At 46.6% G+C, this 288,358-nt stretch overlaps 3 protein-coding genes and 1 pseudogene across 6 annotated transcripts in view; 2 read left to right on the top strand and 2 right to left on the bottom strand.

The window, feature by feature from the left end:
- The first annotated feature begins 45,942 nt into the window (after nt 1-45,942).
- On the top strand, nt 45,943-270,520 carry LOC119455859 (protein draper-like). 4 transcript variants are annotated; one of them, XM_049669377.1, is made up of 27 exons: nt 45,943-46,139; nt 112,730-112,826; nt 229,129-229,299; nt 232,712-232,795; nt 232,917-233,012; nt 233,166-233,272; nt 234,004-234,096; nt 235,683-235,784; nt 237,045-237,189; nt 237,763-237,883; nt 239,902-240,087; nt 242,548-242,641; nt 242,977-243,046; nt 245,272-245,454; nt 246,394-246,506; nt 248,304-248,467; nt 251,816-251,924; nt 253,228-253,374; nt 254,674-254,811; nt 257,876-258,004; nt 261,704-261,832; nt 262,289-262,414; nt 262,540-262,708; nt 264,446-264,474; nt 264,643-264,831; nt 265,313-265,516; nt 268,288-270,520. In XM_049669377.1, exons 3-27 carry the CDS (start codon nt 229,262-229,264, stop codon nt 268,386-268,388), a joined length of 3,066 nt encoding a protein of 1,021 aa, XP_049525334.1. In that variant the 5' UTR covers nt 45,943-46,139; nt 112,730-112,826; nt 229,129-229,261; the 3' UTR covers nt 268,389-270,520. The 4 variants fall into 4 exon arrangements, with proteins under 4 accessions (XP_049525334.1, XP_037573301.1, XP_037573302.1 ...); XM_037717373.2 differs by lacking the exons at nt 45,943-46,139; nt 112,730-112,826 and adding an exon at nt 185,192-185,533 and having other exon boundaries at nt 264,682-264,831; XM_037717371.2 differs by lacking the exons at nt 45,943-46,139; nt 112,730-112,826 and adding an exon at nt 185,193-185,533.
- Nucleotides 90,803-90,894, top strand: LOC119457140 (U2 spliceosomal RNA; annotated as a pseudogene).
- Nucleotides 152,748-154,972, bottom strand: LOC125946389 (uncharacterized). The gene is made up of 4 exons (XM_049669380.1): nt 154,623-154,972; nt 154,194-154,337; nt 154,022-154,108; nt 152,748-153,827 (listed from the first exon to the last, which is right to left on the bottom strand). The coding sequence occupies exons 1-4, from the start codon at nt 154,855-154,857 to the stop codon at nt 152,812-152,814; spliced, it is 1,482 nt and encodes a 493-aa protein (XP_049525337.1). The 5' UTR covers nt 154,858-154,972; the 3' UTR covers nt 152,748-152,811.
- Nucleotides 270,521-276,943: 6,423 nt separating the features above from the next.
- The window catches only part of LOC119455858 (thioredoxin-like protein 1), a 37,571-nt gene continuing 26,156 nt past the window's right edge, over nt 276,944-288,358 (bottom strand). Inside the window, exons 7-8 of the mRNA XM_037717370.2 lie at nt 283,796-283,900; nt 276,944-277,175 (exon numbers count right to left, since the gene is read on the bottom strand). Coding sequence (XP_037573298.1) covers nt 277,146-277,175; nt 283,796-283,900 — 135 coding nt within the window. The 3' untranslated portion in view covers nt 276,944-277,145. The remainder of the gene's footprint in view (nt 277,176-283,795; nt 283,901-288,358) is intronic.

Below are 288,358 nucleotides of genomic sequence, written 5' to 3'. Positions count from 1 at the left end.
ATGGCTGTTCTGTTATCACGCTAAGGTTGCTATTGCTCATTGTATACACGATGATAAAGTAGTGCAAGAAAATGAAGGAAAGAAGAACGGCTACAGGACGGAGTGCGTCTTATTCAGCCCTTCCTTTTCCTTCGTCATGTTCTGCGCTCCTTTTCATCATGTCTGCACACCAACTAGCCCTTTCTCATTGCATAGTTGGCCCTGAAATGTGCACTTGCGGTGTACAACGGTGTCATTTAGAATGCTAGCCTATGTTTTTTATTGCGATAGCAACTATATGGGCACTTAAAGCGGATTTCTGCCGTCGCCGTTGCCGTTGCCGTCGCCATGAGGTTCAGTATGACGTCAAAGGCGATGGAATCGTCGCCTTTGACGTCATGCGGAACCTCACGGCGACGGAAACGGCAGAAATCCGCTTTGAGCATCGTCGCCTTTGACGTCATACGGTACCTCACGGCGACGGCAACGGCAACGGCGACGGCAGAAACCCGCTTTGAGTGTCCGAATCGTCGCCGCGCGCCGTATGCTGTATGTACGAGTGAAAGCGCGCCAGCGACGCGCGCTTTCACGGGGAGCGAACGCACGGCGGAGAGCAAACGCGCGTTCTGCGCCGTGGTCCCTGAAGGGCTGCAGAATTAGGCGTCTCTTTCCTCTTTTACAATCGCCATTTAGATATAGAGCAAACGCGACTCCTTCCGCCGCGCGAAAGGCCGTGGGGGGACGGGAGGTAGGGGAGGTGACGTTCAGCTGCTACACCAAATGCGTAATTATATAAAAAAGTTGTCGCAGTTTCACCTGAAAGGCGAAGCATAAATTGCGATAGCAAATTTGTAGAGAGCTATACGGAGTAATGATATTAGCTTTATCAGCTGTATAAACTTGGATATGCAGCAGCACCGGCAGCACGCAGAACTATTGTCGACGCCGTCGGCGTTTTGCCCGCGTTCGCTCAAAATGCGTGCGGCGTTGGTGACTGTTGCCGGAGCCTCTGATATAAATAGGCACTTGGTGCCGCAGCTAAACGTCGCCTCCCTTCCCTCCCCCTCCCCCCTCCCCCACGGCCTCTCGCGCGTCGGAAGAAGGCGCGTTTGCTCTACATATATGGTGATTGTAAAGGAGGAAAGAGACGCCTACTTTGCAGCCCTTAAGCGAGCACGGCGCAGAACGCGCGTTTGTTCTCCGCCGTGCGTTCACTCCCCGTGAAAGCGCGCGCCCCTCGCGCCCTTTCACTCGCACATACAGCGTTCGGCGCGCGGCGACGATTTCATCTCCATTGACGTCATACGGAACCTCACGGCGACGGCGACGCCGACGGCAGAAATCTCCTTTTGAGTGTCCATATAATTGCTATCGCAATAAAACCTCGCGATGCGAGAAGGTGGTAAAGACTTCCGACGCTGCTCGACGAGTGTCCCGTTCTGATCTCGCCGAAAACCTCCGAGCCACCCCCAGAGGCAGCGGCAACAAGTCACCAACGCCGCGCGCGTTCGGTGCGAACGGCTGGCATAATACGCGTATATATATATATATATATATATATATATATATATATAAGAGATGGGCAACCGAGGCACTCGATTTTTGCCTATCATGACTATATAAAGCCAACAGACAATGAAGCCAAGGAAAGCATCGAGGAAATTAGTTGTAGTTTAAATTAAAATGAAGCAAATAATGAAAAGGGAAATGCAAATGGACGAACAGATATCTTGCCGCCGGTGGCAGCCGAACCCACTGGTGGTGCAACGCACGCGTAATGCGGAGGTTGCTGGTTTGGCTCCCCCAGGAGTCAAGCTGTTTTTTTTTGTCCATTTTCACCCCCTTTCTTCATTATTACAGCGAAGCTGTCCATGGTTAGGATCCAGAGTTCTTGCGCGTCCGTCACTTCGGCAGAAAACCCAGGTGGGCCAATCCCGGCGGCAGTGCAGGGCCAGGAGGAATGGCTCATCTCCCGTATGGCAGAGGCGTGAAGCGAACATGCGCGCGGACTTTTCATCTTATTACTCATGTTGATGATAATTTCTTTTCGCGCGTCTCGGACTTACGGCCGTCACTGCGCGTTGCATAGCGCAGCTTGCAACACCGACACCGCGTTCCAGTGCCGACACCGCGTTGCGGGAGATGATAAGTGGTTCTTGAGGGAAAGGGAAAGGTTGGCGCTATCTTCTGCAGCCCTTGAGGGAGCACGGCTCAGCGCCAACGGGGAGGGGTAAGTGGGAGCGACCCGCTCCGTGAATGCGTCTCTCTCTCTCGCTCTCATAGCGCGCAGAACTTCACCTCGCAGAGCACGAGCGTACGAACGCGCCAGCTGTGAAAGAAGACGACACTCGAACGCAATCATATGGTTCTCATAAATGCATGTTGTGCAAGCGTGGCTGTATAGCCTAGTGGTTACGACGCTCGCTTTGTGACCCGGGGGTATACGTGGGTGTGAATCCCGCCGCGGCAAGAAAGTTTACTTTCTTTTCTTTCTTGGTAGTTGCTTGGTACGCACCACAAATTACGGCTGGCTTAAACAGCTTCGCTGTTAAAAAAGCCGTCAAACCACATTATTTATGACGAGGCGCGTGCACTTCTGCGTCGATCAACGTACGTTGCCACCAATCCCTCAAGCTGGTGGTCGTTGTCGGAGTTTTTAATGTAGACATCTCAAAACCGAAAACAAAGCTGTGGTTCACCCACTTCGTGGAAGAGTTTGGCCTCGGTTAGTTCAACGATCCTAGTCAACCAATTACCTTACACGGGTCATGCATCGATTTTACTTTGGCCTAAAACATTTCTCAAATAATAAAGGAAAACATCAATGTGCACCACAAAGCAGTTAAAGCAGTAATTTCAAAGTAATAAATAAAGAAAGGTTGTCGCAGTTTCACCTGAAAGGCGAAGCATCAATTGCGATAGCAAATTTGTAGAGCTATACGGAGTAATGATAGTAGCTTTATCAGCTGTATAAACTTAGACATGCAGCAGCACCGGCAACACGCAGAACTGTTGTCGACGACGTCGGCGTTTTGCCCGCGTTCGCACAAAATGCGTGCGGCGTTGGTGACTGTTGCCGGAGCCTCTGATATAAATAGGCACTTGGCGCCACAGCTAAACGTCGCCTCCCCCCCCCCCCCCCCCCCCCCCCCCCACGGCCTTAAGCGCGTCGGAAGAAGGCGCGTTTGCTCTACATATATGGTGATTGTAAAGGAGGACAGACACAGACAAAGAACTTTTATTTTGGTCCTGAGAAGACGATGAGTGTCCCTCTTAGGGGACATCGTCTGCGGGCCGCACCCACGATGGAGCCGGGAGGTTGAGTCTCTCGGCGATCTCGCGGGCTCTCTGGACAGCCCTGAGCTGCTCTTCCTTGGCGGAGCTGGTGACGAGCCGGAGCCAGTCTTCCTCCGAAGAGGGAGACCCTGAGCCCCCGCGCAAATCTAGGCACTGCCAGAGCATGTGTTTAAGAGTGCAGCTGGGATGTCCGCAGCGCGGACAGCCCGGATTGATGCCTTCTACAAATTTTGAATAAATAAATGGAGACGGATAAGTCCCCGTCTGCAGCATTCGCAGGGTGATTGCCTGTGGTCTGTTTAGGTGTGGGTTGGGAAGCGGAAACTTCCGACGCCCCAGTTGATAGTGCTTGCAGACCTCATTAAAAGTGAGAAGAGTGTCCCTTTGCCACTGCCCTCCCCCGGCCTCCGATTGCCCACTTCCGGCGCGGCGAGTGAGACCTCGCGCCTGGAAGTGTGCAAGTTCGTTGGCGTTGGGAACGGCTTCATGAGCATCGCTGCCCATGTGACCGGGGAACCAGATTAAGTGCTTTTTGCCTGTCCAAGATGCAGCAGAGAGAACGCGAGCGGCTTCCTTGCATACCGAGCCTTTCATGAATGCTCTGGTGGCAGCTCGCGAATCTGTGAAAATAGTGGAACGATTCGTGGTGGCCATGGCGATGGCTACGGCCACCTGTTCGGCTTTGTCGGCGTTCGTATATTTAAGCGTCAGCGACGTCAGCAGCTCCCCCCGCAGCGAGGTAGCCACCGAAACAAAGTGATTGGAAGATGCGTATTGCGCAGCGTCAACGAAGGCGACGTTGTCCTCAATCTTAGCCGCTAGGTTAAGAAGGGCCCTGGCTCTCGCTTTGCGTCTGCCGTAATTGTGTTCAGGGTGCATGTTTCTAGGTATCTGGGATACCGAATACATTTCCCTGACTTTAACGGGGAGCGCGCACTCCCTCTGTCTGGTGATGCTGGAACCTTTACCGATATACGCTAGTAGCTGTCTGCCGGCTTCCGTGGAAGCCAGTCTTGCAACTAGTGATACCTGTTGTGCCTCAACTATCTCATCAAAGGTGTTGTGGACGCCTAGCTCCAATAGTCTTTCGGTACTGGTGTTCTGTGGGAGACCCAGTGCCTTTTTTATGCTCTTGCGAATGATTGATTCTAGTCTAGCCTTGTCCCTTCTACTCCACTTGTGGGCCAGGGCTATGTAGTTAATGTGGCTTATGAGGAAGGCATGGAAGAGTCGCCGAAGATTCTCCTCCGATAACCCCCCTCGTTTGTTGGCCACCCTCGTGATTAACTTTGTCATGGAATCAGCTTTGGTTGCAATACGATCTAAGGTGTAATCATTACTGCCGTCCTCCTCCAGGAACATGCCGAGGATTCTGACTCTTTGTACGACCGGGATAACGGATCCGTTCTCGGTGGTGATAGAGATATCGGGAGGTTTCCCTTTCTTTGCACCGATTGTAGGTCGGTATAGTAGCAGTTCCGATTTCTTAGCCGACAGGGAGAGTCCTGCCTTGTTGAGAAAATCCTGAACGACTCTGATCGCTGTTTGTAATTTCTCTTCGATCTGCCCGTCACTACCTCTATCGCACCAGACTGTAATGTCGTCGGCGTAGAAGGCATGACCGAGACCTTCAATTTCGGCCAGGTTGCGGGAGAGAGCTCTCATCGATAAGTTGAATAAGAACGGGGAGAGGACTGCCCCTTGCGGGGTGCCTCTGGATCCGAGATCAAATGTTTTCGAGCCCAGAGTTCCTAGGCGAATGGTGGCTTTTCTGTTTTTTTAGAAAGGAGCTGACGTACTTGTAGAACTTTTCGCCCAGACCCGCTTCTTTAATGGAATCGAGTATGTGAGCATGTGTTACCTTGTCGAAGGCCTTTTCCAGGTCCAGTGCCAGAACGGCTCTGGTGTCTCTGGAGGCCTTGTCAATGATCTTGTGCTTTATAAGTATCATTACGTCCTGTGTGGACATGGATGGTCTGAATCCAATTTGATTAAACGGAAGGAGATTCCTTTCCTCAGTGAATTTAATCGCCCTATTGAGAATGACGTGCTCGGCAACCTTCCCCACACACGAAGTGAGTGAAATCGGCCGGAGCGAGCCAATCTCTAAAGGTTTCCCCGGTTTCGGGATGAGGATTACAGTCGCGACGCGCCACTCCAGCGGTACCTTCGCCCGTCTCCCAAACCTCGTTGATGCTATTCGTGAGGAGCTCGATGGCCCCGTCATCCAAATTCCTTAAAAGTTTATTTGTGATCCCATCGGGACCCGGTGCTGATCTGCAATTGAGTTCGTATAGTACCTCTCTCACCTCCGCGCACGTGAAGGGGGAGCCCAGAGGGTCCGTTCCGTTCTCGTGCGTCGCAGGCGGGTAGGCACTGTTTGAACCGGGTTCAATACAGAGGTATCTCGAAGCCAGATCATCTGTAATTTGGTTCTCGGTCATGCCAGAGTTCTTTAAGTTGTGAATGAGTCTATCGATAGTGAGCCGCTGATTGGCTTTGGATTGTTTGTCCCCAAGCAGATGCTTGAGGATGTTCCACTTCGCTCCGCTCCTCATTTGCCCGTCGACGGCATTGCATACTTCGTCCCATTTCTGCCGAGCGAGCGTTTGGCTATGCTCATCTATTTTCCTATTAAGCTCTGCAATCCTTTTGCGTAGGCGTCTATTTAACTTTTGTGTTTTCCATTTTGCCTGTAGCGTGTTTTTGGCTTCTAGCAGGTGTGCTAATCTACTGTCCATGCGCTCTACCTCTTTGTCCGTCTGTACTTCCTTTGTGGAAGCAGCAACGTCTTCTTTGAGGCGAGCGAATAATTCTTCTAACGAGCTGTAATCAGTCTCGTCCTGCTTTCTGATATTTCTAAAAAGGTCCCAGTCCGTTACTCTGAATTTTCTGAGCGGCGGTGATGAGACCCTTATCGCGAGGCTGCTGATGTAGTGATCACTGCTGAGGTTCTCTTCTAAATTAGTCCACACGGGTTCCTCCGCATTCCTAACCATAGTCAGGTCAGGCGTGGTATCTCGGCTGACCGAGTTGCCAATTCTGGTGGGGTATCTTGGATCGGTGACCAAGGTGAGACCGCAAGCTGCGATCTGTGCCACGAGGGCCTTTCCCTTGGCCGTGTCCTTCAAGTATCCCCAATCCTGGTGTTGTGCGTTAAAGTCCCCTGCTATGATGAGTGGATGATTGCCTGCAATTTTACATGCTTTCTGGAAGAGAGCGTTAAACGTCTCCTTTCTGTCGGCTGGTGAGCTGTACACGTTCAGAATGAAAACGGATTGTTTGAGTCTATCGTTTGGGATAAGCTCGATCATGATGTGTTCAACTTTCAAGTCTGGCCTAACGTCGTGACGTAAATAGGCGAGATTCTTTGAGACGAATGCCGCTACTCCCCTTTTGCCCTCCGAAAAGTGTGCTTCTGCACGATAGTCGCGAAGAGCGATCACGTCGGTGAGCGTTTCCTGGAGGAGGATAACTGACGGCCTTTCGTTAGCAGAGCTAAGTAGTTGTTGCAAGACTGCCTTCCTTTTGCGGAAGCTGGCGCAATTCCATTGCCAGATGACTAGATTGCTTGCGTTAGCCATTTTACTTACGCGGTGTGGGCGTACCGGGCAGCGCGCGCTGCCTGTCGGATTCTAAAATTTGGAGCCTCGCGGTGTGCTCGGTCAGTTGGAGCTTGATAGGGCTAATTTCGGTAACTATGTCCGATCTTAGCTGGTCAAGCAGTTGTTTGACGGCCGAGACGTTAAGCGTCTCCTCGTCCATGGGCTCGGGGCCCGCCCTGCGTTTAGCGCCTCTGTTGAGAGAGGTGGCGGCTGCTGCAGCTTGGCCGCCGATCGCGCGTTCTCTCTGCTGCATTTCTTGCAATAGTGATCTAATCTCAGATAATTCCTTTCTAAGAGACGCGTTTTCGCGCTCTAGTGATTGAATTTTGGCTAGCGTTTTCTCTTGGAGTTGCCCTTGTTGCGCAGGGGCATGGGTCTCACCTGTTTTGGTTGCCTTGTCCGCCCAGGTGGGTTGTGAGTTGTTCCGGACCTGGGATCCGCTCCTGGATCTCGATCTAGAGCGTTCCGCGGTGGCGTTCCTGGGAGCCTGGGTGGTGGCGTTCCTGGGTGCCTCCGCAGGTGGCGTTCCGGCTGGAGCGGGGATTCCCCGACCCCCAGCGTTGCTCGTTGCGTTCTTCTTCTTGTTGCCGCCTTTCCTCCTTCTTGTACGTCGTCTCCTGACGACATAAGGAACTTGATACCTGTTTTTGCAGGTTCGGTCGCCGGTGAGGTGAGCGTCTCCGCAGAGCGCGCACTTCGGTTGCACGCATTCGTGTCCGTTGGTGGTTTGCAAAGTTCCACACTTTTCACACACTTTTTCGGTTGGTCTGGGGCAGACGTCGTGCCTGTGACCGACTCGGCCGCAGTTGCGGCAAATGTCTATTTGCCTCTTGTACAGCGTGCAGCGTACCATGTTGGGGCCGCAGCGGACGTAGTTAGGCACTTTCATGCCATTGAACAGTATGATCACGGTAGTCGACTCCTTTATGCGCCTTACTCCGAGCACCATCGGGTTTCTGGGTGTGACAAAAAGACTTTGCAGCGCAGCTTCAGCAAGATCGGCATCAATGCCTCTGACCACGCCTCTACAGGTATTACCCGGAGGCGTAATGTAAGCCGCGATAGGGTGCCGTTTATCCGCCAGGATTATCGCCCGGACCTTCGAGTATGCATTGGCGTTCTCTTCGGAGGGTGTGCTTATAACGAAGATATTCTGCATGGCATTCGCACACACGATATCCTCCTCGACGGCCGCCGGGGGCAGCCTGGCCGCCATTAAAATGGCGTGAGTGACTTTGATTTGACTGCATTTTCGCACGTCCAGCCCTCCCCCTGGGCGGACGACAACTCGAAAGTGGGATTTGGGCAGGCGCGGTAGCCTGGAGGCTGCGGCAACCTTTCTTAGCTGGCCGGCTTGTTTGGCGCCAACGCGGGCGTCGTTTTGCCTTGCATTGTGCGTCTCATTCTCGACGCGGGTTTTGTCCGCGTTCCGCTTTCTGTGAGCGGTAATCCAGCCGTTGGACTCGGCTTCCTCTTTGGAGATTTGCTCTCCCACTACCATTTCCTCGTGAGGCATGGCGGAATTTTCTAGAACGTTCTTGGGGTCGGCCGAGCGAGCCGCCGCGCCTTCCCGCGCTGCGGCCGAGCCGATGTCGCACTAAGCCCAGATAGACTTAACCCTCGGTGTCGGAGAAAGGACCCACAAAAAAGGTTTTAGTGGACCTACCGTGATAACTGCGGTATCCAACTGTTCCTTGCAACTTCCCGGAAAGGTTCCAGTAGAAATTTGGAGGGAAAAACACATTGGACCAAGTAGATCAACGTCGGTTGGCGGAGTCGATGCGGACACGTCCGAACGCCACACCGCCATGAGCGTCTCTCCTGTAAAGGAGGAAAGAGACGCCTACTTCTGCAGCCAGGGAACACGGCGCAGAACGCGCTTGTTCTGCCGCCGTGCGTTCACTCCCCGTGACAGCGCGCGTCCCTCGGTCCCTTTCACTCGCACATACAGCGTTCGGTGAGCGGAGACGATTTCATCTCCATTGACGTCATACGGAACCTCACGGCGACGACGACGACGACGGCAGAAATCTGCTTTGGAGTGTCCATATAATTGCTATCGCAATAGTAAAGGTTTCGTAAACTGTATTGAAACGTATGTTTGTATCGTATATTACTTTGAAGAGCAATGTGCGTTGGGCGCACATCATGGGGTCGGTGTTTGACAAGGTGCACTACATTCTATAGGTACAACATATCTACAGCTTCGCTGACCAACTACCTTCACAGGAGGGGATTGGCGGTAATCTTATTTTCTGCATTTCGATTTCAGCCACAGCTAATTTCCCCGGTATTTTCTTTGGTTTCATTGTCGGTTAGCTTTATATATATATATATATATATATATATATATAATGAAGAGTCTGGCATGGCACTCTTCGGCCATATACCTGGCCCTTGCGCCACTAAACAACATTCATTCATTCAGTTTCGGCTGGTGGACCGATCGTGCGCTCTTTTCTTCATTCTACTACCGGTACCAGCGTGATTTCCTTAGCTCACAACTATATATATATATATATATATATATATATATAGCCTCTAATGGTCCTCGCGCGGATTGAGCCAGTTATACCAAGCCACTTTTCTGGCGATGTTTGTTGACTAAAGCAATTAACTATGGCATTTAACCAAAATTTAACTCTGGGATTAAGTTAGAGAAACAGTCGTTTTCCTCGTTCCTGACAGGTTTCCGGCTCTATGCGGCGCTATCCTGTCTTTTCCTCCACAAGTTAACGCGTAACAACTATACCCGCCGAGGATTTGACGTAAAGGAGGATCTCCGTGCGTAAAAGTATACGCTGCCTGCACCGTGGAAAGAGAAAACGCCGGCGTAGAAACAAATCTTTCAGTAATGGGCGGTAAAGCGAGCTCTCGTTCAGTTCAACGACTTCGAAATGGCTTTCCTTACGAGCCGTCGGAGGTTCTTATCTGCTCTATGGGGAAATATGCATCGTCCTTCGCGCACTTCTTCGAGCCCCGATGTTCCACGAACTTAAGTTTCCATGCAACCGTGTCGGCCCCGTAACTCACCAACTCACCGCACCGCATTGAAGTGCCGTTAAAGGAGCACGGTATATCGGTATATCGGGACGGTTGCTAGTGAAAACTCAAATGGCCGTGATGATACTTATTTATTTATTTACTATCAATACCTAAAGGCCCTGTACACAGGGTTTTGCGTGAGGGGTTGGGGAAAAAAAGTTGTCGCAGTTTCACCTGAAAGGCGAAGCATCAATTGCGATAGCAAATTTGTAGAGAGCTATACGGAGTAATGATATTAGCTTTATCAGCTGTATAAACTTGGACATGCAGCAGCACCGGCAACACGCAGAACTATTGTCGACGCCGTCGGCGTTTTGCCCGCGTTCGCTCAAAATGCGTGCGGCGTTGGTGACTGTTGCCGGAGCCTCTGATATAAATAGGCACTTGGTGCCGCAGCTAAACGTCGCCTCCCTTCCCTGCCCCTCCCCCCCTCCCCCACATCCTTTCGCGCGTCGGAAGAAGGTGCGTTTACTCTACATATATGGTGATTGTAAAGGAGGAAAGAGACGCTTACTTCTGCAGCCCTTAAGCCGGAGACGATCGAACATCTCCTGCTGGCCTGCCCGGCGTACCTCCAGCAGCGTAGCCCACTCCTGCAGGAGTTCCGCCGCCTGGGCCTCCCCTCTGGCAAGGAGGAAGATCTCCTCTTCCCCGGCCGACACCACCTTTCTGCACTTCGAGGCGTCGTGGAGTTCCTTGACTCGTCAGGGCTCTCCGCACGCCTCTAAGGACATTTCTACAAGCGGGAAGGCCTCACGGCCTCCCACCCCACCCCGGGCCTGACCGGCCTGGCACAACACCCCTGCAGACTCTGCAGCACACCAAGGCCTTCCATCTCGGCCTGATACGTGCCGCCTATGCCTGCCGGTTTTGCTTCGCCCAGCCATGGCGACTCCACTCTATCCCTTCTTTCGCTCCCACTTACCCCTCCCCGTTGGCGCTGAGCCGTGCTCCCTCAAGGGCTGCAGAAGATAGCGCCACCTTTCCCTTTCCCTCAAGAACCACTTATCATCATCAGCCCTTAATCGAGCACGGCGCAGAACGCGCGTTTGTTCGCCGTGCGTTCACACCCCGTGAAAGCGCGCGCCCCTCGCGCCCTTTCACTCGCACATACAGCGTTCGGCGCGCGGCGACAATTTCAACTCCATTGACGTCATACGGAACCTCACGGCGACGGCGACGGCGACGCCGACGGCAGAAATCTGCTTTTGAGTGTCCATATAATTGCTATCGCAATAAAACAATTTAGTTGATGCTGACAAAAAGTAACTCGATAACACGCTCGCAGAAGGACTATATTGCCGCCAGCATACTGAGAACGAAAAGACGCCCGCCGCATCATAGCTGTGTCTCAAAAGAACCGCCACAACATAAGCGTCAGGCAGGGCACCGCAAGGCAACGCTGCGCCGCACGTACCCACAACACGTGCTGACCGACCGGTGGCTCGTGCTCGAGGTTCGGATGAATGGCACGCGACAGGAGGTAAAAAAGAAAAGAACAACGTTCGAAGGAGTGAAGAACAAGGGACGCTTTTGTTTTGAGTCTACAACCTTTAGTTGACGGGCACAAGTTCGCCCAGAATAAATTAGTTTTTGTAGAAACGGCTGTCGTAACTGTTGGTTACATATCTGGTGGAGGTGCGGGGTATGATTCCAAGCCCCACACGCGCCAGGGAAGGTAACCCGGATCCCCGAAGTTTGGAGCCAGCGGAATTAACGCCTGTCCACCAACGGACAAGTCGCCGCATACGAGGTGAGGCCCCCGAGTTTGGTCCTCTCGTCGATTCAGCAAGGGCAGCGGCAGCAGTCAGCCTAGGAGCCAGTGCGATGGCTACTCAAGAGAACCCTCCTCACATCGTCGTTGACTCACCCCTGACGCCAGAATCCTTTCACGGAGACACATTCGAGGATGCCGAGGACTGGCTCGAAAAGTTTGAGCGTGTCGCCAGATGTAACGGTTGGGACGAAACAAAGAAACTCCGGTATGTGTACTTCGCGCTGGAGGAATCTGCACGCACATGGTTTCAAAACCATGAAGCGTCGTTATCATCGTGGAACGACTTCCGACGAGAGCTGCTTGCAACGTACCCGAGCACGGACCGCAGAGAGAGGGCAGAAGCCGCTCTTCAGGCGAGGAACCAGCGGAACAATGAAAGTGTGACCATGTACATTGAAGACATGTCCCACCTCTTCCGCCGAGCCGACCCAAACATGGCTGAGGACAAGAAATTACGGCACCTAATGCGCGGTGTTAAACAGGAGCTGTTTGCAGGCCTGGTACGTAATCCGCCCCGCACTGTAGCCGAATTCCGATCAGAAGCGACGACGATGGAGAAGACGCTGCAGCAGCGTGCAAGACAGTACAATAGAGACGCAAGCGTCGCATTATTTGAAGTTGGGACAGGAGCCCTCCCCAGCAACATCGACGCCCTACGTGAAATGGTGAGGTCTATCGTAAGGGAAGAGCTGCAGAAATTGAAGCTGGTTCAAAGCCCTCCTACGGTGTCATCACTCGCTGATGTCGTACGTGAAGAAGTACGACAAGTAATTTGTGAACCAGAGCCTCAGGTACGGCCCCTAGCACAACCGGAGCGTCAGCCGCGGATATCATACGCCCAAGCTTTACGGCAGGACATTGGACGCGCTGACTCTACCCGAACTACCGCGACACCCCAGATGCTTCCTCGCAGTATGCCGCCCATGCCGGAAGGAAGACCACGTAAAAGCGATGTATGGCGTACTCCAGACCGGCGTCCCCTCTGCTACCACTGTGGCGAGGCTGGTCACCTGTATCGGGAATGCCAGTATCGCCGAGTGGGACTTCGTGGCTTCTCCGTGAATGCGCCTTGCCCTCGAAACGGTGAGCGCCCTTACGAGATAGAAGCATTTTTATCTACACGCCGAAACATTCCGTACCCCCAGCAACATGAGCCTCGATCGGCAGCGCCTATGCGTTATCGGTCGCCGAGTCCGCGTCCATCCTCCATGTCACCGAGGCGTCGCTCACTAAGTCCTCGACGGGAAAACTAGAGCCAGCGACCTGTGGAGGCAAGGCCGCTGACGCCCAGGAAACCGAAGGCCCTCCATCGCTAACCCGACGAGACGACGGCAGTGACACCGCGACGAACAAATGCAGTGATGGCGACGCAACTTCTGAGTTGCGTGTCATCATCGACGACTTCGAAGTGACTGCGTTGATAGACACTGGTGCTGACTATTCAGTCATTAGTAGTGTACTCGCCAGAAAATTGAAAAAGGTATTGACCCATTGGACCGGATCTCCTATACGTACAGCCGGGGGACACTTAGTCGAGCCTGTAGGAATGTGCACAGCAAGGATCGGAATTAGTGGCTTTATGTACGTCAGCAGCTTTATTGTTCTACCCGAGTGTTCCCGTGATCTGATCCTGGGCATGGACTTTTTGCAAGCAAACGGCGCAATAATCGACTTGCAAGAATCTCGTGTGTTGTTTACTACGGAAAATGCTGTCACCTTTTCTGATGTGGAACAGCCACATGTTGCCTCTCTGCGTATTGTGGATGAACACGTGACGGTGCCGGCAAGGTGTAGTGTGACTGTCATTGTAAGGAGCGACGCATTTCGAGACTATGAGGGACTTGTAGACGGAAATATTGGGCTGCTACTGGAAAAGCAAATATGTGTGGCAAGGGGCCTTGTTCACCTGCGTAACGGATGTGCGGCTGTCCTCTTGACTAACTTTGGCAATGAGGCACAACACGTGGCGAAGGGAACAGCCATAGCATCTCTTCATGGCTATGAACAAGTTACGGATATATCGACTCTCGATACAGCATCACCAGCATCTGGGACTTTAGACAGTGTACTCGCATCTATCGATATTGACCAAGAGCTGTCATCACCACAAAGACATACGATTGTGAGCTTGGTCAAAGAGTTCGCCGAATGCTTCTCTACTTCATCGAAAGTCCATCGCACTCCCGTTGCAAAGCACCGCATTATAGTCGAAGAACCCGTAAGACCAGTGCACCAACACCCGTACCGAGTGGCTCCAAAAGAAAGGGAAGCGATAAGAAGTCAAGTACAGGAAATGCTCAAGGACGACGTCATACAGCCATCCAATAGCCCGTGGGCATCTCCGGTAGTTCTCGTCAAAAAGAAGGATAACACCCTACGTTTTTGTGTAGACTACAGGAAACTCAACCTCGTCACGAAGCGGGATGTTTATCCACTCCCACGCATCGACGACACCTTGGACAAACTACGCGATGCTCACTTCTTCTCTTCTTTGGATCTTAAAAGCGGGTACTGGCAAATAGAAGTGGACGAGCGAGATCGCGAAAAAACGGCATTTGTGACACCGGATGGTTTATATGAATTTAAGGTGCTTCCATTTGGTCTGTGTTCTGCGCCCGCCACTTTCCAGCGGATGATGGACACTGTTCTTTCCGGACTGAAATGGCAGTCCTGCCTCGTTTACCTTGATGATGTGGTGGTCTTCTCCACTACATTCGAGCAGCACGTGCAGCGGCTGAGGGCAGTTCTGGATGCCATTCGCACGGCGGGATTGACCATAAAACCCGAAAAATGTCACTTCGGTTTTCGCGAACTCCGCTTTCTCGGACACATTGTCAGTGCTCAAGGCGTCCGCCCAGATCCTGAGAAGATCACGGCAGTAGAAAAGTTTCCGAAGCCAAGAGATAAGAAAGCTATCAGGCGTTTCCTGGGACTGTGTGCCTACTACAGGCGTTTCGTAGAAAACTTTTCTAAAATTGCCGAACCACTCACGCGGCTTACAAAAGAAGATGTCCCTTTCATGTGGCAGAAAGAACAAGAAGACGCCTTCTCTGAGCTACGACGACGTCTGCAGAGTCCTCCCATACTTGCCCATTTTGATGAAGATGCCGAAACAGACATCCACACCGACGCGAGTAACGTTGGTCTCGGCGCCATACTTATTCAGTGGCAGAATGGAGAAGAAAAAGTCATTGCGTACGCAAGCCGTACTCTATCGAAAGCTGAAACAAATTACTCAGCTACAGAAAAGGAATGCCTGGCGGTTATATGGGCCATCAGCAAGTTCCGGCCATACTTGTACGGCAGACCGTTCCGAGCCATCAGCGACCACCATTCATTGTGCTGGCTGGCGAACCTCAAGGACCCTTCTGGAAGACTCGCTAGGTGGAGCTTGCGTTTACAGGAATATGACATCACGGTTGTTTACAAGTCCGGTCTCAAGCACAATGATGCTGATTGCTTATCACGTGCACCGATCGAATCTACTGCTGCTGAATACGAGCAAGATTTCCCGTTTCTTGGGGCTGTGAACACGTCGGAAATGGCTCATCATCAGCGTTCTGACCCGGAATTACTCCTGCTCATCCAGCATCTGGAGGGTCGGCAAGTAAATGTTCCACGAGTTTTTGTCCGCGGATTGTGTTCGTATGTCCTCAAGAACAACGTCCTCTACAAAAGAAACTTCGAGCCCAGTGGCGAGACGTTTCTACTTCTCGTACCATCATCGCTACGACCTGAGATCTTAGAAGCTTGCCATGATGACCCTTCAGCTGGTCACTTGGGCGTTAGTAGGACTGTGGCAAGAATCCGCCAAAAATATTACTGGCCGAAGTTGATGAATTCAGTGCAGCACTATGTAAAATCGTGCCGAGATTGTCAAAGGCGCAAAACACCGCCACTCAAACCAGCAGGCCTTCTGCAACCAATACAGCCACCAGCAGTACCATTTGAACAGATCGGAGTAGATTTACTTGGGCCATTTCCCGTTTCGTCCTCAGGAAAGCGATGGATTGTGGTAGCGACCGATTACCTCACCCGGTATGCCGAGACTTCTTCTATCACAACAGCAACCGCCATTGAAGTGGCTCAGTTTTTCGTCACACACATCGTATTGCGACACGGCGCGCCTAAGGTTGTCATAACAGACAAGGGAACAGCTTTTATGGCCCGTTTGATGCAGTCTGTTATGAAACTAACGCATACTGATCATAGGAAAACCACAGCATACCATCCGCAAACAAATGGCCTGACTGAACGGCTCAATAGAACGCTCGCTGACATGATCTCGATGTACGTGGACATAGAGCATCGAACATGGGACAGTATTCTACCATACGCTACCTTTGCGTATAATACTGCAGTACAAGAGACGACACAGTTTACGCCATTTGAACTTGTTTACGGCCGGACCGTAACAACGACACTGGACGCGATGTTACCTGTGAATAACAGCAGCGAAGACGACCCTGACGTTAGTCAATACATAGAAAGGGCTGAAGAGGCACGACAGTTGGCGAGGCACCGCATCGTCCAACAGCAGCACGTCGACGCAAACCGATACAACCTAAGGCGAAGAGAGGTGCAGTACTACCCTGGAGACAAAGTGTGGGTATGGACGCCTATACGTACACCCGGTCTTTCGGAAAAGTTACTGCGCCGTTATTTTGGCCCCTATAAAGTACTTCGCCGGCTAAGTCCCTTAAACTACGAGGTAACTCCCGAAGGTCAAGTGCGCTCCACACGACGCAGGACTCGTCCAGAGGTCGTACACGTAGTACGAATGAAGCCTTACTACGAAAGGCATTGAATAACAGAATTTGCAGATGTGCCCAAGAATACCACCGGCCGTCCCTCAGCTTTGTTCTTTTAAAACTGTCGGCCTGTCTAGGCCTTTTCTACGCATCGGGACGATGCTTCTTCGGAGGGGGGCTAATGCCGCCAGCATACTGAGAACGAAAAGACGCCCGCCGCATCATAGCTGTGTCTCAAAAGAACCGCCACAACATAAGCGTCAGGCAGGGCACCGCAAGGCAACGCTGCGCCGCACGTACCCACAACACGTGCTGACCGACCGGTGGCTCGTGCTCGAGGTTCGGATGAATGGCACGCGACAGGAGGTAAAAAAGAAAAGAACAACGTTCGAAGGAGTGAAGAACAAGGGACGCTTTTGTTTTGAGTCTACAACCTTTAGTTGACGGGCACAAGTTCGCCCAGAATAAATTAGTTTTTGTAGAAACGGCTGTCGTAACTGTTGGTTACAATATGTATGCTTTTTATTGCGATAGCAATTATATGGACACTACAAAGCGGATTTCTGCCGTCGGCGTCGCCGTCGCCGTGAGGTTCCGTATGACGTCAGCGGCGATGAAAACGTCGCCGTGCGCCGTATGCTGTATGTGCGAGTGCAAGCGCGCGAGGGACGCGCGCTTTCACGGGGAGCCAACGCACGGCGGAGAGGAAACGCGCGTTCTCCGCCGTGCTCCCTGAAGGGCTGCAGAAGTAAACGTATCTTTCTTCCTTTACAATCACCATATACATATATATATATATATATATATATATATATATATAGAGAGAGAGAGAGAGAGAGAAAGAGAGAGAGAGCAAACGCAACTTCTTCCGTAGGGCGAAAGGCCGTGGGGGGACAGGAGGGAGGGAGGGGAGGCGACGTTTAGCTGCGGTACCAAATTCGTATTTATATAAAAACCTTGCGAGGCGAGAAGGTGGTAAAGACTTCCGGCGCTGCTCTACGATTGCCCCGTTCTGATCTTGTCGAAAACCACCGAGCCGCCCCCAGAGGCAGCGGCAACCGTCACCAACGCCGCGCGCGTTCGGTGCGAACGCGGGCGGCGCCGACGGCAGAACTGTTGTCGACGCCGACGGCGTTAAAAACAGTTCTGCTCGTTGCTGGTGCTGCTGCATGTCCAAGTTTATATAGCTAATAAAACTACTATCCTTACTCTGTATAGCTCTCTGCTAATTTGCTATCGCAATTGATGCTGCGCCTTTCGGGTGAAACTGCGACAATTTCTGTATTATTATTGATAGTGGGATGTTGTGTGATTGTGATATTATGAACAAATAAGGAGATGTTGGCACCGAAATATAGTGCCGGCTACTCCTTTTCACATGGGTGACATGCATCACATTTGATCACGTAATATCACAAATTTCACATGACATTAGATATAGCAAGAGTTAAAAACCAAGTACATCCCAAAATGACACACCATAATCTACTCAAGTTAAGTGTCAGAAAAACCACAGATACAATGCGAATATACAAATTGCTTTTGCAGCGAAGCTGTTAAAGCCTCGCTAGGTTGGTCTCGTTGTCGTGCGCAGCATCACCGGGCTGGGAGAGAGTGAAAGCAGAGCATAGGAGGAGAGGAGGTGCCGAGAGAGAACCGAAGAGAGACAGACAGAGCGCGAGAGAAAAAAAAGTTGTCGCAGTTTCTCCTGAAAGGCGAAGCATCAATTGCGATAGCAAACTTGCACAGAGCTATACGGAGTAATGATAGTAGCTTTATCAGCTGTGTAGACTTGGACATGCAGCAGCACCGGCCACACGCAGAACTGTTTTCGACGCCGTCGGCGTTTTGCCCGCGTTCGCACAAAATGCGTGAGCGTTGGTGACTGTTGCCGGAGCCTCTGATATAAATAGGCACTTGCTGCCGCAGCTAAACGTCGCCTCCCTTCCCTCCCTCTCCCCCCCACGGCCTTTCGCGCGTGGGAAGAAGGCGTGTTTGCTCTACATATATGGTGAATGTAAAGGGGGAGACGCCTACTTCTGTAGCCCTTCAGGGAGCACGGCGCAGAACGCGTGTTTGTTCTCGGCCGTGGGTTTACTCGCCGCGAAAGCGCGCATCCCTCGCGCCCTTTCACTCGCACATACAGCGTTCGGCGGCGCGCGGCGACGATTTCATCTCCACTGACGTCATACGGAACCTCACGGCGACGGCGACGGCAACGACGGCGACGCCGACGGCAGAAATCTGCTTTGGAGTGTCCATATAATTGCTATCGCAATAATAAACAAAACGAAATGAACATTTTTGGCGAGGCGGGATTCGAGCCCAGGTACTCACGGTCCGAAATCGAACGTCATAACCGCTGCGCTATACACAGTTTTCTTTTTATTGCGATAGCAATTATATGGACACTCCAAAGCGGATTTCTGCCATCGGCGTCGTCGTCGCCGTCGCCGTGAGGTTCCGTATGACGTCAACGGCGATGAAATCGTCGCCGCGCTCCGGACGCTTTATGTGGGAGTGAAAGAGCGCGAGGGACGCGCGCTATCACGGGGAGCGAACGCCGTAGAGCAAACGCGCGTTCTGCGCCGTGCTACCTGATAAGTGGTTCTTGAGGGAAAGGGAAAGGTTGGCGCTATCTTCTGCAGCCCTTGGGGGAGCACGGCTCAGCGCCAAAAGGACTGCAGAATTAAGCGTCTCTTTCCTCCTTTACAATCCCCATATATTGACCCTTTTCGCGGAGCTGTTTGTTTTAGAGAAATGAGATGGCGCTCACGGCGGCGCGCCATACCTCTCCTCAGCGACCGCGCACGAATACGAAACCATTACCGCTTCTATACCTTGTTTCTGTGCCATCAGCTGTCGGAAATGAAACTGTGTTTTTATTAACACACTGTGCTCCAATCATTCTAGATTTAATCATGTGGACTGAAGAGGTGTGTAATAGTTGGCTGCAAAAATAGTGACTGCATGTTAAGGAATAGAATGAATCTGCATGGCCAAGTTCGCGGACCGCTGCTGCATCTGTCCGAACGTGTTACCGGCACTTCGTGATGTTCGTACGGCTTTCCTTGAGGATACAGAAATTTGCTCATCCGCCAGCCTTGTATCGCTAACCTTCAAAGAAAGGGCTTCATCCCCAGGACGTCGGCAAGAGTGAGTACCTACCACTCGTTAAACAATGACAAAGGGAGTAGCGCCGCTTCCTGTCATAGTAAGTTTCGTGCACGTTATCTATACACATCTGTCCCAAATAGCAGGAAAACTTACGCCCACTCTATCACCGACGTATCAAGAATAAGTGAATGGGCGCACACTTGAATATATGCGCAATGTATACGCACAATAAATGACGGACTACACCGATGGCACACGAATGGTCGAATCTGAATGTTTCGTGATGGTCCACACGAGTAAGCGAGTTACTAGCAGAATATATATTTGCTACAAGGTATTACAATGTACAAAACAGCTACCTTTCAAGCCTTGTGCGCAGCGAGAACAAATCTATCGGAACTGAGCTCACCCGCGAGTGATTATATAGGCAGAAAATAATCAGATAGTGGCCGCACCGAGCAACTTCACTGAGTCAGAAACTGAAAAGCCACTGCTTCAAAATGTTTGCCGAATAAAGAACAAAAAGCTAAACACACTAATCCTGACTGAATTCATAATCGGAAAGCTTGGATAGCTTGGAATACATATTTAGCCCCGCTTTTAGAACAAGCACCATATATGCTGTTTGCGCCGTTTGCACATAGCTTAATCAGCTCCGAAAGCGCTTTTGCGTGTTCTCTGAAGCTGTGATCAAAACTTCGTGTCGTCCATCTAATCACCGCCTACGATATCTCCAAAAACAGAATTTTTCTAAGCCGCGCTGGCGTCATACACTTCCATTGTAAACAAGGAGGCAACGGAGGCAGTTGAGGCAAGCAATGGACGCGTCACCACGTGATCAAACATGGCAGCACCCACGGGATCGTCGTGAAAAGGGTCAATAGAGAGCAAACGCGACTTTATCCGTCGTCCGAAAGGCCGCGGGGCATAGAGTTTCACACCATAAAACCTAGAGGGAAATGTGGCGCTGCTGCTCTGTGGTATGCAAGGGAATGCCGGTATATTGTGGATTCGGATTGGCATCGTTCTTGGAGAGCCAGAACGCCTTGAAGACGCGCCTGGCTAGCACCATTCCGTCTGTCACAATAATTCATTTCCTGCTAAAAGAGGACGTAAAAAAACTGCTTTAGCTTTATTATTACACAAAAACATGTTTTGTTTAATTTTGAGGATGCACAATTCTATGAAACGTAAAAAGTGTCAGCTGGCCCCTAAAGTTACAGGGCAGACGACGAGATTCTCGCTCGCTTTGGAACAACTTGTCGTCTGTTCTTGCTTTTCTTCGCTTGATGCTGCATTGTAGGTGAGTAAACGTTATTGAGAGATGTAATATGGGTGAGTTAAAGCCTTTTATGTAGATTTTATTTTAAGAACGCGTTATTTGTGTACCCATATCCACGTTTTAGACGAAGCCTTGTACAACACCAGCCAACAGAAGCCTCGCAGACACATATCCCGTCATTCCCCATGAGGGCACGGCAGCCCTTTAAGAAACTCGCATAGACGGTGGCGCCAGTTTACCCTCTAGGTGTTATAGTTAGAAACTCTATGCCCTGGGGGGATGGGAGGGAGGGAGGGGAGGCGACGTTTAGCTGCGGCACCAAATGCGTATTTATATAAAAACGCTGCGAGGCGAGAAGGTGGGTAAGATTTCTGACGCTGCTCGACGAGTGTCCCATTCTGATCTCGTCGAAAACCTCAGAGCCGCCCCCAGAGGCACCGGCAACAGTCACCAACGCCGCGCGCGTTCGGTGCGAACGCGGGCAAAACGCCGACGGCGTCGACAACAGTTCTGCGCGTTGCTGGTGCTGCTGCATGTCCAAATTTATACAGCTGATAAAACTACTATCCTTACTCCGCATAGCTCTCTACTAATTTGCTATCGCAATTGATGCTTCGCCTTTCGGGTGAAACTGCGACAATTTTTAAAATAATTTTTATTGCAACGACCAGTAGAAAGGGGTAGTTAAAAAAAAAACGTCACGCCTACTTTGGTTGTCATAATGCGCCAATTTTTTTTTTTCATTTGTGACAGTTCATCAAGTACATTGATCCAATGAGGAGGTTCAGCTTGTGATCGATGCACATTACGTATGTAACGCACATTTTCTACAAAATTTTTCCTTGCCGAACGAGTGTTAACGTCAGCGTGTCTGACAACCATTCGTGTTCTCCACAAACCATGGAGGCACAGAAGCATGATCATATCGCAGGGTAGGCCACTTTCATTTTCCACGGGTAAATATCTTATGCCAACAGGAGTTATGGGTAGTTCTTTTTTCAGGGTTCTTTGCATCACATCCCCAAAAGATATCGCGTCCCAACAATCTATGAATGCATGCTCGAGTGTTTCTGGTTTTTTGCACTGTAGACAGTTTGTTGCCCATGACACAAATATGCCATTTTCCGCAAGCCACTTTTTAACTGGGATAGTATTACTGTACGACTTAAACAAGAATGACTTTGTACCTCGTTTTGCAGGCATCTGCTTAGCTGTTTTTATAACATCATTTCCCGGGCCTCCATAGTTTTGTAGACCTATACATGGGAACTGGCAACATGACATCAATCAAATATTTGTAGAGAATCATTTTGGTTACAACACTTAGATGCTCCAACGAGAATCAAGCCGTTCTTCTTCTTTCTGGGGTTTTACGTGCCAAAACCAGTTCTGATTATGAGGCACGCCGTAGTGGAGGGCTCCGGATTAATTTTGACCACCTGGGGTTCTTTAACGTGCACTACAACGCAAGCACACGGGCGTTTTTGCATTTCGCCTCCATCGAAATGCGGCCGCCGGGGCCAGGATTCGATCCCGCGACCTCGTGCTTAGCAGCGCAACGCCTTAGCTGACTGAGCCACCCCGGCGGGCCGTTAAGAACTGATATGAGGCTACCACCTCCTTTGACTCTTCCTTTCAGTTCGCTCGCGCTAAATATAATAAAATCTGGTAGCACACTTCTTAGTCGTACTTGCATCATTGAGCGTAAGAAAGCGTTCTCCTGATCCCTCAAGAACATGAAACGGAAAACGAGTTGACGAATAAACAAGTGCGAATAAACAAGTTGACGAATAAACCGAGGACCCCCCCTGTCACCCACGCTTGCAGAACATGCATTTATGGGAACCATGCATATAGTTGCATTGTACCGACGATTGTAACACAACTTGCGATGAGCGAGAGAATGAGGAACTGAGAGTGAGAGCGAGAGAGAAAGAAAGAGAAAGAAAGACGCAGAGAGAGAGAGAGAACGAAAGAAAGAGAAAGAAAGACGCAGAGAGAGAGAGAGAGAGAGAGAGAGATAGAGATAGAAAGACTTGCGAACAAGCATACAGTTACAAGCATAGAGCATAGAGGCAAGCACAGAGCATAGAGGCGTGACTTGCTAGCAAGCGTAGAGTAACTAAGCCTATACAGTAATTCTAAGCAAGCATAACATACAGCACTGCAAAGCTCCTGACGGCGTCAGCTTGCCGCAGTCGACTTGTCCTGGAAACGCAGCGCGTTAAACTAACTTCGCCCGCCGTGCAAAGGTACTTATTTACGCATTAGTCCTGCTCCAGCTACATTTTATGGAATGATTTATTCGCTCTCGGTGCAGGTACCATACTGCTTAACGCTAAGCTTTTTCTTTCAATCGCTTGTTGCGTGGGCCTTAGCTTACTGTCAGGTTTCTTTGCGGGCTCAGAGCACAACCTCTCTCTCGCTGTTGTTATTAGCCTGCAACTCTCGCTCGATGCTCCAACTTCTAGTAGAATAGAGTAGAATAAACAGGGTGTCCCACGTAAGTTGTGCAAAAATTAAAAAAAAAAAACGCGAGTGCCACGTAGCTGGACAGAACCAAGGTAATGTTCGTTGCCGTCGCTTGCAACAAGTCAGACTATCTCTTTATTTCTCCTAATTACATAATTAGTTATCATTAAATATCTTCTCAAATATTCTAATCGGAGCAATGATCAGTGCGACGCTCTTACCAATTGAGTTACCGCGGCGCCGTTTTCCCATCCACTTCTGGGGTACTTATGAATGTACGTATGGTAGAACTAATACTTATAGAGCCTTAGGCAGCGCCACCACTCACGGCCATGCAAGTGGATTATATTTTTTATCCACTTTCATTTACATTCATTTATCAATGAAATTTTATTCACTTCAATGAAAAACTATGTATAAACACGCTTTTGTGGGCTCTCCCATCCTATCTCTACCTCTACCACGTGACCAGTTTCCCGCACTTCACACACATACACATTGTTCCGCTTTGTCACTCCTAATGCTAATGCATTTAAAAATTGTGGATAGCTATTAGCGGTGTTGTCGGTAGTTGAAAGTCGGGAACAAAAAAAAAATTAATATATTGAGCACGAGTGGATGCGTAACGTGCCTCTTCAGAAAAAAGGTGCGAAAACTATGACACACATATGCATCGAAGCACACAAAGCGTCACTTCCAACAACTTTATAATAGTTGAAGATAATTTGTGGATTTATATTAATTTTTATTGCAGTATCTGAATGGCGAGTGCGCACCCAGGCGCTGTTACAGCAACTTTCGCACAAATAGGCTCCGTTTTTCTCAATAAATTTGTTTGAAGGGACGTTTTGCGTTGTGCCGTCGTATTCGCGCCTTCTGCCTGAAGATGCAAAACCAAGATGCCCAAATTTTCATCCTATAGCGTATGACGTGCAGTCTTTGCATGCCATTAACGCTTCGTACGTTTCTCTCACGTAGATGGAGCTTCAGCATACGCGTAGGAAACTAACGTAGTTTCTGTTTACCCAGCAAACAAAAGGTCGACGGCACGGGGCACTTAAGGAAACCACGAGCGCAAAACTCTTTCCTCAACTGTACCGTGAACGCGCTGCGGAAGCGAAAGTGCCGGAAGAAGACGTATCCAGCCACCGCGTCGCTCCTATACCGGAAGTAAGCACGGTGCTGCCCTGAGCTCTTAGCAGCGCGCGGAAAGCGCGTATAAAGGAGGTGACATCGGAAGATGGTGGCGGGGTTCTGCGACGGGGCGGAAACTAGTTCCTTGCAGCGCCAGACTATCGGAAAAGGTTAAGAAGTTACACGTCTACGAGATATAGCATGTTCTATATGGTGTGCATGCAACTTTCGTATTCTCCGAAGTACGTGTCACCGTTCAGCTGCTCGAGGTCCTCACAGAGTTTTGACCGCTCTCACCGAGTAAGTTGGAGATTCGGCATATGCATGGAATCCAAGAAAATTGAAAATAATAAATAAATACACCACCTATTTTTCGTAGAGGCAAGTTTATAAATAGTTATAGCATCGCTCCTCGTCCAATCAGCATATTTTTTTTCGTTATTACTTTTTTTTCTTTCTAGACGTAAACTAAACCTACACTAGCCTCGACATAGTACGCATTCTCTTGTTTCTGAACCTATATAGCGCTCCGCGTTTGCACTAGGTTTGCATTAGGTGAGTGTGCGTCGGTGCATCCAGCGGTTACAGGCACTCTCTCCGCCTAAGCTGCATTCTGCGTGCTTAAAGATGCTTGCTCTTCATGAAGGCGCCATTTCGCAGACCCCGCCGCACGCCTCCGCGCTATTTCCTTTCGCGTTATATTTTCCGTTGAAAAGTGGGCGAGAGGCGAAGCGACTGGAAAAAAAAAAACAGTCCATTCTATGAACCATTAGACAGTTTGCTAATGACTTCGCGAACCGCTCCGAAGTTATCCTACAAGTTTAGGAGCTTTGGTTAGGAGAGAGGCACTCGTCTGGGCGTTACATCGCTACTTTCAGTGAACAGGGAGCGTTCACACGCTGTTCTATGCTGCGTCTAACTACAAACGCACCTACCGGGCGGCGCACATAGTGCAAGCGCTGCGAAGGAGATTCCTGGTTATCGCCTCGCTCATTCCGTTTAGTGCCCGACGCGCGCCTTTGCCGCGTTGACGGGTTTACAGCAACAGCCGGCAACGGCTTGTCGGCTGCCTTGTGTCGTTGTTCGCTGGCTGCCTCGCAGAGGCCGTAAAAGGCCCTTTTCCAACCAACACCACGGCTGCATGCGATCGCTCGCTTCCCATACGCCTCCATGGTTTCTTCCAGGCTCCCGCCGCTGTGCGAGAATGGAGAAATGATTGCGGAGTCACCTCCGAGCTGTTCTCGGGCGTCTGGCGGCACGGCTATTGAAAGACGGGTGAAGAATGGCGCTTTCTCTCCGGTGACAGATTGGCTTTTTTTTAACGCCCCAAATGCAAGCTGACACTTGGGCAGCGAACGACGCTTTGCAGGTGCGGGGTCGAGAATAATTTTGAGTAGACGCTCAGCATTCAAGCGACCCTTGTTCATTATTCTTTTTATTTTTGAGGGGGAAGGGCAGTGAGTGTCGGCCTCTCGCTTACTTAGTGTCAAGAGTCAAATTATTAAGGTTCTTAACTCAATGCTTAATTGCCTGCCCTTTTAGAATGCTAGACTGCAGGTACCTCGAATATGCCTTGAAGTATGTATACAGGGTGTTCAAAATTAAGCTTTAGGGAATTTTTAAAAAATCGTCTGTGGCAGGTGGCATAATTCTTATCGTTGAGCTGGGTTATTCGAAGAGGCGGACATTAGTGGCATAAGAAATCGAAACACATATTCAACTGACCAACAGAAATTCACTAATGAACTTCGTAGTTAATTACTTTACGACACATTGCAATTTACGAATTGTAGCTGATGAGTTTGCAAAACGCATCCACTTGAAATGAATTTCCAGGATGACACCAGTATGGATATTTAATTGCATCTGAAAAGATTAGCACGGTGACAGGCTACTCTGGGTGTATGAAACTTTATCCTTCTCTCTAATCTGACCTCATCACCCCTTCAATTAATCCTATTTCAAGCGTTTAAGTTACGTCGAATCTGGCTCTCGCAATTAGCAGTGCATCAGGATTGTGAACCAAAAATACGGGGAGGGAAAATTTTATTGTATCTGAAGAGATTAGCTAGCACGGCGACAGGCTACTCCAGGTGTATCAAACTTTATCCTTCTCTCTAATCTGACCTCATCACCCCTTAGGTTAATCCTATTTCGCCTGTGCATAATAGCAGGCTGGAGCACGTGGCCTCAGGTCGACCCTGCTCTCCACCCTTTCGAATACATTCTCTCTCTGTCGAACGTTTAATGGCATCTGGAGAGGTTAGGTCAGTGACAGACATGGCGTGCCGTTCCCAGAGAAACATAGAAAGGACACACACACACACACACACACACACACACACACACACACACACACACACACACACACACACACACACACACGCACACGCACACGCACACGCACACGCACACACACGCACACGCACGCACGCACGCACGCACGCACACGCACGCACACGCACACGCACACGCACACGCACACGCAGTAGCATACACGCGTGCAAAATTTCACTAACACAAAAGTTACTTGCAGAGTTTCGTTTGGAGGCATGTATGCCACAGGAATGCTATAGGTACTTTAATGGGGCGCGCTTCAAATCCAGGACGTCCGGCAGCCGAAATGGCGTGTCGTGTAGTATGTTTTAGAAAGCTTTCCTCGAGGGTGTCTTCCAGGTTGTAACGCGTTCAGAAATACAAATAAAATTGTGTAAGTCCTCGGAAACACCACAGCAAGCCGTTGTGTCCCACCTGAGCTCTTTAATGTAGAGTGTTTGGCGATTGAAACGCGATACTTGGAGCGCGTGGCTGCCGACTCTTCTTGCGCCACCAGGGGACGCCGGATACACCGAACTGGTGCATTTTTGTATCACATGAGAGCGAAAGCATCTTGTGGTGCATTGTGACTGCATTCGGCCACTGAGCGACCACCCAGCGCTCAGCAGTTGCGCGAAAAGTACAGGCTACCACGCGGTCGGAATATCGCCTTTTCAAGTCGCTGATCACGTACTCTACGTTCAAGATGAACATACCAAGCGACAACCTGAGCACGAACCAATCAGGGGGACTTCTATCTCTTCCCCCCAACTTCTGCTTCCTTTTCCAATCTTCTACTCTTCTCTCGTTACCTTCTCCAGTTTGCCTCCTCGCCATTTAATCGTGCAAGAACGCGTTCCGTCCAACCGTCCAAAGTGCATGAAGTAGACAAAAATTAAGCTATCGCTCTATGAACATAGCTTAATGTTCTCATCTGTTCATGTCTTCCCGGAATATCGCAAGCCGTTTTTATTCTTCCGTATCCTCCTTTTCGTTCATCGCTCCACCGATTGTCATTGTTCAGCTGTAGTACAAATGCCCTGCACACTTTTTATCCCTCTACTCCTTCCCCTCATGTAGCGTAGCCAACCGGAACTACCTCTGGTTAACCTCCCTACCTGTCTATGCATCTCTCTCTCTGAATCTCAGTTGTCTACATGTCACCTCCGCTTCAAACTTAACCCCCCCCCAGAACGTATGTATGTACCCATTGAGTGTGTCTTCGTCTCCACCATTTCCTCTTCATCATCTATCCCTAAACAAACAATTTTGGCATTCCTCTTGATATATAAACCTATCCCTTTCTTCTTCGCGAATTCGCGCTTTTCTTTTTAGCTAGGTTTTTGTTAGTTTCCTGACCCTGTTCAGGGGGTTCAACGTCGCGACATGGAATTACATAGCGGGCACAAATCCGTGCGCGCCTCACCGCACGACTCCCTTGAGTGCTTGCAGGTGAGGAGGCCAAAGCTGAAAGCGCGCACGACGTGAACGTGGTGAACGCATGTCGTGCGCTGCTTCCCCACGTCGCTGATATATATCGACGCGTTTCCAATGGAGACGTGACTTCTCCGCGGTACTTTGCGTGACAGCAAGCGCTGCGCTCTCTCTAGCTCCGATGCTCTGCGAAAGGCGTCTCATATGGGGTATTTTATTCTTTCTTTGTTGCTCGCCTGCTTTCCCATGGCCCCCCTCTTTATAGGACGTGCCACGACGACACGTTCGACCCCGTTTCACGTGTCCAATGGATGCTGTCGAATTTGCAGCGTCGAAGCATTGTTTCCGGCGGTCGAGCCGCCCGCTAGCTTGTTTGGCGTAGCATCGCGGTGGCAAACGAGCCGACCTTTTCCCGCGGGGCTCTAAAGCAACGAGGTTGCTTCGATCGCCGTCGACGATGGGACAAGCAGAGAGACATGTGTTCGTGTGTAGACGCTGACTGCAGGAGGCAACGATGGAATAAGTTGTGTTTCAGCTGGTGATATGAGGTGAAGTGGGTGAGTGAGTGGGTGAGTGAGTGAGTGAGTGAGTGAGTGAGTGAGTGAGTGAGTGAGTGAGTGAGTGAGTGAGTGAGTGAGTGAGTGAGTGAGTGAGTGAGTGAGTGAGTGAGTGAGTGAGTGAGTGAGTGAGTGAGTGAGTGAGTGAGTGAGTGAGTGGAGGACATTAAGGGGGAATGAGCTATAAGAGGAAAACATTGTTCTTGTACTATCTCCGTTCGTACGAGCGAGATCGTCTTTAAATATACTTTCGGCAATACGTATATACCTTGGAAGTCACCCTACTCCTTCCAAGGCGTTTTTGAGGCTTTAAAGAAAGGTCTTTCAGAGACCCTTTATTGAATGATGTTGGCAGGGGAGAGGAGGGGGGGGGGGGGTGATGCAGAGCTATAACGGTGTTGCCCGCTACCGAGTCTTCCTAACCAACCATTCAAGTACGATTTTTCGCTGCGACACTATCGAGTAGGGAGGTCATTAGAAGTGAATTGTGTAAGTAGCTGAATATTTGATTGATTGATCTATTTATTGATTGATTGAAAGTGAACTGAAGCTGTGCAGTGTAACCAACATAAGCGAGAGTACGTGCATAAAACATCTTGAGCGCGGCGTTCAAATCATTAAGAACATTTGCCATATGATACTTCTCAGACTCTTCGCATAGGAAAGTTAACGCTGCAGCCACTAGAAAGAGCACACAGTATTTATCAGCGATTTCAATAATCTTCTTGTTCCTATAACTTGACCTCTGTTGACTTGCCTCTTTGGCGGCCGTTGCGACGAGGTCACCATTCGCAATTCTCGCGAGGCATAACTGTTTCGTCACGGCGCACTTAGTCAAGACTAACAAATATTCAAAATTTCGTGACATCTGCAAGTGAGCTTTATCGTTTGACTTCGAACGTGCACCGTTTAACGTCATCTGGTAGGCGCTGTATGCTTAACGTCATATCGTCTGTATATTTGATAACACTAGAATTTGACTCTGGGTAAATGTCTCACACAAACTTCGTCACTTTCCACATCAATATCATCAGCCTAACCTTTGGTTAGGTTGATAGTTGTGCTCATCATTGGCGCCGAAAGCAACGACGGCGCTGTTACAGTATATTTGATGTGGACAGTAGAGCTCTGCACGGGCCAATTGTTTCAGCCCGGGTCCGGCCCGGGACCGTTTTTACGTTGGGCTACCCGCCCGAGCCCGGCCGAAAGTTTTATCGCGAGACCCAGGCCCCCCCTCCCCCCCCCCCCCCCCCGGGCCCGGAAATAATCTGCGTTACCCGCCGGGCCAGGCCCGCCACCCCTTTACCTTAGGCCCGAGCCCGGCCCGGCCCGACTCGAAACCGGCCCGACCTCGGCCCGAGACTGAAGAAGACCACCGAGCGGCATTAAAAAAATAAAATAAAGAAGAGAATGAAATGAATTTATTCTTAACGCATAAATGCATGTCATATGCAATTATGAACACCATTTGAGCTGTCTGAACGCAAATACCAGCGCGCAAAGTAGTACGAATGACCCTGCCGAGCAATATCGCCAGCAGTTTCCAACGACACGTCCTTGATGCGGCCCAATACACTTCTATCGCAGTGCCACCACAGTATTCTTACGCGTCGGGTGCCTCACTGCAAAGCATGCGCCGCCCCAGCCACTCGTCCCACCTCAACCGTACACTCTAGCCCAAGCGCAGCCACGACCGGTCGTGAGCGCAGCGCATGGATGGAGTAAATTGAGAAAGAAAGCTTCTCATTCCTCCATGGTACAGCGTAATGTGCTTAATTAAAGAGAAACTGAGACGTCCACCCAAATGTAGCAATTCGCTACTATGGAACCCGGTTGGGTTTCCATAGTAGCGAATTGCTACATTTGGGTGGACGTCTCAGTTTCTCTTTAATTACTTATCTCCAGCTAGCGGATTTCCGCTGAACTATTACACCATATACTTGCCTTTGCTTCGAGTTGTCGACAAAATTCGACTTCGCCCTGCCATCTGCTAGCCGCCTGGTTAGCTCAGATGGTAGAGCGGCTGCCCCGGAAAGGCGGTGGTCCCGGGTTCGAGTCCCGGACCAGGACGAATTTTTCTTCAACTGCGAGGCTTTCTTTCGAGGAACCCGGTTGGGTTTCCATAGTAGCGAATTGCTACATTTGGGTGGACGTCTCAGTTTCTCTTTAATTACTTATCTCCACCTAGCGGATTTCCGCTGAACTATTACACCATATACTTGCCTTTGCTTCGAGTTGTCGACAAAATTCGACTTCGCCCTGCCATCTGCTAGCCGCCTGGTTAGCTCAGATGGTAGAGCGGCTGCCCCGGAAAGGCGGTGGTCCCGGGTTCGAGTCCCGGACCAGGACGAATTTTTCTTCAACTGCGAGGCTTTCTTTCGAGGAACCCGGTTGGGTTTCCATAGTAGCGAATTGCTACATTTGGGTGGACGTCTCAGTTTCTCTTTAATTACTTATCTCCACCTAGCGGATTTCCGCTGAACTATTACACCATATACCAGCGTAATGTGCTGCTGTAAGGCGGCCGGTAGAGAACATGCGTGCAATCATGGATGGACGCAGTGCCATATTTCAGCCGCGTGACGAATTATCTTACCAGTCATCGTTTTACCAATTCGCCTTTGAAGAATCTGGAAGTGGCGAACGCGCTTGCAGCGCGCTGAAACCATTAATTACACTGATTTAGGTAAGGAATACAAGGGCATCCTTTGGTTTGAGGCGGCTTCGGTCTTTCTGGAATTTTACATTCTGATCAAACAGCGAAAAATACGACGGAAGAAGAAAAGGGAAATACACAGGAGTAGCACTGCTAGCTTCCAGCTGCGCCGGGGTAACAGATTTTTCAGATTCGAGACGCGCGAGGATAACTCGCTGCACGTTACATGCACTCCACTAGAAAGTCCGAGCCCGGCCCGGGCCCCAGTCAAAAACCACATGCCGTGCCCGAACCCAGCCCGAGCCCGTGAAAAAACTTCCCTACCCGGCCCGACGTGGCCCATGGGCCGGGCCAGGCTTGGGCTTTCGGGTAAGCCCTAGCCCATGCAGTGCTCTTGTGGACAGGTCTCTGCGACCGTTTGTAGACTTGGTGTGCTTCAAGTATGCGCCCGACTGGTGCTGTCTCTCTCTCTCTCTCTCCCCTTCTTCCTCTTCTTTCACCCATTTACCCCTCTTTCCCAGTGCGGGGTAGTAAACCGGACGTGCGTTTAGTTAACTGTCCTACCTTTCCTTGTCCCACCTCTCTCTTTCTCTGAGCATGGCACCGGTTTCGGGCTATGCGCCGTTATACTCGCGGCAAAAATGCGCTATTGTTCCACTTACTTTTGCATCAAAACGCCGCTTTATGCATTCAACCACAAAAGTTGCTGGAACGTCAATGTGTTTCGTCGCACACTCTGGGAGTGAATTTCTCGAAACTGGTGTCATCCCCAGAATTCGTTCCTCGTGGATATTCCTCGCGAACTAACCGTCTACAATTCCTAAATTGCAACATGTGCCTTAGAGTGGTTAGTTGAGAACTCAATTAGTAAAATTTTGTTTATAAGTCGATTGTGCGTTTTGATTTATCACGCAAGTAATGTCCGCTCCTTCGAGTAATCCCGCTCCATCAAGGAATAGAATGGTGCCATCTGTGGCAGGCGACATTTATTTATTTATTTATTTATTTATTTATTTATTTATTTATTTATTTATTTATTTATTTATTTATTTATTTATTTATTTATTTATTTATTTATTTATTTATTTATTTATTTATTTATTTATTTATCAATACTGTAAGCCTGAAAGGCTCATACAGGAGTGGACATACAAACAGTACAGGCATAGCGTTTTGTCATACTGTGGTTTGCAGCAAGCTCAAAACAGAAAGGCAATGGTTACAATCACCGTGCCATGTAAGCAAGAAATAAATACAAGGAAACAAAATCAAACTATACAGTGCTTACGCCTTTAAAGGTGTAAGAAGCAGTTAATACAGAAAAAATTGCACATAGGGTGTGCCGTGTAGTGTACAAACAGTATCAAGTGTAATGTGTATTAACATACCATCCAATGGACAAACGTGCGCAAGAACCGAGTGCAGAAAAGTACGAAAGAACGTACGGACACCGGCGCGTGTGCAAGAAGTTGGGGGCAATACGTAATTGATAAATTTTTGAGGAACGCTCAGCCAAGACGACCACAATGCGTTAATCATTCCGATAATGACTCGAGGTGCAATTCTAGTGCCGACATGAACGAGTGCACAGATTGTGAGCAAATAATGTCACTTGGGAGGGAATTCCACAGATCTATTGTTGAAGGAAAAAAAGAGTATTTTGGTGTGCTACAACGCGAAAAGAATGGTCTAATACATTTATCATGGTTAGTTCGACTAGAGTGACGTCCGGGGGGCACCAAGTAGTCGGATTTTGTTATGTTTATCAGGTCATGGTAAAGAAGATAAAGGAACTTCAAACAGGCCAACCTCCTCCGATCAGCAAGTGTTGGTATGCCTGCTTGTGTGCGAAGCGCCGTTACGCTGTCATACCTTGAATACCTTGCGTATATGAAGCGGAGCGCCCTGCTTTGAATCTTTTCTAATGCTAAGTTTAAATATTTTTGATGCGGGTTACATACTATGCTGCCGTATTCTAATATCGGTCTAACCAGGGTTTTATAAGCAGTTAATTTCACCGAGGTGGGGGCTGTCGCTAGCTTTCTTCGTAAAAATCCGAATTGTTTGAACGCGCGTGCGCAAACGTTATTGATATGTATGTCCCATTTCAACGATCTTGATCTTGTTATTGTAAAGTTCAACGAACTTTTGACTTCTTTATTGCCAACTAACAAGTTATCCCAATCAATGCCTCCCAAGTTAAAGTCTCCAGCTAGAATTAATTTGGTTCTTTGGTTGATGTGGTTGTATAAGAAGTCGTATAGTTCTACAAGGTAACTGTCCGGAGCACCTGGTCGTCTGTAGACACCGCCTATTAGTAAAGTAACATCGTTGACCTTTATTGTACACCATGCGCTTTCGTGATCAGCGATACCGGTTTCTCGGTGAAAAAACAAGTGCCGCTTAACAGCAATGGCAACGCCTCCACCCCGACCGTGCCGATCTGTGCGTATAAATGTATAGGAGGGAGGAACCACCTCAGAATCATGAATATCTGAGTTCAACCATGTCTCTGTAATTATGATTACATCTGGGCCGTACAACAGCAGTAGTTCCTCAAATTTTTCAAGTTTATTGACAATGCTTCTCGCATTAAAGCACAGTAACGTCAGACCTGCAGTACTTTGTATTTGTCATTCATTGGAAGTGCTAGCATTCGCTGTCACGTGGGGTTTCGAGCCGTGTAATGGCTCCATTTTGTTCTGATCGTTATTCCAGACGTACAGGTTTTCATTAATCCTTAATTTGTCAAAGTGTAGACTGACTTTATCGCCGTTATCCCGACTACCTGCCGCGGCTTTCCATAGCTTCTTGCGTATTTCACGAATGTCAGCGGAAAAATCTTCAGAAATTGAAATGTTCTTTCCTTTCAGTTTGAAACAATTTCGAAGAACTGTCATTTTTTCTATAAAGTCATAAAAACGTAATATGACTGGCCGATCACGACCTGGCTTTTTTAAGCCAATTCGGTGCACACGTTCTACAGTTCTGACCTGAACGTCTAGAATATTATGCAGTATATCTTTAGTTACAAGCGATTCCAAGGCTGCAGGATTTTCTTTATCGTGCTCTTTGATGCCATATATGACGAGGTTATTGCGTCGGCTCCTATTTTCTAGGTCATCAATTTTTCTACTCATCTGAGAAACTTCACTGCGCATAGCGTGCACAGTGGCTTCACACTTGTCAACTTTCTCGTGATATTGCTTGAGTGACGAAAGGGTCGCTTCAATTTGTGAAAGCCTCTGCTGCACATTTTACAGACCAGTTTCTAAGGTCGAGTGCGAAGTCCGGATTTCAGTTACAGCCCGCAATATTTCATCTAGTTTATCGGGGCCCGGATTTTGCTCTACGTCACCACTCAGTTGCAATAGCATGAGAATGACGCGAAATGATTCCAAACTACAAAGCAGTGCGCACTGTGGGCTCGGCAGCGCTACCAGACAGACATCATTGCTCTTAACGCAGGCACAAAAACACCATTTGTTACCAACCTGTACGAAGAACAGTACGAAGTAAGTCATAGTGCTCCGGGTGGTGCCACCAAGCCCACTGAGTCGCGCGTGGCTGCTCGGCTTCCTTTTAAGCTGGTCCACCGATGTTCCAGGGGTCGCTGGTGAGCCAAATGAACGATCCAGGTGTGACTCAGCCGGTACGAAATCCATGTGACGTGAGCGCATCGGTATCAATGCTGGCGATAAACCCAGTGCAGCAGAAATGGGTTGTGGGATCGACGCCGTTGACGCCATCGCCTTTGCCGGAACAGAGAAGGAACCAGCGCTGCATCCACGTAACCCCAGCTGGATCTATACGAAGAACAGTACGAAGTAAGTCATAGTGCTCCGGGTGGTGCCACCAAGCCCACTCATTTAAAGATTCTGTGCTATAAACAAATTTTAAAAAGACACCCTGTATATCTAATTGCTGCTGCTGTGCATCATACAAGCTGCCGCAAAACTATAAGCTACCTGACGGGGCCAGCCGTTCGTGGAGCGTCCGTTCTAAATTAACATTAACTTCTGAAATCTTAAAGTGGCAAAACCACTACATGACTAGCAAGCATGCCGTAGTGGGTGGACTACATACTAATTCCGACCAGCTGGGGTTCCTTAAGGTGCACCTATATCTAAGCACACGAGCGTTTTTGAATTTTCGCCCCTATCGAAATGCGGCCGACGCGACCGGGAATCAAACCCGCGACATCGAGCTCAGCGGAGCGACGCCATAGCCATTGGCGGGTCCGAGCCTCCGTTCTTCTGGACATGGCTGCGCCATGATCGCTGACTGCGTCGGCGTGCACGGAATGGCGAAACGATTCGCGCGATCCACTCGGTTGCTGCCTCGGGGCTGAAATTGCTCCCGGGGACAGGAAACAACACGCTATGGTTGCGGATAGGGGGAGCACGTTTTGACTGTATACCATGTGTATACCTTCGCGCCTTCGTCATCTCACACGCTATGTGGCTTTCGTCTATGTCCCAATGCATGCTGTAGTTTGGCGCGTAGTGTTTGTTTTCTTTTCTTCGTATAGTCCGGCTGTGTCGACGTTATTGCATTGGCTGCTCTTGTACTACAATCCGTGAATTCGGAACCATTAAGGGGAAAATGATCGTTTCACTTTTCCGGCGCCATACATTTCGCTGCCCTTGTTATGCGTGTGTAGATTTCCAGTTATTTTGAAGTCCTGCACACCCTGGATTTCTTTTCTTTCGCGTGTGTTTTTTGTAACTGGAAGGTATGGGATTGATCTCTCGAGAAATATTTTTTCAACTGAAGAGTTGCCCTAATTTATATATATATATATATATATATATATATATATATATATATATATATATATTAATGACAGCCGATATTCTATTTGACATTAAGCGAAGGAAATCGAACTGGGCAGACCATGTTGTGCGTAGGGCAGATAACCGGTGGACCATTATAGAGTTACAGAATGGGTGCCACGCGCAGTGATGCTAGATGGCACCGAGTGACATAGCCAAAACAGACGGATATTGTAACCCAAAAGTAGCCAACCATGCAGTTGGGCCTCGGTAGCTCGTAGCCAAAATGTAGCCATCATTTCTGCTAGCGTAAAATGGCAAAAAAAGTGAGTCATGGAAACAAAGTAGTAACGTGTTTTTTTTTTTCCTTTTTTTTTCTTTTTTAAAGTAAAAGGTGACTAGTTGTATATTTCGCTCACTTCCTCATGGCACACACGTGAAATCTGACTTGCAGCGAGCAGCTGGCCGGCGTCGGCAAAAAAACCGCACGCAGTGTTTCTAGTCAACATGACGATGATAGTCTGCTGTTCTTCCCTTTGTAACGGGCGGACATAGAAATTAGGTCCTGGCACAAAATCCGGTGCATCGCGCCACGCCATGAATGCAGATATGGAAACAAACAGCAAAAGGTTGCACCAACAGTAGATCGAACGTACCACGGATCTTGAAGCAAGCTTTTTTACGATTCCAGATCCACATGAAAACGTAGCACATACATAGCCACATAGCAAACTCATCTAAAACACAGACAAACAAAAATTTAAGTAGCCTGATTTGGCTAAAAATAGCCCGATCTGGCAACACTGGCCACGCGGGAAGGGAAGCACAATGGATAACGGCGCGGAACTAGGTGGGGTAATTAAGGTATTTGCAACCACAAGTAGGAATCAGGTATAGTGCTAGGGCAAGACAGGAATAATTGTCACAATCGGGTTTGTCTTTAGCGAAGTACGAAACATAGAGGAAGGGTTGTTCAATTCCCACGTAGCAGGTTGACTTGAAAGGCGTCATCCATTTTCTTTTTCTCATTTCTTTGTTTTGGAGCTGTTTTTGACGCGTCCATGTTGCATATTGTGCAGCGCACTAGGCAATGCGTGCGTGTTTGGGTGAGTATTGAAGTATCGTATGTTGACGGGGAATGTTGCTCGTATTTTATACGGTGACTGTGAAATGACGCAAATAACTCATGATGGCTCTCGGATCTTCTGTTTCGAACTGAATATTGAGAGCGAAGCTTTCTTAATTTAACGCGGGACTCATGCATTGCCAATAACGTCGCAGTTCCGCACGAAAGTCGAAGCATTCATATCGATAGTAAAGTGTTAAAAATCAAATTTAGGGGTTTTTAAGTGCCAAAACCACGACATGATTATCAGGCACGCAGTATAGTGTGGGACTCCGGATTAGTTTTGACTAACTGTGCTTCTTTAACATGCACCCAATACATGGTACACGGTCGTTGTTGCATTTCGCTCCCATCGAAATGCAATCGCCGAAGCCGAGATCTGTTCGCGCGCTCTCGGGCTTACCGGCGGCACACCAAAGCCACTGCGCCACCACGGCGGGTGATAGTGAAATATTACACGACTGTACAATGTAAGGTTCGTAGTTTTACCTGCCGTGTAAAAGCAGTGAGGATTCGCTTATCATTTAGCAAGCATGGTCACGCGCGCACAACCAACCATGAACTGTTCACATGCTACCGCAACGCTGGCGGGCGCTTCTGCTTCTTCACCTTTCAACGCGTCTCCGAAGCTTGAGATTAGGCGACCTCTAGCACTAGGTGCTCGCGAGGACGGCGCACATGCAGCCATCAGCCATCTCGGCTCGCGCAACCTTGCCCCTTCCGGAGGTTACCTCCACGATAGGGTGCGGTGGCGCACGGCTGGGCTAGAGGAGGAGACGCGCGTGCTCTCCTGCCACCCGTCCACTTCCCTTGGCACGCGAGAAGACGGTGCGCATCAACCACCATCCCTCTCGGTTCATTCATTCATTCATTCATTCATTCATTCATTCATTCATTCATTCATTCATTCATTCATTCATTCATTCATCTTATTTCGGCATTATGGTACATTATATCATGTACAAAATGCTGGGGACACAGACTGTAAAAGCCAAACAAGGCTTGACGGGGTCTGCACCCGATAATTGCACTTTGACAGGCGCAACAGGAAATGTTCGTATGCGACAAAATTAAGCTTACAATTACAAAACTATACACGTGAAATATAAAACTAAAAGTCTTGAAATTAACATTAAAAAGGAAACACTTTATCACGCTTTATCAAAATGAAATTTTTATCACCCTTGCACGCTTCCCCTCGCACCCACAGCATAGGGCGAGCGGGGCACGATATGATCTTATCACACTTTGACTTCATACGAAACAACACGGAGTCGCCGACGGCAAAAATTCGCCTGGAGTGTCCATATATTTGTTATCGTAAGAAAAAAAGAAGAAAGCGCACACACAACTTTGCACCGACTTCCTTCTTTTAGATGATAACGTGTAAGTAATTCAGTTTTGAAGTAAATGAGTGAACGATAAATGAGGCACGAAAACATGCACGAAGTGCTATCATTATACCCTATGTAATTTAGCACCGTGTAGCCTCGTGAATAAGTCGATGAAGAAAGTCGGCCGCATATTCCCAAAGATGAAATGTCTTCAAACCCACGCCACGCCTATGTATACTTCATTGTATTGTGGCATGTTTTTTTTTTTTTCGGAAAAAATATCCTCCTCTGCCAACGCAAGGGAATAAACTTTTGCAAAAATGCAAAACCTTTTGGAGAATATTCCGTGGTTTGCACAAAACTAAGACGGTGACTTTCATCAATAAATAAATGTGAGCGCAATTTTTTTAATTAAGTCAGTGTAGGCATATACTGTAGGTATGTTAGAAGCGCCTGTTACTCCTCTACTTCCACGTGTGACAAGAAGAAAGCACATAGAACGACTCAACAAACAATAAAGTGATGGCGGCATAAAATTGCAACTGAGGAAGAGTGCATGCGTTCAGTTCACAACCCTCAGGTTCATAAAACGAGTCGGAACGCAGTTCCCAGACTGGTACACAAATTTAGTTCAGCCAATGCGAAACCCAAAAAACGAAATCGTAAATAAGAAAGCTTACGAAGAAGCCAGACTAGCAGCGGCGCCAGCACGCCGTACGATCATGTTGCACGTTTCCTTGCTGTCATAGGAAAGTATTTTCCAACATACGAATAACGTGTGAGCGCAACACGCCAATTGTATCGACACGTAGACACATAAATGGGGCAACTGGGTAGCGTATTGCGAGAATCTATACGATGTCAATGGCATTGTCTACTTCTTCCGTGCTAAAGAATTAGCTTGGCAACCTCTACGGGTCAGTTTTGCTCAGGCTATGAAGTCGCCATACTATAGCTACACGACAATGCTCTTACGCGAGACCACGGCATTCATTCATTCGGGGCACGGGCCGTGCCGAGTCGTGTTGGCCGTCATCGGTTGTGTCATGGAGTCTTGCAATGGACTTATCGAAAACGCTGTCCTGGACAACGCTAACTTATCCCGAATTAGACTTTCACTCATTCTGCATGCCATATCAGTTGCTGCGTGTTCCGAGACGGGATATATATATATATATATATATATATATATATATATATTGAGGAGCCGGTTAGTCTCGTGATTGGGAATTGTCCTAAACTTACACACATGTACTCTATATGTTTTCAGGATTCCATGGAAAACCTAAGGCCAGATTCCCGAGGCTTTTCTTTCGTAAGTGCTCTTTGCCTTTGGCCGGCCGCCTTAGATGATAATATGGCTTGCATCCGGATTGGATGAAATCTTTCTGTATTTCGCAAAATTTTAGCGTAAGTAGTTTCTGTGCATTCGGGCCTTGGTGTGTGGCAGTGCAATAATTCCTAGTATGGGAAGCAAGTGTCGACAGACTTCTCTTTCTTTTTTCTTCGTTGTTTACCGCATACTTTCTTTCGCATATTGCGATGTTGCTTGCTAAGTTGCAGTTTTCTGGGCCAATTTCTAGCTCCCTCCTTGCGTCGATAGGTAGAAGACAGCTTATTTATAGAACGAAGTGAATATACGTGTCCTGTACGTGATCAACAACCCAGCGCTGGTTATAATAAAAAGGCAGAAAAAGATTATGCCAATCCAACGTGCACTTTGGATTATATGTGAAACGAAGCGATATCGATTATTGATCTATCTGCGACCTTAACTTCTCTTGCCCACAGCCGGCGTGAGACCAAACTGTATGTCCCAATATGTCAGCTCCTATATTATGTTTTTTTTTTTCTTACGTCGCACTGTAAACTGCGTTGATCACGCGACCATATAAAGCCAGCAGGCAATGAAGCCAAGGAAGCCATAGGGGTAAATTAGCTGTGCTTGAATTTGAAATGTAGCAAACAATGAAGGAAAGGGTAAATGAAGGTGGACGAAAAAATAAATTGTCGCCCGTGGGTACCGAACCCACAACCTTCGCATTACGCGTGCGATGCACTACCAATTGGGCTGCAGTGACGGTCATCAATCCGTCCACTATCTTCGGCGTTTATGTGTACTAGGTCTAGCCCTGGGAGCGTTAGCTAACGTCACTCAGAGTCATGGTGGTCGGATGTGGAACATCCACTTTTGCCCGATGGCGTCGCACGACACGTGAACTTAGGAGAGGAGGCACGTGGCTAATACACCCTCGAATGCTACCTAACTGCATCAAGGCTGCCAGATCCAGTAGGCATTGAAGCCAAGGAAAGCAGAGAGGTTAATTAACTGTGGTTTAAACTGAAATATAGGCAACAATGAAGAAAAGCTGCCTATTGTGCCAACTGCAACCAATTGTGCTGAATCACAATTGGCAGTGCGTCGCACGCGTAATGCGAAGGTTGTGGGTTCGGTCCCCACCGGCGACAATGACCTTTTCGTCTACTTTCATTTCCCCTTTTCTTCGTTAGTATCTACATATAAATTTCTACCACAGCTAATTGCCCCCTATGCTTTCCCTGGGTTCATTGCCTCCTGGCTTTATATGGTCGTGGTTAACAAAATTGGAGCCCCTCTGTTTGCCTCTCATAAACTGTGTGCCCCTCATGGGCTCGCATCACCGGAATTCGGTGCGTGTATGTTAACTCTTAGAACGTTGCCTCCGGTCTTATTCATTTGGACTATTTTGATGCGTTGGAGATTTTTCTCGTTTATACATTCAATATATGACGAAGAGTAGACGGCGCCATATCACCAGCGCTAACATCTCTTAACAGTAACGTATTGTGAAACATTACTCGAAAGTTTTAGACAGACGATTGTCTGTCTCAAATAATTTGCAGAGGATTGCTGTTGGTTACATTCCGGCAATTTCCTATCAGGTGGGTGTTCCTGCCAAGCGTGGAGCTGCCGCCATTCGCCAGCACCGAGCCGGGAGCCCGCTTGTACATGTTTTGATTGGTATAGGTATTCCCTGAAGCAGCAATCACCTGCCTCCCACAGCAGCGACGGATGCTCGAATACTTCCCCATTGATGTGGTATATGGGACAAGTGGGGGCCCAGAGACCTTTCAAATATCTCGATAGGACCCCCTTTCGCAATGAGAACGCCTATACAAACATTTAAGCGCCAGGCCGGCCAGTGCTTCCGTCCGTTTGTATATACGCACCCACTCCTCCACCCACCCGCTCGGCCGCTCGTGTTTAAAAGACCACTACTAATAGAGAATCGGATTACGCAAGAAAAAGCTCTCGTTTCACTCGGCACGTCGCTGACAGGCGCTTTGTTGCTCATCGGAAGCTCGCCGAGAAGAAATTCAGAGACAGACAGAGAGCGATGGGCCCATTCTTTCGCCATGATCCATGTGTTTTTCGCATTCCTCGAACGGGAGAGGTCCCGGCTGGCGCGTGCTACGGCCGAGCTTCGACGCGCTCGACGCCTGCGTAAAGTATATGCAACGCAACGCGTATGTACTCCTGGGCACGCGCTGTAAGAGTGCGTGCTCTGAAACCGTGGCGCACCTGGTTGTTTACAACAACACGCGGGTCAATCGGGGCACGGATTTTCGCGCGCATTCTCTCCTTAGCGCGTATTCTTTTACCTGCGACTGTCCTCCTACCAACCACCCTCGCCATCCATAATTTCAATTACGCGTCCAATTAACCCGCAAAATAACTCGTTCGGTCATCAGGCGGCTACAGCATCGATTTGAAGGAAAGTTTTATTTGAAATGGACACTAAGAGAATTTAATCAATTTTGAATGGCAAAGCTCGATTTTCAAAACGCTACTATTTATTTATTTCGTGAAGCATTGCCGTGTCACTCAGGCGTATGCCATCCTTACGTCTCATGTTCGCCAGCCTAATTGATTCAATCGCTCCGCTACATCCAGATAGCCGTGGCGACATCGAACACCACGCTGTGATTGTAATTATAGCCACCTCGATAGACTATACCGTGCAAAGCTTGAAAGTGTACATAAAGAGAGAGTGAGAGAGAGATAAAGAAGGGAGGCAGGGAGGTTAACCATGATCGATCATAGTAGGCTACCCTGCACGTGGGAGGGGTAAGTAAAGGTAAGATATAAGGATAGTCAACGAACACGCACCCGCGTATTAATGGTCACTCACGTACAGTCACAAGCGCCCGCACAGTCCATTTGCCTTCAAAAAGCATATCAGTGCTTTGGTGGCCTCGTGCATATCACAGAGTTCTTCGGCCAAGGTCCCAGGATCTTTGCTTGCGAATGTGGTCTATCGTCTGAACAGATAGATACTGAATACTCATATCAATGAGAGTCGAATAATGCACAGTGACGTATGGACTGTGCTCTATAATCATCTCTGCAGGAATAGCACGTGAACGTGTAGCGTTTTGCAAACGCCAGAAGTGTCAGCTTGCACGATTGTCTGTCAGTGCATATTATCACACCCAATACGCGATTGCTACGAATCTGGAGAGGTGTGTGAGCGCATTCTTTGCCGCTTCACCCCGCGTCGACTTCACCCGGAATGCTCTCCGGACTGCGCTGATCGGACTGGCCACAAGCTTTCTACTCCTTTTTTTCTTCTCTCAACACGAAGGCACTAAAGCTGTCGCATCACCCTTCGTAGGTTCTTAAACATACGAGTGCGTTAATGAGATATTTTAGGTCATCGGGTTTTAGAGGCCGCTGACAGGCACCTCCTGCCTTCCCATGTGCGCAAGACTATAGCTTGTTTAGTCGGCCACAAAAGATTACGGGCCACGGGATTTGTCACATATCCCCTAATTCGAAGTTTCAACCAGTATAGTAACTTTTGCGACCTATAGAGTGACCAGTTAAACTAGAAACGTCGTGCCTTCACATAACAGTAGAAGTAGTAGTAGTAGTAGTGTAAGACATTTATTCGGCCATAAATTACAGGCCGAGCATATCAACCGCCTGGGCGGCAAGTCTACGCTGCACTTCTTCCCCTTCAGTGCCAGAACAGAAAGTCACATTTGCTGTGGAACCCACGTCCCGTAAACTTTTCTCGCTCACGGTACGATCGTTCCACTTCTTTTTCGCCTTTTTCCACACGCTGAGTGTAGTTAAATGGGCGGGTGAGCCTGGTCAACCTCATTTCCCTTAAGTTTTTTTCCCAGACTCTCTCATATAGGTTTTTTTTAGGTTGCTCAGTGGCTATGGTGTTGGGCTGCTGAGCACGAGGTCGCGGGATCGAATCCCGGCCACGGCGGCCACATTTCGATGGAGGCGAAATGCGAAAACACCCGTGTACTTAGATTTAGGTGCACGTTAAAGAACCCCAGGTGGTCCAAATTTCCGCAGTCCCCCACTACGGCGTGCCTCATAATCAGATCGTGGTTTTGGCACGTAAAACCCCATAATTTAATCTTTTTAGGTTTATTTTTTTACAAGTTAGGACTGAAACCGAAACGTGTTTTATTGAGAACAGCGTAATCGGGGCATGCTTCCGACTGATTTCACAAAATTTGTCATTTTCAGTGCGCACGCCGATAATATAGCACGTCGGCGTTTCTGGGCCCCCGAGAGAAACTGGCGCAACCAGCTATCGATCATGCTATCTCCTGTGCACCAGCAGAACGCCTTAATTAACCGCTAAGCCGCTGCAGCAGTGGGTTGCACACTTTCCTGCACTGCTTTTACCCCCCCCCCCCCCCCCATTAAAAAAAATAATAATAATGATAATCAGCGCGCACCGTCTATGCTCAGCTCCTACGTACAAGCGCGTCACAAACGAAAAGTTCCAGTGACATCCGAGGCGGCATCGAGCGCTAAATATTAAATATTCAGATTTATTGCAGGCTATTTGCATGTACCTGGTTCGACCTATCCGAGTACCGCTGCGGCGCGGATCGCTTGCACCCCACCGACGCCTAATTCGTCAATCAATACGGCCGTCAAGCCTGGTCGGTGTAGTATATAGAAGCATAAATGTGGGAGCTTCTGAAGTCGCGGGGCAACGTATTGATCAGCACAGCAGTTTCCTCCGATAAGCGGTCAACGTGCCCGCAGGAAGGCGGAAAATAATAAAAATTGAGGACGAAAAAGTGAGCGTATAGCTTAAGCTATAAACACGACGAGAAGGTAAGGAGTCGCCCTTATGTATCGGAAGGAGTTCGCCTAACAGAAAGAAAAGGGGGCAGTGGGCGTTTGACACCGGGATAACATGTGTGTATTTTATTATATAGGCCTGAAGGTGGAGGGAATAAAAGAGCCAGCGATCGAGCACCGTCTCTTGTATGTTCTTAGCTGGGATTTTCCGCCGGGGCAGGTTGATTGCGTGTATCGATATCTAATAGACGCCGGCGCTCTCACTGAGCCTTCTTTCTTCGCGTCTTCGGCATCGTGTGATCGACGGCTGTTCCACATTCATATATGGGCTGCTGAATGCAATATAAGTCTTTTTTTTTCGCGAGAGGGGGGGGGGGGGGGGGAGGGGCGGGGCTCTAAATTTGTCCTGCTGCGATGGCCTTGCATATGTAGCCTTTGATTTGCATGTGTCAAGCACAGAATACTTAGCTGTCAAAAACTAAATTATCTATATGTGTTGCGCTGTGTTGTAATAATTGAATTATTTATTGGTATTATTCTTTATTTGTTATTTTTTTGCAGCGGTGACTGGCGCGAATTTCCGCATGATTCCAGGTTCCGTTAATAATTCATCAAGCAGTTTAATCACTGAAGGATGACAATGAAACTGTATGTCTGTCTCTCTCTCTCTCTCTCTCTCTCTGTGTGTGTGTGTGGGGGGGGGGGGGGGCGCTTGCATGTGAGAACGAAAACATTCTTGCGCTTACACTGGTCGTAATAGCAGATGCCACTCAACACCATAATAGCAAAGGCGGCAGACGATGGCAAGCAGCACTTGCGAACATTAAGCGCTCTGAATTCGGCCACACGAACACAACGGCCACGTTGTGTGCGCTGCCGAATGATACCCACAATGACTTCAATTTGCCTATACCGATGCATCCACGGTGGGGCTACAGATTTCGAACACCTCCCACGGTAGCGGAAACGTCTGCCGCATAAATTCCGCTCGCACGGCAGTCACGTACCGCACACACGGAATCCGCAATCGCGTAGGCGCGTGATGCGCACAAGCAACCTGTCGCCAACGGCGCACTGTGTCTCTCTCTTCCTCCTTCCCCTTCTCTCCCTCTTTGATGGATGCGTTCGAGTCAGGAAAGCGTCGCAACATTCGTCTCCGTCTCTCATCCGCGGAAGACGCGCTGTAGGGAACCTCGAGTGGAAAAGCGCAACGCCAGCAAATAGCAGTGTCCGCATAAAACAGTTCGCATCATGGCGCCTCCCGACAAAGTTACCAAGTGCGCTCGTTCGTCGGCTGGAAGGCATTGCTGTTTCCACTTCCGGCACTCGCATCGACCTCGTGGTGTTCAACACATTGGTTCCTACCTCCAGGTCAGAGTAAGGTACGTTGCTCTCACAAGTCAGCCTCTGGCGTTTTGAAAAGCACACGTGGTTGACAGCAAACGCCAGGCATGCACTGGAGCGAGCCATGCGCTCCGCGGTTTCTTCGGCAAATGAACAACGCGCTCGAGCTTGTTACTCGGCGAATAACTTGTGTGTGATGCAGGATGTGTCGCGCCCGCGCTTATCTAAAGGACGCTAGATTAACCTATCAGTGACCTTATGACGTATAGGAAGATGTTTCATGACTAGCAGGCCGCGCTCAAGGGGGCCAACTGCCGGCTACAAGCAAGGAGGGATGCAGCAAACAACGCACTCATTCACAAACGCTTGTTTTCTCGCTCATTAATTCATTTCTCGCTATCGAGGCGCCGCCTTGAGGCCCCTGAGCGAACCGTCACTCGAGTAGTCGTCCAAGCTGATGAGCACGGTCCAGCGGCCTGTCATCGGTAAGGATAGGATGTACCAGCCTCGATGACTTGCACATCTCGACGTCAACATTGGGGGCCACGGCTGAGACCGGCGACCCTCGCCTGCACAGATTTTTCAACAGTTGAGTATAACTGATAGTATAACTGGCATGGAAGTTATAACTGTAAGTTTAAGTTTGGAAGGTGTAACTGTAAGTTATAACTGGAAGTTAGGAAATCTGCAGGTGCAAGTTGGAATCGGCTGGCGCCAGACAGTTAGGGGTAATTGGAAATCGCAGAGAGAGGCCTTCGTCCTGCAGTGTATATAAATATAGATTGATGATGATGATAACTGACCTGCTTTCCTCCAAACCACGGTCCAACACATATCAGTGTGCATCATTCGGATTATTACTATGTTTGCATAAATAAAAACAATCACAGAGGGGAGAAAGAGGGAGAGCTAGCCGCTAACTGCCACCAGGAGGGGCACAACACCGGCCAACTTTACCCTCGTCGAAAAAAGGTATAGTGGCATACTCCAGCGCTATAACCGATTTACATACACCATACGGTACGTTCTTGTTCATATGAGTGTTTGATTGTCACCCTACGCTTCGTATGTTAAGTGGCAGCGCATATTTTTCAGTTTCGCGCTGCTATAGAGGGAGTTTATCCGCAAGATGTTGTTCATGGTTATTTACAAGAGTGCATGTTATGCACAGCATATATATATATGAGAAGCACACTTCGCGGTTATCTTCGGTTTATTTACCCAACGGTTTCGGTCGGTGGACCGACCTTTTTCGAGGCATACAGGAAATTCTCGCAACAGTCTTTATCTTCAGGTGGAGAAAGAAGACGCAAAAGAGAGAGAGAGAGAGAGGAGAAAAACAAAAAAAGAACATACGGTCCCTGTTACACGCGCTTTTACCTGATCGACGACGATGCACAGCGCATGCCCGTCAACAGTGGCAGTGGACATGTCATTTACACGGTCGCACTTACGCGTGCATTGACAGACTTGATTGACGAGCACGCCTGCCATTTGGAGCTGAGCATTTGGAGAAAAATAAATAAATACATAGATAAATAAATAGATAAAAAATATAAAAGAATATATATATATATATATATATATATATATATATATATATACAAAGGAGAGAGCCGATGGCCAGGGAAATTACTTCTTGGTAACGGGGTTCTTCACGATGCGTACCTGTCATCATTGGCAGTGGACAGGTGCTTGATACGATCCCCATTATGCGTGCTTTTACATGATCGACGACGATATGTATATAACACACACATACGCACACGCACACACACACATATATATATATATATGTGTGTGTGTGTGTGTGTGTGTGTGTGTGTGTGTGTGTGTGTGTGTGTGTGTGTGTGTGTGTGTGTGTGTGTGTGTGTGTGTGTGTGTGTGTGTGTGTGTGTGTTTGTGTGTGTGTGTGTGTGTGTGTGTGTGAGTTTGTGTGTGTGTGTGTTATGAGAATGCATCGATATGCAGTGCATTTTGTGTATATGAAACATGCGCAAGTGTATCAAAGGGTATAGCATGGAATGTGAAAGACTAAATATTCATTGAGACACGGAGTAGCCTCATTCGTGCGCCAACAGCTCCTTTTTATCATGCGAATAAAATAAAGTACACAAAAAAAGATAGTGGGCGAGGAATAGGTGAGAGGTTAAGAGAGTGGGGGGTAATGATTGTAGAGGAAGAGAGTAAATAAAAGAAAAAGGGTGGATATGAACAAGAAAGTCTAATGGGCGCACTGGAGAACAACGATAGAACGAGACATGCATCTGGCGTAACGCACTAAGCGCACGCCCCTCAACGTACGGCAGCTGGTCCACAATTCAGAACAAAGACCACATCAGGGATCAGGATGTTCTACAGGAAATATATAACGTATTTAACATTGCTGCGTACGCTTTTCTTCATTCGATGTTCGTTTACTGAAAGAACGCACGCCGTGCAACCATTTGTTTTAATTTTTAAATCACTTGCCGGCACTGCTTCCGGCCCTTGTGACCGATACAGACTGTATGCGGCCATATGCCTGAAACGAATCGTTGCTCTCCGCCGTTCAAGAAGTCTCTGTCACTTTATCAGAATCACTCGAACATATCATTCGTTACATATGCGCGATTAATCAGTTGAAGTGCTCGGGGGAACATCGCCGCAATGACAGGTGCAAGCGAGCCAACACGGATGCTGCCTCAGCAACAGCCCTAGGAGCTAGCTGTGCCACTGATCTGGAACTTGGGAAGAAGGTTGCGCTAGTTCAAGGGTGGTTGTAACTGTGTGTGAGGGGAGGGGGGGGGGGGGGGCGCTCGGTCAGCGGTGCGCGTTTGAGCGCGCGTCGTGGGGCGTGAGCCCGGCAAGCTCGCCGATTAAAATAACGCCGAGGCCGCGTCGTTAATTAATTACAACTTGGCTCGCCACGTGGCGTGTGCATTGGTACGCTGCGTGCCGCGTCGAAGGACGCCGGTGGTGGAACCAGCTTGACGACCTCCCTGCAGTACTTCACAAATTTCGTCGGAGCTTGGCGGAAGCAGAACGGTCGCGTGTTCGAAGTCCTGGTCAGTGCAACTCGTGCCCCAGTGTCGGTTTTTGTGACCTTGATGTCGGAAAAGCACGGGATGAATCGGAAACGCACGGGATGAATGCTAACACACGCGTATACACAGCACGGACAGTCTTCCATGCCCTACCGTTTCCTTTACGCTTTAACGGACTAGATTTAACTTATTGATGTAGGAAAGGGAGATAGGTCGACCTGAGCTTTAGTGCGCTGTAGTCGGCTACTCTGCACTGAAGTATAGGGAAGGGGAGTGAAATTACTGGGCTGGATGATGATGATGATGATGATAAAAGAAGTGGTGAGTGCTAATGTTGCATTACATATAGTAGGGCTTGGAAGAGGGTGGGTTGGCGATGGTCCAAGGTTAAGAACACGATGAATAAAAACGCAGTGGCAGCTCGCCTCCTCTTCAGAAGGGCGGAATGATAGGGTGAGTGGGTGGTGTTGGCTGGCGTGTCTAATTGTTTTTGCAGCAGGTGAAAGGTGGGGCCGATTTTTCACTCACGCGGAGTCGACCATATTTAGGTAAAATGGGAGCTGCACAACATGAGCCATTTACGCTTCCACCACCTTCCACCGCACACAGAGGCACCCACTGAAGTGTCTATTCTTGGTTTAATAACTTCTTCTTACTTTATTATTATCATTATTTTGCATATGTTGACGAAAGGGGTTAGTATGTGTGTAACCGCATCGACAACAAAGAAATCGCGATCACTGATCAAGTCAAGCAGAAGAAAGTTGATGTTTGGAACATTTATTGATTCATTTATTCATTTTTTTAGAAAACACATGGCATTGCCTTATCCAACAAACGGACAAACATGTAACAATTTTCCTGAACCCACTGGTTACTTTTGAACATTTGACTACTACTAACTACATAGAATAGCTGGAGAAGGAAATAATAACATTTCCAGATTCCCTGGCACACCTTTTGTAGCATTAGATGAAGACCAGATGGGTATGAAAAACCTCGGGTAATGATATCGTGCAGTCCGAATGGACAATGAACAGAACTGTCCAAGGTTCTTTAGTGGCCGCCCAAGATTAATTCCTAAATCAAGCTTTCAAATGTATCACAGTGCGAAGTTCTCAAACATGCATGGGCCCACTGAACGCCTGGAGCGATGTTGGAGACATGTCGTTGAGGGTTGCGTGTTCGAGGCGCCGTAAGAAGAAAAGAAGTTGGACTGATCTTTTCGAGAGAAAGAGAGAGAGACGTCATAAGAGAAAGGCGCGGAGGTTAACCAGGCTGATCCCGGTAGGCTACCCTGCACTAGGGAAGGGGGAAATGGTATGGAAAGAGAAGTTGTCCATGCAGAGTTTGTACAAGACGACGTGCAGTCTTCGTCACATACTTGGCGCTCTTATGGGTGAGGTGGCAACATTTAAAGGGGTTTGCTGAGCTCAAGGCAGTTGAAGAATGCGAGGAGAAATGTTAAGCACGTAACTATAGCGTAGAAGCTTGAACGAAGCCTGAGCAGGCTACTAGCTGGATCTATGGATATGCGACAAGAACTGGGCGCCTGCTCTCGCCTTGTTCAGTTGTCAGTCTATATACTCTGAGCGATTTAGTAGTAATTCCATCATGTCACCGCTGTACAGTGCGACATTGTAAACACTGCTCCTCTGTTTTCACTTCCTAGCCCCTAACGACGCCTTCGAAAAAAAAAAAAAGAAAGAAAGAAAACAGGGATTATTTGGTTTTCTTTCTTTCTCTCTCTCTCTTTCTTTCTTTCTTTTTACAGAGGACTGCTACTTTCATCTGACACTTCCTATGCTCCTAACATCGCGCTCACCTTGACGGCAGAAGCTTTATCTAATGTGAAAAAATAAACTAATAAGCGCTGACTAAAGGACGGCCTAACAATCAGCTCGCCACGTGCGTAATAACTAGGGCGAGGGCCCCCTCTTGTCGTTTCACGCTAACTCGTCCAACTATTTCTCACGCACGAACAGCCCCAGATTGAATATATGGCGTGACGGATGTGCATTCGCCGTACGAGATATGTAATTTATATACAACACGTACAACGCCATTGAGCGCACGACGAGCCCACATCTCTACACTTTTCTCGACATCGCAGAGCATTCCATATAATCACTTATTTCTTTTCCGGGTAGCAAAAGAAACAATAGTAACAATAAAAGTGGTCACCTATATGACTGACGTCAAGCGTGAAATACAGCATTGACGAGAGGGAAGAACACGCGATGTGGTCGTGAAGCGGCAAAAGTTCCGTTCGGTCACGCACACACGGAAAGAGAGAGGGAGATAAAGGAAAAGCAGGGAGGTTCACCAGAGGCGACCTTTCGGTTTACTACCCCGCACCGGGATGGGGGATATAGTAGTTGGAAAGAGGACAAATGGATAGACTGGAATCCTGTAAGGAGTCTTTTTTGATTCCACAGATATACGGCACGCAGGGTTAACTCTCGGCCTCTACTCAATATTCAAGTCTCATCTAATGCGGGAACAAAGTATTACGCTCAGACACCCCCTAGAGAACTCGCTGCTTTCAGAGACCGCAACGTCGTTATAGCGCTTACTTTCGCCATCCCCAGCCGAACGCACTGTCTAATACGCATGGAGAGAACAAACGCATCACGCGCAAGCGAATCTCTTGACAGCCGCTAACGCATTCATCATTCTCTCTCGGAAACGTGGTTCTGCTAACAAGATCAGCTCGACGGCTTCGTTTATGAGGGATTCGCTGGCGAAATTGTCGCTCCGCGGAACGTCCGCGGAACAAAACCCTTTCCGTTGCATGCCTTCGGACCAGCGATCGTGGAAGCAGTTTGCGGTGCATGGCGAGACAGTTTCCCATGGCGTGAACTGGGGCGTGGCTCGACAACTCTCTAATGTGTTTTCTATTGCTCGCACGCCGGCGGCCTCCGTTCAAAACGCCTTCCGTTGATGAGTCGCCTCTGGGGAAATGGCCGGAAAGGGTGACGGGAGTTCGCTCAATACTGATGGGGAGGTGGGCTGGGGGGTTGGAGACCACGCGCGCATGCAGCGCTATGCGTATACGAGATGAGCGCGTGATGCTCTGGCATGAATACATAATGACACCCCTCGCTTACCGGTCCCGTGATTTCCGAATTTGCGGTGGACGCGCGAGATGCCATGCGCAGATATGCCTCGGTATATGTATATATACACTCTGCAGTAAGGAAATAAACTGACAGCGGTGACTGAGTGAGTGAGTGAGGCGTTGGGGAGGGAAAGCACTCCATTAATCTTTCACGCACCAGTCGGTAATCGCGGTGCAAAGAAAAGAGAATTGTCTGCTCCGAGGCCGCGCCCCGCTAGCTGCCGTCGCCGTTGTATAATAGCGCGAGTCGGCGATTTGCGTTCGAAGCGACGAACCGCGTGCTGCGTGCTCTTTTCGGCAGAAATGTGTCCTCCCCCCCCCCCCCCCCCCCTCTGCGCGGTTGGTTAAAATGAAAATGTGACGACCTTTACGCTCCGTTCATTCATTTGCGCCTGCACGTGCGCGAAATTGCGGGTGGCTTGGGAGCTAAGTGTTGCGTGCTTCAAACATGGGAGCGGGATGATCTGGTGTCGCTTTATTACGTGTAATAAGGAAACGTCACAGACGCCTAACAACTAAATACACTTAAGCCATTACTTATGTTAATAAACAACCATTTACTTTCTACTAAACCATTCGTTACGCCTTGCCCTTCGGTCAGACAGCCAGGTGCAAAATCTACGCTTGATCTTTAAAAGCTACCCGGCTTCATGTCGGTAGGTATAGAAATTGATAATTAATCGGTTACGTCTGCTTCAGTAATGTGGGCGAAATGATTCGGCATGCTGTCCACATGCCCGCGTAGCGCGCGCTGCAACTATGCGGCGGTGTGACGCTCTCACGCTGCCGTCCAGAACTAGTCATTAAGTTTTGATTGCCCTCGAAACCCACGCTTAACAGCTCTCTCATAATGTTGACTTTAGCCAGCGACTGAACACCATGAATGTGGTGCGAACTTCATGGACACCACCGACATAGGAGGGCTCGACACGCGCGATGAAAAACTATCAGACGACTCAATTTTCGTCATAAGTCTGTGAAAACAAAGATGCAGGAAAAGTTAAGCGTGTGACAAACAGTCGAGCTCGAACGAGCGCCATGCAATGCAGGCCATTTTGAAACTTAAAACAATCTAATCTGCGGAAGCTGCTATAACGCTTCCTTGTCAACGCTCTCTTCAGACGTATTCCAAGGTAAATACACCTGGTAGCGAAGCTTCCATAGAAGCCCATACGTTCAAAACATGGCGGTTCATCGGCGGTTCATGGGGCTTAGCGCCATCTGTATGAGGAGGGAGCACTTCCGGCGGAAGAAAAAATAACGTGACGCCATATCTGTTAAAAACAGAAGTGACGTCATTTTGTTCTCAAAGGCGCGAAATTTGTTTTCGGGGGCCTGCCATTAGAGCTGTATATTCAGATGCCCCGTCATTCGACTTCATGGGCGTTCCGAGTTTTCAGCACGAAAAGCGATGCAGGAAAAGTTCAGCCATACGGATGTCGAAACCGCACCCTTGCGCAGAACATACTTTGTTTGGAGGCCGACGAACGCTTTGGGCGTAGAGTGCTCGTCCTTTCGTCGGACGCCAAGCCCGTCAGCCAGCGCTGTCCCACGAAAACAACTAAAGTGAACAATTATCTGGCGGTCGCATCTAACTACTTTTGACTGAACAGGTTAAGTAACAATGAAACTACATTCGTCACCAAATTCAGGCAAACGTCGACAAGCAAAGCAACAAAACATGTGAGGGGGGCGTATTGTAACAGGTGAACTTTACGAGTGCCTCTTCCTGCCCAATTCAAGAGATGCATTGCGCATTGCAAGTTATAGCGGCGTCAACGCCCGCCGCTATCGGTGTGCGCTGAAATAAGGTATTTATTGATAATCATCAAGTAAAATAGAGTTGTTCTTAATTCTCGCCATGCGTATATAAAATTGATTAGGAATTTTATTTTCGTTGAATGAATCTAACCGTGTATCGCTTTAAATAAAAATTAAAAAACGCGTTTTTTTCTTTCGCAAACATAGTCGCGCTTCAATCGCTGCTCCCATAACAACCCTTGCTGATGTCGGTGACAATTCGTTCTGAACCGCTTTTCGTCCGAAGCTTCGCGACCATTTGGACCGACCTTGCGTATTCCGCGTGTGTAAGCTTTCAAGCACGGTGTAAGAAGTTGCACCGTGCTTTCAAGTCAGCATTCTTCTTCAAGCGTCGGATAGCCGTGGTGCAGCAGTTTCTTCCGCCAGTTTTAAAGCTATTTCGCAACTATTTCAAGACACGCCAGCCCGGGCTAGGGGTCGTAGTGCTCATTCAACGGGTGAAATTTGTCTTGACCATGATGCAAACATTCATTTCAAATCTCAGTGAACACACGAGGAAATTCTAATGAAAGCTTTGTCTAGGTAGTCATATCAGAACCTTATCTAACATATGGCAGGTCGTGCATTGTTTCCAACTATGCGCTTGTAAGCGCATCAGTAATTGGACCGTGCGTGCATATGTAATCACTGTAACCAACGAGCATGTAACGCTGGTAACGATATGCCAGTTACACAGAATTATTTCTCTCTGCGTGGGTCTGTGTATGTGCGCGTGTGCGCGTGATTCGTGTAAATGAGACATCGTGTCATGCATATCATGTCTAACTTGAGGTTAATGTCTCGGAATGTTTTAGGTCGCAACATTCCGCACCATTTAGCTAAGAACGTAGCACGCCTGCGTCCTTCGGCAACAGCACACTAACTTCCAACAAACGACCTATGGGTATTTCTGACTATAATGTTTACCACGCTGCCTCCTAACTTGAGTATCCATGAATATAATACTGTTGAAAGTTATGAAGCAAGTTGTTGTAGGTTGCACTAAAGAAGCATCGTGATACGGCATGGAATGTTACGGCCTAAATGTACAGCGCCTTCATCCTAGCGCATTGTTTGACGTCGCGTCTGGAAGCGTTCGTTAAAAGAAAAAAGAAAGAAGAAAAAAAAAAGAAAAACTGCACCTATATATACACGTTTAAGAAAAGCGTGTGTCTGCGCTACCAGAAGTCACTCGTGAAGAGATTATGTATAAACATTAAAGAACAAGTGCACAAAACTCAATGTACATACATTGAAATTACACACAATGTTCACACCAAAACGACACGTGGTTTTAGGAAAATGGCATAAAATAACACCTGCGGCCACTGTTCTGCGCTAATATTGTATCAGATCTGATCACGTAGTGGCATTGAGAGATGAGAATTTGCACAAATACGATAGGAAGTGTCAAGCGAAAGTAATCTGTAAGAGAAAACTTAGAGAAGAGAAAAAGAGAACAAGGGTCCCAGAGCACCTCCTCTGGATCCTCCAGTCGTAAGAGGGCCGTTAGGAAGAAAGGTGTTGCTGTGAATTTTCTTAGTTCATCGATATTCCAAAGCTAGTGAGCTCAGCCATGTCAAGTCAGCCAGTGCGAAGACAAGTGCTTGTTTTTCTGCAGAGAAAGTGCTACAAAGGCTCCATTAGATTGCGGCCAGCTTCGAGACAGCGGTGTAAGCGCAGTAACTCTTGCACAGGAAAGCTGATCATCGAGTCCTGCAGTGCTTTCTCATGTGTCCACGGCTAGCAGAGTTCGACGCCTACTTAGAAAGATGCCCCCCCCCCCCCCCCAATGTTTCTTTCTTTCATTTTCTTTCTTTATTTTTTTATTTGCATAGGCTGTCTCACTGCTCACCGACTGTTCAAATTTGTTACCACGGCTTGAGAGTCTGGCGCATTTGATAAATAACGTTTCTGGTGGAGCAAGCAAGTGTCAACGTTCCTGCGCACGCTGCGAATTCTTTAGACGCCCCGTTACTCTTCACCAAGGACACATCCAGGCAGACGCACCCCGTCACCAACCTCCATTAACATATCCACTGTCGCTATACCCGCGACACCCCGCGCTCTCATGGCTACCAAAACAATTGGCAGTCGTCACCTAAGTATCCTTACGTGATTTGAATGCGAAAGCATAATGACTTCTCTAAGTTATCACCTTACATTAAACCTCTAACTTAACCCACCTTGTTCTAATTTCTACGAACCTCCCATACCACCATTATTCACCTTATTCCACTTAAATCCAGTTTATTCCACTTAAATGCACCTTAATCCACTTCAATCCACCTTAATTCACTTCAATCCACCTTAATCCATTTTAATCCACAATAATCTAATTTTGGGAGTGGGCCAGGTCGGTTTTTTGGGTGGGGGCCGCGGCGTCCGTTCGACGCCGCGCCTGTTCACTGTGGGATTTCGCAGTGCGAGCCGCACCAGGTCCAGCGCTTGGGGTTCGATACCATCGGATGTTAACGCTGGACGGATGCAGGGGCACATAAGGCTTTTGGTTTAAAAAGGAAGTCCTTCGACGCTCCACGCGAGCACTGCTAACTGCGTGTGGATCAGACCTCCTGCCCTGTCTCTCCCACCATGAGGAGGTTGCGCTAAGAAGGCTACGTGCAGGCACTGCATTAACGCCAGCTGCAAGCTGTCTATGGGCTATGTGAAGTGTATAGGCCTGCCTTCGGCCTGACTTGTCCCTTTTGCCTTCGACCAGCTGCCCTTGTAGATCTATCACACCTATTGTGGAAGTGTCCGGGACTGCGCTAAGGAAGGCGCCACTACCTGCCAAAAGTAGGGCCCACCTGAGTACTATTTCTATCTATGGTCCGCTTCGGACGTAGTCACCTATATTTACGTGCACGTACACGGTGTTTCTACTAAGACATTAAGTAATGCTTAAAAATAGCCGTTTTAAAGTAAATGGCGATTCCTTCGGAGACATGCCGTCTGGGGTGGAGACCACAGGGTGATGGGTAATATGTGGTAATTAGTAGCTAATTAACAAATTTTCAATAATTAATAGACTTTAAACCTTTAGTTTCCGCAGGCTTATCTTAATTTGCAAGCTACGATCAGCCGCTCGCTGTCGCAGTGCGCTGGCTGCCCGCTGCTAGGCGACGTAAGAGGACGTCGTCTCGAGGGGCGCTGCTTTGCGCTCGCTGCAGCCTCCCAGTTTCGGATGCGCGCGCTCCGATAGCCGAAATTCGTCGTGCCAGCAGTTCCGCAGCTAATCGCATTTTTCGCGATCCAAATCTTCAAATGTCGTGTACGGAGAGCTCGCTTCAATTTCCCAATTACGTTGAGCCCGCTGAAACAAATTTCCGTTAATTAGCTACTAATTACCACGTATAGCACCCGTCACCTCATGGTCCCCACCACGGACGTCATGTCTCCGAAGGAACCATATATTTAGTTCAAAACGGCCATTTTAAACATTACTTATAAAGTCTTCGTAAAAACACCCAGTATAACTTCCACGCACTAAAGCCGTTATTACGAATTACAGTGTTAATGAAAAGGAATAATTGTCATCCACCTGACAGCACGAAGTTACAAAGCTCAGACACACTTTGTTTTTCTCGCTATCGTGAAATAAGTTACACATTGCAGAATTCCACAGCGCAGATTGGCCATATAACACTATCAGTAATGGTCACTGCAAGGTCAACCTGCTACAAGAGCCTTTAGGTATGCAAATACACCTCTGGAACGGTGCACAGGTGGAACTTGGTGCACAGGCGTTGCCTGCCGCCTCGAAAGAAAGACTGCTGAGATTGAAGACGCCTGCTTGCAGAGATTGCACTCCTCCTGTGGGTGTGAAAGCACAAACACACAAACAAACAAGCAAGCAAACAAACGAACATACAAACACGCAGACAAGCAAGCAAACGAACAAACAAATCAAAAGGGACAATAAAAAAAAATCTAGTATAGGCCACCCCTCGATTGGGAAAGAAAGCCACCGAGCGATTGGACGATGATGCCCTCGGGATTGTGTTGAGGGCTCTCGGGTCAACAACCACTTCCAAGTCGCATTGCGGAGCCGCCTTCCCCGTTCTTTGGCGCTTACCTGTCACAGCTTGCCTTCGTCGCTTCCTGCTGCCCACGGCCGATCTGGTGAAACTTGGCTGAGAAATTAATTCGCTATTATTTTTCTTATGGCAGGTGAAGACGATCTATCCTTCGTTATTACTTTTCTTTTGTCCGGCAATGAGAGTGGGCCTCACCTGTGGGCCTCATCTTTGCTGTCGTCACATCTGTCAGAGCAAAGCGATGTCCGCAAAGAAGCTGAAAACGAGAGGCGACCTTTTCTGCGTCAGTTTCACTAATCATGTACCCGTTGTGAAATGGTTAAAGGTTTTTCATAAGCTAACCGTACGCGAGTTAGCGCGAATAGCTACTCGTTTAAATGGGGGTATTACGTGACGCTTCGTATACATTACCTTGTGGCGGGGACATACTTTGCGATTTCTCAATTCTTTGCTCGTACTTCAGTACTCAGTTCGTAAAAAAAATAGTTTCGTGAATAGATTCCTTTGACATCGTAATTTGATTTAGACTTCGTGCACATGTCCTTTCTGTGCGCGCGCGCAGTGCGCCTGCTCTGTTGGATGTGCGGTGCATGAACCGTATTAATATGGGCGCGTTGAATGTTTTTTTTTTCGCTGTGTAATGCATGCACATAGAAGAAAACGCTGGAATAGCCGGTTGACCATGTCAGCCGGCGATGCCGTTTCACGTTTTTATTCTGAAACGACAACGCAACAGTAGCAATGAACAAATTCATCCGTGCAGCGCTTCATGGAAGCAAAAATGCTGCTGTATATCGTCTAGCCATTTCGTTCTAGTGCCAGCGGTTTCGAAATCAAAGAAAGTCCGAAAACTGGGCAACGAAGCAATATATTGCATTGCGCCTAGGTATTCATATCGGGGAGGGGGCAGATACGCAGTTTAGCGAGAAGAGCTGCTTCCTACAAAAGCAAAATGTGCGCTGCTGTGCCGCTGAGATAGCATACCGCATTCATATTGCATTGCACGATATAAGCGCGATATAAATATCGCGTTGGCGTATAGGCATGAGCGGCACTTGCTATAGGCGGCGCTCTGTTGCTCGAGTGCGCCCACAACAGTGGTCAGAGAAATGATCCTCGCGGAGAGGACTTTAATCGGCGACGCGGCTCCAAAGCGCTCCGCCGCTCTCCTGAGGGATGCGACCTGCTTATATATACGGCGCCTCCAGCGATATATCTGAGGATAGCGGGGGACCCTTGGTTCGTCCTGCAGCGCATTCCATTTACGCGGCAGATTATTCCCTACGAGTAGAGCACATGGCCATACAGCCCTTCTGAATCTATGCTCCGCTTTTATTGCGAAATGCAAGCGCCAGTACGCTTTCTAATCCGTTTTTTTAGCCTAACCGCCCCCTTACTCCGAGCACTGAGAACTGGCTTCGAGCTAAGCTGTATCTGTCTCTTATTATTTTTTTTTTATTTGCTTTAACCGTGTTTCCCGCTCAGTCTCTCCAAACGGTGTCGTATGTAGAGAAGTCGCAGGCAGTTTAAACGCGCGAGAAATGCCACCAGCGGCTTCTCACTGGCCCCATGTGAATTTTCGTTGCAATCTTTCAAAGACACGGAGAAAAACGCCTCGGAGTCGAATTCACAACCACAACTTCGCTTCTCTAGCTTCTCTCTCTACCTCTCGCTTCAGACGCTCTCTCGTGCTGGAGAACGACGTCGGCAAAACCGGTGCGATTACAGCAGCGCCGATGCGCGGTTATTTTAGGCGTGTGAGTTTGTTTGTACGTCGGTAGCTACACAGTGCGCGCGCGCAGTCTTCGGATGCACCTTTGAAGCTAGCCATCCCGGGCTTCCTTTTTTCGAAGAACGTGCGGAGAGCTGTGCCGAGTGTTCAAGAAGAGCAGCGCTGAGCGCCGCCTGGCCACAGCCTCTCTCTCTCTCTCCTACTCCTACCTCGCCCACCCCGCCCTCTCTACTTGGATGACTCGCAGCAGACTCCTACTCCCACGCCTTCGCACTCAGTCTGAAACCTCGCCTTTTCTCCAACCTACCCCCCCCCCCCCCCCTCCTCTTTCCACCCGGCAGAAGACGACCAGCCGATCGATAAAAACCTCGAGCGCCGTCGTCGTCTTCCCGCGAGCCTCCTACAGCCGAGCCCGAGGGCCGCTGAAAGGAACCGAGCGCTCGACGTGGTCCTTGCTCCGCACAATGGCGAAATGGGGGGCAAACGACCCCCCTCTTGCCTTCTTCGCGGAGCCTCGCCGGCCTTCGAACTTCCTTCTTCACTATTCTCCTCTTCGTTGCTAAAGCCAGCCACCTCAGTTAGCATTTTTTTTTTTTCGTTTTTCTTCGTGTATATCTCCAACGTCTCTTCGTTCATTCTTCCCTTGTTTATTTACTTTTTCCCAGTGCACTTTCCTTCTATCTATACCGATCCCTTCAGTTTCCTTTGCGTGTTTTCACTATTGTATATGCTCCGTTGCTTCGTAAACATAGCAGACCGAGAGTTCCCCCGCTGCGTCCCCCACACCCCCGCTCTGTTTCATTTGTTTGCTTTTCTAACTTTTTTTTTTCCTCTCCGTCTTTTGAAACCTGTCTGTCGCCTTTCTGTGTCGCAAACTCTTGCGATGTATAACAGCGCGCTCTGTTTATTTGTACGTTAGGTGCCCGCATTCCTGCACCCGGGGCTTCTTCGACGTAACGGCAACTGATCGCTGCCTTCCCTCCTCCTCCTCCTCCTCCTCCCCCATTTCCCCTTCGTCCTCTTATCATCCAATGCGCCTGCCCCAGCCTGCTTCGTAGGAATGTATTCCGTGCGCTGGGGTTCGTAGACATCGAGGGGCCGAAAACCGCAAGCTGGGGCTCAGTCTACATTTTCACTTCCGGGCGTTTCTTTCTTTAGTATATATCATAGCACCATGGTTTGGCGTCAGGTGAAGGCCACGGTTCAACCTGAAGGACGTTTATATTGTTGTGCGTGACCCTTTGTGGACGATTATGTACCCTTGTGGGCGTCTCCGCTATGCGGGCGCACAAAGCAGGGCTAAATGTGTTGCCTGATGCTCACTCCGTTCGTGGGATGTATTGGCCTCTCTCTCTTTCTCTCTCTGTTTGTTGTTTAAACTAAACATGGGCGTTCCCGGAAACGAGAATATGCGCTTTGACTCCGTGATGGAGTCGGTATGCGTCAGCCGAATTAAAGACTCCTGTCAACTAATTGCACCTATACAAAATGTATATGCGGGAATTTCGTCTACATGTTTTACCGAATAGCGAGCCTGCGCGGTTGCGATTTACCTTGCTGCTGTAACCGGTTTTTCTCTCTCTCCTCTTTACAGCCAGTATTTACGAGATGTTTCATTCGAATGATGAACCATAATCGTACCGATATATATTCAGTGTATTCTACCAGTACTATCCTACAAGCCTGAAACTTGGAGGATAACAATGAAGCTTGAGAAGAAAGGAAGGACCGCGCAACGAAACGATGCAACGAAAAGTGATAGGCGTATTTGACGTTAAGGGACGGGTAGACAGCGGTATGAATTAGAAAACAAACGGGTGTAGCTGATAATTCTAAAGCTAAGATTCAGAGGCAGAAGTACAGTTGGGCAGGCCATATATACAATGCGTAAAGAAGACAAGCGATGATCTATTAATAGTAGCAAAATGAATGCCGATGAAAGGAAAACGAGGGCGACAAAGGATTATGTGGCATGATGAGGTGAGGAAATTTGCTGGATAGGATGGAGCCAGCTGACGCTACACAGAAGTAATTGGACATTGCTTGTGGATCATGAGCACGATGGGACTAACCCCCTCTCCCCTCCTCCCACGTACATTTAAGCGAAGACAACGCAGGTAACTTTGTATTCCTTCTATTATCTTCCTTTCTGTCCCATTCATGCGTAAAGCTGCTCTGCCTTGCCCCTGCATGGAAGCAGAAATAGCGTCTATTTCCTCTATGCAACCTCGCTCTCTCTCTCTCCATAATGCGAGCGGGTCACTGTTTTATCACAACTCACCCAACGCCTGGAGTATTGTGCCAGGTAATCAGTCAGATAACATATCGAACTTTTCATCAAAAAACAGTATCTTGTTCTCTCTCTCTCTCTCTGCATGCAGGTAAGTGTAGGCTGTTGCCGTCTTCTTCCTTTACCCAGTAAATGCGAGACCTCTTAGTCGTGTGCTTCGCGTACGAGTTCTAAATCTTCCTTGAGGTCACCTGAATCTTCCTCTGTTAATTCCTCCTGTATACTGATGCCAGTCACCAGCTGTGGCCGAGAGAAAGCAATCTGCGGCATGGCCAGTCGCGAATGCCCACTTTCGTAGGCGCGGTGAGACAGTGCCACAGGCATATCCCAGCGGGACGGCACCCGGCTAAGTAATTCGTTGCGCAGACAAGCGCCGCGGGCCATCGTTGCCGGTAACGAGCTGGCGCCGTTGTTATCACGGCAGCATTCAGCCTCCCCCCCCCCCCCAGGTCATCGGCAATGGGACATTCTCGTTACTATGGTACTCCACGCAGTTGGACTCAGCGAACGCTTTTACGGATGCTATGCGATGCCGCCGTCTTGCCCAGTTTGTGCGTAAACCCTCGCTCACAAAACACACGGAGCCGAATGGTTAGAGGCGACGCTGCGCTGAAATTTGCGGTGTCTCTCAAAACCTCGGCACACCATGAAGGTAACCCGGCCACAAAAGTTTACGGACCACGGGATCGCAGAAAACGTTCAATTCCCGAGCAGCCTGTAGCAGTAGCCAGTAAAACTGTGCACGACAATGTTGTTAGCATAATCTAGTCGAGGCCCGAAATGGAAATACCAGGCTCAGTTGTGAGGCTGCGGAGATATTCAGCTTTTGCTCAGATTTCAAGGTCCGTAATATTTTGTGGCCGGGCGCACCTTGATTAACACGAGGCACCAAAATCTTGACGCTTCCGCAGATGGCGCCCTAAGATTTCAATGATGTAAGCTAATTAAGATTGAATGATTAAGCTTCCCGAATGTGAAATGGCCAAGCCTTTCCGTTTGTAGGAGCTCGGTGAGCTAAACAGGACACAATAACGAAATACTATATAGATGGCGATGCTACTTTGACATTACCGCATACAGCAGCTTCTCGTGACATGGTCAATTATGACACCTCTGTCGTGGGCTTGCTTGACTGTTCTTGGTGAAAAAGAAGAAATAGAATGTACCGCACATTACAGCGAAACGGGCTGCTTGTTTTTCACGTCAGCTATGGGTGCCAATATATAAAAACTGCAGCAACCTCTCACACATTGCGCGCTTTCCGCTTCGTTCTCTTTTCGCGAATAGCATGGCAATGACCCATTCTTTTCTGGGCATTATACACGTCAGCGACGCCCGCCGTTTCTAGCCAAGCGCCTGAGTGAACCGACAGTACTTATACTGCTGTTGCATCTTCCGGCACGTGTACGTATACGCTCGAATGCAGAAGGTTGTTCGCAGTAATCCGAAATTCGTGCGCTAAGCACTTCGTGAAACCTGTAGGAACTGCAAACTGTCCGGGGAAACCGACAAGCATATTTGACGCGCAGGTTTCGCCGATATATCGTTCATCGTCAGCAGAGCTATAGACAACAAAAAACACTTGTGGTGTTTAACGTCCTGAAAGTGCACGGTGGGTTGGTATATATAGGAGGGACGTCGCAGCAGGCAAGCCGGTTAATTTTGTCCACCACCTGGGGATTCTTAAACATGCACCTGAAATAATATGGTACACGAGCGTTCTTGCATTCCACCCCCATCGATATGCGGCCGTCGCAGCCGGGATCGAACCCGTGACGTCGCGCTCAGCAGCGTATTTGCGCCCTAGCCACTGAATGACCACGGCTGGTATAGTACATGCGGTCCACTACAATTGTGAGTTTTGAAGGCAGTGATGCTTTTTAAGTGATATTTCGAGCATAGAACATTACAGCCCCAGGCTTGGTTAACAGTCTGATACTTCGAACATTAGCTCTCTCAGCCGCAATATTTCATAATTCTTTTTTCTCTTTTATTGCTATCCGATCTCCATTAACGGTGTTATAATACCTTATGTCTCCTACCACAGATTCTTGGGCATTATCATTGACCGTGGTTTGTCATGGTCGAGGCATGTATATATGTTGAAGCAAAAACTTGATCCGTTTTGCCATGTTCTTCGCTTCGTAGTAGGCATCAAATGGGGCCCCACGGAAGGCTCCTTACTACGACTTTATCCGTCTCTATTTGCAGGCTACATTCTATACAGCCTCCCGATACTCTCAAACTTGAGTATTTCCTGCTTACGGACATTAGAGAGCGTTCAAGCGCAGGCACTCAAAATATGCCTCGGCTTGCCACGGGGTGCTTCCAACAAAGGCACAATTGAGGAAGCCCGCTTATGTCCATTATCGGTATACCTGTCCCACGAAACACTTCGTGTATATCTACGCTTACTTACACGACACCATTGCCATCCACTGACGTCGGTTCTACATGAGCGGCGGGACAGCAGTTTCACAAGTGCACTCCGCTGCCATCTACCCCACATAACATCAGGCTTCCATATCGCCCCGTCAAACCACCGTGGATGATGATTCAACCTTCGGCATGCGTGCATGTCCCCAGCATACTAAAGAAATCGTTGGTTCCCGTTAGCGGACTACAACAACTTGCTCTGGCATACATCTGGTCAGAATACCAGACCTATGTTCATGTTTACACAGATGGGTCCGCTTCACCAAAGGCATCGACAGCAGCTGTGGTGATACCAGCCCAGCAGATGACTCGACTAATCGTAATTCAACATCAACCGCTGCAGAGCTTGTGGCTATTCGGGAAGCGATTCGCCACATCTGCGGGGAAAGACCTCAAGAGTGGTGCATTTTCACGGACTCAAAACCCGCGCTGCAAATTTTGAGATGCTTCCTGCGCCACACCGCATATCAGGCTCTGGCACTGCAGATCACCAAGCTACTTTCATGCGCTCAAGAAAAGCACCACCGCATATTGTTCCAATGGATCCCGGGACACTGTGGGCTCAATGGTAATGAGATGGCCGATGCTGAAGCGAGGCGCGCCCTCAGCAATGGCCTGCTAACTGTAGTGCCGTTCTCTAGACAGGACCTCACATGCCTCCTGTCGAAATTAATGAGGAGTGCGACAAAAATATGCTGGGCCTAGCCAGACGCTCGTCACGTCCGCCTTAAAGGGCTGGATCCCGGTATGCAATTTCCTGTTCTGCGTGGAATTCCACGCCCTCATACATGCCTGATACACAGACTGCGATTAGACGTCGCTTTCACGCGCAAATACTTGCACATTATTGGACGGACAGACTCACCGGTATGTTCAATGTGTGGTGTTATAGAGATTATAGACCATGTGCTCGTGGTGCGCCCTGAGTATGTGTGCGAAAGACTGACACTGGCAGCTACCTTGAGGCATTTGTACAATAAACCATTGTCGGAGGACTTCTTGCTAGGCGCATGGCCACAGAGTTGGCACACGATAGAGGCAATGCGTGCTTTTTCACGTTTCTTATAGGTGACACGGGCCTGGACTCACGCTTGTGATAATATTTATGCAATAATATTTATGTGATAACATTTATGCATTGTGTCCTTTCACCTCGTTCTTCCCATCATCATCCCCCATTGTGACCCTCTTTCTTCCCCTCTTCCCCTTCCCTTCCTTAGAGTAGCAGGCCATATGCTCCATTTTCCAGCCGACCTCTCTACATTTTCAAATCATTAAACTACAACTCACTTGCGATAGCAATTATATGGACACTCCAAGCCCATTTCCGCCGTCGCAGTCGCCGTGAGGTTCTGTATAAAGTCCAACGGCGATAAAATAGCCGCCGCGCGCCGTACGCTGTGTGTGCGAGTGAAAGCGTACGTACGAGTGAGCCGGAAATGGCGGCTCAATGTAGCGCACGCGAGGGAAGAAGACATGCCGGAAGCGCGCGGTCTTCTGTCGCGCGCGAGGCACGAGGTGAGGCGACGGAGAGAGAGAGGGGGGGAGGGGGTGCGTTCTGCTCCGTCGGCTGTAGGGAGCCTACATGCAAACAGCGTTGCATGTAGGCTCCCTAGTCGGCTGCTGCTCACAGCGCGGCCGCGCGGGCGTCGTATCTTGAAAGCGATCTGCGATGAGGGCGAAGTGCGCGCCCGCGCGGGTCTCATCTTCAAGGCGATCTGCGAAGGGGACAAAGTGCATGCGCCGAGTGCCGGTAGCTTCGTATGCGCTTCACTTTCGACGTTTACTCAGCGTTGAAGCGAGACGAGAGACAGCGCGAAGGTCAATTTGCCCGCTGCTGCTGGCGCGCTTTCTCACTCCGGTGTTTTCACAGCCAGTTTCCGCGGTCATCGAGCGAGATGTGTTCATGTTTACCCGTGCAAGCGTGACAACGTGCTTTTATATTTAGTTAGTAAGCAAATGTTTACAACTTTATACGGCCCATTTAAGTGCTATCCTTCCTTCGTATAGCTCTCTACTAATTTGCTATCGCAATCGATGCTTCGCCTTTCGGGCGAAATTGCGACTTTTTTTTCCTTCCTTGCTTCATCCCCACCCCCGCCATTTTTTTTTCAATCTGCCTTCTGTCTTGATTAGTGCCTGCTGCCTGACAGCCACTTATGATTAACGACTTTAGGCCGCATAAGCGCGAAGTAGCGCCCAACGCGGGTAATGTGCTCGCGGCACGTTCAATTTAATATTGATATCGAAGGCAGCGATATTTATATGTAGGCCTGCGGCGGCGTTTAGAAGAGGAAATGGGAGCCATGTTTTAAATTTTTAGCAGCAATAAGCGCTGGGCAAGTAAAACGTGGAGGCAGGAGTCAAAATGGGAGAATCGGCGTACTTCTTATATTCTCCTATATTCACATATACTTCGGTGTTAAACATTATTGCTTCGCTTCTTCGACGTCGTATTCGTTTCTTTCTTTTTCTTTTTTTATTTAAATATCTATATCTTACTTCATTGTAGTACAACGTGTTCTGAATATGCGAGCGCCAGTATTTTGCCCTCCTTGACTTGTACACGCTCGTATCAGTTTGTCGAGGTCGTTTACATTCTTCTATTCTCCTTTCTTCCAATGCGAGGCGCTTCAGATAGCACAACTATTCTTTTTTTTCTCCTTAGTCGCTCTCCTCAATACAGAAGTGTTGTAGTTGCAGTTCAAGGACCGAATTTAACGCTATATAACTCGCTTTCTTTATTAAAACTCTTCCGGTCGCGCAGCAGTTGCGAGAAATACGAACCCATCTAGCTGGGCCCGCTGCATTTAGACCTTCGCTGGCTATGTATGTATGTATATATATATATATATATATATATATATATATATATATATATATATATAGAAGCACTCGTTGCTTAGATATCTTTCACTGCCGCGATAGAGATCCGGTTTACGCACTGCACTTCGTTTCCTCAATAGCCTGCATGCAGCAGTTTTACCTTTCATTTCATTTTTTTTTATCTCTCACTTAAGCATTACTCAAGTTCTCCATTTGCATATTCCCTCTCTCGCGGTCTATCTCTCCCTCTCTCTCTCTCTCTTTTTCCACCGAGGTCGGTATTCCACTCTGCTCTCGGGGTGTCTCGAGAAGGCGGAACGGTATTTCCGCGAACGGAATGCGTCGCAACTTCTCCTGCGCGCTATAAGCCAGCCTCGCCCTCTACGCAGCGCATGCGCGCACTCGTCCTTGGTGGTTTAGTCAGCGGCGGTATAGTATATACGGCTGCGCTTCAAGAAACAGTTCTGTCTTGCCGGTCTCAGCCTCCATATATTGTTTTATTGTTTTTCCCAACTCTCGCGCCAGCCGCACGGTGCCACGGCCGCGCTCTGGAAATCTCGGCCCGCTGGAATCCGTTTTTCCCCTGCAGGTGGAATGCACCACCGACGCGGCGAGAAAGTATGCGCGCACACTCGTCGTGTGTATTTATTTGTATATATATATATATAGCACGTTCGTTATTCGCTATCGAAGTTGCAAGAACACGCATGTGTTGCCGGTGTTTCAGAATGCATCCATTTGTGTGTAGTTGATACTCACCTTGGGTTTCGTGTACGCTGTTCCGAACGACTTGAGAACAGAGACGCTTTCTTTTTTTTTTTTCGCTTTAGTACGACCGCCAATTAAACATCGCAAATTGCTTCTTATCTTCTCTGCATACCGCGCTCTGTGCCAGATTTTCTCTTCATTTCACGCATATATGTATATATACAACATGCAGCTACCTCGCTCTCCTTAAAGATGTCAGTGTCGTTGCGATAACTTGGTTTTTCCAGAAAATAGATAGGGCAGCAAGAAATGTGTGCGCCTTTTTTCTCTTTATACCACTTGAAAAGACCGCTTTTAACAGCGCTCTCATTCGCAGCTCCTCGTTCTTCTTCTTTTTTTTTTTTTTTTCGTGTCATCGCGTCTCATATGTTCTCCTCTCTTTTTGTGTTTGTGTTGCTCCCTTTCTTCTTTGGAAACTTGATCTGATCAAAACGGAGAAAAGAGGAAGGGCTTCTGTGTTGAAGGCGTTGATATCGTGCATCCTCGACATTGTTTATCTCCGACTAAACTCGCGTTCTCATCTGCGGTGAGACGGAAATACCGGGAACACTATTTTAACGTTTTCTTCTGGCATTTCGAAACATGCGAGAAAAAAAATAACAATAACCAATCGACACAGAACAACGAAAGATAGCTAGAGGCCACTAACAACCGCAACTAACGTAACAAACCGTTGGTCTTTCAGGTTGAAGGCTGAACTGCATAGTGCGCGGTCGTTTCACTGTGTTCTTGCTGTTCAATACCCGTGAAACATCATCCGACGGCATTTATTTATTATACCTTCGGAGCCAGAAGGCATTACAATGGGAGATTGGTTATATACAGTCAGCGCCTCAACTTAAATGGTCATAGAGGCGATGCCGCAGTGTATACATACTAGCCAGAGAACGCGCTGGCTTGCAAGCAAGTATATATGTCCTAGTGGAGCACAAATAACCGGGTTACGTTGAAACGAAAAAAAAGATTCAGAAGACAAATAGGTTCTCAGAAGACAACGCTTATTCACACTCCGTATCTACTGCTGCGTGTGCACGCGAACTCCATCTCATTTTATCATTTTGCCTGTGCATTCGCCTAATTTCTTTCAATCCCTCATCCCCCTTTTCCCTCGTGCAGGGTAGCCAACAGGACGTCAGCCTGATGGTTAACCTCCCTACCTCTTGTAGTCTCTTTGTCTCTCTCTAAAAGCAAGGTTATGGTGTTTATTTGTCGTGACCTCCCTTACATTCTTCAGCCAGTGCCGCCTCAGGACGATAACCAATACGAATGCTTAACAGTAAAGAAGAAAAGACTTACCTCCACTGTTGTCGGTGCGTACCTATCACCATCAAGTATATTTGACTCCAAGAGATTACGAGATATCCTGTGAACATCTCCTGGTCTATGGATTACCATCGAAGACTTCAATGCTCATCATACAATCCGGGGAAGTACGAAAATCAACGCTAAAGGCAGAGTCTTGTTATCTTTCGCGTCCGACAGCGAGCTCTGAGTTTTAAATGACGGCATTCCTACTTTTTTACACACATACAGCAGCTGTCTTGACTTGGCCTTCGTATCACGAAGTGTCGTCAGGCGTATACGATGGTTTACGTACATTGAAACGTGCGGGAGTGACCATATTCCACATATGTCAAGATCAGAGGATTGTCGTCGAAGTCAAGTGATACCATCCCAAGAGTGGACTGGCCCAAATTACAGGCTGTTATTGAAGACCAATTTCAAGGTAATTTGTTATATAATTTGGCAGACATAATCAAGACCACAGTGCACGTACTCTAATGTGCTCTTCGAAATTCACTAAATTTGACGTAGAATTATGGCGACTTCGAGCAATACGGCGACGTGCCGAACGTAGATACCGACGCACGAAGTCAAGTTCGACAATAGGTTTGTGTGATTGTAAAGACCTAAGCTGCATTGAAGAGGAGGCAATTCGAGCGCCAAGGCTTTGCTCAATGATCAGCCGTCTCATCACCACTCGTTCGAGCGCGACCCGTTATCAATTAGAAATTTGGTAGTATAGAACACGTGCAGCGTCCGCTGTGAGACCAAGTAGCTGTAAACGCGGCAACGCTGCTGTACACAGGCAACAGTCGGCTGAGAGCTCCTCATAAGTTCAGCTTATTCTGAATATTCTTTTAAAGTACGGGTCTATAGACATAATGCAGAGCAACACAAATTACCGCTCAGCCTACAGAAAGCCAAATGCTGAGTCACCGTCAAGTGCCTTCCATGCTTTTTGTCTGATTTTTTTCCTCCTTTAAGCCTTTGCGTCCTGTTCTGTTCTCGATCCATATCATCCATAAAAAAAAGGAAGAAAAAGGAAAGGCAAATATCGGGTTGTAAAACAATGGTTTTTACATGACTATCGAAGTGAATTTCAAGCTGTGGCACAAGCTTACTTCCTCGCAACCGGCTGCCATTCATTCAATTTGTTCGTGCGTGATCCAGTGAGCGCTAAAGTGTAGCACACTGCTGGTGCTGCTGCCACCATCATCTTTCTGGTCTGATCCATGTGTGCTGTTATACGCCTCTCCCTCTATCTTATTTTTTTTCACGATTTCTTTTTAACCGGATCAACGCACAACGTTGACGTGCCGCCTCCTCCTCCTCCACTGCATCACCATTCTCATTTCACTCGGCCAGGCTGGCTCCTGGCTTGTATTGACCCTGCGGCGGCCTGATCTCATTATACAGAGGTCGCAGGACGAGCCATAGTCTCTCGAAAGGCCGGCAACAACGTTCTTTTTTTTTTTTTTTTTTTTTGTGGTGGTGTTGCAGCAGCACGAAGAAGGTGACCTCGAAAACGCCAAAGCAAAAAAGAAAAAAAGAGAAAAAGAAAGAAGGAAACAAAGCCGAGCTTTTTTTCTTTTGCGTATTATTAATACTTTTGAATTGGCGAGTTCATTTTGATATCTTTCAGCAACCAGCACAGATGAAATTCTTTCTTCCCCCTCGTTTCTAAGGGCTACGGATCGACGGCGCTGCCTTGTCGGGCTTTATCTTTTATATCTCCTTGTTTTCGTTTTGCACATGACCAGATCTCCTGTTCTCGCGGATGGCCTTGCGTCCCGCTGGCATCGTGTGCGTTACCCTGATAAAAGTATACAAGCATATAAACAGTCGCGGTTATCCGATGCCCGTTGTATAGTTTCCGGGTAAGGGCTGTTTAATCAGTGTCGGTGCTGCCTTTTAACAACCGTTCTTATCTTCAAAAATCTTGACCAAAACAGTATCACATACCACGTCATGGTATGTGGTATCTCTCATGCTTTATTTTCCGGCGTTATGACCAGTCACAATTCGGTCTTCGGGCTGGTGGACTATGAGCTCGGCGCTTTTTTATTACATGAAAATGAATCAGTTTGACATATATATGAAACTGATCCGCAAGAACTGGCTTGCGTTACAATAAGAGAAAGAGAACTTCCGTAACAAAATCTCTCTTGCTCTCTGGTTCTCCGTTGGAAATGTGCTTATAGGGGTCACCGCGGCGTCGTTTACGATCTGTTTCTCAATCAGCATTGAACCCATGCTTTCGGGGCACTTACGCAGCTGTTACGACAGGCACTCGCTTGACGAGAACTATGACAACTACTCAACTACGCACCTGTACAACAGCTACTGTGTGGGACAAGGCAACATATATGGCATCATCATCCAAAGCGCGCGAGTTGTATAGGCCTTAGTTCTAGATTCATAAAATGTCCTCTGCACAAGATCGCTTCCTGACTGGCCGCAGCAAGAACCTTAGCCAGTCCGCGTACAGGGTGTCCCAACTATCATGCACCAAGATTTTAAAATATGCAAATGCTACGTAGCTGGACAGAATCAAGGTAATGTTGTTTGCCGTCGCTTGGAGATACTCAGATTATTTGTTGCATTCCGCATAATTACATAATTAGTCTTCATTAATTAATCAAGTTCTCTAATATTATAATTAGACGAAAAGTGTGAATGAGAAAATTGTAGAGCAACATGAAAAACTCGCGATACAGCTTTTGGTTGCTCCATACGTGCTGCTAAAAGTTTCTTTCCGAGCGTGAAAGAAGCTCGCGAATATATGCAGAGTGACTCGAGCGACCAGACGCGCGGCAATTTGCACAATTAGTTAACAACTTAATTAGTAATGTTTTGTTAATTAGTCCATTATGCCTTTCAATATTTTTTTCATGTAATGTCCGCCTCTTTCAGTAGACGAGCTCGTGGACTAGAATTGGGCTATCTGCAATTGATTGTGCTATCTGTGTTATCTGCAATCTATTGTGCAATTTTTAAAAAAATTCTAGAAGTGTTCGCTGAAACACGCTGCATATTAAAAATTTTACTGACTCTGGTAAAAAAAAATAATGGTTTCCATTCAGCACATACTCCTGTTCAGGGCTGAGTTTCCGTTGCACATAATTCACGTGATCATCCCATTGAAGTGTTGATGGGAAATGAACGCCGAGTACTCTAACACAGTCAACCACTTAAATTTTAGCTCCCTAAATTCCTTATGTCATTCCGCAGCCTTTCGCCTTTCTTTCTTTCTTTCTTCTTTCTTTCTTTCTTTCTTTCTTTCTTTCTTCAACGAGATTCGCCTCATCGAAATGACTGCTGACGTGGCTGTGTTAGATCACGCGACCTTTTCAGATTTTTATTGTCGTGACTAGCTAACGTACTATGCGTCCTAAATTAAGTTTTTCAACGCATGAGAAAACGCGTGTTTGACGTCCGCTGCCCCGATCAAATCTTCACCACCAGCGACGTAAGCCCGGTCGAACTGCTCTCTTAATATATTTGCTGAAGGAAGAGCACATTGAAGTTGGCACTCAGTAACGCTTTCGTTGTATATAATTCTGTAGCGCTAATAACGTGGCAGTCGGCAGGGCTTATGGCCCTATCACACCTGCAAACATTCCTTCAACAAAAGCATCATCCGCATTTGATTGCGCGCTAGCGGTGGCGACCCAACAACAGAGTTTTCTACAAAAATTGCCAGAAGATACGTACTCTGACGCTGAGGTTGTTCAGCTTCATTGGTTCAGCTGTACCACGGAAATAATGGGAAACCGTCACTGTATTCTTGCCTGTGTCATTACTTACTGCCTATAGTTGGCGATTGTGGGTCTCGCCAAGCCGTTGATTCCGTTTTAACGCCACAGCGCCAAGGGTCCCTTGTCGCAGAAAATCTGGTGTCGGCGTCGACGGTGTTGTCGGTTGCCCGAACCACGCATCTCGAACCACGCATGGCCCTCCGCGTGGCGCATAGGCGTTACTGAACTAATTTACTTTCTCAAAGTAAAGTGCATCAGGAAATTCCCAAATCACAACTTGCACGCAACCTATATACAGACATGATAGCGTCGGATTGTAATTTGAATATACGAGACAACATAATTACGTTACGAGGAAAATCAAACAATAAATCAAAGCCCCTTTCTTAAAGAAAGATGGTTGAACGTGAAGCGCTTTCTCCCATGCAAACTGAATCCAGGGCGAACCAGGGCGAACGACCACAAAATAAACCCAAGAAATGCTGAGCGTACCCGATGCGATGCATATGCGATTTGATTGCTCTTGTTTAGGATTGTATTTTTTGAACGTTGAAATTGAAGGAAGACACATTTCGTTAAGTTGCATAGCCTTTATTTTAGATCGTGTAGCCGTTGATTACACGCACATACTCACACTTTCACGGACGACTCTACACTTGCACAGTATTGCCTTGTGGTCGCTGTGTTAGACGGTCAGAGGGTCTGCCGTTGCCGATACACGGGATCGGCCTTACGGGCACGATCCCGCTCGCGCTTACGTTCGCGTACGGCAGCCTCTTCTTCTGCCGTGCGCTGCCCCCGTGGCCTGCCCATGGTGACGGCCGGGAATGCATTGCGTGACGCGCGTAATGCAATGCAGATATATACAGTTCGTCTGGGTAGCGTGACGTTGCAGTTCCCATTGTCCTTGTCGGTACAACTGCGAATGTAAACTGTAGTGTTCTACGATACGTATGTCGTGCGCCATTGTGTGCGCAGATGTGCAGGTAGTTCCATTGTGTAAGTTGGCTTTCCTGTAGTGCGTTTTCGGCGCTCACGGACGAAGCAGTGAGACATAGAAAGCTTCGCTTTAAAAACCACTTTTCCAGATGCGGTTTGAGGTCTGTCTTAGTGGGAGTTGCTCGGTTCCTTGCAACACCGTCCAGATGGCGCTCGCCTCCGCGCATCCGCGGCGTGCCCGTCGCGGGGGAAACAAAAAAAAAAAAAAAGCCAGAAAGCTCGTCTTCGTGCATAGCGTTCGCCGCCAGCGTTTCCAGGTAAACATTAGATTACATAAGCTGCAGTTGCCAGGAAGTGTGAGAAGCAGTCAGGTATCTTTGAACGTTATCGCGTTCCACTTAGGCGAAGCTTAGCGTCCTCCAAGCTTTTTTACCCATAATTCCTTCCAGCAAGTTTTCTGGAAAATGAATTGAACTGAATTGAACTGAATTCATGGATTTCGCCTTCGCGCTATTGACTTGAGGCTTTCTGATGGCATAAATTGTTACGCTTTATTTTTATAAATTTCTAAAAAATAAAATTTTACCTAAACGCACAGAAGGCGATAAGTGTTTACCTACATGCAAAATCATAGCGAATTGTCCCATAACGCAGTATTCTGCTTATAAATGAACAATTTTCGGAGTCATAGAGCCGTTTGAAGCGAAAAGGACGAAGTTTAGGCAAATCCATGTATTAAATGTTATGTATTAAACCGCCATTCCTATGGACACTAATGGCAGCGTTGTACTTGTAAACTTGTACAAATGTTTAAATCAAATTCTACGTACATAACAGTTCCAGCACTCCATCTCGCAGCAGTGTATACCGCTATACGAGAGTTAGGAAAATGAAAGACTGCCGCCTCGCGTCTAGGATATATTCGTCAAAAGCCCCTTTGGATCGAGTACCTGCTGCGTTAGTGTGATTTGACTGTAAATAACGAGCTTTATACGTGCACGCACATAAATACTGTTTTTTTTTCTTCAGGAAAATAAAAGAAATTCATACTTCCCCCTCCTTCTATAGGCAAGAACACGCAAGCACATACGACCGCTATAACGAGTACCTCCTTATCCCATATTGCAGGCCTCGCCGAGCGACGGGCTCGCGTCGAATCAATATTCAGCGCGATCTGCAAAGCGTTCTCTTGCCGAGCGCGCACGCCATCCTGCACGGTCTCGCGTGCGAGCAGCAGAGTGCCACACATACTGCGGCGGCAACGTGATTACTGCGCCGCGGGCCGTCGTTCGCGTTGCCTTTCGTGTTCACCCTCGCGCCTCTCCCTCTCGAGACTCAAGGAGGGTTTGAACCTCCTTGCTCAAGACCGCGGCTGCGCGCTTGGCGCGCGCCAGGCGTTGCACAGACGTGCTCCGGAGCTGCCTCCTTTACAACTGTATAGCCCTCTCCTTCTCGCCACTTTCCGGCCGCACACAGTCTTTATCGCGCCTTCTCTGGCTTCAAATGCTGTTTACCTTATCGTCATCATCACCTTCTTTGCCTTTTCTCTTTCTCTGAGATCTTTCTTTCTTTCTTTCTTTCGCGCCGCAATGAGATCTCACTCAATCAATTCTTTATGCAGTAAGCAAGAAGCGTTGTCTTCTCGCTTTATCGCTTTCAGCTCTTAAGCAGAGAAAGTGCGGCCCGATTGTGTGCTTCCACGTCGCGCCCGACGCTCGCAGGCGACTAGAAGTCGACTGTATTATTTTTTTCGTGCATGCCGGCGCGTATTATGTAGTGTTCTATACTTTCTTCTCGATCATATTTCTTTTTTTCTTTGTTTGCCTTTCCCACTCGGAAACGTATGGGGAACGGCCGTTTTGGGGAATTGTGAATCATCCACATGTGCGTGAAAGCCAGGATTGGCAAACGGGAAAGAAAATTTGTGACAATGATGGAGGCATCGGCAATCTTTAGTCCAGACCACTCCTCCGCGATAGCTACGCGTACTCAAGGACGCTAGTTAAAAAGAAAAATGCTCATGGAAGCAATATAGATGACCCGTATATGTTGAAGCGATAGCGTATTTAAACACACACACTGGAGGCGAAAAAGCAGAGGAGCCCAAATACATTCGCCGTTTGATCACCGCTTAATAGAATAATCTTCGCAGGTAATTTGCGGGACCTCGCGCTTAGCCGTAAAATATTGTCTTTCAAGTGGATTCTCGTCTGTTTCGACTCGAGTCTCTATTCTCTACATTGCGGCGGTGGCACTACCGTCGCTAATACCGACGGTAGCGCCACCGCATCTTGGTGACGTCACGTCCTGCATCCATCAGTGCCAAGCATAGTTTCGTACAAAAAAAAAAGTTACCGTTTCGTCCGTAACGCGAAGCAGTGACGCGATAGCTGGGAAAATATAATGCGCAGTAAGCCTGACAATGTTTTGTACGGTATTAATTGGAATGAACATTCACGCGTGCGAGCGGCCAGTCTCCTTTACGACTCACACCTTAAACGAGATGCGAGTCGTATTCATAGTGATGATGATGATTCAGTTGTGAAAGTGGCACCTTCCAGTGGAGAAGTCGAAAGAATCGGCTTTTCTTTTTCCTCTTGCCTATCCGGATTTACCCACTGCATGGTCTCTACTAAAACAGCCCTTTCACTTATAAATGCTGGTTCCCTCCCGCTTTTCTCACCTTTATATTTGGGCTACCCTATTATAGGCCTAACGCTGTCCTTGAAGGAAACAAGGCGTCAGCGCCATGCACTAAACATGAGAAAAAGTGGAGTGCTATAGAAGAAGACTAATAAAGACGAAGCCGACGTGCTCAATCATCGTCATTACAGGTTAAAAAATAAGAAAGAATAGTTTAGGACCGCATCCGCAACTGGAAAGGTGACATGCCAGAACATGAATTCAGTATTCGCAGGTGCCGACTGAGCGTAAGCCAATCATGGCAGCTGCTGTCGCGACCCGCTCTTCAGTCGATCAGTATTCTCCACTGCTATAGCATCGGCAGAGCAGCTGAGGGTGCCAGTGTTACAGCCTGTAATTTAAATTTTAAAGAAAAAAGGTTTTTGCGGACTCTTTCTTATAACTGGGCTTCTTCATGATCGAGGAATATGTGTGCTATGTACTACAGATTGCTTGCTCTATAAAAATCCTGAATCACTAGAACACGTATTTATAGACTGTTGGGACCCGATATTCTATAAGAGTTACCCATTGACCCCTATAAAATTCGCTTCGTGCCTGTGGAGAAACGGGTACGATCTAATAATGCCTCTGGGCTTCCACAGTTTATGGAGAGCACGGATGCACATGCTCAGGTACGCTCAGGTGCGCTAAGTTTGAACGAACATTTAAGAAGACATCGCGTATGCGAGAGAACTGTACCCCGCACTTCCTGAACCACGTGAGGGGGGTAAATGTTTTTCATGATTTGATTCTGTTGAAATAACTTTAGTTATTTTGCTGAAGTCTATAAACGGAGAAATACAACTTGGTTAAATGAATAAGGAAATAGTGACTGAGTAGTTCACCCGACGCTGTGGCTCAGTCAGCTAAGGCATTGCGCTGCTGAGCACGAGATCACGGGATTGAATCCCGGCCGAGGCGGCCGCATTTCGATGGAGGCGAAGAGCAAAAAAGGCCCGTTTGCTTGCGCTGTAGTGCACGTTAAAGAACCACAGGTGGTCAAAATTAATCCGAAGCCCTCCACTACGGCGTGCCTCATAATCAGAACTGGTTTTGGCACGTAAAACCCCAGAAAGAATAAGAAGACTGAGTAGTAGAATGCTGGATGCCAATCGATAGATCGTAAATTGGAATCCTCGCGGAACAATGAGAACTTTCCTTTCTGCGTAACTTTCTCGGAAAGGATTATGGCACACACCACTGCATATAAAAACGACCAGGGGAGTTATTCCGTAACAGCTGTCGCTGTAAGATTTGTGATGTCCAAAGCACGGCTGTAATTTGTATTGCCAGTAATTTTCTTTCTCTGCGTGAGGAAAAAGAAAGCTGCATTGCTACAAATAAAACTAAAAACTGCATTGTGTAAGTTTTCGCCTATTTCTTGCCGATATTGACGCGACAATATTAAGAAACTAGCCGAGCATTGCGTATTATTGATTAAGACATTGGCGTTCTTACCCGCGGGAGTAGGGCACAAGCTCGATTCCAGGGTTGCCTGCGATGATTTGTTCGATTCTCAATTCCACAGCAGACCATGTTACGATGTGTTTTACGCTCCTTCTCTTTCTTGTACACCGTCACGTACACTTAGGAGTACCGGTAAGTGTACAAGAGACACTTTGCTGTACAATGTATCGCACTGTAGCACTGTGCCACTGCACAAGAGAGACCAACCACCATGTGCGGCTTCCGGTACGCTGCATCTAGTGTGCTCAAATTATCGTTGTCTAATGTTCCCAAACCACAATGTGTGGGCACAGGCTTCTATGGGGCCGTGTAACAGGACCTCTGAAAAAGCTTTTGACACCGCCAAGCCTTGTAGGGTGAGAAAGAATGTGTCCCTGAATATTTCGGAATTTAGCACTGCTCCGAAGTTCGTAGACCTCCGATTGTTGTGAATCCAGTTGTCACATTTTTAGTGGCCTTCGAGTGTTTGTACGAGTGTGTGTGTGTCGATTCTCGTCGGATGACTTTCCCAAGCGCATTGATCCTCACAAATTTATGTCTGTGATCTCAGGTTCACAGCTATATGCGCTTGTACATACTCAGTAACTCATTATTTATAATAGCGGGTGGTTCACAATCATGACAGTGACGACAAAACGGTAGGAGGCGTGCTGGCCAACGGAAGGCAGCTCGTATGGGAACTAAAATTCGTAGCGAATCCAGTGTCTGGTTCTGCTACACGTTTTCATCCGGTTGTTTTTCATTTATTGTGTACGTGTCGTATTCTTTACGGTTCAGTAAACCTGGTCACTGGCATAAGTAACGACGGTGAATACGCAAAGCCTGCCGGAAGAGCAGGCTTGCGACGAACGGGCGCGATTTTGTCTACTGTGCTACGTACCGTCCCAAGCCTGCTGAGAGCGAAACCAAAGGATCGCCAAAGCAGCTTTGAATTTCGTATTAGCGGGCCCTCACCGGTCCAAGTTATCTCGCAGTCGGAGAGGCACACTTTGCATTCCGGATCGCACCGTAAGCTGAACATGGGCAGCTTCGGCACCGGTTCTACGCACTCTTTTCTGTATAGTGTTTGTGTGTGCGTGTGGCCACGCGGGATACTTTTTCTTTTCCCCCAACATCGGGCTTCCGTGAGAGAGTGGAGAAATAGGAGAGGTAAGGGGGGGGGGGGGGGGGGGCAGTCCATCGGAGCGTCCAAACTGGCGCGTTATCGATTTTCCGCCGGATTGGCCCGTTTCGTCGTTTGTCCTGGGGTCGTGCTCACTGCGCTGTGCCTACCTTGTGAATTGGGTGCAGCGTTTGCAAGGCTCGATGGGATGCTCGCCACCCGGACGTTGTTTCGAAGTTTTCGCGCAGCGTCGTGAACCATAAAAACTGTAAATGCGTGTGTCGAAATTTATTTATTTATTTATTTATTTATTTATTTATTTATTTATTTATTTATTTATTTATTTATTTATTTGGAAAGTTCTACACATATTTCAGTTCTCAATTAAGTTATTGTAAGAAACAGCGTGGCAAGATAGTATGAGACAGAGCATTCAGGTGGCAGAGTACAAGTGCCGGACAGTTGGTGCTCTATGACTTATAGTGTATAGCGCGCAACAAAACAACGGACAGGGAACAACTCTGGCCGCCGTGTTGTTCCGTGTGGGCTGTTTTGTTTGGCGGCATTCACTAAGCCATTCAAGTGAATTTGACAGTACAGTTCGGTGTGTACGAAGCAGGTCACGCCAAAGACCACAGAAGCGCCGAAGCAGGCGCCCTTCTTGAGAGACGCGGATTTTTTGAAAAAAAAAAAGAAGACAAATTTTGTTTCTTCCCGCAAACATCAACAAACTGAGGCAAACTGAGGCCCTGCGGCGCGTCGTTTAGCTCGCCCCACAAGACCACGACTAGACGAAGACCCAAATCTCCCTGCTTCCGGTGTTCGACACTGTGTTGAACACAAACAGCCTCCTTAGGACGCTGCCAGTTTCAGTCGCGCGTTGAGTGAAATCCGTTAGCTCCAGCAACTGGTGCGTTCGTGCATCCCCGCTTGTTTCCTCATCAGCTCGAGCACGCTATGCGCACAGCCCGATCCGTACTGCATAGTATAATCTGTGTGAAACCGAGCGCGTAGACAGCGTTCTCTGCAAAAGAAACGAGAGGGAAAGCTTAGGGAAAGCTTACGACCGAACAGGTGCACACAAAAACAAGAGAGAAGACGCTCAAAGCCTCGTCGCTATCTCTCCCGCCGTTTCCGCTTAAACGCTTCCCGGGCGAAAGCTGCGATATTGGGCATCAGCCGCGCAGACAAGCTGCAAGAAAAATCGCCGCTGTCCCCGCGGATAAAGTCCCGCTTCGCTGAAGCCGACGACACGTTTCACCAACGTTACCCAGCTTCGCCTCGCGCGTTTGTTGCGCGCTGCTTGCATAGCGCGGCGAACTAACGGGCTTTTCTTCGGCTGAGCGCGCCACGGCCTGGAAGCTTCCTCCGACCTCTCGTTGGCTGCATAATTGTCTTTTGTTGGCTGCGTAACTGTCTCCGTGCGCCACCGATGCAGACGGGAGCAATTACGTCGCCGGGTATATCTGTGACACCCTGCAACCATATAGAGGGCCTATCTGAAGGCTTTATCTCTCTCTTAAGTGCCTGGTTCCTCTTTCTCTCGCGGTTTCCACGAGCGACCCCCCGCGAGTCGTCTTCTAGTATCTCCCACGCATCTCCCTGTATCTCCCCCGTTTCTTTTTACGATCTCTCGAGGCGTCCTGTCTCGTCTTAAAAAGGCATTTTAGTTGCGAGCTGCAAATGCCGCTTCAACCGATTACGGCACGACACTTTTTCTCTAGAGCTAGCTCGCTAGCTAACGCGCTTCGATGATACACATTTGACTAAGCAGGAATTCGCGACGTGTGTTTATGTGTGTATTGGAATCTTTCGAATCACGTATCGAATACTGTTTCGATTTTGGTCTTCGAATCTAATAGTCACTATTCGTAACCACGATCGAACATGTCTGAAACACTTCGAACATTTGAAGTCAAGTGTGCTCAATCACACACGACATTGGAGCAAAAGTGCGACAAATTTCATCCTGGCGGCCACATTGTAGACATAACGCACAATAACTTACATATTGGGGGCACACTAATACGTCGCGAGTCAGACGTTTCCGGTTAAACCGCAATTATTGGCACTCACCGAAGCGTCCCAAGTACGCAAACTGCTTAATTGTCCCTAGTGATCCATCTGTGCTAAACGACGATTTGTGCTAAACGACGATTTTTACTAAACGACGATTCTTAACGTGTAATGTACCGCAGAACCTTGCTAACGTTATGAATGTACTTGGCTTAAATTTGAATGTCTTTCCTGTAAATGCGGAAAACGGCTGCGCATTGTTGCAAAGCTATCAGATAGGTATTCAATATTCTATTCGGTTGGCTTCCGGCAGAATTCAGTTTGTATTAGATGCGGCCCCAAAAATTACGATTCGCACAGTTCTACAGTGACGTGGTTTGACGATTTCGATTGTCCCAGATTGTTAAATAAAGAGAGAATTCGAGACAAAATTATACTTATTGCTGCCCAAGCTTTATAGAAGTGGCGGACATAAAATATTGCGCTAAAATCACCAATGCAATAATAAATCAGTGATGTTTTTTTTTTAGTTTCTCACTTTAATGGGCAACCTCGTATAATGCATGAAAGTAGGAACAATACGAGGGTTCAGCAATTGTCCGCAAAGCTCATAAGTATACCAGAAATGTTGCTTTCGTTCGCCACAGATTACACTCTACTTGCCGCCCATCATCACATAATGTATAAACTAGGTGTGAACTCTGCAATTACAACATGCTCCGTAAAGTCATTATTAAAAATTAGTTGGCTTACTTTTGTGTGTATGAACCACATACACACAAGCATATACATCATGGGTATACATATATACATATACATATATGCATATACATATATGCATATATGTATATGTATATGCATATGTATACATATATGCTTATACATATACGTACTATATTATATGAGTGAGTCATGCAGGTATACACTCGGTATAGTAGTCACAGCCGTAAGCTCACGCACAGGTCAGTGTCTCATGCAATGAAAAACGATTGACGTCATAGCGTAGCAAGAGCGCTATTTTCCTCACGATCGCTGCTGCTGCTGCTTTAACCTGTCAGGGACTGACGAGTGACGTAAGCAGAGGCCAGATCGCTTCCATAAATAGATGCTGTAATGATTTTACTGGCTTACATATATCCCTTGTTGCTGACGGTCGGCTGCTGCTTTCCTAAATAAGAAGGTGTGACTCACTGAGCCAACTGGCCATGTGCGTTACACGCAAATGGCCAGCACTACACGCTCTACAGCCCTACACGCTCCAACGCTAAGAACGCATTACACGGGTTTGGCGCTCGTCCTTGGCTGGCAGTGATTTTGCAAGGACAAAAATCGACCGTAATTTTTCAGCATTGTAACACAAAATGTCCTTTCCTTTAGTCTTCTTGACCTCACGAAACTTAAAATGTTCACGCATGTCAATTTCTACACATTAACAGCTGATAATTATTCCTTCTTTCTCCGATTCTGGGCATCGCGGAAGGCGGGCACGTAGGGCTTCAAACGAGTGACATGAACGACATCCACATTTGTCGAACTGACAATGGACCAGGATCGGCAGGAGGTATCTCATATGTGACGTCGAAAAGCTGTCACATACGATCCTATAGGGACCTGAATAACACGGTGGAAGTTTGTTTCTTTTCCCTCTTTTTTTTTTTCTTCTTCTTCTTTTTTGTGAGAGGCTAACACGGCGAGATAGCGACCACAGGCACATGAGTACGAGGGAACCAGGTTAAAACTGGACGTCCCTGTGGTGCCTATCACAGCGAGACTTTTGGTCAGCCTTGGAGGCTTTTAGGCGGACACGCGCAATCTTACGAGCTTGGGCGGCCAGAGAGATTGCATCTCGAGCATAAGCGATTGGAGACTGCGGTGCATAAGGAAGTACCGCGCCCAGAGGCAAAGCAGGATCATGGCCAAACAGAAGGTAAAACGGCGAGTAACCAGTGGTCTCGTGGTGGTACGAGGCATATGCAAAAGTTACATACGGCAGAGAAGAGGTCCCAGTCGCGGTGGACTGCAATAAACATACGTAGAAAGCATGTCAATGAGTGCTCTTTTAAGGCGTTCGCGGTGAGGAAGTTTATCCGGGAGTAGTAGGCATTGATTTGGTGTTCAGATACATCATGAGCGAAGAACGCTATCGATCAAATGCCGCAAGAAGTAGCCTCCACGATCGGGCAGGAGTACCGTGGTGCAGTATAGCGTTGTGCGGATGGAAATGCGCGACGCCTGTGCATATAACATGAAGCTATAGCCCAATCATTACTGTGTAGCACCCAGTCATCCTACTTGGGAAAGCGGTTGTAGTGAAGAATATTTATTTGATGGCGTCTATTCAGGTTGGTATGCGTCGTACATCCCCCCACTGTGCCGGTTGCAGTCTCCCGACTGCCTCGAACGACACGTGGCTTCGTTAAGGTCGTCTCGCTACAGTTTGGGCCCCGACGCAAGGGCGAGGGGCACAGGCGATGCGGGACATGCTTGCGTCCACTAACGAGGTGCTCATTTAGTTCAGGCGAGCCACGAGATTCTCATACGCTTGTTCGCAATCAGCATTACGAACAGCTCATTAAAGAGTGGACAGTCATCACTGACGTTTCATTATTTGAAGATGAAGAGCAAGTTGCCCTCCCGCATGCTTCCTCCTTTTCTTTCTGATGCCGACATCGAGTAACATCAACCGAACTTGTACGCTACTCTTTTTCTTTGAAGCCGGGATAGACAGACCTACAGGCTGCATTTAGGTGCTCCGTAGACAGCGTCTTCTATTTGATTTCATCCCTTGAGTACTCCGGCGACTGTCCCACTAGGTGTGTTTGTTGCATTCGTGATTTTTCTGCGAGGGTATTCATGGTCTGTTTGGTTATTTAGATTCATCACGAATGCTGCTTGGGGATTCCGGTAAAGTTATTTTTTTTCTTTCACTGAGAGAGCACTTTAAGCTCGACAATGGATTGCTGCGTCCTCTCTCTGTCTCTCTCTCTCTTTCTTTCATTATTTCTTTCTATCTTTCTTTCTTTCTATCTTTCTTTTTCTTTGTCTCTCTCTTTCTTCCTTTTTCTTTCTTTTTTCTGTGCTCTTTAAGTTACAAAGGCGTTGTCCTGACGTCATACTAGCTCCTTATCCTTAGCTTCGCTCTCACCATACACCGAAGAAAGAAAAAGAAAGAAAGAAATTATTGCAGAAAGCCATCGAAGATGATTGTCAAAGAGAGAGAGACAGAAAATGCAGACCGCAGAAATCAAATGGGCATAGTACCAAGACTTCCGAAAATTACTGCTGATGTCGATAACGGTGTTCGGTGATGGCGGCACAAAGTATCGTCGACATGTTCGGTAGACGGCATGACAGCGTGACGAAGACGGTATGACGACGGTGGAGCAGTGTTGCCAGGTCCGACGAGGCGGCGTAGCCAAAAGCTAGAGAAGTTGTAGCCCAAATGTAGCGAAACACAAAAAAAGGTCCAAAAAATTTCGTAGACAAATATAGCTATTTTTATTTGCCGTTTTATTTGCGTATACATTTTCACATTCGACTACGACAATCCTTTTTTGCACGACCCGTCGTAACGAAACGTCCGTGCCACCATGACGGTCGGACATTGACATCAACAACAGCGACATCATGCTTGCACCGAACACTTTTTGGTTGGGCCCGGAAGCTCTTAAGTTCCAGCGAATCACTGGAGAGGGCGAAATCAGTGCTTCTATTTTATGACAGATAGTAGTAAGTTATTATTTTTAGTTATTTACAGTAATATTAACTACGAACTCTGCTTTTTAGCTGTCGTGAACACAAAATATGTTCATCATCACCGATCTCTCACGTCCTCTCTGCCTACAGCGTAGAAGTTGAACTGTCCAGCGATCTGCGATGGCGACGTGCTCATGGCTTCTTTTTTTATGAGCTAAAACAAGTCTTTCGCGCTATGATATCTTGTGTTATTTGTCTCATCGTCCTATCTTGTTTTCTCGTTGTTGTTTTTTTTTCGATTAGCTTGGCCCGGTTTAGTCGCCATATTAGGTCTTTAGCCCGACAAGAACATGCGTTAAAATAAAGTGTCAGACAACAGATGCCACTCATTGTCTGAATTGCTATAAGCGAAGCTTTAAAAGACTACTGCACAAAACGGCACACCAGTGTAAGAAGCGCGGAGTCGTTTTTGGCGACGAGCACGTCCCGGCTGTAACTCGCTCGAAATTATAAAAGCCATGACGGCGCAAAGAGCAAAGGTAAACAACAAATTGATAACAGTGATTTTGCCTTGAAGACCGGTTACTGTCAAAAATCAAACCATGTTAATGTGCTCATAAAGTTTTAGAATAGGGGTCCCCAAAGAGCTTTGCGGGTGTTAGTTGGGGTACGCAGGAGTGAAGAGTCTTATAATAAGCGTTTTGTGTTTGCAGATAGCCTGTTGCGCTTGCAGCGTCACTACGGCGTCAAAGAAAAGCTGTTATAAATATTAAAATAAAATATACCATTTTATAATAAGAGCAATATAGATGTTCGTGTTTTCGCGTTTAATTACAATTTAGAACTTATTTTATTAGCAGCAAGCAACTTGTTGCGCTTAGTTTTGAGTAACCAACTTTACGTACCTTCACCCAGCCAAGTCAATCTGTGTTAGGCCTACGAACCATGAAATCGACAATTGAATTCGGAATCAGCGTCGTCTAATGAATCAATCTTCATTACACATGTTAGTTGAAAGAAAGCGATAAGCACAATCACTTCTCCTAGCTTAGGAACTTCACGCGTTACCACGAATCGAGCCCAGATTGGTGCTAGGTTAAAGCCGTCGCTTCGAGGGGCACCGCCATGCATGTTCGTTGACGAAAGCTTTTGGGGCAGCTTTTGGGGCAGCTTTTGGGGCTCCTGCTAAATCGATGAACTAGCGTGCCCGACGCGAAACCCAAACACAGTTCGCGTCTTGCGCATGCGCAGTGGCTTCGACGCTATTTCTTTGTGGCCCCAAAACGTTTGAGGCCCCTATTCTAACACTCTCTAATTGCTGGGTTTTTACATGCCAAAGCCACGATATGATTAGGAGGAATGACGCAGTGGGGGACTCCGGATTAACTTTGGCCTCCTCGGGTTCTTTAACGTACACCTAAATCTAAGTACACGGGTGTTCCTGCATTTCGCCTTCATCGAAATGCGACCGCCGTGGCCGGGAATCAAACCCACGTACGTCCTCAAGCCAGCAGCGCGACACCTCACAAGCTAAGCTAACACGGTGGGTGAAGTTCATGTGACGTGGTGCACTGATGTCATTGTGGCAACCATGGTTTGATATTAGCGGAATGAGTATCTACATCCGTGACGTTACGGGCAAACCATCTAGAAGTAAAAGCACCAGAACCCACCTTCGGCTCGGGGTCTTTCTCCCATTCTTTTTTATACGTTCTCGCGTACTTGGCCCACTTACCCATGCTTGGATTCACCTCTCTGAGGAGGATCCGATCTTACGTCCAACCTATTGAAATGAATCTCGAATGTAAGCACAAACAAAAATTCATCAAGCAGGAGAAGGAAAATGGCAGTAAAGTTTCGCACGAGAAACAGGGAGTAGGTCGAAGCTGTGCCCGGCGCAGAAGACCCAGAAGACATGGCCATGAACACACTGGAGCGTGTCATCCACCCTTGCTTCCCTTCTTTCATGTCGGCGCCACAATCGCATGACGGCCCCGACCCTATGTTATGGCTCTCCCTTCCTGAGCATAGCCATGTTAGTGCAGTGTACTGTGAAAAACCCACTACTCTAAGGTTCATCCCGATGCCCGGGGATCGGGCGCATAACGGTCAAGCGGGTTGTAAGTTTAAGCGCATCGAAGACCAAAGCCACCGGCTGAGACAACGGCGCAGAGAGGGAAGGAAAGGGGAGGGGGGGGGGGGGTCATTTCGCGCACGCACACACACACAGCTACGCAACCGGCTCAGCCAATTAAAACATAGCCTTCGATATTTGCTTCTACCCGATGACAGCCACCTCTGGAGCGTTGATGAGGGCGCCACTTATAGCCCAAACAAAGCCAAGTCGCAGATTTTCAGTAGCCCAAATATAGCCACATAGCCAACTCGTCCAAGTCGACGCCAAATTTTTTTTTCCTGTAGCCCAATTTGGCTACATATAGCCAAACCTGGAAACAATGCGGTGGAGTAAAGACGACGAAGATGGGGACGGCAGCATGACTAGGAGTGTATGACGACCACGGAACGTGACGTCAGCGTGACGACGATTACATGACAACGGCTGCCAACATGCGCTTTCTTCTCCGCTCGTCTACTCCACGGAGGCCGGATACGCCTCCGACCATTCGTTTTAATGTAATGCAGATCCCACGCAATGTGGGAGCCGCGGTCTAAGCGAATCTGTGGCCGTAACACGCTAGCACGCGTTTGTGCTAGCGCGTTACGGCCCGTGTAAGAAGCTGGTGTAAGACGCTGTGGCCTCTCCGCCTTACCCCCGTATTCATAAACGCTGATGGCGTCGGCAAACGCGGTGCACGTTCCGGCATGTGTAAACGGCTGCGTAAGACGCTGTGGCCTCTCCCCCTTACTAGAGAGTACTGCACGTTTCTAACGCGTTTGTGCTAGCGTCTCCTTAAGCGGGAGATGGTGCAATTATAATGAAGGGCGCTGTTATAAAATAGGAATGACGTCACATATGGCGCGTGTCATTGGTGGAAGTCAATCGTTCGATTTAGTGCGGCGAGACTGGGCGAATTACACGGAAGATTCACGGTTTACCGATGATTCCCTCCGGAGCTTCGCCCACTCATCATCATTCACCCCGTGGATATGCGGTGTTTTTTATTGCGATAGCAATTATATGGACACTTCAACCGGATTTCTGCCGTCGGCGTCGCCGTCGTCGTCGCCGTCGCCGTGAGGTTCCCTATAGATAAAATCTTCGCCGCGTGCCGTATGCCCGAACGGAAGCGTGCGGGGATGCGCGCTATCACGGAGAGCGAACGCACTCAATCTCCCACGCGCAAGCAAGGAAGCGGGAAGCCAGCGCCGGAGGGAGCGGGGGGGGGGGGGGGGCACTTCCACTCTGCCAACAACCGCGCTCGTCGCTCGCTCGCACCGTCTCTTATCTCCACACGGCTCTGACCTTTATGCGCCATGCATTCGCCGCTCAGTTTCCGTTCAAGCGATAGACCACACGTACCTTCGCCGCTGCGGCGTATCCGCTTGCTGCCAGAGTTTTGACGGTCGTTGTCTGCAGTCATTCAGTGTGATCTATTCATGTTTGTTTGTGCGCGCTCACACCACGCTCGTTCATTCAGTTAGTAATAGTCGGGCCACATTTTCCAACGCACGCTACACATGCAATGCTGCCCGGATCGGCAGTGCAGCGCTACAGGTGTGTCCCTTCGCACGCGCTGCCCACGGGAAGCGCTTCTCATCAACACCACCGTTTCACACGCGCCTTCTCGTGGTCATTGAGTCTCTCTTCATGTCGGTCTACTTACGCCGCAGCACACCTGCTTACTTAATCAGCTCATGTTTACTACAATTCATATTGCTACCAAAGCCGCTCACCTTACTTCGTATGACATTGCTGTGTTGCTATCGCATTCATTGCTTCGCCCTTAGGGCGAAACTGTGACATTTTTTTATATCTATTAGTAAAAAGTATTTCCACAAAGCAGCTTGAGTTATAGAGGCTACATTTAATTGCGTTCAGAGGTGTTCGCTTAACCCTTTAACCCCAAAATTCCAGAAAAACGTACCAGCGTTCCCAAATTTCTTTACGCAGTCATAAATTTTTCTATGTCATTCTGATTCTGAAAACGTATTACTTGATAGGTTTCTACTTAGAATCAAAACAGAACCTTCCAGAAAAGCTGCCCTTGAAGGCAGCTTTCCATCAATGCCAAATTTAACTCTCCTTTAATTTGGCAATTGGAGCCGCCCGACATCGGGTTGAACGAGTGTGACTCGTTATTTGCGACATTGGTACAGCCTTCCATGATAAGTACAGCTAGAATTGGGGGTTGAATGGTTAAAGGATATGATGGATGCTTCAAGAATATTGTCGCCAAAGGTATGTTTAGTGTGGTTTCCTATAAAACTTATTACATACGCAGGCGGAATCGCCTGTCAACCTTGAGTAAGCACGGAGGTTCTTCAGCATAGCGTATGGTAGCATTGACTTCAAGCACTGAGCTCCGTAGAAGTTATTTTCGAGTCTTTTGAATGTGAAGAAGTAGCAGATTTGGTTTTATGAAGGCGAAAGCATAGGCGAAAGTTTTATATGCCCCATGATGCGAAAAATGCGGCGTCAGCCCGGCGTTGACATCTGATGTTACTAAAACCCAAGAAGGCACCAAATGATATGGTCACGATCCCGGTGCTAGACCTGCTGCGGTTCACACTGCGAAATTCCACGATGAAGTGACTGAAGGTGACTTCAAGTGCATTAATGTGAATTAAGGTTGGTACAAATTAGAGCGAGGTGGATTGTAAAGTGAATGAAGGTGAATAAAGTGCATTAAGGTGAATTAAGGATGGTAGAAATTAGGGCAAGGTGGATTAAGGTGGATCTTTCATTTAAGGTGATAAGTTCGAGAAGTCCTCGTGCTTTCGCCTTGAAATTACGTAAGGATACTTAAGTGGCTGTCAACTTTTGCGCTTGCAGTTACGTTTTTAAATGTTCTTGCTTATATGGACACTCCAACGAAAGTCTTGGCAGTTTCGTTCGTCGCAATGTCGGGTGTTTCGCTTAAATTGATTAAAGATAGCGAAGATGACATAATTAAACTATTTCGTCTTGATTTATTTTATTGAGGCACACATTTGAAAATGGCGCAATGCAGTAATTATTCAAATAATCAAGCAAATTAGACTAAATAACCTTTTCAGCGAAAAGAGCCTTGCGAATTAATACAATAGAAGACTGAAAGCGTACCATGCGAGGAGTTCATATAAAGGCTTCCCGAGTTGCTAAAACTTGACGCTGACAATTTTTTTTACAGCGTAATGAATTTCAGACAAAAAAGTCGTGAGGCCACCACTTTCATATGGGGACGGATTACCAGCGAAGCTGTTTATGCTGCATACATGGGCTGCATACATTATGAAATAATTTTTTTCATACAGCACCACACAACGCCGTCATAAGCGCCGCCCTGGTCACCGCACCTCCCATGCATCTGCCGCAACCACTGCTGCAGCCGCGCCGGCACCTCCGACGCGCGTGACGTTATAACTACAGATGCGCAGGCCATGTGCACAGGCGCCGTCGCCACATTCTTTCCCCCTCTCATTATTCGTCGAATAGGATTTGTAACAAATAAAGGGCACGAAAGACAAATTGCTGCGCTATGTGAACTTTCTCATATATATATATACAGGGTTTCTCTTACAACGCCGAATTTATGTGCTTCTATTTGGACCCCAGACAAACTTATTGTTGGAAGTTGACGGAGTGCTTGAAGCCTGCTTCACCTCCGCCGTGGGTCGGCCCGGCATTGCACGATCTCCGGGATCGGCCCACGTATTCCTGTCCACGCGCCGTGATACGGGCGTAAGCCGGCCAGGGTATCCCCCCCCCCCCCTCCCTCCCTGGGAACGCATGTGGAATATGTATAGAGGGCTACAGGTAAACAGCTTCGCCATAAAAAAAAGCGAAGCTGAACAGCCGAGAGAGCAACTGTCAGGCATTTACTAGATATCCATGAGTGACGTCACTGGTTGCGCCTCACCAGTGGGCGAGCATCAACCGAGCATCCTTATCAAGCCACGATCTCGCTCGCTTCAGATGAATGCCATATACATGAAGCACCAGGGTGACATCCGTAGCCTACTGTGGCCACATGACGTGGGGAAAACCGCTCGGAAAGCGCGTACGGCTTTCGCAGCGAAGCTTAATAGGTTTACCTCCCTATGGGTCTGTCGTGCCTGTAGGCAAAAACTCGGGAGGCGCGCGCCACGTACGCCGCTGGGTTCCTTGCAGCACCAGCAGATGGCCCTTGCCTCCGCGCATCCGCGGCAGCGGTTGCGCGGAGGGAAAGAGCAAAAAAAAAGGAACCAGAAAGCTCGCCTTCGCGCATAGCGTTCGCCACAAGCGTTTCCCGGTAAATATTACGGTTACAAAAGTTCGCGGCAACAGTAGCATACGAAGCAGAGCATGACGGAACTACACTTTCGTATATAAAAGCAGAACCCGCCTAGTAACTGATTGGTGTTGTGACAGTGCTATGGGAAGGCCACGTAAAGTGAGGACTTCCTGAAGAGCAGCGTGCATACGAGGCGCGGCGAAAGTGTGGTTAAGTGCACTTCTCTTCTCTCTGGTCCGCTCTTTGTAGGTGCGCAAAGCAGCGGCGCAAGCCACGTCGCAGGCGGTTGAAGCATCTTATCCTAATAATTAGGTAGAGTGCGTGTGAATGTCGCCATGTGAATAATTGGAAGCCACGTCTCAATGGGTAATCGTTCTAGTTGCTGTTTACAACTTCGCTGTCCAACCTTCACAGCGTGGATTGGAGACCAATTTCTTTATTTGCTTAATAGTTTAAGTGCCAGAACACGCTTGAATTCTGTCAGGTGTACGTTTCGCATGCGCACATAATACCATTTTAACACCCTGGAAATCATAACAGGCGGCACGAAGGGTGCTCTGCTAACGACTGAACCTATTTTTAGAAAAAATGTTCAGGAAAGGTAAGGGTGTATGAAAAATAATTTTGATATCCAATCCACCCCCGCGTTTGTACCTTTCTTTAGTGAGTACACTTTTTAAAAAAATTTGCGTAGCTTGCACTGGGGGGCGCAATGCTAAAGAGACAGCGGAGCTGATGGGCACCTAGATAGCCCTGGCCTTTTGGGCTAGGCTAAGCCCTACCAGTCATTGCCAGCATTTTCAGGAATTTATTGATTATTGATCGATTATCGATTAGCTATTGATTGGCTATCAATTGGCTATCGCAAGGTATTGCACGTATTTGTTCTAGGCTAAGGACTACCAAGTAATCCCCAGGATTTACCGGAATTTATTGATTATTGATCGATTATTTATTAGCTATTGATTTGCTATTGATTGGCTATCGCAATCTATTGGCCATGTACTTGGGCTAGGCTAAGCACTACCAAATCATCCCCACCATTTCCCCGAATTTATTGCTTATCTATGAATTATCGATCAGCTATTTATTGGCTATCGATTGACTATTGCAAGGTATTTGCCACGTATTTGGCCTAGGCTAAGCACTACCAAGTCATGTCCAGCATTTTCCCGGAATTTAGTGATTATTGATCGATTATCGATTAGTTAATGATTGGCTATTGATTGGCTATCGATGACTGACTAAGCTTAAGTAGTCCCAACCATGCTTATCTAGACTTAGCCAGGCTCAGCTTCGCTAGTTCACAGGGGTATGTGCCATTGCGTTTGAACCCTTTCTGCACTACCGCCAAGATCGGCCCCCAATTTCAGTTCGCGAATCACGAACGGCCGGCTTAAACAGCTCCGCTGTTAAATCACGCGTCATTCCACTGCTGTGAAGGTGGATTACCAGCGAAGCGGTTTAGCACACGACATAGAAGTGACACAGAACTTAGATGAAAGGAATGAGCAAATTTTATTTCTCTTGAGCGGTGACAGCGGTCATCCCCAAGAAAAACACACGCGCACACACTTTTATTTTGATCGGTGGTCTTGATCGGTGGCATACATTCGCGTGGAAAACTACCGCCACCTCGGGGAGCCGGAGCAAAATAGACACGCGTGACAGGACCGCCACGCCGGGAGAGCGGGCGGAAACTAGGTACTCAAGCATTTGGAACGACGACAAAGAGAGGGCGGTGCGAGCGTACACATGGCCGACGCGGGTCGCACAGCGGTAAACCTTTGAGAAACCCTTACTATCTACCTGGGATTCTACTCATCTTTAAAATGGTGCCTATCTACTAACTAACTAATCTACTGATTATGTGTATGCAAGTATAAGCTTCTGCATGGAATGAAGTGATTTGGCATGAAATTCGGGAGCTAAGTTTTTGCACACGCATATCTGTTGACGGACACCAAAAAGTGCACGGAACCCTAGCCATAGACAGCATTGCTGTAAAAAATTAGATTTCTTTGGGGCTTATCTTGTCCCACAACAATAATCGTCATCTGCCTTGTTTGCGTTTAATTTCTTGAAAACTTTGCTCTCGCTACTTTGCTGTCGAGCATACTATGTCACGCTATTGACGCGCATGCCGTTCGTGACCTGGAAATAACGGGTGTGCAGGGTTAAAGAAGGGAAAGGTGCGCAAGAGAGATGACGATTGTCGTTGTGCCACAAGATAATCCTCAAAGCGTGCAAACTTCTTTAAGAGTGTAGGCCTGGGCAAACGTCATCGAAATCAATGACGTCACCGCAAGCTGGTGCGGGAAATTGAAGGTGGCGGTGACACCTAACTCTCATTTTTGCTTTTTTTCTGTCTTGTCACGCCTCTTCTCACTTAGCCAATGGCTTTTTTTGGCATTCAAGAACAATAATTTAATAATACAGCTTAAGTAGATTTTTCTTTATTGCCCCTTTTAAATTGCTTCCAGCGGGCCATGCATAATTCCAGTGGCCCAGCTACAGACGCAAGAAACCGTAAAGGGTTTAAACACTACGTCTGCTTATCGTTGCTGACTTCTTTCGCATTTGCCGAGTGCACCGATCTGAACCAACCTGCGCAGGCTAGCTACATCATTGCCTGCCTCCGAGATCATTGCGATCTCGGAGGCTACGCTCATTCCGAACCGACGTCATCTCAGCACACCGGCCAGTTTGGCCCGACAAACCTGCTCGACTCTGTTTTGACGGATTCACTAAAGTGCCGGTATGTTATGCAAGACAGAGGACAAATTTCAGCTGTAGAGCTTCCCGACGTGTTCACATATATGGAACATGGATATTTTAACGCTTAACCAGAAAGCTGCAAGCCATGAACTCAGGAGTCGGACAAGTAGCCTGACAGCTTGTGCACTCAGAAACCCTCGCAAATGAGAGGAAACGTCTATCGTATTCATACTTGTTTTCATCATGCAATAGAAACGTGGCCGCACTGGCGTATTATACGTATACCAGGCCGAGTGTCGAACCGAAACTTTTCTCGTTCCGGTTTTCGTTTCGGTTCACCGAAAACGGTTCTGTTCTCATTCAACGCCTGAGCGAACAAACGAGGGTTGAAACTGGTTCAAATCAGTTCGCGTTCATTTGCATAACTGAAGAACAATTACGGGAAAACAGCACAAATTTATTATGAGCAGAAATTCGACGCAGCTGCTAAGTTGCACTGAAAGATTACGCCTATCTTTTGTTTGTAGAATTACGTAGATCCAACACTAATTTTGAAATCTGTGAACCGAAGCTTTACTGAGAGACAGAGAGAGAGGTGAACTTATTGGGGAAATGTACAGAGGTCATCTAGCCTTCTACACTGCTCAGGGATAAAGAGGAGAGGCGGAAAATAGGGGACTCAGGAATAATCATGAGGACATGCAGTAGGGGATGCGATTATATATACACGTTCGTGTTCGAAGGACCCGTTCGCAGCCTTGAATCTAGGCATGTGTTAACTAAATATTCTAAGAGAGCCTTCATGGCTCGCGTCATTGATATGTCCGGTAAATGGCCTAGTAACATTTTTTTTCACTGAACAGCCTGTTGCTAATTGGCGCTAACGAAGAGGCACTCACGAAAAACATTTGTAACGTTCCGGGGCCGTACCGGTTCGAGTAAAAATAACTTTTATTTCCGGTTTTTGGGTCACTTCCGGTTCGATACCCTGATACCAGGTGTTTCTTCTTATCCGGAACATTTTTTTAAACGAAACTGTCGTATCTAGGCCCCTGAAGTTTTCGCTGATAGGCTAACGTGGCTAGGTGGGCATTAGCAGCAAGAAAAACTTCAACTATAATTCCACTGATTAGTTAGAATATGCTAATTAACTTCTTATTTACTTATATAACTTAACTCTCTGACAAATGAGGAACCTGCGGTTACCGCTAAAAGCGCCTTTCTCTTCAAAACTACGTGTGATCGCTGTAATGACCATGGAGGTTTGTGTTAATATTGACGTGCAGCGCTCCCTTCTACAGCGTGTAGTCGCTGCTGTGTATATACTCCCTGCACGCACCTGCAGCGCAAGACGAACGTAATACAGCGCTGGTACCCATTCATGTTCCAACCGCCAAAGAAGACATCGCTGCTCCTAGTTTCATGTGAGAAACCCTCTGTGTCCCATCGGCGGTCACTGCCAGAGCGGTAGCAGACGATGCGCATTCTCAGGCGGGAGTGGGTCATTGGTTTGAAGAAATGTCTATATTTATTACATTTGGTGTAGCTATTTTCAACGGTTCACAAATTACTACGCGCAGGTATGCTATTAGAAATAAGCTTAAAGCAGCGGCATGTTTCAAGAGTTTCCGATGACGTAACGTGGATAGCCAATCGGCTCGCTCGCTCGAGTGACATCACCCACCCACGCTACATGGCGGGGGCAGGCGTGGCTGAAAACGCAGGGGAAGGACGCCTCTGCGATGGGTAACGATGAACATTTTTTTTACCTTATAATAAATTACACACTTTACGCGGAACGCTTGAATCCGTCTCGTAATATTCAGAACGAGCTATGTTGTTGTGGTGGTGGTTTAGTTAGTAGTAATAGTAGTCGTATTAGTAGTAGCAGTAGTAGTAGCAGTATCCTTAACTTTTTGTACTTGTACTTCATGAAAAGAAGAGGATGGTGGTGGGAAGGGGGGGGGGGGGGGGGGGGAGTTCGCAGCGATGTTTTTAGCACTAGTGCTTCTTGTAGCGTTGTAGACGTAGAAACACGCTCGTGTGAGCACCCGAACCTCTTCAGAGTCACGCCTCTAATCGACGGTGTCATCAAGACCCGTCCTGCTCCCTCGCTTTGGAGCATTTGTAACCTTTTACTTTTTCACAATGATTCTCTCACCGGACCGAGCGCTAACCGAGCGTTTTACGGCAGCACTTTCTTGCTTTCCTGCATAGTGCGCTGCATATTTTACGCCAAGCGCCGCTTGGTCCTGCATTTTCGGACGTGGTTTCTTGTATACGTACACGAGTAATGCTTTAAGGAATACTGGCATGACATTTCCGACTTTTTTTGTGTGTGTGGGCTTTCATTGAAGGTGCTCGGTGTCCAGACCATAGAGAAAATGCTCGCAAGCCTCGGGAACCTGTTTCAGTTTCTTCTCGTATAAAGTTTATCTGTCCTGACGTCATGACGCCGGTCAAGTGGGTGCTGAACATCGTGACGTTTTGGCACTCGTTTTGGCTCGCTGAGTCATCTGCTACGCTGCTACATCGAGCCGTCCAACGAGCAGCAGCGTTGCAGACGACCGAGGGAGCCGGAGCGAGTACCAAAAATGTCGCGGTGTTCTGCACCAACGTGACCACCTTCTGCGTCATGACGTCAGGGCACATCCGCTTACTGGGAGACGAAACCGAAACTGATCTCTGAGGCTTGCCAGTATTTCCGCTATGGTAACGTTTAAACATGTCAAGGGGAAGGGAAACGTAATGTAGGGCTGCAGAGAACTAGACGGACAGATGAGGTTGCAATTTTGCTGGTTCAGTCAACGCGGGATAGGCTTAATTGTAGGTCTCTGGAAAATATGTGTGTCCAGCTTTGGAGTACGTACTATTCAATGTCTTAAAACATACTTCATTACAGTCGAGTGGGACAAAGGAACTACGCAGGAGACACAATGAGTACATAACACTGAAAATACGCTGCGACATACTCAAGGTAATTATAGGGGCGGTAACGTAACTGCAAGGTAAGAGCTTTAAAATTAAATAGCTCGATGCGCTGGAATATGCACCAAATAACAAATCCATAGGCAGCCAGAAAGAATAGCAAAATACAAATCAAAAGATAAATGCAATGCAGAGGGCATAACACGAAAATTAAGCAAGAGATAGACGAAAGTTCAAAAATATGAAAAAAGGCATTAAACAAAAATTGAAATTATATTAACGGGGCCGGTAACGAGAATGATGATGATTATGACGATGACGGTAATCCTTATGAAGAAATAGAAGACGGAAGAACTTGACCTTATGTATATAACTTCACATACTGCTAGGCTCCAACTTTGAACGCACTTTAATCTGTAACGCGATTCACTTATAATCACATACTATAACGTTTTAGAAGCGAAAGCTTCATTACGCTGTCTAGGGCAGCCGTCGGCAACTCAACACTTTTCACCTTGAGAGCAAGAGGTCAAACCAGAACAGAGCATTAAGGCGCGTTTATAGTCCGACGTTATCAGCACGCGGGCGAGCGTCATCAGACGCCGGGCGCGTCGGAGCGCAATAGCCGCGCGTCCGGTTACGTTGGCGGCGCCTGTACGTCGAACCATCGGTCGAACTATATCCGCTGTTGTTCTCGCCAACGTGACATAACGTGTGCGCGCGTTCACGCTACGTCGGACTATATTTAGGCCTTTACGGAGCCCTGAAAGGAGACATTGCCGCCGTTGACCTGGTAGAGTTGGGCCCGGCTGCGAGTTGCAACCAAGTCTCCCTACTTTTCTGATCACCGCAGTGACTCCATAGGCATAAAACAAAAATGATGAATAAACACTATTTATTTCAAACATGTCTGTATATCACTGCGAAACCACACCTCGGCCACAGCTCGACGATGGGCCTAGCCAGGGCAGTGAAGCTTTCGCTATCAACCAGGGTTAACCAAAGCTAAACCACACCAATTGTCTTTTCGGCACTAAATTCTGTGGGGATGGACGTGCTTGGCTTATAGGGCACACAAGGTTCGATTTTCACGTTTCTATACACAAATTAAAGCTACACCTCATGATTGGAACGTTCTCATCATTAATTTCCTTGGCTGGCGCCTATTGTATCAGTGTATACGTGTGCCTTCATAAGCGAAATTTAGAAAGAAAGAAAGAAAGAAGAAAGAAAGAAAGAAAGTAAGAAAGAAAGAAAGAAAGAAAGAAAGAAAGAAAGAAAGAAAGAAAGAAAGAAAGAAAGAAAGAAAGAAAGAAAGGAGGAAATCTGGTTTCCCGAATTAATTGCGAGACCCGAAAGCAATGCACGCTTTTGTCGTCGAACAGCGCGATCGGAGGCCTGTGCGTGTCACGAGCGCAGCTCGGCACCGACTGGCGCCTATAAACCGGTGCAACGTGACGTCGTCGTCAACGGCGCGACGCGCACCTGTCCAAGGCTTGAACGCTCGCGGAGCTGCGACGCGCGGCCGCCTTTGTGTTCGCTCGGAAACGCCAGCCGCATTTCCTCGAAACGAGCGCGCCCGACGTCAATGGAATGACTCCGCACGAGCAAGCACGGCTTGTTCTCTTTACAAAGGACACATTGACTCATGCCAGTACCGTCGTCGTTTATGGATCAGTCTAAACCTGCCGTACTAACCGAATTTCTAGAGGGAGTACTCGCTATCTGTTCAAATATATCATTCGAACTTTTCATAGACACGCTTTTTAGAAGCGCGAGCTGTTCTAAAAACGGAGCTGCAGTTGATGAACGTTCGTACGCACTCGCTCAAAATTGCATCAAAAGTTTGAGCATTAATTTAGGCGCGTGTGCGTCAGTGATGTCTGTTTCCCAGCCTCTTGCTGACACGTGACGAGATTGTTTTTGTGCTATATATAGAAACCGCGGTCCTCGGAATAGCACATACTGCTGACCCGGTTGTGCAGTCAATACGTTGGTCCAAGATTCGCTGTGAGTATCTTTTAGCCATTGTCTGGGAGAAATCTATCGTAACCGGTACGAGGGTGTTATAAACGCAACCTCGCTCCACGGTGTGTTCACTTGAAATTCTAAGTAGAAACGAAGATCTATGTTGCCTGTCTTTTAACGTAGCTGTGTAGTCAGCGGCATTCTGTGCATATACTTGTACATAAAGAAGTCGCTGAATGGTTATTCGCGTATTTTAGTATCCGATTCCCTGGCGGTGCCAGTTGAAGAATGGGAAACAGGTGTCGATGGAGATCACTCCCGGAGCATCCCCCGTTATTGCTTACATTTCTATGTTCCTTTGTTTCACGATATGTGAATTGTTTTTCTTCGTGTGCGATATACATATAGGACACCAAGGCGTAAAGGCTCAATCCCTCAAGCTGTATATAATGCTTACAACTACAAATTATGTGCGCCAAATCTTCGCGAACTCTGCACGTGTGGTACATCATATACTTCGCTGAATCTTTAAGAAAAAGGTGATCCTAGGTGGAGAGAGAAAGAGAGATAATTTATTAGAAAGGCAGAGAGGTCGGCCTGACCGAGCATGCTCTGGCTGCTAAGTGGAGCCGAATGGAATGCAAGCACGCACGATCCCTCTTATCTGCACCGGTTGAAATGAGAAAGTCACATTTTGTATTGTCACGTTGTAGTGACTGTGAAGAACGACGCAGTGTCAGATCTGTGAGTTGCAAATTGAACTCTTATTTATTGGGCGAACTTGTGCCCAGCAAAACTAGCAACATTCAAGCACAACGATAGTGGAGAGAAAAGTCAGAGATCGTCGAAAATCTGGTCTGCGGGTCCAACGCATCGGCTTTTACACATAACTCTTCGAAGGTTCCAGTGCAATCGCTGGTGCCCGCGTGACTTCCAGAAAGTACTACCCAATTCGCGCCGCGCATACAATCAGATTATGCAGGATTACCCAATGAAGAGACCCGTACTCCCGTTCCACATTAGTATATAAGTATAGATCGACTGCTTGCATTCCGAAAGGACACTGGTTTGCTGGACTTGTAACATACCCTGGTGACATCGCAAGAGACATTGAGACGGAGCAGCTGCCGACCTCGAGTGCTATAGCTGAACCCTGCCTGTAGCTATACGATCCACGGCCTCCACCGCCACCATATCAGCTCAGGGAGAATTTTGGGAGCACCACGCAATAGTAAGCACAATAATTGCTGCGTTATCTGTAAAGTTCAGATAGTGTGAGGATGGGCTCGGTGGAGCACCCGTGGGCAGTGCCAGCAGCTTGATCAGCTGGAGCGGTCAACAAGCGCGTCAGCATGCATAGCCAGAAAGGCGAGCTCCGAAGCACGTTCAGGACTCGAATGTGTCTGTGACCGAAAATCAGTGCTTGTTTACTAAGTTGTGAAAGTTCGAAGGGTGGCATTGAACGCTGCATGCTCGCATTCACCTCAAACGTAGTGGCCTTGTAGCGAACGTTAAATATACATGCGATCCAAATGGGTGTCTCCTGATTGGTTGCTACCGTGCACCACTGTGGGTGCAATAATGAAGCCTAGAAGAGTCAAATGGGCCACAGGAGGAGAAAGAGGTGTGAAAAAAGCGCGGGTAGCGATGACAAGCGCAGGAACATACAGGCGTCACGTGTTTTCTCCCATTTGCTGATCGCGGAAGTTTCCAGGCCTTGAGACGCCACGATGCCTCGGAAGGCACGTGTGGTGCTCGCAGTATTTTCCTCTCTAGAAGACGCGAGGAATGTCTGGAGCCTGCAGTCTGGACTGCAATGGCGAGAACTCTGCCATCTCCGAAATGGGAGTGCTGGCCACTTTTTATGCACCTTTGTGTATGGTATAGTTTGAAGATGCTTCCGCACAGCAGATGCCTCGATTTTGTCTTTGCTCTGTCACATTTAGGGCGCAGCAGCTTTCGTGGAGTCCCAGCCCGTAATCATAGCTACTTTGTTCTTTAAATTAGATTTTATTTGCGAAATTGAATTATGGGGTTTTACGTGCCAAAACCGCGATATGATTATGAGGCACGCCGTAGTGTGGGACTCCGGAAATTTGGACCCCCTGGGGTTCTTTAACGTGCACCTAAATCTAAGTACACGGGTGTTTTCGCATTTCGCCCCCATCGAAATGCGGCCGCCGTGGACAGGATTCGATCCCGCGACCTCGTGCTCGAGCAGCCCAACACCATAGCCACTGAGCAACCACGGCGGGGATTTTCGAAATTACAAAGCAGCGGCTGAAAGTCGACTAGTATTTCCTGTCACGGTTACTTGTCACGTAAGATTCTTATTTTTCACACACCGCTGCGTCGATCGTCGCTACCGCCGCGTCGAGAGCATCGTAGTGCAGGCCTACACAGTTAACTAGCCGCGTGACCAAATCATTACAAGTTAACGCACTGGCTTGGAAACTTTGCTCCAAACGATGTCTTGTATGGAGCATCGCATATACTATCGCCTATAGCTTCTGCGGCAGACACGCTACGAACGTTTTCAAAATAGGTTTCAATGTATACACTTTACCATTACAAGCTAATTTAATTTTTCAAGTTTGTGTTCACGAGAAGGATATATAAAAGAAGGAGATGGCGAGTACGCGTGAATGTTCCTGCGGAACACAACATTTTCAAGTTTAGCACGAGTCTACAAGCCGATGGTCTCGCCTGAAAGCCCCCACGGTTGAGACTGTAACGGTTCCCCCGGGAACGCCCCTTCCCCTACTGTCCCTCGCAATATAATCCGTCTCACCAACCCCATGCACTGCAGGGAACGCGGCTGCTCGTATGAGCCAATCATAAACGAAAGAGCCGGCTACGTGTTCCAGAGAAAAGAGAATGACTGGCCCACTCCGCCCCACTGAACCTTCCGTCCGGCGTCACGTGGTGGTCGATCAGATGCCGACAATGCAACATACCGAGTCAATATGTTGGTTGTCTGGCGCAACGTTTTGCTGTTCTGCACAAGCTCGACGCGATGGTGCTGTACATACACTTTCCGGAAGTCAAGATACTGCCGCAGTGTACACAGCGCGCACACGGAATGTTGTCGCCATGTCCTCACCTTCCGCTATGCTTTCCGAGTGGCCGCCATTGCGGAAGGAAACGACCATAAAGCCACTCCAGGGAAACAGCGCTTTTTTTTTTCAAAGAACCCCGAAGAAAAACAATCGTAATTACATTCCCGCCGAGCTGCTTTTTTTCTACCCGTTGTGCTTGTTTTGTTTTTGTTTGTTTGTTTGTTTTTTGTTTAATGCTGATGAAATGTTGGAATGTGTTTGATGTCCCTTGAGTGTGCAGCAATAAATTTTATGAGCGGTAGCTGCACGAAATTACACAATTACTCATTGCGCAATTTAGTTTTATTTCTTTATTCGCTCCTGCGTTCGTGACGCCTCGGTTGCTCTAAGTACCGCCGTGCGAGAAGGTTTTAAATTCCAAACAACAATGCAGAGCGAATGCAGAAGAACAAAAGAAGGATAGGCGTAAATCGCTTTTTTCTGTAATAAGAGCTACTGTCACGTTATATCCACGGCGCTACAGGTAATTAATCAGACATTGATAATTATCTTTCTTTACGGAAATGGGAAGGCAAGGCCCAACACATCTCACACAGTTGTAAGGGGCGCTTTTATTCTTTTTTCTTTCTTTCTTTCTTTCTTTCTTTCTCACTTTTTTTTGAAAGACAGCAAATATGTTTATTCAAAAGGTAGGGCGAAAGCTTAACAAGAACTTGTTTGCTACTCCACAGGTGGGAACGGGGTACGTAGGAATATGAGAAAGTAGAGCGAGAGAGAAAGACGCAGAAAGGGAGCATAGACACACAATCACAGCCTGTTGCTGTCACCACAGATTATATCACAGCACCAGATCACTTGTAGCACAACCAGCACCAATTCAGGATACAGCCGCTTGTACTCGTTGTCCTTAAAAGCTGTAAGAGTGCCTCCGTCGCCCTCAGCTGCTGTGACTTATGAGATCTGCTTTCCAAAATGGTTCGCTGTGACAATAGTCTTTGATAAAAGCGAGCTAGCTCATTTGTGAGCGATCTTCTTTGTCCACTGTAACGAGGGAAGCCGCACAGAGCGTGTCGAAGGGTCTCCTCGCGACCACAGTTGTCACACGAGGCGTTGTTGGCCGTTCCGATGCGAAAATAAAAAGAGCTCGCAAAAGCCACTCACAGCCATAGCCGACAAAGCTTGGTGGCTTCGTGTAGGCAGAGTCAGTGCGGAGTCCACTTGGGATACGGAGGTGGAGCGTGGAGTCCAAGTGGTGCAGCCGTTTGTCTGGAAAATTCATTTGACAGAATTACAAAATACGTGTATGCAGACTCAGAGTCGTAATACTGAAATTATATAGACGAGAGTTCAGTTTGCCGGCCACGGCCACATCTATATACAGGGTCGTAGAAGTAGATGATGATGAGTGAACTTTATTGAGAGCAGATGAGGTTCTTTGGTAGCCTTCCTTGTGGGTGACCTTCTCATTGCAGGAAGTCATGTGACCTAGCTGGCGCTGGTCATCTGGGCTTATAAGTGGTAATTCAGGAAATTTTGCTGTGCAGAGAAGAACATCCGAAATAGAACAAAAAGTCAATGTATTCGTACAAAGCTTTGTACAGACTTATTTTGTATTCACACGCAGAAACAAGTTGTTGTGTCTCCATGCGAAAAATCACTGCTGACCGTCACCCCGCTTTGCACGCTTGGTACATGAAGCTGAATTAAACAACCGAATTTGTTTACGTCTACCACAAGCCTCTCAGGCATGTAAAAAACCACCGACTGGATATCTATTTCGTGTGGTCATACTTTTTTTTTCTAATAGACAAACGGAGAATATGATCCTAGAAGACGCTGCCAAATTTGTGACGTCATGATGAGCAGCTGCAAAAGCCTAAGGGTGCCGTCTTTCGTGTATCTCGTGTCTGCGCGTTCCTTTCCTGGCATACAGAGCTTTCTCACAGGCCAAGTGTGGCCATCCTAGCTGCAATTGTACAAGCGAGATTTACTATTAGATATAAACTTAAATTTTCTCCTTATTGTCCCGTTAAGTTCATGTTATATACATTTATTCATCCTTTCTAGTCCAAACATTCGCGTAGGAATCATAATGCTTTACAAGGAATAACCCGCACTGAAAGGAACAAAAGCCAGAACAACCCTGCGAAATTCGAGTACCAGCAAATTTGCCCAAATATCTTCTGTAAACTTATCTTTCCAGGTCATGTGTCTTTTTCTGAAATTTAGAGAAATAAGTTCGCAGAGACGGCGTCCGAGCTGCATTTTTTGAGCCTGGATGCGTGTATACGTCTTCGTATATACTGTCATCTTCCAGGGACGGAAGCGGATGTGTAGCACTTACTATATGGGCTAGTTGACCCGGTTTACAATCGGAATGCTCCCGTCTCCTACTACAAGCTGGCCTCCGCTACACTGCCACGACTAGATATGATCGCTGGGAACACAAGAGATACCATAAAACACTGTTTGAATTCATACACAAACACGTCTTCCAGCACACACATAATACATACCAAACATTATGCCCTAAGGCAAGTCTTCATCGCAATAAACAAAAAAAAAAAAAAACGTGTCCCATGGCATGAAAATGGTTTTGGAACAATTCCTGCCCGTTCCTCACAGAGTTGTGTTCGGCATTTAGGAGTATTAATCTCCACGAGATCTGCGCTAGCAGATGATCATACTAAATTTGCGACAAGTGGTTCTCGAACATCACAAAAAAAGTGCCTTGGAAGTTTTATTTTGATTTTCACCTTTATCTTCTCTTCATCTTCTCGTTCATTTGCACAGAATAAAGTTTTTTTTTTCACTTCGAAAACAAAATTACGGCTTCCCAGAAAGCCTTTTCATATAGGGCGTGGGACGGATTGACAAGCGCGCCGAGACGCTCGCTGTGTCACGCAAACGGAGTTTACATGAATGCGACAAGTGGCGCATCGAATCGCATTTGCAGCTCATCGCTTTCGTGTAAACAACGGTGACGCGCCAGGAAGGCTAAACGCATTTATGCGACAAACGAGGGCAGTTCGACACGGCGTGTCAGGCGTAAACCCTGGCGTGTCGCATTGAGGATGCAAACGCTGTCGCACAGCAATTACCGCAGTGCGCTCATGAGACTGGGACACACTGTTGTCGCATTCATGTAAACGTAGCTGCAAACCTAACTGTCGTGAGTGTATAGGTTTAGCGCAGAGCGCCTGGCAGTGACACGTCGAAGGAGAAACCGACAGCGAACGGGGCGCCATTGCCGCTGCGTTGCGAAAAGCGACAGTGTAGAAACCTACTCGCCAGGGCTTCGCCGCTTCGCTTTGTTCGCCCCCTCCGTGACAAGCGAGGGTGCGAGACTCGTCCTCTGCCTGTCAGGATCTTCAGGATGCGCGCTCGGCTCAGCGTTTTCGGACATATATAGACCAGGAACGCTTCATGTTGGGCATGCCCCCCCCCCCCTTTTTTTTTTTTCTTAATTTTGTTGCCCTCTCACTTCCTACTTCTTTTGTTATATTTTAGTGCGTTAGCATTAGGAGTGTCAAAGTGGAAAAAAATGTGTGTGGGTGAATTGAGGGAAGCCGGTCACGGGGTAGAGGTAGACATGGGACGGGAGAGCTTAGGAGTGTGTGTGTGTGTGTGTGTGTGTGTGTGTGTGTGTGTGTGTGTGTGTGTGTGTGTGTGTGTGTGTGTGTGTGTGTGTGTGTGTGTGTGTGTGTGTGTGTGTGTGTGTGTGTGTGTGTGTGTGTGTGTGTGTGTGTGTGTGTGTGTGTGTGTGTGTGTGTGTGTGTGTGTGTGTGTGTGTGTGTGTGTGTACGTGTCTGTGCAGATACGCACATACACTTATATGTATTAATGTATACATGTATATATTGAACGAGCCGCCATGGCCCCCTTCAGTGCATCCTCTGCAGCTTATCATACACTGCTTATCTGCACTAACACTTGCTCTGAAAAAATTCCGTCGGTCATAGTCCCTCGTTTTTGTCGTAAAGACATTGAAAGCTTGCTATGCCTGGAAAAACAGAGGGAAAGAGAAGGAGGTTAGCCAGTTCACTCGTATGTGCGCGCTGGTATGTAGGGTGGTGTTGCAACGTATACGGAACTTGTGCACAATATTGTGGTTACTCAGCATCGGAGTCCTTTATGAAGCGCAGCACTTCCTGTGGCATGGGGCTTGGAGAAGACGCTCCCGGTTGGGCCACAACAGCTGAAAAAAATCGTCCTTATGGGGTTTCATGGCATTATCATCCTGAGTGGCTTTCGCTATGGACCATACCAGCACCTGCTCTGCTGATTAGCCAACATCTGGTGGATCGTCAAGACGAGGAAACAAATTCTGAGCCCCAAGGTTTGCCTGTCGAAACTTGTCACTTTGCGAGGCTGCTGCGTGCCACCATCTGGGTCGTTCTACTGGAGTAGTCGCCAAATTCAGGTTCTGAAGGTTGCGTCGCTTGTTACACCTTGTCTCTGTGCTGGTTACGTGCTGGTTACGTGTAATTGGTTTCTGAAAATGTCATTGAATTGCAGCGAGCGTTACGGAGTAAGCAAGGTAATCGTTAAATTACAAAATTATAAATACATTTAATTTATTACCGTTCAAGTCTGGTCGAAATTGTTAATCTCGAAAACGAAAGAGGTGCGACGCAATGCTAACGCATTTCTATCGCGACTGAATTTTGTCTGCTCTGCAATTCCCAACATTGTGTGCTACGTTTGCGCAGGTTTGTTTTCTTTTTTTTTATAATTCATTTATTGTTTATTTCTTTTACTGAAAAGCCGTTAGCGCGACTGTACTATCGACCAAAAAAGTTCACGGACCACGAGATCTCAGAAAACGCCAAATATCCGAACAGCCTTTAAAAGTAGCCAGTACAACTGTACATCACAATGTCGTTCGCATATACCAGTAGAGGCTGGAAATGGGAATACCAGGCTGCGTTTTGAGGCTGCGGAGACATTCAGCTTTTTGTCAGATCCCTTGGTCCGTAAACTTTTTGGTCGATAGTACATTATAAGTGCTAGAAATTGTTATACGCATGTTTTCCCGGTGTCCTAAGAAGGCCAAATGTTTCACCGAGTTTAAATTTGGTCAAAAGTTAACCTCTAACTTCTAGCCAAGCTAACCTCGATGCGTGTCCGAAAACAGCGTCGAGTGCCAGGACCGAATTAGCAAATTCTTTCGCTCAAGGGGTACCGATTGCTAGTCAACGACTCGTCACTATTATACGCAAAGAATTTCAGGGAGGATACTAACATAGACGACATAATAATTTAATCTATCAGCATGTACAGAGCTCAACACACTTCTCTAGAACTCAGGACTGCGCTGGCGATATCTGAAGATGACATCTGGCACGAAATCGGCTGTATGTGAGCTTGCATGACTACATTTACAGTTTCCATTGATTTCTCTCGACCTGGAACTCAAGCTTTGGTAGCTGCTTTGGCCCTCAGGAGCGCCTTGTGGACAAGTGCGTTGACCTTTGTACGTCAAATGAATAGGGAGCTAACTTTAACCCTGGTATAAATCGCCTCATAAAACAAAACTGGCCGCGAATAGACTGATACGCATGCACTTAATCTGTTGCTGTGTCCTCTGTGCAAGGAAAAAAACCATATTTATTTATTTATTTATTTATTTATTTATTTATTTATTTATTTATTTATTTATTTATTTATTTATTTATTTATTTATTTATTTATTTATTTATTTGATGGTAATTATGACAACATTCTTGCCTGCTCTTCCAGCACATTTGATTGTGAAGTGAACAAATATAAATTGTATGAGGAAATACGAAAATTAAAATAAAGCGCGCACACACAACAAACATTGAATCCGTCTAATCGAAATACAAATGCATAGTGGACCCACCAGAACACTCGGTGCAATGGGCACGTGAAAGTACAGCCGAAGGACGAACAATTGGAGAAAGCTATGGAATATACGAATTTTAAAAAAATAATCACTTACAAACATCCAGGGGAAGGGCTAAAACATTTACACAGCTACGACAGAAATGGACAACTAAACGTACGCTCCCGGCGTACAATGTTGCAGGAAGAGCAGCCGCTTCCAAATCGCTCGCTCATCGATTTCATTCATTGTTATCGCACCTTCCTTCTATTCTTTTTGTTCATTCCAGCGCCCTCTAACCTTCATTTCGATGCGCAAGCATTTATTTTTCTCGTTGTTAGAATTATCCTCAAGCGCCGACCTTTTCATCTCCCCGCTCACTGCAGCTCTCCAGCAGAAGCGAAGCGAACGAACTTTGATTTGCTCCGGGTCACCCTATCTCCCGTCTGGGTCCCTTATTATGCGTCCTTGTTCTTATCCCTTCTTTGTCGTGTAATAGGCTCGATCTGATCTTTTTTTTTTTGCGCTATCTAGAGGCAATATTGAGAAACCATATTTGCAATGAATCCGCGTCGCCGGACATGTCGATTCCTTTGCTTTCTGCGTCGACGGCTGATATATGCGACAGTTATTTCTTTCGCGCTGTCCCCTTTCGAACGTCGTCGACACGTACGAATGCTTCTTTTTTTTTAACCCCTTTGCTTTGTTATATATGTAGTATACCGTTACGTTTCCTCCCTCTGATTCTCAGCCGCAAAAGAATGGGTGTTCGCGTAGTTTGGAACGGGTGTCGCTTTTCCCGGTCGTCACTGGCTGGATATTCGATCTCGTTGCTTGCGCCGCGCGGATGAAACACTTGACGAGGTAAAATAAGAGCCGCGACTTCTTGTAGTGACGTGGCCCATTTGAGGAGATAACGCTCGCTTTTGATGTAGCGCGTATAACGCGCACATCAAAGGCGCTCTATAAAAGTAAGCAAGTGATTGGGGCCGGCGGCTCGTTCGAAAGGAAGATAAAACATGTATTTTGGAAGTGCCATTCATTGTCACGTGCGCCAGTTTTTCTTGTTTCTTTTTCTGTTTCGGGGAGAGTCCATACATGGAAAATATGACCATTCTTCGGGCTTGTTCGATATACAGTGTGGCCAACTGTTGAAGAGAACACGTCAGTGTGTAGAGTACGTGTGAATCATCGCCTCTGGCGAGCGCAAAATCGACCGATTTTGCAGCGGATGACTTGTGTGGTTGGTGGCTTTGAAACTTTTCTACGCACTTCTTCAGTGCATTGTGACGCTATAGCTTCAGTCGACGCTTGTAGCTAGAGCGTCAGAAAGTGAGAGCTGCACATTAGAGCGTTCCTTTTAAGAATAGATTACATTGTACGTCGATTATCTATTTCACACATGCTTTCGTTTCCCCTATGCTTTCTTAGATGTGAAGGCACTGTTGTCATTCTTGAGAGCGACTGGCCTATGTTAACGCCTTTGACTTGCTCAGGCCCTCCGCGTGCGTGTGCGAGCTCACTGTGTCTCCCCCCCCCCCCCCCCCCCCCCCTCCGTCGTCTGCACGAACTACTTCTTGTGCGAACTGAATTGACGTGATTGTCACATTCCAATGAGTACTAGCGAAAAGCAATACAGACGCCTACCAAGGTGAAATATATATATATAATCAGAGCTTGACGTTCAGGCCCCCACACGGGAGCATTGTTCACAATGAACCTCACTGAACGTTCATTGTGAACAAGGGTCCCTCCCAACGAGGTTCTGGGTGCCGAAACGACAGGACATTAATTTTTTTTCACCTTAGTCACCGTCTCTTTTGTTTTTCGCCATGATTCTTCCCGACCGGACGAGATTTAGTTTGATCATCGACTTCATAAAGTAAGTGCAATGCCTGCGATGACTTAACTAGCGTCCGCACACGCCCTGTGCCAACACTGTACGACCTCAACGGCTAGTCTAAAATATGCTTTAAACTTACGTGGCGGCACCTTAGAGTTGCACCGTGTTTCATAAACTCTTCGATAGAGTTCATGCCATCCTGGCGAGAGCATGTCTCTGTGCCGTGTGCTGGTGCCGAAATTACACTGTCGCTTGCGGTGTATATTTATTGCGGTGCATATTTATTGCGGCTTGCGGTGTATATTTATTGTGACATTTGCGTTTCAACAATGCGTGACCCATGGAGTAGTGTCGATAATTTCTTCTTATTTTGACTTTTCTTAATCGCTGTATTCGTCTCATTCGTCTTTCAGAAGCACTCTTGAATGTTAAACTAGTTGAACATTGTTGCCTACAAAGCAGCCACTCCATAACGCTCTTCGCTGATGCGTACGTAGTGCTGTCACGCGTGGCTGTCGGGTGCTGGGCGGGCACACTTCCTGACGTCAGCTGAGAATCTGTTTAGGCCTGAGCTCTCGACCGCTGCGCCGTCGCAACTTGAATCATCTGTGAAACGATAGGGCCACTGATCATGTAAAGTAGCAAAGCATGCCGCGAAGCCCGTATGCTGATGCAACTTGTTTATGGACGCAATAGTGTAATACAGCCCCGGTTTCACGAAATTCACTAAAGGTCAAAATTTACTTAAGGTCAAAATTCACGAGGATGAAGGTATAGCAGGTGCAACATAATCTCTTGGCATCCGGAACATTTTATAAGGCCAAAATCAGGACCGTGCAGCGCCTTACGTCGCTGTCACAAAAAGCAACCCGCTCGCTGGCGCGGGTTTCTAGTGTATAGTGAAAGTGAGCAACCCGCAGTTGTGTTGTGCTTTATCTCAGCTTGTATTCGTAGCGATGTTTACTCCGTCCCTTTTTCCCTCCTTCTACTCCTTTCTCACCGCGTATTGGATATCTCATATACCGAGAATTCGTCTGGTCATGACATCCTTACCTCTGCGCTTTAATTGTGATATCAGTTTAGTTGTACCTAAAATTTCCACTGGTTCATGAAGTCTTTTGTCAGATGTGCCTCCGAGATGGGTTGTCACGGAAACATTTACTTCTCAGAGCAAAGTCCTACGTACCATACGCACTAGCTCGTGTCTTCTTGTCCGAAGCCTCGTGTGTTCGATGTCCAATCACGAGGCAAAAAAAAAAGAAACGAGGCGGAGAAAACGCAAAGGTGTGCATCAAAACCTCGGAGGCAACTGGCGTAGTTCGTCGCCGAGTGCAATGCCGGATGGCGCCACACAGTGCCGTAGCCAGAATTTTTTTTTCCGGGGACGGAGAGAGTGAGGGGGAAAGAGAGGTGTTGTGCAGGCCCCATATAACACTTTTTGGGGGGGAGGGTGGGGGAGGGGGGAAGGGGTGCACGTGCCAGATGTCATGGCACCGTGTGAAAGAGGGACCAGAAATCTTTATCGCAAGTCCTTGAAGTCACAGCTTTATGGAACGAGCATTTGCCGTTGATACTGTTTTTAACAAAGATGCTTATGCTCTAACGATAGTTTGATATCTCAGTGAACGAGAAGCAGGGGAACCGAGTGGCCCGATTTTTGTTAGTCCCAACTATCTGAAGCCAACAGATAATTTCAACTTTCCATATGAAGTCAATGAAAGCTAATCATTTCTGCACTTGAGTTAATGACAACAACAAATGCTTTCCTTGGCTTCATTAATCTGTTAGCTTGATCTACCAGGTAATTTCATAACTCAAACTTGTTTATAACGAACTTAAGCGAACTTTTGTTATGCGTTCTTCGTGTACGGGACTGTTACCTTGTGTGGTTAAAAGAAGCAAGGAAGCAACCCATTGATGGAAAACAAGACGGCGCGTAGTATGTAAAGAGGAATTTTTGTGCGGCCTGGGCATGATAAAAAATAAAAAGAACTTACTCGTCATCCCGGCCCTCCGAAAGTGGATATCCAGCGACGCTGCTGAAAACCACCACTACAACTGCTGAGGGGTGTATTCCATGCTTTATTGCTTTAGAGTAATGGTAGTAATGGTAATAATTTACAGTAATGGAAGTAATGGCAGCATGCCACCGATGGTCGTACTGCTGTTTGTTTTTCCTTTTGCCGCTCCTCGTATTCACGCTGTTCCTTGGGAGTCGTAACTATGCGTTGCGCACCCATAACGGTGTTAGAACAACGAAAGCAGTTGCTAGGCTGGTTGCTTTATATACGAATCGCTACATACGCCACTCCCCGCGTCGCACGCTGCCGTCTCCGCGGCAGCTTGCGCAACAGTAATCTTTGCCGGGAAACGTAAGCGGGGAGCGCTATACGTGCTTGGCGTTATCAGGAACACACTATCATCAATTATGTGATTGGAGTGCTTGTTCTGTGCATGTTATATATTTATTGAAACGAATGCTGTTCTGTATGTTGCATGAGTAATTCCGAAGAATGTACGCACTTTTCGCTTCACTTTGCTGAGTACTTGAAGCCTCTGCCTGACGGGGGTACGAGCCACAGCCGCCGGGATTGGCCCACATTTTTGCTCACGGACGCGGACACGAAAAATGTCGACCACCGAGATGCTAACAGTTTCGCTGTAAAAAAAGTTCTTCTGTACGCTGCTTCTGTACGCTGAGCGAGTTACTTACTTGAGTGTCGGTCAGTAATTTCCACGTGTTCGTTATATAGGATAATTCGCTTTATCTGGGCTCGTTATATTCAGGTTCTACTGTAGCTCTTCTTTCTCGTTATTGTTTTTATTGCTTTGTTTTTCTTTCTCTCTCTCTTTAATGCCGCGTTCTTTGTTCATTAACCAATGGTGTGTCATCCTCTCACGTTTCAGCCATTCATCGCGAAAGGCAGGGGACGTGGACACTCTTCCAACGAGCAGCCAACGTGCGACGCTGTACACCAGATCCCTGCCACTGGGTCAGGAGTGGGTGAGCTCACTGTTCCCTGTAATTTGCAAAATTTTGAAAGTTGTAGTTAAGTTGCAATTTCGTAGTTATTGCACACGATAAAATGTTCTGGGAAGTATGCGTAAGAGCCCAAGGACATGTTAATGAGACAAGAATTGAAAGCGCGATAGCATCTTTCAGTAGATGCTTTTCTTTTTTTTTTTTTTTTCTTAATCGCATGGTTTGCCATACGGCACATTCTTGTTAAATAAATGCGTGCAGTGCATCTTCGTGGAGAAGCTGCATAAGTGGTCCGTGGAATTTATTGTCCATGGTTAACTATTCGTAGTCTGTGCGGTTGGTCTGTCCGTGTCCCGATATCTGGCACTTTCTTTCCTTTTTTTTTCTTCTTGTGGTCCTTGCCTCTGGACCACAGCCACAGCAGTTCGATATCGTTAGTAAGGTGAGCCTATAAATAAAAATTACGGTGCATGATAAGTAAGCTATCACGCACACTTGTCAGTGCTTGAACACCACGTGCATGAACTAATTCGTCTGCATATATAGCAAGCGTGCCATAGCGTCTTCTGGCACTTTTTCCCATTCTTCATGCCCATGCCAGCGCGCCACTACGTCCGGTTAGAGTGTACTAGAAATATTCTAGTACACTCTAGTCCGGTGGTAGTGCCACGCCAGTGCGGACCTCGTGCACTAGCGCTTAACGAGCTCTATAGGCTTGTTAAGTGCTAGCACTTAACAAACCTAGAGCTCGTTAAGTGCTAGTGCAACTTAAACGCCCAACCACAAGGAACCAATTTTCGACGCATTTTCGGCGTCGGCGCCGGCCGGCGGCACGCGGTGTGGACGCTCAACGAGGTTTATTGACAGCTCTCAACCACAGGAGACTCTCGGCTTCGACGTATTTTGAAGCGTGGCGCAATGTGACCAGATTCATGGCCCCGAATTTAGCCGGCCAGTTTTGCAAAATGCTGCACTAGCAGAACAATTGTTTTTACTTTATAAGTATTTCTTGTAGTTATAAAACTTCATAAAAATTGTCCGTAGCTCTAGTGCAAACATATATGAGTGTATTGCTGGTTGTCTGTACTGAAAAACGTCGCACGAGTGATATAGCATGGATAGCATCACCAGCAGCTTCTGTACCTAGCAAAATACTATCGGCTAGATAACGTGACACGTAAATTGTGCATTGTATGAAAAACGATATCCACTGTCGAACGTTAAACACGAACGAGAACTCCGATACTTGTCGAGCGTAGCTGCAGTGCACGGCTACCGACGGCAGACGACCGGCTCGGTTGTGCCCGCATCGCAGCCGATGGTGCCGCTAATATCAGCGCATTTTCTTCTTTGTGTATATTTATTGCGAAGAGCGACAACAATGATGAGAAAACATTGCGGATTGTGAGTGTCGGTGATTCATTCCGAAGCGCCGTCAGCTTTAGCTTTCGAGTGAGCCGGAGAAGGCCTAGCGACGATATCGGCGCTGCCGAAAGATCAGCGGCGGTGAGGTGCCGTCGGTGCCAGAGTGACCACTCCTCAGTCACTGATTGGCCACTTCGCTGTACGGCTGCCGCACAAATGGGTCCCGGTCTCATCCTGTCTACGGCAAAGAAATCTCGCCGCTCGCGAGCGAAACGGCCGCCGAAAGGCGACCCGCGAACGGCAAAACGGCGTGCGGCGAGTTGCCGTGCCGGTAACGTGGACGGACATTAGGTGTGCACTTCAGCGTTCCTTGCATATCCCTGTCTGGAAAGAATACATCATTATCAATGATACCGTACAAAGCTGCACCATTTGCAATGGCCGGAACGGGCGCGAGTGAACGGCTGCTTATGACGCGGACGAGGCACTCGCGGACGGCAACGCCGGAAGTTCGCTTTGTAAATGGCCTCCGAGCTCGCTCACATTGCGCGTTGTGCCGTCTCGGAGGCCATAGTTTGTTTGCCTCTTGCATCTACCGCCACTTCCGCCGACGGCGCTGCAGTCTGGCATGCTCTAAAAGGCTTTAGCATGCTCTAGGGCCCCTCGATGCCAGCGCCGCTCGAGGCACCCTAGCATCGAGGCACCCTTGCATGCTCGGTCTTGCGGCGCCGAGCGAGCGTGAACTGGCGGCGCATTGTTCTCTATACCGCCGGCCGCCGCCGTGTGACGCCGGCGTACACCGGTGTGACACCGCCGTGTGACGCCGTGTGACACTTGCTTGGGGCTTTTTGTGTACGCTTCGCTGGCGTTCCGCCTACTCTGTTAAAATTCTTGTGCAGCTTAATTGTTACCGCATTCTCTGCGAATCTTGCACTGGCTGTAAAGAAGTCAGCATCCCTGTACAACTAAATTAAAGTGTGCAGTTTACATCGCCAATTTTAAGGATACATCTCAGTTTCCTCTTTTCTTTTAATTCCCCGCGAAATTAAACCATCTAATCAGGGCAATTAAACGAGCTAGGTAACTGTGAGTGACAGTACGGTAGCATACACAGGATCGCCTGGTTGTTTCCGACGAGTATATGTTTATCGCAGTAACTATAAAAACGCTTATAATTTAAGCACAAAGCTGCCCTTCCGTGGTTACTCGCGAAGCTGTAATTATTTGTGCGGCTAAAATCGTTAGGTTGTTTTATTTCAGCTCACAATGGCCTCTATTTTCCGTCCAGTTAACAACTCTACACTGAAGACCGAAATTAGATTATAGTTACCGTCTTTCAACTCGGTGTTATGACGTCCTGCGTCTATAGAGACTGCTGTCACACATGATCCTCACTATCACCCTACTTTCGCTTTGCTTTTGTATATATAGCCGCGAGTGAAAGCACAACAGCCCACGATTTACTAGCGAGGCAATGAAAGAAAAACAAAACAAAAACTCGTGGAACCAGAACCACATATTAAAGAACACCTCAGGCCGCCACGTCACCATACTAAGCGAGAGCTTTGGAATTATCGCAGTGGATAAAGTTATCGTAATATAAAGCGTATGACGCGATAATCAGTGCTAGCTAACAATTTTTTTAATCTTTTTTGCTGAGTGATATTCACGCCACCTCGTTCATGCTGCGTGGTATCACATAGATTGTGGAGTGATCAACACGTCGAGGCTAGTTGGCATTCACGTATCGCTGCAACCACTTGACTTTTATTTTTTTAAGGAGAGAAAATGCTTTTTGTGGCTTAATCGAAAGACAAAGCGACAATAAAACTGGTAGGATTGTGGCGCACGGAGCGTAGCGACGGTAAAGGACTTTAAGCGACGGTCGCTCATCGCGCTCTCGACATGGGCAGTCACATGATCTTAAGACAGTGAAAGCTAAATGTACCTGTACATCGCCAAAAAAATTGCAGACCAGCTGTTACGGCCCTGCTACAACCACGGAATAAATGGTATTTTTAAAGATATGCACACCGTACTCGCACATGCAAACACGTAAGATGCATAGCAGATGACGCGCGGCGCAATCTACACTATATATATCCATGGTTCAGTCAGTGGCCGCCAAGCGGCGACGCTGCTCGATCGCTGCCCTGGCACTGGCTGAATCCATTGAGCTGAGCGGTATGGTGCGTCCGTATGGCTTCGCCGCTTCTGCAGCGAAACGCTCTGCACTCCTCTGGAGACACTCAAACCATCCAGGTGAGAACCGCGCATGCGTCATGCTCCAGAAACTTTGCTGACGTGGAACGACAACGAAACACAGTTCCTTGTTTCACCCGCACTTTTGAATCCGTATGGCTTTGTCGTTTTTGCAGCGAAACGCTCTGCACGCCTCTGGTGACCCTCCAACCCTCCAGGCGAGGGCCGCGCATGCGTCATGCTCCAGATACTCTGTTGATGTGAACCGAGAACGAAACACAAGTTTCTTGTTTCACCCGCACTTTGAGGCCAAGTGAGAGGCTTTATTTAGAGCCACCGGAGAGAAGACATGTTCGCGGCAACCGGGAAAGATTTATCCTCGTGTAGTGACTAACGTATTTGATGCGTGCCGGGTCGAAGACGGTGTGCATGCCGGAAACTTGAACTCTCGATTCCCCGAAAAGCGTAGCGTGGCATCCATTTAGCTTTCGCCGAGGACTTTGATGTCCAAACAGTGGTCCCTTCTAGTGTTCTTGCCTTGTAGCACTCCGGCCAACCCTCATCGGTATAGATTTACACAGCACAGGGCAATCTATAGAGACATCTTACAAACTACTTAGTTTACGCATGGATGTTTTGTTTTTTTTATGCTTAAGTCACAGATACCCTGAGTAAACGTTGGTCATTTAGTCTTTCTGCTTCTTGTCTGTTGCATCGTCGACGCGTTGCAGCCCGTCCAGTCAGAGACCGTACGAAGACAGAATTGGCACTATTTTTGCACCATGGTTGCGCCCGTCTCGTTTCAGTTATTAGGCGACTGCGACTGGTAGAGAGTGCGGATGGCTTAAAGTTGCGAATATGTATCGTACAGCTTTATACACGTAAGTTTACAAAGTGCAACACATATTTACAAAGGAGGACATTCGGAACTGGTTAATACTGTGAAGTTTTTCCCACTCGCTAGAGCAGAATGTACTTTTGGCACCTAACCTTAGACCAAAACGCCGGACAATATTCCCGGGCATCACTTAAAGTAGGGCTGCGCGAATATTCGAAACTTCAATTACAACTCGAATACGAGTCTTTACTATTCGATTCGCGTTCGATTCGAAAATTAACTATTCGAAGCCATCAAATATTGCTTTTGTTGAAACAATAGAAGGGGCAAAAACAGCTGTCGTAGTCTTCAAGTAGAAAGATCGACGCGACTACTACAGGTGAACCGCGGTTGTTGTCGCAGACGGACCAGTTCTTGAGCGAACGCTTGGGGAATATCACTTAAGCAAAATACGAAATCAAGAAGGGGGCTGACAGATGGAGTATCACACTGTGGTATAGCATTAGGTGCCCGAATAGGGATAAAGTACCTCAAAAAGGCTGGGCAACGTTTGAGCAAGTGGACCTATCTTTGTCAAACGCCTTTGACAAGATAGGTCCACCCATAGAAATGTTGGCCAGCCTTTCTGGGGCACTTTATCGCTGTTTATCTAACGTCCATACCACTTATACACAGTAGTCTCTAATCGTTAAATGAGCATTTCTCGCTTTAGGCAGCTTACCAGTTCGTCGTCTTGATTTAGGCAAAGCAATCTCTTATTTGGTCAAGCTGTCCGCGTTTGAAATATTTTCAAAGTAATGTGCAGCGTTTTAGTATTGCAATTAGCTCCTTCGACAAGCATTACACACTCTAGACTGCGTGCATCTGGGCACGTGACCTTCCGTCGTTTCGTTACTGTCGTTGCCATTGCACACAAGATGCGATTACTTTTCCTTTGATTCTGATTTACGAACTTCACAGTTAACATGATGTTCAGTTTTAAACGGCAGTAGATGTACTAAATAATGTAAATGAGCATTTTTTGTTCCCAGACTCAACTCATAATTCACTTCGCTTAGAAATCGATATTCCGTATTCGATTCGATATTCGAAGATAATCTTTTCTTCGATATTCCTATTCGATTGGATTCGAAAATATTGACATTATAACACTCATTTTTCAACGTATGGACGTCCGGCCCACAATTAATAAGTAACCAATCGCGCCAGTGCTAAACGATTGGCTTAGATCGTCACAGGCTCGTCAGCATCTATACTGCTACCAATGCTCTACTTATTTTAAAAACGCTTGAAATCGATTATTGTTATTTGTGGTTTTGAGAAGAACGAAATTGATCGCAGAACTGTGCTGGCCAGAACTGTGCTAGGACTGAGCTGCTGGCCAGTGGCTTCCACCGATCACGCCTTGCTCTTCTTGCTTAACGCCTGAGGCACGAAGCTTTATGCAGGTCCTTCCAGATGGGTCATACAACTCTTGCTTCTAGCTTGGTAATGCTTTCTACACTGCATGCGCCAGACGCATCCAACCACGCGTGCATTGTCCACGCGCGAACATGCCGTACAGGCGCCTTGACTTCAAAAGGAAAGCGCCTCTGTTTTCGAGAGAGGCTACATGTGGATTATTATAATGGGGGGACATGTTGGGAGCTCAAAAGGGTGGCAAAATGTTTTAAAGTACGTGTATTCTTTCTCACCATACGAGTACCGGGAATCTATAAACATTATCACTTACTCTCTCGATATATATATAGACTTTAGTGAAAATCTCCACCACTGATTTCCTTTGGTAACTGGCAAAATAAAATCTTGCCGCATTTCGATCGGGGCGAAATGCAGTCAAAAAAACGCCCGCGTACTTGGATTTAAGTACACGTTAAGGAACCCCAGTTGGTCAAAATTAACCCAGAGTAGACTTCTACGGCGTGTCTCATAATCAGACCGTGGTTTTGGCACGTAATTCCCTAATTGATTATTTGCTAGAGAAAGTCGTTTGGTAAGGCGGTCGCGTGAGCTTGGCATTTCTTGAATTCTTATGTCATAGAAACTCTATAGAAATTAGAAGTTCAATGGTTCCGATGTAATGTGTATTTGAAGAAGACAGACACGCGGAATACAATTTTGCTATAGCGCAACAAATAATCTTATAACCTGCACTCTTTAGTAAAGATTACTTCGTCTCCTCAGCCACGAGACGCACGCCGTATATACAGGTTTTGTGGCCATTTCGTCTACCAGTGACTCAGGTTTCACGTTGGGGATGAGCGCCAAGTGTATGAGAACGCCGACACCGCTATCGTTCCTTTTACGGTCGGCCATCACGGCTATACCGCTGCTATCCGAAACAGGACTGCTGGTGGTGGCTATAAAAAAGGGGGAGATCGCCGAGTGGCCGAGTAAAACAAACAAATGTGCCCGATGATTGGCCCTTTCTGTAACTATACTTGTCTGCGCGCGGAAGGAAATCAAGTTATTCCGGCAGTAACTATTTCCGAGACGCCGTAAAGTGTCCGCGTAACTGTATACACAGTCAGCCAGCCGGTGCCGGGATTTCTTGGAAGTAGCTTGGTGTCTGTCTCGAGTGGCCTTGTTAATGCCGCCTGCCTCGTTGCAGTTCCGCTCTTGGTTGAAGGAGTGGACGGGATATGTATGACGCAAGCTTAAAATATGCAAGCGTATATATATATATATATATATAGAGAGAGAGAGAGGCTATCCGTTACGTTTGCACTGCTTATAGATGGAAGGTCGCGTGTGGCTTTGTAACAGCGTGGACTTCGATGTAACTGAGATTAAGTATACGCTCTTGGCCGGAATTATATTTACAGCTACTGGAAACGTTCCACGCCTTGATTTGCATTGAACGGAATTTCCGGTTACAGATAGCACGCATATCTCAGCTATAGCTTTCTTGTTCGCTTCCTTGCCTTTCCTCCTTTCTGACCTCGTCCACTAGTTCGCTTTTGCTGTCCGCTGACTTGCTTTACTTTTTACCCATTTCTTACCCCTTATATTTATTTCTGATGCGCGTGGGGGGATAGGCGGCATTTACGTGGCCTGTATTCCTGCGTTCTGCGTTGTCGTCTAATATGCAAACAAATATTTTATCTTCCTGCCGTCTCTCTCTCTCTTCTTGCTGCTTTAGGTAAACCTGACTTTGTATCCATGATAGTGAGCTCACATGTGAAGTTTTACAGTCAGCTCAGTGATTGCAGTATATGTATATATAAATGTTTGCGAATGCGCTCAGCCTACCATGCAGTGTAATACATATAGCGTAAGAAGCTGTCAGATTCTCGTTTTACTTACGGCCATTTTCCCGCTAGCTACTGGTAGTATGTATATGTACTAGAGCAACAGAAATACATTTTCAAAGTGAGCAGGCAGGCCGATCCGTGACGGAGCTGCAAGAGAGATAAGGGAAAGAAAAAAAAAACTACATTAGTAGTTTGAAAAAAAGCTAGAGCCCTAGCATGTGAACTTTTCTTTGAGAACAATGTGGTTGTGCAGTCACACACCATAAGCACATGCACCTCCTTCCATGCTCGAACCAGGCCGTTCGTATCAATATGGATTATAACACGAGTAGAGATACATAAGGCGAATTCATCAAAATGGGCAGTTTTAAGTAGGATCATCCTTTCAGAAGCCTTCCATGGGTCGTAGAGGAGAAAGTGTTCCAAAGATTCAACGTATCCGTAATCTCGTCATGTCCCCAGTGCAGTTTTTGAAGCAAAGCTATCTTTTCTTACCCCGCCCTTTGCATACTGGCATAGCTTGTGAATAACAATGTATTGCGTAAATATCATTACAAAATGTTGGTTTAAAGTGCTTTCGATGGCGCTTTGACTTGCTCTTTGGAGGGGATATTGCAAACGTGGTACGCGTTTGAAATATAAATATTGCATATAGTTGTGACCTCTGTGGTGCATAAACATAAGCACTGCTATATGTTGCGCGTTGCATGTGATGAAAGGAAACACGATTACACACGCATCGCCGCCATTTGTATAGCATTTAACATAAACCGCTTCACGAAAACATCACTTCACATAGATTCGAACGTATGCGCTGAATCTGCATAACGTTTCTTTTCTTTTCTGCCCTGCAATTTACCGGGGCTGCGATACACCAAGAAAGCAGTGCTCCGCATCGTGCATATCTCCAGAACGAATCAAGCGTGCTCGCATACGATTACGAGCGCTACTATATAGCTACACCGAGTGCAATGAATACAACAGTAAGCGCAAGCGTGCCACGAAACCCGCCATGCGGAGGTAAACAGAAGAACCACACGCTGCCTGCTCGATATTTGCAACGTGTGTGTGTGTGTGTGTGTGTGTGTGTGTGTGTGTGTGTGTGTGTGTGTGTGTGTGTGTGTGTGTGTGTGTGTGTGTGTGTGTGTGTGTGTGTGTGTGTGTGTGTGTGTGTGTGTGTGTGTGTGTGTGTGTGTGTGTGTGTGTGTGTGCGCGCACGCGTGGAGGGGGGCAGGAGGTGGATAATTTGAAAGGAGGTATGAGAGCAGTAAGAAAAGTGTGATTACTACTGATATATATATATATATATATATATATATATATATATATATATATATATATATATATATATAGATATATAACGGACAAACAAACAATAAAAGCTAAACTGAGAGGCAGACGTTGTAGACAGAGGCACTGAACGAAAATTATGTAAAGCCGGCCCGGAAAGAAGCTTGACAAAAATAAAAATGAAGCTCAGTAAAATAGAACCGTATGGCGCTCACTCGACGAGCGGAAGCGTTTCAAAATCTGGCCGTCTTTTTTTTTTTTTTTTGCTGATTGCGGTGTAAATAAAACTGCGGCGTATGCGTGCTTATACGAGCATAAACGCGCGCATTCAGTATTCTGCGTTTTCTTATCACTCTCTAAACCGCCGCAAGGGCAACAAGGAATCATAAAAGAAAGAATAAAAAAATAAAAAAGCCCAATTCGTTCTTGCTTCATGCATGGGCTTCTCTGCGATGCACTTATGGAACGAGGAAAAACACGCAGCAGTCGCTGTTTAGTGTCAGTACCGTACTGACGCTGCACGGCAGGAAATGCGCTCGCATGTAATCGTTCGCCGCCGGCCGGTCGGTGCACCCGCTCGCATTGCGCGTTGCGCAGCAGAATTTGACACGCCCTTACCTCCTCGCTGTGTATATGCTTGTCGGTCCTTTGTTTTATTTTTATTTTCCCCCCTTCGCTCGATTATTGAAAGGCTTCCTCGTCGAAGGAGGAGGAAGAGAGAGAGAGAGAGCAGAGAATGCAGTTTCTCCGTGATTGATGGCCGCAGGTGGTTTGTTTTTGTTGGGAGCGGCAGCATACGCAGCTCGTACCGCACTGCAAACGCCCGCCAGCCGTCGGTGAGGCACTGAACCTTTCTGCGGGCCTGTGAAGAGGTGCTACCGTTCGGCAGTGCGCCTCGATATTCAGGCTGCAAACCATCGATTCAGCCAATTTCGTAGCCACCCGTGAGGTTTCCTTTTTGCTTGTTTGCTTTTTAAGTCACATTCATTTGGCATCGCGCGCGCGCACGTGTGTGTGAGGGGGAAGGAGAAAGAAAGAGAGGACGGCGCGGCAAGCGTGAGCTTCATCAAGGTTAACTTGATGCACCGCAATGTAGCGTTCTACTACACTGTACGCTTCAATAGTTTGCAAGTCTCAGGTTTCGCCAATGCTCCCAATTTCCGCACCCAGTTCGCCCACGCAGCCGCCAAATAAATGGAATACTGTGTTGGTCGCACGTAAACTGCTGGGAACTGGCTACGCGAAAATTCAGTATATTCGACGGCTGTGCGCGCCATGAACTTTTGACACCATGCGCGGCCACGGCAGAAGAAGAACACGAACGGTATATACATACTCGAGATTTCTCAAGTCTGCCAGAGAAGCATTCTTTGAATCGAGAGCTATAGCTCAGGCACGTCCGTCGCAGACCCTGTGGTTAGTGTACGTGATAGTGAAACTACGGTTGAAATTATGAATGGCCATGTAAATTAACGAAGCGAAATTGATGTTACCTCATACGCAATCTCACGAAGCACTTGTCTGAAATGACTTTTGTCCTCAAATGGCTTCGCGTTGCGCGTATATATATAAGAGTCGGCTCTAAAGAAACAAGCTTGTTCGTTCGACCGCACAACGTCGTCGTGGCTAGCGAGAAACTGTTTCGTTAATTGCCAAAAAGCAGTTGCGCAAGTCGCACGTTTCGCGTTATCCGAACAAGCCTTGTTTCCTTTTTAAATATTTTGTTCCTTTTTTTTCGTTTTCTTGTATTGAACAGACCGGGATGTTCCATCTAACGGCATGGTTTGCCGTACGTGCTCTGTGTGTAGCAGGGATTGCCGTTATGTAAACTCCTCGCCCCTGCGTCTTGTTTCGTTCGCCGGGCGCCGCGGAAAATCGGTTTCCACGGCCTCTCGAGCCACGTGTCTCGAATCTAAAAGCCGACTGCGTTGCGCGAAGAAACCAATAACGAAAATAATGCGCAGAACCTAACACAAAAGCAAACGAGCAATCAATATACAAAGAAAGTGGCTTCGAAGGAAATGGGATGGCTACAAAATTATTTCGAAAGCACCGTCGCGTTTTCTTGGGCGTTTGAATTTCCCCGCGTGCCTGCGGGGGCCACCGGCAGCGCGCGCTTGTAAACGGACGCGTGATTCGAATGGCGCACGCCTTTTTTCCAGCCTCCTTTCGTGGACAACGACTGTTACCGACGCTACTGGCACCCCTGTGCCGCAAAGCATGATTGTTGTATTTGTACGAAGAAGAAAACGCGAGCGAGAGTAATACACCACGTGCGAGACATCGCACAACGACGATATATGCAAGCAGGCTCTATGAGCTCCTGCATTCCATGTATAGTGGATTCGGCAAAGCATCTGTGAGGTCAGCAGCCCTAGGCATACAAGAATTGTGCGCTCTGCAGTTATGGGGGGGAAGTGTGTTTGCGCAACGAGTCATATAGCGGGGAGGAGTATGAATTCGTAGCCCGGAACCATAAAGATGCTGCCTGTTGCGGATATATGTATACGAATGTGGTTGTGTATACCTTTGCTTGCATAAATCGCACTTCGCGATGCGCTTCATTCTTAGATCTCATACTCAAACCTTTTGGATGCTTTCACGTTGCTGTCCTTTTACAGCGAAGCTGTTATAGGCTAGGTTCCAGGAGGTCGCGTCCGGCAACCGACCGGAAGTAGATAGACCGGATGTAGCTCAACAATTTTCGGCTTCATGTGCGTGGTGGTTTGGCTCCACGTATGTGGCGGTTTTCCGCCAGCTGTGCTTTAGCGCAGGTGTCAAAACGGATGATAGGATGGCCCATTGTTATACCTCTCGCCACCACCGATGCCTCTTTCACAAGTGTCGCGATACTCGGCGGCGGCACGTCCCACCAATCGTAGCGCCCATTTGTCTCGTGACGTAGAGATCGCGCTAGCGCTGTTATCAGCAGTTGCCCTTTGGACTCGATCGCTATGGGACGGACGCTCGTTTAACCACATTTTCCAGGATCCTGACGATGCCATGCACTGTGCTGGGACTATGAACGCTGTGGCTCGTACGCTAGTCTATGACGATGGGGCGGGCTCGGCCCAGCAAACGCACTACTTAAACATCGCGCCGGGCGAAAACAAGACGCCGGTGTCCTTGCTCTTTGACGAACATACCGAAGACGCTCAATATAGTCAATAATTATAATATATAAATTCACTATAGCAATATTCACTACAGCAGACCCACCATAATCACAGCTTCGCTGGCTTCCATGTTCACAGTAGTGGAAGGGCTCTGAATTTTTTGATAAAGATTTATGACACTCCATGTGTGCTTGTGCACGTTTAGGCAGGAACATCTTCTCCCTTGATTCGGAGGTTTAAGTTTTACTGATTCGTGGAGGGCGACGGCGAGATTGCCTGATCATTCTCCTTGGTAAGTTTTCGTATGATGCAGGATTCATCGTGAACTGTGGGAGTATGGCGAGTTGGCTTATACGGCTGTTCTGGTTTGACATGATCGATGGCCAATAATCTCAAGGACATGAGACTATTCGTTAAAAAACTCTATTCCAAGGCCTGCAACCTGTAACTGTGAGAACGAGCAGCAATTATCTATGTCCGTGAAGACTGCTTTGGATGAGCGGGTTGCACATCGCCCTTAAGAAAAGCAGTGGCCGCGCGGAAAGGTTGCTGCTTTGCAGCGCAATCGGTACAGCTTAAATACCGTTTCTTTTCTCTTAAGCCTTACTTTTCTAAACATCACGATTAGAGTTGTGGCCAGAATTTTTAATGGTGGATCACAAACACGTGCGAAAACCCATCCGCGCTCTTACAAGAACACAGTGACGCACACACAATCTAACACACGCACACCATCCAATCCAGTCAGTGTCATGCTTAACCCTTATTTCTGTGTGCGGGACAGAACGCAATATATCGTCATCGTAAGGCCGGTTCGAAGCGCGTTCTCGGCAAAGATACCTCGATGTAAAATACGCTTGGCACGCATACATCGCTACAGCGGTCCGAAGAGGTGGGAGTCGATGGTGGCACGCGATTCTCTGCACATCTGCGCAGCCGTGTTATAGAGATGAGACCACCTTCTTTTTTTCTCACCGCCAGGAGGAAACCATTAGCCGCGTACTATAGAGGACGATCGCGCTGCCCCACGACTCAAGCGGCTCAACGTCAACGAGTACCGCGGCCGTAATCCATTCGGGGCTCCAATCCGTCCCGCCGATCCGCGCTACACACCCATCCACGCATCCGCCCTCCCTGCCGTCTCCGTAACGGTCCACTTTTGCCTGAACGGGACCGGCTCGGCTCGGCTAGGGCTATGGCTTGCCCGGGGTGCCTATATACAGGGCGCCGGCTTGCATCGGCCAAAGATCAATGGCGCTACTGCGCGTGAGTGGTCGCTTCTCTCGTCTCGATCCGTCCGTGCCTGGCCTCCGGAAATGTGCCTCCCCCCACATCCCACGAGATGCGCCTCAGCCCTTCCTTGTCCGTCCCGCTCCTTCGTTCGCGTGCGCCGGAGGGGAAAAAGGCGTTGGTTCCTCGCGAAGCTTCTTTAGCCGCATTGCGTGACGCGGGAATGAGCGGGAAGTTCCATGGACTCGCCGTGCACCTGCGACGCCGTCCCGTTCGACACCCCCCCCCCCCCCCCTACTCCTCATGCAACCCCTTGGTCCTCTTCTTTCCTCTCAATCGGCTCAGAATCAGTCCCGCGAAATAAAAAGAAAATGGAGTGCAACGCTCTCTCGTCACTCGGAAAGCGAACGGCGAGGATTGAGTTGGGAAAGTGGGAGCCGTGGTTCCGACGGACGGTTCCATTAGTGCTTGGCCCCGATTGGGAGTCAGTGTTGGTGGCGTTGAATACAAAAGGCGCAAAAATAGAGTGAGGTTTCTTCATTTACTCGCGTCTATCTATGACAGCGAGCGATTAACGGGGTCTTCCTTCATCTGCATTTTGCTAGCAGTTAGGCGTACTTCGACCTCTCTCGTAACGTAATGAAAGTCGGCTTGTGCAAACAGCTATAGGCACGTCATACGTGCCTTAACTGGGAAGCTGTGTCTCCGGCACCGTTGTCGAAAGATGAGGAAACATTTGGCGGCAGCTCCTCCCACCTCCTCACGCTTCGTCTGCAAGTTCATCTCCCTCGCTTCAACTTCCGAGTGCCTCCGACACCGCTAGCCCTGCTTGTACTTCAGAAGAAGCTAAGCGTTGCTGCTCTTCCCATGAACTCCGAAATCGGTCGGCACCTCGAAGGCCGTGCTTTTTTTTTTTTTGATGAGGTGTGACGCAGTTACTTTGACTGTACGCTCGCATATCATATACTAGCAATGAGTATGCAAATACTCCACCCGCGGCCTCATACAGCCCGTATGGGCTCTTTCCCACGGCCTGCATGCGCAGCCCTCCTGAGTGTTCTCCTTCTGCTCCCCTTTCACCGGAGCATGTCAGTCAAACCGATCAATCAGTCGGCCAATCTGTTCACGTTCAGTGTAACGGATCACAGAAAATCATGAAACGTGCTTTCAAGAGGCACGCTAAATTTAAGTGTTTGTTTGCCGCCGGTGAAAATACGCGAAACCTTTGCCCCGGGGAGCCCCTGCAGATGCAATAATGAGCGCAATAAGAAAGCGTAGTCGACAAGTTGAGTCGGAATCGAAAAATCACTGTTAGCCACATCAATTGAGGTTCACCCGGCTCTTCAGAGCCCGGCGTGGGCTCTAGTAAACCGTCTGCGCGTTTAACGTCCCGAAACTGCGTGGTGGTTTATGAGCATAACGTCGTAGGTGCACAGTTCCGACTTTACTTTGACCTCCTGGGGTTCTTTAACATGCGCTCAAAGCCACGGTATACAAGTGTTTTTTTTTTTCTCGCCCTCATCGTATGAGGCCGTTGCGGCTGGGAATCGAACCCGCGACCTTGTGCTCAGCAGCGCGACGTCATATAGCCACCAAGAGACACCGCAGCCGATATAGTGTCTTCTCGTGGCTCCTGTACCGGAGTCCTTTAATAACGCTTATTAAAACTTTCACATCTGCGAAGAGCTACCTAGAAAATGAACACTAACCCCCGCATTCGTAAATGCATCTTAACGTGAAGCTCGTGCTTGACTTGATTTAAATAACGCCTGTCGTCAACGCGCCGAAGAAAACGCAATTAGCGTGTTGGGCACGTTCGCGCCAGGCGTCACGTAGATCAAGTCAAGATGCACTTCTGAATACGGGGGTAAGCCATTAGTTCGATCCCCTGCCGCGTCAGCCTCATCTATAATGGCCGGCGAGTGCGAAAACGCCCGTGCACTAAAATTTAGATGCACTGTTAATAGAAAAGTCATCCAGACAGACGTCTCTCACAGACCGGCTGCTGTTTTGGGAGGCAACAATTTGGCGTCTCGCATACGCACAGTATTATTTTGTACATGTATTCGTGAACCTCATCGCCCATGATCGGCTTAAATTGCGAAGAACCAGAATTTTTACAGACAATGTAGTGAATATAATGATGTCGTTTTCTACGACGCATTACTACTGGCGGCGGGCGTGGCTGAATGCCGGACAATCATTGATCAACTCAGTATATACGAATATTTAATAATTAACTTTCAATGAATTATTCAGCGCACGAAGTTCAATTGCGGAATGGAATCCGGTTAATGTTCGAGGCATGTTCTTCTATCACCTTTTATTCCCTTTAAGCCTTTCCCCAGCACAGGGTAGCCAGCCGGTACTTACTCTGGCTAACCTGCCTGTCTTTTCTTTCCTTTTTTTTTTTTCTTTCCTTTTTTTCTTTCCCTCTCCTTCACATTGAAGCAATCCTGTCTGTGTAGCGGTTCTCGAAGTCTGCCACAAAATACATGATGGTCCCACTAAGCTTTAATCTTCACGCATTACGCGCGGTAGCTTTTTTTCTTTATTTCTTTAATTTCTTAAAATAAAATTTTAACGCCAATGTAAGCTTTCGGGTGGATATCTTTAACACTTTGCTAACGACTCAGTATCTTTTGACCACTGAATGGCTCTAATTCCGCAGTTTTGCGACACTGGTCTTAAAGTAACTAATTTAAAAAGTACCTTGCAAACATTGCTTAAAGATTAGTTAAAAATACTGATCACCTATTTAGCGATGTTCCGCGCCACTAACGAACCGTTGCCGATAAAAAAAATATTTAAAAAAACATTGCTTTTAGCACCGTGCTTTCTTCAATAAATTTTTTTTTTGCTCTTACTATGTACTTGAAGCACATAATATGATATACGCTACATAATATAGGCAAAGTGCCTTATAACGAAGTGAGTGTGATTATGAATATCATTCGTTATAAAAGGTTCCTTCTTTATAAAGGTTGCGTCCCTTGCAGCGGTAAATAAAGCGGTATAGGTGTACAGAAATAAATAAACGTTTATCCTGACCATGCTTTCGTATTTACTTTTTAAAGAAATGTTATTTTCTTTTTCTACACGCATCGCTTCACAGAATAATTGACCACCGGCGATCTGATCTTGTTGATGGCGACAGCTTGGTCACGTGGTTGAACCAGCAGTGACTCAAGAAACTGGTGCAGGGACTTCGATGAAGTTTCCGCAGCGACACGCTTCAGTGCGAAAAAAAAAAAAAAAAAAAAAACAAGACGTACTTTTTTTTTACTGGCTCTGTTCTTCAGGCGCTGACTGCCGACTTACACATTGTCAATGCATATAGTTGCCACAAAGAGTCCGCGCTGGCGTTCTGGCGTAATTTCGCCCTAAAATATAAGATTGTCACAAACAACGCGTTAGCTGATTTCGTTAAACAGCTTAAATTCGTAATAAAATTATTCGTCATAGTGGTGCTCGCAGCACACGTATACAGACAGTATAAAGAAAGTAAGGCTTTCTTAGCCTTTACGCTAGTCTCCTAGGCAATGTATACTCGTTGTGTGAATAAACATGAAATGACGATAGCCACGGTCACGTTGTCCCCTTCGTTATTCAGGTTGTTTCGCAGGAATGGTTTTCAATTGTATAAGGCAGGAAGCAGCACTCAGCGTATTTAGGCAAAATTAGTGCACCTTTAGGATATCATTCTTCTCTTCGCGTGCTCGCTGTAGCCGTCTCTGTCACGCCTTTCACATGAATCCGCTGATACTCTGTCCTCTGGCCCTACTGCTCGACGACTATATGCCACGAACAATTTTTTTTTTTTCTTGATGGCGCTGCTCCGTTGCTTGTCCAGCGAGATGCACGTCACAGAGCACCAATAGCTGGTTGGTACGTGCGATTCACGAACATATATATGCATGACGCTCCGCATAAAGTAAGGACATCAATCGTCTGTCTCCCCGAGGAATCGCGCAGAAATGCCGTCTGTTCGCGCAGTTAGCTTTCGTTCGACGCACACGAGGCGTCCAGCTTCCTTTATAGCACGTGTGGTCTCGCGTCATTCTTTGTTTCGTTCGCAATCGCCTATACTGATCCGCTCTTATCTGCAGGTCCAAGAAAGGAAGATCGCACATCCCTGCGTGCACCCGTCCGTTTGTGTCACGGCCCATCTCCCCCTGCCGCGAGTCCCCGCGTTCTCCTCCAGGCGGCGCAACGGTTGGCCGCGCACTGGTCGTAAGGGCCGCCCTAGCTCGCAATGCCGCGCAATTCGGCGTCGCCGCAACCAACTTGCGCGTTTCCTATCCTCGCGTTTCTTTTCTTGTTTCCTCTATTGCGTGCCTCTGACAGCCTTGTCTCCGACTGCCATTCGTTTCGTTGCCTTACGTTTCGTTTCCCCCGACCGCGCCGTTGTCTTTGGCGCTCGTCCGAGGGCTGACAACGTGACCTCCTCTTGCGAGTCCATTTCCTCCGCGGCGGCGGCGGATACCGGTCATCTGTGGCAGCGGCGAAGTGTGCCGAGCCGCCGACGTTGGTCCACCGGCGCTGTAATGGATCTCGCTGCTGCAGATGTCCCCTCCGACCTTTCTTTCCTTTTGCTGCTTCCCTGCAGCAATGCGCTATATACCGCCGACACTTGGACGCGTGCTGCCGCCGTGTTCTTTCCGTCCGGCCCTCTTTCTCCCCACAGGTCATCCTGCGCAGCCCCTTCGTGCCCTTTGTGTTTTCGCGGCCTCTCTTTTAACAGCGATAGTCTCGATATAATATAGGCAATATATATGGCGGGTTTCTCAGCGGATTGCGACATTGTGTCGAAGCTTCGGTGGGCAGCAGGTGTGTTCCAGTAATATATAGAAAAATATCAAGCTCGTCATTCTTTGTGCTAAGCCATGTTCAAAGCCCCCCGCCCCTTGATTCCGATGCAGGTGTTCAAACTGTCTGTCCACAAGTGCTCTCTGTCTCCCTCCGTGTGTTCTGTTCCCTTCCCTCAGCGTACAGGGTAGCAAACACTTTCCTGGTTTATCCTCCCTGCCTGCTCTCTCTCTTGTTGTCTCTGTTTTTTTTTTTTTTCGCTGTTATGTCTAACTACGTTAAACTTGTATTTGTAAAGCAAATAAATTGCGTCCCGCTAGCGATATAATTAACGTCCAGAAGCAGAACGGTACACGGCTCATATCGTGTTGCATAATGCAAACCCTTTCCCGCTCCTTTCATTAAGCACACGCCAACCTGCAAGCAAATCATGATTAAACTACAGGGGTTAGTTATACGCCTAAGCACATGATGAAAAGGAGGTACCGGAGATGGAGCTCTTGGTCACACTGGATATATATTTATCTGTTTTGTTGGGAAAACGAGTGCAGTTTGGAATTTTTTGGTGCCTATATAAGAGCAGTTGAATAGCGCACAAGTGTATAGGGTAGTCCCCCACTACGGCGTGCCTCCTTATCAGATCGTGGTTTTGGCACGTAAAACCCTGTAATTTAATTATATATATATATATATATATATATATATATATATATATATATATATATATATATATATATATATATATATCACTAGTGTATACCATACGGGCAGTTTTGCCCAGTTGTACTATATTGATGACTTACTCTCACTTGTCTGTCTGTTTCCTTTGTGTAATTGGTCTTAGTTTGTACTTCCGTATAATAACCTTGTACTTTTGTATTGCCTTTAGGAGTACTGTAAAATAAATAAACATTGTGCCTACTTGAGAACATAGCTGTGCATGTTGTATACCCTTTAACCATCGAAACAATTGTTGGCCGTCAGCCAATACAGTTAAATGAGTTTTTTTATTATATGGTTTTTTGTAGCACACGTGTGTTTTTTTTTTGTATTTTTCTACTTAAGGCGCCTTATTTAGGCGCAATGTATGCGCAGAGTGCTGCCAAGCGTCAGTAAAGGCATGTCTGGACGATCTGTCAGTACGCAGCGTACAACCTAGTCGGCAATCTACTCTAGACTATGAGCTTTAAACGGTTCTGTTATTGCAAAACGCATGCTTCACAAGCCAGCTGTTCTATACGCTCTTGTGGTACGAATTGAAATCAAGGCAAAGAAACAGGGAGCTTCACAGCGGTGGGTCTCTTTCACCTGTTTCGCTGTTGCATACATGGTTGAGATTGGATGCGCATTTCGTTCTCTCTTTCTGTCCTTATAGCCGTACGCTTTCATTGTAAAACGAAGCATGACGCTAAACCTCTAGACATCTCTGCGAACTTCACTGCAGGTTATCTGACTTATGCTCTATACCTATACGACAAGACCAAAATAAAAACTTAAAGAGGTAGCGTCGACAACTCGCCGAAAAAGTGAAAAGGTTCGGGTAGGGGAGCCGAAGAAGAGTAAAAGAAAGAAATCGTGCCGGTCGGCTCTCCTGGCGTCGCTCTCGCCATCGCTGCGTTCTATTATTCAAGACCGAATTACCATCGGCGCTCTCGGCCGCTCGATGAAAGAAACCCTGTCTTCTCTCTTTGGCCACGGAAAGAGCCACTGTTCCTGAGCGTAAAGCGGTCCGCACCTATATGCACGCCTTGACTTCGACGGACGGTCCGGCGCGTGACACGCCTGCTGCTCACGCCCCATGGTGCGAGAGGTGTCATAGACCACAGCACTGTAAACGCAAGAGGTGCCACCAAGCGTAAAAGCGGCCCCGCGCCGCAAAGCAAGGGTCTAGGGTTCTGTCGCATGGTGATTCGGTGCAATGTTTTATACCGTGTGTCCAGCTATAAGGTTAGCCAAGCCGTTCAACGAAAATAATTATTTAAAGAACACGCTGCAAGGTACAATTATAAGACCTACGGTCTTCGGTCGTCAGCGTTCTGACAACGGAACACCGTGGATCTTAAAATCGTGTCTTGCATCATCTTTTAAATGCGAAGCATTTCTTGGCGAACATTTGCTACTTTGACAGTATCTATCTAGCCGCCTACGTCTTTGGGCTCTCATGGTCGTTTCGTTAACTTGGTATACACCAAAATTGGCATATTATGACAAGAATATATGACGAACATAAATGATATGTCATGACATGAATATCATCACATGCGTGTCATGTAGGTCATGAAACAGCCGCCTACGCCTTGGTGCTCTTATGGTCGTTTCGTTAACTAGGTAGGTACCAAAATTGGCATAGTATGACAGGAGTGTATGACAAACAGAAGTGATAGGTCATGACATAGATGTGTCATGACCTATCATGGCACATCTATATCACGCATGTCATGACATAAATGTCATGACATGCGTGTCATTTAGGTCATGACAATGATCCAGCGAAAAAGATTAACGCTCAAAAACCACTGAAATGGGTTCGGACGTGGGCACTAAGTGAAGGAAACACTAACGGATTGTGGTAGAAGTCATAGTCGTGAGCATGACTCAGCAAAAATGACAATGACTCAATGAAAAAAGATTAACACTAAAAAACCAATGGAAGGGGTTCGGGTGTGGTACTAAGTGAAGGAAATTTAAAGGTTGGTGCTTGAAGTCATAGTCATGAGCATGACTAAGGCTTTCGCCTTAAGGTATCTTCGGTGTAGCTAAAGGGACTCCTGAGGGCTCATGACATGAATGTCATGACATGCGTGTCATGAGAGTGTCATGAAAGAGCCGCCTACGTCTTGCTGCTCTCATGGTCGTTTCGTTAACTTGGTAGGCTCCCCGCACACTGCTTCGCATAACATCGATTTTTACAGGGCGTGGGATCTGTCGAGTTTTTTAAAGTAATGTGTATTCGTTGAACAGCTTGGCTAACATTAGCTGGGACACCCTATACACTGACGTACGATGATGCCTTTCGTTGGGTTTTTAGCAGAAAGCGATTCTTATAAACCAGCTACATGCAAGTTTGTTGTAAGCAAGGAACGTGCTGGAACCTGTGGCGATGCGTGTTAATTACGAGTGGCTGTATATTTCTCTCCAGTTTCTATCTTTTGTGTTTTTGGTGACATAATAGGTAAAAAGGATATGTTGGCGCACGAAGGCTGCACCGGAAGTTGTTTTGTCCATTAAGGTGGAGTGTTATGCAAATAGGCTTAATACATCACTGTGATATTATTGTACATGTAACTATATATATAGCATTATGCATATATATATATATATATATATATATATATATATATATATATATATACACATCTGTGCTGCATATGTATACAACATGCACTCATGCATCACTGGCGTATCAACACAGCATTGATAACTCTGATATTGTTGTACATGCAACTATACATATATTATACAGCCACATATCTAATACACATTGCATGTATGCATAACATGCACTTACACATCACCGTATAAACAACGCAACATTGTATAGAAACTCTCAAAGCCACAGTGCGAACAAAATAGCGTCACCACTTAGCATGCTAAGCGCTGAACCACGGTAGAATTTTAAAAATTTCTCCGTTTCGATCATCTTCGTTATGTGCGTGTTACAAGGTTACCATAATCAGTATAGCCTATTCAAGTCTAATGCATGACGAAGACCTCTCCCGGAGATCTCCAATTGCAAATTTTCTGGGTCAGTCGAACTCATCATATATGTTCCGGTAAATTTCTCGATCGCATCACTTCATCAAAACACAGTCGAAGATGACTGTGTTTCTCTTCCATGGGCCCTTGTTGTGTTACTCGGAGAGGCCGCTATTAGTCTGCTTTAGAGGGCCTCATTGATCTGCCCATGCACACACACGCGCGCGCACGTGTGTGTGTGTGTGTGTGTGTGTGTGTGTGTGTGTGTGTGTGTGTGTGTGTGTGTGTGTGTGTGTGTGTGTGTGTGTGTGTGTGTGTGTGTGTGTGTGTGTGTGTGTGTGTGTGTGTGTGTGTGTGTGTGTGTGTGTGTGTGCGTGCGTGCGTGTGTGTGCGTGCGTGTGTGTGTGTGCGTGTGCGTGTGCGTGTGTGTGTGTGTGTGTGCGTGTGTGTGTGTGTGTGTATTTTCGTATTTTTCTCGCATCTATCGCATCCCTTCCTCCCTCCCCAGGTAGAGGGTAACCAACCGGAGATAATCTCTGGTTAACCACCATGTCTTTCCTTTGCCTTTCTCTCTTTCTCTCCATCTCTTTCCTCCTTATCTCTACCACCATAGCAAGTTCCCTCGTGTGGCCTTAGCCACACTGCCGTCATTTTATGCTACGTCCACCAGTTCCATTACATCGCTCGTTGCCGGAACGTACAATAGCGTCCTGTCAAGACTCTCTGTTATCCCTAACGCTTCAGCTAAGTCTCTATCTGTCTTGAAAAAAGGGGGAAATGTGTAAAGCTTTCAAAGGCTTGCGCCAAACTTTAGTCTCAGCTTTACTTGAGCATGTGCAGTTACTCGTAACAGCGCTAATTACACCCACGAACTCATCCGCCAGTGTTACCCAGTATGAATAGGCGTCTGCCTTGTCCACACAAAAGATGACATCACTGCCACCGCAGCTACGCGACGTCGCTTACAGACATTGCAGAAAATGCTCATGGCATGTCTAAACATTTTAAGTGGAGCCAATTTATTTATTTATTTATTTATTTATTTATTTATTTATTTATTTATTTATTTATTTATTTATTTATTTATTTATTTATAAAAGTTATCCAATACAATGTAAAATGATGCATTATAGCAACGCTTCTTTACAGGGGGAAACGACTAAAACTTACTCCTCTATCGCCTTTTTAGAAGTTAGCCAAGAGTTTTTTGTTTTTTTTAATTATGCATATTACAAACGTTTACGTGATAATAGGGGAGCCACGATGCCTTCATTTGCGATTCGCGAATTCGTCGGAAATCGAGTCGAAGCTCCACCTCCGACTGTGTGTGGAGCTGTGAAAGTCGAAGCTAACCGCAAAGTGGATTCGTAGTCCGTATAGGAAAAACTTTGACGGAACTTCAGCCGTTCGACGGTTTTCATGGTGTAAATGGAAAATAGCGATTTGCGCAACTCACTCTAAATGACATCAAAAGAGAAGTTAAGTGCGTGTAGGCTTCCCATTCAGGAGCTTCGGTTCCAAAACTTCACATGCGCAGTGGCATTCGTGGTACGGCAACGTCACACACGTCGTCACCACTACTTCTGCGCGCTGTTTCGGCCGCTGCGAAATTAAGCACCAATCCGCCCGAATTGTCTGTTCTTCCACCCGAAAAACTACAGGTTTATCGATCATAGTGATTGTAACGGCGGTCTGCGATCATGGTTTCCTAAATACCTCCTATCACTTTTTTTTTTTTTCATTTCTTGTTCATAAGAGATTATCTAAAGCATCGCCTGAGGGGTATAGTGCAGTTCAATGTCTTCAGCTGCATTACTGGAAGAGGCAGACATTACTGCATGGCTATGACAAATCGGAATGGTCAGTTAACTATTTACCAAGATTCGACTCATATCTTAGCTGCTCACTTTAGGGCCCATTTTTCAAACGCAGAAATGAAGCCAGGCAGGATAGAAGCCAAATTCATTTAGTTGAAATTCCAGAACTATACCAGCACCTTCGAGATATTCAACCCTTTAACGACTGATGAAGGAAAAAATGCATTGACGTACCAGTGCATCCCGCCCTAAAGGCATTTGGAAAACAATTAAGGGGAACGGCGGTGTATTTCTTATAAATTATTTCAGGGACGGATATCTCGGATCGGCTGGTGTAATTCACGGAATATGTCTGCTAAGATCGGACCTCGCTGTGCTGCCTTTCTTCATTTTCGCAATTGCAACATGTGCAATAAAATTAATAACTGAACCATTAATTAGCACAGGTTTGCTAACTTACTATACGTGAACATCACTATCTTTTGTGCAAGTAACGTCTGCTTCTTTAGGTGATCCAGCCGAAGATGCGGAATCGTACTACATGCCGAGACGATTCTTAAGTTTATTCGTATTGATGAATGGCTTTCAAAGTGCTGTCGACATTACCCGTTGATTGCTGACCACGCCAGGGGCAGCTCCAAAGCAATTTGGGCTGAAGGAAATCAAAGAGTCCTAATACAAAAATATGAAGCGGATTTCGCACTTATCCACGCTTCCGGAACTCTTTGTCTTCTTTATTATGCTCCGGTGAATTGACACCAATTGCTTCGTTGCTAGCTGCTTCAAGATCGCTCCCCGGTTTCATCCTGCGGTGAGCGATGTCATTACGCGCAACCTCGGGTCCCAAGTGAGTTTCTATACAGGTCGAGAGTGCGCGCAATATGACCTGCAAAACTGTCACAAATAGCTCTCGCCACGCGCCGATTATCCGCCGCTGCCAGATTCAAGCAGTTAGCGTGACGCAACCATCTCCGTGTCCCCTCTCTTTCTTTCTCTCTGTGCTTCCCTCTTCACCCGTGCGTCACTGCGCAAAGCCAAGCCAAGCCGAGCAACGAAGTCTGGCGTTGAGATGAGGAGCCGCTTCGAGGAGAAAGGGAAGCAAATGTGACTCGGCTGGACGCATTGTGGGGCCGCAGTGATCTATGCCACGGAGCTTTCGTTCGGTTCCTGCTAAGTTCTTTGCTACGCGAAGGCGTCGCTCACGACACCGAGTGTCCCGGACAGTCAGACAATAGCAGCCACGCGGAACCGTTCCATTTTGAGGTCTGAACATTTCGTGAAATATACGCCTAGTCCCTTTGTGTGTGTGCGCGCGTGTCACGTGGTTGCTCCTTTGGCTCCTTGTAGCGCCGTAAGCAGATGGGCGGTTCTTGCGAGCCCATACGTTTAAACTCCCCTCGCCGTTAGTTGGATGGACGATCGAGACAGTATAGAGAGACGGGTCTTTTCTCGAACGAGAAAACACTGGAAAATTTTTGTGTGTGCCCGTGCACATCATTGCGTCCAGCCGGCGGCTAGTTGGCCACAATGACGAGAATAGTACGACCCTTTTTTGCTAGAAGCCTAACGTATATTCGATGCGATCAGCATTATTTCCGCACGCATGCATTGCGTTTGTAAACGTGTTGTCGTGGCCTAAATTATAAGGTGCTCGTGCAAATTTTGCATTTAATTGTTTGTTTTCACATCACTTCCAACTCTCCGCCCCGGGCGTGCAAGCTCGCTGTCCTCAATTGGTTTTGACCTCCTTCGCGCGTCGCTGGGTGCCATGGCCAGGCTACAGTTGATGGTGAGTTCCCGCACATATTTTAAAGGGTTACTTACATGACATGTGCGAGTTTTCATTGTTTTCTCAATGAAGGTCCTGAACCTCGAAAATCTAGGAGAAAAACAATACTGACGAGCCTCGGATCAACCTAAATAATTTACTATAATTAAGCATATACAATTTGTACGGAGCAATTTCAATTTCGTTTTGCAGGTGATGTGTCGATTGTCGTTATGTCATGACACAGAAGATGGTCACGGGGTAGCGGGGCATGACGACCTTTTGGCACTCTTTCCGCTTCGCTCGGTGGTCTGTTATAACGCTACAACCGCCCGCGCAATGAGCAGCAACATAGCAGACGAACGAGCGAGCCAGAGCAAGTGGCCAAAGATCAGAACATTTCATACTCGCAAATACTCTTCGTAATTACGTGTACTGCCCAGCCTATGATAGAGCCAGCGAAATGACAACCAAGCCTCCGTCTAATATGACGAAGGGTATACTCATCGGCACCAAAACACTTTTTCAGTCCAGCAAAAAAAGTTAATATTGAAGTGTTGCATGCCAAAACCATGATATGACTCCGAGGCACGGCTTAGTGGGGACTCCGGATTACTTTTGACCACCCGGGTTTCCTTAACGCTTACCCAATGCACGGGTATTATACACGGGCGTTTTTTTATTGCGCTCCCGTCGAAATGTGGCCGCCACGGCCGGGATTCGATCCCGCGCCCTCGGGATTCGATCCCGCACCACAACGTCAAATTTCTTTTCGGGTTAACCTCCCTGCCTTTCCTCTAGCTCCTGGCCACAGTTGCACTTATATGGAAGGACAAGCGCCCTCTAAAGGCCAAATAGAATTAATCCCGTGGTGCACATCGACTCTCTGTTACATCAACGTCGACAGTTTCCTGTATCTCCGCAGTATTTTTCATCCAGTGGATTTATCTCGACCGAGAAACTAGTAAGTCGACGAGCCTGTTCGGGCAGTCGGCGTCTCTCCTATAAAACTAGCGCTTCCTATAGGACACACCTATATAGTGTGCGAACGGGCACGGGCTTCGCTTTCCTATTTCCGGTCACTGGCGCCAGGCACCTACATCGCCACGCGAGGTGTACACGTCGCGTCCTTTCCTGTAAGAGAAAATGTAGTCTCCTCGGTTTATGTGTGTACGTCAGCAGCTCGTTTGCCTGTGTTCCCGTTCGGTGCAGTCTCCGCACAATGGCTCTTTCGTCTTTATTTCTTTTACTTTACTCTTTTACTTTTTCTTTATTTCACACAGCTTCGCGTTTTCTCGCCAAGCGGCGGTAAATACTGCGGTCAGACGGTCAGTGCATTTGTCCGTCGGCGCGAAGGCCGTGCTGTGTGTCCGGCTGTCCACAGGCGCGCATATTTCACACGCCGCGCCGCTATCTTACTCGCCAGGCGCTGCGAATGAACACGAAGCTGGCTAGAACGGCGTCGGAAAGTTTAGTAGAACTGTCTGCGGATCACTTGACCAATACGGCTGTGTTCCAATATACTCGCCGTACACGGCTAGATAGACAGCTAAGCGGACAGCGACCACCTTAACTCTCGTTTCGGTTGTGACGAAAGCTGGCAAAAAAGAAGGCAGCTTCGTGAAGACAGCATCGAAGTTAGAAACGATGCAGGCTTGCATCTTGCGGCTTGTTTGCGATGCAAACAAGATGGCGGCCGAGAAGAATGCTTGGGAACTGTGCGGAAAGGTCGCTTGCGCGCAATAAAATGTAGTCACGCTTTCTTATGCACTTAATGTAAGCAACGTTGTGTTTTAATGTAAGCAACGTAATGTAAGCAACGTTGTGCACACGCAGAGTGCAGAAATACAGCGATAATATGTGCTTGTCCTAGCTGCTTCTACTTCATCTCTTCTTTCTTTCTCTCTCCTTTTTTTTTTCTTTTTGGCGACGCAAGGTGAAGTCAAGTCACAGAGACGTCTTTAAAATGCATACCATTAGTTGGACTCGGAGCTGTCTTCTTAGCAGTCAAAGTAGTCTGTTTTCCACCAGAATGGCAATACACCCAATCGCTTTGAATTTCGGGAACATTTGGAATAAAGTGAATTGCAGGGACCATATGGGGAATATCCGGTGTGTTAACCTGTACAGATGAAGGGGAAAGGGGGAGGATTAAATGGAGAGAGTCACTGCACCACTGGGGAAGCACAACACACGTGTTATAACATAAATACGCTGAAGCGCTTTTTAGACACGGTAACTGGCTGTTTGAAAGAGTCGCTTCTTCTTCTATGGTCCCATTTGGTGAGGTTGCTGTTTCGACGCCCTGTTTCCAAGAATAAAGAACGCAGTCCCGGTTAAGGCAAGACCGAACGCGATGCTTGACTAAATTGCAAATCAAGTCTCCAAAGCTACGCAAAACAAGACTTAAGTGTCGAACAAAACGAAGCTCATGTACCAAGCGTTCCTTGTACACAATTTGAAAGACACTTTGTGGTTTTCCGGGTAGGAGGGGGGGGGGGGGGGGGGCGGTCAAGGGAGGGAGTGGGGACGCTAAGTCGGTGCACTTGTGGGTCTCGTTGCTAGCAGTATAAAAACAAAGCGACAATTTTTTCACCGGACAGCTGTTATGATGTCTCGCACTCCTCGCCAAAATTGTGCAGCCGCGGTCCTTACCGCAACAATAAATGACCGTCGTCACGTCATCGTATGAAAGTTCGAAGAAAAGGCGACAGCGAGGCTAATATATAGAATCTGACAAACTCCTCTCTGACGCTGCAGCCAACTGCGTCATCATCGATGAAGCAAAGCAGCAACGGCTCAGGGGAACCTGTAAGGATTTCATGCCACAGCGCACGAAATGGTACTGAACCAGCAACGAGGGGACCCGATGGAAACAAGCAACAACAGAATGGCAGTGCGTCCAGGAAAGCAAGGAGGCCGATAAAGACCTCTCTGTCACTAATGATGGTATCGACTATCCGGTGCAAGAGTGCTCCCTTCGACCAATCCACTGAGGGATTCGCCAGTTGAAATCATCTCATCGAACTTTCGTAGATGTCATAGAACGTTATCCACTTCACATCCATCAACAATACAATACGCGCATAGGAAGTTGAATCACCAGTGTGTCCTCTCTGCAGCCCGTGGAACAGCTGTTCGATGTCTATAATGTGTAACCGCTGAAAGTTGCGTAAATCGCCCCTAACGTTTCTGGTTGCCTTATCTTTCTTTCTTTCTTTCTTTCTTTCTTTCTTTCTTTCTTTCTTTCTTTCTTTCTTTCTTTCTTTCTTTCTTTCTTTCTTTCTTTCTTTTAGCTGATGAACGTGGCTTAGGTTAGCAGCACCATGCGAGCGCACGGTATTTCATTTACTTGCCACATCTGCGATCGCGTCTTCATATCCCACTGGAAATATAGATTCCAACCACGTACAGGCGCGACGTACTTCGAACGTGTTTTATTGATCTCATCGTAGAGGAAGAAAGTGCGGAGCAATTGATTACAAATTGTATTAGGACTCGTACGGTGTAACATACGCGTATGTGCTGATGGCAATGGCAGTGACGACGATAAGCGTTTGCTGGCGCTCCCATAAGGTAATTTCTTTGTTCCCGAAGAAACTTTCTGCGCGGGAAAAGTAGAAGAAAAGAAAGAACCAGCCCAAGAGTTGTGACGATGACTAGCCCCTTTTCTTTGTGTGTGTGTGTCTGTACGTGCTTACCGTGGAAAGAACGGTGCGCTGGCCTACATGACGGATCACGTTATTTTTCCCCGGAGAGCGGTTTTTCATCGATTCCCTTTCCGTACCGCGGCTATAGATGTAACATATTGCAGAGAATAAAAAAAAACATGAAACGGTGGAACACATTGCTGATATATATGTATATATAAAATACACGAAACGGCGGAATCGGCGGAGAGGATGTGACTCTTGTTTCTGGGATGAAACAGCTGTCACGCGCTTTGGGCGCGCTATTACAAATGGCGTGGATTCGTAGTTGACGGGAGAAGTTCAGGAGAGCGTGCATATGCTGCGTGGTAACGTTGAGCGAAGGCGGACGATTCATTCGTTACGGATTCACGTAATGAATTACGCACAAACACATCTGAACGAATGTGCGTGCGCGTGTGCATGTACGTGTGCGTGCGTGCGTGCGTGTGTGTGTGTGTGTGTGTGTGTGTGTGCGTGCGTGCGTGCGTGCGTGCGTGCGTGCGTGCGTGTGTGTGTGTGTGTGTGTGTGTGTGTGTGTGTGTGTGTGTGTGTGTGTGTGTGTGTGTGCGTGCGTGCGTGCGTGCGTGCGTGCGTGCGTGCGTGCGTGCGTGCGTGCGTGCGTGCGTGCGTGCGTGCGCGCGCGCGCGCGCACGAGAGAGAGGGAGACTGACTGAGTCGAAATCGAACAAGCGAGCGCGTGCATATTGTTCGCGTGTCTCGTCTGTCTTCTATTGACAGATATTTAAAAATCAACATTCCTCTCTCTCTCTCTTTCCATTTTACTCTATACGAAGAAGCCGTCTCCGGCCGTTCGCTCCACGACAGTTGGGCATGGTGCGTGAAATCTGGCTTCCGCGATGGCTACAGAGGCGCATGCAAATTAGCCCGCGTTCCTGCGCGTTCGTTTGACCACTGAAATGGGGCGCGTGTGTGTACACGAGTCCCAAGACGGGTTCTCCGCTTTACTTTCCGTTTCCGGCGCCGGAATGCGCGCTCCCAGACGACACTGGTTGCCGCGGAGCCGTGTAGTCGAATAGGCCCGCGGGACGAGCGAGCGACGTCTCCACCGCAACCAGAGGAGGTCCGCCATCCGCTCCATTGTTCTCCCGAATGACTCAAAGTCCTCTTTCTTTGCCGTCGTCGATCACGTGAGAACGAGCGGCTCGTTCCATTCTCGGTGGCTCTCACACCGGCTCGCCGCCTACACTGAGTCGAGCAAAGTCGACCAGTGCACCTCTACATGAGAACGCGGTTCAGCACGGCTCTTTCCTGGAAGCCGTTATGAACCATAAGAGAGTGCGGCTCCTGCTTCATTTCCGGCGTGAGCGTGCGAACCCTTGCGCACGTCGTGGCCGCTGTTGACTGTCGCGAAGTGCGCAAACGTTGTTATAGGGAGTTTTAGAAATGGCGTATACAACCGGCCTATATATAGCGTATGCAAAAAAGGCATACGCGTACTCCCGCCGCTGCCACGCAGAATATTAAACCCCTCATGACTCCCACAAAGTGATACATTTATTCAGTATATCCTTCGCCGCTCTGGCTTTTGACGTCGCTGAACTAGGTTTGCTCAATACACGCGTTTGTGCAAGTGCCTTGTCTTGAAGCCTTTTGTCCGCCAAATGAATTTCGGGTCGAAAGTTGGTAAGCTGCCGGTTATTGGAAAGCGTAGCCGTCCTCAGAGTTGGAACGCTGGTGGTCGTGCTGCCTCGCAAGAGGCGTGATACAGCGTTCCTTCAGACACGTAGACGTGGAAGGACCGTTAAGGTTTCGTCGTTATACTGAAAAGAAAAAAAAATACAATGAATCTTTCAAGGACCATAATGTGTGAGGACCCTTGCACCTGAAAATTCACATATCTTCATTAACTGTGAAACTATATTGCATTGTCAGCGCACTCAAGCATAGAGGACATAAATAAACAAAAAATGGTGTGTAGGCTAATGTTCATAACCGACATCGCCTTGGGTGTTGTCATACCTATGACAAGTCTTGCACGTCGATCCGAAAGTTTGATTACCTTTACTGTCCGCTCTCTATTGAAAAGACACTAATGGATTGTTGGCATACGTGTTTTTTTCGTTATGTACAAGAAAAACTGAGTCGCAGTTCTTGTGGTTTTTGGTATTCGCGCTTTGTAAAGGCCAAATAAACTTCCCTTTGTTGTCTTCGATCTATCGTCCCGGATGGTCCACGCAGGACATCCCGAGGCGTTGCTGGTTTCGGCCAATGAGCATCGGCGCATACGCAGTATCTCGAGCTCCAGCCCCGGAGAGTCCGCGGGAGGACAAATGAAAGAGCTCCGAATATGAATCGAATACTGATGACACCGCACCGAACACGAAAAGGGAGGAGTGGCGGCACCTAATCGAGTAACAGTGTAGTAGTTTCTATTTTCTAAAAGTTCAATCAAACGACTATGTTGTCTCTTTTCTTCCTTTTTTTTTTCTTCTTTTATAGGGCACTTAGCAATCATTCAGAACTAACCGCGATCCCATGTTAGTGTTTAATTGTTTTCGCGGACCGATCCCGAAGATATTGTCGCCTAACGCAGTGCTGAAAACTGCAAGGTGATATGGTATACAGCACTGTGTGGTAGTACCACGCGGTGGCACCCTGGTAACGGGAGCGTTAGGGAGCCTACATTCAAGCGCTGTTTTGCATGTAGGCTCCCTAGGGAGCGTTCTCGCATTATTCCTTGTGACAGCTAGCGTTTTTAGACGCTGTCGTTCAGACGCTCCGTCTCTTCGCCGAGTGGATACGGTCGTAGACACACGTTTCCAAACTGGTCTTAGAGGATGTGGCGCTCGAAGTACCGGTTGGCTCCCGCGTACGCGTAATGGGGTAAAGGCGAGCGCCACCCATTTAACAATTAATGCAATGTAGTGTCACATTCAACCCCCTCCCAAAACAACCTGGTTTGGTTCTTCATAATGTTTACCTTATTATCCACTGATTTGTGATTTGACCCGTAACGCCTGTTCGTTTCAAATCCGCTTCTTTCCTCGTCGGTACTACTCGAGAACTATTCGAAAATATCTCGAAATTTCGTTTGATCTCATTGGATGACAGGCGTATTCGCTGTGCTGCAAAAAGGCGACTCAGAACACGAAACAGGTCATGCCATGCATACATGCCATGCTATAGGTATACCGTCGCTTCGCGCTGGCGCAGAAAGCAATGAAGGCGTTGCTATACAGTACTTGAAATCGACAGTTCTCTGCGACCGTTTGTAAACATGATGCGCGCCTTCGAGTGTGCGGGCGACTAGTGCTCTCTCTGTTCCCTTCTTTCACCTCTTTAACCCTCTTCCCTAGACAGGGTAGCAAACCGGATGTGCGTCTGGTTAACCTCCCTGCCTGTCCTTGCTTCTCTCGCTCGTCTCTCTTTCACGGCGGCCCTCTGCGGCCAGCGTCCAGCGTACTCAGCGACCAACCGCCTGCCCACGAACCGGCCGTCGAAAACTTGGCAGCGGTTTTAGCCGAAGAGGAGGTAGCCGATCGAGGGTGGGTGGGAAAGCTGTTTCGCACAGGGCTTCACATGCAAGGCGCGCAGCGCGGTCGTCTTTACTACTCCGTCCCGGGCTGCGACATCCACGAGCTCGTGCCAAGTGGTGGCAGCAGGGCAGGAGTGGAGGCTTGGCCGCCGAAGAAGCGCCTTCCCCGAAGGCGCCCGCGCGTCCGCGGCGACGCGGGCGACGCGCCGATGATGACTCGCTCGCTTCGTCGCCTCGCGGGCTCGCTTTCATTTGGCTCGACGCGTAGGCCGCGCCCACTTCCTCAATTGAACCGTGCGTGTGCACATCGTCCTCTGCGCTAAACGATGAGTGTGTACCTATACTGCCATGACACCAGGGAGTTCCCGGGGTATGAAGGGGTCGTGCGCTGGAGCTTGTATGACCGTGCGTGTCTCCTAACCCTTAGAGGAGCTGAATGGTGGTCGCCTGAGATTGCGTTATTGTTTGTTTGTTTGTTTGTTTGTTTGTTTGTTTGTTTGTTTGTTTGTTTGTTTGTTTGTTTGTTTGTTTGTTTTTGCTTGCTTGCTTGCTTGCTTGCTTGCTTGCTTGCTCGCTCGCTCATTTGTGTTCGATTTCTTCATCATGACGTGACCATTTCCGACTGTTGTACTGTCCACAAATCTGTGTTCGTGGCTTTTGTTTTCTTCCTCACCTCTCTTCACTGTGGTCGCGCGGGGGGGGGGGGGGGGGGGGGGGGCACATTTAGAGGTTGCTAGAACTACGCATTTTAACCGAAGGTAAGTTTACCCACGGTTAGAAAGCTTCGCGTAAAGGGTGGTAAGTCGCCGCGCATATAGTCGTCGAGTAAGGAACAGTGTAGTTCTGCGCAAAACTTCACTTCTTTCTCACTATACACAGCTTACTCTGCGGCACTCAATAGCACGACGCGTTTTAACCGCGGGTAAGCTTATCCGCATGGTAAAGATGCTTCGTTCGAGCGACTCACCAGTCCACCAAGAGCTGAAACAGTTGCCCCGCCTGCGGCGCCTCTACGAGTATTTATGTTTCCTTCCGTTTCTTCTTTTTCTTTCTTTTCCATTTATTTTAAGAAAATGAACTCTACTACTAGTAGTAAAGCGTCCAGAACTGAGAGGTGTTAGCAGCACCGCGCCTCACCCATCAAGCGACCACCAACTTACGATGGGCATAGTCGGCTATAATACGTTGCCCTGACAGAGGCCACATCGCCGAAGGCTCGTGACGACGCTGCAGATGCCGAAGGCACCTACGAATGTGCGTTGTTGCCGTCAGTTACGTATCGCAACTGCTAAGCACTAAAAATGCGATCTACAACTTCTAAGCACTAAGAACAACAGCTAACTGCCAACTGCTAAACATTTAAAAAAGACTACTATGCTTCCGGCCTCCACCGTTATTTGCGCCTCAATGCATCCGGTGGCCGAATTATAGGCCGTGCACAGAAAAAAAAAGAAGAAAAATATTAGCGTGCATTAGCATAAGCTTACCGTTATCGTTGCCGCCCAGGCCAATTCAGAGCTTTACGCACCCTATTTAATACGCTCAGCTGCTTCCACGTACATAATTACGCACCGCGAGTAAGCTATTGAGCGAGTAAATGTGGCAATTAAGTAGCAGTATTTCCTAAGCAGCAACGTTCTGCTATACACAGTATAATATAGCAGCATGGTGGTGCAAGCATATTTCGAAATTGGAGTGGGAATCTCTCGCTTTTGCTAATGCTCGCCAGCAAACTTTGCAGCTTCAGCTGGAAGAAGAGGATGCGAGTGACGTCAAGAAAGCTATATAACCATGAAGTGCGTTCACTTAGTTTTCGCGTGCTGTACGATTTATTTATTTATTTATTTATTTATTTATTTATTTATTTATTTATTTATTTATTTATTTATTATTTATTTATTATTTATTTATTTATTTATTTATTTATTTATTTATTTATTTATTTATTTATTTATTATTTATTTATTTATTTATTTATTATTTATTTATTTATTTATTTATTAGGATTGGTGAAGCTAAGCATTCCAGTTTTTCAGCAGTTCGAAACCAAAAGCTGTTCGATTCATGCGCCCAAAAAAGAAAATAGAAAGGAAAACGTACAAAAATAGTTTTTGTCACATCCCTCAAAGTCTGACGAAAACAGTCTTGTGTTCACAGACATGTCACAACCTTTTTCGCAGAGAGTCATTTTAAGCAAGAGTAGACAGAGAGAAAAAAAATTACCACGATGAGCAGTGAGAGACGTCTGTGTTCTGAAAGAAAGACGGCAGCTCCTCCCGATGAGTCGCAGAGGGATCGCATAAGTCAAACCAAGGACGGTGGCACAATGGGTGATCGATTTTAGAATCCTTACACATTGAATTTTTGCAGCGGCGTATACTCACAGTGATGCCCGTCCATTGCAAGGTCTTCTACATTTTTCTTCTATACACTTCGCTACTTTTATCTTTGCATGCGTTCGAATACATGAATCGCAGTGCTGCACATCATCGCGATCCCTCAAAGTACCGCGAAACTAATGCACCCGCAGGGGATAGCCGTGTTTCAGCGCTTCCCTAAACAGTCGGTAGAGCTGTACATATTATCGCACGAGGGTCTACGTGCCGCCTAATTAACGATGTTTCTGCTTGCCTTAATTGAGTGCTGTGAAAGAGATTCGATCCGTTCTCGTGGCCACCGCAAGTGGCCACGGGAACGTGTCGAATCTTTATGGTCGAATCTTTGTGGTGTCGAATCTTTGTGGTGTCGAAACTTCACGGTGTCGAAACTTCACGGTGTCGGAACTTCACGGTGTCGGAACTTCACGGTGTCGGAACTTCACGGTGTCGGAACTTCACGGTGTCGGAACTTCACGGTGTCGAATCTCCACGGTGTCGAATCTCCACGGTGTCGAATCTCCACGGTGTCGAATCTTCACAGTGTCGAAGCTTCACGGTGTCGAATCTTCACGGTGTCGAACCTTCACGGTATCGAAACTTAACGGTGTGAGAAAGTACATGTGGGAAACCCGTCGCGGTGGCATATTTTGTGGCTAAGAGTAAGGTTGCTAGTTCGACTACCGCCCCCCGGCGGCCGCCGTGCATTTCTGAGGAAGCAGAATGCAAAAAAAAAAAAAAAAACAAGAAAAAAACCGCCCGTTTACCGTGCTTTGGATGCACTCGGAAACACCGGGTGGTCAAATTTAGTCCGAGGCCATTCTACGGCGTTCCTCACGGTCCTAGCCCACAGTACGGCTCCGGGACGCTGCGCTTCGTAATTTTATTGATTGAATTAACAGATTCCAAGAAAACATTGATTATCGGAGTGGGAAATTGCCGGCAAACTTCTACCAGGATGTATATATTCCGCCGCACTCGTGTCGTCACACTACTCATGTTTCGAATCGATCAGTCGATATGTTGGTGTTCAAAAATTGCTCAATGCACTCGCTCTAATAAAGCGTTGTTGTATTTAATTCCACATTCGAAATCAGGCTTGAAACTTCGTTGTACATTAGTTAATGCTGCCAACTAATTGGTCAAAACCGAATCGTCCTGCTGCCGAACGGCGTCATCGTGTGTTTACCGATTGTCGAAATGTTATTATCGACACTTTTACGGGGATTATGCACATCCGCGGACTCTCGCCTTTCGAACATGCTTTGTAGTAATCTATGTCATTTATGAATCTGAGGCTCAGTACAAGTAACGTTTTTGCACGTACAGTGCAACAGTGTTCTTGTGCTAACAGATTGCCAGTGTTCAGCAGATAACTCTACTGCTCTGTTCGTTCCTTCTGCTTTGTTCATATCGAGTGTGCTGCATTGCAAGCACGATACACTGTAATCATTGTTTATATGCGGCTGTATAGATACATACCATTGTTTTACGCGATACGGGTGAAAAAATATTCTTTTTAGTTCAGTTTTGCACTCAAAGGAGTCAACATATTTCTCGTTATCCAAAGCAGTACTAAAATGCTCGTGTAGGGGTCATTGACCATTTGAAACCTAATCAGATATAGGTGATTAATGATGGCGTTAAATCGAATACGAATCGGATAACAATACGCGGGAATTAACGTGAATCTTATATTTCCGCATGATTTCCAAGTAGGACACACATCTGAGCTGGTTTAATTCAAGTCATCCTTCAATAAACAGCATGAAAAAAGGACCCGAATGCGATGCAAACCGTTCGGATAGTTTCATGATTTCGTTGGCTGGCGTTATACGTACTTTTGATTTGCAGTTTCACTGTTCGTCATGGCAATAGCACTTATGTACTTATCAAGCTCGTCTGCCAGTCGTTGCCATATCGGCAAAAACTGTTCGAAAACAATAAAAAATGAAATTGATGTTTCTAATCACCGGATATCTTAACTGCTACTTAAGTGAGAAGTCCATTAACTTCTCGGGGCGGAACATCAGCTCTTCCTCGGAAGCGTTATTGGCTCGACCAAGCACAATTATTCGAGCATATGCAATATATATAGTATCCGTGCCGTGGGGGTCCAGGTCGTTTTACTTTTGCCTATATAACCACCTGAATGTCAAAGACGGGCCGGTTTTGGGAAGAGCGTCTTAAATATACGACTTCGTGCCTGATTGTTGCGGTCTGGAAACGTTTATTTTGCTTGAAAACAAGAGAAAAAAATCATCACCTTCATCTTTTAGGGGTTTTACGTGCCAAAACCAGTTCTGATTATGAGGCACGCAGTAGTGGAGGGCTCCGGATTAATTAGGGGCGAAGCTCCTTATAGGGAGTATTCATCTGACGTCACTGCTGACGTCACACGCGGGTCGCCGCCATTTTGAAGTCCTCCGAACAGGAAAGCGGCATCGTCAACGCCATTGACGCATTCGGCGTGCATGGACGCCGAGCTGCTTTATTTTTCCTGACATGAGCGCGATCGTAACGCCGATGACAGGCAAGTCCGTGACGACGAACGCTAATTATTCGAGTGGCTTGTGCGACGCGGACAGAGAGCGGTATGCGCAAAAGGTGGATCTATGCGGATTCGACCCGTTCGAGCTCGACGCCCGGGACTGCTTAATCAGTGCAGACATTTGGCCGCGGGTCAACATGTGCGACATACACGATTTTCTCGTGCTCAGGACAAGCTTTCTCACAAGAAAGCAGCTGAAGTCATACAAATCTCTAGAAGGGCATAATTATGTGACTAGCGGATGGGTGAGAGAGCCATGGGTAAAACAAACAGGCCCGGAAGCAGTTGTCGTCCTAACTCAGGTAAGGCTTACCTTCGATCTGTGATGATGTGTGCAGTACTGACTTGTTTTCTTATTCATGCAGGTCAATCACTCACAGAGCCTGTCAATCCCACCTGTTAAAGCCTGGATATGTGCCAAAAGCGATGGCGAAGTACTCGCTGCCCACTGTTTGTGCATGGCAGGAAACGGAGAGGCGTGTTCCCACGTTGCTGCGTTACTCTTTTACATCGAGTACGGGATGCGTGCGCGTGAGGAACGTTCATGTACAGACAGCAGTAACGCCTGGCTTCCTGCACATGTCCGCAAGATCGAGGCTCAGCCTGTTGCCAAAATGGATTTCGCATCTGCAACGATGAAGAAGCGACGACTGGATGAAAATCTCGACCCATCTCCAAAGCTTTCTGCGAGGAAACCGGCACCACCCCCTACAGAGGACGAGTGGAGTGCGTTTTTCGGCATTGTGACTGCCTCGGGACTTCGACCAGCAGTGCTGAGCACCAACTCCAAGTACAGCAGTTTGTACATGCCAGCTGTCAGAACCTGCAATGGTGCTGATCTGCGCCTGCTCTATGACCAACGAGCAGTGAAACTAAATTATGATGAACTAATGGAGCAGTGTGAAAAGACTTTCAGTGGTCTAGTCATCAACGAGGCTGCAGTTCACAGCATTGAGCAACGTACACGAAACCAGGCAAGAAGCATTAATTGGTTTTCTTACAGAACAGGCCGCATTACTGCCTCGACCCTCTATGAAGTGTGTCACACGCAGTTAACTGCTCCGTCCAAAAGCCTGATTAGCCGCATTTGCTCCCCGCACTCCAACAAACTCTCAGTCCCTGCAGTCAGATACGGCAGAGAGAAAGAAGCAGAGGCTCTTGCAAAATACAGGAAGTTGATAACAGTGCTTCACAATGACACAGCTTTCACAGAAGCGGGACTTTTTATTTGCAAGGAACATTTGTTTTTAGCTGCAACCCCCGACATGCTTGTCGAGTGCAGCTGCTGTGGTGCAGGTGTAGTAGAAGTGAAGTGCCCATGGAAGGTGAAAGATGGACGCCTCACTGACTTGCTTAAAGACGCAAACAGTTGTGTGAGAGAAGTTGATGGTGAGCTGAAGTTGAAGCCAACTCACCGCTACTATTATCAGATTCAAGTGCAAATGTTCGTGTGCAAGAAAAGTTATGCTGATTTTGTTCTGTGGAATGCACAAGAAATCAATGTACAGAGAATCAAGAAAGACGACAGCTTCATTGCACCACTGATTTTAACGGCAAGCAGCTTTTTCAGAACCGTCTTGTTGCCAGAGCTCGTTGCGCGGTGGTTCTCGGACAGTAAGAACGACTTGCACAACAAGGTTGACGACCTCGAGCCTCCTAAAGGATCAAACAACGATTCAGCCGCAGCGTTGGTGCCGTTTGAGTCAAATGCTCTCGTGCTCAACCACCAGGACCCACAAAGAAGTGATGAATGTGATGTTCCAGCTGAGACTTTCTGTGTTTGCAGGGGACCCGAGAAAGGCAGAATGATTGCCTGTGACAATGAAAACTGCCATGTGAAATGGTTTCATTTCAGTTGTGTAGGATTGAAAAGAGCACCAAAAGGCCTGCTTTGGTTTTGCAGGTCATGTCGTGATACTAAATAAAAGTGAATTTCTTTTTAGTTGATTGATTTATTTATTTAAAATAAATAACACACCCAAAGAATGAGCATTGGGTAAGAGGAGCTTCGAAATATTACATGGTGTACACAGCTTACAATTACACAAATCATACGAAAACATTCTTTCATACACAAATCAAATGAAAACATCAAGAATCAAGTGTACACAAGGTCGAAAATATGTATAATCTTGGTCTTGACGTGCAAGAAAATCACTATATTTACAAAAAATACTACTAAAAGTAAATACAGGTTCTAAGCAAACACATAAAAAAATAAGTGTGCTTCAAATATCGTAAAAAGCTATTTGCAGGCATCACTGCTCACATGTCATCCTTTCACTGGTACTTTTGTGTGGTTCTTCAATTTATCAAGAATTAGGTCATAAGTAAAGCACTTATTTGCCATTTGTAATAGGCAAGACGTCTGGTGCGGATAAGACGGTCCTAATAGACACATTTGAACAGTGCATGCTTTAGTAGTACGAAATGTATGCTGAACAATCACGCAAGAAGACCTAGCAAAGGTGAGATGCACAAACAAAAAAACCTTTGTCATCAAAGGGCTAATCAAATGGCACTATGGTATTGCACAAGTTTGTTAGTGCACAGCACACTCTCACAATCTTGTCGATTGGACATTCATGGTTGTTGTTCTTTCTCAGAACCTCTACTGGCAATGTCCCCTTCAGTATGGTGTATTTGTTCCGCACCATTCCTATTACCCTCTCTACATGAATTCGCACATTAGCGATTTCCCTTGTTTGCTCAACCTCCCTGCTGGAAAGCTGCCTTTTCCCTTTTGTAAAGGCAGGGATTGCCAGTGTGGCACAACACATCCCGACACTTTCTGCTATCAGGAAGCCCCTGTCTGCCAAAACAATGTCACCTCTGTCAAGCAATTGTAGAACACCGCTGTCCTCAGTGATTAGCTTGTCGCTAGCACGGCCACCAAATGCTTTTGAAATGTGCGTTATCATCCCTTGTGGGCATATTGCTAGCAGGAACTTCACAGTGTTGTGATGTTTGTAGTGGGACCATGTTTGAGCTCGTGTTAGAAGCGAACTTGGCCTCTGGATGAAAACTTCAAAGCAATCTAATATAACCCTCACGTTTAGCCCAAAATTCTCAACAAAACAAACTGGCATCGTTCTCATTACGTCTTCTTTCTCAGGCCAGTACACCAGTGGACTCAGGCGGTCGTAGCAAACATCTAGCCACTTCTCACAAATTCTCGAAGCGGTTGGCTGTGACACCTTGAAGCGATATGCCAAATCTTGAAGGTGAATGCCAAGCCTCATCCGCATGAGGAACAGAAAGAGCTCCTCAAACTGCGTGAGGACATTTCTGGAAGAATGTGAGACGTGTTCTTTGAGAATGTTGAACAAGGAGAAGAGCATCAAAAATGTTGGCAGCCCAGTATAATATGACACCTTTTCATCATTATGGCGCAATGCGTTTTCGGTGAATTTTCCTGCTGCTAGTTCCACCTTCGCAGATCCAAGCTCTTCTCGTAGGCTGACTACTTCCTTTTGAAGCTGAATGATATCGCTCCCAGTCATCTCAGTTTGGCAGCTTATGCCTAGAAAAAAGAAAAGTGCAATACACGAATACATCAGATGATAAAACAACACATGTCAAATGTGCCACTCCTCATTAGACATTCTGCCCAATCAAAACATTCCAGGGTTTGCTTGCACCAGCTCTGAGCAGTTTACTACCAGTGCTAAAAAGCAGCAGCAACAAAGGTCAGACTCGTTACACAGTGGCACTCACCAGATTCCAAGGACTGCACTGCATCAGTCTCGTCAGCATGCGACCCAGGCGGCATGTCTCCGGCTGGATGTACATCCGCGGCTGCAACTGCATTTGTAAACGAAGCAATCGTGAAGTCTTCGCTGGTGAAGAGTTTTTGCGGCTCAAAATACATGCGCCAAACATTCGTTACCTGTCGGATGGGATTGCTGCCGTTGGGTTCGTCGTGCTTTCAGCCGAATGTATCGGCTCCCGCAAGCCGCTTTACTATCGTGTCCTAAATGCAGCGAAGGAGCCCAGTCAGGACTGCAGTCGTCAAAGAGACCGGCGGGCTTGCCTGCGTAGATGAGTGATGCGATGTTTACGTTGAACGCACAGCAGATACGAAATTTACTTCGCGGCTCTTTCGTTCAACGTGACAAGCTAGATAAAACCACAGTAACGTTACCGCTGTTTCCAAATCTGTCCGTGAAAGCTTTCCAAGTTTTCGTTCACACAAGCTAGCTAAGTTACGTGCTGTTTTCAACACAATGCTTAAACGATGCTGAACGCTTGCATCTCGGTTGTTTTCTCTTTTATTTGTGCACTTAACACTATCACGAAGATAAAACTGTCACCATACCTGATAAGAAATGCCGTGAGCAGACGCGGTGCTTGTCAGGGTCCGCAATGCCGGCTCGGTTGATACGCGCCAGCCAAACACGACGACGCTCTTCCGAGAGAACTTTCGTCTTCTCACACTCGTTCGTGCGCACTTTCGGCACTTTAAAAAAACCACGATCCGGCGCATTGCTCTCTGCTTTCTGCAACTTGCTCTGCGTGCGGGCATTGCAGCCGACGATCGCGCAATACACCATGTTGCACTGACTACAAGACCTTCGTGTAGGCAGGCTGCCACTCGACTACTCAGAGGACTGCAAAATGGCGACTTGTCCCACAATGCACCGCGCGCGGCGCGCGAGTGAATACTGCCTATAGCGGCACCCGTTCGTCCCCGTCGTAGTAGGTAGCCACGTCTAGTTTTATGAATTGCTCAATAGATGGCGTTGTGTGTCCGTATATGTATGTATACCCACATATACATATACGCATAGTATAACTGGAAGCCTACTTCCGCTTCCGGTTCCACTTCCGGTTCCGCTTCCGGTTCCGCTTCCGGAGAACGCTTCCGGCGTTTTATGAAAAAAAAAATTTCCGAAAGTTGTGTCCGTAGCGCGGAATCGAACCAGGGACCCCTCGCTTCCAAGCGCGCGGCGTTAGCCCACTACGCCACGAAGCACACATAGACACAAGCACCACGATGGCAATAAATACCCAACATTAACGAAAGGCCGCGTTTCTAGCGCGTTTCTAACGCGTTTGTGCTAGCGCGTTACGGCCCATGTAAGAAGCTGGTGTAAGACGCTGTGGCCTCTCCGTCTTACCTTCAACGCGTTTGGAACGCGCTGCCCAAGGCGGTGGCAAGTCAAGTTCAAGTCGAGGAGCGTTTATGAATGCGGGGGGTATACTCTCTCAGCGGTCATGTGATGGCGTCGGCAAACGCGGTGCACGTTCCGGCATGTGTAAATGGCTGCGTAAGACGCTGTGGACGCTCCCCCTTACTAGAGAGTACTGCACGTTTCTAACGCGTTTGTGCTAGCGTCCCCTTAAGCGGGAGATCCGATGATTCCCTCCGGAGCTTCGCCCACTCATCATCATTCACCCCGTGGATATGCTGTGATTTTTTTTTTTTACCACATAGGGTTCTTTAACGTGCACTACAACGCAAGCGCACGGGCGTTTTTGCATTTCGCCTCCATCGAAATACGGCCGCCGTGGCCTGGATCGAGGTCGCGGAAATAAAAAAAGGAAGAACGGATATATAGATTAAAGGCACATGTTACAATTTATCAAGGGAAGCTTTAGTGAAGCTGTTAATTAAATGCTATACAACTAATGACAATGCCTACAGTTGTATTTACTTACATACTATGCAACGTGTAATCTCATGAAATGTTTATATTTACCAACCGAAAGGGTCGTTAATCTAAGTTAATTTTTGTAAGCCCCATGCACTACGCCGTTCGCAAGATAGTTCGAAATGCGAGTGCCAAATCAAGTGGTGTGACAGATGCACGTCGTCAGAGATCTACACAGCAACGTCAGGAGAACGAAGTCGACGCACGGTGCTTGTCGAGGTAAGAACCTTGACGACAGGTGTGAGGACACAGAGAAGAATGTCGTTAACACAGTCAACTACATTTTAAAGATTTTATTTATACCTCTCGTGTCACACTGGCGCCTACCCAATCTCGAGGCAAATAAAGCTTCGCTTTAAAAAGGAAAGAAAATAAAATAAAAGAAAAGAAAATGCGGCCATTAACGCTTTGTTAATTAGTGTTCAAGTTGCACGGAGCACGTCGTTGTTTCGCGGTGAGCTCGTTCAGGTGACTGCTCTGCGTCATCGCTCTTTGTGCGTTATCCAGGCGTACGACGTCCTAATTGTCTTCCAAGCAGTGTTCCTATTCAAGTCCGTTGCAGAAACCTTTAACAAAGGATCTTGATTGATCGTCTATACTCTGCTCTGACTTGAGTTGCTTTCATTTTAATTGAACTGAGTGAACTACACAAAGAACATTTTACATCGAAGTGTGTCTCGTGCTTGTGACTATTTTTCCCCCTAGAGTGTTACATTATTTTGCAGCTAAAGAAAGCCGCCAGGTGAGAGTCAAATTTGGCAGTGATGTTTAATCTCTTTAAATTGCGTTGTCCTTCCTTGTGCGTTTTTTAATATGTTTAAATTAGTTGCTGTAGAGAGCCTGACGTAGAAAAGTTCGTTGCATATAACTCAATTCTTTCTGTTACGAAAAAAAGAGAGAGAGAGAGAAGATTACAAAAAACAGCAAGGAGGAAAAAGAAACAAACCGCTGTCCCACCGCACAACTCAGTAAATAACTGGAACCGGTCCATTCTATGACGCAGACAATGGGTGCACCAAGTGTGAACTCCTCTCTCCCTTCTCCTCTTTCAATCCCCTTTCCCTCTTCCCCAGTGCAGGATAGCCTATACCGAGCTCAGCCTGGTTAACCTCCCTGCCTTTCCCTAATGAGTTCTCTCTCTCTCCCTGTCAAACTTTGGACGTTTGGTGGAGAAATCCCGCATGTATATACGTATATTCGGCGATCATATAAAATGTTAAAACAATTCTACCCTAGATGAAAATGGACGCACTACTAATCAGCTAAAACACTGTCCATATCTAAAGAATACCATCCCCCCCCCCCCCCCCCAGCCGGCTGCACCGATATACTGTACCAACTATCAAGAGAAGTTATTTACAGGTGTTTTCACCTAAGCAATATATCAACAGGACCTTAGCCTTTTGCTTCAGCTGACTCGTCAGGAGTATTTTGCTTGTACAGTCCAAAGGCGCTTGTCCAATCTTCCTGGTTTGTTTGCTGATGTCTTTCGTCGCTCTTGCAGAGTATTCTGGACACCGTAGACTTGTCTTATAACGACAGTTTCTCAATCTGCTGTCTGCGACAGACACAAACCCACACACGCAAAAAAAAAAAAGCTGCGCTACTTCTGTTTACTATTTATATATTCTGTATCACTCAACAAGTTCTAAGCTTCTTCGGTTCTGTGTTCAGTGTTGTCGAATTATTTCTGAAATTGCAGCAGCGACACAAGATTCTTACCTTTCAATGCTTCCATATCGTCTGCTCACATAAACATATATACCCGCCTGCAGTGTGATAGCGTGGTAATGCTACTGTAGAATACTCTTCGTCCACTCGTGATACCATGTTCGAATGTTTTAGGCGTATAGTACTACTTTTCCCCCAGTGTTTGTTTCTGTCAAGGAAACTCATTGTTATCATTTGTCGATGATTAATTACGTTTACCGAAGACGCAGCGTGCGACACATATTAGCGCGTATGGCGTATACCATAGATGAGAGCAACTGTTTTCTTTGTGTCTTTGTTGCTGGTATTGAACGCCGGCTCGCGTGTTATTTGTACAGCAATAACCTGCACTCGCCCGTCCCTCGAGCCAGCTATAGAGAACTGCCAGATTATGCTCAAATTCTATGCCACTTAACGTCGTATAAGCTTCGGTGTTCCCAAGACGTCGTAAGGGCGAATACAGAAATCGCTCGATACGAACCTTTGAAATATTCTATCAAGAAAAGAAGGTAACGTAGTTTGTGAGAAGTGGCCGTCTTCTACAGCAAGTTGGCCTCTGCTGCAGTTCAATTGAAATTAAATTCTGGGGTTTTACATGCCCGAAATCCCGATCTGATTATGAGATTCACGCCGTATGGCCATGGGAGATTCGGGACTAATTTTGACCAACATTTTTTCTTTTTTTTTGCATGAGCGTTTTTGCATTCTGCCCCGTAAGAATGCAGCACCCGCGGCCCGAACCGAACCCGCTGCCTTGAGCTCAGCAGCCCAACGCCATAGCCACTGAGAAACCGCTGTGGGTCCGCTACATCGCCACAACCATGCAGCCATGATCGTTGGGTACATTACAACAGACTCAAGACAGTACATGCTTAAATTCATATACACAACACAGGCGCACATATAATGCATATACGAAACATTATGCCTTAATGCAGGTCTCCATCGCAATTCAAAAATTAACAGCAGTATAAGCGTCCTCATCTGCGATACGTACTTGGGAAGTAATGTACTCATGATTGCCCGGCAGATCCTACGGCAATTAAAGGAACACTGAAGATTAACATTAATGGAGTTTTAAAAATGGCGCACTCGAGTGGCTTTACGTATACGCAAAACGCCATACCGCCATTTGCGTTCTGTTGTACTCTCTCTTGCTTTGTTTCGTATGCACGGCCGATAGCGTCCCCTAAGTTGGAGTCGCCTACTTCAACAACTCCCTATATTGGGCAGGTCGCGAAACCGGTGTCGGATGGCTAAAGTTACACACGCATCAGCGTGTTAGACCAAAGCGGAGTTGCTAATAATGTTCGGTTTTGTGATAAGAACACTCCCTCCCTGTGCAGTCACGGGTATTTAACTCCGCTGATAGCGAAATGAGGCGTGCACAGTCGTTTTAACGAGCGGCAAGCTGAGTGAACTTTGTCTACGGTGGCGTACAGTCTGATTGGCTATAGTGCGGAAGTAATCTAACGTGTTCCAATTGAACAGATTCTCTAACCATCTTTTTATCGTAAGATCAACACAACTTGTGCATCGTGTGAGTATATCAGCTTAGCTTACATGCAGCTGTAGCCAAAGGGAACATCCGTGAGCTTCATAGTCAGGATTGTCCAGTTTATTATTATTATTATTATTATTATTATTATTATTATTATTATTATTATTATTATTATTATTATTATTATTATTATTATTATTATTATTATTATTATTATTATTATTATTATTATTATTTGGATCTTGGCTCACAACGCATTCCATGTCCTTTGTGCAAGAACCAAAACCCAAACCACCAGAATGACGACAAACCTCCGAATGGGACTATAGGTCACGATGCAGTTTCGATCGAGCTGCACTCCACATTGAAATGTAACTCGCCTTTTTCTGCGAACAAATTTTTGATAAGTGCTGTGTTACGGGGTACTTGTTTCACTTTTACGTTGAAACGTGCAACAAAAGCACGCTGCGAATTGAGAATTACGAGACGCGTACTGTATAGCTGACATATGCCACCAGCGCCACCACTTCGGGGCAACGCCCTCTCCCCAGATATCTTCCAGCACAGCATTCGTCCCGCAACGATCGCACTCACCTCGTGCCTACAAATTTCCTAATCTCATCATCATACTCCATCTAACTCCCTGCCGACGGCGTCTTTCCTTCCATTGACACCGGTTCTTCTTATTCTGGCATGGTTAAACATGTATACGTGATGGATAGGCCTTCCGTTATAACGTTATAAGTTTGCGGCAAGTCTGTAATGGGGACGTTAGCGGGTTGTGCATTACAGTGAGGTAGCCCAGAGGAGGCACGTTGCATATACAATTCTCGTTTCTTTCGGACTCTCATTTTTCACGGACGCGCGAGTGGTATGCATGCGTCGAGCGCACATATATCACAATCGCGCGACACGTGATTCAAGGTTGCATACGCTATATGCGCACTTGTCGCGTCCGCCCGCCCGCAGGAGTCAACGTCCCTGGGATTCAGGGGCGCCGCGGTGTATACGTCCTTTGTGCTGACGTATATGCGCGAGTCGGGAGGGACGCGGAATAAAAAAAAAAGAAAGAAAAAACGGAAGCACCTGCACGTACGCGCGGGCTTCGCTCTCGCGCTGTGCAGCTTCCGAGTGCGGCTTGCATGACGCGGGCGATGATTCGTCATCCGCGCTGCTGATTACCTCGAAACAGATGCCGCTGTCTATGTCCCCTTCTGTTCCTGCATTTGTCTATCGCACTCGCGAGCTTCCCGTTCCTGTCGGCATCGCAGCTGCATCAATGCTTGTGTGTACTTTGGCTCGCACAGCTAGCTGCCTGCTGCGCGCGGTGTCTGTGCGTGTTTGCCTCTCTTCCAGGGTGTCGGGACGAAATGTTTTTCGTTCTGGTTTTAGTTTTGTTCAGCTGAAAAGAGTTCCGTTCCCGGTTTCGCTCCGGACCAAAAAAAAAAAAAATGATCCGTAACGGTTCACAACGGTTTTGGTTAGCATGCAAACATCTTCGAAGCAATGTAACGATAAAGACATTTATTCTTCGCAATAAGTGAATTATGAATTCTGAGATCATGCTCAGTGTCTTGAGTTAAGGCATTGATCATGATTTCAGAAGCAGCATGTCATCGAGTGCGCTCGCCCAAAAGAGAGACCGCTGTTCCGATAAAGCGAACTTAAACGAACATAAACGAACGATAACACTTCGGTAATAAAGCGTTGTACCCGTAGAAAACGACAGGATAAGCTCATCAGCGCGCAAGCCCTGGGTTTTTCTACGATGCCGATCTGCTAGTCCATCGAGCGGCAGGCTTAGATTAGTGGAGCGCTCGACCGGCTATCGCTCGCACTATCCCTGCCTGAGGTATACGCGCTTATGCGGACACCTGAGATACGCGCTAATTCTGACGTTGCCTAGCTGACATCGGTTGTTTCGGACTGCCGACTTTCCCCTTGAACCGAAAACCGATAAAAAATATTTCTGTTTCACTCCGAAACAAAATATTAAATAACGTTTCGGTTACGTTTTCGTTCCAGTCAAAAATATCGTTTTGTTTTGTTTTGCGTTTTTGTTTTCGTTCCCTTCCGACACAGAGATCTCTTCTCTCTCTGTTTGCGTGTGTGTGTGTTCGTACGCATACATACCATAACTTACTTGCTATGGAATTATAAAACCGCGCGCGCGCGCGTTTGTGTGTGTGTGGGGGGGGGGGGGAGGGGGGGTGCATGGGTGTGTGTGTGTGTGTGTGTGTGTGTGTGTGTGTGTGTGTGTGTGTGTGTGTGTGTGTGTGTGGTGTGTGTGTGTGTGTGTGTGTGTGTGTGTGTGTGTGTGTGTGTGTGTGGTGTGTGTGTGTGTGTGTGTGTGTGTGTGTGTGTGTGTGTGTGTGTGTGTGTGTGTGTGTGTGTGTGTGTGTGTGTGTGTGGTGTGTGTGTGTGTGTGTGTGTGTGTGTGTGTGTGTGTGTGTGTGTGTGTGTGTGTGTGTGTGTGTGTGTGTGTGTGTGTGTGTGTGTGTGTGTGTGTGTGTGTGTGTGTGGTGTGCATGCATGCGTGTGTGTGTGCCCAATCCAATGCCATTAAATCCACAACAGCACCCGTATCATTTCGATCATATCATCATCATCAGCCTATATTTATGTCCACTGCAGGACGAAGGTGTCGATCACGTAAGCATGGCCAAACTCCACCAATGGCGCTCTCGAATTCACTAGAACCCGCCGTGGTTGCTTAAGGCCCTAGCACCTTTCTTATTATTTTATTAATGTTTGCTATTGCCCCGATGCGCGCGCGTGTCCAAAACGAATTAGCAGGCGAAGTCCCAATTTGACCTACCTGGGATGCGAGCGCCATCTGGATATCATTTTCGCAAGTACCCGAACGCGCGGCTGTAGGTCTGGTAGAAATGCTGGAAAAGGGGTTTGTGTTTGAGTTTCCTCGTAGCCGAATTAGGTTTTCTCGTACATTCAAATTACAATCCGACGCCGATTGGTAAACAATCCCACGGCGAATCAGACGCCGAATGGTAAAGTCGTACTTTATCATTTTTCTGGCGGATTTCACTGTGAGAAGTTCAATTTTTGTTCACCAAAACCTTGCACCACGTGGAGGGCCTGCGCGGTCGGGGTGGTTGGTGATGATCTCCGCCACCCGCCGACATCGCCCGCCGATGCCGGTTGCCGACGCCGCATTTTCTGCGACACGGGGCCCTTGACGTTATCGCGTTAAAAAATAAAGTGATCGTTTTTGACAGTGTTACGAGCAGACAAAGTTCTCCTTCTTGTGGCCCCAAAGTTACCCCGGTGGCATCGTAATAGTGTCCCTGGTATGTATACCGCGGGTTTTAACGGTAATCTGGAAAGTTGCTACAGACCACACGCAGGCTCTTTCCCGGTGCAACGACGACCTATGTCCCGCATAACTTTCTAAATATTATAACAGGCTCTGCGGCTGATTAATTAAGACTTCCTGCTGAGTAGGCACACGAGCAGGCGTGTTCGAGGTGGCAACTCAGCAACCTGCGTGGATATTTGCTTCGCGCATGCTCCTATAACCAGAACGCGTCCCGAAATTCGTCAACGAGTGAACGTTCTAAAATGCTGAACGTGATGTTCCTGCAGATATACTACGAATCGAATTGATAAGTATTCTACTCTTATTCGAGACAGCGAGCATGTTTGCAAATTCTCTACAAAAACCTCGTATGCAATGCACCGAATGAAATATCAACGGTGCGTTAAACTTGGCTTAAGCACGAGGAACTGTACATAAGAGTTCCCTTACCAGCCCCGTGTGTCTGATATAGTGCGCTAAATAATAGATACATGTATTTCACTACAGCAGAGCCGGGTTAATTTCCTTGTCTTTAAGGCCGTGTCATTTTCTTAGCGTTCTTTACCGAAAAGAGCATCGTCAACCGGCAAAAAACTTCCCGAAAAGTAGGAAAATGTGTCTGTTATCCTAGCAACAGATTTTATGAAAAGTGGTTAACGCTGCCAACATTCCGTTCAAGGAATGTGTGGGTCTTTAACTGGTTAACTTCAAGGCTGAGATTTAAAAAAAAGAAAAAAAGTGTTACGTAGGTTGAGTTGGTGCAAGCTTGCTAAAAGTGTATACTATTTTTACGAAATCGTTTGAGTGCCACCACCTGGGCTCTTAGCGCTGCCGTTTTCGGTCTGGTACAACCACCTGACAGGTACTATGATACAGTCAGAGTGGATTCGTGTGGTTTTACGGATGCGTTCGATGTTTCACACACAAAGTGGGAAATTGTTTGTGTCTCAGCACAAGGTGGCGGCGCCAATACATTATTTTTGAGAATGGGATGCAGTATCAACGTTCGGCGTGGTATGTTCAGAAGCAACAGTCTATTATGCGTATTGAAGATTGTTACTTATATGGTCAGAACTGTAATAAAGTTGCGCTTTCCTTTTATTATTATTTTTATTATATTTTATCTTACCCACGATGGACAGTTAAAGGAAAACTAACTAAATAAGTTTAGACTGATAAAGTATTGCTTAAAAAACTTTTTCATGGTAGCAGGTTGTATAGTAGAACAGGAAATCAAAGCAGAACTTCCATTTCCTAAAAGTTCGCGCTGATACCGCAGCGCTGATATATGTCGGCGTGGCGTCATCGATTTCTAAATAGTATCTCGTATTTGTATGTAAACTTTTCTTTGCGCAGTAAATGTTCTCGAAACTCTCTAACATTACTCGTTGGCTCCTTCAGAGTACAATGAAGTCCACTTTTACCGATCAGATATTAACTATAGGCCTGAGGGGACGCCACCAAAATCCAAGTAATATCAGTATAGATTGAGGTCAAAATTTTGTCTGAATGCATTTTGTTATCACGTTGTAGTCTGGATGTGGTTGATCGAGATAAGAGATGATACAGACGGCATCGCCGTCTCCACGGGACAGGCAGGCCGCAGCAGCACCTCTTGTGTCCTTTTTATCCGCACTGCTACAGCAGTGTTTTCATGACCCCAAAAAAACTTCCGCGATCGTGTATATTTTCGACAGCCAAGTTAGCCAAGGAAAAATAAGTATTTTGGCCCATAGTTTACTACATATAGGCGCACGCTCTTGATGCGTTCAGAAATAAGGGACGGGCCCCCTGCGTCGAGCTCATGTATGCAGCTTTCTTGTGGTACTTTACAGTTAAACAATTCATTTGTCAAGCGTTCTACCTGTTCACATAAACTGCTGCCAGCTGAAGAGTTCTATATATTCATAGGCTATTGTAACTTGTGTCGTTCTAGAGGGCTTAAACCGGAACTCTTTTGGGACCTCTGTGTCCCTGCTTCTATCGTTCTATATGCACCTCCACCTCTCGCAACCAGCAGGCGACTAGCCCACTTTTCGTGGCCTGAGTTCACACTGATTTAGCGCTCCTTGCGCCTCGTTCCGGCGCCGCCGCCGACCGCAATCCGCTCTTTTGGCTCCTTTTTTTTTTTTCGAGCCGTCGCTATAAATGCGTGCGTGCCCTCAGTGACCTCGGTATAAGGATGATGAGCGAGGTCGTCCCGGCAACCGCTCATGAAGTGACCGCGTTATACGGCATATTTCTTCTTCTTCTTCTTCTTCTTCTTCTTCTTCTTCTTCTTCTTCTTCTTCTTCTTCTTCTTCTTCTTCTTCTTCTTCTTCTCCTCCAAGTGCAAACTTGCGGATGTTTCAGCCAGCAAAAATACACTGGCTGGGTATACTCTTCCGAGTGTGTGCGGTTATGCAAAGGGAACTACCGTGTTCACTCGAATGTTAGCCGATGAATTTGTTTATAAAAGGTCGGATGCGAAACCTCGAAACTCTTCCTGTATACCAAGCGTCGAACCGAAACGGTTTCGGGTTCGATTTGAGTTCAGGTATCTGCATGTTTTCCAGTTAGGTTCAGGTTCAGCTCCGGAGTAAGAATATAATGGTTCGAACTGGCTTGAAATGGTTCGTACGTGTTCATTATGGTTCAGAATTAAGGAGAATGAAAAGTTTTAACAACAGCCGTTTCTCAACCTCTCGCCATCCAATTTGTTTGAGCAATAGATAGTTCTTTTTCTCCCTTAGGTGACGTGGACCGATGTATATCTGGTGTCTTTAACATTACGCACAACATTGGACACCTGTGACCCGAGGCGCGCAGGCAGGCAGGGATTTATTTTCGAAGGCCGCAGTGCCGAATGCGTTGTAAAGACACTTAATTCCATTTAGTTGCACCTTACAGCTTCGTGAACCTCACTCGTTGAGGCTAAGCGACTGGTTACGGACTAATATATCAAGTCTGTTGGAAACGACACAGGCCTTTGTGACAGGCGTTGCCCTTACAAAGGAAGTTCTGTTCTGTACAGCCTGCAACCGAGTTCTAACGGTTACAGCTGTTGCAACCGGTAACACTCATATAAGTTCCTTTATTTCAAAGGGCTGGAACTTTATACGCTATCATATCGTTTTGTGTGTGTGTGTGTGTGTGTGTGTGTGTGTGTGTGTGTGTGTGTGTGTGTGTGTGTGTGTGTGTGTGTGTGTGTGTGTGTGCGCGCGCGCGTGCGTGAGTGCGTGCGTGCGTGCGTGCGTGCGTGCGTGCGTGCGTGCGTGCGTGCGTGCGTGCGTGCGTGCGTGCGTGAGTGAGTGATGTGCGTGCGTGCGTGCGTGCGTGCGTGCGTGCGTGCGTGTGTGTGTGTGTGTGTGTGTGTGTGTGTGTGTGTGTGTGTGTGTGTGTGTGTGTGTGTGTGTGTGTGTGTGTGTGTGTGTGTGTGTGTGTGTGTGTGTGTGTGTGTGTGTGTGTGTGTGTGTGACACACCATCCCGTCACGGCGGCCGCTTCTCGATTGGGGGGGGGGGGGGGGGGGGGGGGCGAAATGCGAAAACACCCGTGTACTTAGATTTAGGTACACCTTAACGAACCTCAGGTGGTCGAAATTTTCCAGAGTCCCCCACTACGGCGTGCCTCATAATCAGGCCCCATATTTTTTTAATTAACACACCTTCCACGTAACGGGATTTTGCGCCATTTTGTAGTTTGCTGTATAGTTGATGGAGAGCAGTTACCTTATCTCATGTGGCACTGCCCCCAAAACGCAGCTACAGAGGTTGTGTTACTTCTCGTTGAGTTGCCGCATTTCGCACAGTTACAACCTACACCGATTGCCCGGTATTAAGGCGAAAGCCTTTAATGGCTCATATTCGCGATGTCCGATCGTAAGTCCGTCCGTGCCCTGGAACGGTGCCAGCTGTGGCCTCTCCCCCTCACACTCTCTCAGCAACCACGTGATGGCACAGCGGCGCATAGCAACAGTTGCGCCGCCACAGCTGTGGCCTCTCCCCCTTACACAATCTCAGCAATCACGTGATGGCACAGCGGCGGCGTCCGAACGTCCGTCCGTCCGTGCCCTGTAACGGTGCCAGCTGTGGCCTCTCCTCCTTACACTCTCTCAGCAATCACTTGATGACACAGCGGCGCATAGCATATCCAGACATATCCAACCACCAAAGATCTCGAGTATACATATCATAACATTTCAGCGATCACAAGGCAGCTCTCGTAGACGTCGACCCAGCCAAGCATAAGGAATTCATGGGGCATTAAATTAAAGACAAAGAATTTATGAATGAACAGTTCATCGTTTACTTCAAACTACACTTTGTCAATCTTTGTCAAAAAATGAAGGATACTTTGTTTTGTAAATTCCAAAGTGTGTTCGGCGAAAGCTTGTTCCCATTCCACTGGGAATATCATGCACAAAAAAAAAAACCAAAAAAAAAACAAAAAAAGACATGGCATAGTCAGTCGAATGGCCACAGGCTTTCGCCGAACACACTTTGGAATTCACAAAGTGTCCTTCAATTTTTTTACTTCACGTACCTGTGCCAAGTTGAACAAATGTAGGCCACACTGAAAATTCCTTCAGGTTCTAAAGGAAAATATTCATTTCTTTACAAAAGTTCGAAGTTGGGCTAGTCGGGTGGCCAACATTTCGACAAAGATAGCGGAGCAACAATACCACCGAAAGGCGGAACAACACAGGCGCTGTTTTGCTATCAACAGCTGGTTTATTCATATATCGGAAGGCCTTATGCACGCGTACCTGGCGGAAAGATAATAAGGATAGCCAACGTCACATTTGGAGGGACAACTACTACATAAAAAAGAATATAACGAATGAAAGAAGGATCTGGCAACAGTGATGAAGGGAAGTGAAAATTTTCAAGCGTTATGAATCGGATACCAATTGAAAACAAAACACAGATAATGCAAACAAGGAATACATACAAATATTGCAAACTGCTATTGCAACCAAAAAGAGATGGCGAATGACAAGATGCGCGGAAACAAAACAAATCTGGGTGTCGCGATATGTAATCTCCTTTTCAAAAAAAAAAGAAGAATAAAGAACGAAGGTGGGCTGATGCATGCAAAGTTTTCTTTTTTATGGCGAACCCCTCCCAAAGTTGTGTTGCTGCGCTGTTTTTCTCGGAACACTATATGACATTAAGTCGACCTAGATCAGTCTAGGTCTAAAAGTCTATCATCGTTCTCTGCGTGCCAATCGATGACTTTGTTGTGTAGAAACTGCTGCTCCTGAATTCGAATCGTCCGCACCATAACGGACAACTTGACGTAATCCTCAGGTGATCTTCCTCTCCGCCGCCTTCTGCGAATCAGCCAGTGCTGACGCCACAGGAGAGTTATACCATAGTACGATTTACGTGGCGCCATTCCGAGTTTTCATTTTCGTCGTTTGCTCGCTTACAATGTTGCTCACTGTTCTCGGTATATATGACAAATTCATTATTGTACACAAGCCTCATCTTTCATCAATCTAGCTCGACTTAATATTTTCCTTCAGTACCCCTTTTATCACGTACATACCTGGTCTTTGGACTCAAAGGGGGGCTTTCCTTCTCCCTTACTTTATTTCACCATCAAAAGAAATTATATAGCTGGTGCACTTGCATTTTCGCCCGCCGAAAACGAACGGAAGTAAACAGAGCGTCATCGAGCATTACCCGAGTCAGTCGGTTTCAGTGGCATGACGAGGTTCATACTTGAGACCCGAATACACCCGAAAACATAATGAGCGTGTCAGAATTGAGTTGAGATTATTTTAGTCTTGCCTGTAACGTGGGAGTTGTTTGCCGACTGCGGGAGACTTTGAGCCATGTCTAACGTTTCTACTCTTAGCACGTGCCCTGGCAGTGGGTTCATGCAGAGGTCCTTCTGAACCGCTTGTCGGATCAGTTCGGAATGGTTTCTCCAATAGGAGGAGGAGGAAAGGCATGTTAACTATGAATGCGTCTGTTTGGCTACCCTACTCTGGGTGACGGGAAAGAGGGAATAGAGAGAGAGAGAGAAACGTGGTGGGAAAGGCAGGGAGGTTAACCCAAAAAATTCTGGTTTGCTACCTTGCACTGGTGGAAGCTAGGTGAAGGGGAAATGAAAGGTGGAATGAATAGGGAATACAGAAAGCAGTCACAAAAAAATTCAAGGGCAAAAAAAGGAGGCCGACCACATGCCTCTTTTTGTCAGACGATACTGCCTTATCGTATATACCTTCCATCAGGTTACACAGCTGCAACGATTTTTTTTTCCTCCTTGGTGCTTGGCTCAGCCACAAGTTCGACTGACAGTACCTGCAATTCGAACGAAATCCGAACTCTCATCACCAGCTCTCAAGCAGCTTTCGCTGATCATGCTGTACGAAAATACAGTGATTATACCCATCTATACACTGATGGTTCAACCGCCATGGATGGTTCTGCAGGATTAGTGTTTTTTTCCTGCGAAAGTCTCCACCTTGAAGTTCAAGACATCACACCAGACGACATCAACCGCGGAGGTTGCTGCTCTTCGTAGCGCACTTCGCATAATTCGTGAGGAACCACCTAACAAATGGAGTGTTTTCCGTGACTCCAATGCAGCTCTACATTGCTTGCTTTCCGCCTTACGCCGTGGACCCTACGAACAACTAGTCCTCGAAATAGAGCTCCTTCATTGCCTCGTCGAGCAAGGACACGACGTCACCTTTCAGTGGCTCCCTAGCCACTGTGGCATAATGGGCAACGAATATGCCGATGAAGCTGCCAGATCTGCTCATGAAGACGGCGCACAGGAACCAATCCCGCTGTCAAGAACAGATGCAGCAGCGAAACTTCGAGTGCTTGCAAACGATGCCACACAATCGTTGTGGAACACACCTAGTTTGCAACACACACGTCTGCATCGACTGGACCCCTGTCTTCGACTTCGACCTCCACCTGGACTATCCCGACCCGAAACAACGGTACTTTGCCGATTGTGGCTTGGTGTCGCATTTACAAAGTCGTTCGCTTTCCGCATCGGATGGGAGGATAGTGCTGCGTGTGACCACTGCAGGCTACGTGGAAACAATCGAGCACGTACTTTGTCACTGTCCCCAATACAGCGCACATAGGCAGTCACTCGCGACCGCGCTGGCACGTCTTTACGACCGGCCGCTTTCGTAACAGACAAGTCCTGGAACGCCGGCCTATACAGTCGTCACACAACAAGTCAGTCAAAGCACTCTTGAAGTTTTTGCGATCGAGTGGACTTTCTGACCGACTATAGGTCTCACAGAGGGAATAGAAAGATGAGATGGGGGTGGGGAGGTAAGACGTGGTGAGCTCGCGCCCGCACGCGGAGGGCCTGAGCAAGTCAAAGGCGTTCACTGTTTCTTAAATAAGTTCCGGTTAAGGTATACGTTCCAAGGTGGCGGGGAAATAACGGTTCGGTTCGGAGCTTTTTCTTCTTCTTCAGGTCTGTTCCTTCCTTTATTGAATCCATCGCAGCGGCGAGTGAGTGAAATCACCTTTGCGCAGTTCTCGCGACCTCGGGCTTCTTGTGGAAGAGGTACAATGGACACAGCGGCCGTGTATAGGCGCACGGCATCGACGTTCTCACGCCAAACGTCGCCCCCTGCTGCAGCGGCGGAACATCGCGCAGAAAAGCGCGCGGCGCGGTGTTTCCCCCGCAGCAATGCGTGCGTGAACGTCGTTTCTGGAAACGCCTCCTCCGGTTCCGACCTCTAGCCGGCGCTCCACGCTTCGAACCCCCCTCCCCCTACGCAACCCTCGAGGCGGGAACCGCCGGATGAGCGCCGTTCGCGCGATAAGAGACCACCAGATTCGCGGAGCTTCGCAGGCTGCATCACCACCGCGCTTGTCAGCCTTGATCTTGGAGAAACGCGAATGGCTTCCTTTTAACATCTTAGGCCAGCGCATCGCTGCACATGTATGTGCGCTACCGAGAATACATTAGTGCGGCGCTTCCGAAACCTAACCAGTTGGCAGAAGAACTGAAAGTCGGGCTTGTGGTTGGTGTCGATTCATTATTAACTGCAGGGCGAAAGGAAGTCAAAGGGGGGAGACGAAGTGAAGGCCTGGCTGGTCTTTTGCGCTTTAAGTCAAGTATGAAGTGAAGGCACAGTAATTCGTATTGATCAATGTCGTTCCCAAAGGAACTCGCGCAGGCTGCAAGAGACGCCGGGGAGAAATGCGCCGGATCAATTTTGACCGAGAACAGCGCGAAGACGCGGACAATAAAGAGAAGCATTCTTCCTCGCTTGTCCCGTCTTTCTTTTCCTTTCCTTTCTTCATTATTCCGTCTTTATTTTTTTGCTTGCTCTGGTTTAGTACCTAACACCATGTATACCAACTATCCAAAGGAAAACTCTCCTATATGAGTTTGCCTTTGGGTCTCGCCATGGGTTCCTTACAGGGGCACTAACTGAGAGAATCACTAAGATCAGTTTAGACTGAAAAAAAAAGTAATGATGTTTTTTTTAAAAAAACTCTATTTTCGCTAAGTTCGTCACAATCGGTTGATTAATAAAGCAACGTACGGGAAATTTAATTGCGCGACGTCAGCAAGCACGTGGCCTCGTGTTGAATGTCGTACTCCTGCGCGGTCGCAACAGAGGGAGGCGAAGGCGCCGCTGCAATTCTTACACAACAAACCTGCAAAGACGGCTGTTGGCCGAATTGGCGTTCATTGTGCTGCACGTGATGCTATGCTGACTGGCTGTGATCGCATGTCTGTGTTCACTGTTTCTCTGTGTACGTTCTTATCTTTCTACCTCCTCCTCTCCCGTTCACCAGGGTGTAGGGTAGTAAAACGGATTTTCTCTTCTGGTCAACGTCTCTGCCTTTATATTTTTCTTCCTCTCTCTCTCTCTCTCTATGTTTTACTCCTGTGCTGCATAAATTTCAGATCGTACATAGTTTAGATGTATCAGTTTCTTCGTGTGGGTCGTGGCTGCTCGCACCAGGTTCAAATTTTCATGCGCGACACGTCGAAGCATTACGAGGCTAACAGAAGTGACGAGACCCCGTCGTGTTTGATTTAACGCCACATTTGAAGCAGTGACCGTGCCACATGGTGACAGCTTCAGATATATATATATATATATATATATATATATATATATATATATATATATATATATAGAAAACAGGAGATGTCAGCCTTGCTTTATGCAGGGCTTGCTATACTTTAGATGCGGTGCTCGAGATGGCACCAAGAGGAACAATAAAGAAGAGGTGCAAAAGACAAAAGAAGAAGAAAACAACTAAGAATAAATAAACAAATCACTCCCAGATGACTAACACAGGATCAAAGAATGTCCATAAGACCTTACTAGTGTAAGTATAACAGGAAGGCCTTCATAGCTCGGATGGCGTTTTAATTTTGTCGCATGGCCCTAAAAAAATCATTAGCCCGTATTTGTCCATATATATATATATATATATATATATATATATATATATATATATATATACCAAGTAAAGAAATTTATAGATGTAGATATACCAAGTAAAGATAGTAAAATATTGTACATTATTGTTCATTGTGTTTAGATTATTTTGATTCCGGCCTTCATCGCAACGTTACTTAGGTGGTTCAGGTGCCTGCGTCGGTGTCAAAACAAAATTTTAATGAGCCATAGGAGATCATCCTCTTAAAGGGCCCCTCACCAGATCTGGCCATTTTGAGCTGACAAGCGCAGTGCATACAATGTGCACTAACGATAGTGTCTGCTAAGTATTACATTCCTACGCGCCGCAGAAAAAGCTTAAATTTTAAACCAAACGCCGTTTGCCCTTCTCCTCGCGGGCGCCTCGCTCCCAGCCTAGGAAGCACGTGTATCGCACAAGTGCGCCTACGTACATGGCAGTGCTGTGACGTTGGTCATAGTGACACGTGATTTCGAGAATTATTCAAGGCAACATCAGTTATTTGTTTTATCTGTTGCTTCAATAGACGAATTAACGTTTAGAGAAATAATTACAAACCGAATGTCTGCGTGTTTTGTTTACTTCGTACCGTACAGCAAGAGAGATGTACTATGCTTGTTCCCACGCCATGCAGTCGCGCGCGCAGAAAACGAAACTATGTCATTTACTGCCGTGTTCCAGCGCCGCGATTATGCTCTTTCAGCCTCTCGCGCCTGCCTCAGTGCTCGTGATTGTGGCACCGACTTATACCGCTAATCAGGTGTTATCGTGCAGAGCGCGCAAAATCGTCCTCTGTGCGATACGAGACAAACGCAGCAGCTCGCGCGCGATACCGTCACCGGAAGTGCGCCACTCAGCAAAAACGCGCGCGAGAGAGAGAGAGAGACAGAGAGAGAAAAGAAGGCGGGGCCCGTGACGTATTCGTCACGTGATCCTCCGGCTCCGGTATGGGAGAACGCAGGGGAGGAATTTCGCTTGCGGAGGCTAGACGGGGCAAGTGGCGAGAGTGTCTATGTTGGCGGTGACGCTCGCCTCCTAAAATCATGGGTTCGCGGCACTTCAAATATTTCTGTCTTTGCTATTAATGAACTAATCTGAAAAATCATTACAGTAGAACACTCCTTAGAGAGCATGTAACAACTTCCAGCGCATAACCAAAATTTGCTATGTGGCCTTATGGGGCCCTTTAAGGAGATATTTCACCGCAATACTTTTCTGGCATTGCTGCGATAACATTTTTCTTCAGACTTAGATCACGAAAGGTGTCTCCGATTGAGGGCCATGTGCGTTTCTGCGGTGAAGTTCCCTGTCAGCAGGCTACTCCAGTAAAACAACAACCAACTCCTATAGGGTACTCTTCGTCCTGAATCAAGTTTGCAGTGATTCAGCTGCCAGTGCTCTGCTAAGAGTAGTTACTTCAGGGAGTCGCAGACCTCCGCGGCTTCTCATAACAGCAGCAAACCCACGTATTCAGAAATGAATATTAACTTGAAGCCCATACTTGACTTGATTTACATGACGCCTGTCGTGAACGCGCCGAAGGAAACACAGCGAGCGTCTTGGGCACGTTCACGCAAGGTGTCATTTAGTTCACGTCAAGCATGGGGTTCAAGTTAAGGTGCATTTCTGAATACGCGATAACGCAGTTGCTTCGTGTGTTTCATTCCAACAAGAGACGATACGAACACTGAATCACAATGACGGCACAATTCCACTAAGACGACTAGGGGAGCGAAAATTTTAATCCCCTTTTGGTTATAGATACTACCTTGCTTGGCCATACGAGTAGCACACCTGTGGAACACCACACACCACACCTGGTGTGGTGTTCCTTCGCCACTTTAGCCATTGTAACATCTCTTTCAATGAACAATGAGTAGTTCATATGCAACGTAGGTTTGTTAGTTTATTATGCAAAATACAAATATAGACAAAGTTGCCTAAGGGCTCATGTTTCTCATATTAGGCGATAGAAAAGATAACTCCGCGATTTGCTTGCAAGTTTTATGGTAGCCACAACCCACGACTGAAATTCAAGTAGAGTCAACTCCAGTTGACATTTACGTAATGCAAATTTACGTAGGCATCTACGTACGGGCTTCTTAATTCAAATATGCAGTCCCGGACAACGTCCTTAGACATACTTCAGTTTCACAGCTCCGCTCGGGACATGGCCGCAGTGGTGGTCGCGCGAACTAGTGGCGCTGCGATCGCGTCTTTCGTCACTTCTGCCGTTTCTGCTTTCGCTGCTGCTTTCACTTCCGTATTGATTTCGGCGGTGCTCTATCGTATACTGTCATCATGCTGTTGTTATGTGATGTGGGGTGGTTTTGCCCGGTGAAAAGTTTCACGCAGAAGCGTTTAGGCGTCACATAACAGGAAGAAGTTTCCTGTGCAGTCCAGCTTTGCCCACGGCGAAAACCCACGAATATGCGGTCCTGATAGGCTACGCAGAAAGGAAGAATGCCTCACATGATAAGTCCGAAGCGTGTGAACGTCATGTTGAGGACGACGATCGATATTCTTAAACGTTATTTTTGAAAACAAAGATATATTGATTCCTAGCGGATAATATGGACACTGGTTTCCGGCGCGATTCCTCGATCTAATCTTTCCAGATCTTTATGAACACATATCGAAGCCAAGAAATGTGATGAAAAAGCGAAGTTAACCAAGAGAAGGAGCTCGAGTTTAGACAGGCAATTGGGCGGAGGCTTTGTAGTGATGCGCTTCAGGTTCAAACCAATTCTGCTTGAAACATTGTTGCGCTTGCCTTCGAAATAGGCGCTACTCACTGTGACCAATAAGCTCACGACCGTGAGTTTGCCTTCTGTACTCTGAAAACTTGAATTTATCGAAGACGACGCCACAGAGCAGCGCGCTAGGTGGATCGTTTTACATAAGAGGCAACTCGTAGGTAGGCGTCCTTTGAGTTATGGAATCTGTTGTCCTTGAAGAATCTCGCACCTAATTTGCTGCATCAAAGACTACAATAAAATCCACAAAGTGTTGCTTTTGGCGGCTGCACTACCTTTAAAAGCGTAATTGAAGTAATCCTTAGAGAAGCAGACGGCTTGAAAATTAAGCACGGGTGTGCATAACATCAAGCCAAAGTAAAACGGCAACGTATAAGTTCATATGTTCAGTGATGTGGAAAGATGGGCGAGTTGGTGATTAATCATCATACCGTATTGGTGAAGCAGCGCGCTGACCAGGACAAGATCATATGTGCACCACAAACAGTGTAGTGCGCAGTACTTAAATAAGTGTGTGAACGTTATCTCCATCTGCAAAGTCAACTTCGTTCGAGCAAGCTCTAGAACAAAACCCTCAAGCAACACCAGAAGTATGTATGGGTGATATATGGTGAAGAAAAGAAGTCAAGGGCACTTAGGTATCCCTACGAGGATGAATTGAAAGCATTGCGATGTGTTCCCGATGACGTCGCGCGGCGATATATATAGACCGGCCACTGGCGAGGATCTGTCTCTGTGACCACGTGACTTTTTGAACCATCTCCGTCGAAGGTTCGTCCATTGGAGCTCGCGACAGAACTCACCGAAATCACTGCACCGACCGGCACCGGGCCAGTGCCGTCAGCGCCTTCGCAGAGGGAGCGGCAGTATGGGAGCGCTGGCATGATTAGCGGCATCGGAGCCAGCTGTGGAAGACGACGACGACGACGAACGCGCGAGCAGTGGCACGAGTGTGTCTCTGTGAACCCGTGGCTTTTTGGACCATATCCGGGGACGCCGCCGGATTTTTCGCGCCACGAGCCATATAAGGCTTTCTTTCGTATTAAACTGCCTGCAGTGGCTTGAAGTCATGGGTTCGCAGCACTTCAAATATTTGTATCTTTGCTATTAATGAACTAATTTGAAAAATTATTGCGGTAGAACACTCCTTAGAGGGCACGTAACAATTTCCGACTTATAACCAAAATTGGCGAATGTGACCGGGTGAAGGGCCCTTTAAAGGAGAGGAACGGATTGCGTGCTCACAAAGCTTGTCCAGGCGGGCACACGCATACGCACGTATACAACTCACCTGATTAATGAGGGTGAAAGAGTCGCATAGCGAAGCTGCTGTGCGTGAGGCAAATTTAAATGCGCTCGTAGCTACCACGCAGTCCACGTGGTCGAGTCAACTCGTATACAAGTTCTTCACCGTCCATCTGCTTCTCCTGTGATCAGCAGCCGGTTCTCCAGCGCTCCTGCAATGCACCCTGCGCTGCATGCCGCCTATCTGATCTCGCGAGATCGTAAAGCAATTAAGAGCGGTTGTTTATATATATATATATATATATATATATATATATATATATATATATATATATATATATATATATAGGTAGCAGTGTGTGTTGACTGGATTCCATTATCGCACATCGAGACGTTAGGAAATATGCACTTCCGTTGTCTTGCGTTCGTGCTGCCCATAGTAACACAAGCAGCGTATACGCAACCGCTATGATTCACAACATATGGAAGAGGATCTCATCACAGACTGTACAGGACGGGCGATGTGTGATGCTCATATATATGTGCGACCTCTCTCACTTCGTGTCGTTGACTTGCCAATTACCAAAATGCTTCGTTCGCTGAGAGATGGGCCATGTCGAGACTTTCCCGTAGGCACCTGCAAAGAAAGGAGCACAGTCGGCGCTTTGCATTCTTGACAATCTTGGCACGCGCAAGCTCGCGGGACGGTGCCGTTTACGTTTCCCTGCTTAACCGCGCTTAAGACAATGCTTCGTGATTAGGCTGACGCTTGGTGCTCCGCGTCTCGCTCGCTTAGTGACACCGCAGCTTCGTTGTGGCGATATTAACGCGATAGCGTTAATAGCCCCGTGTAGCAGAAAATTCCATGTCGGCGCGTCGGCGGCGTTGTCCGTTAGAGAAATATCATCCCGCACCACGCAGGCCCTCCGCGTGGCGCATAGGCGTTACTGCACTAACTGAATTTCTCAAAGAAAAATGCGTCAGGAAATTCGTAAAGTACGGCATACTCACAACCTACAGACATAATAGCGTCAGATTGTAATTTGAATATACGAGAAAGACATAATTATGTTACGCGGAAACTCAAACACGAACCCCTTTTCCAGCTGTCGTTTGAGGTCTGTCTTCGTGGGAGCGGCGTGCCCCGCTCGGTTTCTTGCAACACCACCCAGATGGCGTTTGCCTCCGCGCGTCCGTGGCAGCGGCGGCGCCCGCCGTGCAGGGGAAAAAAAAAGAGAACCAGAAAGCTCGCATTCGTGCATAGCGTTCGCCGCCTGCGTTTGCAGGTAAACACAAGCTGCAGTTGCCGGGAAGCGTGAAAAGCAGTCAGGGCTCCTTGAATGCTATCGCGTTCCACTCTTAAAGGCGAAGCTTAAGCGTCCTCCAATTTTTATATTATAAGAACAAACAGGAAGGGGGGTAGTGAGGGGGGGGGGGGGGATCGAAGCGACTTTGAGTCATGCCTCTTTTTGTCTTTGCAGCCGTAGCCACAACGTATTTGCACTGTCTCGGATCTGAGAGTGTCATTCCATTCATTCGCCCAAGTTTACTCAACAGGAGTGTCAGCGCGTTTATAGCTGATCTAACGCAGCCATTATAGTATATACACAGCAGTTAACAAGACAGAGTGCCCAAGTGGATTAGAGTGGACTCGAAGAGCAGGATCAGCGACACTGCGCATGCATGCAATTCGGCTCCGGTTCATTTCTATACAGCAGGCGTATACGCTAACATTAGTCACGTGGTCACTAAAGCTTCCTAGTCTTCTGCGCCGCGTCAATAGCGTCCGCCAACTTTTGGGTCTTCTGTTTGAAAATAAGAAGCATAAAAATTATATAGTAATAAAAGCGAAGGATGAGATTAGGAACACACACGTGCTCTCGCGCAAAACTGAGGGGCAGTTGCCGTGCGATAAATGCCAATTAACTTAACCGCGCAGATGTTCGTTGAAAGCGAAATTATATATTATAAAGCTCCTTCTCCTGTGTTACAATCGTCAATTGAAGCAAGAAATTCTGAGCATATCTAAGTACGATGAATAAACTTTATTCGTCGGAGCAAGCGAAGTCATCGCCCGAGGTGAGCGGCCTCCTTATTCCTGTAGGTCGCATCTAAGCTTACTTGCATTTATTTCTGAGATTTTGCCTGCCACAACCACCATCTGATTGAGGCATGCCGTACTGGGGGACTCCGGATTAATTTCGACCTCCTGGTGTTCTTTAACGTGCATCTAAATTTAAGGACACGAGCGTTTTTGCATTTCGCACCCATCATAATGCGGCTGCCGCGATTGTAGAGTTCGAACCTACGACTTCGAGCTTAGCAGTGCAATGACATATGCCCACGAAGCTCTCGCGGCGGATGATCATCAAAACTTATCAACTGCACGATTTAGGTCACACTTGCAAATCCAAAGTACTGGACTGCTGCATGTTTGCGGTGTTACGGTTGTTAACGCCTGTTTCCTGTATTGTATTGTCGTTCACGTGCAGCATCTATTTGTATCTCTTCCTCGCTTAGAGGCATTCTTTAGTTATATTCCTGCGCAGCAGAATGTCCGCGAGGATACGTTGCAGCTATAAAGCTTCGCCCACCTCATTAGCGTTGCACCCCCTTCGCATCGTTCGAGGATAACGCCGGTAGCTCGCAACACCCGATCGCCCGCAGCGCTCGCATCGTCAAAGCACATGCGCGGCTCTGCGCTTTTCAGCACGAAGAAATCAGAAACAAAGCATTCTCGCAGAGCACGTTCACGTGCGGTGAAAACTGCTAAACAGCCTCCTTCGAGCACGCACAAAGAATCTTCTTCCCTACTGTGCGCACTGATCTATGGCCTTCGCAGCAACCTGACGTTGACATGCAACAGGAAACTGGCAGCGGTAATGACGACGCCTGACCTGTCTCCGCCGGCCTTTCTTTCTTCCGTTATATACGCTTCTCAAAGCGCCGCACTTGCACGGATTGCGACCGCGAACTCTGTTGTGCGGCGCCGATGATGGATTCCCGCGCGCCGCTCCGCTGGATGCCGTCCCAAAGTGAGCGTGCGCCTATGGATGCTTGCGTATGTGTTCTGGCGTGCGCGATTTTCTCTCTCTCTCTCTCTCTCTCTCTCTCTCTCTCTCTGTGCGCCTGTGTTGCGTGCGTGTGTCTGTAGGTGTCTTTTTCTCTCTTCCTTCTTCTCTTTCAATCCCCTTTCCCCCCTCTCCCAGTGCAGGGTAACCTACCGGGCTCAACATGGTCAACCTCCCTGCCTTTCCGTTATGACTTCTCTCTCTCTCTCTCTCTCTCTCTCTCTCTCTCTCTCTCTCTCTCGCTATCCATCGTGTGCGTACGTGCCGTATCCTTTTTGTTGGGCTGAGAACGCAAATGCTAGCAAAGGCGTGCAGGTGCCAAGCGCTGCCATCTTTCTTTGGCTGCAGCCTCCCGTTATAATGGGAAGTATATAAGTACGGAAGGAGGATGGGTAGAATGGAAAGAAAGAGTCACGGGCGAATTCTCGACACTTATACGTAGAAAGAGCTGTTTATTTGTGGCAATTTCTTCCTCAACTGTGAGTATACGGAGAATATCCGCGTCTTGTTTGATGGAAGGCAAAGTTGTATGTGAAAAAAAAAACAAAAAAAAAACGGGGTAGCCATGAAAAAAGAACAAAAGTGCCTGCATTCCCATAATGGACTTGACCTACTGACGCGCACAAGAGATATCTTTTTGGTGTCTGCTCTAATTCCCAGTTACTTGAGCGTTTATGAGCAGTCTTTCCGAGTTTTTTGCATTGCAGTTTTATTCTTAGCACGTACACCGGCGCAAAGAAACCAACGATGATAGAAACGGGATTAAAGAGGCAATGCTTTAGATAATTTTAGGTAAATTTTGACCATCCTGTTTTTATGTTGAAGAAGTCTGGAAATTTGCAGTCGGAAGAACGTTTAAAGGATGTCGCAAATGTCGCCGTGAGTAACCCATATCCATTTAGGTAATACTACGCATCCAAACGAAATTAAATGTGTTATTCCCTGTGTCTATGCCTTTGTACATCCTGGTTACTGCATGTACATGCACGTTCATATGCAAGCAGGTATGACGTTTTCGTGTAGCCGCGAACCTATACGTGTGCCAGAAAATACGAACGCACAGGAAACTGTGCAGAAATCATCGACGATGATTGTCATTGTAAGAAAATAGAACAAACGAATGAACGAGAGAGAGAGAGTGCGTGTGTGTGTGAAAAAACGTTTTTCTTGCCGAGTCCGACCACCGACCAACAGCCGGAAGAGCCGAAGAAAGCTATTAGCTTTAATAAGTGCCCATGTCACTGTACCGCTGTTTTATTTCTGTGCATTGCACCGATTTTATTAATTGGTTCAGAAACGTGTTGATGAGTTCTAGCTTTCAGTAAAGTGGAAGACGGAAGATCGCTTGTGTACTGCCTGCTTTACAGTACGGTGGTATGCTCCCGGACAGCTCCATCTATATTCGTGGGATGGTGTAGTCCATCTGAAAAAGTATACTATGATCGTTTATGCGAGCCGTAGACATTTCTGTCATGAAACGTAATAACTCATATATATGATAATTGGTGCAGCCTGTCGACAGCAGCAATTGCGGTTTTTGCGGGCACTCGCGGTACTTCTTTTTGTGTTGCCGAGTGTCTTTAATTCAAGGCTACGTTGCATGGCAGAAGCAGGGAAATTTGTAGCGATGGTGAAAGCAGATATGTTTGCAGCGAAAGGACATGCCGAAACATTTTTTGAGAACACTCGTGTAATAAAATAGACATTCACAGCTTGCAAATATTATCATCATGTCGCCCAATAAGTTCTCCTCTAGTTGTTTTTACATTTATTTTTATTTTTATTCCACAATACCGCGAGCCTTAAAGACCTAAGCTCGAGTGAGACAACAAACATGCATGTAATACGCGCAACGTGCGCACATTTTACTAAAAGAAATGGAAAACGAAAGAAAGAAAGAATAACACAAGGACATTCGACAACACCCTGTACAGCAGTAGCTGGTGCTGTTAATAGCACTGACAAAAATTTTTTTTACATAGATAAATACATTTCAGCGGCTTCATAAAAGTTTGCCGCCTGAATAACTTGCTCGGTAAGAGAGTTCTAATACGAGATTGCACGCGAGAAAAAGAGCTCTGTTGGTACACTGTGGTTTTCGTAAAAATTCACTGCGGAAGTGCTTGTGAGTGTGACGAGTCATACGCGTTGTCTGGCGTTTTTGAGTCGACGGTGTGCTTATACTGATTGATCGAGACAGGATACTTCGCAAGAATTACACACGGCCTGTTTTTCTGCGTAACGCTAGCATAGGGATGTTATTTACTCTCATCAGTTCAGTTGGAGAGTCCACCCTTTTGTATTTGTTAAATATAATATATACCGTACTGCTCTCCGCCGTACCATTTCTAAGCCGTATATGTATCTTTTAGCATAAGGGTCCCATACCGCCGGCGCGTACTTCAGCCTAATAAGTGCATTTTAGGCTTGAAGTTTAACTCCAGCTAGCTGTTGCCTGTTTTAGCTTCCTCTTTAGAAAGCACAGTTTCTGAAACGCGCATGAAAAAAAAAAAAAAAATGCTGGTATATGTGCGCCCCAAGGAAAGTCACTGATTAGGATAACACCTAAATATTTATATTTTGGCACTGTTTGTACGGAAGATCCCTTGACGGGATATAGCAATACGCTAGGGCACTTCTTACGTGTGATTCTTAAAAGCACAGTTTTTTTTTTTTTTTTTTACACCAGCGTTCTACGTTAGTGAGAGATTCCTGAAGTTCCTCGCGGTCGCCAATGGAGGTAATTCTTTCTACAGCAATACAATCACGAGCAAAAAGTTTCAAAAACACGGACTCGGGAATGATTTGTTTTAAGTGATTCACATATATCAAAAATAACAATTGCCCCAAAGCATGAGGAACTCCAGGTGTAACTCCAGGTGTTCCCTGAGGAACTCCTGGTGTAACGTCTAGTAATTCAGAAGCACTGACTTAAATAAGAACACGTTGTTTTCTCTTTCTTAAATAAGCCTCTATCCACCTAATAAGATAACGCGGTAAACTTATAGCTTCTCATTTTTGGAGTAACTTACTTTGCCACACCCTGTCAAAAAAAGAAAAAAAAAAGCCTTTGCAAATCCAAAAGCAGAACATCAATTTCCGTTAGTTCTTGAGAGCTGCCAAAAGTTTTTTTTTTTTTTTTATAGTTGTCACAAGATGTGCAGTCGTTGACATTCCCTTCCGAAAGCCATGCTGACAATGCGATAATATATTATTATCTGCTAGAAAAGACCCGATACTACCGACTACAATACGTTCTAATAATTTACAACAAGCAGATGTAATTGAAATTTGTCTCTCTTTCTTGTGTATCGGCACAACACGCGCCATTCTCAACTCATGTGGCGCATCAATGTTACGCAGCGAGGCGTCAAAGACCTTCGACAAGAACTCACTCAACTGCATAAATCAAATCGTTTTAAAAAGGCATTCGGGATTTTGTCCGGTTCTGCACTTTTATTACGTTTTAACTTCCTTAACATGGACAAAAAGCTCTCCGCCTGTTATTGGGGAAATGCCTCCAATGTTTGAAAAGGCATACTGCGAACGCTTGAAGATGTGAAAACGGTTTGAAATATTTATTAAACGCTTCTGATATCGTAGAGTCGTCGCTTACACATGCCATCTACTTTGACCTTCCGCACTGATTCGCCACGTTGAGCAAGAAATCTCCAAAACTTAGCGGGATCGTCTAATAGTGAATGCAGGAAGTGCTATATTTTCCTCTTCAAGTTATTCAGGCGTATGTAGTGCCTCGGTTGTTTCTGGGACGCTTGAGCTTACGTTTCACATGGATAATTTTCGTACTGTTGGATTGCGGAGGTTTTTCAGCACCTTCCGGCAAGCAAGGGACATTGAGTTTTAGGGAAAACATTGTCGCCTCTTCGAACTGCGCCCACATAGCATGAACATCAACATCTGTGTTACTGAGCAGTGCAATGTCGAAGTAATCTATAACATCTGCATCGTTTGCGCGATCAAGGTATGTGACAATGAGAGAAATATCACAAAAACTATTTCATCGTCGTAGAGGCCAACTAAATGACAATACACTATGGTCAGATACAACCCTCTTCAATGCGCAGTACACCATTCGAAAAAAAAAATGCATCTGACAAGCAAGTCCAAAATAGCACTGTTACGCATAGGTTCAGGGATAATTTGTTCATTCGTTCAGCGTTTAAAGTTAGCATTATGTCTAAAATAACATCAGATGTTGTACATTGTCCGTAAACTAGGATGCTCCATTTTATGCAAGGTATGTTAAGATACCCGGTAGCAATAACCTTACTCACGCGGTTTACAAGAAGATGATATAAAGTATTTCAAGAAAGGAACCCGAAATGTCTTGAGTTCTATAAACATAACAAAGTGTAAAGGTGAAGTCACCTACGGAAACATTCAAAAGCAGGCGTTCGTGATCAGGGATCTGGTCAAGGATCATGGATCTGGTCAAGGATCAGGGATCAAGCTTTGAAACAACAGCAACTCCACCACCACGTGCCATCGCGGAGGTGCCATCGTGCAGCCAAAATTCTGTGATGAATATCAAGTGGGGATCGTAGGAATGAAGTAGAATATCAAGTTCGTGAACATTGTCTAGAATACTTCCTAGCGTTAAAACAAAGCACTCGAAGATCCTCCAAACGAAGCTATGCGTTTCGTGACGGATCTTTACCCAGCTGGAGCGGCACACGTGTGTTGCAGACGTCATCTCAGGCACAGACCATCTTATCAACTCGTAATTTATCGTCTGCGAGCACGATCCGCTTGCCTTGCTCTTTATCTGCTTTCGCACTTTGCTAAAGCAGTTTGCGTTTTCTTAGCATTTCCGCGAAAAAAAAAATCAATTTCTCTAAAGACGCACGTTTCCTTAAGCTTCTTGTAGTCACTCAACACCCTTCCTTTTCGGTGTAATTGAGGAAAAACGAAATCACAGGCCGCCTACTGGAAGGCTTTCCCAGGCGTGGATTCTGGTTACAGATAAGCAACTGTCTTCAAGCACTTCTTTGATTACCTTGCGCAGCAAAAACGGCCTCAGTCTCGTTCGGGGATTTTTCTACACCGAAAACAACAAGATTTCACCTCCGACTTCTGTCTTCCAGTTGGGTTAGTTTTTTGTGCCTTACATGTTTGCTCGCGCTTGTTAACGCCATTCACTCAAACCTTGAAATCTCTCCGTTTTCTGCACTATCTCCCCAACATTCGTACAAGCGTAGCCATTCGGGCTGAAAAAGCAGTTCACAGTTTTCTCGGCATCCTTTAACCCATTCTTGTTGGGTGTATCCTGCGGCTGCGTTCCAGCAAGCTTACGCTTTCCCGAAAACCCTTAGACTTATCGCTATGAAATCTGATCTCAGCGGCTCGTAGCAGCCACGTGTAAGCATTAAAATCAGTATTATCGCCTGGATGCCCGCTGCACCATAAGAATGTCAAATTACCACAACAGCGAATAGAAAGAGTCGATTAACCCAGTCGATTAGAAAGAGAGTACATTCAGGAAGGGAACTGTCTGCTTAAACCTGTGGGTCGGTTATAACGACCATGTCCAAACCTGCCGCGCAGATTGCGAAATAGCTTTTTTTTTTTTTTTTTTTCCCCGACTCCAGCGACATTCGATCGCCTGCCGGGGCACCCCTCGAGAGCGGGAAAGTTGTCTAGTGTTTAATATTTCTTCTGTGCCGGACATTCCCTGCTTTCTTTTTGAGGCCGCAACCGCCTGCTCTGAAGACGTTATGAGAAAAGGAAATACGCTTTTAGCTGCTGCTCCAAACATGCAGCGCGCAGCTATATCGGATGCGAAGGAAACTCAAGTGGGTTTAAACACGGGAGCGAACGCATTGTCTTATCTCGACGGCGCACCACCCCAGTGCAACTCTCCCTTCTTACTGCGCGAGCATATCGCGTAGGCATTCGCGAGCGGATGCCATTGCGCGAGAGCCTGGCTCAGCTGTGCCAAGATAACACAAAAGGCGCGTCGCACGGCTTGGCGCGCCTGGCCAAACCACCGGCCTCCTCCACCACGCCTGCGCCGTTCGCTGTTTTTTTTTTTTTTTTTTTCGAAGTCACGTGACCCTATCTGCGGTGACGTCACGCTAGCGGTGGGGTTGTTCGTCGGAAATCACGTGGGCCTACTACGCTCTCTGTCGTCACGGGCGCTGGCGGCAGCGGCGACCTTCCTCCTCTCAAGCGCGTCCTCCTCACCCGTTCTCTGCTCGTGGTGCGGGCAGCTTTGAGAAGGGTTTTGGCAGCGCGCTGGTTGGTGGGAGCGGCGCTGGGTTGTTCTCGGCTGTTTCTGCGTGCCTCTGTCGTGGCGTCGTCGACGCGGTCGTGACTGATTTCGGTGCCCCCAGAAGACTTTCGTGTAGTGTACGCGCGGAACCACCCTGTGTTGTCCCAAGCGGACGATCCTCGGCATTTACGAGGAACTTTGCGGCAAGGATAGGGACGCCTCGTGTCGACCTCCCGAAGGATTATTACCCGCGAAGAGGGAGGCCGTCGAAAGTGGACCACGCCAGAAGCAGGATGTCGAGAATCAGCGTCTGGATCGAGCGCCGAATCCGGGTAGGTTCGTTGTTTGTGTCCGTATTGACTTCGCAGTGGACGACTTCGGAGGAATGACAGACGCCGGTGAAGCTGGGATTGCGGTGCCTCACAGTAACGGCGCTGTGGGTACCGTCTATGTTTGAACACGGCGGCACTAGCCCGTGTTACTACTGCGCGTCGAGTTGTGTGGTTCGCGCAGCGCGGATGCGTCGAAGATGGTCGCTGCCGATTCGCCGTGCCTATCACATCTGGAACGTCGGCGATCTTATAGCCGGGTACTTTTGTTATCACAGGCGAATGTACGCACGTGCTTATTTTAAATTACATTGCAGCGATTAAGGGGCGTTAGGCATCGGGCGTAATGGCAGAGGTAGGTTGGCGCTCCTGCCTCTGGTCATAACTGATCAAACATCGTTGGTCGAAGCCCGCGAATCCGCGACGTTCCACCGTGTTAATATCATCTTCAAACGCATGGGCTGCCACTTTCCGCAGCATGCGCGCAGATGTCTTATCGGTGTTTTTATCTTGTCGATCACTGGTGGTATTTCGTTTAGCAGTTCACTTGGGTTTCGATTGTCCCATACACGTCTTTGTTCTGGCCCCACAAACAATTCGGGCAAATCATACTCTTAAAACACGTCGGCCCGCTGTCATATCTTTGTGACAAAAACGCGCATGATCAGTAAACATGCGGGAGTCACTGCCAAGAAAAGCTGTTGGCGTGCGTGTCCGTCAATTAACTCGAAGCTATCCTTGGCTCCATGGAAAAGGAGCGCGGCGATCGCTTGCGCTTCGAGGGTGCCGTGCGAGGAAGCAACTATTGCCGCACTATTATATCCGAATGAGAGTCATTTCATTCCTATTCAGTCGGCACGCGATTCCTGTCACCTCGTTCGCAGCCGGCGGCATGTTTTGGCTTGGTAGTTTCGTAGTTCATTATCCTGCTTCTGTAAGCGAAACCGGCTGCTACGATAGCGGCATCACTATTGATACGCAAGTGGCGCCGTCACATCTTCCGCCAATTTTCAGTAAACGTTTTTTTTTTTTTTTTTTTTTTTTTTTCACGGGAAAGTGAATCGCGAACGGGGAAGCTTATATCGGAAGGAACGAGATTAGAAGATGGTGATTGGGGTAGATGTAATTATTAGTACGGCTGATGTGAACTTTTGCCGTGCGATAGCCCGTTGGCTCTAAGAGGAAGCCCGTCGGCCGGTACCTCATTCGATGTCTAACAATAAAAGTGTTCGAGCCTTTTTTTTCCCCCTAATTTGAAACATCCAGTTCCTGCAGTGTTGTTTCACAACTGTATACCTTCTTTGTCGGTACGTTAGTGTTTCATTCCTCCAGAACTGTACGTGCCAGTTTCGAAGCATTCCGACTGGACCGCCCTTGTTTCATTCTTTACCATTAAAGTGAACGTGCGCCGCGTCTCTTGTGTTGAAGCAGACAGCATAAGCAATGAGGAAAGGACGGCAGGAAGGAAGAAACCTTGATGTAAGCGTTATTCGCGCTGGCTCCGCCGTAATGAACGTGGTCAAAAAGTCAACACCATCGTCGTAATGCCAGTCGGTACTACTTTCCTGCTCTGCACTCGTTAAATAGCTGCGGCATTGCTGAATAGTTTGGGGGGTTAGGAGGGGGGAGGGGGTGTTATCTCTTCTCAGTTGACTGGCTCAAGAAAAGCACATCAATAACGACAACATTACCCATATTGTTATGGTAGTGTTTGCATTAGTATCTTCAAAATTATTAGTTTAGGTTTGGCCATCTGAGGTTCTGTTTGTGCTTTTGACTTCTAACATGTGGCGACCGCCTCGTTGTGTTCGCGTCCGCCTTCAAGGCCTAAATAAACATTTTCCTGCGCTTGCAACAATATTGTTACGGCACACCAAGGGACCTGTATAACGTCCTCTGACAAACGGTTGGCTATTGAGATGGGCTAGAGTATCAGCCAACTAATGTTGATCTTCCACGGTATTGAGGTGAATCACATGGCACAGCTCATAGACTATAAACCTAGTTCTCGGGTCAACCAGGTTTTAACTTTTTTGTAAAGTACGTGTGTGTACTTCAGGCTATGAGTCGATCTACCCGTTATGTGTTCTGTATCTGTCGTCATCGTCAGCTATCATAATTTTACCGCCTCCTTCCTTACATCCCTCTGTGCAGAGTAGAGGACTTGGGGAATGTGCCTCTCTGCCTTTCTTTTCATGAAACTTTTGTCTATCCGTGTTACGGCGAAAGTTCTCCAACGTCTACTTTCACCAGCATTACGTCACACAGCTATTCTTGTTTTGCAGACGCTTATGAGGCCTAACGAGTTGACCATGTCATGGGTCGTCTTCTTCGTTTGCCATTAGTAGATATCAGATTAATTCCATACGATCTTATTTGTAATTTTCACATCATCTGCAGCGCATTCATCTCAGCGGAAAGCGGCACTCTGATAAGGTTATCCAGCAAATTATCCGCATACGTATATGCTTTCAGATGAACTAACGTGCGCTAACGTACTATTACCGTTATCGCGCCAGGCTACTTACGGGCTTTGCGTTTTCTGACTAATTCGCGATGCGCATATTATCAGTATATAGGAGCCATGCTAGCGCGCGCAAACTTACCTTGCTGATGCGGTACCACTGAGTTTGAGTCTTGTGTGGCCGTACGGTAAATTTTCTCGCCCAGTAAAACATATCAGGTAAAATGCTGAATATGACCGTACGACTGATAGAAACACGGCTGTGCTGAAACTATCTGCTAGAGAGATTTGGCGATGTGCACGCAGTTTAGTTTAATGGGCACAATGAGTAGCATCATCAAACGAGATCATTAAGCTTGCGCATGCGCAAGCATAATTTGTGCTTGGTACCGACGGCACCCGTTAACTTTGGGTTCGATATATCTAACTTTCCCGAAAAATCCGTAATATAGAGTTTTGGCTTGTCCGTAAACGTATTAAACTTCACGCACTACCATGTTAATGGACACATGAGCTGCAGCAAGAACACTGGTAGTTATATCTTGTCACGCTTAAAAATAATTAAAGTCTTGAATATTACGTACCAAAACCGCGATCTGGTTATGATACACGCCGCACTGTGTGACTGCGGACTAATTTTGACCACCTGAGGTTCTGTAACGTGCACCAAATGCAAGTTACATGGGCGTTTCTGAATTTCGCCGGGCCCGGCGTTTCTGCATGTTAACGATTACGTCACTGCTGACACTTTACACCAGCAGCTAAGTATACTGTGGTTGGTTAACCTACGCCACCAGGTGGAGCCACCAACCCGTCCGGTCACGTTTACGTCTTCATTAACCCGGCATTCCGCAAAGGGTAATACGTTAGTTTACGCACAAGCTAAAACTCTCTAATAGCTTGCTGCGTCCTTGAAAGGTTCCCGTTCAACTCTGAAACGCTACACATGGCGTCAGAACTCAAGATTCTTAAACATATTGGTTATCGCCTACACGTCCCAATTATGTTTCCTCCGCCCCGCAGTAATTAATTCCTCGGTTCCTCGTTCTTTGTGCAGCAGCTTTCTTTCCCCAGAAACAAGTTGCGCCGCGTAAGTCGCAAGTTTCGTTCCGGTAGTCGCGATGGCCGAGTGCCATTCCCGCATGCCTCCGGGTGGTCAGTACGGCTTGTACGCGATCCCGACGTCCCAACGTGCGAGTCTGCACTTTGTTGACTTTCACGCGCAACACTGCAGTGATTATTATTATTATTATTATTATTATTATTATTATTATTATTATTATTATTATTATTATTATTATTATGAAAGCCAAGCTCTTCCTTGCCTACTCTCCAGTGTTTGTCACCCGTTTTCGGTTTCTCGCCTGACTGGCACGCGAGCCTCGCTCTATTACCTACATTGTAATGCCAGTGCCCCTCTGTTCTGCCTATTCAAACAAAAAAATGTGGTTGATCCCTCTTATATAGGAATCGGTATAGAACACGAAAGTGAAACGTGTCTTCACAGAAGTAGTGTAATGTTTATTGCACATTGATATATAATGTCTATTGGTGTTTTGTGGCTAAAGCGCCCTTAGGCGTTGATGCACCCACGCTGACGCCTGGTGGCACGTCTCCTCCATCACGACTACCAACGTCGATGACCATGAGCAACCGTCGTGCATATGGAAGCTGCACTACGCTGCACACGCTAGCACAACGCGAAAGACGAAGCACGTAACTGACACACTAATACAACGCGCAAGACAAAGCACGTAACTGAATCGTCACCGAGTCAAATCAGCGCGTACAGCGCGTCGTAATTGCAGCCTCCGCGATCAACTTCAGAAACATTTTCAGAGCTAATTGCGGAGGCCACGCTCCGCTGTGCTGAGTACGGTGAACGCCACCTAGGTGGCGTTGGTAGTGCTTCTTGATGCCAGCGTCCCTTCGAATGCTGGCATCGAGGCGTCGTAGTACTGAGACCACCGAAGCGTTCACTGTCGGTGCGCGTTAAGGCCGGAATACATGGAGCGAATAACCGGCGTCCGAGCGAAGAACTTCGTCGGGCGGCGAACGTCCGACGGCCGGCGTCAAGAAATTTGCCGTCCGCAGCCGATCTGCCTGTCCAAACATTTTCGTCGGGCGAACGCCGCCGCCGGAAGCGTCTAGCGCGCAGCGGTGGACGACAGCCAATCAGGAGGCACTAGTTCCGGTCGCAATGCATGCTGGTGTTTCGCGCGCGCGCGCCTTTTCGCGTCGTCTGCAATCGCGTTGGTGTTGCCGTGTCTGCATGTCTCTGCACCGATTGAGTAGTTCCTAGTATGATCTCTCAGGAATCGCGTTGTATTTGTACATCCCATATCCGCTGATCTGCGAGGAAACAGACAAGCAGTGCAAGCTCTCTACAACAACCTTCAACAGAAATCTTCTGATCTCAGAGGCCACATGCTGTCGTCATGCCTATCTCCCGACTTCCCCGATAGATGGCGTTGGCATCGGATATTTCTTTCGCTAGGCTTAGACGCGTTCGAAACGAGAAGCGATCTCGAAAACTACTCAAGGTTATCCATAATACTCTGTCGTCGAAGCGGCCTGAGACTAAGCGAAAGCCGTTTACGCAGTCATTTGCTTCCAACTAAGTGAATTCTACAAGGACAACGCCAAATTCAGTTCGAAGCGGGCGGCCGGGACCGCCGCCAACACGGCGGCCAACGCGCGGCGGCGTTCGCCGCATGTATTGCAACACAGCAAACATCCTGCGTCGTGTCGCCGCGTCGTTACTTGACGCGTGAAGTTCGTCGAGAAAGTTCGCTCCATGTATCCCGGGCTTTAGTGTCATAATGCAGTACTTCTCTTTTCTGCTCATAGGCGGCGGCACCGCCCCGAGCAAGAGCGCGGGTACACGGAGGAGTGTTAGATATATAAGGCGCGTCTGTGTAGCTCTCTGCGAATGCGTTTGTGGCGCAATGGGTTAAACGCTCGGCGATCTATCGTCGCGGACCGAGAGGTCGTGGGTTCGATTCCCAAATTTTGCATGTTTGTGGAACTTTTTCTTCTGGTTTCTTTCTTTGTATTATGTTCTATGACGTATTTCCGTGACGGAAATACGTCAGTGAAGTCTTGGTGGACCCCGGAATAAAACACTTTCGTGTTAAAATTCACGACATAAAACCTGTGCATGTAATGTCGACTCATACGTGTCTCCAAACCACACAAACCTTACGAATGAAATAGCGCGTGTTATTAAACGGTTTCCTTGATTTTCTTAAACTTTTTCATGGGATTCCATTCTCGGGCAGTTGAATATGTGCCATCGTATGCTACGTCACATATGGTACGGTATTTTGACACACACAGTAGTGTCAGTGAACGCACGCTGATAATACATCTCGGCATAAAAACCGTTACGGATATTGTCTGTACCAAAAGTGGCTGTAACGGTGCCGTCCTTTCTCTCTCTGCACTCGAAAGCACCCGGTTGTGTTCTACACTGCGGCATGACAAGGCTGAATTTTGTGCGCGCACTTTTCGTGCAACCGATTTTTGTCGATCCGGGAAATCCGCTGACAGACGGAACAAAGGATGAATATCAAATTTCTTGTGGAATTAATTGGGTGAGAATGGAGCAGAAGTTCATCAAATGTTGCAAAAGGCCTAGGAAAGGATGCCCTAAATAAGAGCACTGTGTTCAAGTGGGTCCAGCGTTTTCGCTGCGAAGACGAAACATCGATCGTGTGCGTTCTCTAGCGCTTCAGTGGCCGCCTAAAGACTGTTATAATGATATCAGAAGCACTTGGTTTAGGAAAGTCGTCTGTACACTGGATTTTGACTGAACACTCAGAAATGAAAAAGGTTTGCGCCAATACGGTGCCGAAACTGCTGACTCCTGAGTAAAAACTGCGTCGGAAAGACAGTTTCATTGATTGGAATACCTCGGACGATATATTGATGAATCGTCACCGGCGACGAAACTTCGATTTATGAATATGACACCGAGCTGAAGTCGCAGAGCAAAGAGTGGGATAAGAAAGATGAGCAAATGACAGAAGAAAAGCGCGAAAGAACAAAGCAAGCAAAAATCAAAGACGTTGATCGTGTTCACTGATTTCCATGGAATTGTTTGTTCACCACGATATCAATTGTACCTGAAGGTCAAACTGTCGATGCAGCTTTTTATAGGTGGAGGTCCTGGAGCGTCTGCAGGCTCGTGCGTGCGCCGCGTGCGATCGAATTTGTCGAAAGAGGGGCGTTGGATTCTCCAATAAATGATCCTGCGCACCGTGCATTAATAGTGCGGGATTTTTTGGCACGCAATTCCATCACTGTGCTGGAAACACCCTCCCTATACTCGCCGAATTTAGCCTCCCTGCGACTTCTTCTTCTTTTTTTTTTTCTTTTTTTTTAAATTCCTAAATGCAAACTGCTGCTCCAGGAGCGGCATTTCGAGGATGTGACGACAATTCAAAAGAAAACGACATCACAGCCGAAGCTCTTAACAGGAGGATTTCCAAGGGGGCTTCCAGCGATGGAAGAAGACGTGAAACCTGTGTATTGTGTCTAATGGGTGGTATCTTTAAGGCGACCGCACTGATGTATTTGAAAGCTTGTGAATAGTTACTTCTAACGCGATTAGCATTCTTAGCATGCATAACGCACTTCCCGGTGTCTGACGTTCCACCTATCTGCGTATCTAACCGTTTTCCCGCCAACTTCGGTCACTGGAAAGCCCATGATCAAATTGGTATAGAGCATCTAGCTGCTGGTTCGAAACCAACCGCCAATCCAAATTGGGTCACTTGTACGATTCATTGTGTATAATTTTTGACGAAAATGTCTATTTTGAGGCATTATACGGCGAGCGCAAATTAGGTCCAATGCTATTAGAGCGCGAAGTACGCGAAGGCACCGCTAACATGCTCTGTCTCGAAAAGCATCCGTGGTTGCTCTGGTTGTTCTAAAGATTTAGTCTGCATACATAATTAGCATTACAGGCAACATTAACATTGTCTAAAGGTGAACATTCTTTAACCTTCCTTCATATCCTTTATGCTAACATCTTGTTGCCAGTTAAATATACGCTTGAAACTGTGATGTTCAAGTGTTTGCCACTTAAGGATGCAGAAAGAAGTTGGCGTGATGTCGAAGTTGGTTGGGACAGTCTGGTTGGGACGACGGAGTCTCTGGGATTCATTTCATTGCGATGGCAATCAATTATTAGCCCCGAGAACGAGTTACAAGGGCGCTGCGAGTGCCGCAACAAGCACACAACAAACGTTGGCTGGTATGTGATTTCTACAACATTCAACTTGATTTTAATCCGCCACAACTTGTTTGCTCACGACGAGTATAGTTCACATATGGTAAAAATCGTTTTACATTACTCCACAGAAACGTTCGACAGTAGCACGATGACTGAACTATAACACTGCAGTCTGCAGTGTAGATTCTGCCGGCGCCGTTTGATTTGCGAACTACATTTCAAAATTAGGTCGTTCAATTCGCTGGTTAATTGTAGCGGTGGTAATTTGAAGTAAAGGTCATTGAGTCTTTCAGCTGTTTTGCATCACACGAAAACGCACGGACCAATATTTACGCCCTTTTCAGTGCTAGACGTTTAACTCAATTCAACAATTTACAGGTGCTTGTCGCTTGAGGAACAGGCATGACGGATCTATTTGGCAAAACTGACACAGCTGCTGGGGCTTTTTGGGTGAAATATGCCTTATAGACCGTATACTGCTGCAGCCAGCATGAAGCCGAAGCCTCATTCGTTAGTAGTATCGGAATCATTGAAGATATGTTTCACCGAAGGTGTTCAGAAATCAAGTGAATGGATGAGGCTTATGGTGTTTTCCTTATGAGGCGGGTATTCTAGGCTGTTTCTTATAGTCTAAGCGAATAGTTATCAGTTTGTATAATTAAACCACGGAGGCTCGAGACATCGCGATGCAGAAGTTACTCTTCAAGGCAGCCCAAGCTGCGCTTTAGTGCCTCGAGTATATTCTAGACACTCGAATTGGCGCTGTAAAGGACTGCTATATGGTTTCAATTGGGATTTGTAGCGAACGGATGCGTTTCGCTAGGAATATACGTACCTTGCCATTGAGACAGTTGGTTGCTTCCGTTGCGGGAGGGGTGCGCCATTTTGTCGATACAGACTGCCGCAGGCCACTATGAAGCATTACACCGCTTGTAACGGCTTACCCGCCGCGATAGCCCTATGGCGTTGCGCTGCTGAGCTGTATATATATATAATCGAGAGAGAGAGGGAGAGTTCGCGGTTTCGAGCTCGGCCACGGCGGCCGCATTCCGGTGGGGACAAATGTTTTTCATACGACATGCGCGCCTCATTTGACTTGAACAAATAACCAAAGCATGGAGAATCTCGATGAAAGCTTCGCAGGCGTTATCCTTCTAGCTAAGTATACTGAGGGAACGTTATGTTTTGAGCGACGCCTCGTGTGAAACATTTAGATGCTGACTTCAGACATTCTTTTTATACGCAAAATTTATGGACAGACACGGCGCACATTTACATCGATAAAGCAGCAGACTCGTTCGACTCTACGTAGTTCGCGATATCCGGGCCGCAAAACTTCCGCGATTCGTGCGGTTTCGAAAAAAAAAAAAAAAGAATCTGCTGTTTAGGCGCGACAGCAGAAAGCCGCCGAAACATCCTTCAGGAAGTACCAGGAAGTTTAACGAGAGAATTGTAATCCGTGCAGCGACACTTGAAGACGGCATTTGAGCTAGAGAACGTTGGTTTGATTGATTGATTGATTGATTGATTGATTGATTGATTGATTTGAACGTGCCAAAGCAACACCGGGGCTAAAGAGACGCCGTTGAGGGAGTGCTACGGGTTAATTTTGACCATCTGGAGTAAGTACGTGATGGTTTTTGCATTCCGTCGGCTTCGGAATACGCAGGTCGCGGATAACTTAGGCTCACTATGTGTATTCGCGCCCACGCCATTTAAAAATGACGTGGCTTAAAATCGTCACCGCCGCCTCCCTTCGGCACTTCGACTTGGCGACACTAATACGCCGAGTCCGAGCTTTCTTTTTGCGTTCGCAGCGAAAAAGTCGCTCGCCGTTTTACCAATGCTTCGGGGAGAAATTTCGCGCGCGCACAAATTTCCCGGTAATCGTGGCGACGTCAGTAGCTGGCGGCCGCTGTGTTTCGGCTTCGCCGAAGAGCAACGACGGCGGGCCCATTGCCGCGGCACCTGCGCCACAGGTTATGAATACCGAACGAACGGCAAGCCGCCGCCGCTTTTTGACCCTTGTATAACCGCGCGTCCGCGGGATAAACCGGTTTCGAGATTCTTTTTGCGCGCTTTGTTTTGCCGACTGCAGCTCTCGAGGCTGCAACGACGGCGACGGTCGCCTTGGCGGTCCAGCGCGCGCCATTCTTGCTTTCTTGCCGAAGCCGAGACTACGACGATCGACGCGGCACACAGTGCCACGTAATCGCACCGTTATATAGCCGGCCGCCGATGTGGGCTACTCAAGCCCCTTTAGTGGCTACTAAGGTCTACGAGGCAGTGGCGCCCTGCTACGAGCAAGATTTGCGCGCCCGGATTTACCTGTACCTCTATCTATACTGAGTAGGGGACGTGGAATTGAATCCGGCGGTGAAAAAATAAATAGTATGACATGGCAGATAGCGTGATGGATTGGTGGCCTAGTGGTAGGGAACAGAAAATTTAAATGAAAAATAAAATTTCTGGGGCTTTACGTGCCAAGTCCACGATCTGATTATGAGGCGCGACACACAAAGTTGGAAGAACATTGCTGTTTTAGAGCAACACATGACATTAATATGAGATGGTCTGTTGGCACGAAGCGCGCGTATTTTAAAGGCCGAGAATGAACGAATAAAGAGAAAGATAAACGTAACTAGATAGCTGACACTGCCAAGCAACACAGGCGATCACAGAAGGACGGAGACACTGGTCAATTGTGTACCTGAAACGGGGAGGGTCGCTTCAGGAAAGAACCTTTGTCGGAAAGTCGGCTTAAGCTTGTTTTACCTGTGTTGATCCGGGGCATCGCAACGTTCCGAAGGTGATGTCATCCCTGCATCAAAGGGGCCGATTCTACTTCCGGTGGCGGCAACCGCGTATCCTACTAATGCAAGGAGGCCCCCTTTAACAATGTTTCGGGAATCTCTAAAAGAATCACAGGTGCGGCGAAGTTGATCAGGAACGCCCGACGACGGTTGAGGCTTTGGCACGCGTGAAAGTGTCCTACCGAAATTACCGTTCTCGTCGTCCGCGATGAAGCGGTGCTCGCACGTGGCAATGTTCGTGGACCTACGTCAAAGATACTTCGCAAATACGATTCATGGGGTTTCCGTTCGACAGTATCATGTCGAGGAAATGAAAGCACCGACAAAAAGGCAACGGCGGAGGGGTTCGACATCGCGTGCGTTTGCGTTGGTCGACCCTCGCTGTTCGACTTCCTCCTCTCCAACGAGAGACCTTGGTCGCTCGTTTGTTGTTGGCGGCGTGCTACACACCACGGTGGTTGGCGTTTCCGGAGTGGCAGTATACTAGACCGAGCGTTGCGAGCCTTTCGCATTGTGTCTGCAGGCCCCCGACATCTGAGATAAGTGAAGGGGTGGTGGAAGTTGGGGGGAGGGGGGGGGGGTGAGGAGGCACGGGCCGTTCGTGTTTTCGAGCGGCTCAAGAGACGTGTGGCAGCGCGTGACGGGGGACCTTACGTGACGGTTGCCGCACACGCCGATGCAATTGTTTGCCGTGTAGGGCTTCGGTCCTGCCGGTGGGGAAGGAAGAAACAGGCAGCAGGGTGAACCTAGGTGGGTGTAGGGTGAACGCACTGCTTGCGTTCTTTGACATAGGGGCACACCCGCCGCGGTAGCTGCTTGGCTACGGCGTCGCGCTGCTGAGAGCATGAGTTCGCTCGTTCGATCTCGGCCGCGGGCCGCGTTCCGATGCGGGTGCATGAAATGGAAGAACGCTCGTCCACCGAGGTTCTTTGAGTGCACGGTAGGAAACGCAGGTGGTCAAAAGTATCCGGAGACCCCACTATAGGGCGTCCCACGTGGCTCCATTAAAGAAAAAAAAATGAAAAAAAAAATGGAAGAGCTAATGTTATAGGACACGCTATCGGCTGGGCGTACATCATGATGTAGAGAGAGTACAAAATGATGACAGCACGCTTGAAAATGAGCTTGGATACGCTATTTATTCAGAAACAATCGAAGAAACTGTGCGGGGAATCATAATATGGACTGAGTGAGTTCCTGTATGACGGAGCAACGGACGGACGGACGTAGAACACCGCCACTATGTTATCACTCTATAGTTTCGCGATCAGCGCAAATCTCTCTACGCAAAATCCGAAAGATCGCGTGCGTACGTAAAACTTAAAATACAACCCATTGCGTACAGCGCGTGGCCACTTCGAAGCCTTTGCCCTATAGCGCACACAAATGTTTAGCGTACGATATGAATCCAACAAGCCCGATCAGCAACCTCGCTAAGCCATAATAAAGTCTGCACCGCGGTTTCAGCGCCACGAAGTTAGGAAAGCAGCGCAAAGCGACACGCCGTTATCACGTTCTGCCTTCGCTCTCTTTCACGTCGTCTTTGCTTTAAGGAACAGGCGGCCAACGCTTGGCTGCTTTTGCTATCTTAGCTCGCTCGGGAAACTCTTGTGGAGATTGCGCCGAGTGGCCGTGGTTATCTGGCCCGTTTCACTTCCTAGCGCGTGTTCTCAGTCCACTGCTTGCACGTGATCGATAGGGCGTACGCTCGGCTCTGCAACGTGCATAGTTTCATTTCTTCTACGCGTTCCTTGACGTTTCGGGTGAGGAGGCGCGAAATGCAACAACGTTCGTGTGCTTAGATTTAGGCGCAAGTTAAAAAAAAAAAAAAAAAACGGCGGTCTCAATTAATCCGGGGTCCCCCACTATGCGGCGTGCTTCATAATCAGATCGTGGTTTTGACACGTAAAACCCGAGAAATTAATGTTGATTAAAATTTTTTAACTTTTGGATCTGGGAACACTGACAGTTTTTAATGCTTCGGTATACGCTGTCCTCTGTTCTGAAGTACCGAGTCTGAAGACAAGATCTCGACACCGGTGGTTACAGCGCTGTTTTAGGTTAGTGTTCGTTTGTCTAACTGGAGCCGAATATTTCTGGTAAAATACCGGTCTCATACACTCGACTTGCCACGGCATACAGATACATCAGGATCCATTATAGTCTGAGGTGCCTGCCAGTCGCGATGCTGGACATATCAGCGCAGGCGGTCGCGCAATGGCAAATGCTGACTCAGTTTGTACTGATAAAGCATTCTTAAAAAAAAACTATATTTCGTTAATTTCGCGGCAATATATTGGCAATTAGAAGAGAAAATGAAGGTCGAAGTTCCATTTTCTTTAAATTTCGCGCCGAAACCCCAGCACCGTTACGTCATTGTGACGTCGCGAATTTCAATATATTTTCTCGTATTTGGGCTGCTGTGGCTTAGCAAAAGTCTTTTAACTCTTTCGTTACCACGCCTATTCAGATCGATCACCGGTACCGATGCTTTAAATCGCTGAATTTCGACATGTTGGAGTAGTTTCTTATGCGCTTAGGGCTACCCATTCTTTTGGCCTTTATTTTTAAAGAATACAATGTAGTCCGTCTACACCGATAAAGATTTAATATACCCGAGGAGACACCGTCGTAAATGCATCACGTCACGGTGGGCTGACGTGGGAACTTCAACGCGGCATCGCTGTACCCGTCTTTGGATTTTTGCGTCTGTTCTGACATAACCAGGCCTGTTGTCACGGTAGGAATGACATTTCTGGCATTGTGGAAGGGTAATTCACTAATACAGCTCCAATTATTTTTATCTCAAATGTTCCTTTGAGATCTTTGAAAAAGCCTTGCCGATTCGTCCACTGGTCTACGATCTTTGTTGAGCCCCGGGAACTACGTTTCCAGCATGTATAGCTACATGAAGGAACCGCAGGTTAATACGAAACAATGTTTACCCTTCTTCATTCTGGCCAGGCGTCGTCAACGCTGATTCTCTTCCACGCACGATACCCCGTTACTCACTGGCAGCGCCACGTTCGGTAATCACTTCGACCATTACGCTTTTGCGCGTGGCGCCTTCCGGGGCCGTATGCGATATCGGCAGAAGCTAATAGGCCTTCAAATCAAGCGTTTCCGGTTTCGGGAGTTTTCCTACAAATATTACCCGCCACGGTCGCTCGACGGCCGTGGCGCTCCGCTGGTGATCGCGAGGCGGCGAGTTCGATTCCTAGCCAAGCTGGCCGTAATTCCGACGGGGGATGAAGGGCGAAAAAAAAAAAAAAAAAAAAAAAAAAAGCTCGCGCACTTGGATTCAGGTGCACGTCGAAGAAACACAGGCCGTCAACATTAATCCGGAGCCGTCCGTTCCGGCGTTTCCTCTTAAACCGCTGTGCAATTTCGGAGCGGTAAAACGCGCAATTATAATTAATTTGACATGTCCGACATGTTCCTAAAAATAGCGGACTTTCATTTTCTCCTGAGCTTGGCAGATTTCATTTGGACATATGGTCACATGGTCTCTGAGTTTGTGAAATGCAGAAGTAAATTGTCAATTAATTAAATTAAATTATGGGGTTTTACGTGCCAAAACCAGTTCTGATTATGAGGCACGCCGTAGTGGAGGGCTCCGGAAATTTCGACCACCCGGGGTTCTTTAACGTGCACCTAAATCTAAGTACACGGGTGTTTTCGCATTTCGCCCCCATCGAAATGCGGCCGATGGGGGCGAAATGCGAAAACACCCGTGTACTTAGATTTAGGTAAATTGTCAATCGAACCCGGTTGGAAGCTTTGTGGTGGTGGCCGGTGGTGTGCGTGGTTTGTGCACTAAGCTTTTTCGCGTACACATTCGTATTTTAAAACGAAGCTCTCCTTGTCTACCGTCCCGGGTTTCACGTGGCTGCTGTTGCTGTCTGCTGCTGGGTCGGTCAGTGTCTCGGCGCATATATTTGTGAATACACACAAGACGTTTCTATGCGTGTGCCGAATGCACATATCGGCGAACGGGAGCACTTGTACGCTGACCGACGAAGTAGTGTCAGCGAACACACATCTGTTCTGCGTAACAAATGAATAAATTACTGCATAAACCTGGACATATAGTGTAGGCTCACAGATATCTCTAAAGCATACCGTGATTAACTGCGCATTTCATTAACAGTAAATTAATTGCGCATTCAAACAAACCCCGGACACAGTGTATACATCGTTCTAGCGCCATCGTGGCTCGTTATCAACCTTACTAATGTGAAATTGTAAAAAAAAAGCAAATTCTTCCAAAGTGAGAGCCAGTGTTAGCGTTACATAGATGTTGCACATTATTACGAATCGCCCGACTCGCAATATTGTTTAATGCCACTGCATTCGCATGGGCTCACAAATTGTGCGCTGCAGGATAACAGATGACTTATGCTTTCTCCTCGTTACTATATAGAATAGTCTAATGCTACTGTTCATTTCAATAGCGGCTGCCCTCTTCCATGTTCTATAGATAACCCCCCCCCCCCCCCGCCCTTCCCTCTTAATTTCAGTTTTGATCGCTAAAGTTTAGCTCGGATCACGCGGTTCCATGCCGCCGCCATATTGGTTCACAACGTAGCCATTTTACGAAAGGTGCTCCAAGTCTGAAAGGAGTCACGCTGTGTCCAGCGACTGCCGAGCCAGATGCTCGATTTGACGAACTGTGGCGGAACTCGTCTACTCTGTGCGACTCGGTTTGCAGCGCTGCTTGACATGCACACTGATTACGCATTCTCGGATCCGGCTCAGCGATAACGCGAACGCTGTTGGCAAAAAGATGAAAGAAACGCGAAAAATAACTTATCGGACGCCCCTGAAAACGCGATCCTTAATCCCGCAGCAGTCTTTTGCCAGCCAATCTCCGCTGAGCATTTCCAGTTTAGTGTTGTTACGCATACGGCGACTGTGAATTAGCGTCGTAGTTATTTTTGTCTTCGTTCCAGCTGTACTGCACATTGAGAACCACGTCCACTCGTTGTTATGGCTCGATTTGTTTTTCTTGTAATTGTAACCTGCAAACTTGCTTGACGAGACACGGAGAAGGCGAGAATGGAAAGCTTTTAGCATATAGCTCGACACGCTCCGACACGGTTCTACCTGCACACTGGCGGCTCTCCCGGCGCATGCGCGCTTGCTTCGGCAGTGCATCGTGCTACGCTAAAGTCCCCTATCGCATACTTCATCTCTACAGTCGGGGAGAACGGTAACATTTCTCATGCCAGCCGATTGCGTCTATCGATAGCACATGGAATGATGAGAATAGGTTATAGTCGAATGGAATTGGAACAGCCTTGGGGCAGCAGCCGTTGTCGCTATATGTATATCCTCTTAAGACTCCTTGTACAGTACATTGCACATTGCCTTCAACTTTTTTAAAAATATTCACTCGGAAGTAATTTAGCAACATATTCATTCTGGGTATGAAGTACGGTGCATGTGTAACTAACTGTAAAGAAGTGGTTTACTGATATTCTTGTCATCCGCTTTCGATAAATTTCACACTGAATTGACCTAGACCTCTATGTCGTCCCAGACGACCGAAAGCAACCTTGAGGCGTGTTTCGATATCACTGAGATTGCGTGAAAATACCGCATGCGGCAGCGGCATGGCAATGTACCATACATAGTTCCATCTTCATCTCTGCGTTTATACAATGAAATGCAGTTTTTACCATAGCAAGCATGAGGAGATGATGGAGATAGTTTTTTTTTTTTTTTTTTCACGTACATGGAGACGCAGCTTTTGGCATCTAACCGTGGTATCTAAATTTGGAAAATTGTTTTTCACGCTCATAGCATAACAGTAGACAATAAAAACCACCTTGAAGAACGATTATGTCCCATAGCTGTATAGCAGTAGGCTATACTGAATTTGTATGACTTCCTCCTCCATTTTTTTCTCACTTTGCCTTTTCTCTTCGCTATTCTTTCCGTCTTTCATTTCCCTTTACCCTTCCCCCAGTGCAGGGTAGCAAACCGGAATATTTTCGGGTTAACTTCCCTGCCTTTCCCACCCCGTTTATCTCACGATCTCTCCGTATGAAAGCGAAGCTTTCTTTACGTTCCCCCTCCTCCCAAGCATAGCTCGTTTGACCTGCGCGGTGCACAAGCATAAACATTCCACGACATATTGTACGCGCTGCTTTGAAAGGAAATAACAATGATTGTATGCATCGGATTTTGTTGTATAGCATTTTATTAACAGCTTTACTGAATATTCGCTTCACATAGGTTCCAACATCTGCGGTGGATCAGCATGTATCTTTTTTTTTTCTTTTTCATTCGCACGCCGAACAGTTTTTTTTTTTTTTAGCTCATTAGGCCAAGCTGCACATTTTCTCTCCATTTGCCCCTACTTGGCGTCTTTCACAAATAATTGATTTAGTAATTCACTCCCTTCTCGCAGTAAACGACATGCATGGCTCTCGCCCAAGGACAACCACCTACTCGCAAGAAACCCTAACATATTTCGTGAATTTTGTTCCTCTGGTTTTGCGCTCTCGTTTGTTTTGACAGTTATTCCGGTAAAGGAACTTAATTTCTGCGATTTCATTCCGTGCCGCTATTTCTTAATAATTCGATGACAGTGAGTTGGAACTGGGGCCATAATGGACGAAAGAAGTCCCGTGAGTTTGACACATTTGCCGCCCCCGAGTTCTACTGCATTAGCGAAAATCGCGTAAATTAGGTCTTCCCGAATGACTTGATCGCTGCCACTGTTTGCGTGCAGTGATTGCCTCCTTTCCATACTGTGAAGAATGACTGGCTACTATAGACGACCGAGGTTGCAGGCGTGACACCCTGCTGCCACGTCGTCCGCTCCCTGGTCCGAGGAGCGCAAAAGGGGTCAACCAACACCGCCATGTGTCAACACGCTCACATTTGCGTGCACGTTAAAACAGGCTCCGCTGGCTAAATTTATCCCGAGTCGTCCTTCAGGGCCTCGTGCAGCGCTTCTGTGCCTTGGCACCGGGTGTCTCGTAAGGTGCGATCCGGCATGACGATATGTTAGTTATACTGTTATTTTTAAACAAGGAGCGCTTGTAGACGAGCTACAGAAAACGGGCACGTCATGAAGGTGGGACTATACGCTAACGTCGATCAGTATTCTGTGTTCGCAAGAGAGACTGCCTTTCCTGCTGCGCGGCTGAATTTGTAGAGGTAGTTGGAAAACACACGACAGACTTCGCTAGAGCTAATCTTGTAGAAAGAAAACAACTAACACTAAACATAAAGACAAGCAAAAGACTAGACAATTTTTTGTCTTTTTTGTGAAATGACGATTGGCAGTGAGGCAAGTAAAGAAGTTTTCCAACGAGCTGGCTGGCCCCTGCATCATTCCGTAAGCAGGACTTGGGATCGATTAGGCGAGTAGAGCATATATTGGGAGTCAACGCGTATTGTTATCTGCCGTTGGCTTTCTACTTTGACGTTCTGCGCGCATGCGTGGAGAGGTCTATAACGGTATAACGGGGAGGTCTATAACTCTACACGCTTACTGCAGTTTTGCGGCTCGCATTCGTTTCCACGACGCTTATCTGTTTATCGCGCACTTGCCCTTCGGCCTTTTTCTCACCTCAGAGTTACTACCCATCAAAATGCCCCGGTGTCCGCGTGCGGCGTTATCTGCGCGTATCGCACAAAGGTGCCGCCTATTGTTAAAGCCTCATCTACAACTGCGCAGATTTCTCTAGTTGTTTGCAATGCCTTATATGTAGTCTTGGATGTCAGCTCGCGACGTTCCGCTGCTGGGAAAGGATTCGCGGAACGAAGGCCAAGACAGAAACTCACTTGAGACAAACTCGTATCACTGAGAAACCGGGATACACGCTCACTTTTTTTTTTTTCTTTTTTCTAAATTTTCTTTAGACCAGACAAAAAGTTGCCAGATGAAAGGTTTTCTTACATGGTGATTCACGCCTTATCATCTCTGCCCTGAAAAGTTCACGATTAGAGACGTTTGAATGCAGAAAATTTTGTAAATTAACCCTACTGAAATGGCAAAAAATGGATATGTGTTTTCTAATACTGGACTTTTACTTAATGTCGTAAATAATAGTGGTACTGAATGTGTTGAATATTCAACGCCGCATGTCTAGGGACCGTTGCAACTGATGGATGGATACATGGTTGCCCACTCGTGGATTCAAGTATAGGCCGCCAACTGAGGGAACGCTTAGCCTAACCTAACGCTAGCGAACTGAACTGAACTAAATGAACCGAACCTAACCTTTCGAATATTGAAATGTCTCCGCCTATGGAATTAGGCGTGACGACAGTTTCCTGCCCTGACCGTTCTTCTGGGTGAAAGCGACCCTCACGAGAAACACTAAATCCTTTCCGTCTGATAAAGTATCTGTTCAAAACTTAATTTTTGTTATTTTCTCGGTAGCAGGTAAATAACAAAATAGAAAAAAAAGGCCTACCTTTATTATTTTTTTTTAATTTCGTTCCTAAACGCCAACGCTTGTAATTCAGTGTGACGTCAAGTTTTCGAAGTATTTTCTCGTGTTTTTGGCCACAATGTGGCGCCGTGAATGTTCTCAGAAATTATAGTGCAAACAATAATAATAATAATAATAATAATAATAATAATAATAATAATAATAATAATAATAAATGTATTGTTCCCTCTCATATTGCTCGAAACTCTGCCTTCGTTTCAGTGTTTAAAAGAGAGAGAGAGACAGATTGTGAACTTGCGTCAGTGTCTTTCAATTAAATGTTGGAGATGGCGGTGTCAGCCTGATAGTGCCAGCGATTGCTGTGCAGCGGGTTGCTAAGTACAACGTTTCCAGCACAAAGGGACGAATCCGCCTTTTTCACGGCGCTACGGCGCATGCGCCCTGCCCTGGCGGATTAGTCGCGAAACGTTTTGGAAGGGTCGCGCGCGCGGCCGTGCGGCCCCGTCTCGAGAAAACGTCCCCCGAAAAAAAAAAAAAAAAAAAAAAAGAATGCGCTCGCACGCGCGCTACTGCAAATGCAAACTCGTGCTGTGTACCTCGTTTAAACTTCACTGGCAGCTCGACGTCGCTGCGGTACCGAAAGCGTGCGTAGCGTAAAACTGCAACTCCACATTTAACAGAAAGCGGTGAGGGCTTCGTCCAGACTGCACAGGGAACCACGTAGTTGCCGCCTTGCATTGATGGCTGCAATAGCAAATTTATCGATAAACCCCTGCGTTACACTTGGACGACACTTAAAAACACGCTGCTGACGAAGACTTCTTGCAGCGTCGGTCCTCGCTTGCTGGTAGTGGCAGCGTGTGCCCGACTTCACGTACTCGTTCAAGGCGCGGTAACACTGGGTCGATACGAGACCGACAAGACGCGCACGCCTACGATTGGCCGACCATTCAGCCCTGTGTCGCTGAGACCATTTTATCATACCAGGCCTACAAAACGTAACCCACGAGCGCGAGTTGTACTGCGACGGGCTTTCTTGTCGACGGCACCGATAAAATCAGCGTGCCCACCATCATTCGACCGAACCGCGCGCGATCGGCCTTCGAACCGATAACACGATAGCCGCAACGGCTTCGTTAGTATATGTAAATAATCGCGCTCAAAGTGAGCTCAAGACATGCCTACAAAGTTGAAATGCACAAGATTCTACCCTCTCAATCCGTGCACATAAGTTTGAGCCAATGTTGATCCTGTTCAGCGAAGGTTAATTAGGCCTGGCGCCGTCGAGTTCGCACACCCGCTACCGGCGAACCGGTACTGAAAAGTAAGCAAGTTATAATGAAGGAAACTGCTTTTATAGTCCAATTCTAGCCTTAGCGATTTGAAATAAACGACTCTTCGCTTCGATCGCCACGTACACAATAAGTTGCAAGCGGGGCACAGCGCTGTGCATAACGCCTGCAGTGCCAACATCTGTATACGTCACCGTTCCCGTAGGCTGCCGGTCGTATTCGCAACGTAGATGGGTGGGTTTTTACGTGTTGGCATGCTGACACATTTCTTAATTCCTGAGATGTACTCTTTATCTCTGCGTCAAACCCGAAACAAGAGACGGTACATTCGGTATACAGCAGCATAAACAGCCGCTTCGCTCAGTTATATACCAACGGTGTCAGCGATGGCATCCGCGTTTTTGCAGGAGCACAACACGGCCTTTAAATGAGCGCTTATGCGAGCACAGTTTGCTCTAATAATGCTTTATGACACGCGCAAACTAACTATCGCGAAGTTAAAGAAAAGCGAGAATCAGTAATAAATTAACAGCCCAATATTTGTAACTGGATCACAGTCGCCGTTGTTTAAATGGCTCAGCCGCTCATACTGACTCGTCTCACGATGGAACAACGTGGCTCATATGAGCAGATATGTGTTTTATTCTACGTTTTGACATTCTTTCATATCAGCGCCTTTTCATATATGCACCTTTCCCCCATTTTTTGACGCTAACAACGATCTGTGGCTGTAGATGCCGATGTAAACAAGTGCATCGCTTTGCTAAATCCGACGTGGAAGGCTGCGCACTCGGAAACATCTTATTTATGCGAAATGCTAAAGAATGTGTAAAAAGAATTACAAAAAAAAAAGCGAGGTGCAAGTGCAAGAGTTAGCGCCAACAAACTCCAAAGCAGCCGCTACGGCAGAGGGAACTCAGCGTGCCTTTATCGGCCGCACTGTAAACAAAACAGCACACTCAGGCCTGCTCACCCTACATGTATATAGTTGGTGAGTGCTACATGGCTTCCAGGAACGACATGCTGCCCCCCAGAAGCCATTAATAATTATTCGCGATCCACGAAACGCACAACCGATGCGCACTTAACACGGGCGCAGGTTCACAAATCAACCGACGAAAGCCCCAGCACCCTACCAAAACGTTTCCAGCGGCGCGCGGCAGAGGGCAGCACAGGAGCATGAAAAAGGCGGATTGTGTGTGGATCCGCCGAATCCCACCACCAGTGTACAGGCTACTGGGGACGTCAATTGACGCCTTTTTCTTTTTCTTTTTTTGGCCCTGAACAAAGGTTCTCAATGTGGCTGGACAGCTCAGTTATCGCTGCCTACGTGACCATGTTCGCGAGATCTATAGTTACTGTGTATGCTCCCTACGGAATACAGGAACTCTAGCGACATCTAGAGTTGCTGCATAGGCCCCCTTAGGCAGCGAGATTGATCGGAGTCGCCGCCTGGCGGACACTGACTGAACCACGCATAGTCTGGTTGGCGCCTCACGTCGTCTGCTAACCACTACCACGGCCGTGCCACTACATGTTTACATATGCACGTACGGCGTGCATGTCTTTAAAAGACTGTCTTCTCCGTGGTTTTAGCGGAGTCGCAGATGTGGGTATTTACTTTTTGACGATGTGTACGGATGCATTTGGCCTTGAGCATGTATAGTCGTTGCGCTGTGACAGCACTTTCCGATCGGGTGCTGTGTGATCGTCGTGGCCTCCGTTCGCCACAATAATTCCAATTTATATTTTGTCTGTTTGTTTTTGTTTCAAGCACATAACAACAACAACAACAACAACAACAACAACAACAAAACATTTGACGTGCAGTGGTCGCAGCGAGAGGGGAATGCAGCGATTGAGCGACTTCTTGTCTGGATGTGACGATCGTTTGCCAATGAAGTATCACGTGAGGGTCACGTGTGACAACACATTCGCTACACGCAATCATAACACTAAGCTGCCGGCGGCTATTCTAGTTCGTTCTTCTGATAGTGTTCGGGGGGGGGGGTGAATTTTCGTGGGGGGGGGGGAAGGGAAGGAAGCACTTTGGGCATAAAATGCAATTTTCTTGCTTTAGCCAGAGGAATCCAACAGCAAATAAAAGACCTAATAATTATAATAATAATGACACCAAGGATGTTGACTATGTTTATTTCTTCAGCGTTTTACTCAAAGTAACTTAAGAGTGATTGAATAAATACAAGACAATGATAAAGTGTTTTTGTTATTCAGGAAAATTCGACCTCAAGCCACCTCCCGAAATGTAATGACAATGTGAACAGAGCACTGAAGGTAGGCGTTGGACTGGTGGGGCTGGACGCGCCGGGGGGGGGGGGGGGGTTACAACACGCCCCCCCCCCCCCCCCCCACCCTCGTCGGTGCGCGACTGCCTCCACACCTGCGAATGAATGAATAAACCTTTATTTGAAACAGTGACTTGTAACTAGAGCTGGGAGGGTCCCTTATTCCAAGAACCCTCTGGTCTGCACCGCCCGGCGGGCGCGGCGACGGCCTTGCGCGGCGACGGCCATGCCTAATCGAAGGCAAGGAAGTTCTGAACACCGGCTGCCTCATTTGTTACGGCGTCCGTCAAGGCATGCGGTGCTCGAGCTGTTACTATTCAAGGACTGCTACGAACGTCGCATGGGGGTTTCAAAGGAAAAAGTTTCAGCCGCGCTGTCCGCACGCCTTGTCCCTGGCGTAAATACACAAATACAACAATTTGAATACAACAATTGACACCCCGGGTAAATATAGATAACAACCGTGCATATCCAGCAGGGCGCGCGTGCTTGTCACACGGTACAAGGGCTTTTTTTTCTTTTTTTTTTCTTTTTTTTCCCCCATTTCGCCCCCGCGAGATGCGACCGCCGCGGCCGGGATCGAAAAAAAAAAAAAAAAAAAAAAAGATTGTTTCATTTGCTCGAACAAGGAGTTGTATGTACTTCAAGCACAATAGATTAGAGCGTTGAAAACCCGTCAGGGAACTACCGAGCTTTTTAAAATGTAAGACCGGAAAAGTACTTCAAAACACAGTCCATGCACGGACGTTCACAATGTCGTATATGCCCTGCACGTTAGTGCAATCGGTCGTTTCTCAAAATTCTGGTCGTTTCCAGCTTGAAATTATGATGATAATACCTCTTATTTAAACTTAAATTTTAGTTAGGCTCGCGTAGAAGATGGTCCAAATCTGTGACGTCACGGGAACTGATGCGAGATCGTCAGTCTGTGGGGTCTTTCTTTTCCCCTAAAAACAAAGTGAAATACTGGGGTTTCACGTTCCAAAGCTACGATCTGATTCTGAAGCACGCCGTATACTGAACGACTCCGTATAAATTTTGACCACCTTTATATTGCGTTTTGCTTTTATTTCGCTCCCGTCGAAATGCGGCCGCCGCTGGCCAGGGTCGAACCCGCAACCTCGAGCTCAGCAGCCGCAGCCTTTCCCCGGCCTACGACTGCTCCAAACTGGTCGTTTTGATATCGCAGAAGCGTAGCCTACTCATACATCTGAAATGAATGTTGCTATTTAAGGACCCTTTAACGCTGTACAGTGTCCGCAAAGTGTAACGCCGGCCTAAACGGGTTCCGTGTGGTTGCTGACTGAAACGGAAACACAATCCGTAAGCATGGCGGTTATGGTAATAGATATAGTTATCGCGCACAGTGAAATATATACTTATAGTTGTGTTCCCCTACACACTTGCATCCCCCCCCCCCCCCCCCAATCCCGGATTTCAGTGCATTGAAGGTCAAAGGAAAGTCGTTAGTGACCCCGATGCCGTTTGTCTGACCGGCGCTCGCAACGTTTGGCTTCAGAGATAATGACGTTCGAGTCACAGCTTGGCGGCTTATCTGCTTTGTTGACCTTAGTTTCGAGGAGAGGATAAGGGTATGTGTGCTGTCTCGATCGCCGTAGTTTGCGCGGTGGTGCTTCGACAACGTTCTGTGAACGGCAACAGCACACATGCTTGCATGCGAATGCTCCGCGAAGTGCCGACGCCGGTTCTCGCTGGTCCCCCGGTGTAACTGCCGCCCCGAAAAAGTCGGAAAGTGATGTTATGCGCTTTACAATCGAAAATATTCGGACCGTTGTTGGACCACACTTGCGTTACGATGATGCCAGACGACCCGTTCGATCCGTCGTGGTTTCTGAAGGAATGCCACGTAATTCCGGTGGCAGTAATTGTCAGCCTGCTCCTCGCTTTCCCCAACTGTCATGCACCAAGATTTAAAAATATGTCAATGCCATGTAGCTGGACGGAACCAATGTAATGTTTGCCGTCGCTTGGAGATAATGAGGTTAGTTTTTGCATTCCGCCTAATTACATTATTCCTAATTAATAAACTTCTCAGATATTATAATTAGATGAAAAATGTAAATGATAAAATTGTAGAGCAACATGAGAAACTCCCCATACAACTTTCTGTTGCTCAATACGTGCTACATAAGTCTTTTTCCGAGCGTGAAAGAGCTCTCGAATACACTCAAAGTGCCTCGAGCAGCCAGTCGCGCGGCAATAATGAATTAAGATTAATTATGTAATTAGGTGGAATGCAAAAAATAATCTCAGTATCTCCAAGCAACAGCAAACAACATTACCTTGGTTCTGTCCAGCTACGTGGCCTTCGCATATTTTTAAATCTTGGTGCAAAGATAGTTGGGGACACCCCGTATACGTTTTCAAAACAAAATAACATGACGTTACTCGCTGTTATAGTTTGTGCAAGGATAGCTCCGCTTAAATGAATCCGACGAAGTTTCGGCGAGTCGGCTTGTCGGGCCGACGATCAGATCGTCGGCTTCCTGGAAACGCCAGCGGGTCGGGTTTGGGTCGACCTGACTGCGAAGGGTGCGATCCACTTGCTCGCTTGCGCGCTTTGTTCGGGTCAGCGCGTGACCATACACATTACCCCCACCTGTACGTTATTCAGGGCGAGCCGTGGGCTATTGTAACGACCACAAGTAAATCGCAGTGCGCCGGCGCTAAACCGCGGAGACGCTTGCATTCTTTCAACGGCTATACATAGCGGCGCGCCTCTATATAGCACGTCTGTCACGTGCAAGGCCGGTACGCTCAAGTGTCCCCAATGCGACGAACACCCGGCTTGACCAATCCTACGAAGCGCTGGCTTGACAAACCACTAATCCGCTGTCCACCTTTCACGGGTTCCTAGACTCCGTCAGGCTATTTCATTCCCCCAGCATTCCAGTACTTCTGCGACCTCTGAACTCGGTCGTCAGAAGCGTGCTGGGCTGGTTGAGGAGTTGCAAGGTCTACTTCGAGAACTACCACTGGAATAGCTCCTTCTCTCTCTTACTCCCTCTCTCTTTAAGCGAAAGAAGCAGTAAAGTGTTGGTAGTGATCGAAACCACGGAGAAAATAAACTTTGGCGTTTCCCTTCTAACGTTCTCGTGTTTCGGTTGAGTGTCGGCTTCGACCTCGGGATTTCCGTCCGTATAGTTTCCTTGAACTTGGTGAGTGCTAGCGCTTCATTTTTATTTGGGCACGCCAGGCTGGGTAAAAAATGTGCGAGAACGCAACCGAATGCCCTCAATTTTCTCAGCGCGAGAGCCGTTATCGTCTTGCCTCCGCTATATTCGGCCTTAAACGCCAGTTAAAGGACAGTTAGTAAAGCTCACGGCAAGGCAAGTCATTTAGGCTGCCGCGTGCAGGGGAGGTGGCGAGGCGCCAGAAACGTTTGGAAACGTCATCGTTGGCCTTCCAGCCGTGCTGTCAGTTGTGATGCCTCTAGGGGCACCCCTCTCTCCTGTCATGTTTATTATTCGCCTAATCCGGCGATTTGGGGGGGGGGGGGGGGGGGGGGGCAGAGAGTTCATCAACAGCAATTGTTGCCGCTCTCACCCTAGCAGAAAGACGCGGCTCTGGATGTCTCCAAAGAAACGAGCCTCTTATTGCTTGAGCGCGCCTTTCTTAAAATTACTGGTCAATTTTAAGCAAATTGAACCACCCAACCGTGGTTCAATTTGGAAATTACGATGAATATTCTAATATGGTTAATAAAAAAAAACGCCGGAGTTGCCCTTTAACCGAGAGACGCGCATGTACACACGCACGTAGTACACGTCCTTTGAGAGGTGATTCACCGCCAGTCGAGCTTTCAGTAAACAAGAGGTGCTATGTCTTCGACTGAAAGATGACTACCCGAACGTGGCGAGGGGCCAGGACAAGACGCCGATGCCGTGTGATAAATTGGCTGGTTGAACGAGACCGCCTCGTGACTGTCTTGTACGGAGCACACACCTGTATCTCGGCGAAAGAGAGTCGTAGCGAAGGAGAGGCATAGAAAAGGCAGAAAATAAAAAGAGAACCGGGTTTTACCTGTGCATCCAGGTCGACACGGCAATCGCTTTCACAACCCTCTCTCAACAGTGCCACTGCAAAACGCGGGCTCGCAGTGCAAACAGGCACGCAGAGACATTCGTCTCTGATTCTGAAGCGAATACCGTGAAAAACATTTCAATTCTGTACGGTACTTAAAGGGACACAAGGACACTACCTCGGTTAAGATTGGTGACACATCATTTCAAAAAGTGTAATTTCGTTCATTTCGCCCTGATCGGTTCATTACTTTGACAAAATGAGGGCTAAGCAACCACTTTTTTAATGTCTCTCCCGGATCCGAGTGCTGGTGTACGTCAGGTGTGACGTCACGGTTGTGTTTTCTCGTGGTTTAGTCGTTGTAGCGCAGTACTAAAAAAAAGCAAAAAAATCTATAATAATATAATAATAATAATATAATAATAATAATAATAATAATAATAATAATAATAATAATAATAAATAATTGAACTGGGTGGGCCAGCACAGACCCCGTCAAAATCTGTGACGTCACGGCAAGCGGCTGCAGGAACTTCAAGCAGGCTTCGCCACCCGCCTTATGTTTGTGCGTTCTTTTCTACTCTCCCCCCCCCCCCCCCCTGGCTTATTAGGCCTCTCTTTCGCGGTAAGGGTTCGTTTTCTTGGTATTATACAAGGGTGATTTACTAATGTATACAGCTGAACCCGTTTTCTATTTAGTGGCCCTTGTTGCGTCCCGAATCGGCCGGGCGCATTCTTTGATTGTTTCCCGTCGAGGCAGGCCCTTTCGTCAGCGTCGCCCAGACAGCGACAGTGCCCGACACCGACGAGACGGGCAAACAAGCGCCCCAACTCGGCAGTGCGCATTCTTTGGGTGCTTTCCCCGATGCCACCCCCGAAATCAGCAGCCGCCTATCTGGCGACGCGGCCCGACACCGGCAGTGACGCGATGACAAAGAAGCTCACTTAGAAGCGACCGACCACAACCGCCGCCCTTCGTTAGAAGCGGGGATTAGCGTTAAGGCCATTCTCCCGACCCTGGCAAGACGACCGTCGGAGGGCAAGAAACTAAGTCACCGACTTTCGTGGAAGGAGTGCGAACCCCCTGTTTTCGGATTGCCTCGTCCTTGCTTCGAAGGTGCAACATTAGAGGCGGAGTTCTGTGAACAATACGACCCCTCTGATTGGCCACATCAAAGTCATCTGATTTCCTAGTTGGGTCAACTAGGGAAGACGAATGTTTTATAAGGAGGTGCAGTGGTGTGTCCTGACGTGTTCTGTTATGTGCTCAGACATGTAGTGAGCTGAGACTCAAAGTGCTCTCCCATGGAGTGGGCTTCCATATTTGGAGCCACTGTAAATATGTAGAATAAACGCTTTTTTTTTTTTTTTTCTATCGCTCTTACTCCCGGACGTACTCATCCCTATGGCTGAAAGATCACCGGCCTAAACGCTACCCGAGTCCCAACACCCTTAGACATTCTTAAACTGTTGTAATAGCGTTTCTAATATCGGTTTTCCGCGTGTCTCGGGAGGCTGAGGGAGCTGTTCTATCGCGAACAGCAAGATTGCAAGGTCCCACGATTGAGCTAAAGCCAGCCAGTGCTTCCAAACGCAGTGAATGCAGGAACGCCAGAACAGCGCCGGTAAACTGGAAAACGACTCCAGCCTCGGTGAGCAAGCGCTACAGTGGGACGCGACGAGTAGAACAGGATACGATCATTTAGCCGTAGCCTACGGGAGATAGATGCCATGATTGGAGACCAAATGTTTTCGCAACACGTACTAATTGGCGGTAAACTTCAGTTCTTGCATTGGTTGCAATGGGCGGGGGTGAGAATCAGATATGAATTGCACTGAAGAAATATATACGCGGTCTCCTTTTTTTTCTTTTTTCAAGGTCGTACTTGGCTTATTTAGCGCTTTCAGCACTGCAGTATGTGACACTTTATTTTAAAATGCATTCAGAAATTTTAAGTTTTCTTTAGACACTGGGCCTTAATCCGGGACGAACGGAGGACGGAACTTGGGACATTTTAATACGGGACAGCGATGCAAAATCTGGGACGGTTGGCACGCGCGCAGAGTGGGCAGAGTTTTGCGTCTATTTCATGCGATCTATGCTTAAATCTCACGCACCGGTAACACTGACCTCACTTGTATAGGGCGTGCAAGGAAAGTTCGTACGGTAAGGAAAGGCGTATACGATGTACAAGTATATGGCGCCTTATATTTCCAGAATAAGCACGAGGTTCGTAAAGAACAAGGCACTCCGGAATTCCCGGCGAACGGGACCCCGATTTTTACGGCGCTACTTATATACAGCCCGAGTAATCCTCGCAAAGCTCGCACCTCACGCCCAGCGGCTGCTCCGGCGCGTGCGAAGCCCGGTCCTGCGTAAAGTGTTACGGTGATCATTGCCACGCGTGCCTGCGTTTGTTTGAATGGCCGGTAGTAAACACCCCATTTAGTCGGCCGACGTGTAGTGTACAGAGTCGTTGCTCGGTGTTCGTGCCACTGTAGCCGGGAGAACAAGGGCGTCCCATCCGGCCGCCCTTGTTGGCGATGGATGACCTCGATACGCCGCCGCCGGGTTGCCTGCGTACGGACGTCCCAGTTGGCGGCGCGGCGAGGAGGGACTTCCCCCGGCTCGTCGTCGCCGCGCTCGTGTACGCACGAGTTCGCGGGCTTTTCCTGCGGCGCTCGCTCGCTGCACACGACTTTGGCCGGCAGGCCCGATCGAGCGGAGCCAATGGCGGTCGACCCTGTGTATATGCTGGAAGGAAGGAAGCCCTGTCTCGAGCGCGGGCGCATCCAGCCGTATTAGATACACGCGGGCGCGCCACGCGAGCGCTTGACGGCTGCCGGCGGCGGCGGCGCCACCTCCGGTAGCTACGCATGCCCTTGTCACACGCGATGAGATGAGATATCGTTCTAGTTGAACGAGTTAACGAGGGAAGGTGTAATCCTCGGTTATCGAAGGGTGGGAGGCGCAAGACACGGGGCGCGCGCTGACGCTTGACGGGCCCTAGGATCGCGGGCGGCGCTGTCGGAAAAACCTTACTGAAATGAAATTCAATATCGGAATTGGAGGAGCGAGTTTAATTAGCAGCCCCCCGCTGCGAGTTGGCTTTGGTAACATTCGACTTGTGAGCAAGGTGAACGGGCGTTGTACGTGTCGGGTGACGTGGTATTGGATCTGCTGTTATTGCAGAGTTATTTCTTGCTCGTCATGTAGGGGGTGCTTTAGCGGACAGGGGCCACTTGACAGAAGGGGACAGCGTTACGTCCTCTTCTGTTGCGTGGAGGGGGGAGGGGTTGCTACAGACACGGTGTGTTGTGGGGGAGCAACGAGATAAGTGCTGAGCGATTTGTTACATGTTCAAGTTACACGACAACCGGCGAAAGAAACGCTTACACGAGAAGAAACATTCGTCCGGTGCCCTCCGTGTTTCTTATGTACGCGTCTCTTTTGCTGGTTTTCGTCTTAATTTTCGCGGTGCGATCCGCGGTAATATAGCACTCTTCCTACTATGCGATCATATATAGCTTATAGCATTCCTGCGGGATACAGGCCTCGATGAGACTTTGTAAATAACTGTTTTTGTGGTGTATATTGCGCGCCTGTACGTGTTATCATGATTGTGATTTTTTTTTTAATCTCACTTCCTTTCTTTCATCGCTCATCATCTCACTTGGAGTAGCACGTCAAGCATCTTGCTAAAGGTTAACCTTTCCAGCCACTCCCTTTAAACTTTCTCTCATTCTCTAAGTGACTTGTCGCTCGCTTTGCTTATGTAATGGATTCGGGGCTAAATGTATCCGGTCATCAAGTTCGTCGGCGTCAATATTCGTCGGCGTCGCGTCGTGACGGTTGCGTGGCCTCGACCCACGTCGGCGAAACATGGCCAGTGTTTGGAGGCCGCTCTCTCGGTGGTCGCAGGCTCGATGTGTGACAATGGTAGTTTGATTGCGACTGAATTCGAAAACGCGATATTCTGTACGACCCACGCCGTGCGCGCACCGGCGGGAATAAGGTTTTCCGGGGCCTCAAGTTCTTAATTTCAAGTCCCCTTTCCTGTTGTTTTTCGTTCTCAGGCCTCTATCCGTGTATTGTTACGGAAAACAATAAACTTCAAACTTCCAGCAAGTGTTTCGCAATTTCTCCTTGCCTTACATCTCGCGTGGCGAGCAACCTTCGCGAAATTTGTGCGCGTGTTTGTGGTGGTGGTGGGGGAAGGTAGGTGCGTGCGTGCGGGCGTGTTTTAAGCCCCCGATTTACCTCATAACAAGCCTCTGTCGTAACTTGCCGGTGTCGCGATTGCTGCCTTTGTCGGCGCGACCGTCGGCGTGTGACGTCGACGCGAATGTTGCACGCATATTCTGTAAGCAGACATTACGGGAGTGCCAACGCGCGTGCATTCGTTAATTAACCCGCGACATGATGCCAGGGTATTTACATCCGCGGTTCCCGCGACCCCTCCGGGATCAGCCAGTGTTCAGTAGTTGTTGTGCACTGATTTCCCTTCAAATTACCTCAGCCACATGCGAACTATCCAAGCTCAACTCGGATCGTCCCTTGCGGCAGCTAGATATATACATGACAGACGCTGAGAAGCTCAGCTCTCCACGAGTCGCTTTACAGCTCCTCGGCGACCAAGGAGGTTTTGTCGCAAGTGTACCACGCGTCTCTCAGGTTTCGATTCCTTGTATGCTCGCAGATACGTGTATATATACTCTCTCCTCCGCGTAATTAAAGACGTCACCGGCGCGTCTAGCTCTGCACGAAGGCCACCGCGTTGGCATTAGCGCGTTCAGCCACGAAGAAACACTTGCGAATTGACTCATCACGAGCCGCAACTTAGTAGCGCCACCTATCTGAGTGGCTATCTAAGTACAGTACGAGGAACGCATTAGCCCTTAGCCATCCTCGAGGCTTCTTTCGCACCGCCCGAGAGCTCTCGCTTCTCGCGAATGGAAGCATCGTTTTGAAAACCTTCGCGCGCCGTGCGCAGCTCCTCGGCGACCCTCGAAAACGTTCTCCCGCCTCCGAGCACCATTATTTACTTCCGACGTCCCTGCAAATGAATCCGGCGGCCCGGCGCGCCTGGATAGGGATTATGCTGTCACCTTCGAGAACGCCGGGGTTTTCTGATTGGCCGCCTTCCTGCGCCGCTCTCACTCTCTCTTCTTTATGTACAGGGTGTGCACAGGGAAGCTTTTAATTTCTTTCTTTTTTATTTCAGGCATAATCATAGGTGCGATGAAGACCAAATTTAGGCACTCTTTTGTTCTTTCACGAACTGTACACGCGCTCTCGGGAAGACATAATCATTTATTCGTTAAAATTCAATACAGCGCGTCTTTTGATCTTCGCAAAATACCATGCGCATGCTGGAAAAACGTTCGTTCGAGTCGACGAGCCTGGAACATGATATAAAGAAAATACTATGTCGGCGTTCTCTTCAATTCGAAGCCTTCTCTCCAGGGCGAGGACGAATTCAGCATCGTCGTATTCACCGGCTTATTTAAGCTTACAGTGTGACGCAGATGTGCCCCGGAGATAGTTGTGTATACTTCTGCCCTGCGTCTACCGGGCCATCATTAAGCCTTCTAATTCTATTATCTTATTTCTTCGCCTAACTGTGTCGTCCTCGACGGCGTGTTTCTTCCGATGTTATCCTATAGTATCCGTTGCCAACGTGACCTACCACTAATATCTGCTAACTTGGTGTTACTTAGCTTCATTAATCCTAATCTCAGCATTTGGCCGCTTTTGGTCTAAACCCCTGAGTAAACAGAATAAGGCGCGCGACGCTGATGTTGGAAAAGCATTATTAGCGCTATGCGTCGTCTTCGTCGTTCACACTGGAAATTACTACGGTTACACTCATCGATGAACGGCCAGTGCACGCGGCTATACGTTTTCTTGTTGCGATCGAAACGGGGACATGGCGCGAGCCGCAAGCGCGTTTCATCGTCACCGTGACGGAAGAAGGCACTGTTTCGTACTGCGCGAGCTCTCGCATTCCGTCTCCCGGCCTTAAATGTTAAAAAGAGAGAGAGAGAGAGAAAACCCGGACCGCACATGGCAGCACGAGCCGGCCATCCGGCTTCCTTAATCGGCTTCCTTATGGTGGCGCGTGCATCTGGCAAGACTCGTTCTCGCGTCTGGAGTTCGCTGCCGGATCGGCTCTGCTTCCTACTGCTCATCCGTATCGACGCATATTGTATGACTCGCGCGAGTTCTGCGCGCACTGCGGACACCGAAGAGATTGCGCCACGACCCCAGCTAGTGGCCGAAATAACGGGCTCCGGCGTTTCTCTCTCGCTCTCTGGTGTGTGTGTGTGTGTGTGTGTGTGTGTGTGTGTGTGTGTGTGTGTGTGTGTGTGTGTGTGCGTGTGCGTGTGTGCGTGTGCGTGCGTGCGTGCGTGTACGCAGGTAGGAACACACCGCGTCCCCCTCTCCGCCGTTGTTCGCTTGCGCAGTGCGTCGTGGCGTGGCGCGGGCGTCTCTAATCCCTCGGGGGTTTTGAGTTGCTCTCTCGAAATGAAATTTGCAGCGCACCGTCGCCGCCAGCGCACAACAAAGCGGCGCTCAGGCGGCGGTCGCCTCGTTTTAGAAATGCGGGAGCGCGCTGCCGCTCCTGCGCACTTTGTTACTATAGTGGGGGCGGCGGGTGCGACGTTCTCGGCGCGTATATATTTTGCGTGCTCCGCAGCGCTCCACTTTTTGTCTCATCTGGGGCGCGTGCCTGGCTCGGAGTCGTGCTTTCAGGACTGTACGACGGCGGCGGCGGCATACATGCCTCGCCTTCCTCACTGCTCGCGTGGTTTATACAAGGCGGCTGCCTGGATTCCAGAGGTTGCGTTTCCCTTTCGTTCGCTGCAGGTGCGGCTCTGAATTCTCGGGTGCACCGCTGTTGCGTTAATTGACGCGAAAAAGCTGCGGGGGACCGCTGCATTCAATCTCTCTCTCGAGAGAGAGAGAAAGGGCGCCGCTCCCTAAACACGACGAAGTCGCGGTTGCCGCTGCCGAGTGTAGTTGCTTTAGGTTTCGCCTTTCTATAGTAACCGCGATACCATGTGTATAGTCGCGGTTGTTGCATTTCGTGGCCCCTGCACATCTTGCTGTGTTCTCTCATGCCGCCGCTAATGTCGAGTGGATGGCCACTGAGAAACCGTTCTTCATGCGTACGTTCAGCTCCGCGACAGCGAAACGGAGCATTCGCGTGTCGAGCGCCCCGAATGTGGAGCTAGAAAAATTATGGCTCCGCAGCCGTCACCTACCCTTTTTCGGTCGGCGAACACCGACAGTTTGGTCGGAACACGTGTCCAATTGTAGGGATTGCTGTGCAGTCGCATCTGCCTTCGCCTCACTCGAGCGGCCTTTGTAATTGCTAGCTTGGCTAATCTGAAGTTGCGGTTTCTTTGATAACGGACCTATAGTGTCGCAAGGGAGCAACGATTAGCAGCTGTATTGTCTAAGGCTGCAGGAGGATAGCAACGCTGCGTTCGCAAACGTTTCGAACTTGCTTGCGCAGTGACCGGTGGGGGTCCGTACTTGTACTGCGTACTCATTTGCCTGCGTGTCTATTCAGATCGGCACATTCACGCGCACTATTCTCGTGGCCGTCTGTCGCATGTATCGCTTTCATGCTTATCACCATCATATGATTCTTTGGCAGAAGTCAGCAGAGAAGATCATTTCCATCTATAATTATATGTAGGATCCGTGGCATGTGAGCCGACGTGTCGTCGTCGTTGCACCGTGGTCGTTGTCGTCTGACCTGCTACCGTTGTTTTTAGTATCATCCTTTTAGCGGCCGAAGCTACAAAGAAAAAAAAAAAAAACACCTTACGGGGTTTCTCGGAAAGTTTCGTGATGAAAGAAAATTCGTCCTGATCCGGGGATCGAACCCGGCACCGACGGCTTTCCGGGGTGGTCTCCCTATACCATCTCAGCAAATCAGGAGGTTAGCGCTATGGTGTTGGGCTGCTGAGCACGAGGTCGCGGGATCGAATCCCGGCCACGGCGGCCGCATTTCGATGGGGGCGAAATGCGAAAACACCCCTGTACTTAGATTTAGGTGCACATTAAAGAACCCCAGGTGGTCCAAATTTCCGGAGTCCCCCACTACGGCGTGCCTCATAATCAGATCGTGGTTTTGGCACGTAAAACCCCATAATTCAATTCAGGAGGTTAGCAGATGACAGGGCGAGGGCGAATTAATCGACAACTCGACGCGCAGGAATAGTTCTCACTCGTTTTCCATACTCTCACTGTCCCATATATTGTCACGCCGAGTTGTCGATTGATTCGCCCTCGCTCTGCAATCTGCTAACCTCGTGGTTTGCACAGGTGGCATGTTATCGGTGCGCATGTTCAAGTGTGCCCTTTCTATCCCACTCCTTCCTCACTTTTCGACTACTTTTCTCCTTCCCCCAGTGCAGGATAGCAAAAACCTGACGTGCGTCTGGTTAACTTCGCTGCCTCTCTCTTCTCTCTCTCTCTCTCTCTCTAGATAGATAGATAGATAGATAGATAGATAGATAGATAGATAGATAGATAGATAGATAGATAGATAGATAGATAGATAGATAGATAGATAGATAGATAGATAGATAGATCAAATATTTCCAGCTTTCGAAGATTTCTATCACCAAGAGTAGTTGTGAGCTAGTGTTTGCGAATGTGCCTCCCTAGCTTATTCAGCGTGACTTGTGTGTTCTCGGCGCGATCCTCGGTTGCTCTGTCTATACGCGGGCCTATGTTTGCTCGACTGGCGGGTTCGAGAGCAAATTGGATTAGACGGGCCTACTACGGCGTTTCGCAAGTTCGAAGTGCTAATTTCTACTCCCGAGAGGCACCGCTCGCGCGCATTTTCGCACTTCGCCGATGTACCATACCGTGGGACGCAGCTTGTTCGCACTTTTTCGTGGAACGAAGTTTGTTTGTACGCAGTGTGCACTTTTCGGCAAAAAAAAAAAAAGAACACTTTGACGTGCATTACAGCAAACCAGTATGCGGCCGCGGTCATTTTAGCTCGTAGGCTTGGATGTTTAATTAGTTTTAATGGAGCTACAAAGCGTACGTATACTAAACGAACGCTTCGCTTGCGTCTACTTCATTTTTTTTCTGTCTTATATACAATGCTTCACAGTACAGTGCTTCATCCACATTTCTTGGCATCCGTCACAGCTGTCAGCATCATATTAGCGCAGAATGCGCAAGAACATGTTTCCTTCGCCTGTGTTTCGATCCGAGGTCCGCGATGGCGTATACGTGCGCGTCGTCGTACCGCCGTTAGCCACCGTGCCGTAATCATCGTTATCAATGACGTCAAGCTGGCTATCGCTGTTTTCGGTCGGTTTCGGATTGACATACTTATCTACTACAGACCTTGCTCTGCGTTAATTTCCGCTCAACTGGACCGGGACTCAAAATAGGACTAACACATTGTTTACTATATTTCGAACGTTGCCTTTGCTTCTGAGCGTGCCATGGCTCACTGCTCGTTTCGTAACCGAATCCTCATGGGAAGTTATGGAGAAGGCATGCAGGGCGGGTGGCCGACAGAGTCGTTCACGTTGTGGCGTGGCTCGCATTGCGGTCACGGGCCCTGTCTCGTGACGAGGCCCGTTGCCAGTATTGCCTCTCACATGACTGCGGTCACACGTTGTCGCTTTGCTCGGCTGGCGGCGGGGGCCGTTCTGCTGCGTGTCGCAAGACCGGAAGTTTTCTGACGAGCGCTGGAGCGCTCGTCACGATTGGAGCCGACGCTATGGAGCTGACGATTGGAGCCGACGCTATGCTCGCCTCGGGAGGCCATTCGATGGAAAGCGTTTGATAGTCTCGAGACCAGAAGGAACCAGGATGTAGACATCCTGTGTGCAAGCAGCGAAGAGGCGACAAGAAATCTTTTTTTTTTTTCCTCTCTCCATATTACGGTGCAACACATCTTCAAACGACTTTCGCAAAAGCGGACATTCCCGTTGTTTTAGCCGACTGTTGTGACCTCTCACACGTTGTTAGCTTCAGAGCGAAGATTGGGGAGAAGCAAACAGACGAGATAGGGCGCTGATGTCTCAAGATATAATGCTGCTTGTTTGCGTTTGCTTAATATATGCACTAGAAATCAGAGACAAATAGAACGCGGGACAAACGCAGAAAATATATCATGCTCTATCTGTCATGTTCTGGTTGTCAGTCTGATAGCTCGTACAGACGTCCTTCGTCTCTAACTTGTCTCTAATTCGTATCTAACTTGTCGTTGTTCACTGGGCTATTTTAAACCGCAAACGACGTATATCCTCCGATTAAACGTATATCCTCCGATTAAAGAGTGACGTCACTTGGCTAAGTGTCCAATTGTTCTGTACTCTGGAGAATTTATTTGTAATCGGGAAACGGAGATTAAAAACACCAAAGTCTTTACCATCGTTAGTTACCGTGAGGCGGCGTTGTAGTCGATGGTTACAGCCGGAAAGTCCTTTACCATCGTTAGTTACCGTGAGGCGGCGTTGTAGTCGATGGTTACAGCCGGATCTCGATAGCTTTCTCTCAGCGTTTTCAAGACGTTCGTTCCCCTATGTCTCGAAACGTGTATGATCATAGCCAATTTACTGCAAGACAATGGACATTCTCCGCTATATAGGCAAAGTCGACTGCGAACCTTTAAAGCACCGTATTTGTGCGTCGCAGATTTCGACACGGGCCACGTTTAGTTCAGCCACTGCCGCATGACGCACGCTATTTCGCAAGTTCAGACCCTCACGGTTTTGTCAGACCGTTTTGCTTTTACCGCGACGCAAACGTGCATGCTGTTTGTACGCCATAGGAATATTAAAGACGAATATCAAGTTAAGCTGTTTCAATAAATTGCTAAGGGTTTTCGAATAGCGAAATTTCCCTATCGAATCTAATACGAAAGTTCGAAAAAACTTACATTCCAGTATCGAATCGAATACAGCATATATCCTTTCATTTCCATGCAAAGTTTTATGTGAAGGTTGTGTGGAGTCATGTAACGAAACCAAATTATTTACGTAATTTCATACAGCTGCTACCCTTCAGAACTGGACGTGCGGTCAACTGAGGAGCTTGTAAATCAGGAACAACTGAAAGGTGATCGTTCTGACGCATCATTGCAATGACAGTACCAGTGAAGTACAGGAGCAGGGTGTCACCAGGTTCACGTGGTAGAGTGTGTTCTTTGAAGGAGCAGTGTGTAATACAGTCGAACCCGAATATATCGAGTCCACATATAACGAATTATTGTGTATAACAAACAGCAGTAAAATCCCCTCGAAAATATTTGTATAACATTTTTATTTTATATATCTAAATACCTATATATTGAACTTTTTTTGTCCCCTTCAGATTCGATATATCCGGATTCCACTGTACTGCGCATTGCATATATTGCAAACGGGGTGAAATATTGTCCAAATAATGAATTGATTCGGAGAAATCTAGAAAATAAGTTCTCAAGCTGCGGGGGCACCAACATTAAATGGCCGAAAATGATTCAGCAGAATTACTTCATGCGTTTGCTCAACAACTGATCCCTCTGCACCGCGCCACGGCTCCGGTGCAGCAGAATCATTCAAAACAATCGCCACTTGCGTCGTCCCTTGGACTCAAATAAGAGTTGTTATCCCTTATACTCGCACAGAAGTGAACCTTCGACAACCTGGAATAGTGCAGCCTCGAATCGAATGCAGATCGAGTAGCAAAGTCCGTCCGATTCATGTTCGAAATTTCACATGTTCCTAGACACCTATAAATCATGTTTCTCGAATTCCGAGAAGCTGACTATACCGTGTGGAGACGCTTGATGAGACCGCAAATACACCCGCAAAACTGAATTTGAGTGGCGACACCCTCGTGCAGTTTCCGCACTAGCTGCCCGTGACGTCAGATTTTAACAGCGTCTTCTTCGCGTTTTACTGAGTTGTTTATCGTTACCGGTTGATTACGTTGCATTCTAAATAAGTAAAGACTGAACCTATAGGAAGTTTCGAGAACATTTTCTGCGCTAAAACTGCCCTAATACGAGAAAATAATGTGGAATCCATGACTCTACGCTGACCTACGGGTTCTGTGGTTTGGGCGAATTCAAGAGAATGACGTTTAGTCTGAAATTTCTCCAGTAATCAGCATTTTTCCACGGAAGGAGTGAAAATTGAGTTTCGCAGTAAAGCTTCATCACTCTGATTTGGTGTCAGTGTCCTTGCATATTTTCTTTTTCTTTTTGAAAGTCCGACCTCGGCCAATAACTTTTGTTCGCTGGCTTCAAGGCTGATGTGGCTCGACGCCTGACAGCAGCTCCTGCCCAATGACACGCGATTCTGCGGTGCGGAAACAGCTGCCGTGCTCGAGTTTGCTAATACCTTCGCAGCATAATTCGCAACGATTATCCTAATTCGAGTGCACTCTTTCTTTAGCCTCGACTCGTAATTGCTTTAACGAGCTAGGGCTTCTTTTACCTGTCAAGGCCGTAGCAATTTAGTGCGTGGTTGAGAAAGTGAAAAAAAAAAAAAAGACATTATATGCATTTTTTTTTTTTTAATTTCGATGAATTCATGCGCGGGCATCTCGAGTGTACGGCTTTCACACTTTCGAGTCGTTTGACAAATTCCGCTTCTATGATGATGCGGATCGCGACTTGATAAATGTTGCAGGTTCTACAGCCGCGCCAGATCTGTGCTTTCTTTCCACGATGCTTGACGCGTTCTTTTCGTACGCTCTGCCCTTCACGTGATTCTGCAAAGAATCCAAGGTGAAACAAGATGCCGAGTCCGAAGCCGGTAGAACACTACGCGCACGGATCGTACAGTACACGCGGATCTTGTTCAAACCAGAGAGGTTTGTAACCTCCTTGGTTTAAACTGACGAACGTAACACGAACATCACGTATATAGGCAGACACAACAAGGTCTCAGTCGTTCGGCAGTTGTCTTTTCGTCTTGCTCGTCTTTTAGAGCAGATGCATGGTGTGTTTGTTTTGCTAAGAAGGCGGTTGATTTCGCGCTCGGCACATGCCAAACAACAGAAAGTTTGAGTAGAGCTATGGTATGTGTCCAGCGCTCTATGGGGAACAGTGGACCTGGATAAACGCTGTCAGATTCCGCCATGCCGGTGTCCTGTAAGCCGCCCTGTTGTCCAATCAGAACTGACAAGAAAGCGTCTTTGTCAATATGGCGGAATTTGAGCGTTCAGAATAGACCACGCACAATGGAGTAAACTGTATACATGGCAAACATGCTAAGAACCAAGTGTTTAAATATCATATCCCAAGCTTTGCGTCTTGCGCGCGCACGTGCGTTCTGAGCAACGCAAACACCAGTATACGTATACATGTTCTTAGACGTCGCGTCGTGGGGGACGTTACCAAAACCAACCCGGCTTGAAATAATTTCATTGTAAACGGCAGTTATTCAGTGAATACGCATTGCTGATATGTGTATCGAATGCCCACTAACGTGTTAATTCGCGACGCCATGCGCAGGTTACGACTGTTTTGCACGCGTCGTATTTTCGCTTCGCAGACGGGGGTGGGCGAAGCCGTTCCCCGAGTGATAAAGTACCCTGATCGAAGTTCTTCGGCCGACGGAAACCGTCATGCACGGGCTTTGCGAAAGCAGTCGGACAAGTTGCGTGCGCATTACGAGGAAGTGGCATAGCGCGCAACGATGGAGTAGTCACGTGACTCTCTGCGGCGCTCGAATTCGCAGTAATTTACAACTTACTAAATGCGGTTACCTCTGTACAAGGTTTTCCTCTGAAAGAAAAAAAAAAAGTGTGTGTGTGTGTGTGGGGGTGGGGGGGGGGGGGGTAGGGGTGTCTTCGAGAGCTCCTCAGTGATTAATTCCTTCATGACGACGCGCGTGAATGCGACATAAAAAAAAATTAATAAAAACAAATCGCTTCAGAAAGTTAGCAGTTCAACATCCCGCTACAGCTCTAATATAAAGCGGCCTCTGACCCCACCGCAGCCGCCGTACGGCAACGTTGTTTTGAACGTACTACATAGCCGGGCGCAATTTGTCTGCGTGCGTCAGGCGCTGCATAGGGCCTCAATATCGTGCCGACACGGTTGCTGCCCCGCGCGCACCTCGCTCTCGAAGGGTGCCCGAACGAGTCTGGCGTGTTTTCCTGGCCGCGCCGACGGCGTTGCTCACGATCGAGAGATGTGCCCAACATCTGGGGGCCGGTTTAGTCACACGGCTCGGCGCCCCGCCGCGATGGCGGTATCGGGTTCGGCTTTCCGCTGCCGCCGCCGTGTCAAGACGGGAAGCCGAGGAGGCCGCGCAATCTGTCGCGTTCACTTGAGTCATCGCGCTCTTCAGACCGCGCTCGGCGACAGCAAAGCTTTGACAGCGTGTAATCGTTGAGGTCTGCCTTTGCACAGCCTACTGCTATCGCGTGCTCGGCCCACGTGTTCTTGACTTCCGCGCGAGCTATTACGAGATGGAGCATATGGGCTGGAACGTAACGTCTTCCTTGTACTGTGCGATGCGAAGGAAAACGGGAACTCCTTTCCTGGCCGACAGCATATCTGTCACGTTATTGAAAAAAAAAAAAAAATAAAAAAATATGGTTTTGACTGTTGGGCACATTTTGTGTAAGTGGACAATTGAAGCAAATGACGAACACCAGACTGGAGCAGACCTGTGCTGGGTGACGTACTGGATGTCGCACGTCTCGATCTGCGTTCGTGAGTACGCAGACAGACGCCGGCGTTGCATGCAAGAGCATATGTGTTGGACATAACAGAGAGTATAGAGTACAAAGCACAGATATGGCGAAGCATCTGAAGCAGTAGCGCACCCAGGATCTCTGCCAGAAGGGGGGGGGGGGGGCAATTTTCGCCCTTAAAGGCGGAAATTGCATCTTTTTTTCCCCTAGAGCTGCTTGAGTAATTCAACGCAAAGCCATCGAGCACGCGGTTGGCCCTTCTTGAATTTAAGAGTGAATTAATAAATACAAGGCAATGATGAAGTGTTTTTGTTAATCAGGAAAATTCGACTTCAAGCCACCTTCTGAATTTTAACGGCAATGTGAACAGAGCACTGAAGGAACACGTTGGACTGGAGGGGCCGGACGCGTGGGGGGTGGCTTAGAACACTCGAACCTCCCCCCCCCCCCCCCCCATCGGTGCGCCACTGATCTGATGTGTCAGGTATAGCAAAGGAATTTCACTAGCACTGCGGATATACTGAAGTGTTTGTGAAGTCTTTGATAGATTTTGGGCAGTGGCAAAATAGACCACTAGGACTTCCGGAAGTGGTGAAAACTCTTTTGTACACAGCTGCTATATGTGGCCATTGTCGAATTCTACTGCATTGTCATATTTGGTAATGGTCACATTTTGAGCCAATCAAAGAGGCCATAGCAGCACTCTGGAAGCTCCTGATTGGTTCGAAATGCCGCCATTACATAATTTGACAATATGGCTGAATTTGGCAATGTCCAGAATAGCACCCTAGGTTCGTTGTCTTTGATGTGTACCTATGAGTCGCTCGGTTTGGCATACATCTGAGAATGTTTTTTCTTCTTTTTTTTTTTTTTCTTTTTGTGAAGTTTCGTTCATGTCTGTACCACTGGAGTGGAAGCTCCTGTAGCTTCTTACCAGCAGCGGTGAAGCCAGTGCTTGCCCCTACTTCACCTCTGAAATAGAGCCTTGTCGGATGGTGTCCACACACAGATCAAGTGCTTTGGCTCTTTTAATGTAAATGCTAAGCTAATTAGAAAATAAAAGCTGGTTGTCTATTTATTTATTTATTTATTTATTAACTCTCAACGTCAAGACATTCCAGAGAGGAGTGGGTAAAACATACAAAACAAAAATAGAATAGGATAATAAAATTATTCAATGATTCCCGGGATGGCAGTTTTGAAGGCATTTGTATCTGTGATTGAAGCAATGGCGGTGGGAATGTGGTTCCAGTCGGAGCTTGTGGCGGGAACAAATGAGTGAATGTAGAAATTGTTCCGACAATGAGGTACAGTCCTAATAGAAAAAGATTAGCACAAATTACTGGCGGCCAGAGCGGCAAAATCAGCGGCACAAGTGACTGGAGGCCAGAGCGGCAAAATCACGACATGATTTCTGACGGCCACCCCTGTTTTGCAAAATGGAACGTGCCGCTCCGGCCACCAGTCATTCGTGCCATGTGCCGTGATTTTGCGACTTCAGCAAACAGTCACTTGTGCTAACCTTTTTTCGTTGGAACTGTACACCAGCTTTGTAACAGTGGTCAATGCGTTGGGATATATATAAGGGTGGTAAGAAAAGTGAGTCATGTAGGACAGGGTTAAAATGATAAATTTTATGAAAAAGACAGAGACTGGAAATTTGATGTCAAAGTGACAGATCAAGCAAACTGAGAGATGATTTCATTAGGGTGACATTAGCTGTGCGTGAATCGTTTGATATAATAAAGCGTACATTGCGATTTTGGATTGCTTCGATAGAAATAACAAGGGAAATAACATGGGAATCCTGAATAGAAGACGCATATTCCAATTTAGGACACACAGATGTTTTATAAAGTAGGAGTTATAAACTGCTATGGGCAAGTGAGAAATTATGCCTTAAGTAACTGAGTGATTGATTTGCGCTATTGATGATGTGCTCTATGTGTTCTTGCCATGAAAGGTTCTCGGTATTTGTACGAAGGAACTTGAGACAGCGGAGCGTGGTTAAGAGAATTAATTTTATGTGTGACATGTGTTCTTAGCTTTGTATAACACAGATTTTTCAATGTATTAAATATTTTGTGGTGGTCTAGAGAGTTTTTTTCTATTACATATGGAATTCACTTGCCTCCTGTGCTGCTTAGTTCTTTGGGAGGCTTAGGCCAATCACACAGCCTTAATGTAACTTCTTGCTTATCTTCCTCACCGTGAATTGTACAGGTTGTGAGAAATGGACTCAAACTGTGCAGTATTCTCTGTTAACTTATACATGCGTAGTATTGAAGTATTTGGGTGTCTCTAACAACCATGTCCCCATTTCTGTTATCTCTGCTGCAGGCGGAGATGAACCTCAGGTGAAATGTTCCAGCAAGGGTGGAACCCTACTGTTCCAGAGTCCAAGGCAAGCTGTGACTGAAGCTAGTCATACAGGTCACTGAGGAAACCAGCCACCACTGACCGGGCAGCCGTCATGATGACCATTTACGCTTCCATGCTTAGGCATATTTTGTGAGTACCAAAAGCTCATCTAGAAGGCTCGTTAAGGGAAAGGCGGAAGTTGCGCTAGTAGAACATTATTTTTCTTTTAGTTTGATTACCAGTCGTTGAATACTTAAGGCACTTCTCAGTCTGTTGTGTCTAGCCTCCTTCATAGTGCTGTTCAACTGATGCGAGCGCACTCCACAGGTGCATGTCTGACTGATAAAAGTGAGAATGTGCCCACTCTTCTAGCTGACAATGAATAAGAGTTTTACGCTTCAAATAGACGCTTATGCAATCGGGTCATAGGTAATTCGAAATTAAATATGCTGAACCCCAATTCTACATAGCCAGCAGGACAAAACTGACTGCGGTTCGGAGGCCACATTTAGTGAAGCTTTCATTGGGACATCCCAATGTGTACATGCTGTGGACTGTCGTGGCAAGCTGTGGCGAATGCAAGTATTAATGCGATAGCCTACTTCCCCCACCACAGATCGTAAGTAAAGGTGTCTTCAGCAGTACGGTTTGTCACCACATTACTTGAGTGTTAATCACTTTAACATCGACAGTCATCTTGAGATAGGTTCTGCCAGAATTTTATAAGGAAATCGTTGCTATGCAATGCGGGCGTAGCGTGCCAAGCGTCTCAAAGTGCTGGCTTGCACGAGGAAAATTCTTAACGGTGCCTGTTCTTTCTTTTATTTAACTGTCCATTGCATACATGCAGTCACTCATTGGTGCAGGAAATGAGAGCCACCTTTCTTCTCTTTGAACTTCATACCTTTACACCTGGCCCAATGGTGCAGTTGTGTACCTGCCGCGATGCCTCAGTGACTACGGCATTCTACTGCTGAGCACAGGGTCACGGGCTCAGTTCCAAAGCATGGTGGTTATATTCAAAGGGGTGCAATGCAAAAATGCTTGTGCACTGTGCTTTGGTTGCACTTAAAAGAATCCCATGTTGCAAAAATAAATTCGGATGTGTCCACTACAGTGCTTGTCATAGCCGTAGCCCACTCTGCAGCTTCTGAACATTAAGCCCCACACATTTTAACATATTTGTGTGACATTCCAGATTTAGCAGCACATCCATCAATACAGGTCAATTTTGTGCACATTTCCGGTTTCCAGCACACTCATACTGACTGGAACAAAATGCAAAAAATACCTCTGTTCTATGATTCGAGTGCATGCCAAATAATCTATACCTGGGCTATGGTAGCTCCGTTGAGGGGGGCTACATACTTCCTGTTTGCCCTAATGTCTGCAGTGCCTATAATAACACACCTTGTACGAAAATTTAGAGGCAGTGTTGCCACTTGTCTGTTGCTTTTATGTCATTTTCTTTCACACCAAGCCTCTTTACTGATGATGAAAACTACTTATTTTGTCTTCAAAAAGTGCAGTTGGCTAATTATACTTTAAAACTTAAGTGTTTTTTTAGAAGGACTGTATACCGTTTTTCCTGGACCTTCTATTTTCTAGTGCAATAAAAAGCCTATCATTCAAAGTGTGTAAATGTACAGTGGTTTCTCTGAAAAACGAGTAGAAACCTTTAAAACAAAGCTTTTCCATCTGCATAGTCTCTTACAATGTTGTACAGGCACTTACAACACTAATTACTGGATGCAATTGCAATGCCATGCCAATAAAAGTGAAAAGCTGGAAGAGCATCGGGTTTCTGCAGGAAGAATTACTTTGTGTCACACTGAAATTATCACCTTAATAGCCGTCCTCAGCATGTAATCAATTGCCTAAGTAATTAGTTTTTTTTTTCTTTCTTGATCTGTGTAGTCAATCCAAGCCTCAACTTGTATTGTGACGATGCCAGCATGTCTAAAAAGCACAACGCATCTTCGACATCCTGAAAAAGACCACAAACATCGCACCACTCACACAACACTACTCGCACTGTTGAGAGGGCATACTTGAAGACCCATCAATGCACCAAACTGTTCATCTGCACAAAGGCAGTGCCACTTTTCAACATGTGCTAAATCAAAATAAGAAAGAAATTACTCTCTGATGCAACGAAAAGTTGGCAGAAGCGCATAATATATAATTTCAGGTAATGCATTGATGTACATTAGATTAGATTATGGGGTTTTATGTGCCAAAACCACGATCTGATTATGAGGCACGCCGTAGTGGGGGACTCCGGAAATTTGGACCACCTGGGGTTCTTTATTGTGCACCTAAATCTAAATGCATTGACGTATCCAAGCAAAATAACTCTCCCTGCACGGGTATTTGGTTACGTGGCGTTACACAGATTGGTTTACACGTTTCACCGTCAATCGATGCCCCATGTTATTTTTGCACCACTTTCAGAGCCATAGATTAAAAATATGATTCCTTGTTTTTGGGACACAAGCGTGTTTGTTTTCATCAATGTCACACACAAGCTTTTCATTCCCACCACAATCCAAACACATTTTCTGAGCGGTAGACAGTCCCTTTAATTTGACACTATAGTATCATTATCGTAATAAAACTTGTTGTTGGGCTAGTTCATACAGGGTTCATACAACGGTAAGACGCAACACACCTCTCTTTTCAGCCTCTTTTTTTCTTGGTGTGTTGCGTCTTTCCGTTGTATGAAGTATCAATATCAATCAATTAATCGGTTTTATATTGGTGTCGCATACACTAGGCAACTAAAGAGAAAAAGCTATTTATCAGGCTTGACAGAGCCTGTGTCCCAGTACAGTGACTAACAAAGCACGTGAAAAACACGACATAAGCAAAACAAAATTAGAAGTGAGAGCATACAAATGTCAGCTGTTATAACTTCTAAAAATTCTCATAAATTGGCTAATTTGTACCTGAAAAGCCAAGGACCAATTTTACCAAATGTATTATAATCTCATGCAATTCTTTTTTCTTTTAAGCCTACAGTAGTTCCTTGTGTACATCACTTGCTTTCTGCCGCGCTTTCCTAACTGTGACGAGATAATCATCTGCACGGCCTGCAACCATCTTGAAACAGCCAATGCCGCTTACTAGAGCCATCTTCAGCTACCAGAGTGATCATGAAGTCTGCCAGAAACATGCAGCGGGGCCATTTGTAAAGAGGAAAGGCACAGGGCAGCGTGAGGAATGAAATAAGGGAACGAGAAGGAAGAAGTGATAAGCAAGCATTCGCAGGCATGGCCTCGCGTCTTTTTTTTTTTTTCATCATTACAATATATAATATAATCTGAAATGTCATAGAAGTTACCAGAAAAAAAGGAAGAAGAAAAATACGCAGGACATCATGCTGCATTTCTTGCCTTTTCAAGTTCACCATTTATGTGCTAAAATATTAAGAACTACTGTTAACTCATCCAAACATTTATGCTGGCCAAATGTTTTGACTTCTGTGGGAGAAACTTAAACACTTCTAACCAACATTGAAATGAATCTATGAAGAAGTTTTTTCACGCTTTTGTCATTTCAGATGTGCATCGGTTGTGCTCATTGTTGTGTTCCCAACATCTTTTACATTGGAAAATGGACCGAATGTTTGTACAAAGCAAGAAACGTGAGTTCTCAAATCTTTAGCATGCAGCCTGTGACTATTTACAAAGGGATTGATTATGCTATCTCAGCATATGAGTGCAGAAACTGCATTAGAACATGGCTCCTTTCTTGTCTCTGTTCAGGTACCTTACCACCGTTCGGGTTTCATACAACAAACCTTACCAAGTTCGTACCTATACGTGGTGTCTAGCATTCCCGCCACGATGCTCCAAGTACAGGTATATTTTTTTAGTTGCACTTGGCTAATTCTTGGAACGTCCCTTTAGTTTTGACTAATTGCTGTATCGCATAAAATACATCAGTAACTGCTTATCAGGCTACCATGCCAGCTGTTTCTATTAAATATGGACATTTGTTTTTCTTGTCATCAGGATTGCTCATACGGTTGCCTACAAAACTGAAGTTAAAGAAAGCACTCGTACTGTCAAGGTCTGCTGCAAAGGTTTCGTGGAGACAGCTGATGGCTCTCGATGTTTACGTAAGTAGTATTGACAGTGCTGCTTTGCATAAGCAATATGTTCACATGTGGAGTTGGGCATATCATGTAATATGTAGAATCAGATAACCAGTGGTCTATTGAGTAACAGAATGGATGCTATGGCAGCGGAAATGCATTTGAGGATGGCAGAGGATTAGACATAAAATTTAAAAAATTCACAGGCATGTAGTAAGTTTTACTGTTGCAGGAGGGGTATTACTGGAGATCTCTAGGAAAGGGCTTTGTCATCGTCCATTTCATGGCGATGTTCACATACCGTCGGCTTCCATTAATTCAACAGCACTTAACCCGGCCCACCTTTTCATGTGATCATGTTCTAGAGTCTAAAGACACACACAGTTTATAAGCAACTCTATTTACTACGAGTACATTGGGTAATTGAACAGCATGTTGCTTAGTAGTGCGGTTAACAGAAATCGACAATGTCTCAAAATGCCAACGGAATTTTGTCAATTCAGTATTGATACCTATACCAAAAATAGCATGTACTAACATGAGAAATAATTCTTAATTGCTGTAATCCTGAAGCAGAGGAACAGTAACTGCGTTTTCCTTAGCAATGTCTTTAATTGGCTTTGCATCAATTTAATTTCTGTATCTTCAGCAACTCAAATATTCTAAAAAAAAGGTGCAGGAATGGGTGGATTGTATTTTTTTGTTGTCGTTGGTATATGGACTTCATTTCTGTTTCCCTCTTCGGCACTCTTCAGCACTTTGCAACAACCCATGCATTCATGGAACCTGCTCCAGTCCTGAAACTTGTGAGTGTCAGCCCGGCTGGGGTGGACCTACCTGCAACTTCTGTGAGTACTCCGCTGTAACCTGTCCCGTTAGCATACTTTTTTTGGTCACATTTTTGCCCCATTGTTAGGTATTGATTACATGTGTGTAGTTATAAATTGCCTTTAGATTGCTAGGAGTGATCAATGAAAGCTTAATTGGTGGGCTAGTTTGTCGTAACAGCCACTCAGTGACTGTAATATTCAGCTGCTGAACACAAGGCCACAAGTTTAATTCCTGGTCAGAGCAGTCACATTCCAATTGCAAAAACTAGGAGAGAGATTTTGGTGCATGTTAAAGCAACTGAGGGAGTCTAAATTCATGTCAAGCAATCCACAATGGCATATTCTGTAATGCACATTTACCACTGGGATGTCTTGTGGCAATGACAACCGACTTCGGGCATATTTTTGCCATCGTATTGCTGCACCTGTTCCAAGCTGTCCAATGCCCACATTGTAATCACGGCTGAAGTATGGTTTATGCAGTTGCCACTTAAGTTACGATGTTGTAGAAGAGCATTGTAACAATTCCAGTGTGGGAATTCCACTGCCTAAGTATACATGGTAACACTTACTGGAAATGTGCTACAAATATGTTCCATGTGATTGCTTCTTTAGCCTCCTATATCAACTCAGGACCTTTATTCTTCCACTATCAATTGATGGCTGGTTAACAGTAAAGAAAGAGTGATCCCTTTGGTGATAGGCTTCAGTTCGTGGTAGGTAAATGTCTTGCCATGCCTTGAAGCCAAACGATAAAGCAAAAATGTTTCTCGCAACCCAAACACACAGCTTGTGATAAAGATGTGCACTCAACACTTATGTGTGCACGATCACCATAGTTGCACCTCTTGACTCCAGCCGCTTTCCTTCATCAGTAAGAAATAGTTTTTTTTTTATGGATCTTGTGGTTCATAATTTATTGAAATGACTGCTGAATGTGATGCTCCTATATATGTCGTTGTTTAGAGAGCTTGCTCAAAAGTGTGAGCCCTTGGTGTGCTGTCCTCATTTAGTACTTTCTTGATGCCTTCACACTTTCAAGGGATCACTGCACCAAAATCTGAAATGTCTCTGGTTTCCTTTTTCCCTTCTCTCTCTTTTGCTGGCAACATCAGTGATATACAGTAAGTCCTCCATTGTGTAAATGCCAATGCTTGTCACAGAATGACAGCTGCTTCTATTTCTTCTGAATTTGAAGCAAAACAAAACTTTCTTATTCTACCTGGTAGACTTCACTTTAAAATATGAGCTCAGTTCTGTTGACTCTAATGATTTCTATTTTTATTTGACTGCGACATAAAATGAATGAAGGTTTGGTAGACATTTTCTGTATAAATGTCCCCAGCTTTTTTTTTTTTTTATCACGCAGTAGTTGAGCAGCCATTGAAGCATTGTCACTCAAGATGCTTTTCTTGATTTTATGACTCTACATTTGCCCTCATTTGTGCATGTTTTCAAGTAAGGTCATATCTTTCAATTAGTCCACTTGACTGGAACCAGTTACCCAGCACCATATTATGGTAACATTTGGCATGTAGCTTGTATGGGCCATTTGTAGTTGATCAAATGAATGTGATTGAATGAATCGCATTTCTTTCCCACAGCCTGTCCAGATGGAAAGTGGGGTAAAGCTTGTCACAGGGACTGCCCGTGCAAAAATGGTGCCCGATGTGACCCAGTGAGTGGAGCCTGCTCTTGCAAGCCAGGTGAGGCTTCTTAGCTTGATTTATTATGATTATACAGGGCCACTGCCATCGTCGTGAGCATGCTGGGCCACTGACGATTGCGGGGAAAGTTAGGTCTTCAGAAATGCGGAACACATCTGGCTGCAAAAACAACAAAGCAAATGAATGTATGGTCAACGCTATGTGCTCTGCTTTCTGCTGCTGGCAGAAGCATTGTGTGCACGCTACTATAATTACAATAGCGTTCTCCCTGAGCTGCACTGTGTATGCTCAATAACAGCTCAAGAACTGCTCAAGCATGCAAAAATACTCTGAAATCCCTGATATCATACTAACCTACTGGGGCTGCGAAAATCAAGCCACAAAAATAATAAAACTTTTGCCTTCATTTTCTCCACTTACGTCTTGTGGATTTGCTAGGCAGGCAGATGCTTCTTAACAGTTTGGTTCCTTTCAGTTATCTTCTGTGCACAGTTAGTGATCCTTTTAGTCAGTCAGAAGTGAAGGTGATTTTGTTTTAGAGTGTAGCGAATTATTGTTGTATATTTTAATGAAAAGTAAGTGGGCTACATGTTTTACATTTACTTGAGTGTACCTAACCTAACCTGGGTAAATAAAGGGAAAGTCGTCTGCAGGTTTGAGGCTCATTAACAGATTGAAACAGTTTTATGTTTATGCGATTCATAATCAGAAAACGTGCTTCCTTCTTTCCAAAAAGAGAAACTGTGCAGGTTTGGTAGCATTGCCTCTATTGTTGTCTTGAATGACTACAATTAGGTTTCTCAATTGCTGTCTACTAAACGTTGTCTTGCAAAAGACAGTGCACTAGAATTCCAAGTCACTAGCACAAGCCAAACTAAAAGGGGCAGTGCATCATCTGAGTGGCGACTTTTTCTACAAAAATTTCTGCACATACTTTTGAAAGCCTTGTTTATATATAAGCTAAAAAAAGTAGGCCAGACATACTGTTCAAAGAATCTCTTGCAAAACAAAAAAAAAAAAACAAAAAAATTGGCCTCCAGAGGAAATTTTTTTCAGATACCATCTCACAAACAGTATGCTGACTCTGGGGTGCTGTGAATTTGCAGCACATGCATAGCTTGAAGAAGTAGTTTATTGATGTGAAAATGTAGAGAGGTCGGCCGGAAAATGGAGCATCTGGCCTGCTACTCTACGTAAGGGAAGGGGAAGAGGGGAAGAAAGAGGGTCACAATGGCTAGCTTGGTTTTGCAGTGAGAGCAGTGTGATGCGATCCCCTTGGATGTGTTGTTCTCCTTCCAGGCTGGCAAGGTATTGATTGCAACGAGCCTTGCGACAGTGGAAAATATGGCTACGAGTGCGGACAGTTGTGCCGCTGTGAGAATGGCGCCCTTTGTGACCACATATCAGGGGCCTGTACCTGTGCTCCTGGGTACACAGGACCTTTGTGAGTGTTTACTCTGTCTTTTGGTTCTAAAGCTTGTTTGGCTGAGAGACCGGATAGTGATGGGCAAGCAAAAAATGTTTCTGTGATGAAAAACTCGGCTCTTGGATGTTGCAAATGTGTTGTAAATTTTACCCTGTTCTGTATTCCACAATAGCTCTCATAGCTCCTGTCACTTTCGAACCAAATTTAGGCAATGTCATTAGTATTGTACTTGACAATCGTATGTTGCATCGCGTAACAAATGTGCAGAATTATGGGTGTTTTGGTCTTGCCATAGAAAACTGCTTTGGTGTTCGTCTGGTTGTGGGACTGGTAAACATTTTTTTTGTCGTGTGTGGCAACAAAGTCATCTGTTTTCAATTGGCGAAAAGCACAGGTCACATCGTCTGTGACTGTAGACATGCTGTTTTACTTCTCCTTAGTATATGCGACTACAAGATTGATGTCCTAGCATGCTTTCTTTTAGTTTGCACCCTTTCAGAAACATATGTTGTGTGTGTCGTGTTCTGTAGGGCTGCAATGAAATGTTCCGGTTATGCCACACTGACACATCCATTTCCCATTTTTCATCAGATGCCATGAGCTGTGCCCAGCTGGAACTCATGGAGACCAGTGTTCCAACAAGTGCAACTGCCAGAATGGAGGCACGTGTGACCCTGTCACTGGACGCTGCTTCTGTCCTGAGGGATGGACGGTAAGTCATGTTTAGGGTTCACAAGGCTCTTTGATATGTGCGCTGACATTTAATGTGTTGTAACCCTCTGTGGCATCTTACAATTGGCACTTGTGCATAGAACAAGAGTTTCTGGGAATGTGCTTCGACATTTGGATGCCATTGCAGCAAATGACGCTGACCAAATGTTATGTTCCATCTTAAAACTGCAGCATACAGTTGTGTGAAATTTGCTGAGCATAAATTTTGCACACGATGAGGGAACACAAATGCATGCATGCACACAATGCTAGAAGACATGGGAGCCACAGTAATTGTCTGGTGTGTGATATGTAGACACGAACATCTGCACACAGTTTGTGGATGATTGAGTTATGGTGATTGGCTGGCACGTGTATACAGGCCGCCATAGAAGTGCACTTGCCAGCGCACTCTTCACCTGTCACCAATCATGGCTAATGTGCAAGAAAAATAACATAATTTGAAAAACACTATCTTAGTCGGGTAACCATGGTCTAAATATACTGTAACCCCCGTACAGAGGCAACTGTTGGCTTTGTATGGTGGTTATTTGTTTCTGTAGCTGAGCAACTACTGAAAGTGATAGTTTCAAGCTTCTACCATGCTTTGAGTCACTGTGAGAAAGCTAACACACATATGCACGGGCTCCGGAAGTGTATTTTGAGTGTGGGTGCTAAAGCCAGGAAAGGGAAGGGAGGGCTGACTCATTTTGCTTACACAAACCTTTTTTTGTTAATAGACAGCATGTTTAGCATAATAGCAGGCCTAGCGAAATAGCGGGATCGAAATGCGCATGTGCAGAATGCTAAACAACCCATAGTGTTTAGCGTGTGCACGCTATTTCTCAAGATTTAACGTTACTGTCGTGTAATTTGCGTAGTTTACGGAACATATGGTGGCAGTCCCACAGCCGCCCGCTTTGAACTGAATTTGGTGTCGTTTTTGTAGAATTAACTTTCTTCATAGCAAATGACTATGCAAATGGCTTTATTATGGATAACCTTGTGGAGTTTTTGAAATGGATTCTAATTTCAAACGCGTTAAGGCCTAACGAGAAAAAGTCTAGGGCTAGCCGTGACGGCATATGACCCCCGAGATCGGGCGATCTCGGAGGCCTTAGACGGCAGGCTTGTGTCAATTTCGTCGAGGATCAGCGGACATAGAAAGTATAAATACAATGCACTCCTGGCTGTCATTGCACTGCCTCTCCAACTTTTCTGATGCATGCGCAAAGCTTGGTAAATAAGATAACATCACTTATGTGCACTAAGGATGTGAAATTTAAAGCATAATTGAATAGCTTCCCACACATAAACTACACTGTCACACTATACGTAAAGTCACTTTCTGCAAAGTTTGTTTGTGGAGCGGTAATGCTATTTCCCTTAACCCCACTATTATGCTAACCTTAAACTAAAACTTTCTATTGTTAAACCACCACAATAGAACCACAATGGAACCTGTGGGGGCACTAGCCCCAATTGCATATATTGCTCGACCCCACTGCATAGCTCCTGCATATATTGACACGGGTGCTCGTTTATTTTTTTCTGGTGACCGTGCTACACAGAATAACATATGTTAAATGTTATCACTCAGCGCAAGACATGCCTGCACGTATCGGAACATTCTTAATTGTCGCCGATTCTATCTATTGTCTATGTTGTCAGCGAACCTTGTGTAATTAGATTGTATGTGGACCATGAATAGTGTTGTACATTCTGGAAGGCATGCGAGCACCAGCAATTGTGCTAAAATCTTCGAAGAGTCATGTATAAATAGCTGCCATGCTTGATCCGCAGATCAGATTTCAATGACCGATGATCATGTTCGCAGCTTCGTTCTGCTCCGAGTGTTACCTGATTTTGTGGGCACAAGCTTGCCCAATAAACAGCTAGTTTTGTGATTTGCAGGTGTGCCACTGTGGTTCTTGACTGTCATTACAATGTGACAGCATGTACGACATTTAATGCTAAATCACTGCAACATGATCACACACTGTTGCTTTTCTTTAACAGGGTGCTGTGTGCGCAAATCCGTGTCCTGCTGGCTTCTATGGCACCAACTGCAGCCAACGCTGCCACTGCTACAATGGTGCCTTGTGTGAGCACCTGACGGGAAAATGCATCTGTGGCCCTGGGTATGGTGGTGAACGCTGCCAGGATGAATGCCCTGTCGGAACGTATGGCCTCAACTGCAGCAAGGTACAACCACTCACTGGTGCACCACGGCTTAGGGAACAGCCTAGCTTATAGAAAAGCCTAAGTTATAGAAGACTATCTCAGGTTATAGAAGAACAGCCTAGGTGATAGAAAAGGCATAAGTAAAAAAAAAAAAAAAAAACCCTGACTAGTAAAATAGTTGGCTATTGTTCTAATAGAATGGTATGCTGGATGCTGAAAGAGCAAAATGCAGTTTGGGTTGCCAACTGTCCCAAATTTTGAGTTAATGTCCCGGCTTGAATCAGTCGATACGGTCGAGTGTCCCACCTTTTGTATTTTTTTCAACTGGATAACAATAAATAGACTAGACTTCCTTTTTAAAATGCTTGACACTCCATTTGAGTTCTTTTTTGTTTTGTTGCTGAAGATGAAGAAAAGCACCCTACTAGTTGTACAAGTTAGAATACAACTTGACTTTTTGTATTTGAATACCCGGCCTTAGGTAACAAGGGTGACTTTTAACTGCGTAAATACAGCACCTCATCATTTGTCAAAGAGCAGTTTTATTTGCCTTGTGGCTAACTTGTCAACTCTTGTGCATGAGAAGTGACTGTGTGCAGCACATATAACCTCTGTTGTAATGAATATGGCTAGAGAAAGCAGTTACTATTGCTGCTCTGCACATCAAAACTGAATGCCGGGGCTACATTTCAATGTCGGCAAAATGCAAAAACACCCGTGTGCCGTGCATTGGGTGCACGTTAAAGAAACCCAGGTGGTCAAAATTAATCCGGAGCCCACCACTACGCCGTGCCTCGCATCATATCGTAGTCTTGGCGTGTAAAATCCCAGAATTAAATTTCAAGTTAATTTAATTCAATTATTCAATACTGGAGGCTCATTATTAAGCTGCTAGAGTATGAATAGCTAAACATGCCCTACAGTTCATGCTGGGGAAGTTAATGTTTGTCGTTAATGTTCACTACTGCTCAGCTTGCATTTACATAGCATTGATAGTCTTTATTATGAACATTAGTGCACATACTAACAACCCCTAACAACCTACCGCAGTAGCTCATTGGTGATGGCGTTGTGCTGTTGAGAATGAGCTAGGTCGCATGTTCGATCTGGTTGTGGTGGCCGCATTTTGATGGAAGCGAAATGCAAAAACGCTTGGTTCACGTTAACCCCTTATAGCCTGAATATTTTTGCCTGATGAAAAATACTTGATTTGCAGTTAGAAATACATAAGAACCTCGTTGATACAATCTTCACGGTAACCGGAAAATAAAGCGTATCATCTGAAAATTGTATCATCCAGCGTATTATCCAACCAAATCGTATTATCGGGAAACGAAAGAAAAACGTATTATCCCAAAAAACGTATTACGCAGAATCGTATCAACGAGGTTCCACTCTACTTGTATGCAGTCTAAGAACACCCAGAGAGAGAGAGAGAGAAATTTAATGATACGAAATGCAGAGAGGTCGGTTAGAGGTATATCCATCCAGCCAGCTACTCGGCGTTGGGGGAAGGGGAAGAGGGTGAACAGTCTTGCATCTTGTGGCAGTCTATACAATAGTCAGTATTGCAGAGATAGCGACTTCACTTTATGCACCTGAATGGATCATCATCATCATCCTCAGCCTATATTTATGTCCACTGCAGGACGAAGGCCTCTCCCTGTGTTCTCCAATTACCCCTGTCTTGTGCTAGCTGATTCCACCCTTTTCGGAAGCACCATGCACGAGGCATTGTTTTCCGAGTCAGAGATAGGTACACAACTGACGTGTTTTTACTGGGAGTGTATTCTCGGATGATTGTTTTCGGCAATATCACTTTCGGAGCGCGCGTATTGGCTGGTTGAGCAAAATTGGTTGAGCCGACTGGCTGGTTGAGTGCTGCGTCATCCGAGGGCGATAGTATCACCGAAAGGGATCATCCGAGAATACACCTCCTGGATAATCCCACATAACATCAAAAGCAGGATTTCTCACGCTTAAGCATCCCGCTTGAATATATATGAACTATGGCATGCCTCATAATCAGATTGTTGTTTTGGCACGTAGAATTCTATAATTAATTTTTTTTGGTGCATACTAACAGAGAAAAACTCATTTTTGACCAATTATTTCCGAAGTTGCTAGGGCCAGCTGTCGAACTAATACTAGAAGAGTTAATGGCTCTGAGTCATTTCCAGCTGAGCTTCACTGCAAATGTATTATGTGCATGGTATAGAGTGCAAAACCATGATCTATGATTTAGCAAGCAAAGGTTTCATGTTTGTAAGAGCTGCATTATAATTGCTTGACTCTGTTACTTTTTGATTATTCTGGATATAATTCAGTCATGACTTCTCTACAGAAGAATTTAGCACTTTCTGGTTATGTTCGGAATAGCCATTTATACTTGTATTCCTGCTGCATGATATACTAGATAACAGTGTGCTGGCTTGTCCCGATGTGCAGCCAAGTTACTTTGCTGCTATTGTTATTTTTCAGAAATGTGACTGTGAAAATGGTGCCAGCTGCAATGTTACCAATGGCCACTGCATCTGTCTTCCTGGTTTCACAGGACCACGATGCGAAAGTCGAGGTAAGGAAGGAAACGTATGGATTCACACATAAGTATGTTAAGTGATGCTGGCATGTTCAGTTTATATTAACAGCTGTCAGTTTTGCCATTTTATATGCGTGATTAATGTTCAGATATGATAAAGGCAAAAATTTTGGATCAACAGAATGCATACGAGTAGTGCTCAGTCGTTCTGGCCCCTTGGTTTATAAAAAGCCTCAAGACACACTTAAGTATGTCGGAGCCCCCTTTTTTTTTCTTGTGTTTATGCGTCCTACCAATGCTCCATTATTTAATGCACTGTACTAGACATTTTTGATGTACTAGTACTTACGGGTTTCTTCTTTTTTAAACAGCTTGCACGGATGAATTATATGGACCAAAATGTGAACATGTCTGCCAGTGTGACAAGGAGAATTCAATCATGTAAGTGTGCTATGCATTGCAATATTTTTACGTGGAAACACAGCGTTATCATGTTGTCTGACTTGCCAAAACAGTTTCAGCTTTTTAAAAAAAGGAATATGTTGGGCCTGATATTAATAACTTTTACAACTTGTTTCAGCAAAGATTGTACTTAAATCCTGAAAACAACATTTGTAGAAATTAAGGAGTCATTGGCGACACATTGCACGCGATAGACATTGGAAATTGTGTAGAATCACACTTTCTAAACCATCTATAATTTTGAATAAGCTGAGTTGCTACAATTTTACTGTATACCTGGCCAAAAGGATAAGGAAGGCAAAAAATTAAGAATCATCATTGAACATAAGGGACACTAAAGGCAAATGTTGAGACAAGCTAAAATGATAGATTAGTGCTCGAGAAAGTCTAAGGCTATAATATTAATGTGAACCGAGCTTTAATAATAAAGAAATTGAGGTAAATGCAGGATACCATTTGAGACTCCCCCGGCACATTCAAGTACTAGCACAATGACGTAGGCACTCCTCGTTATAATTCTGTCACTAGTGTTCAACGACTTGTAATAAAAAGATAATTGGATTGTAAGACAGAAGAAAATGCTGTTTGTGCGGTTCTATTAAATTTTTAGAAAAAATAACTCATCGATGTTACCTTTGACAACAATGCGGGCGGTCAACATATTTCGTTTTTGCTCAACGCTGTGCACCGCACATCACGTGGATATGCCCAAACAGACCGAAACATATAAACTCCACACTACTAAAAACACAAGATTTTAATAGGCAGTGGGAGGCGCGGCTTGCAGACGAGGACCAGGACAGCCAACTGGCTCTCCTGGACCAAGCCCAGCGAACCGCTCATGCCAGTGGAGCCCTGGACTAGGGGCCCCAACCACGGGACCTAAAATTTCATTTTATTCATTAAAGTTTCTCTCTCTCTCTCTCAACGCTGTGCCCCCCACGCTTTCGCGTTTCATTAGTTATCAGATAGTGCTGCGCTGGTTTTGCTGGCTCACGAAACTTGCACAAACTGCAAGTAGCTGAGAATGCCACATCCATGTGATGTCGCGCTGTGCCTGAACGGTTCACGCGAGTTGACCAAGAGCAGCTGCTGCGGCGAATCCAACACTGTCTCAGCTCGGTTTCTCCATGGCCAGCTGTGCACTTGCGTTTTGTTGTCAAAAAACCATAGCGCCGTCAGTCAGGTGCCGTTTTATGTCACCGATGGCAGTAAAGGGCGGTGATGGTGTATGCAATGTCGCCACACCCCATTCATACGTGGATGATTTGAATTGCCCTAAAGGTATGAGCACACCTCGGACGTGATTTTCTCTTAAACTAAGTCTTTTCTGGGCACGAAACAAATGCTGCCAGGTTTCTATAATGGTATTTTAACAGTCTGCGTTGACTTAATATTTGCCTTTAGTGTCCCTTTAAGGCCTCTGGGCACTGGTTTACCATATTTACTCAATTCTAGGCTGACCTCCCAAAAATTCGGAAGGTAGGTAGTAAAGTTTAAAAAAAACTTACTCGATTGTAACTGAATGAAAAAAAGAAAAAGGCATTCAGCTGTGAAAAGAATGTACATTTTATCATGGTTTTCGACACTCGTATTACCACATGCAACATTATGTCGGCGACTTGATTGACATCATTGGCCTTTCTTTTCTTTGTTTCCAACATTGGTACGTATTACATATCGAAATGGAGCTCGTGCTGAGCTTAGAGGCTTGATATTTTTTTCTGCTAGCTTCTGCTAGCAGAAAAAATCTGACTTTATTATTGTAAGCCGTGGTGCAGTGGCATCATGAACATGAGCGTTTTGCAAGGTCAGTAAGCTCGATGCATGCAAACATGGCGGCTTAGAATAACAGGATGCTATCCTCTAACAAAATGGCCAACCCATAGGCTGCAATCATGGCTTTCCGTATCGGCCTGTGCACCACCAGATCTCGGCAATACAATGCCTAGAGTATTATGGCCACGGGGCAACATTAAGTGTGTATTGGTCGCAGTCAACCCGGACCCTAGAATCCAAGCCAAACCTCAACTTCTGTACATCAAATTTTAAAAACAGTGTCTGCTTACATTTGAGTAAACACGGTGCCCTCTGAACTCCTTCACATCGCCTCAGTATCGGAACAAATGAGCCCATTTCGTCATGACGAACATATTTTCACTTCTCATGCACATCCGCCTTTCTGGTGTGTCTATTGCAAACAGGTGCCACCCGTGGACTGGTCACTGCAAGTGCAAGCCAGGCTGGAATGGAGAAACCTGCTCCCGGCCATGCATGCCGCTCTTCTATGGGCCAGAGTGCTCCCTCACATGCAGCTGCGAAAATGATGGCACCTGCGACCCTGTCGACGGCACGTGCGTCTGTGAACCAGGCTTCATTGGCCCCAAGTGAGAGCCGTCTGTCACTTCTCTACGTATGGCGAAATGCACTGAAGTCGCAATAGCAGTGTCTCGTCACATCTAATAGGATGAGATGGATGCTTGTTTTTTTACAATGAATGACCCATGTTGGTACAATGGCCAGGGAAGTTCGCTGCTGAGAATGACTCTGCAAGTTACATTCTCAGTCGGCACAGTCACGTTTCATGAAAATTGAATGCACAAATGTTCGTCTTGTACCGTGCTTTGGGAGCACGTTAAAGGTACTCAAAAAAAAAGAAAAAAGTTAAGGTGTATTGCTACCTAAATAACTTCTGTACAATACTAAAAAAAAAAAAAAAACGCTTACCGTGACAGGAGGCTTGATAAATAAAAAAAAGAGGTAAAAATTCAACTAATGGCAATGCTTTTGCAGTTTCTGCACCAGTTTGCCGTGACGCCATGGATTTTGATGGTGGCTGTTCGGTGATACTTAAATTTTTTATCGATAAAGGTGGGCTACATTGAATACTAAAGGAGACAGGGGCTGAGCTAAGCAAGTTTCGAGGATGCAAGAAAATGTGTCGAAATTCTTCACGTCTTTATGTCACATGATGTATGAATTGAAAAATTCTCAAAAAATGGTGGTTCGGCCTTTACTTTTTTCTCTCGTAACAACCAATCTCTTACCATGAAATTAACAAAAATTGTGTTTTGAAAGAATACTGTGTCTGATGAGCTGACTGGAGTGTTTCTCTTTGGTGTGCTTCCTACTATGGTGTCTCTCGTAACCTTCGTGATGTTTTGAGATTGTAAACTCCATCAACAATTTATAATAAACAGGCCCCTATTAAAAATTAACCTATCAAAACCTGCGGAACCCGTATAACAACACTGCTTGCTTTTTTAATCTTGTGACTCCACTCTGGGATGTTTTGATAAAGTGTTGCATTCCTCTTTACATTGCAGCTGTAGTGAGCGTTGTCCCCCAGGCAAGTTTGGAACCAACTGCTCCCAGAACTGCAGCTGCGAGAACAATGGAATCTGTTCGCATGTCAACGGCCTTTGTCAGTGTCCGCCAGGTATAGACCTCCGATATTATCTCTGCAGCATGGTTAGATGGCTTTTACTGTTCCAGGTTCTAGCATCACACTATACCCAAACAAAATAAGTGTAGTCTATTGCACTGGCTACCGCTAGGCAAAACTTAAAGCTCATCTTTGTCCTCACACTGCCCTCAGCCTGTCCTCATCATGGAGAGCTAGAACATGTTGCAAAATGCAGATTAAAAATCATTTCTTGCCTTTTATTGTTATGATATGCCCGTTTGTTACTCTTAATTTCAGTTTCGTGCTTGCATATTTGAATGTGCACACCATATCCTTCATGCTCACCTCCTACTTTTTCTGTGTTTTGCTATGTTTAATATAATGCAATATGTGACAGCAGCCTATATTGAAAGGGGTGCCATTTTGCAAATGAAGTTGTTCCTATTGGTTCACTTAAAATCAAATACAGTGGAACCTCGTTTATACGATCTTCGCAGTAACCAGAAAATAAAATGTATCATCCAAAAATCGTATCATCCTAAGCAAGCCCCAAAACATAAGAAAACAGGCTTACTTGGTGACAAACTCACTAGCAAAGCTTCCTGTGGCGTCGAGTGACACTGCTCCACATAACACGTGTTATGCGGAGCAGCATCACTTGACATCACACGAACCGCAGCCAACACTTTTATTGAGTAACTTTAAAATAGTTCGTCAGTTTTTCGCCGAACTTTCTTTTTATTTTTTTTTTCAAAATCCGTAAACAAGTTCTTTTGAAAGTTAAATGAAGCTGCCATTTCTTCACTCAACTCTTCACGCTTGCCAATCCCTTCACAAACCTCTTCACGCTTGCCGATGACGGCGTTCAGTGTTGAAACCGGCAAACCAAGTTCGCTTGCCAGATCCACAAGCTTCTTCTTAGGATTTTCTTCGAACTTGCAGACGATATCAAGCTTTTCTTTCAAAGTCAGCGCCTTGCGCTTCCTTGACATAGCGACGGAGGTCACAGCACCACTAGGCCAAGAATTCCGAAACGAAGGAACACCGTAGAGCAGCATGGCACAACAAGCGATACGACTGGCAGACGAGGGCAGGGCACTTCATTCAGTCACGTGACCGCATGAATATCTCGCTTGAAAAGCCAACCAAAACAAGCGTGAGTGAAAGCTGACACGAGCAGACGATACTACGAGTGCAAAAATAGCGGTCGGGCAGGTCCGCATGACACAAGTTTCCCACGCATACGTCGCTGAAGGGGCAGCTCTCCTTCGTCTGCTTCGCTCGTGGCTCATTTGCCACCGGGGCGTGCGGAAATTTAAATCGGTCCAGGACCGGTCCCTCCCACGACACGAAAAACCTGCTTCACGGCAGCTTTTGTGGCGCGCGTTTTTCCGCTAGTGTCGCAGGCCCTTAACACATTGTTCGTGGCTTGTTGGAATGTAATTTAATCTAGTATACTTGAATATAAACCTACGAGTTTCAGAAATACCATTTTGCAGTCGTATCATCCAATTTCAGGTGAAAACACGATCATATCAACTGCATGAAAATACATTGCTCCTATGGAGCGTTATCCAGGAAAAAAAAAAACACATGTCATGCCAAAAAACGTATTAGGTGGAATCGCATCAACGAGGTTCCACTGTATCACGGTGACACACACCGAGCTTCAGTCAAAACTGGTCACTGTGTTGTTCATGTTGTAGTTTCAGGCATTTAAATGACTTCTGCTCTCTTCATTTTATTGTCGGCACACTTACATATATATACTACCCACTGTGCCTTTTGTTATTATTGTTCTTACATGCTGCCCTCCATGTCTTCCTTCAGGCTATGCCAAGTCGAGATGCAATGAACTGTGTTCTGTGGGCACCTATGGCCTCAACTGCCAGAGCAAATGCAAATGCAAGAACGGGGCAGCCTGCAATCCAGTCACCGGAGAGTGCACCTGCTCACCAGGATACCTTGGGGAGTTCTGCGAGTCCAAATGCGATGTGAGCAGTTGACCTTTCTATCTAAATGCACTCTGTTCCAAGACCCGAGTTCCTGCCACAGTGGCTTAGCAGTTGTGGTGTTCTGGCAGTAAATGTGGTCAAGTTTGGTTTACGGGTATTCCCTGTGATAGTTATCACATTTCAATAGGGCCAGAACATAGACATAGTCAAGTAGTGGGAGTAGTAGACACATCAGAGCTACTAGGGTTGTTAAAATTATAGTTCACAAGTCTTATACACTGATAAAATCAATCGAGGTTTAGCAATCCACAAGTGGCTCTTGGACAATCCAGAAGTGGTTTTCGGTGCTGTAGAATTTGCAATGAGAGATGAACTGTAAAAATAGGAAATAAAGTAAAATAGGAAATCTGACATTTTAAAGTCTTCTGGAACTTTGGGTAATGGGCAGATTTCTGCTTTGGTGCAAAGTTTCTTGAACTGTTGGTTGCATGATGCTCAGTAAGAGGTCGAGGAATAGCTTGGGAAGCTGTAATTCAGTCTATTTATTGAATGGAATTATATGGCGCAGCAATAAGAGCATGCGCAACACTAACGACATGTATAGGGTTTTTCCGAAAAGTAATATCAGTGATTATATTGTGAAGTGACTATACGTCGCAGCGCGCTAGGACCGGTTGAGATTGGTGGAGGGGGAAGTTAGCTTACGCACACGTGGTTGCTCTATCATCTGCTACTATCTGGAGAGTAAGGACAGGCTTCTCCGCGAATCTCGTTTTTATTTCCCGTGCAAGCCGCAATGCAGTGCTTGTTGGAACAAAGGATTGCCTTCAAGATTTGTGTGAAACTCGGCAAGTCCACAGTGGAAATATTTCCTATGATAAAGACGGCCTTTGGGGATAATTGTTTGTCAGAACTTCTTCTACCAGTGGTGCTTGAAAACTCCCATGAAAGTACATCATTTTGGAACAGTTTACAAAGTCAAAGAGGCTTCCACCAAGGCTCTAAAGGATATTCCGGAGGAGGCCTCACGTGACGTGATGCCATCGATGCCTGGAAATCTCACTGGAAGCGATTTATCGACGCAGGAGGAGCTTATTTTGAAACCTTTTAATGTGTTGTACTGATCTGATCAATAACTTCTTTTTATTCGACTCACTGACATTACTTTTCGGACATACCACCCTGTATACGGTCGACTTCTTCGACTGTGGTGTGACCAACGAAATTGGTTGTATTATCTTGCGGGTCGAATGAAACAAGAGACAGAAAAAGTACCAAAACACACCGCTGATTCATCGGCAGTATTTGCCTCCTTTATAAAACGCCCCTGAATAAAATGCGCACCCACTTTTTATGGTTTCAAAGCAGAAAACTAATATATAATTGACATCACAGAAATCGAATGTGCACCCGATATTTTATCAAGAAAAATGTAACATGCCTCTGATTCTTGTATAAGGAGAAGACTAGACCTGCACGCTTTTCATTCACAGAATGGAAATTTATTCACGTAGTGTCCGTCTTCATCACTTTTGGACAACACTTTATCACAGTCTATTATCATCCTTTGTATGGTCCACAGTGCGTTTTGGTAGCCTGCATTGATCAGGAGACTCCTCATCAATCACAAATGGAATTGTGGCCCATGCCTAGACTAACCACTTTTCTAGTTCATCTTGCAGCGCATACAATGCTCTGGAATGCCAAGGGCATGTGACACAACTTGTTGCCACTTAGCATGTAAAATAACTTCTGATTTAAATGTGCTTTTGTAATCATCAGACTAAAAGTGGTGTACCCTTGTCATCGTGCTATGCAAGAACTCGTTCAGTTGGCATCCATGGTCTCCATCCTGTAATGGCAATGGCAAAGATAGGCTGGCTCTGACTAGGCTGGCTGGCTAGGCTGGCTCTTATGGTAGGCATCAGAGCCAGTGCAGTCAAACCAGATGTGCATGCCTGCCAATTGTTATGACTAGACGGCGCTCTATGTATCTTCAACTATGCTTCAGCCACATGCTCCGCTGTTTGTGTTTCATTTGATGTCGGTAGTACAAACACCGTATTGAGGGAGAGAGAATTGATAATGAAAAGGCAGGGCAGTTAACCATGCAGAGCCTGATTGGCTTCCCAGCACTGGAAATAAGGGAAAGGGGACTGAAAGATGAGAAGAATGCTGCTGTTTGGGTGGCAGGAGCTTGGTCAAGCTTTTTTTTCTGCCACCTATTTTCACTGTACATTTCATGCATAAGGCAAAAATAAAGATTGATTGCTTGAAGATTGAGGTATGCATTAAAGTACCGTAATTGCACGCATGATGACTACTTTTTCTCCCGTAAAATTCATGCAAAGTTGGAGGGTGCATTCACTATGCAAGGCAAAACTTTCAGATATTTTTTTTTTATGGCCACCTCTAAAAAGTAGGAGACACACAGTACAATTTTACGTTCGATACGGGGTCCGATGCGCTGGAGCGGCAGTCAGATCCGAGGAGTTATGCTGTGTTGTCGTTCCGTAGTGCCGGATTGAATGCCTGGCGTGCGCAGGCGTCTAATCTGGCGCTATGGCACGAAAAGACGCCTCGGTTCAGGCACATTATACACCATATTGGATGCTGAATGGTACCGTGTGTCTCCTACTTTTGTCACATGCCAGGCGCCCGATCCGGCGCTACAACATGACAAAATGCCCGAGATCTGACTGCCATTCCAGCGCGTTGGATGCCATATTGAACACTGAATTGTATTGTGTGTTTCCTGCTTCAGGACAGCAAGTTTGGGGTGTGATCGTTACGTGAGGAAAAGAAAAAGTAAATGCACTTATTGATTGGGAAAGTTGGGGTGCGTTCATTATGCGAGTAAATACGGTATTCATTGTTCACTGCCACAAGGGGCCATATAGGCTGGTCCATATGGAGAAATGCAACAGTGATTTCGTGGCTTTGCACATTGCAGACACATGAGGTCACGGTCCCGAGATTTTCTCTTATGTAGAGGGCCTATCATATAATTTTCTTAAAGCTGTCCGAAGGCCAAGCCTCTCATCTTTGTGTGTTGGGTCGTTGGTCACATGGAAGGTGTTTTAAAGTTTCTTCAGCACCATATGCATTACACTTGGCACCCGGACACTTGGCACTGGGTGCCATACAATTAGGAACGAATTAGAAATGAATAAGTATAGCAAATTTGGCTTATAGCCATACATAGACAAAGGGACAGCAAGAATGACGAAAGACAAGTGCTGTATAGTATAGTATAGGTTGCGAGGTATATGTATGTCCTTGAAAGTATGTATTCCATGTGCTAACATTCTATATATTAAGTGGATGTCGCATAGTCCCGTGTTTCCATACTTGCTATTCTTTTGCTTTACATGGCCTGGTCACCAGCATGGGAAATATGGACTGAAGTGCGAAAATAAATGCAAGTGCTATTGGGAGCACTCCTTAGGATGTGATTACATCACTGGCAAGTGCATCTGTGCTCCTGGCATTAAAGGTGAGCCCAACTGGTTTTTGTCATTGCCAACCACATTCGCTCAGCATTTGTGCATCATCTACTTTTCATCATCTTTGCCATTTTGAGATAGAAATGGATGTGAAGACAGTTGTCTTGAGAGAAGTCATCCTACTATTTTGCATTCACACTACTAGGAAACACCAGCAGCGGTCACACCTCCTTTTTTTCTTCAAGCTAATTTGCATGGGAAGTGTGCACTTCAGCCTTCAGCTCTGACTTTAGCAGAGCTGAGGTTTAGCACTGGCTAAAATGCCAGTGCTAAACTAGGTGGGGTGATCAAGTTAGAAAATTTGCAGGTGCAAGTTGGAATCAGCTAGCACAAGACAGGGGTAATTGGAGATCACAGGGAGAGGCCTTCGTCCTGCAGTGAACATAAATATAGGCTGATGATGATGGTGCTGATGATGAAACAGTTTAGCGTTACTGTTTTAGCAGAATACCGGAATGGATATATGAAAAAGCAGCACTAGTGCCAATATCAGGTGGCAAAGTATTCAAACTAGAATGTACAGGAATGTGCTTCTATTGTGTAGCAGTTCTTGGCAGAGAAAAGTACAGCATTTTAGGAAGTTGATATCACTGTGAAAACCTTAGTGGCAGATGATAAGAGTCGGCAGATGATGGCAGATGGTAAGAGTTGACACAGCCACACTGTGCAATAAAGAGGTCTGTGTGGTTTGGTTGTGCCCTGTGGCACAACACACCATCCACCAGTGCTGCTGTTCGTGGCTCTGTGTCAGTATGTTCTTAAATTGGACACAGCTTCAGTCGAGCGGTGGCACTGCTGTCTACGTTCATGAGTCGAGGTGGAACGTTAAGTGGGGCAGCATCCTGGAATATAGGTGTGAGTTGTGCTTTGTGTTGAAAATTGCATATCCTATGTCACTAGTTGAAGTTTAAAACTTATTTTTACCACATATTGATGGGGGCAAAATGCAAAAATGCTCACGTATACTTAGATTTAGGTGCACATTAAAGAACCCCAAGTAGACGAACTTAATCCGGAGAACTGCGGCATGCCTCAAAATTATATTGTCGTTTTGGCATGTAAAATCCCAGAATTCAACTTTTCTTTAATGTTTCCTGTTAATTTATTCAGCATGATTATCTCATGACATGTTCTCATGAGGCAAAACGTGTCTTTGTGTAAGAAGATCAATCTGCCATGACTATTTGCTGATTTTTCATAAATTGTAATGTAATGGATTGTAACTGCAAAGAAAATAAAGGGTGGAAAACTGGAAGCTTAATTGAACTTGTGCAAACTGTGATCTGCCTGCAGGAGTGTCCTGTGAAAGTCAGTGCCCCCGTGGCCAGTGGGGTGCCTCATGCGAGAACACCTGCGACTGCAAGAACAACTCTTCTTGCAATCCAGAGACTGGCGTTTGCGTCTGTGAGCGGGGATGGATGGGCAAGGACTGCAGCGAACGTGAGCCGTCTTCTGCATTCTCTGCATGCTTACTGGTACATCTTGCCTTACTGTCACAAGATGCTGGCCACAGATATTCTTTTGTATGTGTGTATTCAAACATGTGGGCAAGAGCTTGTTGTTGCATTAGGGGCCAAGATCTCATAAACAAGTTTCGTTATTAATTTGGGTCATACATAAACTAGCCCATTCGTGTGAGCTGGCGCATTGCTGCACACAATAAATATTCATAGCATTCCATACCAGCTAATGCATTCTTTCTTTATGGCAGGTTAATTTACGGTGCCGAATGGCTGTTCAAGACGATTGAAGAGTAGTGTGGTGTTCTTACATTAGACATCTCCAATAAAGCCTTCGCTCTTTTCTTCTTTTTTTTATCTCTCTCGCTCTAGTAATTTTAGGGACCTGGTGATTTCGCAGATGACATTTGCCTCTACATTCCAAAGGACTTTGACCCAATCCCAACTTCTAATGTTTATTGTACAGCCACTGTGCACCTTAGTGGAAAAGCACATGCATTTATGTTGCTTTTCCCTTTCCTTTTCCAAGTTTTCTCCATTGAGAGGCCAAAAGTGACATTATATATATGGACTAAACACCACTGAGAAAATGGAAAGGGTAACTGCAGTCTGCTGATGCCTATTTTTACAAATGGGACATGTGCTGATGCAAGTTGCTGCTTCCGTTCAAACTTCCATTTATCTGGGATATTCTATGCAGTGAAAAACGGCAGGCAATAGAAAAGCTAAATGAATAGTCTACAAATTAAACGCTTACTGAGGCTTAGTGTCCAATTGAACAGAACTATGTCTGCAGGTCATTGAAAAACACAGGTCAATTTTATAAATCTTCTACAATGCTGCAGGGAGCAAGTTAAGCCACTGAGCGTCATTCATTTTGTATAAATTTTAGCATAGATATCTGTAGCATATGTGGAATAGCTGTGATTAGCTATTGTGAGTAGCTGAGGCTGTAAGATGGAGCAGGCCACATAAGGTGCCCTGATATTTAACTAAAGTACTGTGTATATATGGGGGGTTTCAATTCTCAACTGCGGAGACTGTAACTAATTTGGAATTCAGTCAAAGAAGATGCATGTGCCAAGCATTATGTGCATGCCAGAACAACCTCAAAAAGTTCTTTGAACAGATGTGGGGTCGCCTACTATGCCACTTCTGCAGACTGGATAGATAGATGTCATTGTGTGACACTTACCACTAACTGGCCATGTTTGCACTGTGTTTGTGACTAATACAGACATTCAAATAACTTCTTGTCATGCCTTCTGGCTTATTGCAGCATGCCCAGCTGGCTACTATGGCCAGAACTGCTCGGAGGTGTGTCCAGAGTGCATGCACAACAATGGCCGTCCCTGCAACCACATCACCGGTCAATGCCAGTGCAGCGCTGGCTATATGGGTTTGCGGTGCAGCGAGTGTGAGTCGTTATTTCTATTAAGAATGTCACTCCTGTCTGCATCTAATCTGCAACAATGCTGCAACCCAGAAAAAGCACTGTTCATGCGAGTACAGAAAAACCTTGTTAAACTGTACCCGCTTAAACAGTAGTTTCGTTTTAAAAGTAGTGAAGTCAAACTTCCGACTCAGCGGCCATTGAATATAATGCGTTTTGTATCTGCATAAATTGTACCAGCTTATTGCGTACGTATCGGCTACTAACACGTAGCATTTCCACTTTTCATTGCGCAATCACGGCTGTAGGTCGTCCCCATCGGGTGGCGTGGCAGAACAACAAGCCTCAGAGATTAGAACATGCATGGCTTGTTCACGCTGATGATGATGGCTTACTTGACAAGCGCTATCCCTTGGGCTCTTTACGCAACAAGCACCAGCTATGGACTCCGAAATTAAGAGTGCAGCACCACTGTCGTCGCTGCTAGGCCGCCACGGCATCAAACAAAAATAACAGGCTTTTGTTGCGCGGAGTGAATAAATACTGCATGTTTTTTGCCCTTTCATTGCACTCTCTTCTAGTTCCTTTTTTGACAGTTAAGTGGGCAATCTCACACTGTTTCGTTTAAGGAGTACTACTACCGTTCAGTACATACTTTTTCTGAGCTATGGCCAACTACGGTTTAATGAGGTTTCACTGTATAACTGTGCACGAACATCTTTTTCATATGCCTACTCCTGACTAGAGCCACTGCAATGTTGGGTCTGAAAATGTAGCCTTTGATGCAGCTGAAATAAGCAAGCCATTTTCTCATACCTTGTGAGGCGTTGTGCACATATCTTCCTCTTTCCAACTGTAATAATCATGCATAACCTGACGATACCTTAAAGGGAACTTGGGTACATCCACTACTAGAGTTAGTCACTGATCACTACACTTCAAAGGCAACCCTCGTTAATTTTTTTTTTTTTTTGAGTTGGATGTGTCATTGAAGGGTAACATGTGCTTAGTATCCAGCACATCACCAGGATGCATCAAGCATATCATATATATCCCCATAACTCTGTGCATGCAAAGGGCAGTGTGAATTTGCACTACTGGTGTGTGGATGTGTATTTGTCCTTTTGCATGAAATACTAACAGGTTCATTTCTGTAATTGAAAAAAAAAATTAAAGAAAGCCCAATGTAACTGTCATATTGACCATTCTTGTAGAATGGTAGTCTTGGAACAGCCCTGGTTAACCTCTCTCCCATTTATTCTCTCAATGTTTCAATTTAGTTTAGGCAGTGGTGACTTGCATAGTTTACATAGCTAAATTTGAATGTTCCTTACCCTGCCTTTTAAGACTAAATTGATGTTTTCACTGAGAAGGCCACATACGAGGTGTGTTCAAAAAGAAACCGAACTTTTGCTATAACACCTTTACTGCTTATGGTACAACATTTTAAGTGCTGTCCCCTTCAGAGTAGTCCCCTCTACTGGCAATGCACTTGCCCATCTTTTCTTCCATTTTTGGAAAGCCTCCTGGAACGCACTTTCTGGAATGTCGCGCAGGTGTCTTCTCGCATTGTCCTGGATCTTCTCTGCAGTTTGGAAACGGCGTCCTTTCGAGGTGGTTTTCAGCTGCTGGGGGGGGCTAGGTCCGGAGAATATGGTGGGTGGGGCACAACAGGAGTGTGGTGTTTCGCTAAGTAGCAGCGGACAAGGAGTGACGCGTGAGCCAGGGCATTGTCATGATGCAACATCCAAGCCTGATTTTCCCACAATTCAGGCCTCTTACTGCGCACAGAATCTCGCAAACATGCTAACACTCCCTGGTAAACTTCCTTGTTTACCGTCTGACCATGTGGCACAAATTCCTGATGGATGCCTTTGCAGTCAAAAAACACAACCAACTTCATCTTCATTTTTGACCAACTCATGCGTGCTTTTTTTGGATGAGAACCTTTGGCCACCCACTGTTATGACTCCACTTTCGTTTCAACATCATAGCCATAAACCCATGTCTCATCGCCTGTTATCATCAAGAAAGTTTTCATCGTCATTGGCAGTGACGAGCAGTTCCTGGCTGATTTCAACACGGGTCTGCTTCTGTTCGTCAGTCAACAAACGTGGCATGAATTTTGCACTGACACGACGCATCCCAAGTTTGTCACTCAAAATTTCATGACATGATCCTACGCTGATACCCACTTTGTCAACGAATTCTCGAATAGTCAAACGATGATTTCCACGAATCACAGTTCGAATTCTCTCGACGTGGTCATCATCTGTGGATGGTCGTCCAGGCTTGGTATCGTCACCGACCGACATTCTTCCGTCTTCAAAACGCTTGAACCAATCGTAGCACTGCGTGCGACTCATACAGTCCTCCCCGTATGCTTGGCTAAGCAACTGATATGTCTCTGTGAAAGTTTTCCCAAGTTTGTAGCAGAACTACACACACACACACACATGCACACACGCACGCACGCGCGCGCGCGCGCTGGTCTTCCAATTCCTTCATTGTCACTTTGGTACTAATCCGAAGAACAGCTTGTTCATGTGCTCACTTAGCGGCTGTAGCTCGCCAACTAACGGTCAGAGCGAAATGCGGCAAATGGCAATTTGTTGTCTAAACCTGCTGCTACATGCGCTCAGTAGCCGCAGCACGCTCCCTCTGCCGGTTGGCGCGCTATTTCAAAAGTTCGGTTTCTTTTTGAACACACCTCGTACATATGTTCTGTGAAAACTACATTGTGCAAAAGCACTGAAAGTATGCAAAAAAAGAAAGCAAGTGACAATGGCAGCTTCTAATTTCCACACCAGTGGCTTTGGCGTTGTTACATGCTTATCAACAAGGAATAATTATGCATCACACAACACTGACGTCATCGGCCCCACAGTTGGAGCGCAGAATTCAAAAGGAGAAGTCTGGGTTTCATTTTCTCCAGTAATGATGATAATTGTGCCACTAAAGTAACACAAATGGAGATCTCGGAAAAAAAAAGAAAAAAAGGTACCTCACCAGTCTGAATTGCTCCGACATTGCTATTTAGTGTAGGATTAACGATGGTTTTTTATATCCGCTCATCTTGCTCTTCCAGCCTGCCCTGTGGACAAGTGGGGCGACAACTGTTCTCAGAAGTGCAAATGCCAGAATGGAGGCGAATGCAACTCTGTGACGGGCGCTTGCCTCTGCATGCCGGGCTGGCAAGGCGAGAACTGCACCATACGTGAGTACCTCCCTTCTGTCCACCTTTATCTAATTGTGCCTGATGACACACCTGCTAACATTACATAAAATTTACGAATTCGGACTCATTCTATAACTTTACAAATGTTTCATCAAGCATTACAAAAAAACCTGATGGTGAAAGGACACCAGAGGGGTACCTGCTTCGAACAAGTGCATTCAGGCAAATTCCTGAAGCAAGCGAAATCGGCAACAGCAAGGTCGCTGAAAAAGTAATTGTACTCTAAAAAAATGTGTTGCTTGTCAATCTCTGCTGCTCCAAGTTTGCTGCTGCTTGCATCTGAAGGGAAATCAATGCTACTAAAGTGTGTAAGTATCTCGTGAGAGGCATGCTCAGGGCAAACTTATTAAAAATGCATGCTTTCTCCCTCCCCCATCTCTTCCGGTAGCATAACTGTGAGATCTTTGCGAATTTCAAAGTTCATAGGGTGGCAGGTAGACTGATCACAAAAGACTGCGAAGAGACAAATAGTTACATTTCGGAAAAAATCGGCACAGTGCGAACAATATCCAAAGGCACCTAAGCACTTCTTACGAGTTCTGAATGCGAAAGCATTAATGTCCAATTGAATGCCGCCAAGCGGCCCTTTGAGTTATGAAATCCTCGCGGGCAAGCGAGCACGTTGAGACACTTGGCGCTTTTTGATTTGGCCTTACTAAGGCACAATTAGAATACAGGCAAGAGCTTGCGTGGACAAGAAATGCGCGGATAACACAGGCCTCCGAGAGCAAGAGCGAGGGTGATTTGGTTTTGCGGCGATGACCTCTCCCCTCACGCAACACCTGGCGTGCTACTGCGGCAGCAGGTGTTTTCTTTCGCCTGCAGTGCTCCGTCAAGGCGCGCTCGTGCCGTGGCGTTGCAGCCAATGGGAACTCCATCGAGGCGTGCTCGTGACATGGCGACGCAGCCAATGGAAATTTAGGTGCCCTTTCACTACTACAGACACCGGACGCTGGCTTTTTCACTCAATGAGCCATTTTCGCATCAGTAAGCCTTTCGCATCAAAAAACAAGAAGAGCATGAGATCGACACTAACTCTCAACTGAGCTCTGGCTAACAAAGGGCATCTGTTAAATTACATTTCCATTTGTACAAAAAGAAGTATTAAAGAGAAACACGGATTATGAAAAAATGATACTTTCATTTGCTATATCATCAGCCTAATTTATATTCACAGCAGTACATCGGCCTCTTACAGCAACCTCCAATTACCCCCCCCCCCTCTCCCTCTCTTGTGAGTCAGCTGCATGACTCCGTCCTATGCCACCTGCAAGTTTCCCAATTTCAAGGCACATAAGCCTCAACCATCCTCAATACCATTTCTATTACCTTGCCACCCACTTGCCACATAACATAACAAAAAAAAAACAAAAAAAAACGGGTAACTCTCTGAACCCAATCTTTTAATGCAGTTAGCATTTGGTAACTTGGCTCAGTTTGTGATATGTATCTAAAACCTCTTTCATATACCTAATTACCCAAGTTGTCCACTAGCTTGGGCCACTAAGTATGTGCTGGCTACTGGCTTGCCAATCAGATCACATCGGCCACTGGGTACTATGTGCCCGAACAGACAACTTGCTGCTGGCTGCTGTCTAGCCCAGTAGACAACTTGGGTCACTGGGTATGAGCTCAAACAAACAACTTTGGCACTGCATATGTGATATTGGTATGTGCCCATCCTTGGCCACTTAACCAGAATGGATCTGCCAAGGTTACAAAATGGGTATGTCACCTTAAATATATTAAATCGATAGCACCCCATCCGCAACAGACACCTCCGTGTTGAGTACGGCCGTTTGATGTATAGCCTTTGCAAATTAGTTGCAGCCAGGATACTAGGAATAGTGGTGTTGCTAGGAAATTTCAAATTTGGTGCAGTGATTACAACAAGGTATACTAGGGAGTTTTAGATTTTGTGCATTTTAAGTTAGGGGACGCCAAAGAACACAAGCAATGTGTTGAGCTTTTGGAGCGCAAAGACGCCTGGCCGCACGGTTTCTAAAATTCCCTATTGTGTCGTGGTATCATGCGACATTGTGGTTAGCAGTGAGATTGCTACTTTGTGTCTGCTGATGTGCCCATAAGGTATCGTGATTCACAGATGGCATAGAGATATGGCATGAGGATACAGTAATCATCGTATCATGTAAAACATATCATCGCCAATTACTACACAACCATCACCAAAAAGATTGCTAATTGCCTTATTGTTGGCAATCATCTCCAAAGGATGAATACACCGGCAATTTTTTGTGGAATCACAAAAACATTGATGCACTTAGAATTGAATTTCTTTTGCTGCACTTCATATTTTAACACAGAAGGCCCATCAATTATCCTATGGTTTTTGACATTCTCTTCCCTACATGGTCTGTAGTTTTGTGGATGCATGCAGTTTTGAACACCATCTTCCACTTTTTTTTTTTTTGGAGAGGATCAGTTTTCCAGGTCACTGTGTATTCATTTTATTTGCCAGCATGAGAAAACATTTCAGTGTTTCCACAGTATGTTTTTAGTTATTATTAGCAAATGGTGGTTACTGCTGTTGCGTGGATTGGAAAATTAGGAAACTTTAGCATTTAAGTCATTACATTTTAGTACCATTACTATAGGGGACAGTCACTTTTGCTGAATGTCATCACTAACATGTGTAAAACTGAGTATATGTGGCATGTTTACTTGCTCACAGTTTTTCATTGCTCAGTTTTATCACTCCTTTTTCTTCTCTGTTGATCTTTATCACTCCTTTTTTGGGCTTGTTGTCATGTGCCACCATGTGGCATAATGTGGATGACTCGCAATAATTTGACGTCTGTTAGCTTGGCCATGTTTGCCGTTAGTTTGACCACGTGCAGGAATCCTGAAATGTTTCCATGGTTTTTAGCAGTTCTTTTTATTTAAGCTTCATATGTATAAATAAATTTTATGTTCCCTAGAGGTCAAGTTAGCATAATGTTGCTTGCTGTTAACCCTTTAACCCCCCAAGCTTGAACTGCATTCATCCTGCCAGCTAGTATTGACAATGCCAAGGACAAATCCTACTTGTTCATGGTGCACTTTGCTCTGCTCTGCGTTAATGAGCCATGCATGTCTACTCATTGTACTGATAGCTACTGTCTTCAAGCACCTGCTCATATCATTCTTTAGTACGTTTACTTTGGTGTCATGGGTGTAGATATTATGTTGAGGAACTGTATGTACTTAGAGAAAAGCTCTGTGCTAACATCTGATCTTACTTACATATTTCTCTTGAATACAAGGAAAAACCACACAATAATTTTTTTAGGAGAAGATTGTGTGCAAAAAATTTAACAAATTGAAAACTTTTTGGGAAATTTCTTTCTCTCTTTTAGGAAGAACTTAGGAGTTGGATATTAAGCACTTTGTCTACAGCCATATCAAGCCTGTGTTAGTTTGCCCCTTTCTTTCTTTCTTTTATATAAGGTGATAGAGAAGTGAGATGATATGTCCCTTGGTAGTCATGTTATTTTCAATGTGGAGCTGTGGCCAGCTCAAGGATAGTGCTAGTGTTTTGAACATGGGCTACCACCCAACTCCATCTTTTGGCCTGTTGGGTTATAAGGCACTCCGGCTTCTCGTGAACACAGTTCTTGTTCATGTTATGCTTAGTTCTTTGATAACTTAGTGCTATGCTCTTACTTGGTTCCATTACAGCTTGCACCAATGGAACCTATGGCTTCAACTGCACCCAGAAGTGCACCTGCCAAAATGGTGGCCTGTGCCGAGCCAGTGATGGCAAGTGCAGATGCAAGCCAGGCTGGATGGGATCCCGTTGCACAGAGAGTGAGCTTGCATTTTACGAGTCGGAGACTTCTAAGTGATTACTTCAGCTGTGAGGTCCAATACTGCATACATGCTTACTTAAAGTACAACCAATCGCAGCAAAAACGAGGGCCCTCACGAACAATTATTTGCAGTTTTCTTTACCATTAGGTCATGTAAGGTTGCACTGAGAGCCATCTTACCTTTTCTGCAACAGCTTAAGTGTCATGATGAAATAAAACCAAAAAGCATCTTACTGACATATGTCTTTTGAATACAAGTTTGAATACATCGTACCTTTTCTGCAACAGGCGCTTTATTGTCATGATGTAACAAAACTAAAAAGCGTAATGTAAACCAAGTCTTAAGTATCGCTCTCTCATTAAGTGAACGAGTTTGTTTTGTCATTTAAGGAGCACTGGTTGTTACTAGTTACTAACAACTTATTAATGAAGGGTGTTCACTGTTTCATTCCAGTCTGTGCTGAAGGCTTTTACGGAGACCACTGCATGTCATCCTGCGACTGCAAAGAAAATTTTGTGTGCAGTCCCATTTCCGGCTGCGTCTGCCGCTATGGCTTCACAGGAGAATACTGCAATATTCGTAAGTTGCATTTATGCAATCTGTTTTTGTAACCATAAAAAAAACATTTCGGATTGTAATACATCATAGGTGTAAAAGGCATGTTTGAGTTTGTGACTTCCTTTCCATATATTTTTTTCCCCTAGGTCTCGTGGACAGAAGCGTGATGTATTTCGAAGAGGAACCAAAGTCCAACTCTGGAATTGTAGTGGGAACCTGTGTGGCGGTTCTCCTCGTCATAGTCATTGTCATTTGCATTGTGTTCTACTACAAGAGGAGAGTTAGCCACCTCAAGAATGAACTGGCCTACGTAACGTATGTTGACTTCTCATTTTCAGAACTACATTAGACGCAGCAATACGACTCCAGTCGATTAGTTTTTTGGTTAATTCGCAGCGATATCGCATGTTTTTGGCGTGCTAGGGTCTTGCATACTTCGTTTGATGAACTGGAAAAGTAGCTAGTCTAGGTGTGGGTCACAATCCCATTCACAATGGTTGCAGACATGTCTAAGAAATGTAAAATATCAAATGCAGTGGATCGGACACAGGACGACATGTTGTGGGCTATGGCAATAAAGAGTAGTTCGAGAGTGACAACAATGGACATTAAACGCAAATAAATTTCCATGTTCTGAAAATATGTAAACTCTTTAGGTTTTATCTTTCTCTGATTGCCAGACAATTCTCTTAATATAAAGTCGGGTGTGCATTCGGGTGCACATTGCTTTCTGCTTTAAATCCACAAAAACTCGTTAAAATTGTAGGCATGTTAGAGCTGGGTAAATACTGACGCATAAAGCAGCAGTGTATTGGACTTCTTTTCTGGCTCTTCTTCTAATTCGACGTGCCGGATAAAGCAGTCAACTCCATCGGTATTGTCGAGGTTGGTTTAACGGAAGTTTCCTGTACTAACCACTTGACCACAGAAATATTATCTTCCTACTTTGATTCACTGCAATTAATTGTGATGTTCCAAAAGCCTGAAATGATTCACTACCCAATTGAAGTCCAATAGTGATGATCATTGGGAAAGTTGTTTCTTTCATCAAAAGGAAAGTAGTACTAGATAGTGTCAAGCTCAGAGTTCAAATATAGTAAGCATGCAGCACTGCTAGAAGTACGCCAGTAATTATGCATGTGATGGTACAGGCACTGGAAAAGAAATTTAGAAGAGCCTACTGTGAACTTCACTGCTATGAAGCCAACTATGCGTGCCTTTATCGTACTCAAATTTTGCCTGCCAAGCCTGTGGCCAATGGCAGATAGCACAAGTGCCCACTGGATAATGTGAGACCCTTCAGACTAGAGCTGCGGCTTTGCGGTCGCATACTCAAAGCTCATTCATATTACTGGAGGTGCCAGCCAGAAAGCATTGACGTTTATCGCAATCACGTTTTCACCACCATAAACTTTGCAATATAGGAATCATCTCACTAGCCTCTCGTCATGCTGTTGGGTTTCTAAGCATTTGCTGTCTAATTCGTGCCGACTTCAGCTGGTTCAGCAACTACTGTCCGAGAGCCGTCTGACAATATCATACTGACTCTGAAAGGCTGTATTATTGAGGCTTCACAGCTCTTACGTTAGGCTGCTAAAGATACACTAGGAGGATTTATATCCTACTATAAATGATAATTACAAAAAATAATTGAAAATCGGAAAGAAGGATAAACTACCTGCTAAAAGTGCACTTTTCCTGCTAACCAAGCCTAAATTCACTAAAATGGCAACACTGCCAATAGGCTCAATAATTCAATTATGCTAACAATGGTAGAGGCTCGGGCGAGTTCATAATTCATGGCAGAACGAGCACAGCACGGAAGACAGGGTACACAGTAAGAAAGCCGCACGAGTGCTTAAATAATGCTTTAATCAAGAATAGCAGCAGCGAAAGCATACATGTGTCATCTCATTTAAAAAGCAGCGTTACTAAATATTTACCTCCTGAAAAAGTTATGCACAAAGTTTGACTAGTAAACCTCTGTGCCAGAATATTTGCTGTGGATTGCAATATACAGCTTAATATACTTAACGATTCATTTTCTTACAGGTATACTGCAGACCCAAGACCACCGCCAGGTATGTTCACAAATCATTGTAATAAGTTTCTCCACTGCATGTTCATTAATCTAGTGCATGGTTTGGCATGGTCTTATTTCCTTTTACTTTCCCTAATTTTTTGTCATGTTTGGTCTACCTTCTTATTTGGTTGGGTGGTTCACCGTTTGTTGTGGTCGTGTTTCATAGATCGACGTCACTTTGACAATCCTGTCTATGCTTTCCAAGCTGTTCATTTGGATGGTGCACTCAACAATGCATCAGGAGCCTCCAATATCAAGCAGATTCACAATGACCTCAACTGCACCAAGAGTAACATAGAGAAAGCCAAGCTGGGCTTCTGTGACGATGACGACCAGGACTCGCAGAGCATGAAAGGTAATCCTGCCTGAGAAAGGCACCAGTGCGAGCAGTGTTAAGATATGTTAGAATTTTATGTACGAAGTCACATTGGTAATTTAAGCACACTATCTCTTGGATATCTTCATTGGATTGAACATTGTGGTAGTTTGCGTTAGAATGTAAATTGCCTTTATCTTATCTGCTCCTCTATTCTTTCTGCTGTCCTCTCTGCTTATCAAGTTAATCCAACAACCTCTCCCCCCTTGCCGGCTGCCAATCAGATATCAGCCGCTTGAGCTATGCAGTTACAGTACAGCCGGCAGCAAACTCCTAGTTAATAAACCTTACCTAGTTTAATAAAGAACTGCTTACTATTACTGCTTATTCTGAACACTTTTTGGACAAACCACACCACCTGTCTCAAGAGGTCTGTCCACTGGTTGGCTTGACGCCATCAACTGCTCTGCACGTTGCACTTGTGTACTCAAGTTATTTCTGCCACTTTTCCCATTTACAGGTGCCTGTGGAGGCAATGACTATGAAAGCAACTGCAAGGACTTCGACTTCAAGCCTAATATCTACCAGAGCATAGAGGACCTCAAATCATATGTGGACAAGAAGGAACCCTTCTATGATGAGGTCAAAGACAAGGGAGACATTAGTAATGTTACCGTTCCTATCTGCACTGACACACGGCAACTTGCAGGGCGGTCGAGTAGTGGTAAGTGCATGCAGTTTTTTTTTTTTAATGTGGTCAGGAGTAGCCACAGCATCTTTTCTTTCCACAAAAATTGAAAATTCCTTCTTTCCACCCTCACTCACAGCCCTTGCAGTCAACCCTTGCAGTAACCCCTTGCAGTGACATCTATGAAAAGGAAAGATTGCGCAGGTCCCGTGTTCTTTGAAAATAAAGTTATGCGATAGCATTGGAATAATGATGTCTATGCTGTAAATGCTTTAAAGTGCAATCATAGGGAAGCCAGGCAAACAATGCTGTTGCATAAAAAAATTAATTTATCCAGACATGTGCAAGACAGATAAATGCAAAAACTGTGGTTCTAGAGCCAATCTGGAACATATGCTATGGGAATGTCGAGGCATAACAAACAATAATGGGGACGCAGCCTCTCGTGATCGCCTCCGTGTGCGCTGGGAGACTGTTGCTCAGCTCTGCCCTTGACGATCAACTTTGGGCTGTCCAGCGGGCCAAGGAAGCCGCCAGGGCTCAAGAGCTCCTGGCCGTCACCTAGGCGGGACCATTTGCCCGTCCCACAGACTCGCAGGGCCTTTAAATAAAGTTCTTTGACTGACTGACTGACAAGTGCAAAGCTGCGTCAGCAGTAGCTAGTACAACTCTGGAGGACTATTGGTTGCGATATTTACTATTTCCTTTTCTGCCATGATAGGGTTATTGAAAAGTTTTGCCATGGAAGCGTATATTGTTGTTTTTTCAGCACTGCAGTCATCTTATTCTCCTTTTTCTTTATCATTAGAAATCATCACTGCACGTTGCCTACCAGAAATACAATAAGTTATTTTCTTGCTAACAGATTCTTGGGTGTAACGATCATTAAGTTTGACATTTAGTGTGACTGATGAATTTAAATGTTAATTATTAGTAAGTGGACTGCATTAACTTTATTCATGTTGATGCAGCTTGTGTATCAATTAAGCCTTTCGGCAAAACTAATCTATGATGCGCCTTGAACATGACTAAGAACAATCATGATGTGGTTTTCAGAAATTATGCATATTTGGAAAGTTCCCCAGTTTATCACTGTGCCACCTTCAACATGATGAACAATAAGTTAAAAGGATACGGACACAAAATCTGAAAATTTTACGAAAATGCTGAAAATGAATCCTCAGTGTGTGATTACACCGAAAAGAAGTAGTCATTTAGTTCATTTTTGAGCCGATGGCTTTATTTTTGGCATTTTTGTGAGCGCGCCTCGCCGCCCGACCCACGGTAGTTGGAAGGCGTGACGTCACAACACCCTCGTCGGATAGCCAGCCGGCCGGCCGCAGTCATCCGAAGCACACCGACGCCGCCATCGCGAGTATGGATTCGAGTTCTGGTGCCTCTACCAGTGATGACTACACGTCTGAAGACGAGGACCATTCCAACTCGGCAAGAAATATTACCGCTTACGGTTACAAGCCTTCCACGACAAGCGACGAAGAGCAGGCGGCCGTGTAATTGCCGGTCAGGTTTTCGCGAACCGTAGCGTGAAGATTTTGCTCTGCACCAGACACTTGTGCAAGAATTATTTGTCATTTGCTCTGTAAACTTGAGTTTTCAAGAGCGCACGCAGGCGAGGCAGCTGCGGGGTACTTCAGCGCTGCGCGGATGACTGAGTAGTAGTTTATGCCGTCGGCGTGAGCAACTGCTGTGAGGTATCAGTACCTCCGAGATTCATGTCCACTTTGCCAGCTGCCTGACAGATGGCAGCACCTGTCTGGTGTTGTCCCCAGTTTTTCCTGCTTTTAGCCTGTGGAAGCGCAGAGCTGTGTGTGTGTCAGCCCCGCTGCCATGTAGGACTGGTCTCGTGAGTCGCGCTCGCTAGCCTTGTATTGTTTTACTATGCTTTGCCAACATTTTTAAAGACATTACTGCCTTCGTGCCTAGCCTCGGGCATCTCGCCCCAGCCTCGCCCTCCCAGTGCTCAAATAGGCTGCAAGTGAGCAAGATCAGTACCGACATCTTTTCGCCTCCTCTTTTCAAATGCGCCGCTGATCATTTCTGCCTTGCGTTTTCGTGAGAAGACCGATGGCAGAGCGTCAGGCTTTAGGCGTTGCCTTTAGAGCGGCATGCCGAGGCTTTTCAGCACAGCCGGGCTGGTCACATAATCATCGTTGACGAAGTGGTCCGCGCAAATGAAGCAATTTTTTAGAGGTCTCCAGGCTGGGCGTGATGGCTGACAGGCAGGCATCCAAAGTTTACGCACCTTCTCGTCTCTGGAAAACGTGTGTGACGGCGTGTCACGACCGACGATGCTGTTATAACAGCAATGTCTGTGCATTTCCTTCGGCCGCGACGAATGCGTCAATACCGAGCGACGACCGCGGGAAGGCGCATGTAAGCATGTGGAGCGCCAACGGGAATAATGTTTCAGACGGACCACGTCTGAAGATCGCCGAAAGGGGTGAAACAAACGCTGCAACGGACCAACACCCCCTGAAACACTGCGACGGCTGTGGCCGACCTTGGCCGCGTGGGCACGCGTGGGTGGGTGTTATGATGTCAAATTTCAGCTTCTGCCGGTGGCCACTTAAGCGGAGGCAAGGTGCAGCAGAAAATCGAAAAAAAAGAAAGATGTTTCTCATTCTTTTTTTCAAAGCAGCTTGTTGTATTCGTCATTTTCAACAGTTCAACTTTTGTTCCGACAGAAAAAACCACCCGCCAACTTTTGTTCCTGTATCCCTTTAATGATGCATGTTTTTCATTATTTACACAACATCAACGCACTATATGTTTCTCTGCCTTCGCAGATGCTGACGGTTATGACCACCTGGAATACAACAGACCAAAGACTGAAACAAAGCCAAACTACTTCCGGCTTGACAGCACGCTTCCCAAGAAGAAGACTTAAATGTGACGACAACACTCCCATGTGCCCCTTGTGAAACCAAGAACACTGAAAGTGCTCATGTGTATGTGTGTCTGCCACAAACTGTGATTCTGCCTCCTTGGACTCCAACAGAAATGGAAAAGGACCCCTGTTGCATGACGTGTTGTGGCAATGTTCAGTCCCACAGTGACAATGGTTCTCAGCCCGCCCGCTGTGATCTTCCAGTGGGTGTTTAGATTACGTGTTCAATGTGTGATGGTTGCTACACATTGCGGCCCTTGCACTGTACCCCTTCGTTAATCGAAGCTGTTGATCCAAATTTACTTTGAGAGTGATTGTGATAGTAAGCTTCAGTGTGAATGCATTGTGTTGCAACCTTTACTATGAAGAGATTCCTTTGTTGTTTAGTGAAGAGTTAATTTTATAGTCAGTGCTTTATGCTGGCATGCCTCAAGTAGCACCTCTATTCTGGGTTGCTGCAGAACTGCACTGCTGTGCTGTGGGCAGATGTCGCTTGTTTGATGCCTGTACAGACTGAAAAGCACTGCGGCAATCTGTGTACTCTCGCAATGGACTATCTCACTTCTACATAGATCTCTACACTCTCGGATTATGATGTTGATTTGCGTGCCACAGACTGCCAGCTAGAAGATCTGTGCATCAGTATACCAGCTGGCCAGGTATGCTTGCTATATTGTGTTGTAATAGTCTAGTAATTTAATGACACTAGCTGCCATTACAGCAACAGCAACACTTTTTTTAATGTATGTGTTTTTTGTGTTGTTCAATTGTCTGGCTTTATGAACAACTTGGAGCGGGACTCATTGGTGCATGAAACTTGCTTGCAGAGAGAAACTCGAGGGTCAGAGAGTGGAGATTTTAATCAAATCGATTGTAGATTCAGATCATATACTCCAGCTGCCTAAAATGATTCATCTATGCTGATTATACACTGAACTGCAGAGCCTCGATAACACAATATCGCATCGTTTCTTTTTTCTTTAGCAATACGTCTTTTTGACATTTTATGCCGTACAAATGGCACAGACCGTGGTGTTGTGTACACCATACACCCGAGTCCTCATTTAGGCTGGCACATGAATTGTGTGCTGCGTGAAAAGACGTGAGCTAGCTTCGCACTAAGCCTCGTCATCTATGTATGGTCTGCTGGAAAATTGTTTTTGTCGCATGTCTGGCACAGCACAGGTATATTCATGCATCACCAAGTATATAGTTCTGACGGAATGAGTTTCGTTTTCTTCTTGATGCCACTTTTGGTACGCTGCACCTCTCTCGCTGAGCCATGTCATGTAACGAGAACTAAGTGCGTGGTCTTTGCTATCAGCCTGGTTGATCGTCCACAGATCTTGCCTATCCAAAAGGCAAACACAAACTATGGCAGACCTAGTCTTATCTACCATCATTTGATGACATGGGTTCTACATAGGTGAACCTCGACGTGAGCTTCAGCTAGGTAAAGGTCACGTTTTATCTTTGATGCATCGCCTCACAATAAGCGGAGGACGAAGATTTACGCTGTTTGATATTCATGACTTAATAATTAACTCACAGGGCCACCCTCCTGGCAAGTTCTGTTTACGTTTATCGGGAATTTTTTCTTTCTGCATCTGAGCATTGCTTACCCTTATAAGCATTCACACAGCCATGTTTCTGCAATCCCCTGTGGTTACAGTGGTCGGTGAGAGGAAAAGGTAGCAGGGCTAGTTTAATGCATTTGTGCTTTTGCAGCCAGTCATGGTGGCCAGAAAGTTCTGGCCACCATGACTTCAAGTTCTGATGACTGGTGAGTGTCAGTCCGTGTAAGAGCTTTTGGCAGACATTATTGTCCAGATATACATGCAGTGCTAGTTCAAGCCTTTTACAAGTGATATTTTCCCATTGGGTTCTGTCACTTCCTTGAAAGAAATGTCACCGAGGTTCTGCAGTTTATTTATGCCGTCTTGTACATACACCAACTTCCTAGCTATAGCTGTCGCGGATATTTTGCTTTGGTTCTGAAGCAACCTTTTGAACAACCTTGAAAAAAATGATAAGAGCTCTATGTCAATGGTGTCACAATTTCAACATGCATGTCACGTGTGTAAAAATGTAAATATTTTACCCATGTCTGAGTGTAGGCAATAAAAAACAAAACTATTACTTCTGCACTATTCTTGATTTTGCAACATGCATTCTCACAATTTGTAGATTGCAAACGTGGCTCTCATGCGGGAACCATAATATCATTATAGTTTTTATTTATCATGCTTGACATCGTTGTTTTCATCCCCTGCCCCACACGCTCATATGAGGCTGAAGCATTAGGAACTTAATCAGTTTCTTCAAACACCATTATTTTTAGTATCGAACTCTGTTGTTTATGCAGCCTATGCAAACTTTTCTGCGATGATGCATAGAAAGAAATCAGTATAGACTTCTGTGAAACACAGAAAACTAAAGAATTGCACTCTTGTGATTTTCTGAAGCTCCTTTAATGTGTTTTACTTTTACCATGCCTACTCACACTGATATTTTTAGGTATTATTAGGACTAAGAACGACAACATAGTTAATGCAGAAAGAAGCATAGCAATAGCGTGAACAATTGATGACACAACAGAAATTGCACGGACCTCTGCTGGTACTTTTGTTCCCACAATGCATAACAAGGGTCATTTCTGTGCGCACGAGTGTTCACATCTGTGAAATGCATTCACTATTTGTAGGCAGTTGCATAAATTACTCTGAAGTTTATGCACACTAAAGAACCTAAATACTACCTCAGTTGTCATGCGATATTTCTTTACAGTCAGGCTGTTAGTGCGACCATAAGTGTGAAAAAATCTGTTTTCATGGTGGTACTGAAAGAAGTAGATCATTCACCGACTTTATATTTAGGGGAAATTGGGGCAAGTTAGGGGTGATGTGCAGGCAAATTAGGGACTGAATAAAAATTCCTATGCCCTTGTTCTCTGCCTGTTTAGAGGCGTTATATGAAATGCTGACTATGTTTTGCCGCTACCCTGGGATAACCAAATTGCCAAAAATCGAATTTTCTACTTGGTGAGAATGTCTACCGTTTCTTGTCGTTCTCGTCAAGTGTGGTAACAATGGCTTGTCATTCAACGTCTACAAGAAGCCTACGCACATACAGGCCAGTACCTGCATTTTAACTTGGTTCACTGGGGACCACACATTTGTCTAGAGTGACCAATTGGCTGAGTTGCCAGCCATCTATTGCAAAACAAAAAAAACCACAGGTAGACCGCAATGAGACCATTGCACCATGCCAGGTCCACGGGCTATAGGAGAAACATATCTGGAACGTAGCAGCTACAGATACTGGCGCAATCTGTAGCTGCCAACTCGAACACACTAGCCGCATGTGATTCCGTCAGTATATTGGCAACGACAAAATAATACGGGATCTACAAGTGTCGTGCCAAACTGATTTCTTGCTCCCTTTAAAGCTAGCACCTTCTGTCGAAACATCCAATTGCGCATACGCATCATTTGCTCTTAAGCCTGCCCAAGCAACCACTTTTTTCCAGCCTGCTGTCCGAATCGTGATGGTTGCGGAAGATCATGCTTGGAGAGTGGTGTCTGTTTCGGCCATTGTGATGTAAAACTGCACTGCACACTTCGCCATAAAAAGCCTAGTCCAAGATAACGTAGATATAGAGGAGTCTCCGTGCAAAATTTGCAAGTGTTGCTACCTATTCACGTGATGAATAAACGCATTGCGAAAACGGATTCACTCCCATTAAGATGACAGCTCAGCCAGGTCTTCTCACATACTCCTCTGGAAACAGCTGGTTCGAGGCGTAGTTGCGTAGTTGCAAGCGTTGCCACATACACTTGCACCATTAATAAACGAATTGTGAAAAGTGGAAATGGGGGTAAGCAAAGCTTGTCATGTGTTTCTTTGGTTTTCTTCCGAATGAATTGCATTGGCAAATACTACGGTGTGCTCGAACCACAACCGGTCACACGCACTGCAGCTGGCTTCGAAGTTCCGGTTGAGAAACTCGCGTTGAAACCTGGCCATCGCACCGGGGAAGTTGGCGCTAGCGATGTCGAGGCGTGCACCGCCGTTGTCGGGTTCCTAGAGGGCTAGACGACGGTGACATTTGGCCTCAACATTGCGCTCCTGCAGCTCGAGGTCGGCGGCTCTTCGCTGACGTTTGGCCTCAACATCCCGCTCCCTCAACTCGGGGTTCGCGGCCCTTCGCTTGGGCTTCTGAAACCCTAACGCTAGAATCGGCACGTCAACGACGAGCCCTTTCCCGAGCGCGTTCATTCTGGATAGATTTCCATGAAATTTCTTCAAAATTAAATCTCTCCGTTACGTAAGACAATGAATGGCTCATACCCCCTTAAGCAATGGATCATACCCCCGTAAACACGGCCTCCCCATTACGACGACAGAAGAGAATTCAAATTCTACGCTGGAATTATTAGCGGCAACCACGGTGGCGGCAACGCAGCCAGCTGTGGAAGCAGAGGACGACGAACGTGGGAGCAGTGGCACGGGCGCGTGCCGACCACCTGCGCAGCTCTGAAAGCGGCTGGTTTTTTAAGCGTCACATTCGCGCGAAGAATAAACGGATTGCGAAAATTGGCTTTTTCGAAATAAAAGGTAAGCCTATAGCCCAGGAAAATTTTGGAAAAGCCTGGTTCTCTAACTTCTCTGGAAAGAGCTGGTTAGGCGAATATGTCACGCTGAATGCTAATGCAAGCGTTGCTACCTATTCGCGCGATGAATAAACGGATTGCGAAAATTGGCTTTTTCGAAATAAAAGGTAAGCCTATAGCCCAGGAAAATTTTGGAAAAGCCTGGTTCTCTAACTTCTCTGGAAAGAGCTGGTTAGGCGAATATGTCACGCTGAATGCTAATGCAAGCGTTGCTACCTATTCGCGCGATGAATAAACGGATTGCGAAAATTGGCTTTTTCGAAATAAAAGGTAAGCCTATAGCCCAGGAAAATTTTGGAAAAGCCTGGTTCTCTAACTTCTCTGGAAAGAGCTGGTTAGGCGAATATGTCACGCTGAATGCTAATGCAAGCGTTGCTACCTATTCGCGCGATGAATAAACGGATTGCGAAAATTGGCTTTTTCGAAATAAAAGGTAAGCCTATAGCCCAGGAAAATTTTGGAAAAGCCTGGTTCTCTAACTTCTCTGGAAAGAGCTGGTTAGGCGAATATGTCACGCTGAATGCTAATGCAAGCGTTGCTACCTATTCGCGCGATGAATAAACGGATTGCGAAAATTGGCTTTTTCGAAATAAAAGGTAAGCCTATAGCCCAGGAAAATTTTGGAAAAGCCTGGTTCTCTAACTTCTCTGGAAAGAGCTGGTTAGGCGAATATGTCACGCTGAATGCTAATGCAAGCGTTGCTACCTATTCGCGCGATGAATAAACGGATTGCGAAAATTGGCTTTTTCGAAATAAAAGGTAAGCCTATAGCCCAGGAAAATTTTGGAAAAGCCTGGTTCTCTAACTTCTCTGGAAAGAGCTGGTTAGGCGAATATGTCACGCTCAATGCTAATGCAAGCGTTGCTACCTATTCGCGCGATGAATAAACGGATTGCGAAAATTGGCTTTTTCGAAATAAAAGGTAAGCCTATAGCCCAGGAAAATTTTGGAAAAGCCTGGTTCTCTAACTTCTCTGGAAAGAGCTGGTTAGGCGAATATGTCACGCTCAATGCTAATGCAAGCGTTCCCACCTGTTCGCGCGATGAATAAACGGATTGCGAAAATTGGCTTTTTCGAAATAAAAGGTAAGCCTATAGCCCAGGAAAATTTTGGAAAAGCCTGGTTCTCTAACTTCTCTGGAAAGAGCTGGTTAGGCGAATATGTCACGCTGAATGCTAATGCAAGCGTTCCTACCTATTCGCGCGATGAATAAACGGATTGCGAAAATTGGCTTTTTCGAAATAAAAGGTAAGCCTATAGCCCAGGAAAATTTTGGAAAAGCCTGGTTCTCTAACTTCTCTGGAAAGAGCTGGTTAGGCGAATATGTCACGCTCAATGCTAATGCAAGCGTTGCCACCTAGTTCGCGCGATGAATAAACGGATTGCGAAAATTGGCTTTTTCGAAATAAAAGGTAAGCCTATAGCCCAGGAAAATTTTGGAAAAGCCTGGTTCTCTAACTTCTCTGGAAAGAGCTGGTTAGGCGAATATGTCACGCTCAATGCTAATGCAAGCGTTCCTACCTAGTTCGCGCGATGAATAAACGGATTGCGAAAATTGGCTTTTTCGAAATAAAAGGTAAGCCTATAGCCCAGGAAAATTTTGGAAAAGCCTGGTTCTCTAACTTCTCTGGAAAGAGCTGGTTAGGCGAATATGTCACGCTCAATGCTAATGCAAGCGTTCCCACCTGTTCGCGCGATGAATAAACGGATTGCGAAAATTGGCTTTTTCGAAATAAAAGGTAAGCCTATAGCCCAGGAAAATTTTGGAAAAGCCTGGTTCTCTAACTTCTCTGGAAAGAGCTGGTTAGGCGAATATGTCACGCTGAATGCTAATGCAAGCGTTCCCACCTGTTCGCGCGATGAATAAACGGATTGCGAAAATTGGCTTTTTCGAAATAAAAGGTAAGCCTATAGCCCAGGAAAATTTTGGAAAAGCCTGGTTCTCTAACTTCTCTGGTTCTCTAACTTCCTGGCGAAACTGCAGCCTCATTTTTTTTTTTTTAAATTGTGAGTCCGAGTAAAACGCGCTGCTGCGCATGACTGCTGTTGATTCCGATTTCGAGTGAATCTGGCTTGGCCTCACTTCGGTTACTGAGTGAATTATATATATTTATCACCTCTGCATGCAAGTCACGATGATTCCATCCCTAATAAATGTTGTAAATTATTAGAAGAATTTTTCTTTTGATGAGTCATAAGCATTGCCTACTGGAAAGACAAGCAATACTGAGACACATATCATTGACGTGCATTTAAATCACACACCGCTGATAAAAGACTCTGCCAAAGAAGTCACTCAAGTCTGTAGGTCTTTTTCAGTATCAAGAAAGCACGCAAAGCAATTTGAAGTGAGTTGAACAACAGCAAGTCAGCAACATATTCATTCTCCAGGCATAGGCTATCCATATCATTAGAAATAATTGTTAGTTGGGCTACCTCCTTCTCTTTAAAAAATACAATAAACCTTTTTCCTGTGTGTATAGATTGAAATATGTGTCTGTGCATGGTGCTTGCTCAAAGTGGAAATTAAAAAAAGATGCTGAAGTGAAAAATTACGGATGAAAAATATGCAATGAACAATACGCATTAGAAGCTGATGCTTCTAATGCGCTAGTCTTCCTATTGTCAGGATTTGCAGAAATAAAGCGAAAATAGTATGAATAAAAGCCGTGCATGCCCGTGCCAACAATGTAGTAAGCTTTTAGCCACAACAAAATTTTAAGTGAAAAGGTAGAGGCAACTCGGAAGAAACCATAAATGATGTGGGTTTCAATTTCAGATTTCAAGCAGTAGCCAGGGCCCTTTAGATCCAATTGCAATTCAGTCATTCATGATTCATAAGCAAATGTTTAGTTTCAAGTAAATGCTGAAAATGCTGTCAAAGTTCATAATCCAACAGGGAGTTGAATCTGCCATTTCAAGGTGGCATTGTCACTAAGATAATGTTCTTGCTTCCTTTTATGGCTCACCAATAGTACTACACTCTCGGCATAAATGCCCCATTTGGTATTCCATGCCTGTAATCTAATCTACCAATCTAGCTAAGCTTTACATTTCTTTTTTTAGCATCCTTTTAGTTGCCATTGAGTTGATGTTGAAATAAAGAAATACTGACACATTTTCGAAGTTGTATTAACTCTACTATACATGCTTCTGGCACAAAACAGGGTCACAAATAGCAAGTGTGAAGGTTGGGAAACACTTAATGCATATTTTAACTTGATAATAAAGTTGTTCTGAAAATGCTGCCCTTACTTCACTATTATCGCAACATTGTGACACAGAGACAAATTTGCCGATATTGTGCAGTAACAATAAGGTTGGGAATTAAGACACTGTACATGAAAAAGAGACAAGATTACCGTTCGCGTCTTCTGGCTGCATTCATGTGTGGCAGCCACAGCAATCGCAGAAATGGAGTGAGTCTATGGCATGTAATCGGCGTTTAATCGACGATAACGAAGTAGCGCCTAAGCACGCAGCTCCTTGCGCCATGCGCTCAAGCCAGAGCTCGAATGAGGAACAAGTGGGCCGGCAACGTTTGGTGATTTTGTCTACGTTCGACCGATGAGTAATAAAGAATGAGGGAGATCATAAACACCGATGGCTCGCCATAAGCCAATGTATTGTGAAGTCACGATGCATGTCCCACTCCTGCGTACCAAAACTGGTTTGCAATAACAAGTGCAGTCAATTACATTACAATAAATTATTTAGGGCACTCCGATAATTCCCCGTACTTATTCAAGGACTTTGAAGGTGTAAACCTTTATTAACTGCAAGCAAAAAAAAAAAATTATAAGTAAGAAATGTCATGTCAGTATTCTTTAAGATGTCAAAGCTCACGTGTGCAGCTGTTGCTGACCAGAAGAGACAAGGAAATTGAAGCCCCTGAAAAACGCTTTATTTTAGCATCAAATGTACATGTGCATCAGAATGAGTTTCTGTGGCACCCTTTCCTGAGTCGATGCCATGTCGAAAATCCTGCTCTGGGTGATGCTTCTCGAGCCCCCAAATATTGCGTACTAAAGCAAAGCAGTAAATCACAAGGCCACTCCAGTGTAAGGCATGTTCTTCTTGCTTCCTAATGACTTTCTCCTTTCTTTCCAGCCACCTGAAACAAGAATTTACGATTGATCAGTTGTCTTTAATATTGTTAACACATCCACCCTTTGAAAGTGATTGCAATTAGCAATTATATGTTTTATATGTTATGATGCTTAATATGACCTTTCTTTGTCCATTACAGCAAGTTTTGCAACTTCGCTAGGATGACTATCCATCAAGTGGCCACCAAGGAGATTACATGAAACTTCTGGAGTGGCAGTCCCAGCAGCCGCCTATGGGAGCGAGTGAAGCCGTGGCGGCCATGTTGCTAGAGGAAAAAGAGGGCGCATCCCCAGCATAGGTGGCCGTGGAATACGTGCAGGATTCGACTGCATTTGTAGTTCCACGATAAAAACTTGAGAAGAAACATCTTTCACATGCACAGCAGTTCACAATTGTGTGTTGTTGTAGAAAAAAGAAATTTCTGCATCCAGCTATTGTCGCAGGGTTCGAGAAAAGCTACCGGCGGGAGGTTTTGCCAATCGCACTTCACTGTGTTAAATTTCGAATGGTTTCTTGTGTGATGGGACTGCGTAATAGTCACCACTGATTACCCGCTGGTTGGCGAGATACATTTTCAGCCCCCTTTTGTAAAGACCTAATACACTTTCCACCGGCAACTTCTGACTATACGTCGCGACCACCACCTTCCTTTATTGGTTTGTCGTATCTCTTGTGAGTGCAATTACATGGCTGTGGACATGTGGAGAAACTGCACTTCCTATTTTTATCTGCTCCCAGTAGTTGTCGTAAATCGAGCGCTCATCTTTCTTGTGCACGCATCTCACTGTTTTCCCTATTACAAACACAGGCATTGCGCAATACGTGCAAACCAAATAGAGAAGGTTGTGCAAAATACGCACCACGCGTCACAACCCGAGCCAGTTGGCACGCTACATAATACCACACGCAAGTGACGTGCCACCGTCTACTTGACTCGTAAATTCAATACATGTATGTACGAACACCTTCTTAACCATTCCCAACTGAAGCAAACGTACGCACAACGCCCAGTTGTGAGCAAACAATGAGAGCTTATCTTACTGCTGGAACGTTATAACAGGGGTGTATACTTTACATGATTGGTGCAGCCATGACCAACTACGATGTTCTAATGCCCTCGGATAGCATGCCACAATGAGTGAAACACTGTTACAAATGCGTACAACCAATAAGCACGATGAACACCCTCCACGCTGTGTTACGCTGGCTCGGGCTTTTTGCCTCTAGCAAGATGGCGGTGACCGGCTCCACTTTTGGAAAGCCACCTCTGCTCCAAAAGTCTAAGTATATAACTGCCTTGGTGGCCACTGTCTACATGAATAGGGTGCTATTCCTTTATTATATTTACAGCTACATAACCCTTGTGTCACCTTGGCACGTGCATTCTGGGGGACTGGCCGAGAACAGGCACATACCCAATGCGGCAATGAAGGGTAAGCTACAGGGGCGGAGCTTCTGCGCACGTGTTACCGCGTCAAGTAGTTTAGCAGCATTTGACAGCCCTTTTGGTTTCTTGGAACAGACACTGAATCGATGGAGCTTCCAGGTGCGACGGCTTCGCATTTGCCCAGATGCGGAAGGGAAAAGCTCCAAAATCAGTCAGCTTCAACACACAGTGGTCCGTTATCTCATTTAGCTGTTGTAAATAAGGTGTTTATGTTTTCACTTCCCAGCTTAAACCAATGCAGAAGAAAACGTGGCACTTCTTTTTCTTTTTTTTTTTTCAGGAGCGCTCTCGCTTGTGCGTGCTTTGCCTCCGTAGCTTTCCATTCATTGCCACAGAAAGTTGCCCGAGATCATAGTGGCCAAAGCTAGCAGACAACTTGGGTCACTGCGTATGTGAAATGTTACATACGGATGGGCAAACAAACATACCATACCGCAAACAGGGTAAAGTTACCCAAGAATGCCAATTGCATTAATACAAATAACACATAAAAAAAAAGTAGTACGTAATAGTGTTTTCACTTTGGTGATGTGCTTCTTGTAGATCTCTCTCACATTCACTTGGAAACATCTGAGGTTGGTCATGAGGATGTAACTGCTGCCTACCTTTATTGTTCACAAAAATAGGGTCACGTTCATTACAACCTGGCTTCCTGAAAAAGTTTCTACACAACATTACACAGCTTAGTAGTTAACCCTTTCACTGCCGGGTTTTTTTCTGACTGCTCCTCACCCCCTGCTGGGTATTTTTTTCATGTTGGTTCAGTGGAAATTTCATGCTCGTAATGCACCATGATACTCCACAGGACATGTAAAGATATTCATCAGCAGTTCTTGAATTTCTTCGTCCGTCAAAGCGTGGACGCACGTGACGTGCTGACTCGCCATGGCTGCTGCACTCTGCCGAGACGAAGCGACGCGGGTGTAAACACGTGCATTCCATCTGTTGTCTAAAATTTAATTTAGAGATTCTATGTGTTTAGGTGACCTCTCCATAGATGGCGGGAGATGAACGCAATTTCTTTTTTTTTTGCACGAGTTGTCTCGGGAGTGGCAGGGAGTGAGTTTAAAAAGCAACACGAGTATACTCGGGAGTAGCAGGGGGTGCGCATGGGTGGTTTCACGAGTTATCTCGGTAGTGGCAGTTAAAGGGTTAAGAAAGACATTTTATCAGCTATGCTACGTTTCCTAATTCCTAAAACGAGTTTCTAAGGAAATATGTTGAAACGGAAGCATTATGTGCTCTGGAAGGAATGTAGACATAAAAAAATTTGGTAAATAAAAGAAATGCTAATATGAAGACCAATACCAAACTTCTGTGTCTAATTTTTGGTGCTTTAATAGGCAGCTGACCACTGAATCACAGTGCAAACCCACAGCTGCTACAGCACGCAAAAAATACTAATCATATCATCTGTTGATGCAGTTGGTTCAAAGTTCACATCAAGTCCAGCATGGCTTCTTGTTTAAGCGATATCATGATCGGAGGTGGTGATTACATGGTACTACTACAAAACACTGACATGCATGCTAAATAACCTAGTATGGCCTCAAACCAGACTGTGATACAGTGTGGCAGTTGTAAGAGATTATTCTAACAAAGAAGGAAGAGACAGGCAATACCAGCAGAGGGCCCTTGTCACAATGTAGCACAGCAATAAACCAGATTGAAACCTAAAATTTGAGGCTTCATGCATTTTGGTGCAGCTTGCAAACCTGTCAATCTGTAAACTTTAAAATTCCTACAATCCTGTGGATGCGAGGGGCTATTAATGGGCAGAGGGGAAAGAGTGGGTAAAGCATGCATTTTTTAAAAAAGCTTTTTAAGAGGATACACACTTTATTAACGGTGATCTATCTTTAGATGCAGCACAGAAGCAGCAACGGCAAACATGGAACAGCAATGATTGACAAACACCAGCAAGGTTTTACAAACACATTATTTTTATATCACAGCCACTATTTCAGACACGCTGCTTTTGCTGATTTTGCGTACTCCGGGAACTTGTGCATGTAAACTTGCCTGATGTAGTTAACTCTCTGTGGTCTTTTCCAACCAACAGAAGGTTCGGAGATAGACGAGCATAATTTTCCCATGAACTCAATTTATTTTTATTTTTAAATATTGATGCAACCTTCGTAAAATCACAGAACGAGCCCAAACTCGTAAACATTACAAAAAGATATGAGAGAGTTGGCAAGTTCACACTTGCCACTTCTAAAATGTGCATCCATGCTATGTACGTCAACATATCACCAATACAGTGGAACCACGTTGATACGTTCCTCACAGTTACATTTTCCTGCCTGCTACGTTGTGTTCTTGAAGTCCTGACCTAAGTCCCACTGACTTCCACGTGTTATGTTCCCATTTGATACATCACCATTCTGTAATGTTCCTGCATCTTATGATGCGTTTGAATGCAGCTGTCATGTAAACTGAGCGGTGTTGAGGGAAACTTGCTCTCGCATGTTGCTATAATGACAATAAATGTATACGTTGCAACAAGCGACCAAAGTATGCAGTAAGTCATTAAGTTGGACAAGCCAGGCGCTGCACAAGCATATTGGGAGAAAACGTGCACAGAGCAGTTGGCGAAGCACCCAAAGAAGTGCACATCGGTTAACACCTACCGGGAACCAAGCACACTGGGCCAAATCAGTTGAGCGCAGGGCCAGATTTATTTTGGGGCTGGCAAGGGTCTTAGCTACATAATTGCTGGTTTTCTTTAGTCAGCTTCGCCGCAATAAAGCCGTGTTATGTGGTGAAGCATACATAAAATATTGCGGTGAAGCACATAAAGAATGGAAAGGGGTCACTGTCACGGCACATTGTATGTGTCCCTTAAGTATACACACGTGCACGTGCCGTACCCAGTCACAGTACGAGCACCGAGATGTTTATTAACTGCACTGGCAGCCATTCAAAGCTGTTTCTGATGTTGCTGTGGTGATCTGCAGCCTTCCTCATTGTCATGTTTTTATTCCACAGCCCCTAGACAAACGTATCAATGTGGTTCTACTGTAATAATATGTGGGCAAATGGCCAAACAGCAGTATCAGGGTGCGAGATTTCAGTGACGAGTCTAGTCAGCTATCCGCTAACTGCCACCATGACAAGATCCTCTTGTTTGTAAAGTATAATCTCATTAATTCGAACTCCTATGGGACCGGAAATTTATTAGAATAAAACAGAGTTCGAACTAAGGAGAGCTCCTTTGAATATACATTCGCCGACCGATAAATCGGACACAGATAATACGAACATGCTCGGTAATTCGGACAGCTTCGCGGCACCGCCAATGGCCCCGTAGACTTAATGTGTAAAGACGACCAATATTTCGAACAGCCGCCAGGTCTACATTCGATTATCCGGACTCCATCTGTGACTGTAGCGTATGCGGATTCTGCTGCCATTATCCCCTATGGCAACCTCAATGAGACATGAAGTATGGCCTCGAGCCGAGACGTCGAGTATGGCCTCAAAGATTACACATAAAACGAGAATCTCTGAGGCCCTGTCTCAGTCACAGTACTACGCCTCAGATTAAATCACAAATGCTGATCTCGGAGGATTTGCCTGAATTGTAAGGTCGCGTCAACATCACGATGATCACATCCTATTCCGGCATCCCAGCGCATGGCCTGCTCTCGCCATTCTGTTTGTTTAGTAGCAATTCCAGACAGCGCTCTGCTAGCTCCAAGAAGTCTTTCTCGTGAAGTTATCGACAGGCAGCATCAAATGGCACCAACGGTCCTCTCGGAGTCTGACTCTGCATGAGTCGCAGTCCGAATGACCCTACAACGAGCTCAAATGCGGACATCACTGATGACCTCGGCTGCGATGTGCAGATTGCTGTCACCATTACATCTGAAGACTTTGCAGACGTCGACAGCGCGGTGTGTGCTGAACTGAACGATGACGAAATAATTGAGCAAGTTCTCCCACCGCCAAACAGCGACTCTAAATCGGATGATGTGCCGTACTGGACCTGACTCGAGCCTTTGCAGTCCTTGCACAAGCATAGAGCGACAACAGAAAACCGACAGAAATATAGGCATACTTGGTTGCACGTAAGCGGAAGTGTGTGCAGCAACGAATTGACCACTTCTTCTTTGCACAGTGGCATTAAAACGTAAATAAAATTATTTTTTGGGCACATTCATTTTTTCGGCCATTCGATAGTTAGGACTTATTTACGTTCCCCGTGAAGTCCTAATTATCGTTCGTCGACTGTAGTGCCCGATTAATTGCGCGGTACAGTGTAAAAAACCAAAACCGTCATTGGGCTTTCATTGAAAGTCTTATCTTTCCTCCATCAGCACGCAACATGCGGCAGAAGAAGCCTAGGTTCCACATAAAGTTCAAGTGTGATAAGATCGCGCCTCACATGCTGTTTGCTGTGGGTGTGAGGGAAAATATGTGAGGGTGAGCTGAGCTCAACGTGCACTGCTGCGTGCCCAATGATGGAGATGATATGATCAAGCATGCGCTAGGAGGGAGAGGGTGGGCAGGTGAGAGTACGCGTAGTAACATGATTAAGAGCGCGGTAGGAGGGAGGTAGGTGAGCGCCCGGTAACGTGATCAAGGGCGCGCTATAGGGCTCCTTCCCGCTCCTTTTAAGCTAGATAGGAAAGGAGGGTGCGCACCATACTGGTTTAGTCTCAGCTTTCTGCGCATCCTTACTCAACTAGCAATGCAGCGAACCTTTGCCTTCGGCTCACGTTTGTCCGAAAAGCGGTCCATGGGACATTTTGTTATAAATAACCACTGTGCAGTTCCAATTATCTGTCAATTCGAATTAAGAGATTTCGAATTATTCAGATTTTACTGTACATTGCCACTTCCAGGCTTCACCAAAGAGAATTGAGGCAAAAAGCTGGAATGGCTTCACAAAGGCACAAGCTAGATTTTATGATAGTGCTAAAGATTAACCCCTCAGGAAGAAGCACAATTATTTTTGATGAAGCAATGTCGACCTATAATAATGAAATATACTCGACACCGTATTTACTCGATTCTAATGAACCTTTTACACCACATTTCACATTTTCCATTTCTGGCTGTGAAAAATTGGGTGCATGGTACAATAGAGGATGTTTTAGAATAAAATAAGTAAGGCATATAAACATACAGCGGATGCTTGCAATTGTGTACAATTGCATCGCCAAACTTACCCGTTTGAAATCTCCCATGTTCGTAGCATTGATTGGGCTGCCATAGATCACTAGGTAGTTGATGCGTGTGGTTTCTGTTCCTGTCTGGTTGTCCTTGATAAAGATCTGAAAATGGCAATGGAATTAGTACTAATGCTTCTCTCATGTGCATAAACAAAAAGTTTAGACAATGACCCTAGGCATCAACGTGAACCATCCACTGATCCTTCATGTGATCACCACAGTGGTATGAAACCGTAGTGAGATAACCACATCTCCCATCATTCCTTATCGTCTACCAACTTTTAGAGACAGGGACACTAGAGAAAAAAAATCCGACAGAACCCATCTCGTGATGACTGCCCGATGTTAGTGCTTTTAGCATTCAAGCAACGTTGCGGCACACCGTATTGCCATTGCTGAACTACATTATGTATGAGCCGTGTACAGCAGCCTGGCCCTTCTCTTCTGCTTCCCTCTGCACATGCTGAGTCATCTAGCGGCATGCCAGTGAAGTTCACGACAAGTCCTCCTCCCCTTGTGTGGCATAGAGCACTGCACAGGCTCGGGCTTACCTGCAAGCCCGGGCTGGGCCGGGTAGGGCAGTTATTTCACGGTCTCGGGCCGGGCTCGGGTATTTTGATGCGGGCCCGGGCCGGGCTCGGACTTTATGGTGGGGTGCGTGTAACGTGCAGCGAGTTATCCTCGCACGTCTCGACTCTGAAAAACCTGTTGCCCCGGCGCAGCTGGAAGCTAGGAGTGCTACTCCTGTGTACTTCCCTTTTCTTCTTCCGTCGTATTTTGCGCTCTTTGAATAGAATGTAAAAGTCCAGAAAGACCGAAGTCACCTCAAACCACAGGATACCATTGTATCCCTTACCTAAATCAATGTAATTAATGCTTTCAGCGCGGTGCAAGTGCTTTCGCGACTTGCTGATTCTTCAAAGGCAAATTGGTAAAACGATGACTGGTAAGATAAGATAATTTGTCATGTGGCTGAAATATGGCACTGCGTCCATCCATGATTGCACGCATGTTCTCAACCGGCCGCCTAGCAGCAGTGCATTTATTACACTGCACCATGAAGGAACGAGAGGCTTTCTTTCTCCATTTACTCCATCTATGCTGCGCTCACGACCGGTCGTGGTTGCGCTTCGGCTATGGTGTACTAGAATACAGTTGAGTGCAAGGAGGTTATGAAAAAACTATATAAAAAAGTTTTTTTATAACCTCCTTGGCTGAGTGGGACGAGCGGCTGGGGCGGCGCATGCTTTGCAGTGAGGCGCCTTACATGGAAAAATACTGTGGCGGCGCTGCGATAGAAGGGGGTTGTGCCGCATCAAGATCGCGCCGTTGGAAACTGCTGGCGATACTGCTCGGCAGGGTCATTCGTACTACTTCGCGCGCTGGTATTTGCGTTCAGACCGCACAAATGGTGTCCATAATTGCATGTGACATGTATTTATGCCTTAAGAATATATTTCGTTCATTCTCTTCTTTATTATTTTTTTTTTAAATTTTGCTCGGTGATATTTTTCGGTATCGGGCTGGGGGATTCAAGCCGGGCTCGGGCCTAAGGTAAAGGGGTGGCGGGCCAGGCCGGGCGGGTAACGTAGATTATTTCGGGCCCAGGTCCTGCCATAAAACTTTTGGTCGGGCTTGGGCGGGCAGCCCAACGTAAAAACGGGCCCGGGCCAGGCCCGGGCTGAAAAAATCGGCCCGTGCAGTGCTCTAGCGTGGCATCCAAGATGAATGGTGCGGCGGTGTGTGCTAATGCTGAGAATTAATCCTTCTCAGCTCGCGGGCATTCATGACGCAGCGCTACGGAATCAGGCTGCTGTGCTTAAGGAACTCATGTAACGTGGGTTCGACTCTGCCCAGCACCGGAGAAATTTTAAAGGATTTTTTTTTTCACTGAAGAGAGGCATAAAGAGGCTAGACAGATACAACAGATCCAAAGTGGCTGAAGTAGGCAAGGAATGCTATTCGCATTAAAAACTGACACTCTACCAGCTTGCCAATGGTAGAGTATTCTTTTATAGGTCAATTTGTATTTACACTGTGAAAAAAAAAAAAAAAGTTTATCATTAGCACAGAAAACAAACGCCAAGCTTCTCCTTCTAAAGTTTGTAACTCAACTGCAGTGCCAGTGTGTCAAAATTTCTACTGCGTTCTTGCAGAAGATTTGCACTGTTTCTTATGCAAGAGTCACCAAACATTGCCAAGTTGACGCTGTTTAATACAGTGTACTCTTTCCCCATTGATAAATAATGGGGTATTCCCAAGTAGACTCAAAATCTGTGCCGTCACACAGAGCTGATGCAAGTATCTCAGGATGTTTGTTTTTGTGTTTTGTCTGACTTATCACGCCTGTGCAAAAGGTGAGAGGATCCGCTGTGGTTGCTTAGTGGCTTGGTGTTGGGCTGCTAAGCATGAGGTCGGGGGATTGAATCCCGGGCACGGCGGCCGCATTTTGATGGGGCCGAAATGTGAAAACACCCGTGTACTTAGATTTAGGTCCACGTCAAATATGCCCAGGTGGTCCAAATTATTCCGGAGTCCCCCACTACGGCGTGCCTTATAATCAGATTGTTGTTTCGGCACGTAAAACCCGATAATTTAATTATTTTTTTGTAAAGGTGAGGGGGACCTATTTTAGTATTCCGCAAGTGTATCTTTCAGTGTCCCTTCAATAAAATATTACCAAAGGCTACAGATAAAAGTATGAACAAGACAACCAATTGTGCCAGCTCTGTGAAACTCTTGCAAAACTCCCAAAGTAAGATTCCTTGCATAATGAGAACTCTTACACCGTATTAGCATGGGCTGCCTCCAGGACTAACATCAAATAAAGTGGATTGTCTTTTAATGCACAGTTCCTCCCTGCAGCTGTATGTAGTGTTCCACAGGGTACACACATTCTCACTGGCACCTTTGAATTGGCAGTAAAAGATCAAGTACTATAGTCACAGCAAGTGCACACAATGACTGTGGTGCATCCATCTGCTTCATGCTAAAGCTATCAGTAATGCCTAAAATTTAACCTCTACTTGTTCACCAAAGCAGCCTTGGAAGGATTGTCGATTTTGAAGAAAACCTAATATAGATATTTTACAAAAAGTCCACACCTAAAGATTATTTTCTTATGTCTGGCCTCAAAATGCTTTTCAGATCTTAACAACGCATGGACATTCTCAATTCTCACAGAATGAAGCACAGAACTCACAGAATGAAGCAAAAGTAATTTGCACAGGTGATGAAGGGAAGATATGCTAGTATAGGAAGCATTACTACATCCTGAAGAAGCTAATGGCATGCACTTCTGATGTTAAACCGTTATGCCACATACACAGAAAGAACCTTGGACAATTTCATTCGGGAGAAAAGTAGGCTTGTGCATGAGCTATGAGCAATAGGGCTGCCTCGTGGCTCCTCTCATGAATTTGCGCGCCTCGATTCAAGTGTGTGCCATCAGTGACATATTTTTCCATTGCATATTTGAAAGTGAGGAACTGCAGAGCGCTAGGCGTAAATTCCACTTAAGTTACAAGAACAAAGGAGGGACAAAGAGAAGTCAATGGGAGCACAAGAAGGGATGCAAGAGAAAGTAAAAAAAGGGTCTAGAGCTGACAGTTGGGACTAAAGGGTCTAGTTGGATAATTGGGACCACCGGCTGCTCTCATACGTGCTGCTATCTTATTGTTACTGTTGATATTCATGGGCCCGAGTCGGGTTGAATGCGGCACTGATGTACTGCTGCCATGGAAAGTTGCAGACAGTCAGCGGTTACTACACCATTATCTGGAGATCACGGTTCGTTGATGCTTCATTTAGACTGTTGCTGTTCATTTACACTAAATAGACAATCACGGTGTCACACGTGCTTGTCTATTTAGTTAGTGAGCGAATGTTTACAACTTTATACGGCCCATTAAACTACAATCCTTGCTTCGTATAGTTCTCTACTAATTTGCTATCGCAATCGATGCTTCGCCTTTTGGGCGAAACTGCAACTTTTTTTTTTTTGCAAGTACAGTAAACCCTCGTTATAACGAAGCTACAATACTCTTATTGTTTTACAGTTGCTGACCAATTTCCCGGACCTCGCGGGGACCGAAAAATAGTCAGAAAAATCGACAGTCTGAAAAACTCGTTCACACAAAAAAATTAAATTTATTAGACTTAGAGTGGCATAAAAAATGTCTAATAATGCCCTGCCTCATACTACGCTTGAAGGTGATCAGATTTGCTTGGATGTGTGCAAGACTGACGTCGTCTCTGTATACAGTCGACAAGAGCGCCACCAGCGTTGGCGATCTCTGTTGCCGGAGATCGCCATGGAGATCGAAGAAAGGAGCCCCATTACAGCACCTCCTTGCTGCCCGTTACTTGGCTCTCCCGAAGACATAGGAGGTGGCGCTAATCCGACAAATGGGAAGACGCACAAACACACACAAAGATGCGACGTCACCTAGACACACCTGCTCTGTAGACACACCACGTGCAAAATAACAACCGAAACTTAAGAAAACAAGAAAAAAAAAAATTATCCCACGTTCAGTGATTGTTATTGCTGACCGAAAA

The sequence above is a fragment of the Dermacentor silvarum genome, chromosome 6 (genome assembly GCF_013339745.2).
Source record: "Dermacentor silvarum isolate Dsil-2018 chromosome 6, BIME_Dsil_1.4, whole genome shotgun sequence".
Lineage (NCBI taxonomy): Eukaryota > Metazoa > Arthropoda > Arachnida > Ixodida > Ixodidae > Dermacentor > Dermacentor silvarum.
The sequence above is the reverse complement of the archived record's forward strand: the minus strand, read 5'-3'. Positions and strand labels throughout refer to the sequence as shown.

Bases quoted from the DNA above. Each gene is read 5' to 3' on its own strand.
- LOC119455859 (XM_049669377.1), top strand. From the start codon at position 229,262: ATGATGACCATTTACGCTTCCATGCTTAGGCATATTTT. The intron at 242,642-242,976 runs GTAAGGAAGGAA...TTTTTTAAACAG, and splicing joins ACCACGATGCGAAAGTCGAG to CTTGCACGGATGAATTATAT. The intron at 262,415-262,539 runs GTAAGTTGCATT...TTTTTCCCCTAG, and splicing joins AGGAGAATACTGCAATATTC to GTCTCGTGGACAGAAGCGTG.
- LOC125946389 (XM_049669380.1), bottom strand. From the start codon at position 154,857: ATGGTGTATTGCGCGATCGTCGGCTGCAATGCCCGCACGCAGAGCAAG. The intron at 154,338-154,622 runs GTATGGTGACAG...TCATCTACGCAG, and splicing joins CTCACGGCATTTCTTATCAG to GCAAGCCCGCCGGTCTCTTT. The intron at 154,109-154,193 runs GTAACGAATGTT...TTACAAATGCAG, and splicing joins GCAGCAATCCCATCCGACAG to TTGCAGCCGCGGATGTACAT.